We start from the raw sequence: 288358 nt of genomic DNA on the forward strand, positions 1-288358 counted from the left end.
TGAGGTGCTCGGAGACACTGAGGTGCTTGGAGGCACTGAGGTGCGTGGAGACGCTGAGGTGCTTGGAGGCACTGAGGTGCGTGGAGACGCTGAGGTGCTTGGAGGCACTGAGGTGCGTGGAGACGCTGAGGTGTTTGGAGGCACTGAGGTGCGTGGAGACGCTGAGGTGCTTGGAGGCACGGAGGTGCGTGGAGATGCTGAGGTGCTTTGAGGCACTGAGGTGCGTGGAGACGCTGAGGTGCTTGGAGGCACAGAGAGCGACAGCAATTCAGGAGCACTGGAGATCACAACTTCTAAGTAGAAAAGATGATACTCAGGCGCCGGAGCTCAGCCCGGCGTCTGAATTTGAACTTCCCGCCAGTACCTGATTGGTGGGAAGTGTTGATGATGTCACCCGCACCTTCAGTGGACGGCGGGCGTACCCGCGACGTCCACACTCACGATCGCGGGACGGAGCGCCGGGAGCCGGAGACCGCCAGCGAGGACTGCCGCACGGAGACCCAGCGTGCCCGGAGGGGTAAGTACGGCGGCGGCGGCATGACAGTGGGTAAGGGAGAGAGGCAGTGAGTAACTAGAAAGAGTGATGGGGAAAGGCAGTGGGTGACAGGGAGAGCCAGTGGGTGATGGTAGAGGCAGTTGGAAGCAGGTAGCACCAGAGGGTGAGAGAAAGTTAGTGGGTGACATGGAGGCAATGACTGACAAGAGAGGCAGGGGTGACAGATGAGATAGGGAGACAGGAAAGCAGCGGGTGATGGAGAGATAGTGGGTGAGTGGGGAGGTAGTGGGTAACATGGGGTCAGTGGTTGACAGAGAGGCAGGGATGATAGAGAGAGGCAGAGGGTTACATGGAGGCAGTGGGTGACAAAGGTAGTAGGCGATGGAGAGGCAGAGGGTGACAGCAAGATAGTGGCTGACATGGAAGGCAGTGGGTGACATGGAAGGCAGTGGGTGACATGGAGGCAGTGGGTAACAGCGAGATAGTGGGTGACAGAGGCAATAAGTGACAGAGAAAGGCAGGGGTAACAGGGAGAGGCAGATGGTGACATGAATATAGTGGGTGACATGGAAGGCAGTTTGTGACATGGAGGCAGTGGGTGACATTGTCTTTTTAGATCCCTCCCTGCTGTGTCCTCTCTGCCTGCGGCTCCCAGTAAAACCCATGACCGCCCCCATTGTCAGCAGCACCCACAACTACCGACATTGGCCCCCCTTGCTGGCAGAACCCGCAACTAGCATGAAACACACCCCCCCAACACCACCCACAGCACCGTAAACTCGCTACCCTGCCACCCCCACTAGAAACACACGAAAACCCTTCACTTCCCACAAATTACATACCTGAGGCTGGAGTCCATGGTGCTATCTCAGAGACTCGGTCCTTCATGCAGCAGCTGCAGGGGTTAGAGTTCTGCGCTGACAGCACACACTAGTTACAGGTACAGAATACAGCGGACGCAGCAGAAAGGCTGCGGGGGATGGGACCCTGTCTGAAGTGAAGAAAGGGCTGCAGGGACAGACCACAGGAGCCGCAGCGGAGAGGCTGCAGGGATGGTACCCTGGCTGAAGGGGAGAAAGGGCTGTGTGGACAGGATTCAGCGGCCGCAGGGGAAAGGCTGTGGGGATGGATCCCTGGGTGAAGGGGAGAAAGGTCTGCAGGACGGCTGCTGGAACATAAGTACGGGGGCTTAAGGGCTGCAGGTATTGCTGCAAGGGATATGGGAGAAGACTGCGGGGACGGGACACGGGCTGTGGGGATGGATGCATGAGATCCTGTGGAGAAATGCCAGTAGCAGCTGGCACTGGGGAGAGGCTGCGAGGAAAAAGACCCATGAGCATATTTTCCAACATGACCCTCTCCAGGAGGGGCAGAATGCTCTACTCCTGGACTTTCCTCTTAATTCATGATTGTCATCACCTGTGCTGAAACACCTTTCTTATTGATTAACCCAGGCATTCCCAACCACGGTCCTCAAGGCACACCAACAGTGCAGGTTTTAGTGATATCCAGGCTGCAGCACAGATGGTTAAATCAAAATAACTGAGCTACTAATTATGTTACCTGTGCTGCAGCCTGGATATCACTAAAACATGCACTGTTGGTGTGCCTTGAGGACCGTGGTTGGGAATGCCTGGATTAACCTGTTCAAAACAGGTGTTGGCAATCATAAATTAAGAGGGAAGTCCAGAAGCAGAGCATTTTGTCCCTCCTGGAGACGGCATTGTTGGGAGGTATGTATGAGAGAGGTAGCCCCACAGCACAGTCATCCTGACTGCCAGTGAAGTCCTCTCCTGTCACCGCAGCCTGGGTATGTTGCAGGCAACAATTTAAAAAAAAAATGCCTGAAAATGACAGGGGAGGCACGTGACTGACTGCCCCCACCCCAGAATCCACTACTGCGTGCACGTGCACACACACACACTACCAACACACACACACACACACACACACACACACACACACACACACACACATACATACATACATACATACTAGGGATGAGTGGGTTCAGTTCCCAGAGAACCGAACCTGCCCAAACTTGGGGATCCGAGTCAGGCTCGGATCTCCCTGCCTGACTCGGATCCCCATTCGAGTAAAAAACCTCAGGATCCCACTTTCGGATCCTGTGGTTTTGCCTCGGACGCCGGTCTCCATAGTAACCTATGGAAGACTGCTGATTGGCTGAGAGGCTACTATGGGCAAGATGGATGACCCCATAGTGCCAATAGTGCTGCCGTCCGCACTACCGACACAGCTGCCCGCACTGCAGACACTCCCACACTGCCGGCACCCCTGCACTGGTGACACTGCTGGCACTCCAGCACTGAGTACACCTCCAGCACTTACACACTGCTGACACTGCCGGCACCACTGCACTGAGGACACAGCTGGCACCTCCGCACTGCCGACACTGCCGGAACTCCTGCACTGAGGACATCTCCAGCACTGCCACACTGCCGGCACCACTGCACTGAGGACACAGCTGACACCCCTGTGCTGCTGACCCTGCTGGCACCACCACACTGAGGACACCGTTGGCACCCCTGCTTTGAGGACACTGCCGGCACCACCGCACTGGGGACACCGCTGGCACCCCTGCACTGCTAACACTACCGCACTGAGGACACAGCTGACACTCCTGTACTGCCGACACTGCCAGAACTCCTGCACTGAGGTCACCTCCAGCACTCCCACACTGCCGACACCACCGCACTGAGGACACCACTGGCATCCCTGCATTGCCGACACTATAACACTGAGGACACTGACGGCACTCCTGCACTGAGGACATCTTCAGCACTCCCACACTGCCGGCACCACTTCACTGAGGACACAGCTGACACCCCTGCACTGCCGACCTTGCCAGCACCACCACACTGAGGACACTGCTGGCACCCCTGCTCTGAGGACACTGCCAGCACCACCACACTGAGGACACCGCTGGCACCCCTGCACTGCCGCTCTAAGGACACTGCTGGCACCACCACACTGAAGACACTGCTGACAACCCCGCACTGAGGACCCTCTCTCACAGTAAGTGCACTATTGGTGTATCTAACCTGCACTGTATCCGACCTGCACTTTAACCCGAGCTGTATCTGACCCACACTCTATCCAACTCACATTGTATTTGACCTGCACTATATCCAACCCACACTGTATTTGACCTGCGCTGTATCCAACCCACACTGTACTTGACCCGCACTGTAACCTGCACTTTATCTGGCCCCACGTTGTATCTGACTCACAAGATATACAACTCACAGTGTATGCGATCTGTACTGTATATAACTATATACAACTCACGGTGTATGCGACCCGTACTGTATTTAAAGCGCAACGGAATATGCTACACTATATAAGAAACTGTTAACAAATAAATATCTGACCTGCACTATATCTTGCACTGTATCTAACCTTTCACTGTAGCCAACTCTCACTGTATGCGACATGCATTGTATTCAACCTGCAGTCTTACCTGCACTGCATCCGACCGGAACTGTATCCCGCACTGTATCCGACCTGCACTTTATCTTGCACTGTAGCCAACTTGCACTATATCCAACTCGCACTCCAACCTGCACTGTATCAGACCCACACTGTATCCAACCCACACTGAATCTGACCTGCACTATATACAACCCGCAATGAATTCCACCTACACTGTATCCGACCTGCCCTGTATCCACCTGCACTTTATCTGATCCACACTGTAATCCGCACTGTGTCTGAACCACACGGAATGCTGTTTTGTGTGATTAGGGAGATTTTGGGGAGCTGCTCAACAAAAAGGCTGATTGATCGGGGCTTTACATGGTCAGAGTGCCAGTTATCAGTGACCCAGGGCCCCCAGGAAGGAGGTACAGACTGAGATCTGAGAATAGGTATGTGCTGGGGGCATGTGCACTTGTGTAGGGGGCATCAATGTCTGCTGTTGCTATTTTACGCATGGTTTTGTTTTTTTCTTTGCTGTTTGGTAACTACTTTAGAACAATGATATTGTACACATGATTCTCAGGAAATTTGTGTTGGATTGTTTTCTATTGATAGTACTTGTGAGTTGGTTTGATTGGTTATTGCTAATGCAGTACTAATTTGTAAATTACTGCCGTGTGTTTGGGCAGCTGCTCTTTTGCTTGGTTTAGCCAGCCAGGCTTTGGCCTATGGGAGTCATTCCAAGTTCACCGCTCATTAGCAGTTTTTAGCAGCCTTGCAAACGCTATGCTGCCGCCCACAGGGACTGTATGCACATCTCTAATTCATACATACACACACTTTCTCTCATGCTCTTTCCATCCACTTACCACAGTCGGGCTGGCTGGATCTGCAGTAGCCTGGTCCTGTGTAGCTATGCCGCCTCCATCCATGTAGCTCCACCCCCTTTTTGGCTGACAGCGGACACTCACTGTCACAAGGAAGGGGAGAGGAGGCTCCAAACTGCCGGCACTGCTGCCTGTCATACAGTGACAGGCACTGCAGCAGGGGGACAGGGCAGCGCAGCAGCAGGGATGCAGAGCAGGGAAAGCGCCTCTCCAGCCTGGCACTTACCTGCTCTGCATCCCTTTGCTCAGTGGATAGCGCCGGGCCTGCTCCCAACATCTTTAGAAGGAAGCTCGGGACACCCTTTGCGCGGTGCCTGGGCGAAAAGGACATGACTTACGGAAAAGGGGACATGGCTTAACGGGAGTACCACGATCACGAGCCATGCCCCCATATTTCATCACTGTGGAGGCATGCCCAGTGCCCTATGAGCTGCTGGCATGTCCCCAGTCCCTCTGTCTCCCGTGAATAGACGCTGTGCGCACATACCCTCCAACTGTACCTTTTTGGCAGGTATAGTACCTTTTTTTATGGTCTATACCAATTTTTGGCTCTCCAAATTTCCATTGAAAGTATAGGAAAAGGGGCATGGCCATGGCCCTTTTACCCATGACCATGCCCCCTTTCATAATTTGTACAGATTTGTATGTGTAAAATGTTGGAGGGTATGTGTGCATGTGCACGGCGTCTATTCACCGCTGCTCTGCTAAGTAGGACAGCGAGTGACAGGAGCCTCCCCACTGCCCCCCACCATGGGACACCACAACCCCCGGCTGGGACCGCGGGACAGTCCCACGAAAATCGGGACAGTTGGGAGGTATGCAATCGTGTTAAATGCTGAACTGAAATCAACAAAACAGGTTCGCATAGGTTCCAGGCAAGTCAACATGTTGCAAGATGTAATGAAGCCCCATGTTGACCGCTTCTTCCACAGACAGATATATTTGCCTGATAGGCAAACTGCAGAGAGTCCACGCGAGGACCTGTTGTCTCTGTCAAATGATTCAGAACCAGATGTTCAAAGGTTTTCATGACTAAAGATGTAAGGGTACATTATCTAGTGTGCACCCATGATATGCATGCTCTCGCAGGTCGCTTGTGGCATCTCCCATTGGTGGGGGATGTCGCTTGCGATGACATGCTGCAGAATGCCACATGTCATTTGGGTCCCCTGTCGGTTCCGACATCGGCAAGTGTGTATGCACTTGCAACATGCCGGGGTCCCGTTGGCAGTGATATCACACTGGATACGCATCGTCTAGTGTGTACTCAGCCTAAAGCGGATCAGAGCAAAATATCACGTACATAGACTAGTGTGCACCCAATATATGTGTCCGCGCATCGCTAGCAACATTCCCCATCGGCCCATACAGCATGTCACACGGCTCTTTCCTGTTGGACCTGTAGATGTGTAACAACGAAATCAGGACGACACTTGCAGCATCAGTGTAATACAGGTCTTTACTCAGCATGAGTCAGACACCAAGTGGAAGTAACAGGAGACAAACAGGAAGTGAGTCACCTTGGCATGACATCATGTCCCATGATGCACAGCATGCATTTACAGGACCCAGCATTGACAAGTGAGTTTGCACTTCCCGGCAGTGACTATGTAATGCTTGCCGATATTGTCAAAGTCAGAAAAATATCACGATGCACACTGCCATATTTGCACCTCACACAGGTCTGCGCTGCGCATGCGTGCGCTCTCCCGTGCGTGCGCATACTCGCTGTTGCGGGCACCCGCGGGCGCACGGTATGTGCATTTACGGTAGAGTTCATGTGTTCGTAGCGTGCGACTCAATCGTTACATATTTTCACTATATAATGTATTTTGTAGATCAGGGTCCCTTTGATAGATTCTGAAAGTTTGGTTAATGTAGCATGTTCATGGACAGAGAAATCCCTCTTTGTTTGATATGAAGGGTCAGACAGGAGTAATACAGTGGTGTTTAGTATCCATCGGAAGAGTATTTAATTAGCAATATTCCGGTGTTGGTTTGAAGCGGATTAATCGCTCGTGCGAATAGTTATGGACATAAGAAGTTTATGTCCATTTACTATTATTTGCACTTACTTATCCATGCGGCGGGAAACCTAGTTTCCCACCCACCTGAGCAGTTGGAAATCGTCACAGCCCACCTGTATGAATCAACCTATGACCTTTTGTTATAATGCGAGGAGGAATTCCTGTGTCCAATGAACAATGAGATTGTAGGGACCATTGAATTGTATTGTGTGTGGGGCATAAATAGACGAGCCGATCACATCCAGCTCACTCTTCAACGGTTATCATTGCTGAAAATCGGGAGCTGGATGTCCAGAGGCGCATGCGATCGTTTCCTTTGTGCGTAAGTTTTCTCCGCAATCATATTGTCTTTCTTGTTGTTGTGGGCCATATCTCTCTCTCTCTCTCTCTCTTCTCCTCTTTCTCTCGTAATCTCTTAAACGTAATAGTATTGTATTGTATTTCCTGTGTAGTTATCTGGTTAGGTAGTCTATGTTATATTGTAGTGTATGACTTGTATTGTATTAATTCTTTTTGCAAGTAATAACATTCATATAAGGCGTTAGACCCTAAGCACGGTATCTGTGTATTTCTTATAGTGTTAAGTATTCTCAGAGCGTCGGTGACGCTCAAACAGCTTTTAAGTTAATAAGGTTACACTGTGTTGCATCTACACCCTATCTCTACACTAAGGTTTTACTGCATATTACATTGTTTATGGTTTAGATATAAAGGTTTAACATTGTGAGCGTCAGCGCCGCTGGTGATCTCCTCGTGGTCCCGAGCGTCCGCTACGCTATAGCGAACCATTACGTTAGTCGGCAGCCAATAGCGTGCCTGCCTGTGATCTCTTGGCCGTGAGCGAACGTGACGCTTGAGCGTCTCGACTACGGCTAAGCGATTGTTACGCAACGAGCGTACCCTTACGGTACTCCATACGTAAATAGCGTACAGTGTTCTTAGACCTCATAAAGGGTTTTATATAAGATAAATATTTAGCTTTATCAATTGGCGGCTCGTCCTGTCCTTCACATATCTCTGCTAGGTAATTTCAGCAGACATTATCCATCAGCAAAGGGCGGGAGATCATATTCTTCGCAGTGCTGACGGGATAAGCGTCTGCTTCGCTTAGTAAAGGGTGCTGAAGGAATCCGGAACCGGAGGTAAGAACAACACGCTAGTGTCTTTTAAAACTGTTTATTTCTGTCTTGCGTACACACGCACATATCTGCATTTCTTTTTCATTCGTGTATTTTCATATATCACTCTCCTGTTTGCCATTTTATAATTGATAAAACGTGCTAAGAGAGATTTGTCGCTATTTCATAGTTAAAGTATAAAAGTAATGCGTTAAGGGATAAAGTGTAAAGCACACACGCAGCTCTACCTAAAGGTAAAAGGAGAGATTGGTGTGTTGCGCGGTAGACGATCGAGGATCATCTACATTGATAAAACGTGTTAGTTGTGTTACGGTGGACACTGGTTTTGTGTACACGTGTCTCTAACAAAGGGCTGAGACTCGCGTACGCAAAGGCCGACGCACGCAGCGTAAATTACGCAACGGAGCGTCTGGGTACGCCCACGTAACTCAAGTCACACGATAGTGTTGATTTTTAAATAGCGCAACAGGCGATAAGTAGCGCAACAGGCGATAAGTAGCGCAACAGGCGATAAATAGCGCAACAGGCGATAAGTAGCGCAACAAGCGATAAATAGCGCAAATCTATTTTAAATCCGAAATTTAAATTAACAGATCCTTCTCCAAATTTACAACACATCTGGTCTAAAGAAAAATTTCTGCGCAGAAATAGAAATAGAAACAAGAGTGTATATGTGGTGAGTGAGTGTTTGTTTTTACAATTTTGGGGATTGAACCACAGAAATCATCGAGTTCTCGTGAAGGTACATACGTGTAAGTGACATACATGGTGGCTAGGGAGGCATCTCTGGTTAAACATAAAATTTGAGCATTAGAGTGTAGCAGACCAGGAGGTCATACTGTAACAGACCAGGAGGTCAGACCAGGAGGTCGCATAACAGACCAGGAGGTCCAGGTACAGCAGACAAGGAAGTCCGCTATAGAGACAAGGCACAACACCAAGAAGGGTTGGTGCAACACCCATATAGGACAATAAAGCTCAGGCTGAAGGAATTCGCAGCTGCCGAATGTCGATTCCACTGGTCGCTCCGTACATAAGATTAGTTGCTTATGTACTGAACGATTGTACCGCACGTAATTGTGTGCATTAGTAACCTGACCAGTACCGTTTGTGTACGAACCCGGTCATAAACGCTATTTGTACATTCTAACGTGATTTGTGTAATTTTTTATTTTAACCAAAAAGGGAAGTTCTCTGGTCACTCAGGAACTATCCGACAACCCCACCTTTACTGGAAAGGGTCAATGCTCTGCGGATCACACCCACATGTTCCAGTAAACTCAGGTTAATAGGGGCCCTGGGTCGAGTACGCCAGCACTATATCAGTGTGTGGGCATATTGGTCGGCGTGGGCGAGTGAGTGAGGTGCTCGGTAAACTTCACCGTCAACCTATCTTTGAATATTTTGTTTTTTTGTAAGGGTTCGCTGAACACCCTGATATAAAGGTCAGAGGTAGAACAAGCAACACCTGCAAATTATGGGGGCCAGTTGTTCAGGAAGGGGGCGATCAACCTCGGTTCGGGTTGATTCTATAAACCGACCAATCGGGTCGGCAAGGTACGTAATGTGTGAAAAATACGGAAGGCACACAGAAATTTTATGTGATGAATGGGAGAAAATGACTGTACATGACGGGGAGAAATTCCCAAGAGTAGGTAGCTTCAGCCCAGAAGTGTTAATGAATTTAAGGAGAAGGATATGTCTCATTAAATCAGCAAAGAGACGAATCAAACATTATGATTATTTGCAGCTATGGCAACAGGAGGGTGAAATACAGAGAGGATTGGCTCAGGCGGCGGGATCTGGCCCTATCAGGAAACTGATAGCCACGGCCCCGCCGCCACCATACATATCAGGAGAGAAATTGGTTGCGGAGAATGACGCATCAGGGGGTAACAAACAGGCACTTAGCAACTGTATAAATGTTAAGGATAATGTTAATAAGTTAACCAATGCAAGTATTAACCCGTGCAAGTTGTACCCTGTTTTGAACTTTCCCCAGGAGTGTGATCAAGAGGACGAATCGGCAACAATATCGGCGCTCTCTCTAGCAGCCACTATATCAGAAACGACAGTAGGCACGGCCCAACCCATAAGATTAGTAACAAAGCCCCCTAGCGGAGGGACAGGTGAGGTCGTATCAACGGGTAAGTACGGCACCATACACTATGCTGAGACTATTTCACCACAGGCTGTAGAACCTACACAGAATGATGTTGTTAGAATTAATCCTGTTAAGGTAATAGTAGTGCCAAATGGGAAAACGGACACTTCAGGAGTCACTCCTGTTAGGAACATTGCCATGTACAGCCCGTTTTCCCGAATGGAATTAAGGACCATAGTGTCTGAATTCCCTGACCCCAGAAAAGACTTAGTTGCTAGCCAAAAATACATCAGAGACCTAGGAAACACTTTAGAGCCCAATAACAAAGATTGGCAGGTATTGCTGAGGGCTTGTTTACCCTCCAATGTCGACGCAGCTCAATTTTTAGCTGACTGTGGACTGGATCAGGATGTAACTCTTACAGATGTGTACAACAAAGATAACGTAAAAAGAATAAATTCACAGTTAAAGGAGTATTTCCCAGCTGTAGCCAAATGGAATAGAATTTTTTCCATTAAACAAAAAGAATCAGAAACAGCTGCTGATTATTTTCACCGGGCATTATTAGAAATGGCAAAGTACACTGGCATAGAGGACATTAGGACCAATGCAAACCATCAAGAAGTAGCAGTATCTGTGCTAATGGATGGTTTAAAAGAGGCATTAAAGACCAGGGTACAGACCACACAACCATGTTGGCGAGGTCTGTCGGTGGCTACTTTGAGAGAGGCTGCTATTGATCACGACCGGAATATCACCAGACACAGGGAGTCGCAAGGTGATAAGTTAATGTCAGTAAGTATACAGGCCCTGACCACAAAACAGCCTGTGTTTATATCACCAAACCCTGTGGGTAAGTCAAATGTGGTAACATGTTATTTTTGTCATAAACAGGGACACATAGCACGAGACTGTAGAGCGAAAAATTTGCAAAGATCATACCAACCCCCTAGACAACGACACGACACACGACATTGGGAGCAAGGTCCGCAGAGACGGAGTTATGAGCCACATGCAGGGGAAACAAAAAGATACCCCCCGAACAGAGACTGGCAAGCCACTGGTAGTTCCCATTTAACTCCCTCACAAGTAGTTGCTGCCAGCGGGATTCAGGGAGGTCACCATACCCAATAGGGGTGTGGCCATACCTGTAATCTGCAGCCAGTAAAATTGATTGCAAGTCTTGGGAGTGAACCAGAAATTGCAATCAATGTAGCTGGTAAATCATTAAACTTTCTTGTAGACACAGGGGCGGCCAAATCAGTGATAAATTCGACAGTGGGCATGAGAACCACTGGTAAGACAATTCCAGCCATAGGGGTAACGGGAGTAGTCCAGCACTACCCTGTTAGCAAACCAGCCGAGATTACAGTAGGGCCTTTACATACCAAGCATTCCTTTTTGCTGGCTGCATCGGCACCGACTAATCTCCTGGGAAGAGACTTATTGTGTAAAATGGGGTGCGTCATTTATTGTACTCCTGAAGGTGTATTCTTGGACATACCTGAGAATCACGCTCAGGAAGTGCGAGACATGTTAGACTCCCCGTCAAAATTAATGTCACATACCATTATGACAAATAGGACTCCATCCCAAGTAGAGGAAATGACATCCCAGACACCAGAGTCACTTTGGACTAAAGATGGACAGGACACTGGATTAATGGCAAACGTAGCTCCGGTAGTTGTACAAGTAAAAGATGGTAGGATAGCTCCAAAAATCCCACAGTACCCTCTGAAGCCAGAGGTGGAGTTAGGAGTGTATCCCGTAATAGAGCGCTTGCTACAACAGGGCATTCTGGTAAGAACGTCCAGCACTGCCAATAGTCCCATCTTCCCTGTGAAAAAGAGTGGGGGGAGGGGTTACCGGCTAGTGCAGGATCTAAGGGGGATTAACAAAATAGTTGAGAGTCAGTTCCCCGTAGTGCCAAATCCAGCTGTCATCCTTATGCAAATCCCTCCCACTGCAAAATTTTTCACTGTTATTGACCTCTGCTCCGCTTTCTTTTCGGTACCTCTGCACCCTGACAGACAATATTTGTTTGCATTCACATACAGAGGAGTCCAATACACATGGACTCGATTACCACAAGGTTTCATAGACAGTCCAAGTATCTTTTCCCAGGCTTTGCATGATTGTTTACAGTCTTTCCAACCAGAGAGTGGATCAGTATTAATACAGTACGTGGATGATCTACTACTGTGTTCTGATTCATTGGAAGCATCCCTGAAGGATACGAAACAGCTCCTGTTTCATCTTTCAGACACAGGACACAAGGTTTCCAAAGACAAGTTGCAATTATGCCAAACTAAGGTAAAATATTTGGGACACTGTCTAACACAAGGACTGAGACACCTGACCGCTGATAGAATTCAAGCAATTAGAGACATGACTCTGCCAAAAACCCAGCAACAGATCAGAACATTTTTAGGAATGTGTGGGTATTGCCGTAACTGGATCCCAGGGTTTTCCATTCTAGCGTTACCTTTGCAGGAGATGGTCTCCTCAAACAAACCTGATCGGATTTCGCATACAGACGAGTCCGAGATGGCATTTGAGAGACTTAAACAGTGCCTAACGCAGGCACCAGCATTAGGTATGCCAGACTATGGGAAACCCTTTGAGCTGTACGGAACAGAAAGTGCTGGTTGCGCGGCAGGCGTCTTAACCCAAAAGCACGGTGATGCCAGCAGGCCAGTAGCATACTACAGCGCTCAGCTAGATACGGTAGCGCGATCCCTCCCCACATGCTTGCGAAGCGTTGCTGCGATAGCATTGCTAGTAACGAAAAGCGAAGATGTAGTGCTAGGTCACAACCTCACAATTCATACACCACATGCAGTGTCAGCCTTGCTAAATTCCGCCCAAACTATGGCACGTCTCATCAGCGCGGTTTACAAGATGGGAATTGGCACTAATGGCCCCCGTAAACATCACCATAAGGAGATGCAGTGCATTAAATCCTGCAACATATCTCCCAGGTGTGCCTGGACAGGCACAAAGGGTGGAGGATGAGAGTGGTGGGGAAGGAGAATTTAACACAAAGGAAGACACACATGATTGTATGGAATATTTGACCCAAAATTTTACCGCAAGGCCTGACATCAGTGACAACCCACTGGAAGATGTAGATCTAACTTTCTACACGGACGGTAGTTGTCACAGACAGTCAGACTCGGGAGACTTGTGTACTGGATACGCAGTCGTAGATGACCAAGGCACCATAGAAGCAGAACCGCTAGGCCCACCTCACTCAGCCCAGGTTGCTGAACTGGTCGCCCTAACCAGAGCATGTGAATTGGCTAAGGGCAAATCAGCCAATATCTACACCGACTCTAGATACGCATTCGGGGTAGTCCATGATTTCGGAGCCCTATGGCGCCTCAGAAATTTCATGACGGCAGCTGGTACACCGATAGCGCATGCAGCTCACATCAAAAGGCTTCGAACAGCGATACAGGAACCCGACAGAGTGGCTGTTATCAAGTGTAAAGCACACACATATAGCCAGGACCCAGTATCACTTGGTAACAGCCGAGCAGATGAAGCTGCTAAGTTAGCAGCTGGTACCCCCAGACAGACAAACACCACACAACTGATGGTATTTAACACCATCAACACACAGAAGTTGTGTGAAATGCAAAATTTGTGTTCCACACAGGAAAAGGCAGTCTGGAAGGCAAAGGGATATGGCCAGGAGTCCTCAGGACTCTGGACGGATGGACAAGGTAAACCGGTGGCCCCCAGAGCATATCTTCCATGTTTAGCTGAGGCAGCACACGGGCTGACTCATCTGGGCAAGGAGGGAATGTGCAAGTTGGTAAGAGCATATTGGTGCGCCCCAGGATTTTCATCTCATGCAGGTAAGAGAGCAATGTCATGCCTTACCTGTTTGAGAAAGAACATCGGAAAGGCAATACCAACAGAACCATCTCATATCCCACCTGCAGGCGGCCCTTTCCAGGTAATACAGATTGACTTTATTCAATTACCCCCTTGTCGAAATTTGAAATATGTACTTGTTTATATAGATGTATTCTCAAATTGGGTCGAAGCATTTCCTGCGGCCACAAATACCGCTATGTTTACTGCTAAGAAAATTGTGCAGGAATTTGTATGTAGATATGGTATCCCTAGAATAATTGAAAGTGATAGGGGTACCCATTTTACAGGTGATGTCTTTCAAGGAATGTGTAAGTTGATGGGAATTGATAGCAAGCTGCACACTCCATACCGTCCACAGGCGAGTGCGAAGGTGGAAAGAGTGAACAGCACTATTAAAAATAAACTAAGCAAAGTTATGGCAGAGACAGGATTGACATGGCCAGAAGCTCTACCCATTGTACTGTACAGCATCAGAACCACTCCCAGGTCCCCTCTTAATCTGTCTCCCTTTGAAATCTTGTTTGGTCGACAACCGCATGTTATGATTAACCCTCAGGATGATTTGAAGTGTAACAATGAAGTGACTGTAAAGTACTTGATTAACATGAGTAAACAGCTAAGGAATCAAAATGATAATTTGAAGTTAGTGATTCCTGATTTACCAGATAGTAATTGTCATGACATTGAACCTGGGGATTATGTAATGATACGGAATTTTCTACGCTCAGGTTGCCTTATTGACAGATGGGAAGGACCATACCAAGTCTTATTGACTAGCACTACAGCATTGAAGGTTGCCGAGAGAGAGACTTGGGTTCATTCGTCCCACTGTAAGAAGGTTGCTGATCCAGAGAGGTCCCGTGATAAGGAACAGACGGTAGAGGAAGTTGTATCACTGGAGTGTCTGTTCCAGGAGGACTGAGGCGGCACCTGAGCATCGAGAATCACAAGATCAAAAGCAGTTGTCGATCCCCCGTTTCCCTTTTATTGTTTTTCTCCACTTCCCATCCCCTCTCCCTCAAATTATTTTTCCCCCTTCTCATTCTTCTTCGTTTCCTCCTAAGATGGACTTGCCTCAAGAGACTGTGATCCGGATTTTCCTGTTGACCATGATGTTGACCAGAGCAGTCTGTTCTGGCGAGAGTACCATGGAGTTCGAGAGGGGTTCTGGAATGGGTTCTGATGACAGAGATGGAGGCGTAGCTTCCCAAGAACAACATAATCAACAAGCAAAGGCGAGTATCAGAAAACGATCCGATAGCATTGACCATAGAAGGAATTGTGAAGGATTGTTAGCTGAAGAAAACTGTATCTGTAGGCTCTGTGACAACGTAGTTGAGGATGGGTGCATCAAGAAATGCCAATCCAGTTTTAATATCCACATGGACCGGCATCCCTTGAGTGACTATCACTCCTTAGTGGGTAGTGTGTTAAATCAAACAGATTGTTGGGTATGCTCTCAAGTACCTCAAGGTCATAGCAAATCAGGACTAGTACCATTTCCTTTAACGATAGGGGAGGTACTTGAGCTAAGTGGTGGGAGGCCGGTGGACAGGAGGTTTAATATCTCCAGTCCTCCTTGTTTGAAGCTCCACCAATATCATGTGGATAGATCCCTAATATGTTTTAACATTTCCAATCCCCGAAAGCCGGGAAATTGGGAAGTGTCATGGAGTAACCAAACCATGACCTTTTCATATAGAGCAGATAGAATGCCTACAGATACAGAGCTTATACGCCACATAGCCAGTAGAGGAAAATCTTTCCGATATAGGTATACCCTAGGAAATAGGATTACGAGAGTTGGAGAGGTATCACCAGGATACTGTGCACATATCGTACAAGCTGATACGTGTACTAGACAGATGGGAGAATTAGGGTTAGGAGATTTCACATGGAAGATGTGTAATATGGTTATGTCCTACTCCGTCCCATATGTTCTCCCCGATTATGCATATTTCATATGCGGGAGGAAGGCGTATAAGTGGCTTGCCCCAAACTCTGAAGGATTGTGTTATATTGGAAAAGTACTGCCTGAAGTAATGACTGTATCACATGCCAAAATGAAAGATATACACCGTGTTGCCCAAGCTCCTTATACTCATACCCATTACGAGCATTTAGTTAAACGGCACCTGATAGAAAGAACAGAGCATCTGGCCTCTGACATGATCCATGAATCCACCGGGATTCAGTTTCTAATCGCGTTAGATTTCACTCGCACCGCCAGAGGAGTGTTGAATTATAAATACATATCTGCGCTCGCAAATTTGTTAGACAATATCACAGAAATGTATGATGACACGTTTAGGTATACTGGAAGAGAACTTCAAGCTTATAAAACAGAACTAGTTCAGCATAGAATGATTCTCAATTATCTCACAGCAGTAACAGGTGGATATTGTGTCACACTGGCAACGCAGTACGGCGTGAAATGTTGCACATATATTACAAATAGTACCGAGGACCCGGTCGAGGTCATAGACCAAAAGATGGACGATATTCTCCAATTGAAGTGGGAATTTCGCAGGAGACACAATCTCACCCTTGCTGCTGTGAGTAATGAGCTGACTGGTTGGGTGTCATGGTTGAACCCGCGAAATTGGTTCTCTGGTTTAGGAGAATGGGCTCAAGGAGTCATAATGAATGTAGGGAAGTTTCTTCTATGTATCTTAGGTGTTGTCATAACGATTGGCTTGATATTTAGATGCGGTCAGGCTTTAATGAAGTGCAAACGAAGTACCAGGGTGATGAGTTTAAGGAGTGAGGAAATTGTAATTCCAATGGATTTGATTTATGACCCAAATGTAGAAACAATGATGTGATGAAAATGCGATTTCTACGGTCCGTTTCTTTCACCTGTTTTTCCGTTTTCTCCAAGGTAAAAAGACCCACTTGGACGAGGAATTTGATGATCCTGTATACAGACAACTGATGGATTAAAGAAGAAGTTTTGACAACCTTATACACAGATATTTGATGAACTTTGCCATAGACCCCCAGTTTCCCTAGAAATTTTAAAATTACGCTAGCCCAACACTTTTGTAAGTCTATGGACATTGACAAAGCTTTTTCCCCACACGCCTTTTGGCAAAAGCACAAAGAAGACTGCACTCAACAGACACCGAACAAGACTTCAACCGACAAATGTTCATTTACCTGACATAGAATACCACTGCATTTACCGTAATTATGTCTTTTCTTCATCTCTACAACCTTCAGGTAATTACACACATAGTATAGGGAATACAGGCACAGATATCAGCAATCACATATTCCCCCATTCATGTATCATCAACTAAAATGTGCTCCCCATTTTGTTACAACCACAGCCGAAAAGAGCTCGGTAAAGTTTGACAGCCCATCCACAGACCCGTACCACGGGATAAGAAGGAATTCAAATGTATACTTCGCAATGCCTCGAAGCTTGATTTAAAACACGTACGGCACGATGATACATGACCCCCAAGCACGGATTCATACACACATGCTTCTGCTATCTCACTAGGTCATACCCTTTTCCTACCTTCTCCTCTCCTCCCCTACCCAACCATGTAAATGTATTAACCCCTGACATATATTTTTCTCTTTTTGAAATGTTTTAGGAAGTGGCAGTTATTGTTGACTGCCAAAGGGTGGACTGTCAAAGTCAGAAAAATATCACAATGCACACTGCCATATTTGCACCTCACATAGGTCTGCGCTGCGCATGCGTGCGCTCTCCCGTGCGTGCGCATACTCGCTGTTGCGGGCACCCGCGGGCGCGCGGTATGTGAATTTACGGTAGAGTTCATGTGTTCGTAGCGTGCGACTCAATCGTTACATATTTTCACTATATAATGTATTTTGTAGATCAGGGTCCCTTTGATAGATTCTGAAAGTTTGGTTAATGTAGCATGTTCATGGACAGAGAAATCCCTCTTTGTTTGATACGAAGGGTCAGACAGGAGTAATACAGTGGTGTTTAGTATCCATCGGAAGAGTATTTAATTAGCAATATTCCGGTGTTGGTTTGAAGCGGATTAATCGCTCGTGCGAATAGTTATGGACATAAGAAGTTTATGTCCATTTACTATTATTTGCACTTACTTATCCATGCGGCGGGAAACCTAGTTTCCCATCCACCTGAGCAGTTGGAAATCGTCACAGCCCACCTGTATGAATCAACCTATGACCTTTTGTTATAATGCGAGGAGGAATTCCTGTGTCCAATGAACAATGAGATTGTAGGGACCATTGAATTGTATTGTGTGTGGGGCATAAATAGACGAGCCGATCACATCCAGCTCACTCTTCAACGGTTATCATTGCTGAAAATCGGGAGCTGGATGTCCAGAGGCGCATGCGATCGTTTCCTTTGTGCGTAAGTTTTCTCCGCAATCATATTGTCTTTCTTGTTGTTGTGGGCCATATCTCTCTCTCTCTCTTCTCCTCTTTCTCTCGTAATCTCTTAAACGTAATAGTATTGTATTGTATTTCCTGTGTAGTTATCTGGTTAGGTAGTCTATGTTATATTGTAGTGTATGACTTGTATTGTATTAATTCTTTTTGCAAGTAATAACATTCATATAAGGCGTTAGACCCTAAGCACGGTATCTGTGTATTTCTTATAGTGTTAAGTATTCTCAGAGCGTCGGTGACGCTCAAACAGCTTTTAAGTTAATAAGGTTACACTGTGTTGCATCTACACCCTATCTCTACACTAAGGTTTTACTGCATATTACATTGTTTATGGTTTAGATATAAAGGTTTAACATTGTGAGCGTCAGCGCCGCTGGTGATCTCCTCGTGGTCCCGAGCGTCCGCTACGCTATAGCGAACCATTACGTTAGTCGGCAGCCAATAGCGTGCCTGCCTGTGATCTCTTGGCCGTGAGCGAACGTGACGCTTGAGCGTCTCGACTACGGCTAAGCGATTGTTACGCAACGAGCGTACCCTTACGGTACTCCATACGTAAATAGCGTACAGTGTTCTTAGACCTCATAAAGGGTTTTATATAAGATAAATATTTAGCTTTATCAATATTCTGGCTGCCCAATGCAGGAAGGAAGAGGCAGCCAGGTCGGCACAGGGAGGGGCATGGTGTGGCTCCATGACGCTGCATGGGAGTGGATCCAGGGGTGTGGCCACGTGATAGTGTCACCGTGGCTCTGCACCCTGCAACTCAATGCCGAGATTACTGGCTATGAGAGGCAGGGGCTGGGCCACGATGACGCGATTCAGCGCAAATCGCGTCATCTGATACTCTCGGACTGCCCACTTCAGACAGCAGCCGTAGCCGGTGGGAGGGTTGCTGGACAATGCTAGGGGGTGACAGAGAATAGTCAAGTATGGGCTATGTCAGGCTTGGTACACCCAGCTGTAAGGAGGAAAACAGAAAGGGCATCATGAAAGTTGGTGGAACGTAAAGTCTGCGGTCCATCTCAAGAGTCAGAAGAATAAACAATTTTGTTGTCTTTAAAAAAATAATTTCAAATCATTCCCACAAAACTGCAGCCATTAGAAGTAAAATATTTTTTATTATCATCATGAATGTTTATAACCAAAGGCATACCTCCCAACGGGTGGTATTCATGTGACCGCCGGTCAGCTGACCGACAGTCACATGACCTCCTCCACCAGCCCGACGGCTCACTATCCCGATGGTCGGCATGCCGACCAACAGGGACTATTTCCACTCGTGGGTGTCCACGACACCCATAGAGTGGGAATAGAACCCGTGGCGACCGCAGGTCGCCACCGAGCCCGCAGCGTGGCGAGCGCAGCGAGCCCGCAAGGGGCTTGCTGCACTCGCCCCTCCCTGCCGGGATCCCGGCGTCGGTATGCTGCCGAGATCCCGGCGTCGGTAAGCTGACCGCCGGTCAGCAGTACTACACCCCCTCCCAACATGACCTTCTTCATGAGGGACAGAATGCTCTTCTACTGGACTTCCCTCTTAATGTATGATTGCCCTCACCTGTGCTGAAACACCTTTCTTATCCAGTAACCCATTCAAAACAGGAGCAAGCAATCACAAATTAAGAGAAATGTCCAGGAGCAGAGCATTGTGTCCCTCCTGTAGAGGGATACGTTGGGAGGTATGCAAAGCAAATCAAAAGTGTAGTAAAGATAAAGAAAGACTCGTCTCTGTGACGTCCTCCGACTTCCTGCTGGCCTGGTGCTGCTGCTGCGGTCGGTGACGTCGTGACCGGAGTGCTGACTCGTTTCCGCTGAGCTCTGCCGAGTGGGCCCTGTATCTGGCTGCGGTTGTCCGGGCGGAGTACACTGTAGCACGGGGGCCGTGCCGGCTCCGACAGCACCATGAGCACCATGTTTGCGGACACCGTGCTGATAGTCTTTATCTCCGTATGCACCGCCCTGCTGGCGGAGGGTGAGTGGGCGACCAGCGGGCATGGGGATGCACTGTTAGCAAACGATGAATGAGCAGCTGAGGAATCACGGTGGTTAGTAACTAGTTGTAGCTAATAGTATCTGCACTTGGCTCTGTAGTGCGTAACATGACAGCACTATGTCCGATAGGTAGGGGAATACAGTTAGCCTGGTGGTACTCATGTCTTATTCAGTAAGTTCTGGACTTTATGCATACCTCCCAACATGACCCTCTCCAGGAGGGACACAATTCTCTGCTCCTGGAGTTTTCTCTTAATGTATGATTGCCGGCACCTGTTTTGAACAGGTTAATGGATAAGAAAGGTGTTTCAGCACAGGTGATGGCAATTATACATTAAGGGAAAAGTCCTGGAGCAGAGCATTGTGTCCCTCCTGGAGAGGGTCATGTTGGGAGGTTTGTTTTATGGGTCAGGTCAGTTTTCTTCCTCATGTTTGTCTAGGGGTCCCTGCGCCTAATAAAATGTGATTTATGTATTGCAAGGGTGTAGTGTGCCAGGCTTTTATATTGTTTGTAATTATTTGTATTTTTTTCCCTAGGTATTACATGGGTTTTAGTTTACAGGACAGATAAGTACAAGAGGTTAAAAGCTGAAGTAGAAAAGCAAAGTAAAAAACGTAAGTTTTAGTGAAGAGTTCACATTCTCACCATCTATGCTGACTTTAGTCGCATCAATCATTTATTGCATATACAAATGTATCCTCTCCCACTGTTGCTGATTAAGATGTGACATGACTGGATGTAATCATGTTAACGGTGGCCACGATCCTGCCGGTCAGTATACCGACGCCGAATTTCCGACTGCTGGAAATCCCGACATTCTGCATGCCGACTAACTGGGACTATTCCCACTCCTGGGAATAGAATCTGTGGCGAGCGCCGCAGTGAGCCCGCAAGGGGCTTTGTTGCACTCCTCACCCGCCGGGATCCTGACGTTGGTATGCTGACCGCCAGGATCCCGACCGCAGGTCACCCGATCCCAACCCCGCATTAATATATTCTGTGTGCAACCGCAGCTGTATCTGCATACAAAACACTAAGTATTTACATTGTAGCGTTTACATTACAGCCTAGTGCTGGTTTTCTGCAGGTTTTAAACCTGATGCATAGTAAATCTGGAGTTTCTGTTCTTTTAATACAAAAACCATTGATGGTGAGACCTTTAGTAAATGGGAGGATTGCAAAACAGGTGGAAAAATGCCCAAAATACCTTTACTATACTCATTGTATCCTTCCTTGATGAAATATTGCCTGTGTTCCTTAAATTCATTCTTGCCAGAACACTTTTGCCTGTACTGTTATTTTTTTCTACATGGAATCATTAATAAAATGATTACAGCCACTTCCCAATCTATTTAGAAGCCATTATCAAAACACACGAAAACTCTGGTTGTGATAGGTGCTTAGTATTTACGGGATGTGGTTAGCATCCTGGTGTTATGATGCCAGCGGTCAGGTGACCGACGCCAAAATCCCGGCACTAGAATTCCGACCGTTGGCATCTCAAAAGTAAGTATTGGGGTAAAGGTTAGGTCCCTGGAGTAAGGTTTTAGGGGAGTACACACTACCTGATGTTTAAATGTCGTTGGTGAACGACTATATCGTTGTACGATATAGCGCTCAATGATATAATGCGTACACAATAACGTTCAGTGACGTCACTGCCAGCATTCTCGAACATGCAGCTCAGCCTAACATTGATGGGTTGAGCTGCATGTCAGCTCAATATTGGTGATCGCTGAATTGCGTGCGGGAGTGCACATCATTCATCGGTCACCAATATTACCCCTATACACACTGGACGATTGCAGGCTAAAAATAAACAATAACGACTTAAATATTGTTTGTTTTAGGTAGAAATTGCCTAGTGTGTACCTCCCTTTAGTCACTACAGGGGGCTTTTGCTCTAGCCGCCACCCCCTGTGATTAGCCATAGCTGACACCCCTCTACTATCTTAGCCCTAGCCGCCACCCCAGGCGTGTTAGGGTAGGAGTAAATTTATTCCCCTGTTAACTGCCGGCATTTTAAAAATCGGGATGCCGCGGTCGGTCATGTGACTGCTGACATCAAGAACGCCAGGATTACCTATCACACCCATATTTGCATCTGTCATAATAACTGCAGGATGTGGTACTCAAACAATTATTTCTGTACATAGTCTTCACGCTAGGCTGTTTTAGCAGGGCACCACCCCCTGCCCAATTTTTAAAGGGCAAATTGCGCCCTGCTAAAACAGCCAGCCTGGTGCCATGCTTCTGCCGCTTGAATAGATGCGGTGCATATGCACACCCCATTTTCTCTTACGTCCTAGAGGATACTGCGGTCCATTTAGTACCATGGGGTATATGTCCACTAGGAGCCATGGGCACTTTAAGAATTTGACAGTGTGGGTTGGCTCCTCCCTCTATGCCCCTCCTACCAGACTCAGTTTAGAAAAGGAACCGGTCACGCTGAAGAAAGCTCCTGAAGAGTTTTCTGCATTTATTTTCTCTGACGTCCTAGTGGATGCTGGGGACTCCGTAAGGACCATGGGGAATAGACGGGCTCCGCAGGAGAATGGGCACTCTAAAAGAAAGATTTAGTACTACTGGTGTGCACTGGCTCCTCCCTCTATGCCCCTCCTCCAGACCTCAGTTAGAATCTGTGCCCGGCCAGAGCTGGATGCACCTAGTGGGCTCTCCTGAGCCTGCAAGTAAAGAAAGTAATGTTAGGTTTTTTATTTTCAGTGAGATCTGCTGGCAACAGACTCACTACTACGTGGGACCGAGGGGAGAGAAGCAAACGTACCTGTTCACAGCTAGGTTGCGCTTCTTAGGCTACTGGACACCATTAGCTCCAGAGGGTTCGAACACAGGCAAAGGTCCTCGGTCGTCCGTTCCCGGAGCCGCGCCGCCGTCCCCCTCGCAGAGCCAGAAGATCAGAAGTTGGTGATGAAATCGGCGGCTGAAGACTCCTGTCTTCATTAAGGTAGCGCACAGCACTGCAGCTGTGCGCCGTTGCTCCCACTGCACACCACACACTCCGGTCACTGTAGGGTGCTGGGCGGGGGGCGCCCTGGGCAGCAATAAGAATACCTTTGGCATAAAAAAGACACATAATACAGTCTGTGGCTGTATATGTGTAAAACCCCCGCCATTTTTTTGTCAGAAACAGCGGGACAGAAGCCCGCCGCTGAGGGGGCGGGGCCTTCTTCCTCAGCACACCAGCGCCATTTCTCTTCACAGCTCCACTGGAAGGACGCTCCCCAGGCTCTCCCCTGCAGTCTCCTGGCACTAAGAGGGTAAAAAGAGAGGGGGGGCACATAAGAGATTTGATTATGTTGCTGCCGGGGGACAGCCGGGCTCTCAACCCGGGCCTGCCCAGGCGCCTCAGAGGCCGTCAGCGTCTCAAAAACGCCCACTATCTCAGTTGGTTGACACAGATGTCGACACGGAGTCCGACTCCAGCGTCGACGAGGATGAGGCACTATTACAGCCCAAAATGACTAAGGCCATCCGATACATGATTATTGCAATGAAAAATGTATTACACATTTCAGAGGCTGACCCTGTCCCTGACAAGAGGGTAAATATGTTTGGGGAGAAAAAGCAGCCAGTGACTTTTCCCCCGTCACATGAATTAAATGAGTTATGTGAAGAAGCGTGGTCTTCCCTTGATAAGAAAGTGGTGATTCCCAAGAGAATACTAATGGCGTACCCTTTCCCGCCAACGGATAGGTTACGCTGGGAATCCTCCCCTAGGGTTGACAAGGCCCTGACGCGCTTATCTAAAAGAGTGGCCCTGCCGTCTCAGGATACGGCCGCCCTAAAGGAACCTGCGGATAGGAAGCAGGAAGGTATCTTGAAGTCTGTGTATACACACTCTGGTACTCTACTGAGACCGGCTATTGCTTCAGCTTGGATGTGCAGTGCTGTTGCAGCATGGACAGATACTCTGTCAGAGGGGTTGGATACCCTGGACAGGGATACCGTATTGCTAACACTTAGCCATATTAAAGATGTCGTCTTATATATGCGGGATGCCCAGAGGGACATTTGCCTGCTGGGCTCTCGAATAAATGCAATGTCCATTTCTGCCAGGAGGGTCTTATGGACTCGGCAATGGACAGGGGATGCCGACTCTAAAAAAAACACATGGAGAAGGGTGAGGAATTGTTTGGGGACGGTCTCTCGGACCTCGTATCCACAGCGACAGCTGGAAAGTCGACTTTCTTGCCACAGGTTTCCTCACAGCCTAAGAAAGCACCGTATTACCAAATGCAGTCCTTTCGTTCTCAAAAAAGCAAGAGAGTCAGAGGTGCATCCTTTCTTGGCAGGGGTAGAGGAAAGAAGCTGCACCATGCAGCCAGTTCTCAGGAACAAAAGTCCTCCCCTGCTTCCACTAAGTCCACCGCATGACGCTGGGGCTCCACAGGCGGAGCCAGGAGCGGTGGGGGCGCGTCTACGAACTTTCTGCAACCAGTGGGTTCGCTCACAAGTGGATCCTTGGGCTATACAAATTGTATTTCAGGGATACAAGCTGGAATTCGAAGTGACGTTACCTAAAATCCGCCTTGCCAGCTTCTCCCACGGGGAGGGAGATAGTCCTGACGGCTATTCACAAGCTGTACCTCCAGCAAGTGATAATAATGGTACCCCCCCTTCAGCAGGGAAGGGGTTACTATTCCACACTGTTTGTGGTACCGAAACCGGATGGTTCGGTAAGACCCATTCTAAATTTAAAATCCTTGAACATTTACATGAAAAAGTTCAAGTTCAAAATGGAATCGCTCAGAGCGGTCATTGCCAGCCTGGAAGAGGGGGATTTTATGGTATCTCCGGACATCAAGGATGCGTACTTGCATGTCCCCATTTATCCGCCTCACCAGGAGTACCTCAGGTTTGTGGTACAGGACTGTCATTACCAATTCCAGACGGCACCGAGAGACTTTACCAAGGTAATGGTACTTCTCCGGAAGCAAGGAGTTAGTTATCCCGTACTTGGACGATCTCCTCATAAAGGCGAGGTCCAGAGAGCAGTTGTTGGTCAGCGTAGCGCACTCTCAGGAAGTGTTGCTAAGGCACGGCTGGATTCTGAATATTCCAAAGTCGCAGCTAATTCCTACGACGCGTCTGCCCTTCCTGGGCATGATTCTGGACACAGAACAGAAGAAGGTGTTTCTCCCGGAGGAGAAGGCTCAGGAGTTAGTGACCATGGTCAGGGATCTCCTGAAACCAAAGCAGGTGTCGGTGCATCACTGCACGCGAGTCCTGGGAAAGATGGTAGCGTCATACGAAGCCATTCCTTTCGGCATGTTCCATGCCAGGATCTTTCAGTGGGATCTGTTGGACAAGTGGTCCGGATCGCATCTTCAAATGCATCGGCTGATCGCCCTGTCCCCGAGGGCCAGGGTGTCTCTTCTGTGGTGGCTGCAGAGTGCTCATCTTCTCGAGGGCCGCAGGTTCGGCATACAGGACTGGGTCCTGGTGACCACGGATGCAAGCCTCCGCGGATGGGGGGCAGTCACTCAGGGAAGAAACTTCCAGGGGCTGTGGTCAAGTCAGGAGACTCGTCTGCACATAAACATACTGGAATTAAGGGCCATATACGACGCCCTGAGTCAAGCGGAGCCCCTGCTTCGAGACCAACCAGTGCTGATTCAGTCAGACAACATCACGGCAGTTGCCCATGTAAACCGACAGGGCGGCACAAGAAGCAGGGTGGCGATGGCGGAAGCCACAAGGATTCTTCGTTGGGCGGAGAATCACGTACAAGCACTGTCAGCAGTGTTCATTCCGGGAGTGGACAACTGGGAAGCAGACTTCCTCAGCAGGCACGACCTCCACCCGGGAGAGTGGGGTCTTCATCAAGAAGTCTTCGAGTAGATTGCAAATCGGTGGGAACGGCCACAGGTGGACATGATGGCGTCCCGCCTAAACAAAAAGCTAAAAAAAATATTGCGCCAGGTCAAGGGACCCTCAGGCGATAGCTGTGGACGCACTGGTAACTCCGTGGGTGTTCCAGTCGGTATATGTGTTTCCTCCTCTTCCTCTCATACACAAGGTACTGAGAATAGTAAGAAAATGAGGAGTGAGAACGATACTCATTGTTCCGGATTGGCCAAGAAGGACTTGGTACCCAGAAGTTCAAGAGATGGTCACAGAGGACCCATGGCCTCTGCCTCTCAGACAGGACCTGTTGCAGCAGGGGCCCTGTCTGTTCCAAGAATTACCGCGGCTGCGTTTGACGGCATGGCGGTTGAACGCCAGATCCTAGCGGAAAAGGGTATACCGGATGAAGTAATTCCTACGCTGATAAGAGCTAGGAAGGATGTGACAGCTAAGCATTATCACCGCATATGGCGGAAATATGTTGCTTGGTGTGAGGCCAGGAAGGCCCCTACAGAGGACTTCCAGTTGGGTCGTTTTCTGCATTTCCTACAGTCAGGTGTGACTATGGGCCTCAAATTAGGGTCCATAAAGGTTCAGATCTCGTCCCTATCCGTTTTCTTTCAAAAAGAACCGGCTTCACTGCCTGAGGTTCAGACGTTTGTAAAGGGAGTGCTGCATTTTCAGCCTCCTTTTGTGCCACCAGTGGCACCTTGGGATCTTAACGTTGTGTTTGGATTTCCTGAAATCCCACTGGTTTGAGCCACTTAAGACCGTGGAGCTAAAATATCTCACGTGGAAAGTGGTCATGCTATTGGCCTTAGCTTCGGCTAGGCGTGTGTCAGAATTGGCGGCTTTGTCATGTAAAAGCCCCTATCTGATATTCCATATGGACAGGGCAGAATTGAGGACTCGTCCCCAATTTCTCCATAAGGTGGTATCGTTTCATTTGAACCAACCTATTGTGGTGCCTGCGGCTACTAGGGACTTGGAGGATTCCAAGTTGCTGGACGTAGTCCGGGCTTTGAAAATTTATGTTTCCAGAACGGCGGGAGTCAGAAAGTCTGACTCGCTGTTTATTCTGTATGCAGCCAACAAGGTTGGCGCTCCTGCTTCGAAGCAGACTATTGCTCGCTGGATCTATAGCACGATTCAGCTGGCTCACTCTGCGGCTGGATTGCCGCATCCAAAATCAGTAAAAGCCCATTCCACAAGGAAGGTGGGCTCTTCTTGGGCGGCTACCCGAGGGGTCTCGGCTCTACAGCTTTGCCGAGCTGCTACTTGTTCGGGTTCAAACACATTTGCTAAGTTCTACAAGTTTGATACCCTGGCTGAGGAGGACCTTGAGTTTGCTCATTCGGTGCTGCAGAGTCGTCCGCACTCTCCCGCCCGTTTGGGAGCTTTGGTATAATCCCCATGGTCCTTACGGAGTCCCCAGCATCCACTAGGACGTCAGAGAAAATAAGAATTTACTCACCGGTAATTCTATTTCTCGTAGTCCGTAGTGGATGCTGGGCGCCCGTCCCAAGTGCGGACTTCTTCTGCAATACGTGTATATAGTTATTGCTTACTTAAGGGTTATTGTTATGAGCCATCCGTTGATTGAGGCTCAGTTGTTGTTGTTCATACTGTTAACTGGGTATTGTATCACGAGTTATACGGTGTGATTGGTGTGGCTGGTATGAGTCTTACCCTGGATTCCAAATCCTTTCCTTGTAGTGTCAGCTCTTCCGGGCACAGTTTCCCTAACTGAGGTCTGGAGGAGGGGCATAGAGGGAGGAGCCAGTGCACACCAGATAGTACCTAATCTTTCTTTTAGAGTGCCCAGTCTCCTGCGGAGCCCGTCTATTCCCCATGGTCCTTAGGAAGTCCCCAGCATCCACTACGGACTACGAGAAATAGAATTACCGGTGAGTAAATTCTTATTTTCTATGTTTGTTATTTTCAGGCAGGGCTGGCTAGCACCAGCCTGCCTGCTTCGTGGGACTTGTGGGGGTAACGGCTCAACCTCTTGAAGAGTTAATGGTCCCGTTCCCCGCTGACAGGACACTGAGCTCCTGAGGGAGCTATTCGCAAGCCCCACCACGGCGAGCGTATATTCCTGCAGCACGCCGCCACCCCTAACAGAGCCAGAAGAATGAAGAGCAGTGAGTACTGAGCTGGCGTCCCGGTTAGCGGGGCGCTGGCCATTATGGCGGCACGAGGGTACGGAGACGCGCAGTTTCTAAACGGGCGCGGAATGCGTCTCCAGACACAGTACACAACTGCGTCTCAGTACACAGTACCCAAACTGGCAAACACAGCCTTAAAACTGTTCTGTTCCATTTTAAGCACAAAAATTACCTCAGCCAGTATAAAAAAAGCGGGAAGACTGCGTGCCATTAAAGGGGCGGGGCTTCACTATGAGCGGGTCCAGCAGCTCACCAGTACCATTTTCCCTCTGCAGTGGACACAGACGCTGACTGACAGGGACGCGCAGCTCCTCCGGTGTGACTCCAAATTACCTCAGCGGTACCAGAGGGTTATAGCAGGGGGGGAGCGACTATTAGTGTACTAAGTTACCTATCAGGGTACTTAGTCTGCAACCCAGCTAAGCTTGGCATTAGCGGTAAGGGCGCTGTGGGGACTGGCTCGAAACAACTCTGTGTCTCCCTAAAGGGCTCTTTCTGGGTTACTTGTGCTTAACCTTTTCCTGTGTGTGTGTGTGTGTGTGTGTGTGTGTGTGTGCTATCACATTTACATTATGTCAGGCAAAGAGTGTGTTTCTTGTACAGCGGAGTGTTACTCTTCACCGGGGGGCTCACTACTGGGTACTCAGGGTTCACAGAATAGCGTGGCTCAACAAGAGTGGGTTAATTCTCTGAAAGGAATGATCTCCGCTTTTTCTACAAAATTGTCTCGCAATGAGAAAGAGACGCAATACTTAAGACAAGCTGTGGATGAGTTTATGAACAGAGACTCTGTGCCCAAAACAGTGTCTCAATCCCCTCCCATTTGTCCGCAAAAGCGATCTCTGTCCCATATCCTGCAGTCTGACTCTGACAGGTCAGACATGGGGGAGGTGGACTCAGAGAGGGGGGATGCAGCTCTGTCACAGGGAATAGTGAGGAATCTTATTTTAATGTAAAAAGAAGTCCTCCGTCACTTTTTCTGTGTCAAAGGAATTGAATACCCTGTTTGAAGAACCATGGGTTAATCCTGCAAAGAAGTTTCAGATCCCTAAAAGGTTGTTTTCATCTTTCCTTTTCCTCTGGAGGATAGGAAAAAATGGGAAAATCAACCGATAGTGGACGCATCAGTCTCTAGACTGTCACTTAAAATTGTACTGCCTGTCCCTGGTGCAGCCTACCTGAAAGACACGGCTGATTGTAAAATTGATACTACACTCAAATCATTGTACACAGCTGCTGGGGTGGCCCAAAGACCCACTATTGCATGTGTGTGGATCGCTAAAGCCATTGCTAAATGGTCAGGTAACCTAATTGAGGGGTTAGATTCCTTATCTAATGGGGATGTTGTCTTACTCCTACAGCATATACAGGACTCTGCAAACTTTATGGTGGAAGCCATAAAGGAAATACGAGTGCTTAACGCACGCACCACCGCTGTGGCAGTATCAGCACGCAGGGGCTTGTGGCTACGCCAGTGGACTGCTGACGCGTACTCCAGGAAAGGCGTGGAAGGCCTACCATTCACAGGAGAGGCCATGTTTGGAGAGGAATAAGGCAAATGGATCTACACAGCTACTGCGGGTAAGTCTACGTATCGTCGTTCCGTAGCCGCCCCTACCAAGAACACTTATTCAGCTTCTAAGTTAGTCCTTTCGGACGGCCAAGTTCAAGGGCAAATCCAGAGGTGCTTCTACGTCCTCCAGCAGCGCAAGAGGTAAACCACGCAAACCAGCAACAGCAGGTGCTCAGGAACAGAGTTCAGGCTCTGCTTCCTCAAAGACTTCAGCATGACGGTGGACCGCAATGCCTGGAAGGCTGTCAGGTGGGAGCCCGACTACAATTCTTCAGTCAGATCTGGCCAAATTCGTGCCAAGATTCCTGGGTCATAGATCTTATTTCTCAGGGCTACAGACTGGAGTTCCAAAAGCTCCTACCTCACAGATTCTTCAAATCAGGCTTGCCAGTTTCACAAGAGGCAAGTATAACTTTACAGCATGCCATCCAAAAACTGGAACAGACTCAGGTCATTGTTCCAGTTCCACCTCATCTACTAAACAAGGGGTACTATTCCAACTTGTTCATAGTACCGAAACCGGACGGTTCGGTAAGACCAATTCTGAACCTCAAGTCTTTGAACCCGTACTTACGAGTGTTCAAATTCATGATGGAGTCTCTGAGAGTGGTGATCTCAGGTCTGGAGAAGGGGGAATTCCTTGTGTCTCTGGATATAAAGGACGTGTACCTTCGTATTCCGATCTGGACATCTCATCACGCTTATTTCTCTGACGTCCTAGTGGATGCTGGGAACTCCGTAAGGACCATGGGGAATAGCGGCTCCGCAGGAGACAGGGCACATCTAAAGAAAGCTTTAGGATCACCTGGTGTGCACTGGCTCCTCCCCCTATGACCCTCCTCCAAGCCTCAGTTAGATTTTCTGTGCCCGACGAGAAGGGTGCACACTAGGGGCTCTCCTGAGCTCTTTGTGAAAGTTTTAGTTTAGGTTTATTATTTTCAGTGAGACCTGCTGGCAACAGGCTCACTGCATCGAGGGACTAAGGGGAGAAGAAGCGAACTCACCTGCGTGCAGAGTGGATTGGGCTTCTTAGGCTACTGGACATTAGCTCCAGAGGGACGATCACAGGTTCAGCCTGGATGGGTCACCGGAGCCGCGCCGCCGGCCCCCTTACAGAGCCAGAAGAGCAAAGAGGTCCGGAAAAATCGGCGGCAGAAGACTTTCCTGTCTTCAGATAAAGGTAGGCGCACAGCACCGCAGCTGTGCGCCATTGCTCTCAGCACACTTCACACTCTGGTCACTGAGGGTGCAGGGCGCTGGGGGGGCAGCGCCCTGAGACGCAATAAATCGATAGAAAACCTTTTATGGCTAAAATAAATGCATCACATATAACTCCTGGGCTATATGGATGCATTTAACCCCTGCCAAAACATACAAGAAAACGGATGATAAGGACGCCGAGAAAGGGGCGGAGCCTATCTCCTCAGCACACTGGCGCCATTTTCCCTCACAGCTCAGTTGGAGGGAAGCTCCCTGGCTCTCCCCTGCAGTCACTACACTACAGAAAGGGGTTAAAAAAGAGAGGGGGGCACAAATTAGGCGCAGTATAAACAATACAGCAGCTATAAAGGGAAAAACACTTATATAAGGTTATCCCTGTGTATATATATAGCGCTCTGGTGTGTGCTGGCAAACTCTCCCTCTGTCTCCCCAAAGGGCTAGTGGGGTCCTGTCCTCTATCAGAGCATTCCCTGTGTGTGTGCTGTGTCGGTACGTTTGTGTCGACATGTATGAGGAGAAAAATGATGAGGAGACGGAGTAGAGTGTCTGTAATAGTGTTGTCACCCCCTGGGGGGTCGACACCTGAGTGGATGTACTGTTGAAATTGCGTGACAGTGTCAGCTTTGTATAAAAGACAGTGGTTGACATGAGACAGCCGGCTACTCAGCTTGTGCATGTCCAGACGTCTCATACAGGGGCTCTAAAGCGCCCGTTACCTCAGATACAGACGCCGACACGGATACTGACTCCTGTGTCGACGGTGAAGAGACAACCGTGATTTCCAATAGGGCCACACATTGCATGATTGAGGCAATGGAAAAAGTTTACACTCTTCTGATAATATAAATACCACCAAAAAAAGGGGTATTATGTTTGGTGAGGAAAAACTTCCTGTAGTTTTCCTGAATCTGAGAAATAAAATGAGGTGTGTGATGATGCGTGGGTTTCCCCCCGATAACAATTGATAATTTCTAAAAAGTTATTGGCAGTATACCTTTTCCCGCCAGAGGTTAGGGTGCGTTGGGAAACACCCCCTAGGGGGGATAAGGCGCTCACACGCTTGTAAGAACAAGGGCTCTACCCTCTCTGGAGATGGCCGCCCTTAGGGATCCTGCTGATAGAAAGCAGGAGGGTATCCTAAAATGTATTTACACACATACTGGTGTTATACTGCGACCAGCAATCGCCTCAGCCTGGATGTGCAGTGCTGGGTTGGCGTGGTCGGATTCCCTGACTGGAAATTTGATATCCTAGATAAGGACAGTATATTATTGCCTATAGAGCAATTAAAAGATGCATTTCTATATATGCATGATGCACAGCGGAATATTTGCCGACTGGCATCAAGTATAAGTGCGTTGTCCAATTATACCAATAAAGTGGTCAGGTGATGCGGATTCCAAACGGCATTTGGAAGTATTGCCTTAACAAAAAAGGGGATGTACCCCAGGTCGCCTCTCAAAATAAGACGCCGTATTATCAGGCGCAGTCCTGGTTGGCAAGCGGACAAAAGGGTTCCTCTTTTCTGCTCGTGACAGAGGGAGAGGAAAATGGCTGCAGAGATCAGCCAGTTCCAAGGAACAGAAACTCTTTTCCGCCTCTGCCAAGCCCTCAGTATGACGCTAGGGCTTTACAAGTTCAGGCACGGTGGGGTCCCGTTCTCAATGAATTTCAGTGCGCAGTGGGCTCACTCGCAAGTAGACCCCTGGATCCTTCAGGTAATATTTCAGGGGTACAAATTGGAATTCGAGACGTATCCCCCTCGCCGTTTCCAAAGGTCTGTTTTACCGACGTCTCCCGATGACAGGGAGGCAGTTTTGGAAACCATTCACAAGCTGTATTCCCAGCAGGTGATAATCAAGATACCCCTCCTGCAACAGGGAACGGGGTATTATTCCACACTATTGTGGTACCGAAGCCAGACGGCTCGGTGAGACCGATTTTAAAATCTAAAATCTAAAATCTTTGAACACTTGCATACAGAGGTTCAAATTCAAAATTGAGTCACTCAGAGCAGTGATTGCAAACCTGGAAGAAGGGGACTACATGATGTCTCGGGACATCAAGGATGCTTACCTTCATGTCAAAATTTACCCTTCTCACCAAGGGTATTTCAGGTTATGGTACAGAACTGTCACTATCAGTTCGGACGCTGCCGTAGGGATGGTCCACGGCACCCCGGGTCTTTACCAAGGTAATGGCCGAAATGATATCCCTTCGAAGGAAGAAAATTTTAGTTATCCCTTACTTGGACGATTCCCTGATAAGGGTAAGATCCAGGGAACACTTGGAAGTCGGTGTAGCACTATCTCAGGTAGTGTTGCGGCAGCACGATTGGATTCTCAATATTCCAAAATCGCAGCTGGTTCCGACGACTTGTCTTCTGTTCCTAGGGATGATCCTGGACACAGTCCAGAAAGAAGGTGTTTCTCCCGGAGGAGAAAGCCAGGGAGTTATCCGAGCTAGTCAGGAACCTCCTAAAACCGAACCAAGTCTCAGTGCATCAATGCACAAGGGTTCTGGGTAAAAATGGTGGCTTCCTACGAAGCAATCCCATTCGGCAGATTCCACGCAAGACTTTCCAGTGGAACCTACTGGACAAATGGTCCGGGTCGCATCTTCAGATGCTTCAGCGGATAACCCTGTCACCGGGGACAAGGGTATCCCTCCTGTGGTGGTTGCAGAGTGCTCATCTTCTAGAGGGCCGCAGATTCGGCATTCGGGACTGGGTCCTGGTGGCCACGGATGCCAGCCTGCGAGGCTGGGGAGCAGTCACACAGGGAAGGAATTTCCAGGGCTTATGGTCAAGCCTGGAGACATCTCTTCATATAAACATTCTGGAACTAAGGGCCATTTACAATGCCCTAAGTCAAGCGAAACCCCTGCTTCAGGGTCAGGCGGTATTGATCCAATCGGACAACATCACGTCAGTCGCCCACGTAAACAGACAGGGCGGCACAGGAAGCAGGGGGGCAATGACAGAAGCTGCAAGGATTCTTCGCTGGGCGGAAAATCATGTGATAGCACTGTCAGCAGTGTTCATTCCGGGAGTGGACAACTGGGAAGCAGACTTCCTCAGCAGACACGATCTACACCCGGGAGAGTGGGGACTTCATCCAGAAGTCTTCCACATGATTGTGAACCGTTGGGAAAAACCAAAGGTGGATATGATGGCGTCCCGCCTCAACAAAAAACTGGACAGGTATTGCGCCAGGTCAAGAGACCCTCAGGCAATAGCTGTGGACGCTCTGGTAACACCGTGGGTGTTCCAGTCAGTGTATGTGTTCCCTCCTCTGCCTCTCATACCAAAAGTACTGAGAATTATACGGCAAAGGGGAGTAAGAACGATACTCGTGGCTCCGGATTGGCCAAGAAGAACTTGGTATCCGGAACTTCAAGAGATGCTCACGGACGAACCGTGGCCTCTACCTCTAAGAAAGGACCTGCTCCAGCAGGGGCCTTGTTTGTTCCAAGACTTACTGCGGCTGCGTTTGACGGCTTGGTGGTTGAACGCCGGATCCTGAAGGAAAAAGGCATTCCAGATGAAGTCATCCCTACCCTGGTCAAGGCCAGGAAGGACGTAACCGCAAAACATTATCACCGCATTTGGCGAAAATATGTTGCGTGGTGGGAGGCCAAAAAGGCCCCTACAGAGAAATTTCAACTGGGTCGTTTCCTCCATTTCCTGCAAACAGGACTGTCTATGGGCCTAAAATTAGGGTCCATTAAGGTTCAATTTTCGGCCCTGTCGATTTTCTTCCAAAAGGAACTGGCTTCAGTGCCTGAAGTTCAGACATTTGTAAAAGGGGTACTGCATATACAGCCTCCTTTTGTGCCTCCAGTGGCACCTTGGGATCTCAATGTTGTGTTGAGTTTCCTAAAGTCACATTGGTTTGAACCACTCACCACTGTGGACTTAAAATATCTCACATGGAAGGTGACGATGCTGTTAGCCCTGGCTTCAGCCAGGCGTGTGTCAGAATTGGCGGCTTTATCATATAAAAGCCCTTATTTAATATTTCATTCTGACAGGGCAGAATTGAGGACTTGTCCTCAATTTCTACCTAAGGTGGTTTCTGCATTTCACATGAAGCAACCTATTGTGGTACCTGCGGCTACTAAGGACTTGGAGGATTCCAAGTTGCTTGACGTGGTCAGGGCCCTGTAAATATATGTTTCCAGGACGGCTGGAGTCAGAAAATCTGACTCGCTGTTTATCCTGTATGCACCCAACAAACTGGGTGCTCCTGCTTCTAAGCAGACGATTGCTCGTTGGATTTGTAGTACAATTCAGCTTGCACATTCTGTGGCAGGCCTGCCACAGCCAAAAATCTTAAAATGCCCACTCCACAAGGAAGGTGGGCTCATCTTGGGCAGCTGCCCGAGGGGTCTCGGCTTTACAACTTTGCCGAGCAGTTACTTGGTCAGGAGCAAATACGTTTGTAAAACTCTACAAATTTGATACCCTGGCTGAGGAGGACCTGGAGTTCTCTCATTCGGTGCTGCAGAGTCATCCGCACTCTCCCGCCCGTTTGGGAGCTTTGGTATAATCCCCATGGTCCTTACGGAGTTCCCAGCATCCACTAGGACGTCAGAGAAAATAAGAATTTACTTACCGATAATTCTATTTCTCGTAGTCAGTAGTGGATGCTGGGCGCCCATCCCAAGTGCGGATTGTCTGCAATACTGGTACATAATTATTGTTACCAAAAAATTCGGGTTATTGTTGTAGTGAGCCATCTTTTATAGAGGCTTCTCTATTATCATGCTGTTAACTGGGTTCAGATCACAAGTTGTACAGTGTGATTGGTGTGGCTGGTATGAGTCTTACCCGGGATTCAAAATCCTTCCTTATTGTGTACGCTCGTCCGGGCACAGTATCCTAACTGAGGCTTGGAGGAGGGTCATAGGGGGAGGAGCCAGTGCACACCAGGTGATCCTAAAGCTTTCTTTAGATGTGCCCTGTCTCCTGCGGAGCCGCTATTCCCCATGGTCCTTACGGAGTTCCCAGCATCCACTACGGACTACGAGAAATAGAATTATCGGTAAGTAAATTCTTATTTTCTGGTTTGCACTGCAGGACTGTCGCTACCAGTTCCAGGCTCTGCCATTTGGTCTCTCCACGGCACCGAGGGTGTTCACCAAAGTGATGGCAGAGATGATGTTTCTACTTCGCAAGCAGGGAGTGAACATAATTCCATACGTGGACGATCTCCTGATAAAAGTGCTGTCCAGGGAAAGGTTGCTGGACAGCATTGCTCTCTCAACCAAACTCCTCCAGGATCACGTGTGGATTCTGAACCTTCCGAAATCTCACCTAGAGACAAAACTGAGGCTCCCATTCCTAGGGATGATACTGGACACGGAGTCACAAAAGGTGTTCCTTCCGTTAGAAAAGGTATTGGTAATCCAGTCGATGGTTTGGGATGTCCTGAAGCCAACCCGGGTGTCTGTGCATCTGTGCATTCGCCTTTTGGGGAAAATAGTGGCCTCTTACGAGGCACTTCAATGTGGAAGGTTTTACCCAAGACCCTTCCAGCTCGATCTGTTGGACAAATGGTCTGGATCGCATCTTCACATGCACCAGAGGATCCGTCTGACGCCAAAGGCCAGGATCTACCTTCTGTGGTGGCTACAGTCTTCTCACCTCGTCGCAGGACGGAGGTTCGGAATTCAGAACTGGTTTCTGTTAATCACAGACGCAAGCCTCAGAGGTTGGGGAGCAGTCACTCAGGGGGTGTAGTTTCAGGCAAGATGGTAAAGTCCGGAAGTCATCCTTCCAATCAACATTCTGGAACTCTGGGCCATATACAACGTCCTTCTGCAGGCCTCACATCCTCTTCAAGATCGGGCTATTCAGATCCAGTCAGACAGTGTGACAGCAGTAACGTACATAAACCGTCAGGGCGGAACGAAAAGCAGAGCAGCAATGTCAGAGGTGTTGAGAATTCTCCTCTGGGCAGAAAGAAACGCTGTGGCATTGTCAGCGGTCTTCATTCTGGTAGTAGACAACTGGGAAGCAGACTTCCTCAACAGACACGACCTGCACCCGGGGGAGTGGGGCCTTCACCCGGAAGTGTTCAGGTGCTTGACAAGTCGATAGGGATATCCACAGATCAACATGATGGCCTCTCGTCTCAACAAGAAGCTCAGGCGGTATTGTTCCAGGTCGAGAGACCCACAGGCGGTGGCGACAGACGCCCTGACAACTCCATGTGTTTATCAGATGGTGTACACTTTTCCTAAACTTCCTCTGATCCCTAGAATTCTACAACGAATAAAAAAGGAAATGGTTCAAGCAATACTCGTTGCTTCTGACTGGCTAAGAAGGGCCTGGTACTCTGAGCATCTTCTGCAACAGGACCCGTTCGTCTATCAGGAATTACCACGGCTACATTTGACAGCATGGAAGTTGATTGGCTGATTCTAGCCAGGAGAGGGAACCCTAACAAGGTTATCCCGGCTATGAATCAAGCCAGGAAGGGGGTAACCTCTAAGCATTACCATCGTATTTGGAAGAAATACGTCTCTTGGTATGAGAGCAGAAATTATGCTGCAGTGGAATTTCATCTGGGACGTTTCCTGCTTTTTCTGCATGCAGGCGTGGATGTGGGCCTGCCTCTGGGCACCATAAAAGACCAGATTTCGGCCTTGTCCATTTTCTTTCAGAAACAATTGGCTACTCTCCCTGAGGTCCAGACATTCTAGAGAGAGGTTCTGCAGATCCCACCTCCCTTTGTGCCTCCCACGGCACCTTGGGATCTCAATGTGGTGCTGCAGTTCCTCCAATCAGACTGGTTTGAACCGTTACAGGAGGTGAACGGAAAATATCTTACGTGGTAGACCGTCACACTGTTGGCCTTTGCTTTGTCTCACAAAAGTCCCTATTTAATATTCCACGAGTACAGAGCTGAACTCGTCAGCAATTTCTTCCTAAAGTGGTGTCCGCATTTCACATAAACCAACCTATTGTGGTTCCGGTTGTTACCGACACCTCTGCTACTTCAAAGTCTTTGGATGTTGTGAGGGCTTTGAAGGTGTATGTGAAAAGAACAGCTCGTCACAGAAAGACGGACTCGCTGTTTGTTCTTTATGATCCCAGTGTCCTGCATCAAAGCAGGCAATTGCACGCTGGAGCAGACTTACTATCCAGCTTGCTTATTCTATGGCAAGTTTGGCGTGTCCAAAATCTGTACAGGCCCACTCTACCAGGTCGGTGGCTTCTTCCTGGGCGGCTGCCCGGGGTGTCTCGGCTTTACAGCTCTGCCGAGCAGCTACTTGGTCAGGTTCGAACACGTTTGCTAAGTTCTACAAGTTCAATACTTTGACCAAACTGAAGGTCCTCAGAGAACAATCAGTTCTGCAGGAACCTCTGCACTCTCCCACCCGGTTTGGGAGCTTTGGTACATCCCCCATGGTACTATAAATGGACCCCAGTATCCTCTAGGATGTAAGAGAAAATAGTATTTTAATTACCTAAATCCTTTTCTCGTAGTCCGTAGAGGATACTGGGCGCACGCCCAGTGCTTCGTTCTTCCTGCACTGTTACTTGGTTAAGTAATGTTGGTTCAGCCGTTGCTGTTCCTGTTTCAAGTTTGGTTAGCTTTGCTTTCCTCTTGTGTGTGCTGTTTCGGAATCTCACCACTATCCTTATCTAACCTTCTCGCAAAGTATGTCCGTCTCCTCTGGCACAGTTTCCTAGACTGAGTCTGGCAGGAGGGGCATAGAGGGAGGAGCCAGCCCGCACTATCAAATTCTTAAAGTGCCCATGGCTCCTAGTGGACCAGTCTATACCCCCTTTTTCCCTTCAGTTTATTTTAAATGTTTATTTTCATGTAGGCTGTTAGGCAACAGCCTACCTGCACTGAGGGACACTGAAGGGGGGATTAACACCGCTCTCCTGGAGGTTCTGAGTCGGATCCTGCTCACAGGATATCAGTCCTGAGTGTCAGTGTACCGCAGGCATTGTGCTCTCGTGCACACACCCGCAGCATGCTGCACACAGCCTGAAGACAGAAGAGTGGTGAGTGTTGCCGGGGGTCCCCCTGTCAGGGTCCCACCGGTTCTTGGTGCGACACAGATGCGGGGTGGGCATGCAGACTTCCTCTGGGGGGGATCCAATAACCCCCTGCGCAGACTGGCAGCGGCAGTGTATTTAGGTGCTGGGAATACTTTTTACACTAGTTTGGGGACTTTGCCAGTATAAATATGTATATAGCTCCAGCGCCATTGAAGGGGCGGAACTTCCTCAGAGCAGGACCAGCAGCTTCCTGACACCATTTCCTGCACTCTCAGCGTTGCTGCAGGGCTGTCTGCTCCTACAAGTGAAACTCCATGGCCAGACACTGGTACAGGGGTGTAGTTAAGGGGGAGAGCCCGCTGTGGGACCCTTATATTAGGCTCCTCACGCACTATATAAGCCTTGCATCTAACTTCTGCATTGTTAGTTTCAGGCTGTGTGCTGGTTCCTCCTCTCTGAGTCTCTCCTCACATACTATGCTGGGCAGGCTTGCTTGTACCGGTGTCTCTGTATGTGTGTGAATGTAAATGTTCTCTGTCAGCCTGGTAAAAAAAAACTGTGTAATATTTGTCACACCAGGTTTTCTCCCTCCCCTGCAGATTCTCTCATGTGTGAGCAATGCAGTCAGCCTTCACAAGACAGTGGGGCTTCCGGGTGATTTGCAGGAACCAGCTTGACTGAGTTCTGTTAAAACTATGATGGCTGGCATGTCCAATGAATTAACTACTGCTAGACAGGAAAGGTAGCAGTTACAACAGTCTATGGCTGCTCTGACTAAAGATAGGACAGAAAGGAGATGTGTTTCTCTTCTATCGCATCCTCTCTGAATCCGAGGAGGGGGTGGAAGAGGGGGAGGTGTTGGAATCAAATACTGAGATGGAAGATTCCTCTGCTGCACAGGGTGTAGAGTCCCTTATCCTTGCTATAAGGGATGTACTACATATCCCTGGGTCTGAGACAGATGTGCAGCAGTCTTTTTTTTTTTTTTTTTCTCTGCGCAGAAAAGTACTGGTCACATTTCCTGATTCAAAGGAATTGGATGATCTATTCAGGGAGCCATGGGCTACTCCTGACAAGAAATTCCAGGTGACGAAGAAATTGCTGGCCGCCTTTCCTTTTGCTTAGGAGTGGTGAAAACTCTGGGAGACTCCCCCTGCTGTTGATGCTTTGGTAACACGCCTGTCAAAAAAGACAGTGCTTCCGGTTCCAGGGGCTACATCCTTAAAAGAACCTGCAGACCGTAAAATAGAGACCACTCTGAAATATATTATGTTGCAGCAGGGGCCTCCCAAAGACCTGTTCTTTCAGGATGTTGGGTGACTTACGCCATACATACTTTGGCAGGTAACCTTCAAGAGGGTCTCACTAGGGAGAAGTCCCTGGCTGAAATAGTGACGCTTATTCAACATATTCCGGAATCTGCCCGTTTCCTCTGTGAGACAATAAAAGGGATTGGCATTATTAATGCTCGTACCTCTACTATGGTAGTTTCCTCACGCAGGGCGTTCTGGTTACTGCAGTAGGTGACTGACACAGAGTGTGGAAGCCTTACTCTTCACAGGTGATTGGCTGTTTGGAGGTGAGAGAGACACTTAGATTTCGAAGGCTACCACTGAAAAGTCCACGTACCTCCCATCTGCAGCTCCATCGGCTAGATGCTTTTACATTGGGCCTTCCCTGCAGTCCTTTCAGTCTGTGCAGTTTAAAGGAAAGGCCAGAGGTGCCTCAAATGTGGCACGAGGCTCCAGAGGTAAATCACTTAAGCCTGCCACCGCAGGATCTCAGGACCAGGGTGTCAGCTCTGTCTCCTCCAAGCCTTCTGCATGATGGTGTACCTCCGCTCCTGGGGGATCTCAGGGTGGGAGCTTGTTTTTATTCTTCAGCTCCATTTGGAACGGTTCCTGCCAGGATGCCTGGGTAAAAGACCTGATCTCCCAGGGCTACAAATTGGAGTTTGAGAGTTCTCCACCTCACAGGCTTTTCAAATCTGGATTACCGGCATCAGGAGACATGCGCCTCACACTACAGAAGGCCATTCAGAAATTGGCTCGGGCACGGGTCATTGTTCCTGTGCCACTTCAACAAAGGGGCGAAGGATACTATTCCAGCCTTTTTGTGGTGCCAAATCCGGACGGTTCAGTTAGGCCCATTTTGAACCTCAAATCACTATACCCATATCTGCGGGTTTTCCGGTTTAAAATTAAGTCTCTGAGAGCAGTGATCTCAAGCCTTAAGGAAAGGGAGTTCTTTGTCTCTCTGGACATAAAGGACGCTTACCTCCATATTCCGATAAGGCCGCCTCATCAGGCCTACCTCCAGGTTTCTTCTGCTGGAAGAAAACTTCCAATTCCAGGCGCTGCCCTTTGACCTCTCCACGGCCCCAAGGGTCTTCAAAAAAGTGATGGCGGACCCAACGTCTCCTGTTCCTCGGAATGATCCCACTTCAGGCGTTGGTTCGAGCGGTTTTGCAGCCAAACCGGGTCTCGGTGCATCTTTGCACCCGTCTGCTGGGAAAGATGGTGGCCTCCTTCGAGGCCATTTAATTTGTCAGGTTCCATACAAGAACATTCCAGCTGGACCTCCTGAAGAAATGGTCAAGTTCTGCAGATGCACCAGATTATACATCTGTCACCACAGGCCAGGATTTCTCTCCTGTGGCGGTTGCAACCCTCTGTTCTCTTGGAGGGGAGGAGCTTCGGCATCCAGGATTGGATTCTCTTGACCACAGAAGCGAACCTTCATGGCTGGAGAGCTGTCACCAAAGGGGCTCAGTTCCAGGGCAGGTGGTCAAGCCTCGAAGCCAGTCTTCCAATAAACATTCTGGAACTCGAAGCCATCTACAATGCTCTGCTCTAAGCGTCTCCTCTGCTTCAAGGTCGAGCCATTCAGGTTCGGTCGGACAGCGCCACGGCTGTGGCGTACATCAATCGACAGAGGCACAAAGAGTAGGACCTGCATGTGGGAGGTTTCCAGGGTCCTCCTCTAGGTAGAAAGGAATGCAATGGCAGTGTTTGCCATATTCATTGCGGGAGTGAACAACTGGGAGGCGAACATCCTCAGTCGTCACAACTTACACTCGAGTGAGTTGGGGTATCCATCCGCAGGTCTTTCGACAAGTCACAGCCCAGTGGGGCTGCCCGCAGATCGACCTGATGGCCTCTCGACTCAACAACCAGCTGCCGTGCTATTGTTCAAGGATGAGGGACACTCCTGCAGTGGTAGCGGACGCGCTGACGACGCCGTGGAATTACCGGCTGGTGTACCGATTTCCTCCGATGTCGTTGCGCCCCAGGATTCTAAAAAGAATCAGAAGAGAGGGAGTTCAGGCAATTCTCATTGCCACCGATTGGCCTCGAAGAGTGTGGTACGCGATCTTCTGGCCATGACAGTAGAAGACCCCTGGCCTCTGCCACTAAGGGAGGATCTTCTTCAGCTAGGGCTGTTCGTCTACCTGGACTTACAGTGGGTTCGTTTAACGGCATGGCGGTTAAGCGGAGCCTTCTATCTGAGAAGGGAATTCTGGGTAAGGTTATTTCCACCATAGTTCAAGCCAGGAAAGCTGTCACGTCGAAGCATTTTAACACCATATCTGGAAACGAAACGTCTCCTGGTGTGAGAGCCAGAAATATATGAAGCGCTTTTTGCAGGTTGGAGTGGATATGGGTCTGCAATTGGGATCCATAAAAGTTCAGATCTCGCATTGTCCATTTTTCTTTCAGAAGTAATTGGCTGCTCTACCTGAAGTCCAGACTTTCCTGCAGGGTGTCCTGCGCATCCAGCCTCTTTTTGTACCACCCACAGCACCTTGGGATCTAAACGTGGTTTTGTCCTTTCTGCAGTCCACTTGGTTTGAACCTCTGGCGTCAGTTGAGGTTAAGTATCTTACGTGGAAGACGGTTATGCTGTTAGCCTCGGCTTCCACTAGACGTGTTTCAGAAATTAGTGCTTTTTCCTGCAGAAGTCCCTACCTGGTCTTTCATGAGGACAGAGCGGGACTCGTCAACAGTTCCTGCCTAAGGTGGTTTCTGCATTTCCACCTGAATCAGCCTATTGTGGTTCCGGTGGCTTCGGCCTCTTCCTCAGTTCCTGAGTCCTTGGATGTGGTGCGAGCCCTGAAGATTTATGTCAAGAGGACAGCTGCTGTCTGAAAATCGGATTCCCTCTTTGTGCTGTATGATGCACGCAAAAGGGGTGTCCTGCAGTCTGTTGTCCGTTGGATTAGGCTTACTATTCAACAGGCCTACACTTTGGCAGCCTTGCCTGTTCCTCGGTCTATCAAGGCCCACTCTACTAGGTCGGTGGGTTCTTCCTGGGCCGCTGCCCGTGGTGTCTTGGCTTTGCAACTATGCCAGGCCGCTACCTGGTCAGGGACAAACACGTTTGTCAAATTCTACAGGTTTGATACCGTGGCTACAGAGGATGTCCATTTTGGACATATGGTGCTGCAGGCGTCTCGGCATATTCCCACCTGTTCTGGGAGCTTTGGGACGTCCCCATTGTACTAAGTGTCCCCAGTATCCCTTATGGATGATAGAGAAAATAGGGTTTTAATTACCTACCGGTAAATCTCGTAGTCCATAAGGGATACTGGGTGCCCACCTCTGTGCTTCGACTGTTCCTGCAAGTTATTGTTCTTGTGTTAATGTTTTCATCAGCTGTGCGGTTACTGGTTTCGCTAGTAGTTGCTAGTGTGTTTTTTGTTCTGCTGTGTGCTGGTTCGTTAATTTCACCACTAGTTGTATTGTCATGTTTCCTGCTCTCAAGTATATCCATTTCCTTCGAGCACAGTTTTCCTAGACTGAGCTGTGAGGGAGGGCATAGAGGGGAGGAGCCAGCACACCCTGTTGGAAGAAATGTACAATGCATCGCCTCCTTTAGACTCCATCCATACCCATCGTACTAAGTGTCCTCAGTATCCCTTATGGACTACGAGAAAAGGATTTATTGGTAGATAATTAAATCCTATTTTCTCCATTTACAGACTGCATTGTTTTTTTGTGTGTTTTTTTTGTAATATTGGGGATAATTTTTATTAGTTAATTTTATGTCCTAACCAGTAGTGTGTACATGCACCAACTTTTCCAGTGTTTTAGAACATGTTTGTTGAAGTTTAGTGTAAAGTGTGTCCTTCATTTTTCTTTCCCCTTTTTCCTCCAGTGGAAAAGAAAAAAGAAGCGATAACTGAGTCTGCTGGGCGCACACAAAAAAAGAAGATAGGTAATTTTTTTTTTTTTTGTTATTAAAGCTTATTCGTTTTACAGGTTAGTGAACATTTTTAAGTAAATCAGCTGGCAACCTCTCTGCTTTTGCCATTAAATATAGGGACAGGATTAACAACGAGTGATCGCTCGTTACCAGTGATAAATGGTGCTCGAGATACAGTAGCTCCTGACACATGACATTTAGGAGCTGGCTGGAGGACCATTTATCATTCGTAACGAGTGATAACAAGAATATTACTCGTTGTTAAATCTGCCCCACAGTCTATTGTTTAGGTATAAATAATTGATCCATTTTAAAGGCCCTACAGACACGGCGATATGCCTCCGAGCTGCCCGACCGCCGATACGGTAGACGGGCGACCCGACGGTGGGGTGGCAGTGACGGGGGGAGTGAAGTTTCTTCACTCCCCCCGTTACCCGGCTCCATACAAGTGCAGGCAAATATGGACGAGATCGTCCATATTGGCCTGCATGCACAGCCGATGGAGCACCAGCGATGAACGAGCGCGGGGCGGCGCATAGTTAATTGCTGGTGACTCCACACTCAAAGATATGAACGTTAGTTTGTTCAATAATGAACGAGATCGTTCATATCTTTGAAGATTGTTGGCCAGTGTGTAGGGCCTATTACTCTCAGATTGAAGTAGCTTTTCTACTTTTCTACATTTTAACACTATATATATATATATATATATATATATATATATATATATATATATATATATATATATATATATATATATATATATATATATATATATATATATATATATATATATATATATATATATTGTGACAAGAACACTGGGATAGTGTTTGAGGGCAGGTATATTTGTCCCAGGTTCTTGTCTTACATGTTTTAGAAAATGTTAACTTCTAGGAAAAATGCTTTTTGTTTTGTCTGAACCTTTTCAGTTTGCTGTAAAAGCTGGGTAAAGGCTCTGAGAGAGAGATAAGGCGAGTTCTAGACATTGGGCCCAGTTCGGGTCTTTGGCCTCACAGAGGGCTAATCAGGGTTTCAGCTGTGTAAGAGTGATATAGTGCTTCTAACCTGATTAGTATGGGCAGACTGCCTGGGAAGGCTGCAGGATCTGTGTGTGAGAGACACGCTTTCTGATGCAAGTAAGCTATACAGTATGTACTGAAGAACTCTGTGTTTTGTTTAGTGACAGTTAGGAACATCTTATGTTTAGTTAGTGCCGGACAGGCAAGGTATTTTTATTTTGGGGTTTGTTTTATTTTCTGTTTCAATAAAACTGGCCGGGGTCAGTTGTACCAGAAACTGGACTTGTGTTGTTCCTCAGCTGCTGCGTGCTGCCATATTCCCCAGGAAAAGGCACCTTGCACCCCTACAGTGTTACAATATATATATATATATATATATATCTATCTCACATACACACTTTATTGCTACTGGACAGTTATTATATATTACCATAAAAATAGCATTAGTGTTGAACTTTAAGTATTCTACCTGGTCTAAAGCTCACAGCAACTTTGCTATTAAAGGTGAGACAGTTGATTATTTTCAGCAATAGAGTAGGACCTGTAGAAAAATGGGGTTCCTTGCCGGAGGATGCAGGCTTAGATGTATTGATCAATGCATGAACTAAAATGCCACTACTTATTATAGTTAGTTAATATAGTGAGTGCATAGTACAGCGGTAGGCACTCCGGGTTTCCGCAGCAATTTAAACAGTCAATAGGCATAGCCACAAGGTGTGGTCACTGTTTCAGAGCTTTGGCTCATTTATGAAGACATGTCAAACATTGCAAACATTTGTGATACATAATGGGTCATTTTGAAGAGCTCAGTGACTTGAAGCGTGGTACAGTGATAGGATGCAACCTTTGCAATAAAATGGTTCGTGAAATCTCATCCCTGCTGGATATTCCACGGTCAGCTGTAAGTGAAATTATTACAAAGTGGAAGCGTTTAGTAACAGCAATTCAGCCACAAAGCGGAATACCACGTAAAATCACAGAGCAGGGTAAACGACTGTCAAGGCGCATGGTGCGTTAAAGTCGACTACACTTTGCTGATTCCATAGCTGATGAGTCCCAAACTTCCAATGGCATTAATGTAAGTGCAAAAACTGTGTGGTGGGAGCTTAATCGAATGGGTTTCTTGTCCAAGCATCTGCATGCAAGCATCGCATCAGCAAGTCCAATACCAAACATCTGATGGAGTGGTGTAAAGCACATAGACACTGGACTGTGGAACGACAATTCACACTTCTCTGTTTGGCAGTCAGATGGTCAAGTCTGGGTTTGGAGGATGCCAGCCTGACTGCATTATGCTAACTGTGAAGTTTGGTGGAGGAGGGATAATGGTATGGGGCTATTTTTCAGGATGTGGGCTAGGCCCCTTATCTACAGTGAAGGGCAATTTTAATGCTTCAGCATACCAAGACACTTTGGATTATGCTATGCTTCCAACTTTGTGGTAACAGTTTGGGGAAGGCCCTTTTGATTCCAACATGACTGCGGCCCAGTGCACAAAGCAATGACTGTTAAGATGTGGTTTGAGTTCAGTGTGGAAGAACTTGACTAGCCCGCACAGAGCCCTGACCACAACCACATCGAGCACCTTTGGGATGAACTGGAACAGAGATTTTGAGCTAGGCCTACTCGTACAACATCAGTACCTGACCTCATAAATGCTCTACAGAATGAGTGGGCACAAATTCCCACAGAAATACTCCAAAACCTTGTGGAAAGCCTTCCAAGAAGAGAGGAAGCTGTTATAGCTGTAAAATGGGGACTAACTCCATATTAAGTATATGTATTTGAATACAATGTCATTACACTCCCTGTTCGTGTAATTGTCAGGTGTCTGAATACTTTTGTCCATATTGTGTGTGTATGGAGAGCCACTCATAACTCCATTTTCATAACATAAAGAGAGAGAAGATAGGGATTAAGTTACTCATGCACTGGAGCCTGAACTGAGTAAGTTACTCCCTTTCTGCTCTTTACTTTCTGCAACCTTTAAAATCTTGACAGCTAAGAACTTGAAAATCAGGGGACCTTTCTATATAGCCTTAGCCTTATAAGGCAGAAATGGATTTAAAAAAAAAAGCGGGCTTTCAAAGCATTTAAATCTAATGGAAAGGAGGAGTCTTTCAAGTATTACAAGGAGTGTAATAAGAAAAGCAAAAAAGCAATAAGAGCAGCTAAAATGGAAAATGAAAAGCAAATCGCTATAGAGAGTAAAACCAATCCTAAAAAGTTTTTTAAATACATAAACGGTGAAAGGTTAAAAGAGGAAAATATAGGTCCATTAAAAGATGAATTAGGAGAATTGATAAATAATGACGAAATAAAAGCGGAAATACTGAACAAATTCTTTTCATCAGTATTCACCAGTGAAGAACTGATGGTGGGAGTAGAGCATAACAATTGTGACAGTAATGATTCATGGTTAGATACTTGTTTAAGCGAAGTAGTAGTCTGGGAGAGACTAAGCAAAATTAAGATTAATAAATCACCTGGTCCTGATGGACTTCACCCGAGGGTTCTTATGGAGCTTGGTTCGCAACTAGCACGACGCCTATACTTGATTTTCAATAGTTCAATTAGATCAGGCATGGTACCGAAGGATTGGCGTATAGCTGAGGTAGTGCCATTATTTAAAAAGGGATACAAAAATCTTCCGGGAAACTACAGACCAGTTAGTTTAACATCTATAAATATTGGAAGGAATTCTAGGGGACGTCATACATTAGTATCTAAAGTCCGCTAGGATTATTAGTAAGAACCAGCATGGGTTTGTGAGGGACAGGTCATGTCAGACTAACTTGATTAGCTTTTACGAGGATGTGAGCAATAATCTTGATCAAGGAAAAGCAGTGGATGTGGTCTTCCTAGATTTTGCAAAGGCCTTCGATACAGTTCCTCACAGGAGACTGATGATCAAATTAAAGGGGATTGGCCTAGGAAAAACTATTTGCACATGGATAAGCAGCTGGTTGGATAGCAGGGTACAGCGAGTAGTGGTCAACGGGAAGTCCTCAACCTGGATACCACAAGAGTACGTACTCGGACCACTACTGTTCAACATATTTATCAATGACCTAGAAATAGGCCTGGAAAGCACAGTGTCAATCTTTGCAGATGATACTAAACTGTGTAAGGTAATTAATTCAGAATTGGATGTGGAGTCCTTGCAGAATGATCTATCTAAACTTGAACTCTGGGCATCTAAATGGAAAATGAGGTTCAATACAGACAAATGCAAGGTTATGCATTTTGGGACTAAAAACAAACTTGCATCCTACATATTAAATGGGGAACGCCTAGGGGAAAAAGATTTGGGGGTAATCATTGATAATAGGCTTAATAACCGTACACAATGTCAAAACGCAGTAAAGAAGGCAAGTAAGGTGCTAGCGTGCATAAAAAGGGGAATTGAGACAAGGGACTCGGATGTAATCATGCCGCTGTATAAGGCATTGGTACGTCCGTACCTGGAATATTGTGTTCCGTTTTGGGCACCATTGTATAAAAATGACATCAGTGAACTCGAAAGTGTTCAAAGGCGAGCTACTAAATTGATTAAAGGCCTAGAAGGACTGGACTATAAGGAAAGACTTACTAGGCTGAATATGTATACACTAGAAAAGAGGTGCCTAAGAGGAGATATTATCAATATCTTCAAATATGTAAAGGGACATCACAAAGAGTTATCAGAGAAATTATTTATTAAAAGAACACAGTTTAGGACACGTGGGCACTCGCTGCGACTGGAGGAGAGAAAGTTCCGAACGCAACGGAGGAAAGGGCTCTTCACTGTTAGGGCAATCAGGATGTGGAATTCCCTGCCAGGGAAGGTGGTAATGGCGGACTTTTAATTGGATTTAAAAAAGGAATGGATAAATTTCTGAATGAAAAAGCTATCCAAGGTTATAATACTTAAAATATCAACGTGGTTAATCCGGGGGTAACATGAGTTATAGTAGCTAACTAGTCATAAAACATTATTCAGCAAGTATGTAGAATCATCACAACTTAAAACAAATTGAACACGATGGGCAATTTGCCTCTTTTCAATCTCAAATACTATGTTACTATCTGTGACCTGTGCCTAATGTAGGTGTTTCAAAATAAGATAACAATTCCACCTTCCTCCAAGTGGGTTTTAGAAAAATAATGTACATTAGCCACTGGAAGCTGTTCCAGAAGCTGCCCACAGCTAATTGAAATTGCCTCTTGAATGTTTAAAATGTATGTTTTGCCAAATGAGGTGTAAACAGATTCTGCCATGGTGTAGCTGGACATGTTATTTGTGTTGCATCATACTATGCAAGCTGTGTCGCAACTAACCCAAAATAAAAAATTCTGTGCTCTTTAAATCACATACTTGGTACCAGCTGCGTGGCAATATAAATGCCCTGTATGGATGCAGAACAGAGAGGCTGCTGCCGTGAGTGTATCTAGCAATATAAAATGAGGTATTAAAGCCGGTTTTGTTATTGTGTACTAATCCGCCCTTTTTACAGTGTCAATTTCTATACTTTAATGCTTTGCTTTTAACTGCAGTTTAATGGTGTTTGAAACAGTTATAAGTGTAGGACTTGCAAAAACTGAGGACCTTTTGACCCCAGGTTGCACACTTATATTTTTTCTGAATAGCATGTCATAGATTTTGTATTTCTGCTTGAAAATGAGGGTATGCCTAACATTTTTCATGTGACTGTATTTACACACACATCACAACTGTTTTTCTATTGCTGAACGGCTTCAAATATAATTTCAGCCTTTTCTGAAGCTTGATTTGCCGTGTTAGAACTGTTTCAAAAAAATATGCAGCTTGTTCAGAGCCTCATTCCAACTAATGCTGAAACCAGCCCGCAAGTCCAAATAGTGGACAACATACAAATACAAAAACTTAATTCAGTTACTAGTCAGACATTCGCAGTTACCTAATGTTCTTTTTGAATGCTGTGTGAACCAGGCTTGTCAGAATCACATAGAAGCAAACCATCCATACAAATAATATAAAAACCTTACAATCAAGATCATATCTATTCATAAAATAAATATAATCTAAAAACGAATGTTATACGCTTATTTATTTAAGAAAAAATGTTTGACAGTGTTGATCATGTGATGTGTCACATCACATGATCGGCTATTCTGGCAGTCCCATTGGTCCGATAACCTTCCCGTAGTCATGTGGTTCTAATCACATGACCGGGTTCATAGATCCCCTTCGCCTGGGGTAAGCTGATGTTATTTTTCTCTAACGTCCTAGTGGATGCTGGGGACTCCGTCAGGACCATGGGGAATAGCGGCTCCACAGGAGACAGGGCACATCTAAAGAAAGCTTTTAGGATCACATGGTGTGTACTGGCTCCTCCCCCCATGACCCTCCTCCAAGCCTCAGTTAGGTTTTTGTGCCCGTCCGAGCAGGGTGCAATCTAGGTGGCTCTCCTAAAGAGCTGCTTAGAAAAAGTTTTTTTAGGTTTTAAATCTCAGTGAGTCCTGCTTGCAACAGGCTCACTGCATCGAGGGACTTAGGGGAGAGATTTTCAACTCACCTGCGTGCAGGATGGATTGGAGTCTTAGGCTACTGGACATAGCTTCAGAGGGAGTCGGAACACAGGTCATCCTGGGGTTCGTCCCGGAGTCGCGCCGCCGACCCCCCTTACAGATGCTGAAGATCGGAGGTCCGGAAACAGGCGGCAGAAGACTCTTCAGTCTTCATGAAGGTAGCGCACAGCACGGCAGCTGTGCGCCATTGTTGCTACACACTTCTCACTGACCAGTCACGGAGGGTGCAGGGCGCTGCTGGGGGCGCCCTGGGCAGCAATATTAAATACCTTTAGTGGCAAAGAATACATCACATATAGCCATTAAGGCTATATGTATGTATTTAACCCAGGCCAGATTTCTCAAAACCCGGGAAAAGAGCCCGCCGGAAAAGGGGCGGAGCTTATTCTCCTCAGCACTCAGCGCCATTTTCCTGCTCAGCTCCGCTGTGAGGAAGGCTCCCAGGACTCTCCCCTGCACTGCACTACAGAAACAGGGTAACAAAGAGAAGGGGGGCATAAATTGGCGATATTTATATATTAAAAGCGCTTATAACAAAAACAACACCTTTTAGGGTTGTTTATATACATTTATAGCGTTTTTGGTGTGTGCTGGCAAACTCTCCCTCTGTCTCCCCAAAGGGCTAAGTGGGTCCTGTCTTCGATTAGAGCATTCCCTGTGTGGCTGCTGTGTGTCGGTACGTGTGTGTCGACATGTATGAGGACGATGTTGGTGTGGAGGCAGAGCAATTGCCGGTAATGGTGATGTCACCCCCTAGGGAGTCGACACCGGAATGGATGGCTTTAGTTATGGAATTACGTGATAATGTTAGTACATTACAAAAGTCAGTAGACGAAATGAGACGGCCGGAAAACCAGTCAGTACCGGCTCAGGCGTCTCAGACACCGTCAGGGGCTGTAAAACGTCCCTTACCTCAGTCAGTCGACACGGGTACCGACACAGATGAATCTAGTGTCGACGGTGAAGAAACAAACGTATTTTCCAACAGGGCCACACGTTATATGATCACGGCAATGAAGGAGGCTTTGCAGATCTCTGATACTGCTGGTACCTCAAAAAGGGGTATTATGTGGGGGGTGAAAAAACTACCTGTAGCTTTTCCAGAATCAGAAGAATTGAATGACGTGTGTGATGAAGCGTGGGTTAACCCAGATAGAAAACTGCTAATTTCTAAGAAGTTATTGGCATTATACCCTTTCCCACCAGAGGTTAGGACGCGCTGGGAAACACCCCCTAGGGTGGATAAGGCGCTCACACGTTTATCAAAGCAAGTGGCGTTGCCGTCTCCTGATACGGCCGCCCTCAAGGATCCAGCGGATAGGAGGCTGGAAACTAACCTGAAAAGTATATACACTCATACTGGTGTTATACTGCGACCGGCAATAGCCTCAGCCTGGATGTGCAGTGCTGGGGTAGTGTGGTTGGATTCCCTGACTGAAAATATTGATACCCTGGATAGGGACAGTATTTTATTGACTCTAGAGCAATTAAAGGATGCGTTTCTTTATATGCGAGATGCTCAGAGGGATATTTGTACTCTAGCATCAAGAGTAAGTGCGATGTCCATATCTGCCAGAAGAAGTTTATGGACGCGACAGTGGTCAGGTGATGCGGATTCCAAAAGGCATATGGAAGTGTTGCCATATAAAGGAGAGGAATTATTTGGGGTCGGTCTATCGGATCTGGTGGCCACGGCAACTGCCGGCAAATCCACTTTTTTACCTCAGACCCCCTCCCAACAGAAAAAGACACCGTCTTTTCAGCCGCAGTCCTTTCGCTCCTATAAAAACAAGCGAGCAAAAGGACAGTCTTATCTGCCGCGAGGCAGAGGAAAGGGTAAGAGAGGGCAGCAAGCAGCCCCTGCCCAGGACCAGAAGCCCGCCCCGGGTTCTACAAAGCCATCAGCATGACGCTGGGGCTTTACAAGCGGACTCAGGAGCGGTGGGGGGTCGACTAAAGATTTTCAGCAATCAGTGGGCTCGCTCACAGGTGGACCCGTGGATCCTGCAGATAGTATCTCAGGGTTACATGTTGGAGTTCGAAAGGTCTCCCCCTCGCCGGTTCCTAAAGTCTGCTTTACCAACGTCTCCCTCAGAAAGGACGACGGTATTGGAAGCCATTCACAAGCTGTATTCTCAGCAGGTGATAGTCAAGGTACCCCTCCTACAACAGGGAAAGGGGTATTATTCCACACTATTTGTGGTACCGAAGCCGGACGGTTCGGTAAGACCTATTCTAAATCTGAAATCCTTGAACCTGTACATACAGAAATTCAAGTTCAAGATGGAGTCACTCAGAGCAGTGATAGCGAATCTGGAAGAAGGGGACTTCATGGTGTCCCTGGACATAAAAGATGCTTATCTGCATGTCCCAATTTACCCCTCACACCAAGGGTATCTCAGGTTCGTGATACAAGACTGTCATTATCAGTTTCAAACGCTGCCGTTTGGTTTGTCCACGGCCCCTCGGGTCTTTACCAAGGTAATGACCGAAATGATGGTTCTTCTACGAAGAAAAGGCGTATTAATTATCCCTTACTTGGACGATCTCCTGATAAGGGCAAAGTCCAGAGAACAGCTGGAAGTCGGTGTAGCACTAACCCAAGTAGTGCTTCAGCAACACGGGTGGTTTCTGAATCTTCCAAAATCTCAATTGACCCCGACAACACGTCTGCTGTTCCTGGGAATGATTCTGGACACGGTTCAGAAAAAGGTGTTTCTCCCGGAGGAGAAAGCAAGGGAGTTATCCGAACTGGTCAGGAACCTCCTAAAACCAGGAACTGTGTCAGTACATCAATGCACAAGAGTCCTGGGAAAGATGGTGGCTTCTTACGAAGCAATTCCATTCGGCAGATTCCATGCACGAACATTTCAGTGGGATCTGCTGGACAAATGGTCCGGATCGCATCTGCACATGCATCAGCGGATAACACTGTCACCAAGAACAAGGTTGTCTCTCCTGTGGTGGTTGCAGAGTGCCCATCTGTTAGAGGGCCGCAGGTTCGGCATACAGGACTGGGTCCTGGTGACTACGGATGCCAGCCTACGGGGCTGGGGAGCAGTCACACAGGGAAGAAACTTCCAGGGTGTATGGTCAGACCTGGAGACGTCTCTTCACATAAATATACTGGAGCTAAGAGCGATATACAATGCTCTAAGCTTGGCAAAACCGCTGCTTCAGGGTCAGCCGGTGTTGATCCAGTCGGACAACATCACGGCAGTCGCCCACGTAAACAGACAAGGCGGCACGAGAAGCAGAAGAGCAATGACAGAAGCTGCAAGGATTCTTCGCTGGGCGGAAAATCATGTCATAGCACTGTCAGCAGTGTTCATCCCGGGAGTGGACAACTGGGAAGCAGACTTCCTCAGCAGACACGACCTTCACCCGGGAGAGTGGGGACTTCATCCGGAAGTTTTCCACATGATTGTGAACCGTTGGGAAAAACCAAAGGTGGATATGATGGCGTCTCGCCTCAACAAAAAACTGGACAGATATTGCGCCAGGTCAAGAGACCCTCAGGCAATAGCTGTGGACGCTCTGGTAACACCATGGGTGTACCAGTCAGTGTATGTGTTTCCTCCTCTGCCTCTCATACCAAAGGTACTGAGAATTATTCGGAAAAGGGGAGTAAGAACAATACTAGTGGTTCCGGATTGGCCAAGAAGAACTTGGTATCCGGAACTTCAAGAGATGCTCACGGAGGATCCGTGGCCTCTACCTCTAAGAAGGGATCTGCTTCAGCAGGGACCTTGTATGTTCCAAGACTTACCGCGACTGCGTTTGACGGCATGGCGGTTGAACGCCGGATTCTAAAAGAAAAGGGCATTCCAGAAGAAGTTATTCCTACCTTGATTAAGGCTAGGAAGGAAGTGACCGCACAACATTATCACCGCATTTGGAGAAAATATGTTGCGTGGTGTGAAGCCAAGAAGGCCCCAACGGAAGAATTTCAATTGGGTCGATTCTTACATTTCCTGCAGGCAGGATTGTCTATGGGCCTCAAATTGGGGTCTATTAAAGTTCAAATTTCGGCCTTATCAATCTTCTTCCAGAAGGAATTGGCTTCAGTGCCTGAAGTACAAACTTTTGTCAAGGGTGTACTACATATACAGCCCCCGATTGTGCCCCCAGTGGCACCGTGGGATCTAAACGTAGTTTTGGATTTTCTCAAATCTCATTGGTTTGAGCCTCTCAAATCTGTAGATTTGAAGTATCTTACATGGAAAGTAACCATGCTACTGGCCCTGGCTTCAGCCAGGAGAGTTTCAGAGTTGGCGGCTTTATCGTACAAAAGCCCATATCTGATTTTCCATTCGGACAGGGCAGAACTGCGGACACGTCCTCATTTTCTCCCTAAGGTGGTTTCGGCTTTTCACTTGAACCAGCCTATTGTGGTGCCTGCGGCTACTAGCGACTTGGAGGACTCCAAGTTACTGGACGTTGTCAGAGCATTAAAAATATATATTTCAAGGACAGCTGGAGTCAGAAAATCTGACTCGTTGTTTATATTGTATGCACCCAACAAGATGGGTGCTCCTGCGTCTAAGCAGACGATTGCGCTTTGGATCTGTAGCACAATCCAACTTGCACATTCTGTGGCAGGCCTGCCACAGCCTAAATCTGTAAAGGCCCACTCCACAAGGAAGGTGGGCTCATCTTGGGCGGCTGCCCGAGGGGTCTCGGCATTACAACTTTGCCGAGCAGCTACGTGGTCAGGGGAGAACACGTTTGTAAAATTTTACAAATTTGATACTCTGGCTAAGGAGGACCTGGAGTTCTCTCATTCGGTGCTACAGAGTCATCCGCACTCTCCCGCCCGTTTGGGAGCTTTGGTATAATCCCCATGGTCCTGACGGAGTCCCCAGCATCCACTAGGACGTTAGAGAAAATAAGAATTTACTTACCGATAATTCTATTTCTCATAGTCCGTAGTGGATGCTGGGCGCCCATCCCAAGTGCGGATTGTCTGCAATACTTGTACATAGTTATTGTTACAAAAATCGGGTTATTATTATTGTTGTGAGCCATCTTTTCAGAGGCTACTTCGTTTGTTATCATACTGTTAACTGGGTTCAGATCACAAGTTGAAGAGTGTGATTGGTGTGGCTGGTATGAGTCTTACCCGGGATTCAAGATCCTTCCTTATTGTGTACGCTCGTCCGGGCACAGTACCTAACTGAGGCTTGGAGGAGGGTCATGGGGGGAGGAGCCAGTACACACCATGTGATCCTAAAAGCTTTCTTTAGATGTGCCCTGTCTCCTGCGGAGCCGCTATTCCCCATGGTCCTGACGGAGTCCCCAGCATCCACTACGGACTATGAGAAATAGAATTATCGGTAAGTAAATTCTTATTATAGGTCTCAGGGTGTATGTCCGTCTTGTTGGTCTAATTAGTAGCACATGACTGAGTGCGCGTTTACGTGACGAGAGACGTCATTCTCTCAGTCACATGACCGCGTCGTCCGTGTATCACTGGATTCTCGTTAGACACCAAAGCCAGGAACACATTGCAAATGACCAAATAAGGATATTGCTCCTACTCCGGACCTTCCCCGCCATGATTGTTTGTTGGTTACCATGGAAACCCGTATGCAGAGGGTGATCTATCAAACGCATATCCAGTTCATATAATAGTATATCACAATTAATATATCCCTATATTATTTAACACATTAATAGCACAGAAACATAGAGCTGCTCCCCTTCTTAAAAACCTTTTTATGGGCAATATATATTTCTGAATTTACTCTTATACATATCTCAATGTGCATTTCATATCCATACAAAGGGCTATATAATCTAAATATCTATATACAGTAGGATTTAACCCTATGTGCATCCTAATCCTACTAATCAGTTATGAATACAATTTTTGAATTTTTTTGTAAAGAACATTATAAAGGCTCCATATATATTGAATGTGTTATATGTCGCATGGCAATCACACTAATATATATATATATATATATATATATATATATATATATATATATATATATATATATATATATATATATATATATATATATATATATATATATATATATATACACACACACACAAATACAACCATATACTGCCGGCACTCCACTAATGAACGCAGCTTGCTCCGGTGCCACATCAAGTAAAATGCAAATCCCAGTAAAGAAGGCACTCTGGAGTCATCAATAATGGCAAAAGGTGTATTGAAGGTTCAGGTCAAGTACTTTCGGGGACAGCACCCCATCCTCAGGACCACACACCACAACATTACAATCACAATACATAAATAACACTTACCCCCTTATATCCCACAGCCCGCAGTAATCACCTCCCCGTGCAGCCATTCCACTCCCCAGGGCCGCCGGCCGGAGACGCATCTACTGACGCACTCCCGGAAGTCGCTCTGCCGTTACCATGGGAACGTCTGTGTGCGTTACAAAAGGCCGTCCATGATGCGTTCCACACATGGTTTTTCAATGCACTCACGTACAGCTGCCCTGTGGGTACAACGGAGGACACAGGTTATAGGGGATATAGCAGGTATACATACCAAGACATTACTACATTATACAAACAGAGAGACAATTAAAAACAAGTACAAGAAACAACAGAATACAGTATAGAAATCACCCTGTTAGTGTGGATACAAATGCATATCCTGAAGGTACAAATATAGATACATACAAAACTATAATCATTAAATCAGAATTTTAGGGAATAATATTACCCACCAGGACACATAATATTATACAAAAGAATTCCAGTTAATTTTGTCATTAAGACCCCCCGGTTTGGTAGTTCCCAACCTCAGGATCCAACGGGACTCCTTAATTAGCAATGTTTTAGCTCTATCACCCCCTCTCAAGGACTCCGGAACATGATCGATCATAAAATATCGTATAGATTCCAGTGGATGGTTATGTTCCTTAAAGTGTCTAGGGACAGGTTGATCAATATCTTTACCATTGAGAGACAATCTGATAGCTGACCTGTGAGCATTCATCCTTTCCTTAAATTTACGTGTGGTCTGCCCGACGTAGAACAAGCCACAACGTAAACAACGTAACTAGTGTTACAAGTCAGGACGTATCTGATATCATACACCCTGGCTGTATGAGGATGATTAAATCGTTTACATTGAATGATAAATTTACACGTAGTGCAATCACTACATGAATAGCAACCAGCTGGTTTAGTATATGTATTTGGTGCTTTAGGGATATTCAATCCTGAGATATCCGTACGTACTAAACGGTCTCTTAGATTACTACCACGCCGAAAGGCGGCAATCGGTCTCTTATTTTTAAAGATAGGGAGATCCTTGTCTGAACAGACTATGGGCCAGAGAGCTTTACTAGCTCTTTTTACAATAGGACTGGCTACAGTAAAATCACTGCTCCATGGTAGCAAATTATCCTGATTGCGATTCCTAGGTTCTAACAGCTCTGCTCTAGACATATTCAGAACCTTAGTTTTCTGTACATCTAACAATTTGCGATCATACCCCCTGCATACAAATTTAGATACTACTTTATCAACTTCACCTGGTACTTGATCTATATTACTGGAGATGCGAGCAACACGCATCATTTGGGATAGTGGCAATCCCTGTTTCAAGGCAACTGGATGGTGACTGGTTGCTACCAGTAATGTATTCCTGTCAGTGGGTTTGTTGAAAACTTCTGTTTCAAATCTATGATCCACAATGCTGACATGAACATCTAAAAAGTTAATATCAGAATGACTGTAGGTGTAAGTAAACTTAATCGGAGTCTGCAGATTATTAATCTCACCCATCATATCAAGGAACGTCTGAACCCCCCAGTCCAGAGTAAGAAGACATCATCGATGTACCGTTTGAACAAAATGATATGTCTACTACGTACAGGATCAGAAAAAAATATCTTAGATTCAAAATCAAACATGTATATATTTGCATAAGAGGGGGCGACAGAAGAACCCATCGCACACCCTCTCAATTGCAAATAATACTTGCTGTCAAACAAAAAGTAATTACGACATAAAGTAAGCTCAAGTAGATGCAAAAACAGCTCATGATCAAACAGCTCTACAGGTACATTGGCCTCAATGAAACACTTCATCGCCCTCATACCCCCATCATGGGGGATGCTAGTATAGAGGCTGCTGATATCCAAGCAGCACATTAATGTCCCAGGAGGGAGTTCTGGAAAATCTTTAAGAATATTTAAAAAGGAAGTAGTATCCTTTAAAAAGGAGTCCTGGTTGAGTAAACAGGGTTGCAGGATACAATCCAAGAACTGTGACACGGGAGAGTATAACGAGTCTCTGGCCGAGATTATTGGCCGTCCCGGAGGTTTTTCACAATTTTTGTGTAATTTGGGAATCGTGTACAGCACTGGAATTCTAGGGTACTGTACACATAGCGTTTCCTGAATTTTTTTTGAAATTTTGTGCTCTGTATGTGCCTTTGCAAGAATCTGGAATAGTTCCTTCTGGTAGGTGCTAGTCGGGTCACAGGGTAACCGCTTATACACCGCACTATCGGAAAGTTGGGACTGGATCTCAGATCGGTAATCATTAATATTTTGGATAACAATGGCCCCGCCTTTATCAGCGGGCCTGATGGTAATATCCTCATAGGATTGTAGTGACTTCAAAGCCAAGTGTTCGGCTTTAGATAGATTAAGGTGATGTTTCACAGGTGCGTTGGCAAACTTGGTCACCGCTTCATCCATCAATCTACAGAACGTCTTGATTGACGGATTGTTGGAAATTGGATCAAAATTAGATCGAGATCTTTTCTGTAAAAAAGGTCTAAAAGCAGAGTCATCACTGGAGGACGTCCTATTGGCAAAAAATTCTTTTAATCTTAGTTTGCGGGCAGAACGATGGAGATCACATTTCCAATTAAATTCATTGTGGAAATTTGTAGGTACGAAACTCAGACCACGGTTAAGTACTTGCAATGTCTCATTGGTAAGGACCCGATCAGAAAGATTAAATATTAGGTTGTCTTCTTCTTCTCCTGCACTTTTCTGACCCCTCTGGTTCTGCCTGCCCCGGCGGGTGGGAGTTCGTCTGCCGCTCGTATGGGCTTTTTCTTTCCAGTATCTAAAGGGACCGAGCCGGTCTTAATTCCATCATCTGATTCGGATACCGCAACGTCGCTATCCGTGCTAGATCTGCCCGCGCCTGTCTGAGAAGGTTGTTGCTTCCTCCTTTGCCATGGACGCCGTCTATTAGCACCCGTTGGTCTCTCCTGTCCACCTGTCAGCCATTTGTATACTCGATTTTCATCGTAGTCAGAGTCCACCGCAAACCTCTTACTCCTTTTGAATTTAAGCAGTTCTCTACGATATTGGTCACATTGTGACTGTAGCCGTTCCAACCATTTACCGTCACTATCATCTTCTAAAGTTTTAAGATCTTTCTCATAAGTAGCAATTTTCTGGCGGGTTAGATGTAGTTCCCTATTCGCCTCCTCCACCACCAGGATCATTAAATCAAAAGCGCACTTATTTAATATGGCCACCCATTTACGTACAAATTTGGGATTATTTCGGCCAATCGTCGGCACATTTCTCACTCTAAATCCACGTGGGATTTTATGATCCCTAAAATAGTCTGATAAAGAAATACTGTGTAATGAAAAGTCTATTTCACGTCTCTTCATCCTGAGCAATTGATGATAAACATCTTTAGGGTTATGTGCAATATCCAACACAGGTATAACTTCTTTAGACAGGATGCGATTAATTTAATCGGTACTGTAACTGAAAGTTTCCCCCAACGGTGTCACCAATACACCATGTCCCGCACTCTGGTCCACAGACAGCGAGCTCGGTATACTTGACTCCATGGGGATGCAATTCTGTCAGTAATGTTCAGTAACTGAAGTAGAGAGTAGTTAATCACAATTCATATAGAAGACAAAGCACTATGGATGCAGGTGCCTTGCAACTTATGCTGAAAACAGCACAACGATACACAACCATATACTGCCGGCACTCCACTAATGAAAGCAGCTTGCTCCGGTGCCACATCAAGTAAAATGCAAATCCCAGTAAAGAAGGCACTCTGGAGTCATCAATAATGGCAAAAGTAGCAAAAGGTGTATTGAAGGTTCAGGTCAAGTACTTTCGGGGACAGCACCCCGTCCTCAGGACCACACACCACAACAGTACAATCACAATACATAAATAACACTTACCCCCTTATATCCCACAGCCCGCAGTAATCACCTCCCCGTGCCGCCATTCCACTCCCCAGGGCCGCCGGCCGGAGACGCATCTACTGACGCACTCCCGGAAGTCGCTCTGCCGTTACCATGGGAACGTCTGTGTGCGTTCCAAAAGGCCGGCCATGATGCGTTCCACACATGGTTTTTCAATGCACTCACGTACAGCCGCCCTGTGGGTACAACGGAGGACACAGGTTATAGGGGATATAGCAGGTATACATACCAAGACATTGCTACATTATACAAACAGAGAGACAATTAAAAACAAGTACAAGAAACAACAGAATACAGTATGGAAATCACCCTGTTAGTGTGGATACAAATGCATATCCTGAAGGTACAAATATAGATACATACAAAACTATAATCATTAAATCAGAATTTCTCTGACGTCCTAGTGGATGCTGGGACTCCGTCAGGACCATGGGGAATAGCGGCTCCGCAGGAGACGGGGCACAAAATTTAAAAGTTTGACCACTAGGTGGTGTGTACTGGCTCCTCCCCCTATGACCCTCCTCCAAGCCTCAGTTAGGTTTTTGTGCCCGTCCGAGCAGGGTGCAATCTAGGTGGCTCTCATAAAGAGCTGCTTAGAGTAAAAGTTTTGATAGGTTTCTTATTTTCAGTGAGTCCTGCTGGCAACAGGCTCACTGCAACGAGGGACCTAGGGGAGAAGGAGTGAACTCACCTGCGTGCAGGATGGATTTGCTTCTTAGGCTACTGGACACTAGCTCCAGAGGGACGATCACAGGTACCGCCTGGATGGGTCACCGGAGCCGCGCCGCCGACCCCCTTGCAGATGCCGAAGTAAGAAGAGGTCCGGAAACCGGCGGCTGAAGGCTTTTCCGTCTTCATGAGGTAGCGCACAGCACTGCAGCTGTGCGCCATTGCGCTCAGGCACACTTCACACCAGCGGTCACGGAGGGTGCAGGGCGCTGGGGGGGGGCGCCCTGGGCAGCAATGAGATTACCTTTCTGGCTAAAAAGAATACATCTCACATAGTCCCTGAGGCTATATGGATGTATTTCACCCCTGCCAGGTCTCAGAAAAACCGGGAGAAGAGCCTGCCGGAATAGGGGGCGGGCCCTATCTCCTCAGCACACAGCGCCATTTTCCTACACAGCTCCGCTGCTAGGAAGGCTCCCAGGCTCTCCCCTGCACTGCACTACAGAAACAGGGTAAAAAACAGAGAGGGGGGGCATTTTTTGGCGATATTATATATATTTCTCTATCGTCCTAAGTGGATGCTGGGGTTCCTGAAAGGACCATGGGGAATAGCGGCTCCGCAGGAGACAGGGCACAAAAAAGTAAAGCTTTACTAGGTCAGGTGGTGTGCACTGGCTCCTCCCCCTATGACCCTCCTCCAGACTCCAGTTAGATTTTGTGCCCGAACGAGAAGGGTGCAATCTAGGTGGCTCTCCTAAAGAGCTGCTTAGAGAAAGTTTAGTTTAGGTTTTTTTCTTTACAGTGAGTCCTGCTGGCAACAGGATCACTGCAACGTGGGACTTAGGGGGAAAGTAGTAAACTCACCTGCATGCAGAGTGGATTTGCTGCTTGGCTACTGGACACCATTAGCTCCAGAGGGATCGAACACAGGCCCAGCCGTGGAGTCCGGTCCCGGAGCCGCGCCGCCGACCCCCTTGCAGATGCTGAAGCGTGAAGAGGTCCGGAAACCGGCGGCTGAAGACTCCTCAGTCTTCATAAGGTAGCGCACAGCACTGCAGCTGTGCGCCATTTTCCTCTCAGCACACTTCACTGGGCAGTCACTGAGGGTGCAGAGCGCTGGGGGGGGGCGCTCTGAGAGGCAAATATAAACCTTATACAAGGCTAAAAATACCTCACATATAGCCCATAGGGGCTATATGGAGATATTTAACCCCTGCCTGACTGGAAAAATAGCGGGAGAAGAACCCGCCGAAAAAGGGGCGGGGCCTATCTCCTCAGCACACGGCGCCATTTTCTGTCACAGCTCCGCTGGTCAGAACGGCTCCCAGGTCTCTCCCCTGCACTGCACTACAGAAACAGGGTAAAACAGAGAGGGGGGGCACATTAATGGCTATATATATATATATATTAAAGCAGCTATAAGGGAGCACTTAATATAAGGATATCCCTTGTATATATAGCGCTTTGTGGTGTGTGCTGGCAGACTCTCCCTCTGTCTCCCCAAAAGGGCTAGTGGGTCCTGTCTTCATTAGAGCATTCCCTGTGAGTTTGCGGTGTGTGTCGGTACGTGGTGTCGACATGTATGAGGACGATATTGGTGTGGAGGCGGAGCAATTTCCAAATATGCAGATGTCACCCCCCAGGGGGTCGACACCAGAATGGATGCCTTTATTTGTGGAATTACGTGATGGTTTATCTTCCCTTAAACAGTCAGTTGAGGACATGAGGCGGCCGGACAATCAATTAATGCCTGTCCAGGCGCCTCAAACACCGTCAGGGGCTGTAAAACGCCCTTTGCCTCAGTCGGTCGACACAGACCCAGACACGGGCACTGATTCCAGTGACGACGGTAGAAATTCAAACGTATTTTCCAGTAGGGCCACACGTTATATGATTTTGGCAATGAAGGAGACGTTACATTTAGCTGATACTACAGATACCGTAAAACAGGGTATTATGTATGGTGTGAAAAAACTACAAACAGTTTTTCCTGAATCAGAAGAATTAAATGACGTGTGTGATGAAGCGTGGGTTGCTCCTGATAAAAAGTTGATAATTTCAAAAAAGTTATTGGCATTATACCCTTTCCCGCCAGAGGTTAGGGCGCGCTGGGAAACACCCCCTAAGGTGGACAAGGCGCTCACACGCTTATCCAAACAAGTGGCGTTACCCTCTCCTGAGACGGCCGCACTTAAGGATCCATCAGATAGAAAGATGGAAGTTATTCAAAAGAATATATACACACATGCAGGTGTTATACTACGACCAGCTATAGCAACTGCCTGGATGTGCAGTGCTGGAGTAGTTTGGTCAGAATCCCTGATTGAAAATATTGATACCCTAGATAGGGACAATGTTTTACTGTCGTTAGAACAAATAAAGGATGCATTTATCTATATGCGTGATGCACAGAGGGATATTTGCACACTGGCATCTCGGGTGAGTGCTATGTCCATTTCAGCCAGAAGAGCCTTATGGACACGACAGTGGACAGGCGATGCGGATTCAAAACGTCACATGGAGGTTTTGCCGTATAAAGGGGAGGAGTTATTTGGAGTTGGTCTATCAGACTTGGTGGCCACGGCTACTGCCGGGAAATCCACTTTTTTACCTCAAGTCACTCCCCAACAGAGAAAGGCACCGACCTTTCAACCGCAGCCTTTTCGCTCCTACAAAAATAAGAGAGCAAAGGGCTTGTCGTACCTGCCACGAGGCAGAGGAAGAGGGAAGAGACACCAACAGGCAGCTCCTTCCCAGGAACAGAAGCCCTCCCCGGCTCCTGCAAAAACCTCAGCATGACGCTGGGGCCTCTCAAGCGGACTCGGGGACAGTGGGGGGCCGTCTCAAAAATTACAGCGCGCAGTGGGCTCACTCGCAGGTAGACCCCTGGATCCTGCAGATAATATCTCAGGGGTACAGGTTGGAATTAGAGACGGATCCTCCTCATCGTTTCCTGAAGTCTGCCTTACCAACCGTCTCTTCCGAAAGGGAGAGGGTGTTGGAAGCCATTCACAAGCTGTACGCTCAGCAGGTGATAGTCAAAGTACCCCTATTACAACAAGGAAAGGGGTATTATTCCACTCTATTTGTGGTACCGAAGCCGGATGGCTCGGTAAGGCCTATTCTAAATCTGAAGTCCTTGAACCTCTACATAAAAAAGTTCAAGTTCAAGATGGAGTCACTCAGAGCAGTGATAGCGAACCTGGAAGAAGGGGACTTTATGGTATCCTTGGACATCAAGGATGCGTATCTACACGTTCCGATTTACCCCGCACACCAGGGGTACCTCAGGTTCATTGTTCAAAACTGTCACTATCAGTTTCAGACGCTGCCGTTCGGATTGTCCACGGCGCCTCGGGTCTTTACCAAGGTAATGGCCGAGATGATGATTCTTCTTCGAAGAAAAGGCGTATTAGTTATCCCATACTTGGACGATCTCCTAATAAGGGCAAGGTCCAGAGAACAGCTGGAGACAGCTTTAGCACTATCTCAAGAGGTGCTAAGACAACACGGGTGGATTCTGAATATTCCAAAATCCCATTTAATCCCGACAACTCGTCTGCTGTTCCTAGGAATGATTCTGGACACGGTTCAGAAAAAGGTTTTCCTTCCAGAGGAAAAAGCCAAGGAGTTATCCGATCTGGTCAGGAACCTCCTAAAACCAGGAAAAGTGTCAGTACATCAATGCACAAGAGTCCTGGGAAAAATGGTGGCTTCTTACGAAGCAATTCCATTCGGCAGATTCCATGCAAGAATATTCCAAAGGGATCTGTTGGACAAATGGTCAGGGTCGCATCTGCAGATGCACCTGCGAATAACCCTGTCACCAAAGACAAGGGTGTCACTTCTGTGGTGGTTGCAGAAGGCTCACCTATTAGAAGGCCGCAGATTCGGCATTCAGGATTGGATCCTGGTGACCACGGACGCCAGCCTGAGAGGCTGGGGAGCAGTCACACAAGGAAGAAACTTCCAGGGAGTATGGACGAGTCTGGAAAAGTCTCTTCACATAAACATTCTGGAACTAAGAGCAATCTACAATGCTCTAAGCCAGGCGGAACTTCTCCTGCAAGGAAAGCCGGTGTTGATTCAGTCGGACAACATCACGGCGGTCGCCCATGTAAACAGGCAGGGCGGCACAAGAAGCAGGAGTGCAATGGCAGAAGCTGCCAAGATTCTTCGCTGGGCGGAGAATCACGTGATAGCACTGTCAGCAGTGTTCATCCCGGGCGTGGACAACTGGGAAGCAGACTTCCTCAGCAGACACGATCTTCATCCGGGAGAGTGGGGTCTACATCCAGAAGTCTTCAACATGTTAATAGACCGTTGGGAAAGACCAATTGTAGACATGATGGCGTCTCGCCTCAACAAGAAACTGGACAAATATTGCGCCAGGTCAAGAGATCCACAGGCAATAGCTGTGGACGCACTGGTAACTCCTTGGGTGTACCAGTCAGTGTATGTGTTTCCTCCTCTGCCGCTCATACCAAAGGTATTGAAGATCATACGGCAAAGAAGAGTAAGAACAATACTAGTGGTTCCGGATTGGCCGAGAAGGACTTGGTATCCGGAACTTCAAGAGATGCTCACGGACGAACCGTGGCCTCTACCTCTGAGAAGGGACCTGCTACAGCAGGGTCCCTGTCTTTTTCAAGACTTACCGCGGCTGCGTTTGACGGCATGGCGGTTGAACGCCAGATCCTAAAAGGGAAAGGCATTCCAGAAGAAGTCATTCCTACCTTGATTAAGGCACGGAAGGAAGTCACCGTGAAACATTATCACCGCATTTGGCGAAAATATGTAGCGTGGTGCGAGGATCGGAGGGTTCCGACGGAGGAATTCCAACTGGGTCGTTTCCTACATTTCCTGCAATCAGGATTATCTATGGGTCTCAAATTGGGATCCATTAAGGTTCAAATTTCGGCCCTGTCAATATTCTTCCAAAAAGAATTGGCCTCTGTCCCTGAGGTCCAGACTTTTGTCAAGGGAGTACTGCATATACAGCCTCCTGTGGTGCCTCCGGTGGCACCGTGGGATCTAAATGTAGTTTTAGATTTCCTCAAATCCCATTGGTTTGAACCATTGAAAAAGGTGGATTTGAAATATCTCACATTGAAAGTGACTATGTTACTAGCCCTGGCCTCTGCCAGGAGAGTATCTGAATTGGCGGCTTTATCTTATAAAAGTCCTTATCTAATCTTCCATTCGGATAGGGCAGAACTGCGGACTCGTCCGCATTTTCTCCCTAAAGTGGTATCAGCATTTCATCTGAACCAACCTATTGTGGTGCCTGCGGCCACTAGCGACTTGGAGGACTCCAAGTTGTTGGACGTTGTCAGAGCCTTAAAAATATACATTGCAAGGACGGCTGGAGTCAGAAAATCTGACTCGCTGTTTATATTGTATGCACCCAACAAGTTGGGCGCACCTGCTTCTAAGCAGTCGATTGCTCGTTGGATTTGTAACACAATTCAACTTGCACATTCTGTGGCAGGCCTGCCACAGCCTAAAACTGTAAAAGCCCACTCCACAAGGAAGGTGGGCTCATCTTGGGCGGCTGCCCGAGGGGTCTCGGCATTACAACTCTGCCGAGCAGCTACGTGGTCGGGGGAGAACACGTTTGTAAAATTTTACAAATTTGATACCCTGGCAAAGGAGGACCTGGAGTTCTCTCATTCGGTGCTGCAGAGTCATCCGCACTCTCCCGCCCGTTTGGGAGCTTTGGTATAATCCCCATGGTCCTTTCAGGAACCCCAGCATCCACTTAGGACGATAGAGAAAATAAGAATTTACTTACCGATAATTCTATTTCTCGGAGTCCGTAGTGGATGCTGGGCGCCCATCCCAAGTGCGGATTATCTGCAATACTTGTACATAGTTATTGTTAACTAATTCGGGTTATTGTTAAGGAGCCATCTTTAAGAGGCCCTTTCTGTTGTCATACTGTTAACTGGGTTTAGATCACAAGTTGTACGGTGTGATTGGTGTGGCTGGTATGAGTCTTACCCGGGATTCAAAATGCCTCCCTTATTGTGTATGCTCGTCCGGGCACAGTACCTAACTGGAGTCTGGAGGAGGGTCATAGGGGGAGGAGCCAGTGCACACCACCTGACCTAGTAAAGCTTTACTTTTTTGTGCCCTGTCTCCTGCGGAGCCGCTATTCCCCATGGTCCTTTCAGGAACCCCAGCATCCACTACGGACTCCGAGAAATAGAATTATCGGTAAGTAAATTCTTATTTTAAGCAGCTATAAGGAAACAACACTTATATAAGGTTGTTCCTATATAATTATAGCGCTTTGGTGTGTGCTGGCAAACTCTCCCTCTGTCTCCCCAAAGGGCTAGTGGGGTCCTGTCTTCTATCAGAGCATTCCCTGTGTGTCTGCTGTGTCGGTACGTGTGTGTCGACATGTATGAGGACGATGTTGGTGTGGAGGCGGAGCAATTGCCGGTAATGGTGATGTCACCCCCTAGGGAGTCGACACCGGAATGGATGGCTTTGTTTATGGAATTACGTGATAATGTCAGCACGCTGCAAAAGTCGGTTGACGACATGAGACGGCCGACAAACCAATTAGCACCTGTACAGGCGTCTCAAACACCGTCAGGGGCTGTAAAACGCCCTTTGCCTCAGTCGGTCGACACAGACCCAGACACGGACACCGAATCTAGTGTCGACGGTGAAGAAACGAACGTATTTTCCAGTAGGGCCACACGTTATATGATCACGGCAATGAAGGAGGCATTGCATATCTCTGATACTGCAAGTACCACAAAAAGGGGTATTATGTGGGGTCTGAAAAAACTACCTGTAGTTTTTCCTGAATCAGAGGAATTGAATGACGTGTGTGATGAAGCGTGGGTTACCCCTGATAAAAAAACTGCTAATTTCAAAGAAGTTATTGGCATTATACCCTTTCCCGCCAGAGGTTAGGGCGCGCTGGGAAACACCCCCTAGGGTGGACAAGGCGCTCACACGTTTATCCAAACAAGTGGCGTTACCGTCTCCTGATACGGCCGCCCTCAAGGATCCAGCTGATAGGAGGCACACATACTGGTGTTATACTGCGACCAGCAATCGCCTCAGCCTGGATGTGCAGTGCTGGGGTGGCTTGGTCGGAGTCCCTGACTGAAAATATTGATACCCTGGATAGGGACAGTATTTTATTGACTATAGAGCAATTAAAGGATGCATTCCTTTATATGCGAGATGCACAGAGAGATATCTGCACTCTGGCATCAAGAGTAAGTGCGATGTCCATATCTGCCAGAAGAAGTCTATGGACACGACAGTGGTCAGGCGATGCGAATTCTAAACGGCATATGGAAGTATTACCGTATAAAGGGGAGGAATTATTTGGGGTCGGTCTATCGGATTTGGTAGCCACGGCAACAGCCGGGAAGTCCACCTTTTTACCTCAAGTCCCCTCCCAACAGAAAAAGACGCAGTCTTTTCAGCCGCAGTCTTTTCGTTCCTATAAGAACAAGCGAGCAAAAGGACATTCATATTTGCCCCGAGGCAAAGGAAAGGGTAAGAGACTGCACCAAGCAGCCCCTTCCCAGGAGCAGAAGTCCTCCCCGGCTTCTGCAAAGGCCTCAGCATGACGCTGGGACCTTACAAGCGGACTCAGGGGCGGTGGGGGGTTGCCTCAAGAATTTCAGCGCACAGTGGGCTCACTCGCAGGTGGACCCCTGGATCCTGCAGGTAGTATCTCAGGGTTACAGGTTGGAATTCGAGATGTCTCCCCCTCGCCGGTTCCTAAAGTCTGCTTTGCCAACGTCTCCCTCCGACAGGGCGACGGTATTGGAAGCCATTCACAAGCTGTATTCTCAGCAGGTGATAGTCAAGGTACCCCTTCTACAACAGGGAAAGGGGTATTACTCCACGCTATTTGTGGTACCGAAGCCGGACGGCTCGGTAAGACCTATTTTAAATCTGAAATCTCTGAACCTGTACATACAAAAATTCAAGTTCAAGATGGAGTCACTCAGAGCAGTGATAGCGAATCTGGAAGAAGGGGATTTTATGGTGTCCTTGGACATCAAGGATGCTTACCTTCATGTCCCAATTTGCCCTTCACACCAAGGGTTCCTCAGGTTCGTGGTACAAAACTGTCATTATCGGTTTCAGACGCTGCCGTTTGGATTGTCCACGGCACCCAGGGTCTTTACCAAGGTGATGGCCGAAATGATGATCCTTCTTCGAAGAGAAGGCGTATTAATTATCCCTTACTTGGACGATCTCCTGATAAGGGCAAGATCCATAGAACAGCTGGAGGTCGGAGTAGCACTAACTCAAGTAGTGCTCCAACAGCACGGGTGGATTCTGAATTTTCCAAAATCCCAACTGATCCCGACGACACGTCTGCTGTTCCTAGGGATGATTCTGGACACTGTTCAGAAAAAGGTATTTCTTCCAGAGGAGAAAGCCAGGGAGTTATCCGAACTAGTCAGGAACCTCCTAAAACCAGGGACAGTGTCTGTGCATCAATGCACAAGAGTCCTGGGAAAAATGGTGGCTTCTTACGAAGCGATTCCATTCGGCAGATTCCATGCACAAATTTTTCAGTGGGATCTGCTAGACAAATGGTCCGGATCGCATCTGCAGATGCATCAGCGGATAAAATTGTCGACAAGGACAAGGGTCTCTCTGCTATGGTGGTTGCAGAGTGCTCATCTGTTGGAGGGCCGCAGATTCGGCATACAGAACTGGGTCCTAGTGACCACGGATGCCAGCCTGAGAGGCTGGGGAGCGGTCACACAAGGAAGAAACTTCCAGGGCGTGTGGTCAAGCCTGGAAACGTCTCTTCACATAAATATACTGGAACTAAGAGCAATCTACAATGCTCTAAGCCTGGCAAAACCTCTGCTTCAGGGTCAGCCGGTGTTGATCCAGTCGGACAACATCACGGCAGTCGCCCACGTAAACAGACAGGGCGGCACAAGAAGCAGGAGGGCAATGGCAGAAGCTGCAAGGATTCTTCGCTGGGCGGAAAATCATGTGATAGCACTGTCAGCAGTGTTCATTCCGGGAGTGGACAACTGGGAAGCAGACTTCCTCAGCAGAGTGGGGACTTCATCCAGAAGTCTTCCACATGATTGTGGTCCATTGGGAAAGACCAATGGTGGACATGATGGCGTCCCGCCTCAACAAAAAACTGGACAGGTATTGCGCCAGGTCAAGAGATCCTCAGGCAATAGCTGTGGACGCTCTGGTAACACCATGGGTGTACCAGTCAGTGTATGTGTTCCCTCCTCTGCCTCTCATACCCAAGGTACTGAGAATTATACGGCAAAGGGGAGTAAGAACGATACTAGTGGCTCCGGACTGGCCAAGAAGGACTTGGTACCCAGAACTTCAGGAGATGCTCACGGAAGATCCGTGGCCTCTACCTCTAAGAAGGGATCTGCTTCAGCAGGGACCGTGTCTATTCCAAGACTTACCGCGGCTGCGTTTGACGGCATGGCGGTTGAACGCCGGATCCTAAAGGAAAAAGGCATTCCGGAAGAGGTCATCCCTACCCTGGTCAAAGCCAGGAAGGAGGTGACTGCACAACATTATCACCGCATTTGGAGAAAATATGTTGCATGGTGTGAGGCCAGGAAGGCCCCGACAGAGGAATTTCAACTGGGTCGATTCCTACATTTCCTGCAAACAGGATTATCTATGGGCCTCAAATTAGGGTCCATTAAGGTTCAAATTTCGGCCCTGTCGATTTTCTTCCAGAAAGAATTGGCTTCAGTTCCTGAAGTCCAGACTTTTGTAAAAGGAGTACTACATATACAGCCCCCGGTTGTGCCCCCAGTGGCACCGTGGGATCTCAATGTAGTTTTGGATTTTCTCGAATCCCATTGGTTTGAGCCACTCAAATCGGTAGATTTGAAATATCTTACATGGAAAGTAACCATGCTACTGGCTCTGGCTTCAGCCAGGAGAGTGTCAGAATTGGCGGCTTTGTCGTATAAAAGCCCATATCTGATTTTCCATTCGGACAGGGCAGAATTGAGGACGCGTCCTCATTTTCTGCCTAAGGTGGTATCAGCGTTTCACCTGAACCAGCCTATTGTGGTGCCTGCGGCTACTAGCGATTTGGAGGATTCCAAGTTGCTGGACGTTGTTAGAGCATTGAAAATATATATTTCAAGGACGGCTGGAGTCAGAAAATCTGACTCGCTGTTTATACTATATGCACCCAACAAGATGGGTGCTCCTGCTTCTAAGCAGACGATTGCTCGTTGGATTTGTAGCACAATTCAACTGGCACATTCTGTGGCAGGCCTGCCACAGCCTAAATCTGTCAATGCCCACTCCACAAGGAAGGTGGGCTCATCTTGGGCGGCTGCCCGAGGGGTCTCGGCATTACAACTCTGCCGAGCAGCTACGTGGTCAGGGGAGAACACGTTTGTAAAATTCTACAAATTTGATACCCTGTCTAAGGAGGACCTGGAGTTCTCTCATTCGGTGCTGCAGAGTCATCCGCACTCTCCCGCCCGTTTGGGAGCTTTGGTATAATCCCCATGGTCCTGACGGAGTCCCAGCATCCACTAGGACGTCAGAGAAAATAAGATTTTACTTACCGATAAATCTATTTCTCATAGTCCGTAGTGGATGCTGGGCGCCCATCCCAAGTGCGGATTGTCTGCAATACTTGTACATAGTTATTGTTACAAAAAAATCGGGTTGTTTATTGTTGTGAGCCATCTTTTCAGAGGCTCCTACGTTATCATACTGTTAACTGGGTTCAGATCACAAGTTGTACGGTGTGATTGGTGTGGCTGGTATGAGTCTTACCCGGGATTCAAAATCCTTCCTTATTGTGTACGCTCGTCCGGGCACAGTATCCTAACTGAGGCTTGGAGGAGGGTCATAGGGGGAGGAGCCAGTACACACCACCTAGTGGTCAAACTTTTAAATTTTGTGCCCTGTCTCCTGCGGAGCCGCTATTCCCCATGGTCCTGACGGAGTCCCAGCATCCACTACGGACTATGAGAAATAGATTTATCGGTAAGTAAAATCTTATTTTTAGGGAATAATATTACCCACCAGGACACATAATATGAAAAACCATGTGTGGAACGCATCATGGCCGGCCTTTTGGAACGCACACAGACGTTCCCATGGTAACGGCAGAGCGACTTCCGGGAGTGCGTCAGTAGATGCGTCTCCGGCCGGCGGCCCTGGGGAGTGGAATGGCGGCACGGGGAGGTGATTACTGCGGGCTGTGGGATATAAGGGGGTAAGTGTTATTTATGTATTGTGATTGTACTGTTGTGGTGTGTGGTCCTGAGGACGGGGTGCTGTCCCCGAAAGTACTTGACCTGAACCTTCAATACACCTTTTGCTACTTTTGCCATTATTGATGACTCCAGAGTGCCTTCTTTACTGGGATATATATATATCTATCTATCTATCTATCTATCTATCTATCTATCTATCTATCTATCTATCTATCTATCTCAAAACAGCAAAGGATAACCATTTTGGTGCTCACCCCATCCTACAATATACATGAAATATTTGAAAGCAACCCTGAGTGACTATCAGACCTATCAAATATGTGTGTGTGTGTGTGTATATATATATATATATATATATATATATATATATATATATATATATATAGATTGTAAGCCTGCGAGCAGGGCCTTCCTACCTCTGTCTGTCTGTTTTTACCCAGTTTTGTTCTATTACTGTTGTTCTAATTGTAAAGCGCAACGGAATATTCTGCGCTATATAAGAAACTGTTAAAATATATATATATATATATATATATATATATATACAGGTTGAGTATCCCATATCCAAATATTCCGAAATACGTAATATTCCGAAATACGGACTTTTTTGAGTGAGAGTGAGATAGTGAAACCTTTGTTTTTTGATGGCTCAATGTACACAAACTTTGTTTAATACACAAAGTTATTAAAAATATTGTATTAAATGACCTTCAGGCTGTGTGTATAAGGTGTATATGAAACCTAAATGAATTGTGTGAATGTAGACACACTTTGTTTAATGCACAAAGTTATAAAAAATATTGGCTAAAATTACCTTCAGGCTGTGTGTATAAGGTGTATATGAAACATAAATGTATTCTGTGCTTAGATTTAGGTCCCATCACCATGATATCTCATTATGGAATGCAATTATTCCAAAATACGGAAGAATCCCATATCCAAAATACCTCTGGTCCCAAGCATTTTGGATAAGGGAGACTCAACCTGTGTGTGTGTGTGTGTATATATATATATATATATAGATAGATAGATAGATAGATAGATATATATAGATATATATATATATAGATAGAGATATATATATATATATATATATATATATATATATATATATATATATATATATATATATATATATATAGAGAGAGATATATATATATATATATATATATATATATATATATATATATATATATATATATATATATAGAGATAGATAGATAGAATTGCCCGGCACTCTGATGAACTTTGTAAGTCCGGGTGCCCTCCGCAGCAAAAGATACTTCGCATTGACAACAAAAAAAGGCAGCGGCACTCCGTTGTAGAATGGAAAAATGCTGTGTATTAAATCAAAACATAACAAACAGTGGTCACGATGACCCAACGTTTCGGGGTCCTTAAACCCCTTTACGCCTTGATAAAGGGGTTTAAGGACCCCGAAACGTTGGGTCATCGTGACCACTGTTTGTTATGTTTTGATTTAATACACAGCATTTTTCCATTCTACAACGGAGTGCCGCTGCCTTTTTTTGTTGTCAATTCGATAGATATATATATATATATATATATATATATATATATATATATATATATATATATATATATATATATACACCCCCCCTAAAATAAATACTGTATTCCTAATGTCCTGACAAACCTAATGTGTAGTGTGCCCCACTAGCTTGGGCACACGTATAGAAAGAAAGTCAAATCCTATGTGTGGTCTCCACTTAGCCCCCTAGATGACCGAGTTTAATTCTATAGCTTCATTCAGTCCATCTGGATGCAAGGAATTAAATTTGAGCATCCAGAAGACCTCCCTACGACATAACTGATTGAACCTATCTCCCCCTCTATCTGTTGGGGCAATATGTTCAAGGCAATCAATGGACAGACAAGCGGGATTACTCCCGTGTTTGTCCAAATAATGTCGTGATACACTATGTGCCCCAAATTTCCGTATTATATTTTGTCTATGTTCCATGAATCGTGTGTGTATTGCTCTTGTGGTCCTGCCCACGTAATTCAGGCCACAGCCACATGTTAGCACATATATCACGAACTTGGAATCACAGTTCATGAAAGATTTGAGAAGATATTTTTCATTTGAACATGGAATAGAAATGCATACAGTTTTCCGTTCCATATGCTGGCACATTGTGCATCTATTTTTTCCACACCTGTGGAAGCCTACAGGTTTCGTAGTTAACCAGTTTGAACCATCCCCCTTTCCTTTCATTAATACAGGTCTAAAATAGCTTGGTGTCAAAATTGTCTTAATCTTTCATGAACTGTGATTCCAAGTTCGTGATATATGTGTCACTCAGGGTTGCTTTCAAATATTTCATGTATATTGTAGGATGGGGTGAGCACCAAAATGGTTATCCTTTGCTGTTTTGATATATATATATATATATATATATATATATATATATATATATATATATATATATATATATATATATATATATATATATAGTGATTGCCATGCGACATGTAACACATTCAATATATATGGAGCCTTTCTAATGTTCTTTACAAAAAAATTCAAAAATTGTATTCATAACTGATTAGTAGGATTAGGATACACATAGGGTTAAATCCTACTGTATATAGATATTTAGATTATATAGCCCTTTGTATGGATATGAAATGCACATTAAGATATGCATAAAAGTAAATTCAGAAATATCTATTGCCCATAAAAAGGTTTTTAAGAAGGGGAGCAGCTCTGTGTTTTTGTGCTATTAATGTGTTGAAATAATATAGGGATATATTAATTGTGATATACAATTATATGAACTGGATATGTGTTTGATAGATCACCCTCTGCATACGGGTTTCCATGGTAACCAACAAACAATCATGACGGGGAAGGTCCGGAATAGGAGCAATATCCTTATTTGGTCATTTGCAATGTGTTCCCGGCTTTGGAGTCTGACGAGAATCCAGTGATACACGGACGACGCGGTCATGTGACTGAGAGAATGACGTCTCTCGTCACGTAAACGCGCACTCAGTCATGTGCTACTAATTAGACCAACAAGACGGACCTACACCCTGAGACCTATAAATAACATCAGCTTACCCCAGGCGAAGGGGATCTATGAACCCGGTCATGTGATTAGAACCACATGACTACGGGAAGGTTATCGGACCAATGGGACTGCCAGAATAGCCGATCATGTGATGTGACACATCACATGATCAACACTGTCAAACGTTTTTTCTTAAATAAGGGTATAAAATTCGTTTTTAGATATTTATTTTATGAACAGATATTATTATTATGATCTTGATTGTAAGGTTTTTATATTATTTGTATGGATGGTTTGGTTCTATGTATTCCTGTGATCAAACAGGTGGTGCTTATTGAATCATTAAGAAGGGTATAAATAGAGTACCAAATGCTTATGGGATTTATGCTCCTGAGGAAGCTGGATGTATTTGTGCCAGTGAAACACCTTGAGCTTATTCCACATCTATCTGGACTCCACTCTCTGAACAGACCTATGAGATTCCTGTCATCCCCTGGCAAAAATTCGACTTTTTCTCCCATCACTGGATAATTTGCATCTAACCGGTTTGGCCCACATCTGCAGCTTTAAATGGACTTGTCCTAATGCTGATGCCCATCATCGTGTGGATCCGGTAACTATTTATACAACACGGTGAATGCATCTTGGGAGACTGTCCTAGCCCTAAGGATTTGACATTGGTAATATAAGAAAGTGGACAATTATATAATCAGTTTATCCAGATAAGATCATATTAATCTACACTGCCACCAAGTGGCAACAGGAATTTATTCCTTTCTTTTTAATTTTTACATATGATATGTCAATAAATTGTTTTCAATTTTATACATGAAGCAAATCATCTTTTGTATTAATTTGTTAGCCAGCGCTGGTATACATTCCTTTTTACTATTCAGTTTTTATTGGAGGATCTGACCGTTCTCATACCTGCTGCTGTTGGTTGCGCACTTACAAATTTTCTATTTGGTAATTGCCAGAATCACGGCCGGCCCACAATGCATACTTTCTCTTACGTCCTAGAGGATGCTGGAGTCCACATTAGTATCATGGGGTATAGACGGGTCCTTTGGGAGACACTGGCACTTTAAGAGTTTAATAGTGTGGTCTGGCTCCTTCCTCTATGCTCCTCCTACCGGACTCTGTTTAGAAAATGTGCCCGGAGGAGCCGGTCACAGCTAGGGGAGCTCTTAGGAGTTTTTCTAGTTTTTTATTTATTTTCTAAGAGTGTTAGTTACAGGGAGGCTGCTGACTTGGGGGAGGGTAGGAACCAACTCCAGAAGTTAATGGTTATCTACGCTGACAGGACACTGAGCTCCTGAGGGTGCTGATTGCAAGCCCACGAGGCGACCGCTCACTCCCGCAGCACGGCCGCCGCTCCCTAACAGAGCCAGAAGAAGGACGAGTGGTGAGTACAGCACCGGTGGCCCGATTAGCGGGTCGCCGGCGGGAATGGTGGCACAAGGGTGGGAACGCAGCTTTGGCAGGCTGCGCTCCATAAAGGCTCAGCAACATGTGTATGTAGACGCTGCTGAGGGCCGTCCTGGGCCAGCAAGATCACCCTAACACTGGTGTATATAGCTAACAGGTGCTAATCCCGCTGTAAGCACCATGAGACCTCAGACCAGTATAATCATTGTGCGGGAAGCTGCGCGCCGTTACAGGTGGCGGGGCTTCTCAGAGGGGATCCAGCACTCACCAGCGCCATTTTCTACCTGCAGAATGCTGAACAGGACTCTGACAGGGAGTGCTGAACCACACATAACTTCACTTACTGCGGTACCAGGGTGTTATAGACAGGGGGAGGTGAGTATAGTTAGTACTATTCAACCTATCAAGGTTGATTAGTCGGTGTCGGGCTTTTATCATAATAACTGTCCACGGGGGCTCTGTGTGGCTGGCTCTTTATACTCTGTGACTCTCTGAAGGTACTCTGGGAGAAACTGTCTGACATTTTCCTGTATGTGTGTGAGTGTATAGATCCACATTACCATGTCTAAGGGCTCTGTATCATGTGCTGCAGAGTGTGTATCTTCTCCAGAGGAGTCTATTCCATGTACTCAGGACTGCAATGTGCTTTCCCAGCCTTTTGAATCTGAACCCCCATGGGTGGATTCTTTAAGGGGAATGATATCCCAGATTTCATCAAGGATGTCCCATAATGAGAGAGACCACAGTTTTTGAGAGAATCTGTAGAGGGGTTTGCAGCATTCAGCTCCCACTACTTCCTCTACTAACCCACCTACATACCCAAAAAAGCGTACACTTGTACACTTGCCCAGATAATGCAAGTTGATATTGATACCGTCTCTGATACAGTGGACGGTGATGGGGATATGCAGGGGGGTGATGCATCCCTTGCTAAGGGGGTGCAGCTAATGATTGAAGCCATTAGGGATGTTTTACATATTTCTGAGAAGGTTCCTGAACAAATAGAGGAATCTTATTTTACGGAAAATAGAAAATCCTTGCTCACTTTCGTGGCTTCTAAGGTTTTAAATCTTAATTTGAAAAATCCTGGGAAAACCCAGAGAAAAAATTCCAGATCCCTAAAAGAATTCTCATTGCTTTCCCATTCCCTGAGGAGGATAGAAAGTGGGAAAACCCACCTATAGTAGATGCTTCTGTTTTTAGGTTGTCTAAAAAGATGGTTTTACCTGTCCCTGGTTCAACCATCTTAAAAGAGCCGGCTAACCGCAAGATTGGGACTACGCTCAAATCACTATACACTGCTACAGGCGTGGCTTTAAGGCCCACTATTGCTTGTGCGTGGATTTCTAAAGCCATAGTAAAGTGGTCAGACACATTACTAGAGGACTTAGATTCTATGGATAGGTGTGACATTGAATTGTTTTTGTGTCACATGCAGGTTTCATGGTGGAGGCCATGAAGGACCTTGGCATGCTGAATGCGAGGGCTACTTCCATGGCGGTTTCAGTGCGCAGAGGACTCTGGCTACGCCAATGGACTGCGGTTGCAGAATCCAAGAGAAGTGTGGAGACCCTACCCTTCACAGGTCAGGCTCTGTTTGGGGACGCATTGGATGCGTGGATCTCCACGGCAACTGCGGGTAAGTCAACCTTTCTCCCCTCCAAATCCCCTTCCACCTTCTTTAGGGGTAGTCGGGGAAAATCCAGAAAATCTGCACCAACAGGTTCTCGGGAACAGAAACCAGGTTCTGCTTCCTCAAAATCTTCAGCATGACGGTGGACCTCCCAGCCTGGAGAACGGGCAGGTGGGAGCGAGACTAAAAAAATTTCAGTCGCATCTGGGCGCCATCATGCCTAGACCCCTGGGTGACGGACATTGTTATCTAGGGCTACAGACTGGAGTTTCAGGAACTCCCACCTCACAGATTCTTCAAATCAGGCTTGCCAGTTTCACTGACAGAAAGTGCTATCTTGCAGGAAGCCATTCAAAAATTGGTTCGAACAAATATTATTGTTCCAGTTCCACCTCGCCTAAAACACAAGGGTTATTACTCAAACCTGTTTGTGGTACCGAACCGGACGGTTCGGTAAGGCCGGTATTAAACCTAAAGCCATTGAATCGCTACTTGATGGAATACAAATTCAAGATGGAGTCTCTGAGAGCGGTGATCTCAGGTCTGGAAGAGGGGGAATTCCTTGTATCCCTGGATATCAAGGATGCGTACCTTCACATTCTGATCTGGCCACCTCACCAGGCTTATCTCCGATTTGCGCTGCTGGATTGCCACTATCCGTTCCAGGCACTGACTTTTGGCCTCTCCACAGGACAGAGGGTGTTCACCAAGGTCATGGCAGAGATGATGCTACTCCTTCGCAGGCAAGGAGTGAACATAATTCCATATCTGGACGATCTGCTGGTAAAAGTATCTTCCAGGGAGAGATGGTTGCAGAGTATTGCTCTCTCAACTAGACTACTCCAGGATCACGGGTGGATCATGAACCTTCCAAAGTCACATTTGGAGCCGACAAGGAGACTGCCCTTCCTGGGGATGATACTCGACATGGAAGCGCAGCCGGTGTTTCTGCCAGTGGAGAAAGCGTCGTTGATCTAATCAGTGGTTCGGGATGTCCTGAGTCCAGCCCGGGTATCTGTTCATCAGTGCATTCTCCTTCTGGGGAAGGTGGTTGCCTCCTACGAGGCTCTACAATATGGAAGATTCCATGGAAGGTTCTTCCAGCTGGATCTCCTGGACAAGTGGTCAGGATCACACCTTCATATGCACTGGCGGATACGCCTGTCGCCGAAAGCCAGAATTTCACTCCTCTGGTGGCTGCAAACTTCTCGCCTACTCGAAGGCCGCAGGTTCGGGATTCAGAATTTGGATCCTTCTAACCACGGGTGCAAGTCTCAGAGGTTGGGGAGCGGTCACCCAAGGGGAAAACTTCCAAGGAAGGTGGTCAAGTCTGGAATCCATCCTTCTGATAAACATTCTGGAGCTAAGAGCCATATACAACAGTCTTCTTCAAGCTGCACATCTTCTGCAAGATCGGACCATTCAGGTTCAGTCGGACAATGTAACGGCAGTGTCCTACATAAACAGACAGGGTGGAACGAAGAGCAGAGCGGCAATGTCAGAGGTAACAAGAATCCTCCTCTGGGCAGAAAAGCAAGCGGTGGCGCTATCAGTAATCTTCATTCCGGGAGTGGACAACTGGGAAGCGGACTTCCTTAGCAGACATGATCTCCATCCAGGAGAATGGGGCCTCCACCCGGAGATGTTTGCAGAGGTGACTAGTCGATGGGGTGTATCTCAGGTAGATATGATGGCCTCTCGCCTCAACAAGAAGCTTTGGAGGTACTGTTCCAGGTCGAGAGACCCACAGGCGGTGGATACACTGGTAACTCTGGGTGTTCCAGTCAGTGTATGTGTTCCCTCCACTTCCACTCATCCCAAGGATTCTCAAACTAATAAAAAGAACAAGAGTTCAGGCGATCCTCATTGTTCCGGACAGGCCAAGGAGGACTTGGTACGCGGATCTGCTGAAATTACTGCTGGAAGATCCAAGGCCTCTTCCTCTTCGCGAGGACCTTCTACAACAAGGGGCCGTTCGCTTACCACGGCTACGTTTGATGGCATGGAGGTTGAACGCCAGATCTTAGCTCGGAAGGGCATTCCGAGAAAGGTCATTCCTACCCTGATTCAAGCTAGGAAGGGAGTTGTGTCTAAACATTACCATCGGATTTGGAAAAAGTATGTGTCTTGGTGTGAATCCAAGAAGTTTCCAACGGTGGAGTTTCAACTTGGTCGGTTTCTCCTCTTCCTGCAAGCAGGTGTGGCTATGGGCCTGCGTTTGGACTCCATAAAGGTTCAGATTTCGTCCTTGCCCATTTTCTTACAGAAACAATTGGCTGCTCATCCTGAGGATCAGACATTCTTGAAAGGGGTTCTGCACATCCAACCACCCTTTGTGCCACCTACAGCACCTTGGGATCTTAATGTGGTGCTGCAGTCGGATTGGTTCGAACCTTTGCAGGAGGTGGACGTCAAGTTTCTTACATGGAAGGCGGTCACACTGTTGGCATTGACATCTGCTAGACGTGTGTCAGAATTGGGGGCATTGTCATGCAAGAGCCCCTACTTGATTTTCAATGAAGATAGGGCTGAGCTCAGAATGCGTCAGCAATTTCTTCTGAAGGTTGTCAGCTTTTCATATCAACCAACCTATTGTGGTGCCGGTGGCTACTGACTCCTCAATTACCTCAAAGTCCTTGGATGTGGTGAGCGCTTTGAAAATTTATGTGAAGACCTTCTCGTCACAGGAAGTCAGACGCTTTGTCCTTTTTTTATGATCCCAACAAGGTTGGGTAACCTGCTTCTAAGCAGATGATTTCTAGCTGGTTCAGGTTTACTATCCAGCTTGCTTATTTGATGGCAGGCTTGCCATGTCCAAAATCTGTTAAGGCCCACTCTACTCGTAAAGTTGGTTCTTCCTGGGCGGCTGGCCGGGGTGTCTCTGCTTTGCAGAGCAGCTTCTTGGTCTGGGTCGAACACGTTGCTAAGTTCTACAAGTTCGATTCTTTGGCCTCTGATGACCTCTGTTTTTTGTTTGAGGGATACGGATATGGGGATATAAAGTGCTGATGACGAAGCGTGTTTTATCTTGAGACTACAGGAGTGGAGGAAGATCCCTAGGGTTATATATCAGAAATTATTCCCAGAAGGAGCGCGCATCTGCAATTTGTGGACTTTGATTCTGAGGACCTAAAGTTTGGTCAATCTGTTCTGCAGGAACCTCAGCGCACTCCCTCCCGTACTGGGAGCTTTGGTACATCCCCATGGTACTAAATGGAACCCCAGTATCCTTTAGGACGTAAGAGAAAATAGGATTTTAATTACCTACCGGTAAATACTTTTCTCGCAGACTCTAGAGGATGCTGGGCGCCCACCCAGCACTTCGTATTCCTGCATTGTTACTTGGTTCGGTATTGTTTCAGCCGTGGCTGAATTGTTTAAAGTTGGTTAGCTTGGCTTTCCATCTGGTAGAAGGGGCATAGAGGGAGGAGCCAGCCCACACTATTAAACTCTTAAAGTGCCAGTGGCTCCCAAAGGACCAGTCTATACCCCATGGTACAAATGTGGACCCCAGCATCCTGTACGGACTACGAGAAAAGGATTTACTGGTAGGTAATTAAAATCCTGTTTTTTGCGGCCCAAGTTTACTTTTTTTTTTTAAACCATGTAATACGGCCCGCCACCGCCGGATTAGTTACTGTTGGCACGTCTGCTGTGATTGGAGCTTAGCTATGATCGGGCAGCATTCACCGTTCTCCACATGCTGAAGATAGTGACAGAGAGGGGGAAATGTCCACTGGGTGAGCTGCGGCGCATGCCCGCCTGCCTTTGCAAAGCTCTGCACCCCACCGCATCCCGCCTGCTCAGCACCATTAACACTGAAGCTGTCACATCCTGTAGGTGTGCGTGCCTGACTACCCTGTGTACCAACTGCCCTAATGGAATCTGGATAGAAAAACATCTCTCCACGAAGAAGGTAAATTGGAGGGGGCTGGCGGCTGAATAGACATAGGAGGCACAGAGGTCTTGCGGCTGGAGGGGACTCGAGGAGCAAGAGGGGACACCAAGAGGAATGTGGCTGGACTGGAGGGACAGAGGGGGGCTGGAAGTGACATGTTTTACTAGCTCACACTAACATGTATTATACAGGAGAGGGGACCGTGCAGTGATTATATGATGAGGAATAACACTGCTCCCAGTTCACACTGATATGCGGTATTAGTAATATATAGAGGAGAGGGAACCACACAGTGATATATGATGGGTAATAACACAGCTCCCAGTTCACACTATTAAAATAGGATCTTAATTACCTACCGGTAAATCCTTTTCTCGTAGTCCATAAGGGATACCGGGGTTCACTTAGTACGATGGGGTATAGATGGGGTTCAAAGGAGCCGGTGCACTTTAAATTCTTCAAACAGGGTGTGTTGGCTCCTCTCCTCTTTGCCCCCTCCCACAGCCAGTATAGATAAACTGTGTTTGAAGGAGATGGACATACTTGGGGAGGAAACAGCGAGTGGTGAGATTAACGAACCAGCATACAACATAATATGAACAAGACCGGCATCGGCTGGCAAAACAGAACAGCAACAGCTGATTCAAACAACTTTTACACATGAACAAACTTGCAGAAAAGGCAAAGCACTGAGTCCCTTATGGACTATGAGAAAAGGATTTACCGGTAGGTAATTAAAATTCTATATTCTCTAACATCCATAAGGGATACTGGTGTTCATTTAGTACGATGGGGACGTCCCAAAGCTCCCAGAACGGGCTGAGACGTCTGCAGCACCAAATGCCCAAACTGGATATCCTCTCTTAGCCAGGGTATCAAACCTGTAGAACTTGACAAATGTGTTTGTCCCTGACTAGGTAGCTGCTCGGCATAGTTGCAAAGCTGAGACTCCATGGGCAGCCACCCAGGAGGAAACCAACGATCTCGTACAGTGGGCACTAATAGACAGTGGAACAGACAAGGCTGCCGAAGTAGAGGCTTGTTGGAAAGTAAGTCTAATCCAACGAGCAATTGACTGCTTTGAAACAGGGCAACCATTTTTGTGAGTATCATACCGCACAAATACGGAATCTGATTTTCTGACACGAGCAGTCCACTTGACATAGATCTTCAAGGCTCACACAACATCCAAGGACTCAGGATTAGAAGAAGTGTCAGAATTGGCTGGAACCACAATTGGTTGAATCAAGTGGAACGCAGGAACTGCTGACGAGTCCTGAGCTCTGCTCTGTCACCATGAAAGACCAAGTATGAACTCTTGCATAATAAAGCTTTAAGTTCTGAGACTCTCCTAGCCGTGGCTAATGCCAATAGCATTACCGTATTCCATGTAAGGTACTTGTCATCTACTGTCATCAATGGTTCAAACCAAGAAGATTGTAGAAAATCCAAAACCACGTTCAGATCCCAAGGTGCCGTGGGTGGCACAAAGGGAGGTTGAATGTGAAGGACACCTTGCAAGAATGTCTGGACTTCAGACAGTGTAGCTAAGTTTCTCTGAAAGAAAATGGACAAAGCCGAGATTTTGACTTTAATGGAACCTAGCCATAGGCCCATATCCACTCCAGCCTGTAAAAATGTAAACGCCCCAGGTTAAAATCCGCAGTAGGATACTTTCTGCCTTCACACCAGGAGACTCATCTTTTCTAGATATGATAATGGTTCGATGTGACCACCATCCTGGCTGGAATCATGGTTTCAATAACTTTGTCCAGAATACCCTTCATAGCTAGAATGTTCCATTCAACCGCCATGCTGTCAAACAAAGCTGCCGTAAGTCCGGGTAGACGAATGGCCCTTGCTGAAGAAGATCCTCCCGAATTGGCAGAGGCTCGGAATCTTCTACTGACATGGCTAGAAGGTCTGCGTACCAAACTCTTTGAGGCCAATTGGGGGCAATCATAATTGCCTGAACGCCTTCCCTTCTGATTCTCTTTAGAATCCTGGGGAGTAATGGAATTGGAGGAAACAGGTACACCAACTGGTAAGTCCACGGTGTTGTCAGTGCGTCCACCACTGCCTCTTGAGGATCCCTTATTCTGGAACAATAGCGGCAAAGCTTCATGTTGAGCCGGGAGGCCATGAAATCGATCTGCGGACAATCCCACTGATCTGTTATCTGCCGAAATACCGGTGGATGGACTCCACTTAGGAAGTCTGCCTCCCAGTTGTCTACTCATAGAATGAATACAGCCGATATCTCCCTTGCATTCATTTCTGCCCAGAGGAGTATCCTGGAAACCTCTTGCATGTAAGCTCTACTCCTTCTTCTTTTTTTTTTTTTTTTTCTTTTTCTCCTCCTTGTCAATTGATGTACACCACTGCTGTGGCGTTCTGACTGAACTTGAATGGCCTGATCCTGAAGCAGAGGAGAGGCCTGAAGCAGGGCCTCGTAGATCGCCCGGAGTTCTAGGATGTTTATCAGAAGAATGGCTTCGTGTCTTGACCACCTGCCCTAGAACTACGCTTCTTGGGTGACTGCTCCCCAACCCCGAAGACCCGCGTCGGTGGTTAAGCGAATCTAATACTACATCCCAAAGCGCCAACCCTCCAAGAGGTTGGAAGACTGCAACCACCACAGGAGTGAAATCCTGACCTGTGGTGAAAGACGGATGATCTGACCATCTGTTCAGAAGATCTAGTTGGAAAGTCCTCGCATGGAATCTTCCATACTGAATTGCCTCACATGAGGCCTCCATCTTTCCCAACAGTCATATGCAAAGAAGTACCGAGACTCTGTTTGGTTTCAGTACCACTCAAACCATCTTCTGAAGCGTCTTTGCCTTATCCACCAGAAGGAGAACTTACTGAGCCACCGTGTCCAGAATCATTCCTGGAAACTGGAGTCTTTGAGTTGGATCGAGGAGGGATTTCTGTAGATTGAGAACCCATCTATGATGTGACAGTAATTGTGTAGTGCATCTGATGCTGTCCACCAGTTGCTCCCTGGATCTTGCTTTTATCAAAAGATCGTCCAAGTAGAGGACAATGTCGACTCCCTGAATCCGGAGCTGGGGCATCATTTCCGCCCTCACTTTCGTCTATACCCTTGGTGCCGTGGACAGGCCGCAGGGCAGTGCCTGGAACTGGTAGTGATCGTTCAGCAGAGCAAACCTGAGGTAAGCTTGATGAGGTGACCATATTGGAATATGGCGGTAAGCATCCTTCATATCCAGAGATATTAAGAACTCGCCTTCTTCCAGTCCCAAGATTACTGCTCTCAGGGATTTCATCTTGAATTTGAAAACCCGCAGATATGGTGATACTTGACATCTCTTTGATTATACTTTTTATTGTTGGTTTTTCTAATCAACCTTTCAAAATTGCATACAAGACTTTTTTTCTTTTGTCTTGTGGCCCACATAAGGCTTAGACCTTGATTATTCAACCCAGTTGGGATTTTGAGTTTGACATGCCTGGTGTAAACCATTGACTGGGCTTCCCATAAGTTGGATGCAGCCACAACCAAGCAGTCACAAGCCGGCTCTGCATTGGTAGGTCACCTATGATAGTAATTGCTATTGTAAAGTATTTATTGCTGCAAGAATACAGGAATGGCATGGATCAAGTACTTGGGCATTGACATGCACCAGCCCCACGATAGATGAGTAAAATAAGAAAAATGTAGAAAATAATAAATGAATGTTTCAAAATAAATGTCATACAAAACCTACAAAAAAAGTGGAGTTCCCCAAATTTTTTTATTGACCCCATTCAAAACCAACTCCCACCGATACAATATGCCTTTTGTCTGTGGGTATTCTGGTAGAACTTGTACAAAGTAAGCTTATGTAATATACATGCGCTCACAAGAAGAGGCCGGCTACATTGGTGTTTGACTGCTCCTAAATCTGCTTTTAGAAAATGGCAAACAGTCATAGAAAAATCCCCCCCCCCCATCCCTCCATACACACAAAATAAATATACATTTGCTTGGACTGACTACATTATAGATAAATTAAACACTTCTCTGATATGTAAGAATAGTTTTAGTCATAAAGGTGTGAAAACTCTGGTAACCTCATAAAGGAGTGTAGGGTAAAACGGCTCCCAAGAGGTTATAGCTGAAATATGTGACTGAGAAAGTTTGCACAAACTGCTTAAAATACAAGGGTGTGTATGGGTGAAGCTAAAAATAGCACTCAGTGACTGAGGTATTTTATAAGCCTGGTACAGACAGTGTTTGCCAATCAAAAACTGGCATGGGGTTAAAAGGGCATTCAGATAAAAGGAATGGTTTCTTAAACTTATAGAAGCCAAAACTTAGTTGAATTTTTAAAACACATCTGTTATATTAAGTGGAGAATTTTCACATAATTGGACTGCGCATCATCAGCCAAAGAACTCATACTGACTGGCAATTGGGACTATTCTCACTCTATTTGTTCGAACAGTATGGGCGAGACTCAAAAGTTATCGCCCTCTATCTCTCATATAAAGTGACGGGAGATCACTGGAGGCGATATACAAATGTCCCTCGTTTTGGTGCTGATCATCCCCATAGCAGTCTGATTTAGCTGTGTAAAGCAGCTAAACCCGACTAAACTATTGGGAGCAATGTAAAAAATCCTGTTTGGGTGGCCAAACAGGTCATTTTTTTTTGTGCATTTCAGCTCGCCACCCACAGGGGTAGCGAGCTGAAATGCTGATGTCGCGCCTGTCGGTAGCAACATTTGAATAACTGCCGGTGGCCGATGGCGGGAGGGGTGGCAACATTTGAATTTGAAACCTATTTACTTAACCCTTCCATATATTCAAATGTATTGTGTGTTTACTATCCACAAACTGAGATGTCTTATTTTTAAAAATCCTTGTTAAAATAAGCATGAATTATGTTACAGAACGCCAGGAGGAGAAGCTAAAGAATAATAATAGAGATCTGTCCATGGTAAGTACTGTGCCACACCAATAGGTGACAAATTAACGAACTGTCCCATATTAGCCTTTCACAAAGTCTTTCTGTACATAAAGGTAGTTACAGTAAAGAAAAATTACTCTCCAGCATGTGAAGAAAGCATTCTTACGTATATTTGTGAAAATGTTCCCCTCCTTATTCCTCTCTCTCTTTACTACTTTGCCTGTTTCCAGCATTCATTAGGGATAATTACACCGAACACCCTTCTAAACGGGGGAGATTGCTGTGCTCTTGTACTTCATTATTTAGTATGGTACTCTGGGTTTGTATATGCAAACATTAGATTATCCCTGCAATTAATGTCTTGCACTTTTCTTGTGACATATCACTTGCATATAATAACCATTACCATTTCTTATGAGTTATGTGGACACTAACCCATAACACAAATTCTGACACTTAAACCAAGCAATAGGATTTGGGTCAAATTGGCCACTTTCATGGAAGACCACTAACTCACTCCTGCAACTTTACATGCTTATTTGAATTGTGTTAGGTAACTGCAACTTTACTTATAATTAGTTACTCCTAGCCTCTACTGAAGTAGGAAATCACTGTATACTAGTGGGGGGTGTACTGGTCTGTTGATGTTCACACCTAGGGCCTAATTCAGAGTTGATTGCAGCAGCAAATGTGTTTAGCAAAACCATGTGCACTGCAGGTGTGGCAGATATAACATGTGCAGAGAGAGTTAGATTTGGATGGGGTGTGTTCAAACTGAAATCTAAATTGCAGTGTAAAAATAAAGCAGCCAGTATTTACCCTGCACAGAAACAAAATAACCCACCCAAATCTAACACTCTCTGTACATGTTATATCTGCCACACCTGCAGTGCACATGGTTATGGCCAACTGCTAACAAATTTGCTGCTGCAACCAACTCTGAAATACCCCCCTAGTGCAAACCTTTTTTTTGGGGGTGAGTTTCAGAGGATGGGTGCTGTTAGCAATCAAGCCTGTATCCATGTGTGCATTTATATTTAATCAGTACATATTTGGCTGCAAGCATTTTAGCTGTGAAGTATGTTAGTGTTAAGTATGAGGATATGAACTTTGGAGCTATACGGAGACAAACAGGAGAGAAACAGAAGGACAGCAGACTATTTTCCCCACCTCCACAAAAGAACTGCAGTCAACATACTACAGTGAGTTACCTAATCCACTACCACCAACGCATGCTACCTGCACAGCCTGGACACTGACCTCCCTGTCTGATTAAGTAACAAAAAATACATTTGACATAGCGCCAGTCGGTGATTGAAATACCGGCTGCTTTTTAGTGGATATACTCACCCCACTTACATAGACATACACACAAAATCTCCACAAGTGGAGAAGAAAAAAGCGCTGGTATTTAAACAATGTACACAATTTAATAATTAATATAATTCATACATATATTTCAAATATATCTATCTATCTATCTATCTATCTATCTATCTATCTACAGGTTGAGTAATGTGGCATTATCTCAGTAGGGGAACAAAAAATGTGTGATTTTGGATAAGGGATACTCAACCTGTATATGTATGTATGTATGTATGTATGTATATATATATATAGGTTGAGTATCCCTTATCCAAAATTCAAAATCACACATTTTTTGTACCCCTACTGAGATAATGCCACATATATATGTATATTATGTAATATATCTATATATACACATAATATATAATATATGTCATTATCTCAGTAGGAGAACCGAAAATGTGGAATTTTGGATAAGGGATACTGAACCTGTATGTATATGTCTGTCTGTCTATCTATCTATCTATCTATCTATCTATCTATCTATCTATCTATCTATCTATCTATCTATCTATCTATCTATCTATCTACAGAAGCGGGGTGCAGTGTCAAATACCAGCGCTTTTTTCTTCTCCACTTGGGGAGATTTTGTGTGTATAATTAAGTAACAGCCCTACTTCTCTCACATACATTGCATTCTGCACCTCATTTATACTATCTACAACCACTGTCTAACATTATCAGCCTTTCCGTTCCTTCCAGTATTTACCAAATAATCCTGTTTGCGCTGTCTCTGCTTTTACTACACTCCCCTTCTCATTGTTAATTCTATATTACATCCTGTCCATTCTATATTATTCCTCTGAATAACACTACTGTACTGGAATGATGGGTCCTCGATCCTGTCTCACCCCCCCCCCCCCCCTTTTCCCTTCTCAATTTGCAGATCAACCACATGCATTCAGAACCCACCCAGCCATCTCCCCTGTCCCCTCCCTACCTTTTTCCTGTACACTCTGGAAGCTAGATCAGTCTGCAACAGGCTGCCAACTATCCATGACCTCTTTATCTCCCACTCTTTTAACCTTCTCACCATCACTGAAACCTGACTGTCCTCCTCTGACACCATCTCCCCTGCTGCCCTCTCCTATGGAGGCCGCTACTTCACCTACACAGTCAGACCTGATGACCACCAGGGTGGAGGCGTGGGCATCCTTCTATCCCCAAACTGCACCTTTCGTGTCATCCCACCTGAGCCCTCCCTCACCACCTTCACCTTTTTGAGGTCCACACTATGTGCCTCTTCTACCCCATTCACCTCCATGTGGCAGTGATCTACCTGCCTCCTGGCCGCTGTTCATCTTTCCTTGACAACTTTGCTGCCTGGCTTCCCTACTTTCTCTCCTCCAACATCCCCCTCTATCATCCTAGGTGACTTTAACATCCCTATTTACATCACTAATGCGGCTTCCACTAATCTTCTTGCCCTTTCCACCTCCTTTAGACTTTCTCAATAGACACCCACCCCTACTCACAATCTCGTCCACTCCCTCGACCTTGTCTTCACGCACCGATGTAATCTCTCTGAATTCCACTAATCTTCCTTCCCTTTCTCTTACCACCATCTGCTTTCTTTCACCGTCTAATCTTCCTTTCTCCTCTCCACGCCCAGACCCACCATCACCATACGCAATCTCGGGTCTCTCGACCCCGCTATCCTGTCCTCCCTCAAGACTTTCCTCTCTCCTCTTTCCACTATGACTTGTGCCAACCAGGCAGCCTCCTTCTATAACGCTACCCTTACTGCTGCTCTTGACTCTGTGGCCCCCCTCTCCTCTGTCCCCCTCCGCCGCTCCAAACCCCAACCATGGCACACCAAACGAACACGATTCTTCCAAAAATGTTCACGCTCTGCAGAACGCTCCTGGAGGAAATCTCACTCTCTGGCGGACTTCCTTCATTTCAAGTTAAATCTCTCCTCCTATAGCTCTGCTCTTTCTCTCGCCAAGCAATCCTTTTTCCAAGTACTCATCTCTTCTCAGTTCTCCAGTCCACACCGTCTCTTTGAAACATTCAACACTCTCCTTTGCTCAACTCCCATCCTCATTCACTGCCACTGACTTTGCGTCCTTCTTCATCTCCAAAATTGAGGCTATCCACCAAGACTTCTCCTCCCGTCACTTCTTCTCCGCTGCCCCATCATCTTTCGCCTCCATCTATCCCACCCTGTCCTCCTTCCATCCCACTTCAGACAAAGAAGTCCACTCCTCGTCTTATCCTTCCATCCCCCCCCCCCCCTTTTTTTTCAACCTGTCACCTGGACCCCCTCCTGTCTTCTCTGCTCCCTCTCCCCCAGTGCCTGCTCCCACCTCTTTAACCTATCGCTCTCTACCGGCATCTTTCCCTCACCATTCAAACATGCTCTGGTCTCACCTATTTTCAAAAAAAACATCCCCAACCCGTCATCACTCACTAGCTACTGCCCCATCTCTCTTCTCCCATTCGCCACCAAACTAGCTACCTCTCTGACAACTCCATCCCTGATCCACTACAATCTGGCTTTCGCCCACTCCACTCCACCGAATCTGCCCTGGTGAAAGTGACCAATGACCTGCTTTTGGCCAAATCCAGGGGCCACTTCTCTCTGCTCATCCTTCTGGACCTCTCTGCTGCCTTTGACACCGTGGATCATCCTCTCCTCCACACACTCCAAAAATTTGGCCTCTCTAGCACAATCCTTGACTGGTTTACCTCTTACCTCACTAACCGCTCCTTCTCTGTGTCTGCCTCTGGCACGACCTCACACACTTCCATCCTTCCTGTTGGTGTCCCTCAGGGTTCTGTCCTAGGTCCCCTTCTGTTCTCCCTGTACACCTTTTCCCTGAATGCGCTCATTAACTCCTTTGGCCTTCAATACCACCTCTATGCTGATGACACGCAACTCTACCTCTCCTCTCCTGATCTGTCCCCCTCTGTCCTCTCTCAGGTTTCCAGCTGTCTTTCCGCCATCTACTCCTGAATGTCTGAGCGCTCTCTGAAGCTCAACATGAACAAAATAACTCCTTATCTTTCCCCCAGCCAGAGCAACACCCCCTACCAATATCTCTATCACTGTTGACAACACCATCATCTCCCCTGTTCCCCAACTCCGCTGCCTGGGCGTCACTCTTGACTCCTCCCTCTCCTTTGCACCCCACATCCAAGCTCCCCTCTAATCTGTCCTCAATTCCGCAGCTAGGCTTATCTTCCTCTCCCGCCGCTTCACATCTGCCACTCCCCTTCCAGAAAATCTACACTGGCTCCCAATCCCCTAAAGAATACTTTTCAAACTCCTCACCCTCACATTCAAGGCCATCTTTAATTCCACTGCTCTCTACATTTCCAACCTCCTCTCCCTTCACACTCCCTCCCGCCCATTACGGTAGGCCAATGACCGTCGCCTCTCCTCTGCCCTGGTCACTGCTTCCCATGCTCAAGTTCAAGATTTTGCTCGTGCTGCACCCCTTTTAGTGAAACGCGCTCCCCCGCTCCATAAGACTCTCCCCGACCTTGCAAAGCTTCAAACGGGCACTAAAAACTCACCTGTTCAAAGCATACCCTTCCGATGCATAACCTAGTCCTGAGGCTACTCCTCCATCCCCCCTGGCTCATGCCTTGAACATCTCGGCTTTGCTTACATACTGTCATCAGGCTACCTCCCGCTTGTTTGCTCTTCATGTCATCTGTCTGTCACCCTTTCCCACTAGATTGTTAGCTCTTCAGAGCAGGGCCCTCTTTCCTCTTGTTGTCAAAGCCCTCTTCTCGGCACATTTCACTCGCAGCTCTCTCCTACTCAGCGACCATCTTTACCCGCTTTTTCTCCTGCTGGTAAAGGCTCATCTCTATCTATGGCCACCAGCTCCTAGTAGTACGATGATTACTCCCTCACTACTTACATCTTAGCTGTATTATGTTTTGAGAATTGTGGTGCTCTTTGTTACCTGTACTCTATTTTCTCTGACGTCCTAGTGGATGCTGGGAACTCCGTAAGGACCATGGGGAATAGCGGCTCCGCAGGAGACTGGGCACATCTAAAGAAAGCTTTAGGACTATCTGGTGTGCACTGGCTCCTCCCCCTATGACCCTCCTCCAAGCCTCAGTTAGATTTTTGTGCCCGACCGAGCAGGGTGCAATCTAGGAGCTCTCCTGAGTTTCTTAGAAAAAGTTAGTTTTAGGTTTTTTATTTTCAGTGAGACCTGCTGGCAACAGGCTCACTGCATCGAGGGACTAAGGGGAGAAGAAGCGAACCTGCCTGCTTGCAGCCAGCTTGGGCTTCTTAGGCTACTGGACACCATTAGCTCCAGAGGGACCGAACACAGGCCCAGCCTCGGAGTCCGGTCCCAGAGCCGCGCCGCCGGCCCCCTTACAGAGCCAGAAGCAAGAAGAGGTCCGGAAAATCGGCGGCAGAAGACATCAGTCTTCACCAAGGTAGCGCACAGCACTGCAGCTGTGCGCCATTGCTCCTCATGCACACCACACACTCCGGTCACTGAGGGTGCAGGGCGCTAGGGGGGGGGGCGCCCTGAGCAGCAATATAAACACCTTGGCTGGCAAAAATACATCACATATAACCCCCAGGGCTATATGGATGTATATTAACCCCTGCCAGATTCCATAAAAATGCGGGAGAAAAGTCCGCGAAAAAGGGGCGGAGCCTATCTCCTCAGCACACTGGCGCCATTTTTCCCTCACAGCTCCGTTGGAGGGAAGCTCCCTGGCTCTCCCCTGCAGTTAATACACTACAGAAAGGGTTAAAAAGAGAGGGGGGGGGCACAATTTAGGCGCAGTATACAACATATATGCAGCTATAAGGGAAAACACTTTTTTATAGGTGCTATCCCTGTGATATATAGCGCCCTGGTGTGTGCTGGCATACTCTCCCTCTGTCTCCCCAAAGGGCTTTGTGGGGTCCTGTCCTCTATCAGAGCATTCCCTGTGTGTGTGCTGTGTCGGTACGGCTGTGTCGACAGGTATGTGGAGGATAATGAGGTGGAGGCGGAGCGAATGCCTGTAAATATGTTGTCACCCCCTGCGGGTTCGACACCGGTGTGGTTGAACTTATGGAAGGATTACGTGAAAGTGTCAACTCCTTACATAAAAGGCCGACGACACGGAACAGCCGGCTACTCAACTTGTGCCTGTTCCAGCGTCTCAAATGTCATGGGGGGCTCTAAAATCGCCCGCTACCTCAGATAACAGACACAGATGTCGACACGGATACTGACTCCAGTGTCGACATCGATGAGACTGGTGTACCCTCCAAATAGGTCCACCCGTTACAGGATTGAGACAATGAAAAATGTATTACACATTTATGATTATACCCCAGGTACCACATAAAAGGGTACTATGTTTGGTGAGAGAAAACTATTAGTAGTTTTTCCTGCATCTGAGAAATTAAATGAGGTGTGTGAGGAAGAGTGGTCTTCCCCCGGTAAGAAATTGATAATTTCTACAACGGTTATTGGCAGCGTACCCTTTCCCGCAGAGGATAGGTCACGCGGGGAAACACCCCATAGGGTAGATACAGCGCTTACACGCTTATCAGAAAAGGTGGCACTACCGTCTTCGGGTACGGCCGCCCTGAAGGAACCTGCTGATAGAAAGCAGGAGGTTACCCTATAAGATATGGTCACACACTAGGGCATTATATTGCGACCAGCCGTTGCTTCGGCATGGATGGGCAGTGCTCCCGCTGCAGATTCCCTGTCGGAAAATAACTATGGATAGGGACAATATTTTGCTGAAAATAGAGCATATAAAAGACGTGGTCTTATACATGCGTGATGCACAGAGGGATATTTGCCGGCTGGCATAAAAAATAAGCGCTAGGTCCATTGCCGCCAGACGGGGGTTATGGACTTGGCAATGGTCAGGCGATGCCGACTCGAATCGGCACATGGAAGTTGCCCTATAAGGGGGTAAAACTGTTTGGGGATAGTTTTTTCAGACCTCGTTTCCACAGCTACTGCTGGGAAATTAATTTTTTTGCCACAGGCTACCCCACAACAAAAGAAAGCACCGTATCATCAAGTACAGTCCTTTCGGCCCCAGAAAAACAAGTGGGCTAGAGGCTCATCCTTTCTGCCGAGAGGCAAAGGTAGAGGAAAAAAGCTGCAACACACAGCTAGTTCCCAAGAACAGGAGTCCTCCCTGCGTCCGGTAGGTCCACAGCATGGTGCTGGGGCTGCTCAGGCGGACCCGGGTACGGTGGGGGCCCGGCTCAGATATTTCAGCGGACAGTGGGCTCTCACATGGATCCCTGGGTCCTTCAAGTAGTATCTCAGGGGTACAGGCTGGAGTTCGAGACGTTCTTCCCCCCGCCGTTTCCTAAAATCTGCCTTACCGGCACCTCCCTCTGCCAGGGAGACGGTGTTGGTGGATATTCAACACTAGAATCGCAACAAATGATTGTCAAGGTGCCCCTCCTTCAGCAGGGAAGGGGTTACTATTCCACAGTGGTTGTGGTACCGCAACGGTTCGGTGAGACCCATCTTGAAATTAAAATACTTGAACTTTTATATCAGAAGATTCAAATTCAAGATGGAATCACTCAGGGCGCTTATTACGAGCCTGGACGAGGGGGATTACAGGGTCTCCCTGGACATCAAGGATGCGTACCTGCATGTCCCCATTCCCCCCCCCCTCACCAGGAGTACCTCAGATATGTGGTACAGGACTGTCACTATCAGTTCCAGACGCGGCCGTTGGAGTTGTCCACGGCACCGAAGGTCTTTACCTAGGTAATGGCCGAAGTGATGATACTCCTTCGCAAGAAGGAAGTTTTTATTATCCCGTACTTGGACGATCTCCTGATAAAGGCGAGGTCCAAAGAACAGTTGGTAGTGGGGGTAGCACTCTCTCGGGAAGTGCTACAACAGCACGACTGGATTCTCAATATTCCAAAGTCACAGCTGGTCCCGACGACACGTCTTCTGTTCCTGGGAATGTTTCTGAACGCAGACCAGAAAAGAGTGTTTCTTCCAGTGGAAAAAGCCGAGGAGTTGTCATCTCTAGTCAGAGACATCCTAAAACCAGGACAGGTGTCGGTACATCAATGCACACGAGTCCTGGGAAAAATGGTAGCTTCGTACGAAGCATAATTCCATTCGGAAGACTCCACGCAAGGACGTTCCAGTGGGACCTGTGGGACTAATGGTCCGGGTCCCTTGTACAGATACAACAGCGGATAACCCTGTCAGCAAGAAACAGGGTGTCGCTGCTGTGGTGGCTGCAGAGGGCTCATCTACTAGTGGGCCGCAGATTCGGAATACAGGACTGGGTCCTGGTGACCACGGATGCCAGCCTTCGGGGCTGGGGTGCAGTCACACAGGGAAGAAATTTCCAAGGAGATTTCGCTTCACATAAATATTCTGCAGCTAAGGGCCATTTACAATGCCCTAAGACAAGCAAGGCCCCTGCTTCAGAACCAGCCGGTACTGATCCAATCAGACGACATCACGGCGGTCGCCCATGTACACAGACAGGGCGGCACAAGAAGCAGGATGGCGATGGCAGAAGCCACAAGGATTCTCCGATGGGCGACCTACACCCAGGAGAATGGGGACTTCATCCAGAAGTTTTCCAAATGCGGGTAAACCGTTGGGAATGACCACGGGTGGACATGATGGCGTCCCGCCTCAACAAGAAGTTGAAAAGATATTGCGCCAGGTCAAGGGACCCTCAGGCGATCGCTGGGGACGCTCTAGTGACACCGTGGGTGTACCAGTCGGCTTATGTGTCTCTGAGAATAATAACAAGGCGAGGAGTGAAAACCATACTCGGGGTTCCGGATTGGCCATGAAGAGCTTGGTACCCGGAACTTCAAGAGATGCTGGCAGAGGACCCTTGGCCTCTGCCGCTCAGACAAGACCTGCTGCAACAGGGACCCTGTCTGTTCCAACACTTACCGCGGCTGCGTTTGACGGCATGGCGGTAGAACACCGGATCCTAAAGGAAAAGGGTATTCCGAAGGAAGTCATCCCTACCCTGATCATAGCCAGGAAGGATGTCACCGCAAGACATTATCGCCGCGTTTGGCGAAAATTTGTTGCTTGGTGGGAGGCCATGAAGGCCCCGACGGAGGAATTTCAACTATGTCGATTCCTGCACTTCCTGCAAGCAGGGGTGACGTTTGGGCCTCAAATTGGGGTCCATCAAGGTCCAGATTTCGGCTCTGTCGATTTTCTTCCAGAAAGAACTGGCTTCACTGCCTGAAGTTCAGACTTTGGTTAAAGGAGTACTACATATTCAGCCTCCTTTTGTGCCTCCTGTGGCACTTTTTGGATCTCAACGTGGTGTTGGATTTCCTAATGTCGCATTGGTTGAGCCACTTAAAACCATGGAGCTAAAGTATCTCGCGTGGAAAGTGGTCATGCTGTTGGCCTTGGCCTTGGCCAGGCGTGTGTCAGAATTGGCGGCTTTGTCATGTAAAAGGCCTTATCTGATTTTCTGTATGGATAGGGCAGAGTTGAGGACTCGTCCTCAGTTTCTCCCGAAGGTGGTCTCAGGTTTTCACTTGAACCAACCTATTGTGGTGCCTGCGGCTACTGGGGACTTGGAGGATTCCAAGTTGCTGGACGTAGTCAGAGCCCTGTAAATTTTATTTTTCCAGGACGGCTGGAGTCAGGAAAACTGACTCGCTGTTTATCCTGATGGCACCCAACAAGCTGGGTGCTCCTGCTTCTAAGCAGTCTATTGCGCGCTGGATTTGTAGCACTATTCAGCTGGCGCATTCTGCGGTAGGATTACCGCAGCCTAAATCAATAAAAGCCCATTCCACAAGGACGGTGGGCTCATCTTGGGCGGCTGCCCGAGGGGTCTCGGCTTTACAACTTTGCCGAGCAGCTACTTGGTCAGGGGCAAACACGTTTGCAAAATTCTACGAATTTGATACCCTGGCTGAGGAGGACCTGGAGTTCTCTCATTCGGTGCTGCAGAGTCATCCGCACTCTCCCGCCCGTTTGGGAGCTTTGGTATAATCCCCATGGTCCTTACGGAGTTCCCAGCATCCACTAGGACGTCAGAGAAAATAAGAATTTACTTACCGATAATTCTATTTCTCGTAGTCCGTAGTGGATGCTGGGCGCCCATCCCAAGTGCGGATTGTCTGCAATACTTGTACATAGTTATTGTTAACTAATCGGGTTCTTGTTGTGAGCCATCTATTCAGAGGCTCCTCTGTTATCATGCTGTTAACTGGGTTTCATATCACAAGTTGTACGGTGTGATTGGTGTGGCTGGTATGAGTCTTACCCGGGATTCAAAATCCTTCCTTATTGTGTACGCTCGTCCGGGCACAGTATCCTAACTGAGGCTTGGAGGAGGGTCATAGGGGGAGGAGCCAGTGCACACCAGATAGTCCTAAAGCTTTCTTTAGATGTGCCCAGTCTCCTGCGGAGCCGCTATTCCCCATGGTCCTTACGGAGTTCCCAGCATCCACTACGGACTACGAGAAATAGAATTATCGGTAAGTAAATTCTTATTTTTGTTTTGTTTACTGTAATGCTAAGTTTTGTCTCTCTGTAATGTCCTTTGTACGGCGCTGCAAAACACTTGTGGCGCCTTATAAATTAAATGTAATAATAACTGCAAACTCGGATTTATAGCTGTCCTTTTTGAAAGACATTTACCAGCAAGCTCAGTAATGGTCCAATTCATTTTGATTAGATTGTTCCAAAAGTGGTTTCAGTGAGGCCACATCTAGTACATTGTGCCAGTGATGATGTTTAGGCATGTTGCTGCGTGTATCTACAGTTGCAACTAGCTTTAAACACACATTGCTGTGTGTGTATACTTTCTCACATATAAGACCACCTACCACTCTTATCGTAATGCTCTGGACACTGCCAAACAAACATATTTTCAATCTCTGCTGAAGCCTCTAAACCCAAGCGACTTTTTAATACATTTAAATCACTTCTTGTCCCTCCCTCACCCAACCCACCAGCCACTGTCAGTGTGCAAGATCTTGCTTCCTATTTCAAGGACAAGATTGACAAGATCCGAAATGAAATGGTATGCTCTAACACAGCAAGTGACCTGCTCAATTCCCTGCCTGAACCCTCTTAACACCTTCTCTTCCTTTGATCCTACAAATGAAGATGAAGTATCTGCACTCTTTTCATCTGCTTACTCTAATACCTCTCCCCTTGACTCTATACCCTAAAGCTCTGTCTACTGTGCTCATCCCAACCTTAACGAAAATCTGTGATCTCTCTCTGTCTACTGATATCTTTCCTTCTCTGTACAAGCATGCAGTGATCACTCCCATTCTGAAAAAACAAAACTCTGACCCGAACTCTCTCTCTAACTACCGTCCCATCTCTCAGCTCCCATGCCCCTCCAGGCTACTTGAGAGACTTGCCTACACTCGCCTCACACACTTTCTTAGCTCACACAGTCTACTGGACCCACTTCAGTCAGGATTTTGTGCCCAACACTCCACAGAGACAGCACTGACTAAGGTAGTGAATGATTTGGTCACTGCTAAATCTAAAGGACATTACTCACTACTTATTCTCCTTGATCTCTTTGCTGCTTTTGACACTGTTGACCACTCTCATACAAACACTACAATCCCTAGGTATTCGGGACACAACCCTTTCTTGGTTCTCATCGTACCTGTCTAATCGCTCCTTCAATGTTCATTTCTCTGATTCCACCTCTTCTTCGCTACCTCTCTGTTGGAGTACCGCAAGGCTTAGCCTTAGGTCCTCTGCTTTTCTCTATCTATACCACATCTCTTGGCAAACTAATCAACTCTTTCGGATTTCAGTACCATCTGTATGCAGATGATACTCAAATCTACCTATCATCCCCAGATTTGTCATCATCTGTATTGGGCCGTGTCACTGAATGCCTCTCTGCCATTTCATCTTGGATGACATCTCGCCACCTCAAACTTAATATTTCCAAAACAGAATTAATTTTCGCTAACGTCCTAGTGGATGCTGGGGACTCCGTAAGGACCATGGGGAATAGACGGGCTCCGCAGGCGACATGGGCACTTTAAGAAAGAATTTAGATTCTGGTGTGCTCTGGCTCCTCCCTCTATGACCCTCCTCCAGACCTCAGTTTGAGACTGTGCCCGGACGAGCTGGGTGCTGTTCAGTGAACTCTCCTGGGCTTGCTGTGAGAAAGTATTTTGTTAGGTTTTTTATTTTCAGGGAGCTCTGCTGGCAACAGACTCCCTGCATCGTGGGACTGAGGGGAGAGAAGCAGCCCTACTCTCTGCAGATAGGTCCTGCTTCTTAGGCTACTGGACACCATTAGCTCCAGAGGGATCGTACGCAGGATCTCACCCTCGCCGTCCGTTCCCGGAGCCGCGCTGCCGTCCCCCTCGCAGAGCCGGAAGACTTCGAAATCGGCGGCAGAAGACTCCGTTCTTCACATGAGGTAACGCACAGCTGTGCGCCATTGCTCCCACACACCTCACATACTCCGGTCATTGTAAGGGTGCAGGGTGCAGGGGGGGGCGCCCTGGGCAGCATATGGACCTCTTTTAGCAAAAGTACACATATATACAGTTGGGCACTGTATATATGTATGAGCCCCCGCCAAGAAAATGCATATTTGAGCGGGACAGAAGCCCGCTGTCGAGGGGGCGGGGCTTCTCCCTCAGCACTTACCAGCGCCATTTTTTCTCCACAGCTCCGCTGAGAGGAAGCTCCCCAGGCTCTCCCCTGCAGATTCACGGTAGAAAAGGGTAAAAAGAGAGGGGGGGCACATAAATTAGGCGCAAAAATTTAATATACAGCAGCTACTGGGTTAACATTAAGTTACTGTGTTATTCCTGGGATATATGGCGCTGGGGTGTGTGCTGGCATACTCTCTCCCTGTCTCTCCAAAGGGCCTTGTGGGGGAACTGTCTTTGAAAAGGGCATTCCCTGTGTGTGTGGTGTCGGTACGCTTGTGTCGACATGTCTGATGAGGAAGGCTATGTGGAAGCAGAGCCGGGAGCAAATGAATGTGGTGTCTCTGCCGACGGCACCGACACCTGATTGGTTGGATATGTGGAAGGTTTTAAATGATAGTGTGAATTCCTTACATAAAAGGTTAGAAAAAACTGAAGCCTTAGGACAGTCAGGGTCCCTGCCCATGCCTGATCCTATGTCGCAGAGGCCGTCAGGGTCTCAGAAGCGCCCACTATCCAAAATTGTTGACACAGATACCGACATGGATTCTGACTCCAGTGTCGATTACGATGATGCAAAGTTACAGCCAAAATTTGCTAAATCCATCCGTTATATGATTATAGCAATTAAGGATGTGTTGCACATCACAGAGGAAACCCCAGTCCCTGACTGGAGGGTTCATATGTATGGGGAAAAGAAGCCACAGGTAACCTTTCCCCCCTCACATGAGCTAAATGAGTTATGTGAAAAGGCTTGGGAATCTCCAGATAAAAAAACTGCAGATTTCCAAAAGGATTCTTATGGCGTATCCTTTCCCGCCAACGGACAGGTTACGCTGGGAATTCTCCCCTAGGGTGGACAAGGCTTTAACACGCTTGTCCAAGAAGGTAGCCCTGCCGTCACAGGATACGGCTACCCTCAAAGATGCTGCGGATAGAAAGTAGGAGGGTACCCTGAAGTCCATTTATACACATTCAAGTACCTTACTGAGGCCGGCAATCGCGTCGGCCTGGGTGTGTAGTGCTGTAGCAGCATGGATGGATACCCTATCTGAGGAACTTGATACCTTAGACAAGGATACTTTTTTAATGATCCTGGGGCATATTAAGGACGCTGTCCTATATATGAGAGATGCTCAAAGAGACATTAGTCTGCTGGGTTCTAGAATCAATGCTATGTCCATTTCTGCCAGAAGGGTCCTGTGGACTCGGCAATGGACAGGTGATGCCGACTCAAAAAGGCATATGGAGGTTTTACCTTACAAGGGTGAGGAATTGTTTGGGGAGGGTCTCTCGGACCTGGTCTCCACAGCTACTGCTGGAAAGTCAAATTTTTTGCCATATATTTCCTCACAGCCTAAGAAAGCACCGTATTATCAAATGTAGTCCTTTCAATCTCAGAAAAACAAGAAAGTTCGAGGTGCGTCCTTTCTTGCCAGAGGCAGGGGCAGAGGAAAGAAGCTGCACAATACAGCTAGTTCCCAGGAACAGAAGTCCTCCCCGGCCTCTACAAAATCCACCGCATGACGCTGGGGCTCCACAGGCGGAGCTAGGCCCGGTGGGGGCGCGTCTTCGAAATTTCAGCCACAAGTGGGTTCACTCCCAGTTGGATCCCTGGGCAATAGAGATTGTGTCTCAGGGATACAAGCTGGAATTCGAAGAGATGCCCCCTCACCGATACCTCAAATCGATCCTGCCAGCTTCCCCCCACGAGAGGGAATTAGTGTTAACTGCAATTCAAAAATTGTATCTTCAACAGGTGGTGGTCAAGGTTCCCCTCCTTCAACAGGGAAGGGGTTATTATTCGACCATGTTCGTAGTCCCGAAACCGGACGGTTCGGTCAGACCCATATTGAATTTAAAATCCCTGAACATGTACCTGAAAAGGTTCCGGTTCAAGATGGAATCGCTGAGAGCGGTTATCGCAAGCCTGGAAGGGGGGGATTTTATGGTGTCTCTGGACATAAAGGATGCATACCTTCATGTCCCCATTTATCCGCCTCATCAGGCGTACCTCAGATTTGTGGTACAGGATTGTCATTACCAATTTCAGACGTTGCCGTTTGGTCTCTCCACGGCACCGAGAATATTTACCAAGGTAATGGCGGAAATGATGGTACTCCTGCGGAAGCAAGGAGTCCCAATTATCCCATACTTGGACGATCTCCTCAAAAAAGCGAGATCAAGAGAGCAGTTGCTGATCAGCGTAACACTTTCTCTGGAAGTGTTACGGCAACACGGCTGGATTCTAAATATTCCGAAGTCGCAGTTGGTCCCTACGACTCGTCTGCCTTTCCTGGGCATGATCCTAGACACAGACCAGTAAAGGGTTTATCTCCCGATAGAGAGAGCTCAGGAACTCATGACTCTGGTCAGGAACCTATTAAATCCGAAACAGGTGTCTGTGCATCATTGCACTCGAGTCCTGGGAAAGATGGTGGCATCATACGAGGCCATTCCCTTCGGCAGGTTCCATGCGAGGACTTTCCAATGGGACCTACTGGACAAGTGGTCCGGGTCACATCTACAGATGCATCGGTTAATCACCCTATCCCCCAGGGCCAGGGTGTCACTCCTGTGGTGGCTGCAGAGCGCTCACCTTCTCGAGGTCCGCAGATTCGGCATTTAGGACTGGGTCCTGGTGACCACGGATGCAAGCCTCCGAGGTTGGGGTGCAGTCACACAGGGAAGAAATTTCCAAGGACTGTGGTCAAGTCAAGAGACTTGCCTTCACATCAACATCCTGGAACTAAGGGCCATATACAACTCCCTTCGTCAAGCAAAGACCCTGCTTCGCGACCAACCAGTTCTGATTCAGTCAGACAACATCACCGCAGTGGCTCATGTAAACCACCATGGCGGCACAAGGAGCAGAGTGGCGATGGCGGATGCCACCAGAATTCTTCGCTGGGCGGAGAATCACGTAAGCGCACTGTCAGCAGTGTTCATCCCGGGAGTGGACAACTGGGAAGCAGACTTCCTCAGCAGACACGACCTCCACCCGGGAGAGTGGGGACTTCATCAGGAAGTCTTCGCACAGATTACAAGTCGGTGGGAACTGCCACAGGTGGACATGATGGTATCCCGCCTCAACAAAAAGCTACAGAGGTATTGCGCCAGGTCAAGAGACCCTCAGGCGATAGCTGTGGACGCCCTGGTGACACCGTGGGTGTTCCAGTCGGTCTATGTATTTCCTCCTCTTCCTCTCATACCCAAGGTGCTGAGGATAATAAGAAAAAGAGGAGTGAGAACAATACTCATTGTTCCAGATTGGCCACGAAAGACTTGGTATCCAGATCTGCAAGAAAGGCTCACAGAGGACCTGTGGCCTCTTCCTCTAAGACAGGACTTGTTGCAACAGGGGCCCTGTCTGTTCCAAGACTTACCGCGGCTGCGTTTGACGGCATGGCGGTTGAACGCCGGATCCTAGCAGAGAAAGGCATTCCGGATGAGGTCATTCCTACGCTGATAAAGGCTAGGAAGGACGTGACAGCTCAACATTATCACCGTATATGGTGAAAATATGTTGCTTGGTGGTGAGGCCAGGAATGCTCCTACGGAGGAATTCCAGCTGGGCCGTTTCCTTCACTTCCTACAGTCCGGAGTGAATTTGGGCCTAAAATTGGGTTCCATTAAGGTCCAGATTTCGACCCGATCCATTTTCTTTCAAAAGGAGTTGGCTTCTCTACCTGAAGTTCAGACGTTTGTAAAGGGAGTGCTGCATATTCAGCCCCCTTTTGTGCCTCCAGTGGCACCTTGGGAGCTTAACGTGGTGTTGAGTTTCCTGAAATCCCACTGGTTTGAACCACTCAAAACGGTGGAGTTGAAATATCTCACCTGGAAGGTGGTCATGCTATTAGCCTTGGCTTCGGCTAGGCGTGTGTCAGAGTTGGCGGCTTTGTCATATAAAAGCCCCTATCTGGTTTTCCATGCGGATAGAGCAGAATTGCGGACCCGTCCACAATTTCTGCCAAAGGTGGTTTCATCCTTTCATATAAACCAACCTATTGTGGTGCCTGTGGCTACTGCTGACTTGGAGGATTCCGAGTTACTTGATGTGGTCAGGGCTTTGAAGGTTTATGTAGCCAGAATGGCTAGGGTCAGGAAAACAGAGTCTTTGTTTATCCTGTATGCTTCCAACAAGCTTGGTGCTCCTGCTTCAAAGCAAACTATTGCTCGCTGGATCTGTAACACGATTCAGCAGGCTCATTCTGCGGCTGGATTGCCGCTGCCAAAATCAGTTAAGGCCCATTCCACTAGGAAGGTGGGCTCTTCTTGGGCGGCTGCCCGGGGGGTCTCGGCATTACAGCTTTGCCGAGCGGCTACTTGGTCAGGTTCAAACACTTTTGCAAGGTTCTACAAGTTTGATACCCTGGCTGAGGAGGACCTTGTGTTTGCTCAATCGGTGCTGCAGAGTCATCCGCACTCTCCCGCCCGTTTGGGAGCTTTGGTATAATCCCCATGGTCCTTACGGAGTCCCCAGCATCCACTAGGACGTTAGAGAAAATAAGATTTTACTTACCGGTAAATCTATTTCTCATAGTCCGTAGTGGATGCTGGGCGCCCGTCCCAAGTGCGGACGACTTCTGCAATGCTTGTATATAGTTCTTGCTTAAATAAGGGTTATGTTATGGTTGCATCAGGGTTGACCTGTTGCTCTGTTAATGTTCATACTGTTGACTGGGTAAGTTTATCTCAAGTTATACGGTGTGATTGGTGTGGCTGGTATGAATCTTGCCCTGGATTACCAAAATCCTTTCCTTGTACTGTCAGCTCTTCCGGGCACAGTTTCTCTGAGGTCTGGAGGAGGGACATAGAGGGAGGAGCCAGAGCACACCAGAATCTAAATTCTTTCTTAAAAGTGCCCATGTCTCCTGCGGAGCCCGTCTATTCCCCATGGTCCTTACGGAGTCCCCAGCATCCACTACGGACTATGAGAAATAGATTTACCGGTAAGTAAAATCTTATTTTCTCTGACGTCCTAGTGGATGCTGGGAACTCCGTAAGGACCATGGGGAATAGTGGCTCCGCAGGAGACTGGGCACAACTAAGAAAGATTTAGGACTACCTGGTGTGCACTGGCTCCTCCCTCTATGCCCCTCCTCCAGACCTCAGTTAGAATTTTGTGCCTGGCCGAGCTGGATGCACACTAGGGGCTCTCCTGAGCTCCTAGAAAAGAAAGTATAATTTAGGTTTTTTATTTTCAGTGAGATCTGCTGGCAACAGACTCACTGCTACGAGGGACTAAGGAGAGAGAAGCGAACCTACCTGCTTGCAGCTAGCTTGGGCTTCTAGGCTACTGGACACCATTATCTCCAGAGGGATCGAACACAGGCCCAGCCTCGGTCGTCCGGTCCCGGAGCCGCGCCGCCGTCCCCCTTACAGAGCCAGAAGCAAGAAGACGTTCCTGGAAATCGGCGGCAGAAGACTTCGGTCTTCATCAAGGTAGCGCACAGCACTGCAGCTGTGCGCCATTGCTCCCCATGCACACCACACACTCCGGTCACTGATAGGTGCAGGGCGTTGGGGGGGGCGGCGGCGCCCTGGGCTGCAATAATAGTACCTTGCTGGCAAAATAAACACATAATATAGTCATTAAGACTATATATGTGTAAAATCCCCTGCCAGATATACATATAAAAAAGCGGGAGAAGTCCGCCGGAAAAGGGGCGGGGCTATCTCCCTCAGCACACTGGCGCCATTTTTCCTCACAGCTCCGCTGGAAGGACGCTCCCCAGGCTCTCCCCTGCAGTTTCCAGACTACATAGGGTAAAAAAGAGAGGGGGGGCACTAAATTTAGGCGCAATCTGTGTAATAGCAGCAGCTATAGGGGAAAAATCACTGTGGGTAGTGTGAATCCCTATATATATATATATATATATATATATATATATATATATATATAGCGCTCTGGTGTGTGCTGGCATACTCTCTCTCTGTCTCCCCAAAGGACTTTGTGGGGTCCTGTCCTCAGTCAGAGCATTCCCTGTGTGTGTGCGGTGTGTCGTTACGGCTGTGTCGACATGTTTGATGAGGAGGCTTATGTGGAGGGGGAGCAGATGCCGATAAATGTGATGTCACCCCCTGCGGGGTCGACACCTGAGTGGATGGACATGTGAAGGAATTACGCGACAGTGTCAACTCCTTACATAAAAGGTTTGACGACCTAGCAGATGTGGGACAGCCGGCTTCTCAGCCTGTGCCTGCCCAGGCGTCTCAAAAGCCATCAGGGGCCCTAAAACGCCCACTACCTCAGATGGCAGACACAGATGTCGACACGGATACTGACTCCAGTGTCGACGACTATGAGACTAGTGTACATTCCAATAGAGCACAGGTTCTCAAACTCGGTCCTCAGGACCCCACACAGTGCATGTTTTGCAGGTCTCCTCACAAAATCACAAGTGAAATAATTAGCTCCACCTGTGGACCTTTTAAAATGTATCTGAGTAATTAATACACCTGTGCACTTGCTGGGTTACCTGCAAAACATGCACTGTGTGGGGTCCTGAGGACCGAGTTTGAGAACCACTGCAATAGAGCCACCCGTTACATGATTACGGCAATGAAAAATGTGTTGCACATTTCAGATATTACCCCAGGTACCACAAAAAAGGGTATTATTTTTGGGGAGAAAAAGCTTCCAGTGGTTTTTCCCCCATCTGATGAATTAAATGAAGTGTGTGAAGAAGCGTGGGTTTCCCCCGATAAGAAACTGGTAATTTCTAAAAGGTTACTAATGGCGTACCCTTTCCCGCCAGAGGATAGGTCACGTTGGGAGACATCCCCTAGGGTGGATAAAGCGCTCACACGTCTGTCAAAAAAGGTGGCACTACCGTCTCCGGACACGGCCGCCCTAAAGGAGCCTGCAGATAGAAAACAGGAGGCTATCCTGAAGTCTGTATATACACACTCCGGTATTATACTGAGACCAGCTATTGCTTCAGCATGGATGTGCAGTGCTGCAGCTGCGTGGTCAGATTCCCTGTCAGATAACATTGATACCTTAGACAGGGACACTATATTGCTAACCATAGAGCATATTAAAGACGCAGTCTTATACATGAGAGATGCACAGAGGGATATTTGCCGGCTGGCATCTAAAATAAACGCAATGTCCATTTCTGCCAGGAGAGGCTTGTGGACTCGGCAGTGGACAGGTGATGCTGATTCTAAAAGGCACATGGAAGTTTTGCCTTACAAGGGTGAGGAGTTGTTTGGGGATGGTTTCTCGGACCTCGTTTCCACAGCTACAGCTGGGAAATCAACTTTTTTACCCCATGTTCCCTCACAGCCGAAGAAAGCACCGTATTATCAGGTACAGTCCTTTCGGTCCCAGAAAGGCAAGCGGGTTAAAGGCGCGTCCTTTCTGCCCAGAGGCAGAGGTAGAGGGAAAAAGCTGCAGCATACAGCCAGTTCCCAGGAACAAAAGTCCTCCCCCGCTTCCTCTAAGTCCACCGCATGACGCTGGGGCTCCACAGGCGGAGCCAGGTACGGTGGGGGCCCGTCTCAAGTACTTCAGCGACCAGTGGGCTCGCTCACGGGTGGATCCCTGGACTCTACAGGTAGTATCTCAGGGGTACAAGCTGGCGTTCGAGACGTCTCCCCCTCGCCGTTTCCTCAAATATGCCTTGCCGACAGCTCCCTCGGACAGGGAGGCAGTGCTGGAGGCAATTCACAAGCTGTATTCGCAGCAGGTGATAGTCAAGGTACCCCTCCTTCAACAAGGACGGGGTTACTATTCCACAATGTTTGTGGTACCGAAACCGGACGGTTCGGTGAGACCCATCCTAAATTTGAAATCCTTGAACACTTATATACGAAGGTTCAAGTTCAAAATGGAATCGCTCAGGGCGGTTATTGCAAGCCTGGACGAAAGGGATTACATGGTATCACTGGACATCAAGGATGCTTACCTGAATGTCCCCATTTACCCCCCTCACCAGGAGTACCTCAGATTTGTGGTACAGGACTGTCATTACCAATTCCAGACGTTGCCGTTTGGTCTGTCCACGGCACCGAGGGTATTTACCAAGGTAATGGCAGAGATGATGATGATACTCCTTCGAAAAAAGGGAGTTATAATTATCCCGTACTTGGACGATCTCCTTATAAAGGCGAGGTCCAGGGAGCAGTTGTTGATCGGAGTAGCTGGTTCCTACAACGCGTCTACTGTTCCTGGGGATGGTTCTCGACACAGAACAGAAAAAAGTGTTTCTCCCGGAGGAGAAGGCCAAGGAATTGTCATCTCTAGTCAGAGACCTCCTAAAACCAAAACAGGTGTCGGTGCACCACTGCACGCGAGTCCTGGGAAAAATGGTGGCTTCTTACGAAGCAATTCCATTCGGAAAGTTCCATGCAAGGATCTTTCAGTGGGATCTGTTGGACAAGTGGTCCGGATCGCATCTTCAGATGCATCGGCTGATAACCCTGTCTCCAAGGGCCAGGGTGTCGCTGCTGTGGTGGCTGCAGAGTGCTCATCTTCTAGAGGGCCGCAGATTCGGCATACAGGACTGGGTCCTGGTGACCACGGATGCCAGTCTTCGAGGTTGGGGGGCAGTCACGCAGGGAAGAAACTTCCAAGGACAATGGTCAAGTCAGGAGACTTCCCTACACATAAATATTCTGGAACTAAGGGCCATTTACAATGCCCTAAGTCAGGCAAGACCCCTGCTTCAACACCAGCCGGTGCTGATCCAGTCAGACAACATCACGGCGGTCGCCCATGTAAACCGACAGGGCGGCACAAGAAGCAGGATGGCGATGGCAGAAGCCACAAGGATTCTCCGATGGGCGGAAAATCACGTGTTAGCACTGTCAGCAGTGTTCATTCCGGGAGTGGACAACTGGGAAGCAGACTTCCTCAGCAGACACGACCTTCACCCGGGAGAGTGGGGACTTCATCAAGAAGTCTTCAAAATGCTGGTAAACCGTTGGGAAAGACCACAGGTGGACATGCTGGGGTCCCGCCTCAACAAAAAGTTGAAAAGTTATTGCGCCAGGTCAAGGGACCCTCAGGCGATAGCTGTGGACGCTCTAGTGACACCGTGGGTGTACCAGTCGGTTTATGTGTTCCCTCCTCTACCTCTCATACCCAAGGTACTGAGAATAATAAGAAGAGGAGTAAGAACTATACTAGTGGTTCCGGATTGGCCAAGAAGAGCCTGGTACCCGGAACTTCAAGAGATGTTATCAGAGGACCCATGGCCTCTGCCGCTCAGACAGGACCTGCTGCTGCAGGGGCCCTGTCTATTCCAAGACTTACCGCGACTGCGTTTGACGGCATGGCGGTTGAACACCGGATCCTAAAAGAAAAAGGCATTCCGGAGGAAGTTATTCCTACACTGATTAAAGCTAGGAAAGAGGTAACCGCAAACCATTATCACCGCATATGGCGGAAATATGTTGCGTGGTGTTAGGCCAGGAAGGCCCCAACGGAGGAATTTCAACTGGGTCGTTTTCTGCACTTCCTGCAGTCAGGAGTGACTATGGGCCTAAAATTGGGCTCCATTAAGGTCCAGATTTTGGCTCTGTCCATTTTCTTCCAAAAAGAACTGGCTTCACTGCCTGAAGTTCAGACTTTTGTTAAAGGAGTGCTGCATATTCAGCCCCCGTTTGTGCCTCCAGTGGCACCGTGGGATCTCAACGTGGTGTTGGATTTCCTAAAGTCGCATTGGTTTGAGCCACTTAAAACCGTGGAGCTAATATACCTCACGTGGAAAGTGGTCATGCTGTTGGCCCTGGCGTCGGCCAGGCGTGTATCAGAATTGGCGGCTTTGTCATGAAAAAGCCCTTATCTGATTTTTCATACGGATAGGGCGTAATTGAGGACTCGTTCCCAATTCCTTCCTAAGGTGGTATCAGCGTTTCATGTGAACCAACCTATTGTGGTGCCTGCGGCTACTCGGGACTTGGAGGACTCCAAGTTGCTGGACGTAGTCAGGGCCCTGAAAATATGTTTCCAGGACGGCTGGAGTCAGGAAAACTGACTCGCTGTTTATCCTGTATGCGCCCAACAAGCTGGGTGCTCCTGCTTCTAAGCAGACTATTGCTCGCTGGATCTGTAGCACGATTCAACTTGCACATTCTACGGCTGGACTGCCGCATCATAAATCGGTTAAAGCCCATTCCACGAGGAAAGTGGGCTCTTCTTGGGCGGCTGCCCGAGGGGTCTCGGCTTTACAACTTTGCCGAGCTGCTACTTGGTCGGGTTCAAACACTTTTTTTCAAGATTCTACAAGTTTGATACCCTGGCTGAGGAGGACCTTGAGTTTGCTCATTCGGTGCTGCAGAGTCATCCGCACTCTCCCGCCCGTTTGGGAGCTTTGGTATAATCCCCATGGTCCTTACGGAGTTCCCAGCATCCACTAGGACGTCGGAGAAAATAAGACTTTACTCACCGGTAAATCTATTTCTCGTAGTCCGTAGTGGATGCTGGGTGCCCATCCCAAGTACGGATTGTCTGCAATACTTGTATATAGTTATTGCCTAACTAAAGGGTTATTGTTCTGAGCCTTCTGTTCGTGAGGCTCAGTTGTTTTTCATACTGTTAACTGGGTATAGTATCACGAGTTGTACGGTGTGATTGGTGTGGCTGGTATGAGTTTTACCCGGGATTTCAAATCCTTTCCTTATTGTGTCAGCTCTTCCGGGCACAGTTTCCTAACTGAGGTCTGGAGGAGGGGCATAGAGGGAGGAGCCAGTGCACACCAGGTAGTCCTAAATCTTTCTTAGTTGTGCCCAGTCTCCTGCGGAGCCGCTATTCCCCGTGGTCCTTACGGAGTTCCCAGCATCCACTACGGACTACGAGAAATAGATTTACCGGTGAGTAAAATCTTATTATTTTCACCGGCCAATAGTAGTTTCCAACCTGATATCTCTATCACTGTTGATAACTCGGCAATCATCCATACACCACTGCCTAGGTGTCATTCTTGACTCTGAACTGTCCTTTGTTCCCCACATTCAATCTGTCTCAAGATCATGTTACATACATCTAAGAAACATATCCAAAATACGACCATATCTTACACAAGATACAGCAAAAACTCTAATCCATGCTCTCATTGGGTGTAGTATGGTATGCCGGTGGCCGGGCTCCCGACGACCAGCATACCGGCGGCGAGAGCCCGACCGCCGGCATACTGACAGCGTGGCGAGCGCAAATGAGCCCCCTGCGGGCTCGCTGTGCTCGCCACGCTATTTATTCTCCTTCCAGGGGGGTCGTGGACCCCCACGAGGGAAAAAATCTGTCGGTATACTGTGCGCCGGGATCCCGACAGTCTGCAACCTGAAGACCACCCCTCTCATTATCTCCCGCATTGATTATTGTAATAGTCTCCTGACCGGTCTTCCCAAACATAGGCTCTCACCACTACAATCCATTTTCTCTAACGTCCTAAGTGGATGCTGGGGACTCCGTAAGGACCATGGGGAATAGCGGCTCCGCAGGAGACTGGGCACATCTAAAGAAAGCTTTAGGACTATCTGGTGTGCACTGGCTCCTCCCCCCATGACCCTCCTCCAAGCCTCAGTTAGATCTCTGTGCCCGAACGAGAAGGGTGCACACTAGGGGCTCTCCTGAGCTTCTTAGTGAAAGTTTTAGTTTAGGTTTTTTATTTTCAGTGAGACCTGCTGGCAACAGGCTCACTGCATCGAGGGACTAAGGGGAGAAGAAGCGAACTCACCTGCGTGCAGAGTGGATTGGGCTTCTTAGGCTACTGGACATTAGCTCCAGAGGGACGATCACAGGCCCAGCTTGGATGGGTCCCAGAGCCGCGCCGCCGGCCCCCTTACAGAGCCAGAAGGCAGAAGAGGTCCGGAAAATCGGCGGCAGAAGACGTCCTGTCTTCAACAAGGTAGCGCACAGCACTGCAGCTGTGCGCCATTGCTCTCAGCACACTTCACACTCCGGTCACTGAGGGTGCAGGGCGCTGGGGGGGGCGCCCTGAGACGCAATAATAAACACCTTGGATGGCAAAAAAAATGCATCACATATAGCTCCTGGGCTATATGGATGCATTTAACCCCTGCCAAAATACATAAAAAAACGGGAGATAGGCTCCGCCCCCTTATCGGCGGCCTTATCTCCTCAGCACACTGGCGCCATTTTCCCTCACAGCTCCGTTGGAGGGAAGCTCCCTGGCTCTCCCCTGCAGTCACTACACTACAGAAAGGGTTAAAAAAGAGAGGGGGGCACAAATTAGGCGCAGTATTAACTATACAGCAGCTATAAGGGGAAAAACACTTATATAAGGTTATCCCTGTATATATAGCGCTCTGGTGTGTGCTGGCAAACTCTCCCTCTGTCTCCCCAAAGGGCTAGTGGGGTCCTGTCCTCTATCAGAGCATTCCCTGTGTGTGTGCTGTATGTCGGTACTTTTGTGTCGACATGTATGAGGAGAAAAATGATGTGGAGACGGAGCAGATTGCCTGTAATAGTGATGTCACCCCCTAGGGGGTCGACACCTTAGTGGATGAACTGTTGGAAGAAATTACGTGACAGTGTCAGCTCTGTATAAAAGACAGTGGTTGACATGAGACAGCCGGCTACTCAGCTTGTGCCTGTCCAGACGTCTCATAGGCCGTCAGGGGCTCTAAAGCGCCCGTTACCTCAGATGGCAGATATAGACGCCGACACGGATACTGACTCCAGTGTCGACGGTGAAGAGACAAATGTGACTTCCAGTAGGGCCACACGTTACATGATTGAGGCAATGAAAAATGTTTTACACATTTCTGATAATACGAGTACCACCAAAAAGGGGTATTATGTTCGGTGAGGAAAAACTACATGTAGTTTTCCTGAATCTGAGAAATTAAATGAGGTGTGTAATGATGCGTGGGTTTCCCCCGATAACAACTGATAATTTCTAAAATGTTATTGGCATTATATCCTTTCCCGCCAGAGGTTAGGGTGCGTTGGGAAACACCCCCTAGGGTGGATAAAGCGCTCACACGCTTGTAAGGGCTCTATCCTCTCCTGAGATGGCCGCCCTTAAGGATCCTGCTGATAGAAAGCAGGAGGGTATCCTAAAATGTATTTACACACATACTGGTGTTATATTGCGACCAGCAATCGCCTCACCCTGGATGTGCAGTGCTGGGTTGGCGTGGTCGGATTCCCTGACTGAAAATATTGATACCCTAGATAGGGACAGTATATTTTTGCCTATAGAGCATTTGAAAGATGCATTTCTATATATGCGTGATGCACAGCGGAATATTTGCCGACTGGCATCAAGTCTAAGTGCGTTGTCCATTTCTACCAGTAGAGGGTTATGGACACGTCAGTGGTCAGGTGATGCGTATTCCAAACGGCATTTGGAAGTATTGCCTTATTAAGGGGAGGAGTTATTTGGGGTCGGTCTTTCAGACCTGGTGGCCACGGCAACAGCTGGGAAATCCACGTTTGTACCCCAGGTCGCCTCTCAACATGAGAAGACGCCATATTATCAGGCGCAGTCTTTTCGTGGATAAGCGGGCAAAAGGTTCCTCATTTCTGCCCCGTGACAGAGGGAGAGGAAAAAGGCTGCAGAAATCAGCCAGTTCCCAGGAACAGAAACCCTCTCCCGCCTCTGCCAAGCCCTCAGTATACGCTGGGGCTTTACAAGCAGAATCAGGCACGGTGGGGGGCCCGTCTCAATGAATTTCAGCGCGCAGTGGGCTCACTCGCAAGTAGACCCCTGGATCCTTCAGGTGATATCTCAGGGGTACAAATTAGAATTCGAGACGTCTCCCCCTCGCCGTTTCCTAAAGTCGGCTTTACCGATGTCTCCTTCTGACAGGGAGACAGTTTTGGAAGCCATTCACAAGCTGTATTCCCAGCAGGTGATATTCAAGATACCCCTCCTGCAACAGGGAACGGGGTATTATTCCACACTGTTGTGGTACCGAAGCCGGACGGCTCGGTGAGACCGATTCTAAATCTAAAATCTTTGAACACTTACATACAGAGGTTCAAATTCAAGATTGAGTCACTCAGAGCAGTGATTGCGAACCTGGAAGAAGGGGACTACATGATGTCTCGGGACATCAAGGATGCTTACCTTCATGTCAAAATTTACCCTTCTCACCAAGGGTACCTCAGGTTTATGGTACAGAACTGTCACTATCAGTTCAGACGCTGCCGTATGGATGGTCCACGGCACCCCGGGTCTTTACCAAGGTAATGGCCGAAATGATGATATTCCTTCAAAGGAAGGGAATTTTAGTTATCCCTTACTTGGACAATTCCCTGATAAGGGTAAGATCCAGGGAACAGTTGGAGGTCGGTGTAGCACTATCTCAGGTAGTGTTGCTGCAGCACGGTTGGACTCTCAATATTCCAAAATCGCAGCTGGTTCCGACGACTCGTCTTCTGTTCCTAGGGATGATCCTGGACACAGTCCAGAAAAAGGTGTTTCTCCCGGAGGAGAAAGCCAGGGAGTTATCCGAGCTAGTCAGGAACCTCCTAAAACCGAGCCAAGTCTCAGTGCATCAATGCACAAGGGTTCTGGGTAAAAGGGTGGCTTCCTACGAAGCAATCCCATTCGGCAGATTCCACGCAAGAACTTTCCAGTGGGACCTGCTGGACAAATGGTCCGTGTCGCATCTTCAGATGCATTAGCGGATAACCCTGTCACCAAGGACAAGGGTGTCCCTCCTGTGGTGGTTGCAGAGTGCTCATCTTCTAGAGGGCCGCAGATTCGGCATTCAGGACTGGGTCCTGGTAACCACGGATGCCAGCCTGCGAGGCTGGGGAGCAGTCACACAGGGAAGGAATATCCAGGACTTATGGTCAAGCCTGGAGACATCACTTCACATAAATATCCTGAAGCTAAGGGACATTTACAATGCTCTAAGCTTAGCAAGACCTCTGCTTCAAGGTCAGCCGGTGTTGATCCAGTCGGACAACATCACGGCAGTCACCCACGTAAACAGACAGGGTGGCACAAGAAGCAGGACAATGGCAGAAGCTGCAAGGATTCTTCGCTGGGCGGAAAATCATGTGATAGCACTGTCAGCAGTATTCATTCCGGGAGTGGACAACTGGGAAGCAGACTTCCTCAGCGCGACCTCCACCCGGGAGAGTGGGGACTTCACCCAGAAGTCTTCCACATGATTATAAACCGTTGGGAAAAACTCGACAGGTATTGCGCCAGGTCCAGGGACCCTCAGGCAATAGCTGTAGACGCTCTGGTAACACCGTGGGTGTACCAGTCAGGGTATGTGTTCCCTCCTCTGCCTCTCATACCCAAGGTACTGAGATTGATAAGATGGAGAGGAGTAAGCACTATATTCGTGGCTCCGGATTGGCCAAGAAGGATTTGGTAACCGGAACTTCAAGAGATGCTCACGGAGGATCCGTGGCCTCTACCTCTAAGAAGGGACCTGCTCCAGCAAGGACCCTGTCTGTCCCAAGACTTACCGCGGCTGCGTTTGACGGCATGGCGGTTGAACGCCGGATCCTGAAGGAAAAAAGGCATTCCGGATGAAGTCATCCCTATCCTGATCAAAGCCAGGAAGGATGTAACCGCAAAAACATTATCACCGCAATTGGCGAAAATATGTTGCGTGGTGCGAGGCCAGTAAGGCCCGATGGTGGAAATTCAACTGGGTCGATTCCTACATTTCCTGCAAACAGGAGTGTCTATGGGCCTGAAATTGGGGTCCATTAAGGTTCAAATTTCGGCCCTGACAATTTTCTTCCAAAAAGAACTAGCTTCAGTCCCTGAAGTTCAGACGTTTGTAAAAGGGGTACTGCATATACAGCCTCCTTTTGTGCCTCCAGTGGCACTTTGGGATCTCAATGTAGTTTTGGGTTCCAAAAGTCACATTGGTTTGAACCACTTAAATCTGTGGAGTTAAAATATCTCACATGGAAAGTGGTCATGCTGTTGGCCCTGGCCTGGGCCAGGCGCGTGTCAGAATTGGCGGCTTTATCCTGAAAAAGCCCTTATCTGATGTTCCATTCGGACAGGGCGGAATTGAGGACTCGTCCTCAGTTTCTCCCTAAGGTGGTTTCAGCGTTTCACCTGAACCAACCTATTTGTTGTGCCTGCGGCTACTAGGGACTTGGAGGACTCCAAGTTGCTAGACGTTGTCAGGGCCCTGAAAATATATGTTTCCAGGAGGGCTGGAGTCAGGAAATCTGACTCGCTGTTTATCCTGTATGCACCCAACAAGCTGGGTGCTCCTGCTTCTAAGCAGACTATTGCTCGTTGGATTTGTAGTACAATTCAGCTTGCACATTCTGTGGCAGGCCTGCCACAGCCAAAAATCTGTAATGCCCACTCCACAAGGAAGGTGGGCTCATCTTGGGCGGCTGCCCGAGGGGTCTCGGCTTTACAACTTTGCCGAGCAGCTACTTGGTCAGGAGCAAATACGTTTGTAAAATTCTACAAAATTGATATCCTGGCTGAGGAGGACCTGGAGTTCTCTCATTTGGTGCTGCAGAGTCATCCGCACTCTCCCGCCCGTTTGGGAGCTTTGGTATAATCCCCATGGTCCTTACGGAGTCCCCAGCATCCACTTAGGACGTTAGAGAAAATAAGAATTTACTTACCGATAATTCTATTTCTCATAGTCCGTAGTGGATGCTGGGCGCCCATCCCAAGTGCGGATTGTCTGCAATACTTGTACATAGTTATTGTTACAAAAATCGGGTTATTATTGTTGTGAGCCATCTTTCAGAGGCTCCTCTGTTATCATGCTGTTAACTGGGTTCAGATCACAGGTTATACGATGTGATTGGTGTGGCTGGTATGAGTCTTACCCGGGATTCAAAATCCTTCCTTATTGTGTACGCTCGTCCGGGCACAGTATCCTAACTGAGGCTTGGAGGAGGGTCATGGGGGGAGGAGCCAGTGCACACCAGATGGTCCTAAAGCTTTCTTTAGATGTGCCCAGTCTCCTGCGGAGCCGCTATTCCCCATGGTCCTTACGGAGTCCCCAGCATCCACTACGGACTATGAGAAATAGAATTATCGGTACGTAAATTCTTATTTTAAATGCAGCTGCGAGGCTAATCTTCCTCGCCAGACATTCATCGTCTGTAGATCCGCTCTGTCAGTCCCTCCATTGGTTACCGGTATTCTACCGTATTAAATATAAAATACTTTTACTCACATACAAGGCTATTAACCAAACTGCACCAACATACATCTCTTCACTCATCTCAAAATATCTTCCTACCCAACCTCTCCGCTCTGCACAAGATCTACGGCTCTCATCCACATGCATTACTTGTTCACACTCAATTACAGGATTTTGGGGGTAATTCCAAGTTGATCGCAGCAGGAAATTTTTTAGCAGTTGGGCAAAACCATGTGCACTGCAGGGGGCAGATATAACATGTGCAGAGAGAGAGAGATTTGGGTGTGGTGTGTTAAATCTGCAATCTAAATTGCAGTGTAAAAATAAAGCAGCCAGTATTTACCCTGCACAGAAAAAAAATAACCCATGCAAATGTTATATCTGCCCCCCCTGCAGTGCACATGATTTTGCCCAACTGCTAAAAAATTTCCTGCTGCGATCAACTTGGAATTACCCCCTTTATCCGGGCTTCACCCACTCTGTGGAATGCCCTCCCACGTACAGTAAGACTCGCCTCTAGTCTCCAAACCTTTAAACGTTCCCTGAAAAGTCACCTCTTCAGACAAGCCTATCAAATTCCAGACCCACCCACATAACCTTCAGTGCTTCCTTGTCTAATTACATCCTCTCTGTACAGTATTCATAACATCACATATCTTGTCTTTCTTTAGTCTCACACCCTCCTGACACTTGGCCAGCTTTGCAGGGTATCATCATACAACCCATTAAGAACCTAGCAATCTGGTGGACCATTATGCAATAGATAGCATCTATCCTTGTGTATCTATGCCTATTTCCCTATAGATTGTAAGCTTGCGAGCAGGGCCTTCCTACCTCTGTCTGTCTGTTTTTACCCAGTTTTGTTCTATTACTGTTCTAATTGTAAAACGCAACGGAATATGCTGTGCTATATAAGAAACTGTTAAATAAATAAATAAATAATAAATAAATATACATATGTACACACACACTAGAATATATTCTGTTCACACTTTCTGTAATCAGATTGAAGGACATTTTAGACAGACATTTAGCCAAAAATAGTTGCGATTTGGAACAATGGTCCATACTACCTACTGCTACAGTATTATAAACCGTAATATTTTGTTAGGTATTGACCCTTTTATTGTCAATAAAATATATGTGGCCCTAGAATATAAACAGCGTTTTCCGATATTGAATTGACTAGATAAGACTTCCGTGATTACTGAAATCATTCGGCCATAAATCTCCTAAATTGCAAATGTACTGTATGTCTGACATACTACGTTTGATTGACCTATTCATCATTAATTTGCCCCATTAAATTATGGACCTAACTTGCTGTGATTTGTGGAGATAGATCCAAATCTACCAGAGCATTCATTCCATTATTCTGGCTCCAGGACAGCTGCTATGAATAGCTGCTGTCCCACAAACCCCAACATTACCACTTTTGCTACTAATACAGGTTGAGTATCCCTTATCCAAAATGCTTGGGACCAGAGGTATTTTGAATATCGAATTTTTCCGTATTTTGGAATAATTAGATACCATAATGAGATCTGGTGATGGGACCTAAGTTTAACCACAGAATGCATTTGTTACATATACACCTTATACACACAGCCTGAAGGTAATTTTAGCCAATATTTTTAATAACTTTGTGCATTAAACAAAGTGTGTCTACATTCACAAAATTCATTTGTTTCATATACACCTTATATACACACAGCCTGAAGGTCATTTAATACAATATTAATAACTTTGTGTATTAAACAAAGTTTGTGTACATTGAGCCATCCAAAAACAAATGTTTCTCTATCTCACTCAAAGTCCGTATTTCGGAATAGTCCGTATTTCGGAATATTTGGATATGAGATACTCAACCTGTACTAGCAGCGATAGTTTACTTGGTCAGGTTGCATCTGGCAGTGTTATTGTGTGTGCACTAGCTTATCTCACACATGCGTACTGCAATAACCAGGGGAGACATTCTGGTTCTCCTCCCTGTAGGAAAGGATATGGATCAGTGGGCTAACACCATCTGAAAATGGTGTTAATGGTCAGACACGCTTCAAAAACTTTCAGAGCTTGAGGAATAGTTGTTCCATATTACTTCAGGTTGAGTATCCCATATCCAAATATTCCGAAATACGGACTTTTTTGAGTAAGACTGAGATAGTGAAACCTTTGTTTTTTGATGGCTCAGTGTACACAAACTTTGTTTAATACTCAAAGTTATTAAAAATATTGTATTAAAGGACCTTCAGGCTGTGTGTATAAGGTGTATATGAAACATAAATGAATTGTGTGAATGTAGATACACTTTGTTTATTGCAAAAAGTTATTCAAAATATTGGCTAAAATTACATTCAGGCTGTGCGTATAATGTGTATATGTAACGTAAATGCATTCTGTACTTAGATTTAGGTCCCATCACCATAATATCTCATTATGGTATGCAATTATTCCAAAATACGGAAAAATCCGATATCCAAAATTCCTCTGGTCCCAAGCATTTTGGATAAGGGATACTCAACCTGTATATGGAAATGTGACAAATCGGGTGCAACTGAAACATGTGAAAAGTATGCGGAAACCACTATTTTCACATGTTTGAGAGGTCCGTTCATGTTGGTGAGTGGGTCACAATGATTTGGCTTTCCATGCTGTGTTAAAATGATCTCCTTATTATCTCTGACTCATATCTTCATGTAGTTGCAGTATTATTGTAATATTACTGGTTGTGTTTGTTTCCTTGTAGGTCCGCATGAAGTCAATGTTTGCAATTGGCTTTTGCTTCACGGCTTTGATGGGCATGTTCAACTCAATGTAAGTTGTGTATATCCTTATTCTTCTATTAGGTGGCCACATCATTCTTACACCTTAATGTTAAAGTCAGTGTAATTGCTACCACTGTGCTTCAGGTAATAGTTATATACAATATAGAGCAAAGGCACAGTTATCCGATAAAATGATCCCTGAAGCTTAAGGAAAAACATTACGTTGTGTAGTGATTTCATAACCCTCATTTGATGCATCATTATGAAAATAGTTCTACATTTATTTTGCTTTTCTTAATCATTGTATGATGATCAGAATTATTGCATCTAATTTACAACAAGAAACTTCTCACTACAGAGAATATTTTCCCTACTGAAAGGCAATGCCTGTAGAGGGACTTCACACAATACCTACTTAACCAGCAGGCCTTATGCTTGGGGGTTCAAAATGGCAAAATACTGAACATGTGTGGAATCTTGGTGTTGTCCTGGATGGTGGCTTGACACTTAAACATCAGGTATCAGCCACAATCAAATCCTCATTCTTTCATCTGTGGAACATAGCCAGAATCAAACACGTCATTTCCTCAGCAGACCTGCCTAAAGTCACACATGCATTTGTAACATCATGCCTAGAGAGTACTGTTCTGCCCTTTACCTGGGTCTCCCAAAAAAAAGAATTGCAGCTGCTACAGAATGCAGCTGCCAGGATATTAACCGACCAGACCCATTCCAGCCACATACTGCAACACCCAATTGTTACTCCCTTCACACACAGGATGCCTGTAAGATGGCAAATCTAGTTCAAGTTTGTTTTACTGACTTTCAAAACCCTACATTCTGATCCCTTACTGCCCCTCTTGATTACTGTGATCTTTAGATGAAGGACAATTAGCAGTACCTAGGATCTTTCTGAATTTATCTGGTGGTCAAGCTTTCAGCTTTGCGACTCCAACTCGCTTCCCGCACAGATTGAGACATCTTAACTCTAGAATCCTTCAAAACAGACTCAAGACTTACCTGTTTACGCAAGCATTTCACGAATGTCCCTTTAGTTACTAAAAAAGAAAAACCTAAACCTAAGTGCTTAGTTCTCTCGCCTGTTAAGCTTACCTTGTATTTCTCTTATGTCCTAGAGGATGCTGGGGTCCATATTAGTACCATGGGGTATAGACAGGTCCACCAGGAGCCATTGACACTTTAAGAGTTTAACAGTGTTCTCTGGCTCCTCTCTCTATGCCCCTCCTACCAGACTCGGGTTAGAAAATTTACCCGGATGAGCCAGTCACAGCTAGGGGAGCTCTACAGAGCTTTCTTAGTAAGAGTTTATTGTAGAGTTTTTATTTTACAGTGAGGCTGCATTGAGGGACTGAGGGGAGGAGCAGTGTCCCTGCATTGAGGGACTGAGGGGGGGAGCAGTGTCCGCCCTGCGGGGTCTTAGCCACTGTCTCCGCTGACTGAAAACTGCGCTCCAGAGGGGATAGATCGCTCCCCGCTGCAGGGGAACGCTCGCCCCAGCAACATGCTGCCACCCCCTTGCAGAGCTGAAGTTTGTGGCGAGTGAGTCACTGACCCCCTTAGCAAGCGGGGGGGCCGGTGCGAAGATGGCGGCAACAGGGTAGGAGCGCAGACTGTCTGCCCTGTACGCTCTGTGTGTGTGTGTGTGTGTGTGTGTGTGTGTGTGTGTGTGTGTGTGTGTGTGTGTGTGTGTGGGGTGTACAAGCAACCATGTCCAGAGACTCTGTCTCGTATGCTGCAGAGTATCTTCTCGGGAAGATCCCATCCCATGTAATCAGGATTGCACTGTTGTAGCGCAGATCCCAGCTAGAGAACCGGAGTGGTTAGCTTCTCTTAAGGGGGCTATTTCTCAGATTTCTGAAAGGGTTGCAAGCACTGACTGAGCATGCAACTCAGGTATTGCAATCCTCTATGGCAGTATGGTCCGATACTGCTCCCTCGGTGCCCCCTGCGGTGCATTCTCACAAACGTGCTATTGCCCAAATCATGCAGGATGACACGGATACCGATTCTGACACAGCAGACGGTGATGGGGATGTGTCGAGGGGGGCGGCATCACTTGCTAAGGGGGTGCAGTTGATGATTGAGGCCATGTGGGATGTGTTACACATTACTGACACAACTCCTGAGCAGGTTGAGGAGGCCTTTTTCACGGACAGTAAGAAAGCCCCTCTCACCTTTCCGGTATCTAAGGAATTAAATGCTGTATTTGAAAAAGCCTGGGAAAACCCGGAGAAAAAATTCCAGATCCCTAAAAGGGTTCTGGTTGTTTCTCTGACGTCCTAGTGCAGGCCTGGCCAACCTGTGGCTCTCCAGATGTTGTGAAACTACACATCCCAGCATGCCTTGCCACAGTTTTAGCATTCCCTAATAGCAAAACTGTGGCAAAGCATGATGGGACTTGTAGTTTTACAACAGCTGGAGAGCCACAGGTTGGCCAGGCCTGTCCTAGTGGATGCTGGGAACTCCGTAAGGACCATGGGGAATAGACGGGCTCCGCAGGAGACTGGGCACTCTAAAAGAAAGATTAGGTACTATCTGGTGTGCACTGGCTCCTCCCTCTATGCCCCTCCTCCAGACCTCAGTTAGATTTCTGTGCCCGGCCGAGCTGGATGCACACTAGGGGCTCTCCTGAGCTCCTAGAAAGAAAGTATATGTTAGGTTTTTTATTTTACAGTGAGACCTGCTGGCAACAGGCTCACTGCAACGAGGGACTAAGGGGAGAAGAAGCGAACCTACCTGCTTGCAGCTAGCTTGGGCTTCTTAGGCTACTGGACACCATTAGCTCCAGAGGGATCGACCGCAGGACCCGTCCTTGGTGTTCGTTCCCGGAGCCGCGCCGCCGTCCCCCTTACAGAGCCAGAAGCATGAAGATGGTCCGGAAAATCGGCGGCAGAAGACTTCAGTCTTCACCAAGGTAGCGCACAGCACTGCAGCTGTGCGCCATTGCTCCTCATACACACTTCACACTCCGGTCACTGAGGGTGCAGGGCGCTGGGGGGGGGGCGCCCTGAGCAGCAATAAAAACACCTTGGCTGGCAAAATAATCACAATATATAGCCCCAGAGGCTATATATGTGATAATTACCCCTGCCAGAATCCATAAAAAAGCGTGAGAAAAGTCCGCGAAAAAGGGGCGGAGCTATCTCCCTCGGCACACTGGCGCCATTTTCTCTTCACAGTGTAGCTGGAAGACAGCTCCCCAGGCTCTCCCCTGTAGTTTTCAGGCTCAAAGGGTTAAAAAGAGAGGGGGGGGCACTAAATTTAGGCGCAATATTGTTTATACAAGCAGCTATTGGGGAAAATTCACTCAGTGATAGTGTTTATCCCTACATTATATAGCGCTCTGGTGTGTGCTGGCATACTCTCTCTCTGTCTCCCCAAAGGGCTGTGTGGGGTCCTGTCCTCTGTCAGAGCATTCCCTTTGTGTGTGCGGTGTGTCGGTACGGCTGTGTCGACATGTTTGATGAGGAGGCTTATGTGGAGGCGGAGCAGATGCCGATAAATGTGATGTCGCCCCCTGTGGGCCGACACCAGAGTGGATGGATAGGTGGAAGGTATTAACCGACAGTGTCAACTCCTTACATAAAAGGCTGGATGACGTAACAGCTATGGGACAGCCGGCTTCTCAGCCTGCCCCTGCGTCTCAAAGGCCATCAGGGGCTCAAACGCCCGCTCCCTCAGATGGCAGACACAGATGTCGACACGGAGTCTGACTCCAGTGTCGACGAGATTGAGACATATACACAATTCACTAGGAACATCCGTTACATGATCCCGGCAATAAAAAATGTGTTACACATTTCTGACATTAACCCAAGTACCACTAAAAAAGGGTTTTATGTTTGGGGAGAAAAAGCAGGCAGTGTTTTGTTCCCCCATCAAATGAGTGAATGAAGTGTGAAAAAGCGTGGGTTCCCCTGATAAGAAACTGGTAATTTCTGAAAAGTTACTGATGGCGTACCTTTTCCCGCCAGAGGATAAGTTACGCTGGGAGATATCCCCTAGGGTGGATAAGGCGCTCACACGTTTGTCAAAAAAGGTGGCACTGCCGTCTTAGGATACGGCCACTTTGAAGGTACCTGCTGATAAAAAGCAGGAGGCTATCCTGAAGTCTGTATTTACACACTCCGGTACTAGACTGAGACCTGCAGATAGTGCTGCTGCAGCGTGGTCTGTAACCCTGTCAAACAGGGATACTATTTTGCGAACATAAGTCGTCGTCTTATATATGATGGATGCACAGAGGGATATTTTGCCGGCTGGCATCCAGAATTAATGCAATGGCCATTCTGTCAGGAGGGTATTAGAGACCCGACACTGGACAGGTGATGCTGACTTTAAAAGGCACATAGAGCCTTATAAGGGTGAGGAATTGTTTGGGGATGGTCTCTGGGACCTCGTATCCACAGCAACAGCTGGGAAGAAATTTTTTTACCTCAGGTTTCCTCACAGCCTAAGAAAGCACTGTATTATCAGGTACAGTCCTTTCGGCTTCAGAAAAGCAAGCGGGTCAAAGGCGCTTCCTTTCTGCACAGAGACGAGGGAAGAGGGAAAAAGCTGCACCAGTCAGCCAGTTCCCAGAATCAAAATTCTTCCCCCGCTTCCTCTGAGTCCACCGCATGACGCTGGGGCTCCACAGGCGTAGCCAGGTAAGGTGGGGGGCCGCCTCAAAAATTTCAGCGATCAGTGGGCTCGCTCACAGGTGGATCCCTGGATCCTTCAAGTAGTATCTCAGGGGTACAGGCTGGGATTCGAGGCGTCTCCCCCCCGCCGTTTCCTCAAATCTGCCTTGCCGACAACTCCCTCAGGCAGGGAGGCTGTGCTAGAGGCAATTCACAAACTGTATTCCCAGCAGGTGATAGTCAAGGTGCCCCTACTTCAACAAGGACGGGGTTACTATTCCACACTGTTTGTGGTACCGAAACCGGACGGTTCGGTGAGACCCATTTTAAATTTGAAATCCTTGAACACATACATAAAAAATTCAAGTTCAAGATGGAATCGCTCAGGGCGGTTATTGCAAGCCTGGAGGAGGGGGATTACATGGTATCCCTGGACATCAAGGATGCTTACCTACATGTCCCCATTTACCATCCTCACCAGGAGTACCTCAGATTTGTGGTACAGGATTGCCATTACCAATTCCACACACTGCCGTTTGGACTGTCCACGGCACAGAGGGTCTTTACCAAGGTAATGGCAGAAATGATGATACTCCTTCGAAAAAAGGGAGTTTTTAATTATCCCGTACTTGGACGATCTCCTCATAAAGGCGAGGTCCATGGAGCAGTTGTTGGTCGGAGTAGCACTATCTCGGGAAGTGCTACAACAGCACGGATGGATTCTATACATTCCAAAGTCACAGCTGGTTCCTACCACACGCCTGCTGTTCCTGGGGATGGTTCTGGACACAGAACAGAAAAAAAGTGTTTCTCCCGCAGGAGAAAGCCAAGGAGCTGTCATCTCTAGTCAGAGACCTCCTGAAACCAAAACAGGTATCGGTGCATCACTGCACACGAGTCCTGGGAAAAATGGTAGCTTCTTACGAAGCAAAAATTCCATTCGGCAGGTTCCATGCAAGAACCTTTCAGTGGGACCTCTTGGACAAGTGGTCGGAATCGCATCTTCAGATGCATCGGCTGATAACCCTGGTCCTTGGAGACAGGGTTATCTCTACTGTGGTGGCTGCAGAGTGCTCATCTTCAAGAGGGCCGCAGATTCGGCATACAGGACTGGGTCCTGGTAACCACGGATGCCAGCCTTCGAGGCTGGGGGGCAGTCACACATGGAAGAAATTTCCAAGGACTTTGGTCAAGTCAGGAGTCGTCTCTACACATAAATATTCTGGAACTGAGGGCCATTTACAATGCCCTAAGTCTGGCAAAGCCTCTGCTTCAAAACCAGCCGGTACTGATCCAATCAGACAACATCACGGCAGTCGCCCATGTAAACTGACAGGGCGGCACAAGAAGCAGGATGGCGATGGCAGAAGCCACAAGGATTCTCCGATGGGCGGAAAATCACGTCTTAGCACTGTCAGCAGTGTTCATTCCGGGAGTGGACAACTGGGAAGCAGACTTCCTCAGCAGACACGACCGACACCCGGGAGAGTGGGGACTTCATCCAGAAGTCTTCAAACTGTTGGTAAACCGTTGGGAAAGGCCACAGGTGGACATGATGGCGTCCCGCCTAAACAAAAAAACTAGATATTGCGCCAGGTCAAGGGACCCTCAGGCAATAGCTGTGGACGCTCTAGTGACACCGTGGGTGTACCAGTCGGTTTATGTATTCCCTCCTCTGCCTCTCATACCAAAGGTACTGAGAATAATAAGAAAACGAGTAGTAAGAACGATACTTGTGGTTCCGGATGGGCCAAGAAGAGCTTGGTACCCAGAACTTCAAGAAATAATATCAGAGGACCCATGGCCTCTACCGCTCAGACAGGATCTGCTACATGTTCCAAGACTTACCGCGGCTGCGTTGGACGGCATGGCGGTTGAATTCCGGATCCTAAAGCAAAAGGGCATTCCGGAGGAAGTCATTCCTACGCTGATAAAAGCCAGGAAAGAAGTAACCGCAAACCATTATCACCGTATTTGGCGAAAATATGTTGCGTGGTGTGAGGCCAGGAAGGCCCCAACAGAGGAATTTCAGCTGGGTCGTTTTCTGCACTTCCTACAGTCAGGAGTGACTATGGGCCTAAAATTGGGTTCCATTAAGGTCCAGATTTCGGCTCTGTCGATTTTCTTCCAGAAAGAACTGGCTTCACTGCCCGGAGTTCAGACATTTGTAAAGGGAGTGCTACATATTCAGCCCCTTTTTTTTTGTGCCTTCTGTGGCACCTTGGGATCTCAACGTGGTGTTGAGTTTCTTAAAATCACATTGGTTTGAGCCACTTAAAACTGTGGATTTGAAATATCTCACGTGGAAAGTGGTCATGTTATTGGCCTTGGCTTCGGCCAGGCGTGTGTCAGAATTGGCGGCTTTGTCATGTAAAAGCTCTTATCTGATTTTCCATATGGATAGGGCAGAATTGAGGACTCGTCCCCAGTTTCTCCCTAAGGTGGTATCAGCTTTTTACTTGAACCAACCTATTGTAGTGCCTGCGGCTACTAGGGACTTGGAAGATTCCAAGTTATTGGACGTAGTCAGGGCCTTAAAAATTTATATTTCCAGGACGGCTGGAGTCAGGAAAACTGACTAGTTTTTTATCCTGTAGGCACCCAACAAAATAGGTGCTCCTGCTTCTAAGCAGACTATTGCTCGCTGAATTTGTAGCACAATTCAACTGGAGCATTCTGCGGCTGGATTGCCGCATCCTAAATCAGTAACAGCCCATTCCACGAGGAAAGTGGGCTCATCTTGGGCGGCTGCCCGAGGGGTCTCGGCTTTACAACTTTGCCGAGCTGCAACTTGGTCAGGGGCAAACACGTTTGCTAAATTCTACAAATTTGATACCCTGGCTGAGGAGGACCTTGAGTTCTCTCATTCGATGCTGCAGAGTCATCCGCACTCTCCCGCCCGTTTGGGAGCTTTGGTATAATCCCCATGGTCCTTACGGAGTTCCCAGCATCCACTAGGACGTCAGAGAAAATAAGATTTTACTCACCGGTAAATCTATTTCTCGTAGTCCGTAGTGGATGCTGGGCGCCCATCCCAAGTGCGGATTGTCTGCAATACTTGTATATAGTTATTGCCTAACTAAAGGGTTATTGTTGAGCCATCTGTTGAGAGGCTCAGTTATATTTCATACTGTTAACTGGGTATAGTATCACGAGTTATACGGTGTTGCTGGTATGAGTCTTACCCGGGATTCAAAATCCTTCCTTATTGTGTCAGCTCTTCCGGGCACAGTATCCTAACTGAGGTCTGGAGGAGGGGCATAGAGGGAGGAGCCAGTGCACACCAGATGGTACCTAATCTTTCTTTAAGAGTGCCCAGTCTCCTGCGGAGCCCGTCTATTCCCCATGGTCCTTACGGAGTTCCCAGCATCCACTACGGACAACGAGAAATAGATTTACCGGTGAGTAAAATCTTATTTTTTCCCTTCCCGGAAGACGATAGAAAAAAATGGGAGTCCCCACCTATAGTTGACGCCTCTGTCTCCAGGCTGTCAAAACAGGTGGTCTTACCGGTCCCGGGATCTACCGCATTGAAAGACCCGGCTGATCGCAAGGTGGATGCTACGCTCAAATCCATATACACGGCTTCAGGGGCTATACTGCAGCCTACTATTGCCTGTGCATGAATTTCTAAAGCTGTAGCAAAGTGGTCAATTACTCTGCAGGAGGACTTGACTACGATGGATAAAGGTGACGTTGATTTGTTTTTACGTAACATACAGGATTCTGCAGGGTTCCTGGTAGAGTCCATGATGGATCTTGGTTCCATGGCTGCGGGGATCTCCTCCATGTCCATCTCGGCTCGCAGGGGTCTCTGGCTGCGACAATGGTCTGTGGACGCGGAATCCAGTTAAAGTGTGGAGAGCCTACCCTGTACAGGTCAGGCTCTGGGGAGGTGCTGGATGCGTGGATTGCCACAGCTACCGCGGGTAAGTCTCCTTTTCTCCCGTCAGCTGCACTGGCTACGAAGAAGCCTTTTACTCCCAACATGTCAGTCATTTCGGCCCGCTAGGCCTAGAAAGAACAAGCCCTCTCACACCTTCTTTAGAGGTGGTCGTGCCAAATCCAAAAAGCCTGCTACTGCAGGTTCCCAGGAGTCCTCAGCATGACTGGACCACACAGCCTGGAGGTAGGTCAGGTGGGAGCGAAACTCCAGCATTTCAGCCACGTCTGGGTGTCGTCTGGCCTGGACCCCTGGATACAGGATAGTGTGTTCAGGGGGTACAGGCTGGAGTTTCAAACTCTCCCACCTCACCGTTTCTTCAAATCAGGCTTGCCAGCTTTGCCGGCAGACAGAGCTATTCTACTGGACGCTATCCAGAAATTGGTAGTGTCTGAGGTCATTGTTCCAGTTCCACCTCATCAGTTGAATAAAAGGTTACTATTCGAACCTTTTTGTGGTACCGAAGCCGTATAGGTTCGGTAAGGCCAATTCTGAACTTGGAATCTTTGAACCCTTATCTCAGGGACTTCAAATTCAAGATGGACTCTCTGAGAGCAGTTATCTCAGGACTGACGGAGGGGGAGTTCCTGGTGTCCCCTGTACATCAAGGATGTATACCTCCACATTCCCATTTGGTCGCCGCATTAGGCCTATCTCAAGTTTGCACTGTTAGACGATCACTATCCATTTCAGGCACTGCCGTTTGGTCTCTCCACGGCACCAAGGGTCTTCACCAAGGTGATGGCAGAGATGATGGTTCTCCTTAGCAAGCAGGGGGTGAACATAATTCCATATCTGGACGATCTGCTGCTCAAGGCATCGTCCAGGGAGAAGTTGTTAAGATCCATTGCTCTCACGACCCATCTGCTCAGGGAGCATGGTAGGATCCTGAACCTTCCAAAGTTTCATCTGGAGCCGACAAGGAGGCTCTTTCCTGGGAATGATCCTCAACACGGAGGTGCAGAGGGTGTTTCTACCGGTGGAGAAAGCGTTGGTGATTCAAACTATGGTCCGGGATGTCTTTACGCCTGCCCGGGTATCGGTTCACCAGTGCATCCGCCTTCTGGGGAAGATAGTTGCCTCCAATGAGGCTCTGCAGTACGGAAGGTTTCATGCTTGATCCTTTCAGCTGGATCTCTTGGATCAGTGGTCGGGATCTCAACTACACATGCACCAGAGGATACGTCTGCCACCGAAAGCCAGGATTTCGCTCCTCTGGTGGCTACAACTACCACACCTTCTGGAGGGCCGAAGGTTCAGAGTTCAGGACTGGATCCTTCTAACCACGGATGCAAGCCTAAGAGGTTGGGGAGCATTCGCTCAAGGGGAGACCTTCCAAGGAAGGTGGTCAAGTCAGGAGTCTCTTCTTCCAATAAACATCCTGGAACTAAGCCGTATACAACGGCCTTCTTCAAGCAGCACACCTTCTACAGGATCGGGCTGTTAAGGTTCAGTCAGACAACGTGACCACAGTGGCCTACATAAACCGACAAGGTGGAACGAAGAACAGGGCTGCAATGTCAGAGGTGTCAAGAATACTCCTCTGGGCAGAAAGGCACGCTGTAGCGATGTCGGCAATCTTCATTCCGGGAGTAGACAACTGGGAAGCAGACTTCCTCAGCAGACACGATCTCCATCCAGGAGAGTGGGGCCTCCACCCGGAGTTGTTTGAGGAGGTAACTGGTTGGTGGGGGGTTCCTCACATAGACATGATGGCCTCCTTCCTCAACAAGAAGCTGCGGAGGTACTGTTCCGTCGAGGGACCCACAGGCAGTGGCGGTGGACGCACTAGTAACACCGTGGGAGTTCACTTCAGTGTATGTGTTCCCTCCACTTCCTCTAATTCCAAAAGTTCTTCAACTTGTAAAAAGAACAATATTTCTGGCAATACTTATTGCTCCAGGCTGGCCAAGGAGGGCTTGGTACGCGGATCTGCTGGATGATCCACGGCCCCTACCTCTTCGAGAGGATCTTCTACTGCAGGGACCGTTCGCTTATCAAGACTTACCACGGCTACGTTTGACGGCATGGAGGTTGAGCGCCAGATCTTAGCTCGGCAGGGTATTCCGAGCGAGGTTATTCCTACCCTGGTACAGGCTAGGAAGGGGGTAACTTCTAAACACTACGATCGAATTTGGAAAAAATGTCTTGGTGTGAATCCAAGAAATTTCCTGCGGTGGAGTTTCAACTTGGTCGTTTTCTCCTTTTCCTGCAAGCAGGTGTGGATATGGGCCTGAGCTTGGGCTCCATCAAGGTCCAGATCTCAGCTTTATCCATTTTCTTCCGGAAACATTTGGCGGTCCTCCCTGAGGTTCAGACCTTTTTGAAAGGGGCTCTGCACATCCAGCCTCCCTTTGTGGGGCCAACGGCGCCCTGGGATCTTGATGTGGTATTGCAGTTTCTGCAATCGGATTGGTTTGAACCTCTACAGGAGGCTGAAATCAAATTTCTCACGTGGAAGGCGGTCACTTTGTTGGCCTTAGCTTCTGCTCGACGTGTGTCTGAATTGGAGGCTTTGTCCTGTAAAAGTCCCTATCTGGTCTTACATGAGGATAGGGCGGAACTCGGGACTCGTCAACAGTTCCTTCCTAAGGTTGTTTCAGCTTTTTCATATCAACCAACCTATTGTGGTGCCAGTGGCTACTGACTCCTTAATTGCTTCAAAAGCCTTGCACGTTATGAGGACTTTGAAGATTTATGTGAAGAGGACGGCTCGTCATAGAAAATCTGACTCTCTCTGTTTGTCCTCTATGATCCCAAGAAATTTGAGTGTCCTGCTTCAAAGCAGTCGATTTCACGCTGGATTAGGTTCACCATCCAGCATGCATATTCTACGTCAGGATTACAGTGTCCAAAATCTGTTAAGGCCCACTCTACTCGTAAGGTGGGTTCTTCCTGGGCGGCTGCCTGGGGTGTCTCTGCTGTACAGCTTTACTGAGCAGCTACTTGGTCAGGATCTAACACGTTTGCCAAGTTTTACAAGTTCGATACTTTTGGCCTCTGACCTCCAAGTTTGGTTAAGCGGTTTTGCAGGAGCCTCCGCGCTCTCCCTCCCGTTCTGGGAGCTTTGGTACATCCCCATGGTACTAAAATGGACCCCAGCATCTTCTAGGACGTAAGAGAAAATAGGATTTTGGTTACCTACCGGTAAATCCTTTTTTCTGCTGCGAGGTACACTGTGCTCCACAAGTCTGGACAATGGGGTGTAGAGTAGGATCTTGATCCGAGGCACCAACAGGCTCAAAGCTTTGACTTTACCAGAATGCACAGCGCCGCCTCCTATATCACCCAGCTTTCCAGCACAGGAGCTCAGTTTGTCAGTTGGTGCTGCAGTAAGCAGGCACTTAACAGAGGGGCATCTCCAAGCAGCCCTGAGAAAAGCTTTTTATGAGGTAAAAAGTGAAGACTTCAAGGGCAGCAGCGGTGGTAAATGTTTTGTGACATTCACTGCTGCAGCTCCAGCTCTCCCCAGTGGAGCTGTACACTCCCGAGCCCTGGTTGCCAGGTACCTACAGCGGAGGGTCCGGTTTACTTCACGTTAGGCATACACGGCTGGGGCTCTCCAGGATTGCGTGGCCACGCTTCGGGAGGTGGTAAGTGGGTCCCGCTCGCGGGACTCTGTCTTTATCGCGATCCGGCGCGGTCAGTGGGAGGTGGGCCGCGCGCGCTGGCGGTGGACACTGTGGCAGTACAGGCGATCCCACTAGATCACCAGGTCATGGGCACAGGTCAGGTTTTCTCTTAAAACCGATTTTAATATCGCCCACAGTACCCGGTGGTTTTGCCAGCAAGGGGGATAAGGCTTAGACCTGAAGCCCCTCCCCCAGCCCCAGAGCGCCATTTCTAGCAAGTGTTCCTGCCCTGGAGCTGCATCTGTGTCTTTCCTGACTCCCTGTCAGTGTCTGCGGCGCCATTACTCCTCAGCTCACTGTTCTTGGGACTGCTTGGGCAAATCCTCCTATGTAAAGCCGCCTGGTTGTCAGCGCTGTGCCTTTACATGACACTTAAGTATTCTACCTGCCTTTTTAGTCAGTGTTAGTAAGAGAGTGCATTTAGTCAGGGGTTTATAGTACAATTACCCTGTGATATACATCCAGTTTCTTACTGTGTAGTGTTATATCTATTGACTATATAGCTGTGTAAGCTAGTCCAGTGCAGTATTATTGTCTGTAATAACCTCTGCATTGTACAAACTGTGACTATTTGTGTGTGCATTGATAGCTGAGTGGTGTCCATCTCGTGTCTTTCACTCAACTTGCTATCCCTATATTCTATAACCTGAGGGGGCTTGGTGCGTCAGGTGTTATTTAATATAGGATTTTCACAAAGATATACTGTATTACGTATTTCTCTATCGTCCTAGTGGATGCTGGGGTTCCTGAAAGGACCATGGGGAATAGCGGCTCCGCAGGAGACAGGGCACAAAAAGTAAAGCTTTTCCATATCAGGTGGTGTGCACTGGCTCCTCCCCCTATGACCCTCCTCCAGACTCCAGTTAGATTTTTGTGCCCGGCCGAGAAGGGTGCAATCTAGGTGGCTCTCCTAAAGAGCTGCTTAGAGAAAGTTTAGCTTAGGTTTTTTATTTTACAGTGAGTCCTGCTGTGGCAACAGGATCACTGCAACGAGGGACTGAGGGGAGAAGAAGTGAACTCACCTGCGTGCAGGATGGATTGGCTTCTTGGCTACTGGACATTAGCTCCAGAGGGACGATCACAGGTACAGCCTGGATGGTCACCGGAGCCGCGCCGCCGGCCCCCTTGCAGATGCTGAAGTTAGAAGAGGTCCAGAATCGGCGGCTGAAGACTCTGACAGTCTTCTAAAGGTAGCGCACAGCACTGCAGCTGTGCGCCATTTTCCTCTCAGCACACTTCACACGCTGTCACTGAGGGTGCAGGGCGCTGGGGGGGGGCGCCCTGGGAGGCAAATGTAAACCTATATACTGGCTAAAAATACCTCACATATAGCCCCCAGAGGCTATATGGAGATATTTAACCCCTGCCAAACTTCACTAAAGAGCGGGAGACGAGCCCGCCGTAAAAGGGGCGGGGCCTATCTCCTCAGCACACAGCGCCATTTTTTCTCTCACAGAAAGGCTGGAGAGAAGGCTCCCAGGCTCTCCCCTGCACTGCACTACAGAAACAGGGTTTAAACAGAGAGGGGGGGCACAAATTGGCGATATAAATATATATATAAAGATGCTATTAGGGAGAAACACTTATATAAGGTTGTCCCTATGTAATTATAGCGTTTTTTTGGTGTGTGCTGGCAAACTCTCCCTCTGTCTCTCCAAAGGGCTAGTGGGGTCCTGTCCTCTGTCAGAGCATTCCAGGTGTGTGTGCTGTGTGTCGGTACGTGTGTGTCGACATGTATGAGGACGATGCTGGAGGAGGCGGAGAAATTGCCTGTAATGGTGATGTCACTCTCTAGGGAGTCGACACCGGAATGGATGGCTTATTTAGGGAATTACGTGAGAATGTCAACACGCTGCAAGGTCGGTTGACGACATGAGACGACCGACAAACAATTAGTAACGGTCCAGGCGTCTCAGAAACACCGTCAGGGTTTTTTTATAAAAAACGCCCATTTACCTCAGTCGGTCGACACAGACACAGACACGGACACTGAATCCAGTGTCGACGGTGAATAAACAAACGTATTCCTCATTAGGGCCACACGTTAAGGGCAATGAAGGAGCTGTTACATATTTCTGATACTACAAGTACCACAGAAAAGGGTATTATGTGGAAGTGAAAAAACTACCTGTAGTTTTTCCTGAATCAGATAAAATAAAATGAAGTGTGTGATGATGCGTGGGTTTACCCCGATAGCAAATATTGGCGTTATACCTTTTCCCGCCAGAAGTTAGGGCGCGTTGGGAAGCACCCATTAGGGTGGATAAGGCGCTCACACACTTATCAAGTGGCGTTACCGTCTCCAAATACGGCCGCCCTCAAGGAGCCAGCTGATAGGCAGCTGAAAAAATATCCTAAAAAGTATATACACACAGACGGTGGTTATACTGCGACCAGCGATCGCCATCAGCCTGGAGATGCAGTGCTGGGTTGGCTTGGTCGAATTCCCTGACTAAAAATATTTTATTGATATAGAGCATTTAATAGGATGCATTCTATATATATGTATGCGAGATGCACAGAGGGATATTTGCACTCTGGCATAAAGATAAGTGCGTTGTCCATATCTCCCAGAAGATGTCATGGACACGACAGTGGTCAGGTGATACAGATCCCATACGGCACATGGAAGTATTGCCGTATAAAGGGAAGGAGTTATTTGGGGTCGGTCCGTCGGACCTGGGGGCCACGGCCACAGCTGGGAAATCCAACCTTTTTACCCCAAGTTACATCTCAGCAGAAAAAGACACTGTCTTTTCAGCCTCAATCCTTCCGTTCCCATGTGGGCAAGCGGGCAAAAGGCCAGTCATATCTGCCCAGACATAGAGGAAAGGGAAGTAGACTGCAGCAGGCAGCCCCTTCCCAGGAAAAGAAGCCCTCCACCAGTGGGGGGGTAGTCTCAAGAGTCTCAGCGCGCAGTGGGATCACTCGCAAGTTGACCCCTAGATCATACAAGTATTATCCCAGGGGTACAGATTGGAGAGTCGAGACATTTTTTCCTCGCAGGTTCCTGAAGCCTGCTTTACCAACGGCTCCCTCCGACAAGGAGGCAGTATTGGGAAAAAATTCACAAGCTGTATTTCCAGCAGGTGATAATCAAAGTACCCCTCCTACAACAAGGAAAAGGGTATTAGTCCTCCACACTATATTGTGGTACTGAAGCCAGACGGCTTGGTGAGACATAGTCTAAATCTGAAATCTTTGAACACTTACATAAAAAGGTTCAAATCAAGATGGAGTCACTCAGAGCAGTGATAGAGAACCGGAAAAAAGGGGACTATATGGTGTCCCTGGACATCAAGGATTACCTCCATGTCCAAATTTGCCCTTCTCAACAAGGGTACCTCTGGTTCGTGATACAGAACTGTCAATATCAGTTTCAGACGCTGCCGTTGAATTATCCACGGCACCCCGGGCCTTTACCAAGGTAATGGCCGAAAAGATGATTCTTAAAAGAAGAAAGGCATCTAAATTATCCCTTACTTGGACGATATCCTGAAAGGGACAAGTTTCCAGAGAACAGTTGGAGGTCGGAAATGAACTATCTAAAGTAGTTCTACGACAGCACGAGTGGATTCTAAATATTCCAAAAATCGCAGCTGTTTTCCGATGATACGTCTGCTGTTCCTAGGAATGATTCTGGGCATAGTCCAGAAAGAGGTATTTCTCCTGGAGGGGAAAGCCAGGGAGTTATCCGACCTAGTCAGAAACCTCCTAAATCCAGGCCAAGTATCAGTGCATCAATGCACAGGAGTCCTGGGAAAAATGGTGGCTTCTTACGAAGCGATTCCATTCGGCAGATCTCACGCAAAAACTTTTCAGGGGGATTTGCTGGACGAATGGTCCGGATCGCATTTTCAGATGCATCAGCGGATAACCCTGTCTCCAAGGACAAGGGTGTCTCTTCTGTGGGGGCTGCAGAGTGCTCATCTTCTAGAGGGCAGCACATTCAGCATTCAGGACTGTGTTCTGGTGACCACGGATGCCAGCCTGAGAGGCTGGGGAACAGTCACACAAGGAAGAAATTTCCAAGGAAGTGTGGTCAAGTCTGGAGATTTCTCTCCACATGAATATACTGGAGCTAAGGGCAATTTACGATGCTCTGAGCCTAGGAAGACCTCTGCTTCAAAGTCAACCGGTGCTGATCCAGTAGGACATCATCATGGCAGTCGCCCACGTAAACAGACGGGGCGGCACAAGAAGCAGGAGGGCAATGACAGCAAGGATTCTTCGCTGGGCGAAAGATCATGTGATAACACTGTCAGCAGTGTTCATTCCGGGAGTGGACAACTAGGAAGATTTCCTCAGCATAAATGAATTCCACCCGGAAAAGTGGGAACTTCATCTGGAAGTTTCCACATGTTTGTAAACCGTTGGGAAAGACCAAAGGTGGTTATGATGGCGTCCCACATGAAGCGCCAGGTCTAGAGACCCTCAGGCAATAGCTGGGACGCTCTGGTAACACCGTGGGTGTACCAGTCGGTGTATGTGTTCCCTCCTCGGCCTTTCATACCCAGTGTATGGAGAATGATAGGAAGGAGAGGAGTAAGAACTATACTCGGGGTTCCGGTTTGGGCCAAGAAGAACTTGGTACCCGGAACTTCAAGAGATACTAGAAAGGATCTTGATTCAGCAAGAATCATGTCTGTTCCATGACTTACCGCAGCTGCGTTGACGCCAGGGCGGGTGAACGCCGGATCCTAAGGGAAAAAGGCATTCCGGAAGAGGTCATCCCTACCCTGGTCAGAGCCAGGAAGGAGGTGACCGCACAACATTATCACCGCTTAGGTGAAAATATGTTCCATGGTGTGAGGCCAGGAAGGCTCCACGGAAGAATTTCAACTAGGTTAATTCCTACATTTCCTGCAAGCAGGAGTGTATATGGGTCTCAAATTGGGGTCCATTAAGGTTCAAATTTCGACCGGTCGATTTTCTTCCAGAAAGAAATTGGCTTCAGTTCCTGAAGTCCAGAAGTTGTTACGGGAGTACTGCATATACAACCCCTTTTTGATGTCTCCAGTGGCACTGGGCGATCTCAACGTAGTTTGGGATTCCTAAAATCACATTGTTTTAAACAACTCAAATCTGTGGATTTGATATATCTCACATGGAAAGTGACCATGCTGTTGGTCCTGGCCTCGGCCAGGCGAGTGTCAGAATTGGCGGCTTTATCTCACAAAGCCATATCTGATTGTCCATTCGGACAGAGCAAAGCTGTGGACTCGTCCCCAGTTTCTCCCTAAGGTGGTATCAGCGTTTCACCTGAACCAGCTTATTGTGGTGCCTGCGGCTACTAGGGACTTGGAGGACTCCAAGTTGCTGGATGTTGTCAGGACCCTGAAAATATAGTTTCCAGGTCGGCTGGAGTCAGGAAATCTGACTTGCTGTTTATCCTGTATGCACCCAACAAGCTGGGTGCTCCTGCTTCTAAGCAGACTATTGCTCGTTGGATTTGTAGTACAATTCAGCTTGCACATTCTGTGGCAGGCTTGCCACAGCAAAAAATATGTAAATGCCCATTCCACAAGGAAGGTGGGCTCATCTTGGGCGGCTGCCCGAGGGGTCTCGGCATTACAACTCTGCCGAGCAGCTACGTGGTCGGGGGAGAACACGTTTGTAAAATTTTACAAATTTGATACCCTGGCAAAAAGAGGACCTGGAGTTCTCTCATTCGGTGCTGCAGAGTCATCCGCACTCTCCCGCCCGTTTGGGAGCTTTGGTATAATCCCCATGGTCCTTTCAGGAACCCCAGCATCCACTAGGACGATAGAGAAAATAAGAATTTACTTACCGATAATTCTATTTCTCGGAGTCCGTAGTGGATGCTGGGCGCCCATCCCAAGTGCGGATTATTCTGCAATACTTGTACATAGTTATTGTTACAAAAATCGGGTTATTGTTGTAGGAAGCCGTCTTTCAGAGGCTCCCTTTGTTATCATACTGTTAACTGGGTTTAGATCACAAGTTGTACGGTGTGATTGGTGTGGCTGGTATGAGTCTTACCCGGGATTCAAAATCCTCCCTTATTGTGTACGCTCGTCCGGGCACAGAACCTAACTGGAGTCTGGAGGAGGGTCATAGGGGGAGGAGCCAGTGCACACCACCTGATATGGAAAAGCTTTACTTTTTGTGCCCTGTCTCCTGCGGAGCCGCTATTCCCCATGGTCCTTTCAGGAACCCCAGCATCCACTACGGACTCCGAGAAATAGAATTATCGGTAAGTAAATTCTTATTTTTTCTCTGTGATTTAGTCACCATATCTCTCCTTTATCTCTGCTGGTGCTGACTACACTGCGCAGGGGTTTGGGTTTAGGGATATAGTGCTGCTAATAATTGTACTGTGTTAACTCATACTGCAAGTTATATCATGTCTGCTTCTGAGGATAACGGTTCTGGGGCGGAACACACTGCTGGTGTTGCTGAAGCCACAGGCACATATGGGGAGAATATAGCAGCTGTGGGCTCTGGTTCTGTGGGCTCCTTGCCCCCCAGTGGGACTGTGGCAACAGAGGCACATACTGACCCTCCGTGGGCCGCTTTTTCCACGCTTCTGCAAACGCTAGTTCAAAAACGAACACCCCCTATGGGACCCCCAATGCCGGTACAACCGTATGTGGTCCCTGCAGCTAACGGCGGACGATTTATCTGCTCAGTTAAAGAAGTTGAACCAGTCCCTGACTACTAAAAAGTCTGACCAACGCTCGCCTATGTCCAAGAGGTCCTCTAAGCGAGCGCTCGTCTCCTCACAATCCACTGCTGTCACTGACACCTCGTCTGATGAAGACGGCACATACACTGACCCCACAGGTTCTGACTCAGATACGGCTGATGGGGAGGGTAGTTCACATGTGGATGTTCCTGATCTTTTGGAGGCTATTAAATTAATTCTGCAGATTACGGATGATCCCGAGCCATCCGTTCCTCCTAAGAAACCAGATAGGTTCAAGCGTTCAGAAAGTGATTAAACAAGTTTTACCTCACTCTGACCACCTAGTGGATATACGTCAGGAACCCTGGCAAAGCCCAGGTACGAAGTTTGTGCCTCAAAAGAAGATACTGGCTCGCTATCCCCTCGCGCCAGAGGTGTTTAAGAATTGGGAAACGCCTCCTCCAGTAGACTCGCATGTGGCTAGGATGGTGGTTTCCTCCGCTCTACCTGTCACTACCGTCACGTCTCTAAAAGAGCCTACGGATAAACGTGTCGAGGGTTGTCTAAAAGCGATTTACACCCTCACGGGTGCTGCACAAAGGCCCACTATTGCAGCTACATGGGCGGCAGAGGCTATTGAAGCATGGGCTTTGGAGTTAGAAGCTGAAATCTCCTCTGACCATGCTAGACAATGCTTGTCATATATTGTCACAGCTTCTCGCTATATTAAAGAGGCGGCTTCTGATGGCGGTATCCTAGCAGCCAAGGCCTCTACTACGTCAGTCCTGGCTCGCAGGATATTGTGGCTGAGATCCTGGTCTGTGGATGTGGACTCTAGAAAAACCCTGGAGGTACTCCCTTTCAAGTGGGATATTCTGTTTGGGGAGGACTTAAATAAGATAGTGGCTGACTTGGCTACTGCCAAAACTGCCTGTCTGCCTAATACAGCTCCCTCTGTGTCGAAGGCCAAAGGCACGTCCTTTCGCTCCTTTCGTCCTTCAGGTAAAGCAAAAGGTCAGGCATACCATAAGCAGGCCCGCACTTCCAAACCTGATAAGCCGAAGCCCGAAAGAGCCTGGGCTGCCCGTCAGCCAGCAGCCAAGACCGATAAGCCTGCCGCATGACGGGGCGGGCCTCCCCCTGGGGGATCCCAGTGTGGGGGGCCGGCTTCTAGGGTATACCCAGGAATGGTTGAAGACCACTTCATATGCCTGGGTACGGGAAGTCGTCACTCGAGGTTACGCCATAGCCTTCAAAAACCGACCCCCCTTATCGATTTTGCCAGACAGACGTCCCGTCGGACCAGACAAAGGCAAACACTCTGCATTCGGTGGTACAGACCCTCCTGGATACAGGAGTTGTAGTACAGGTGCCTCTTGCTCAGAGGGGCCGGGGGTACTATTCTCCGCTGTTTCTAGTCCCGAAGCCGAATGGGTCCTCCTGGCACATTCTCAACCTCAAGGCACTGAACAAGTTTGTGAAGGTTTCCAAGTTCCATATGGAAACCCTTCGCTCTATAGTTCTGGCCTTGGAACCTGGGGACTACATGGTCTTCCTGGACATACAGGATGCTTACCTGCATATTCCTATAGCAGTGTCACATCAACAATACCTGAGGTTCGCTATTGGCAACCTCCATTACCAGTTTCAGGCGTTACCTTTTGGTTTAACAACGGCTCCGCGAGTCTTCACCAAAGTTATGGCGGTGATGACGGTGGTACTCCGCTGTCAAGGAGTCGGGATACTGCCGTATCTGGACGACTTGTTAATCCTGGCAAATTCCCCAGATCTTCTCCTGCGTCATCTGGATATGACGGTCCGGTTTCTACAAGCCCACGGGTGGCTCATCAACTGGAAGAAATCCTCCCTGGTCCCTGCTCAGAGCATGGTGCATCTGGGAGCGCTGTTGGACACTCACAACCAGAGGTTGTTCTTGTCTCAGGAGAAAGTCCTGAAACTTCAGGACAGGATTCGTTGCTTCCTTTCTCGTCCGCAAGTGTCGATACATTCGGCAATGCAGGTGCTGGGCCTCATGGTGTCAGCATTCGACATGGTGGAGTATGCTCAATTCCATTCTCGCCCCCTCCAGAAGCTGATTCTAGCCAAGTGGGACGGCCTGCCTCACCGGATCAGGTCTCAAATTATCTCTGACTCCGGAGGTCCGTCTGTCGCAGCTCTGGTGGCTCCAGGACCGACAATTGTGCAGAGGCCGTCCCTTCTGGATATCCAACTGGGTCCTGTTGACGACAGATGCCAGTCTAAGAGGTTGGGGCACGGTGCTGGAGCAGCACTCCTTGCAGGGTCGGTAGACTAAAGAGGAATCTCTCCTCTCGATCAACATTCTGGAATTGCGGGCGGTCTTTAATGCATTGAACCTAGCCCAGCATTTGATTCAGAACCGTCCTGTTCAAATAATAATAATAATAATAATAATAATAATTTTATTTATATAGTGCTCTTTCTCCAACAGGACTCAAGGCGCTTTACAGACATCAAAAACAATACACATGATACAGAGGATTTAAGTAATACAACAATAGATAAGCCACACAGACATAAAGGAAAAGCTTAAGCACACACAAAGCATAATGCAGGATTGGTGTAGGCATTTTGGGTAATAACTTCCAAGGGTTGTGTATTCCACCCTCACAGGTACCAAGTGCGGCAGCCATCTTGGGCGCTCAGCGTAGGCTTACCCAGGGTGGAATAGTCCACCCCTAGAAGAGATGACACAAAATGGGGGTGATTTCAGAGTCCTACAGTTTAGAGTAGGGTTCCAACAAAACCACAAGGTCCATGTATTTTTCATCCCATCCACAAGTGTACCATATGGGGCAGCCATGTTGGGCGCACTTTGAAGGTTACACTGTGGGAGGTGAGCCATACAAGGGCCAAGTTCATATATGGGAAAACTGATGCTTATGTAGTAGTATGATGTACCCTGCATGTAGGGCACAATGGAAAGGTGTGCAATCAGTGGAGGTAAACATTTCAGGAAAAACACATGGTGGGGTGGAAGCGAGCTATTGAAGGGAAAAAAAAACACACAATAGCAGGTAACTAGTGGCAGAAGTAAAATTGGGATAACATTATTTTGGTAAGTACAGTCGGACAGCGCCACCACAGTGGCTTACATAAATCATCAAGGCGGCACTCAAAGCCGTTTGGCAATGAAGGAAGCCTCACGGATTCTACAGTGGGCAGAACGCCATCTACCGGCAATATTCATTCCGGGAGTCCTGAATTGGGAAGCTGACTTTCTCAGTCGTCAGGACGTGAATGCCGGCGAGTGGGGCCTCCATCCAGAAGTGTTTCAACTCCTTGTGGAAAGGTGGGGTCGTCCAGATGTGGATCTGATGGCGTCTCGACACAATCACAAGGTTCCGGTCTTCGGAGCAAGGACAAGGGATCCTCAAGCAGCATTCGTGGATGCGCTGGCAGTGCCGTGGAGGTTTCGGCTCACTCCTGCCCAGGGTAATTCGGAAGTTCAAGCAAGAAAAAGGAAATCTGCTTCTCATAGCTCCGGCGTGGCCCAGACGGCACTGGTTCTCAGACCTGCAAGGCCTATCGTCAGAGCGTCCACTTCTACTTCCACAACACCCATACCTCCTCGTTCAGGGCCCCTGTGTCTACCAGGATCTAGCCCGGCTGTCTTTGACGGCGTGGCTCTTGAAGCTTCCGTCTTAAGAGCTAAGGGTTTTTCTGAAGAGGTCATTAAAACTATGTTGCGGGCCCGGAAACTGGCCTCTGCTCGGATTTACCATCGGGTCTGGCATTCCTACTTTGTTTGGTGCGCATCTAACCATTATGACGCTTCCAAGTTTAGTACAGCCAAACTTTTGGCTTTTCTACAGCAGTGCCTAGATTTAGGCCTGCGTCTGGCCTCCCTCAAGGTTCATATTTCTGCCTTGTCGGTGTGGTTTCAGAGAAAAACTGCGACTTTACCTGATGTTCATACTTTCACTCAGGGTGTGTTGCGTATCCAACCTCCCTATGTCCCTCCTGTGGCTCCTTGGGACTTGTCGGTGGTTTTGGAGGCGTTGCAGGAGCCACCATTTGAACCTCTTGGTTCAGCTGACCTTAAGTGGCTTTCCCTTAAGGTAGTGTTCTTGCTGGCTATTGCCTCTGCTAGAAGAGAGTCGGATTTGGGTGCCTTGTCTTGTAGTTCCCCATATCTGATTTTTCACCGTGACCGGGCGGTTCTTAGGACTCGTCCCGGATATTTACCTAAGGTGGTTTCTTTGTTCCACCTTAATCAGGAGATTGTGGTTCCGGCCCTTGTCTCTCCTCTCCTGATTTGTCTCCCAAAGAGCGGTCTTTGGATGTGGTACGGGCTCTCCGTATCTATGTGAAGAGAACTGCTTCTATTCGGAAGTCTGATTCTCTCTTTGTTTTGTTTGGATTTCACAAACGTGGCTGGCCTGCTCACAAGCAGACCCTGGCCAGGTGGATTAGAATGGTGATTGCGCATGCTCATGTGAAGGCTGGTCTGTCAGCTCCTGTTCACATTACGGCCCATTCTACTCGGTCTGTTGGACCTTCTTGGGCGGCCCAACGTGGTGCGACCCTTGATCAATTGTGCAAGGCGGCTACATGGTCCTCCGGGAACACGTTCATAAGGTTCTATGCCTTCGATACTGCCGCTTCCCAGGATGCTTCCTTTGGACGCCGGGTTCTTGTGCCCGCTACAGTGCGTCCCCTCCCATAAGGAACTGCTTTAGGACATCCCCATTGTCCAGACTTGTGGAGCCCAGTGTACCCCGCAGCAGAAAACGAGTTTTATGGTAAGAACTTACCCTTGTTAAAACTCTTTCTGCGAGGTACACTGGGCTCCACAAGGCGCCAACCGCCAACCCTGACGCACTTAGCTTCTTTGGGTTGATATGGCATTAGCCGCTGACCCTTTTCTTGTCGTGAGAGTGGTGTATGTGGCTACTAACCGTTGTCGTCTCTTTTCCTGCTACTGCATTGGGCTGGTTAACTAAACTGAGCTCCTGTGCTGGGAGGCGGGGTGATATAGGAGGCGGCGCTGTGCATTCTGGGAACAGTCAAAGCTTTGAGCCTGTTGGTGTCTCGGATCAAGATCCTACTCTACACCCCATTGTCCAGCCTTGTGGAGCCCAGTGTACCTCGCAGAAAGAGTTTTAACAAGGGTAAGTTCTTACCATAAAACTCGTTATCGTAGTCCGTAGAGGATGCTGGGCGCAAGCCCAGCGCTTCGTTTTTCCTGCAGTGGTTATTTTGTTCAGTACTGCCTGGTTCCTAGGTAAGTTCTGCGTAATTTGCTGTTTTAGTACTGTTTCAGCTGTTGCGGAATTTATCCGACATGTTGGCCGGATTTGCCTTGTTGTGTGAGATGGTATGAATCTTGCCAGTATCTGTATTTCCTTCTCGAAGTATGTCGTCTCCTCTGGCACAGTTTCTAGACTGAGTCTAGTAGGAGGGTCATAGAGGGAGGAGCCAGCCCACACTCTCAAACTCTTAAAGTGCCAGAGTGCAAATCTAAAGCACTTTGAGTCCTGCTGGGAGAAAAGTGCTATAAAAATAATAGTCTCAGCTGTGACGTGACATGATTTGTGGTTTATATGGGCTGCGTGGTTGGGTGTTTTTCAGACATGGATGACTGGGTTTTGTGGGATCTACTCTGCCTTATTGCAAAAAGTTTGGCAGTACATAAAGACAGCCATGTCATAATAAAAAGGAATTACACTCAGTAAGTTTGAAAAAAATAAATGGTTAACCACAGGTATTATATATAGATAATGAGGAGTTGTCTGAGTTGTGCTGTGGCCTTGACATGTGATGGAGAGAGGTAGTTCCTCCAAAGACCAGGGGCATACTTACAGCTGTACATAATGATTAAATATGTAATATAATTATATTAATATGATAGTTTCTGCATTTAGTGTTGCTAAGCAGTATGTGTCTGGAATTGTGGGCATTACTTCTGATGGGCTCTAGAATGCAGTAGTTAATATTTATTTCTGCTGCGGGGTACACTGGGCTCCACAGGGAATGACATTGGGGTGTAGAGTAGGATCTTGATCCGAGGCACCAACAGGCTCAAAGCTTGGACTGTTCCCAGAATGCATAGCGCCGCCTCCTCTATAACCCCACCTCCGTGCACAGGAGCTCAGTTTTGTGATTGGTGCCATACAGTAAGCAGGCATACAACAGGGGGGCTGCTCCAGCAGCCCTGAGAAGAAGCTTTTAATGAAAAATGAAGACTACAAGGGCTGCAGCAGAGACACTGACTGTGTTAGATGTCAGACATCTGCTGCAGCTCCATCACCTCCCCCAGCGGCGATGTATACTCCCGCGCCCTGGTTGTCGGGTACTTACAGCAGAGGCTCCGGTTTCTTCCAGTTAGTCACACACACACTACCGCTGTTCTCCTGGATCGCGTGGCCGCACTCAGGGAGGAGGTAAGTGGGTCCCCTCAGCGGGCTGCGTGCGCTTGCGTGGACACTGGCAGTACAGGGAACCCACTAGACCACCAGGGAAAGGGCACAGGTCGGTTTCCTCTCATAAACCGTTTTTATAAGCCCACAGTACCCGGTGGTGAAGTCCAGCAGGGGGATAAGGCTTTGACCTGAAGCCCTTCCCCCAGCCCCAGGATGCCATGTAGAGTAGATGTTCCCGCCCTGGAGCTGCATATCTCTCTCTCTCCCTCACTCCCTGTCAGCGTTTGGGTGCCATTAGGACAAGCTGAGCTGATCCTGGGACTGTTTGGGCAAATCTTCCTCTGTAAAGCCGCCTGCATGTCAGCGCTGTGCATTTTACAGGACACTTAAGTATTCTACATGTCTGCTGACGGTGTTGGTTAAGAGAGAGTACATTTAGTCAGGGTTATTTAGTACAAGTACCCTGTGATATACATCCAGTCTTTTACTGTGCATTGTTATATCTATTGACTGTATAGCTATACTTAGTACTACTTTGTATTGCTAGTCCAGTGCAGTTTTGTTGCATGTCATAATTTTTGTAATGTGATTGTGTGTGTGCGCATATAGCTGCTGTGTGACCTCCATTTCGTGTATCTCATTCAGATTGCTATCCCTATATTCTATAACCTGAGGGGGCTAAGTGCGTCAGGTTTATCATTTAATATAGGTGTTTTACAAGATATACTTGGTGTGCATTTTTCTCTGTGATTTTTAGTCGCCATATACCTCTTGAATTCCCTGTTTGTGCTGTACACGAGGGGTTTTTATCAGGTAGTGTGCTTCTGATATTGTACTGGGTTGCCCTGCATTGAGCTTTTGGATATGTCAGCTACAAGGGGCAACGGAGCTGGGGCTGATACCACATTGTGTGGTGATGACGCTGCAGACTCATTTGAGGAAAATATAGCAGCTGAGGGTTCAGGTTCTGGGGGCTCCTTACCCCCCAGTGGGATCATTGCAACAGCGGTTCAAAATGACCCGCCTTGGGCTACTTTCTCCACGCTTTTGAATACGCTGGTAACTAGATTAACGCCCCCTATGGGACCTCCTGTGCCGGTACAACCGCTTATGGTCCCCGCGGTTAACCCGCCTTGGGCAGATTAACTGTCTGCTCAGTTACAGCAATTGAACCAATCACTGACTACTCAGAAGTCTAACCCTCGCCCGCCTAAGACCAAGGGGTCCTCTAAGTGGGCCATTACTTCCTCACAATCCACCAACGTCCCAGACACCTCGTCTGATGAGGATGGCGTTTATACTGACCCCACAGATTCTGATCCGGACGCTTCTGATGCGGAATCTGTTTCACAGATGGATGTTCTTGACTTGTTGGAGGCTATCAGGCTCATTCTTCAGATTACTGGTTACCCGGAGCCTGATGCTGCCCCTAAGAAACTGGACAGATTTAAACTTCAGAAAGTGGTTAAACAAGTTTTACCTCATTTTGATCATTTAGTTGACATACGTCAGGAGTCCTGGGAAAATCCAGGAAAGAAATTCACGCCTCACAAGAAGATGCTGGCTCGCTATCCCCTTGCTGCAGAACTAAGTAAAAATTGGGAAACACCCCTGCCAGTGGATTCGCAGGTGGCGCGGCTAGTGGTATCCTCTGCTCTGCCAGTAACTACCATCATGTCTTTGAAAGAACCGACTGATAAGCGTGTGGAGAGTTGTTTAAAGGCGATTTACACCTTAGCAGGTGCTGCACATCGGCCCACCATTGCAGCGACATGGGCTGCAGGGGCTATTGAAGCGTGGGCTCAGGAGTTGGAAGCTGAGATGTCTTCCAACGCTTCTGATCATGCTAGTCAATGCTTATCGTATATTGTCACAGCTTCTCATTACATTAAAGAGGCGGCTTCTGATGCCGGTATTCTGGCGGCCAAGGCTTCTACTACGTCCATACTGGCTCGCCGGATTCTATGGTTGCAGTCCTGGTCCATGGATCTGGACTCTAAGAAAACCCTGGAGGTACTCCCTTTTAAGGGAGACATCCTTTTCGGAGAAGACCTCAACAAGATTGTGGCTGACTTAGCTTCTGCTAGAACAGCTTGTCTACCTAGTACTGCTCCTTTGGTACCGAAGGCTAAGAGTACTTCCTTTCGCTCCTTTAATCCTTCAGGGAAAGCAAAGGGTCAGGCGTACCCGAAACAGGCTCGCACTTCCAAACCCAATAAGCCCAAACGGGCCTGGGCTGCCTGTCAGCCTGCTGCATGATGGGGTTGACTTCAAAGGTATACCCAGGAATGGTTGAAGACCACTTCCGATGCCTGGGTACGGGAAGTCGTCACTCGAGGTTACGCCGTATACTTCAAAAATCATCCCCCTCATCGATTTTTGCCTTACAGACGTCCCTTCGGATCAGGTGAAGGCAAAAACTTTTCATTCGGTGGTACAGTCCCTCCTGGACACAGGAGTGGTAGCACAGGTGCCTCTGGCTCAGAGAGGCAAGGGGTTCTATTCACCGCTGTTCCTAGTCCCGAAACCGAATGGGTCTTCCCAGCCCATTCTCAACCTCAAGTCCTTGAACAATTTTGTGAAGGTCTCTAAGTTTCGTATAGGAAACTCTTCGCTCTATTCTGTCATTGGAACCTGGGGATTATATGGTCTCCCTGGACATACAGGATGCTTACCTGCATATTCCCATTGCAATGTCGCATCAGCAATACCTAAGGTTTGCGGTTGGCAACCTCCATTACCAATTTTGCGCGTTCCCTTTTGGTTTGAGAACGGCTCTGCGAGTCTTCACCAAGGTCATGGCGTTAATGACTGCTGTGCTCCACCGTCAAGGGGTCAGGATCCTACCGTACCCGGACGACTTGTTGATCCTGGCAAATTCCCCAGAAATTCTCTTACACCATCTGGATCTGACTATCCAGTTTCTGTGGCTCATCAACTGGAAGAAATCTTCCCTGGTCCCTGCTCAGAGCATGGTGCACATGAGGGCGTTGTTGGACACTCCCAACCAGCGGTTTTTTTTTGTCTCAGGAGAAAGTCCTGAAGCTTCAGGACAGGATTCGATGCTTCCCATCTCGTCCGCAAGTGTCAATACATTCGGCAATGCAAGTGCTAGGTTTCATGGTGTCGGCTTTTGACGTGGTGGAGTACGCTCAATTCCATTCCCGCCCTCTGCAGAAGCTGATTCTTGCCAAGTGGGACCGCCTGCCTCACCAGATCAGGTCTCAAATGATCTCCTGGTCTCCAGAGGTCCGTCTGTCACTGAGCTGTGGCTTCAGGACCAACGATTGAGCAGGGGTCATCCCAACTGGGTCCTTCTGATGACGGATGCCAGTATGAGAGGTTGGGGCGCGGTGTTGGAGCAACACTCCCTTCAGGGTCGTGGACCGAGGAGGAGTCTCTCCTCCCGATAAACATTCTGGAATTGCGGGCAGTGTTCAACCCGTTGAATTTAGCCCAGCATTTAATACGGAACAGACCTGTTCAATTACAGTCTGACAACGCCACCATGGTGGCGTACATCAATCAAGGCGGCACTCGAAGCCCCATGGCAGTGAGGGAAGTATCAAGGATTCTTCAGTTGGCGGAACGCCATCTGCCAGCCATATCGCCAGTATTCATTCCGGGGGTCCTAAACTGGGAAGCGGACTTTCTCAGTCGTTGGGATGTACACGCCGGAGAGTGGAGCCTCCATCCAGAAGTGTTTCAACTCCTCGTGGACAGGTGGGGCCTTCCAGATGTGAACTTGATGGCGTCTCGACACAATCACAAGGTTCCTGTCTTCGTAGCAAAGACAAGGGATCCTCTAGCAGCGTTCGTGGACGCACTGGCAATTCCCTGGAACTTTCAGCTGCCATACGTGTTCCCTCCGGTGTCACTCCTGCCCAGAGTATTAAGGAAGTTCAAGCAAGAAGGAGGACTCCTGCTTCTGATCGCTCCCACGTGGCCCAGACGGCATTGAGACCTTCAGGGTCTCTCGATAGAGCGTCCCCTTCTACTTCCACAGCGCCCAGATCTCCTTGTTCAGGGCCCCTGTGTTTATCAGGATTTAGCCCGGTTGGCTTTGACGGCGTGGCTCTTGAAGCTTCCGTCTTGAGGGCCAAAGGGTTTTCTGAGGCGGTCATTCAAACTATGTTGAAGGCCCGGAAACCGGCTTCTGCTCGGATTTACCATAGGGTCTGGTTTTCTTACTTTGCTTGGTGCGCATCTAACAATCATGACGCTTACAAGTTTAGTACGGCCAAACTTTTGGCCTTTCTACAACAGGGCCTGGACTTGGGCCTTCGTCTGGCCTCCATCAAGGTTCATATTTCTGCCTTGTCCGTATGGTTCCAGAGAAACATTGCGACGTTACCTGATGTAAATATGTTCACTCAGGGTGTGTTGTGGATTCAACCTCCCTAAGTCCCGCCTGTGGTCCCTTGGGACTTGTCGGTGGTTTTGGAGGCGTTGCAAGGGTCTCCGTTTGAGCCGCTTGAATCTGCAGACCTTAAGTGGCTTTCTCTTAAGGTGGTGTTTCTGCTGGCTATTGCCTCGGCTAGACGGGTGTCGGATTTGGATGCCTTATCTTGTAGGTCACCATATCTGATTTTTCACCGTGATTGGGCGGTTCTTAGAACACGTCCCGTGTATTTACCTAAGGTGGTGTCTTCTTTCCACCTTAATCAGAAGATTATGGTTCCGGCCTTTGCCTCTCCTGAATTGTCTTCCAAAGAGCGGTCTTTGGATGTGGTACGGGCTCTCCATATCTACGTGAAGAGCTGCCTCCATCAGGAAGTCGGATTCTCTTTGTTCTGTTTGGTTTTCACAAACGTGACTGGCCTGCTCACACGCAGACCCTAGCCATATGGATTAGAATGGTGATTGCACATGCTTATGTACAGGCTGGCCTTCCAGCTCCTGCTATCATAAAGGCCCATTCTACTCGGTTGGTTGGACCTTCTTGGGCGGCCCGCCGTGGTGCGACCCTTGAACAATTGTGCAAGGAGGCTACGTTGTCCTCAGTGAACACGTTCATAAGGTTTTATGCCTTTGATACTTCCTCCCAGGATGCTTCCTTTGGACGCCGGGTTCTTGTGCCCGCTACAGTGCGTCCCCTCCCATAAGGAACTGCTTTAGGACATCCCGATGCCATTCCCTGTGGAGCCCAGTGTACCCCGCAGCAGAAAACGAGATTTATGGTAAGAACTTGCGGTTGATAAATCTTTCTGCGAGGTACACTGGGCTCCACAGGGCGCCCACCCTGACGCACTTGGCTTCTTTGGGTTGGTATGGCATCTGACACTTTCTCCTGTCGTGAGAATGTAGTGTACAGATGGGTCCATGGTTATCTTGGCAAGTTTGCTGCGCCTAGGCACAACATGGTTTATTAACATAAACCCTTCATCTATTGTTCTCAGCTGCAATACAATACAGAGAACAATACAGCATGGTATTAAGTCCGACTGCCCAGTCTCAGTTAATCCTATTGAAGGTCAAGATAAACATGGATCCATCTGTATGTGGCTACTAATAGTTGTCTTCTCTTTTGCCTGCTACTGCATTGGACTGGTTAACAAAAACTGAGCTCCTGTGCATGGAGGCAGGGTTATAGAAGAGGCTGCACTATGCATTCTGGGAACAGTCAAAGCTTTGAGCCTTTTGGTGCCTTGGATCAAGATCCTACTCTACACCCCAATGTCATTCCCTGTGGAGCCCAGTGTACCTCGCAGAAAGAGATTTAACAACGATAAGTTCTTACCATAAATCTCGTTTTCATTGTGCATGTGATCAAAAATGACCACCCTTCCTTCCTGAATAAACTGCCAGGTTTACTATAAGCCTTTAAGGAAAGCCAATTGTTCTGCATGTCTTGATGATTAGGAAAATGAGTGTTAATGAGCTCTGAGACCACAAGCACCAGCTAACGCACTGTTTTAGGAAAAGCTGCTTTAAGTGTATCTCACAGCACCACTCTGGAGGAATCGCTTTACTGTCAAGGCAGGGAATCTTTTAATGGGCGTGTCCTGTTTCTATTTAAAGGAGCATGCTGTTGGGAAGGAAGTCTGTTCAGTTTTCTTTCTAATTAAGCCAAGATGCTTGTCCATGCAGATAAGTGATCAGCCTAAACTACCTGTTTCTAGTCTGCTGTCTAAAGAGCAAAATAGCTAAAGTATAAATTAATTTTACATAAAAAAATTTTTGTAGATTTTATAGCTATAGAGTTCACAAAATAGAGCAGCAGATTCTAGTCACTTTATTGCTACATTTACACATTGATCTACATTGATTTACACATTGTATCCACACATCTTCATTGATCTAAGAAGCACTGCAATCCAAGCACTGTAAGCGTGTGTACACACGGTGAGATAGTTTCTTTCGATTTTGACTATATAGTCAAAATCGCAAGAAAAGTTAGTGCAGATCGCAAGGTGAAAGTCACCTTGCGATCCCAATGCGCGGTCCCGCCAGGTCGGCATCGCAAGAAAAGATAGACTGTGCAGGCAAGTCAATCCTTGCTAGATCGGTGTACTATCTAGTTCATCTCACATGTCAATGACATCTCTAACTCATTTTGTCAGTGTAGTCTCTTGGCATTGTGAAGACCTTGTTTTTATTGTGTTCTAATTTGTTTTTAGATTATACCTTTGAATACATTTCTCCATCATGTTGTTAATCTCAATAATGCATTCATTAGGATTACTTCTAATTCTTGGAACTCTCACATTGGGAGTCTGGTAGACCATTCTTCAAACTCTTAGGTTGGAAGCTGTCTGCTTAGGTAGGTTCTTATCTGTGGGTTTAGGATATAACAAAGTTTTAACAGATGTGCCTATTTTAGGGATTTGTATGTCAAGATAACTTAGTGTTGTGTCATTGGTTGAATATGTGAATGTTACAGACAGCCTTGTAAAATTGTGTATTTGCATCATTTTGTAAAATGGTTTTACTAGTGCCTGTCCACAGTACCAAAAGGGCATCTGTGTACTTTTAGTATAAATATTGTTCTTGATATGTGGTTTAATAAAAAGCACCTCAAGCTCAGTATTGAGCATATGCAGGCATGGGCGTACAATGGGGCCACATATGAAAACAGAAATTCCTGCCAAAAAAAAAAAAAAAATATATATATATATATATATATATATATATATATATATATATATATATATATATATATATATATGTATGTGTGTTGAGTATCCCATATCCGAATATTCCGAAATACAGACTTTTTTGAGGGAGAGGGAGATAGTAAAACCTTTGTTTTTTGATGGCTCAATGTACACAAACTTTGTTTAATACACAAAGTTATTAAAAATATTGTATTAAATGACCTTCAGGCTGTGTGTATAAGGTGTATATGAAACATAAATGAATTGTGTGAATGTAGACACACTTTGTTTAATGCACAAAGTTATAAAAAATATTGGCTAAAATTACCTTCAGGCTGTGTGTATAAGGTGTATATGTAATATAAATGCATCCTGTGCTTAGATTTAGGTCCCATCACCATGATATCTCATTATGGTATGCACTTATTCCAAAATACGGAAAAATCCCATATCCTTTGGATAAGGGAGACTCAACCTGTATGTATGTATGTATGTATGTATGTATATATGTATGTATGTGTATATATATATATATATATCTATATATATATATATATATATATATCAAAACCAAAATAGATGCGGAGGCGCCCAGGTGACACTCGGAATTGCACTACCAAAGCACGTGGTAGAGAATTTATAATTAATATAAAATTAATTCAATGAATTGACACTCCTCTTAAAAACGAGTGGCAGCAACCTTAAACAGAAGAACATGTGCTTGGAACACACACATATAATGAGATTTAAAAAATGGAGATAAGGGCGCCTTCTAGTGTCTAGATAAATAAATATAGTGTATACCCAATGTGAAAGGAAAAGTGGACACTACTTATCTGGGACACGTATTTCTCTTCGGTCACGAGACCAATATTGGTACATAAAAGAGATAAAGGAAATATGACATAGCGCGTACCGTTTTTATACCATTAATCAGCAAAAATATGGTTGTATATAAAAAACCTTATAGGGATGAACAAATCCCATAATTTAAAATCCACAGCCAGGGATAAAAGGTTTTTACAAATTTTAATACAACACATAAAAACAAATGGTAGAAGTGTGAGCGTACAATATATAAAATTCAGTCAGGCTTATCTGTCCACATGGAAAACTGGTATGTCAAATATTTTTCATATAGACCATACAAATAGTAACAATGCAAACGTACAAGAAATAAATATATATTAGGCTTATCTGTCCTTATAGGAGGTTCAGGTACAGCAGTCCCAACGCGTTTCGTCAATATTCAGACTTCATCATGGGGATAAGGTCAGTGAGCTAGGGAGCTCAATTTATACCTGCAGAGAATGGGAACCTAGCACATGGCCAAGTGATTGATGACATCACTTCCTGTTAGGGAAAAATTTCAATATAACCAGTTTTAGCTAATGTATGGGGCTTTAATCGATGGCATGTGTTTAAAGTTGCTATATATATATATAATTTTTTTCTTTTTTTTTTTTCTTTTAACATCAATTCTAATGGCTCCGAAAAGAAGCTTACTTTTAGAAGGGAGAAGCTTACTTTCTTGTAGATCTGATTGTTGTAAATAAAATGCCTAGTGGCCGCTAAATGTCAATACTGTGGAATACATATGTACAGATTCACAACATCTACACAACATAGAAGACAGTTCAAGGAATGAAGTAATCTGTTCAAATGTATTTATCAAGGTAGTTGTATCCTTCCGAAAAGCTGGTTCATTTTGTATACAGTCTTGAAAGTATGCATCCAAATAAACTAAAATTGGTTGAAAGCTATCCCTGGGCAGATATAATAGGATATCTGAATATTGTAACTGTATTCTTTAGTTGCATATTATTGTCCAAAACACAAAACATGCAATGCCATTTCTAATCTAATTTTTTTACCATTATTTGCCAGTATGATTTTTTTTCCCCCTCCTGAATAATGTGTGCCCCCCTTGTGTACTGTATTTAATTGACATACCTTTACAAAACATTCACATTTTGGAGGCGAATTAACAGTTAAATTATGTCTTTTATCCAGTTTCGATGGACGGGTTGTAGCAAAATTGCCATTTGTTCCCCTCTCCTATATTCAAGGACTGTCTCATCGAAACTTGTTGGGGGAGGATTATACAGATTGCTCCTTTATATTCCTGTACATACTTTGTACAATGTCCATTCGTCAGGTACGTAGAAAGCTATTCTAAATAACTTTGTTTTTGTTGCAGAGCTTCACTAATAAAGCCATATGATACATTATTGTACATAAGTCTAAAGAAGTATTCACAGACCAGTGTTCCTGTTGATTTGGAAGCTGCAGCCTAACTGGTGGCTGCACAGTAATCCAATACACTGTGGGCTGGATTTACTATTGTGTGGTTTGTCGGTGGCTTTGATGTATTTAAAGCGCAACAGAAAAAAATACTAAAACAGGCTTTGACAAACTACGGACTAGATTACTTATTATTATTATTATTATTATTATGCACACTTTCTTTTCTTACCTTCTTAAAGTACTGTTTATACCTACAGTAGCTTATGTAGTATACAGGTAGAATACAATGCTTCATACCAGAAATTGGTCCAATTATTATTTGTTTGTAAGGAACCATAAAAAGTGGAGAAACCGGGGACAAACGATGTACACCCAATAGGGCCAGTTCACTTCCTCATGCTGTAACATGACGCAACATCACCCATACCTACAGCAGCACAACATCGTAGATTATCCTGCACAACCCTTCGCACATCATTCTGGCAGCACATCTTGGGCATTGCTTCAACATCCCATGGAATGGCCCACAATAAATGCAGACATTCTGCACACATACAGTGTGTTTATTTCTAATCTCCAATATATAATGTTGCACACATTAAACCATGGTTGTATTCCCAGCATTCCTCACCCTTGTTTTGGAAATTGAACTAGCATCAGTTCAGCCCAGATAACCTGCACTATCATAACATGTAAAGGTGGCACCTATTTCTTCTCAAATAGTTAATAAGAGTTAACTAAACTGAAGTTGGCTGTTAAGCCTCATTCAGGCGCAGCTCGCCTGACAGGCACCGCAAAGCTGTTCTCGCTCCCCTCTCGTCCCCAAGGGGGCGCAGGGGCCTTTCCCTCCTAGTACCTTCCTATCTCTAGGTCAGTGATGGCTAACCTTGACATTCCAGCTGTTGTTGAACTACACATCCCAGAATGTCCTGCTACAGTTTTGCTATTTGGCCTTGCTAAAACTGATGCATGGCATGCTGGGATGTGTAATTCAACAACAGCTGGAGTGTCAAGGTTAGCCATCACTGCTCTAGGTGCTGTTCAAAAACCCCCTAGTCAGTTTTCCCGCCGCCTGCTTGGAGTGCAGTAGTGACCATCCTAGCCTTCCAGGCACACTGCGCCCAACCTCCTCCGACTTTTGAAGGTTCGTTTTTCCTTTTATTATCATCTATTAATTGTTTCTCTAGCTCCATTTTATGAATGAAAATTATAAAGGTTGTAGATATTTTGTGGGAATATGTAGGTTTGTCCAGGGTGGCCTCTCGGCACACTGCGCCCAAACTTATACTCGTGTTCGTGTTTTCTCTTTTTTTGCTTCAGATTTTCTGATGAAATGGCCCATAAAACCTACGATTTCTCTTTGTACGTCCTAATGAAGGTCACTGATCACTTTAATGGTGTGTACACACGGTGAGATCCTTGCTGTGCCCTGTTTTCATTTTGCGATTTCCCCTGAACTCCCCGGAGCCGAGCACCACCGATTTTGACTAACTTTTCTTGAGATATGGACTGTGTGTGCTTACGAATTTGGCTTATGTGAGATGAAATAGATAGTACACCGATCTAGCACGGATTGACTTGCCTGCACAGTTTATCTTTTCTTGCGATACTGACCTGGCGGGACCGCGCATCGGGATCGAAACGGCATCGCAAGTGGCATAACACCTTGCGGTTTGCACTAACTTTTCTTGCGTTTTTGACTATATAGTCAAAATCGAAAGAAAAAATCTAAGTGTGTACACACCATTACAGCGTTAGAATTTAGTTACTTAGGTGCTAATGTTGATTTTCTAACAGGTGCCTGTCGGGTGCACTGTGCCTGAGCCCGGGAGTCCCAGAGGTGCGCCTGACGGAGGGTTAAGTCATGCTGGCCATACACCAGACAAGCTTTCACTAACCATCCAACTTGTCTGTCCAACTAAAATGATGCTGCACACACCTAATCAACTTTATCAGCAGACCAGCCAACTTCTGTCCAGCTAGTGATGTCAGTGTCTGCCTACTGCTGTATGTTTTGTGTGGTGACAGTGTGAGGGATTAGTAGAGGACGCTGTGTAGTGACAGTATGAAGGAGTCGTAAGCCGATTTTGTAGTGTGGGTGTTGTATAGCATTTTGTAGTGTGGGTGTTGTGTAGCAGGAAATACTGTGTGGGATTTTTAAGAAAACTAGAGCAGGAAATAAGTAGCGTTTCCTTATCTGATGCTGAATTTCATTCTATATTGTAAGAAAAATTACACGCAGTTTAGTAAGTAGCATAACTTCAGGTGAAACCAAAGAAAACAAATGTTTACATTAAAGGATACATTTTATGCAAGACCACTAAAATAAATGTGTCCTTTTTAGTAGCACACAACTGATTCAGATATTTATCATACATGGGCTATAGCAATTGTGTAATAGTTCCCACAGAATGTATTACTTTAAAGAAAATCCGTAATGATTTAATTTATGTGTCACATATTTGTGTTTTATGAATGTAAACTTGCCAGGAAGAAATAGGTTGTTTGTCCTTGGGTAAAGCAGGCTGTAAATACTACCCACCCCTCACCAGCTATCACTTAGATACTGTTGTTCCAGAATTTTGTTACCTTTCACTTATGGGGATCTTGAAAGCAGTGATGGAGGCCAAGCTGAGACATGTAATGCAGGACTTCTGGCTGCTTATTTCTGCCTTCTCTCCTCTACACTAACTAACACAGGAGCAGCAGGTGTAAGTGTTTGAGTGGCAACAGCTCTCATACAGGAGCAACCCTCTGTTACGTGTCAGGTGCTCTAACCACATGGTGCCAGCTCTTGTGCCCCCAGCCCCCTAGGCTGAGTCAGGGCTATATGGATGTAGGATTCCCTCCTCCTGCTCTTGGCACAGGCACCTGAAGCCCATCTGGAAGAGTTATTCATTCTGCACCAACAGCGGTCTCTCATAGAATTTGACGTCAGATGAGAACCACTGGACCTATCTAGTCTACCCCTTTAAAATAGGTGTGAGAAGTGGGATATAATATAATCTAACCACCCAGCACCCCTAATCTAATTTAACTGTACAGCGCCCCTTGTCACTTAATACAAATGCTCAGTTGTGTGCAATCCACAATGCAGACCACTGTATAATACAAATGCACAGCATACCTCATTATAGATGTTCACATAACACTGCACCCTAATCCCTTTATATAAATGCACTGCACCCCATATATAAATGTAGCACACCTCAAAATATAGCTATTCACTTTTTGGGAACACAAGATATAATAGAGTGCATAGAGGCAGACAGTACAGCGGGCATTGTACTTACAATGTTAACTGAAGATGCTTGAAGTACCCAAATACCCATGGGCTTCTGCAAGCCCTCCCCAAAATCTGCTGCAGATCTCCCTCCAGTATATGTACAGTATATGTGTAAAATAAATATATATATATATATATATATATATATACCTTCTTGCACCCCACATCCTGCATTTCACCCAGGAGGCTGTAAATGATCTGGTTGTGAGATGCCCCCTGCCCACACTGCTTCTGAGTCACATTTTCACCCTCAGTCCCCACCGCCGCTGCCCCTCCCATCTGGATCCTGGCCCGATGTACCCCTGTGGCCGTCGAGAGAGCGCTGATACTGCTGCTGGGCTTGCCTCTGCGATTATCTGCAGTTATCTCTGCCTTCTCCATGTTACCAACTGTGGGATTGCTGCAGCTTGCTCCTCCGCATGGCAGTAATAGAATGCCACAGCCTGCTCCTCCTCCACCGATCCTGGGCTGACAGGGACAGCTCGGCAGTGATGGAATGTCGCAGCCTGCTCCTCCTTACGGCTCCTGCACAATCACTGCTGTCTATCCTGGGCTCCTGCTCTGGCGCCAATCCTGGGCTAACGGGGGCATCCTGGCGCAGTAACAAAGTGCCACAGCCTGCTCATCCTGTCAGCTTCTACACCACCAACACTGCTGATATCTGGCTGACAATGGGAGGCTGATGGTGAAAAACTTAGGCAGACACTGCTGGTCAGTGTCAGCCTACTATCATTCAGAACTAGAATGAAAAACACATGTTTAATTTTCCCCAGTAACTGGAACAGCCGCTTTTTGCAGTTTGGGAGCAAATTAATTATTAGGGTTATCGTTTCTCCCACACGATCAAATTATCATTCAACCAGCCAACTAGTTCGCTGGAAGGAACAGTAACTTCCTGCTGTATGGACAGCATTAGAATCCAGCAGGGGCTCTCAAACTACTTTGCTCTAGGACCCCATCTAACAATAAAAATTCTTAAATTGTTACCACAGAATGGCTGCCACAAATGCATGGTCAGCAGACTGTACATGTACAGTAGCACTGCAGAGGCACAAAACAGTTACTGCTAATGTGACCACTTCAATTCTTACACATTGAAGAGACAAGCTCCTTCTGGAGCCCTTGTACCTGCATATGTGGTGTTAATACGTTCATGCGAAAGTTAATTTTCTCTAACGTCCTAGTGGATGCTGGGGACTCCGTCAGGACCATGGGGAATAGCGGGCTCCGCAGGAGACAGGGCACATCTAAAAAGCTTTTTAGGTCACATGGTGTGTACTGGCTCCTCCCCCTATGACCCTCCTCCAAGCCTCAGTTAGGTTTTTGTGCCCGTCCGAGAAGGGTGCAAACTGGATGGCTCTCTTAAGGAGCTGTTTAGTAAAGTTTTTTTTTAGGTTTCTAATCAGTGATTCCTGCTGGCGACAGGATCACTGCAACGAGGGACTTAGGGGAGAGACTTGCAACTCACCTGCGTGCAGGAGGATTGAAGTTTTAGGCTACTGGACACTGAGCTCCAGAGGGAGTCGGAACACAGGTCAGCCTGGGGTTCGTCCCGGAGCCGCGCCGCCGATCCCCCTTACAGACGCTGAAGAAAGACGGCGGAACGGAGGTCCGGAAACAGGCGGCAGAAGACTTCACAGTCTTCAGAGAGGTAGCGCACAGCACTGCAGCTGTGCGCCATTGTTGCTACACGGCTCACTGACACGGTCACGGAGGGTGCAGGGCGCTGCTGGGGGCGCCCTGGGCAGCAATATAAATACCTATTTGGCAAATAAATACATCACATATAGCCATTAAGGCTATATGTATGTATTTAACCCAGGCCAGTTTTCCTAATAACCGGGAGAAAAGCCCGCCGTGAAAGGGGCGGAGCTTATTCTCCTCAGCACTCGGCGCCATTTTCCTGACCAGCTCCGCTGGTGAGGAAGGCTCCCACTCTCCCCTGCACTACAGAAACAGGGTTAAAGAGAAGGGGGGCATAAATTGGCGATATAATTATATATTAAGAGCCCATATATAGAAACAACACCTTCTAGGGTTGTTATATACATTATGGCGCTTTTGGTGTGTGCTGGCAAACTCTCCCTCTGTCTCCCCAAAGGGCTAGTGGGTCCTGTCCTCTATCAGAGCATTCCCTGTATGTGTGTGCTGTAGGTCGGTACGTGTGTGTCGACATGTATGAGGAAAATGTTGGTGAGGAGACGGAGAAAATTGCCTGTAATGGTGATGTCACTCTCTAGGGAGTCGACACCAGAATGGATGGCTTACTTATGGAATTACGTGATAATGTCAACACGCTGCAAGCCGGTTGACGACATGAGACAGCCGGCGGACAAATTAGTATCGGTCCAGGCGTCTCAGACACCGTCAGGGGCTTGTAAAAACGCCCATTTACCTCAGTCGGTCGACAGACACTGACACGGACACTGACCCCAGTGTCGACGGTGAAGAAACAAACGTATTTTTCCTTTAGGGCCACAAGTTACATGTTAAGGGCAATGAAGGAGGTGTTACGTATTTCTGATACCACAAGTACCACAAATAAGGGTATTTTGTAGGGTGGGAAAAAACTACTTGTAGTTTTGCCTAAATCAGATAAATTAAATGAAGTGTGTGATGATACGTGGGGTTCCTCCGACAGAAAGTTATGGGCGGTATACCCTTTTTCCCGCCAGTAGTAAGGGCGAGTTGGAAAACACACCTTAGGGTGGACAAGGCGCTCACACGCTTATAAAAAACATGGCGTTACCGTTTCCAGATACGGCCGCCCTCAAGGAGCCAGCTGATAGGAAGCTGGAAAATATCATAACAGTATATACACACATACTGGTGTTATACTACGACCAGCAATCGCCTCAGCCTGGATGTGCAGCGCTGAGGGGGCTTGGTCGGATTTCCTGACTGAAAATTTTGATACCCTTGACAGGGACAGGATTTTATTGTCTATAGAGCATTTTAAGGATGCATTTCTATATATGTGTGATGCGCAGAGGCATATTTGCATTCTGGCATCAAGAGTAAATGTGATGTACATATCTGCCAGACGAAGACACGACAGTGGTCAGGTGAGGCAGATTCCAGACGGCATATGGAAGTATTGCCGTATAAAGGGGCGGTCCATTGGACCTGGTGGCCATGGCAACAGCTGAAAAATCCACCTTTTGTTACCCCGAGTCACATATTGGCAGAAAAGGACACAGTCTTTTCAGTCTCAGTCCTTTCGTCCCCATACGGGCAGGCGGGCGAAGGCCAGTCATATCTGCCCAGGGGGAGAGGAAAGGGAAGAAGACTGCAGCAAGCAGCTCATTCCCAGGAACAGAAGCTCCTCACGGCTTCTGCCAAGTCCGCAGCATAACGCTGGGGCCGTACAAGCGGACTCAGGTGCGGTAGGGGGTCATCTCAAGAGTTTCAGCAACACTCGCAAGGGAACTCCGGCATCCTACATGTAATATCCCAGGTGTACATTGGAAATTCGAGACGTCTCCCCCTCACACAATTCACAGGCTGTATTCCCAGCAGGTGATAATCAAAGTACCCTTCTTACAACAAGGAAGGGGGTAGTATTCCACACTATATTGTGGTACTGAAGCCAACCGGCTCGGTGAGATCTGAAATATTTGAACACTTACATACAAGCGTTCAAATCAAGATGGAGTCACTCGGAGCAGTGATAGCGAACCAGGAAGAAGGGGACGATATGATGTCACTGGATATCAGGGACGTTTACCTACAGGTCCAAATTTGCCCTTCTCACCAAGGGTACTTCAGGTTCCTGGTACAGAACTGTCACTATCAGTTCAGACGCTGCCGTTTGGATGGTCCACGGCGCCCCGGGTCTTTACCAAGGTAATGGCCGGAATGATGATTTTTCTTAAAAGAAACATGGACGCTTTCCTGATAAGGGCAAGGTCCAGAGAACAGTTGGAGGTCGGAGTAGCACTATCTTAAGTAGTTCTACGACAGCACGAGTGGATTCTAAATATTCCAAAATCGCAGCTTTTTCCGACGACACGTCTACTGTTCCTAGGGAAGATTCTGGACACAGTCCAGAAAAACGTGTTTCTCCCAGTGGAGAAAACCAGGGAGTTATCCGAGCTAATCGGGATCCTCCTAAAACCAGGAAAAGTGTCAGTGCATCATTGCACAAGAGTCCTGGTAAAAATGGTGGCTTATTACGAAGCAATTCCATTCGGCAGATTTCCCGCAAGAACTCTTCAGTGGGATCTGCTGGACAAATGGTCCGGATCGCATCCTCAGATGCATCAGCGGATAACCCTATATCCAAGGAAAAGGGTGTCTCTCCTGTGGTGATTACAGAGTGCTCATCTTCTAGAGGGCCGCAGATTCGGCATTCAGGATTGGATGCCGGTGACCACGGAGGCCAGCCTGAGAGGCTGGGGAACAGTCACACAGGGAAAAAATTTCCAGGGAAGTGTGATTAAGTCTGGAGAATTCTCTCCGCATAAATAAGCTTAGAGCAAATTTATAATGCTCTAAACTTAGCTAGACCTCTGCTTCAAGGTCAGCCGGTATTGATCCAGTGGGATAACATCACGGCAGTCGCCCACGTAAACAGAAGGGCGGCACAAGAAGCAGGAGGGCAGTGAAAACTGCAAGGATTTTTCGCTAGGCGGAAAATCATGTGATAGCACTGTCAGCAGTGTTCTTTCCGGGAGTGGACGACTGGGAAGCAGACTTCCTCAGCAGGCATGACCTCCACCCGGGAGAGTGGAAACTTCATAGGGAAGTTTTTCAACATGATTGTGGACCGTTGGCAAAGACCAAAGGTGGACATGATGGCGTCCCGCCCGAACAAAAACGGGACAGGTATTCCGCCAGGTCATGAGACCTTCAGGCGATAGCTGTGGATGTTCTGGTAACACCGTGGGTGTACCAGTCTGTGTATGTGTTCCCTCCTCTGTTTCTCATAACCAGGGTATTGAGAATTATAAGACATAGAGGAGTATGAACTATACTAGTGGCTCCGGATTGGCCAAGAGGGACTTGGTACCCGGAACTTCAAGAAATGCTCACAGAGGACTAAGGGCCTGGGGAGCTAAGAAGGGACTTGATTCAGCAAGTACCATGTCTATTCCAAGACTTACCGCGGCTGCGTTTGACGGCATGGCGGTTGAATGCCGGATCCTGAGGGGAAAAGGCATTCCATAAGAGGTCATACCTACCCTGGTCAAAGCCAGGAAGGAGGTGACCGCACAACGTCATCACCACATGTGGTGAAAATATGTTGCGTGGGTGAGGCCAGGAAGGCTCCACGACGGAAATTCAACTAGGTCGATTTCTACACTTCCTGAAAACAGGAGTGTTTTGGACCTCAAATTGGGGTTCATTAACATTTAAATTTCGGCCCTGTAGATTTTCTTCCAGAAAGAATTGACTTCTGTTCCTGAAGTCCAGATTGTAAAGGATGTATTGCATATACAGCTTTTTTGTGCCCCTAGGGGCACCGTGAGATCTCAACATAGTGTTGGGATTTCTTAAAATCATATTGGTTTGAACCGCTCAAATCTGTGGATTTGAAATATCTCACATGGAAAGTGACCATGCTGTTGACAAATATCTCACATGGGAAGTGACCATGTTGTTAGCCCTGGCCTCGGCCAGGCGATTGTCAGAATGGGCGGCTTTGTCTTACAAAAGCTCATATTAAAATTTTCCATTTGAACAGGACAGAACTGGGACTCGTCTCCAGTTTCTTCATGAAGGGGTGTCAGCGTTTTCACCTGAAACAACCTCTTGTGGTGCCTGCGGCTACTAGGGACTTGGAGGACTCCAAGTTACTAGACGTGGTCAGGGCCCTAAAAATATATATATATATATATATATATATATATATATATATATATATATATATATATATATATATATATATATATATATATATATAGTTAGGACGGCTGGAGTCAGAAAGTCTGACTTGCTGTTTATACTGTATACACCCAACAAGCTGGGTGCTCATGCTTCTAAGCAGTCTATTGCACGCTGGATTTGTAGTACAATTCAGCTTGCACATTCTGTGGCAGGCCTGCCACAGACTAAATATGTAGATGCCCATTCCACAAGGAAGGTGGGCTCATCCTGGGCGGCTGCCCGAGGAGTCTCGGCATTACAACTTTGCCGAGCAGCTACGTGGTCAGGGGAGAACACGTTTGTAAAATTTTACAAATTTTGATACTCTGGCTAAGGAGGACCTGGAGTTCTCTCATTCGGTGCTGCAGAGTCATCCGCACTCTCCCGCCCGTTTGGGAGCTTTGGTATAATCCCCATGGTCCTGACGGAGTCCCCAGCATCCACTAGGACGTTAGAGAAAATAAGAATTTACTTACCGATAATTCTATTTCTCGTAGTCCGTAGTGGATGCTGGGCGCCCATCCCAAGTGCGGATTGTCTGCAATGCTTGTACATAGTTATTGTTACAAAAATCGGGTTATTACTATTGTTGTGAGCCATCTTTTCGGAGGCTACTTCGTTTTGTTATCATACTGTTAACTGGGTTCAGATCACAAGTTGTACGGTGTGATTGGTGTGGCTGGTATGAGTCTTACCCGGGATTCAAGATCCTTCCTTATTGTGTACGCTCGTCCGGGCACAGTACCTAACTGAGGCTTGGAGGAGGGTCATAGGGGGAGGAGCCAGTACACACCATGTGACCTAAAAAGCTTTTTAGATGTGCCCTGTCTCCTGCGGAGCCCGCTATTCCCCATGGTCCTGACGGAGTCCCCAGCATCCACTACGGACTACGAGAAATAGAATTATCGGTAAGTAAATTCTTATTTTACACCCCTGTGAAGGCTTTGAGGGTGACAGGGAGAGGCAGTGATGGTGGGCAGGTTGAGGGTGGCGTGTAGGCAGTAGGTGGCAGGGATGACTAGGGTGAAGCACTGGGTCTTTAATATGTGTTCCGCTGTGGGTTCCTGTCTATAGACAGACAGTTAAGTCAGACAGGGTCAAAAGTCAGACACGAAAAAAAAAAAAATAGTTTCTCTGTTTTCTACAACTTTTGCCTCATTTACTATCCATGTCACAAGCTATTGCCTTTTAGTAAAGTTGTGTGCGAGCAAAGCGAGACACTGAGCCCGAAGCGTAGCGAGCCCGCGAGGGGACGAATTTCACTAAATTTGGGTTAAAAAATGTTTAAACCCCCCCCCCCCCCCCCCCCCCCCCAAAAAAAATAAAATGTTTTTGTCTGACTTTTGATCCTGTTTGACTTTTGGCTGTGACCATATAGTGTCTAACTAATGACTGTCTTATCTTTTAACTGTTTATGAGCTATACCACACCCTCCCCTGTCCCTTCTCCACAGACATTCCATACTGTCTGTGGTCAAGGCTCCCCTTCTTCCCCCTCATGCTCCCCTGCTGCTGTTTTTTTTTTCTTTTCCGCCTAGTCCAGAGCAAGCAGCACTCTGCATTAACAGGAGTATTCAGCAATAACTGCCCCACACACACACACACACACACACACACACGCTGCACTTGCTTATGCCTTTTCACAGAGAGCTGGCTCCAGTGAGTCCGACTGCAGTTCTCTGGCTAGCTGTAAGCCTCTGTAGCTGCTGCAGGGCCTGCTAAGGGGCGGGATGACAGGAGAGAATGAGCTTGGGGTTTGGAGCGGGACTGGAGAGGCTGGCCAATGGGGTAGGAGCGGAGCTACCTGATGACTCATCAAAACTCCCAGCCAGTAACCTGAATAGTCTGTAGTAACAGACACTGCAACTTTATGTAAGACTGCTCAGATCACTGACTGAGAGATCTGAGGAGTCACCAAGCGCGCTCCTGTGCCGAGATGGTCGAGCCCCACAGTTTGAGAACTGCTGGAATAGAGCCAGACTCCACTGCAATGCTGGTTCCACTTCACTCCTTGAGTACATATGGCTTTACTGTTCCTGCAAAAAAAAAAAAAAACTATAATACCATTTTATGTGCTTCTCTATGGCTACTTAATGATGTAACCCTAGTTAAGTGTTTCTTTAAAATTATTTTCTCTGGCTGGGTCCACAGGTTATCCACAGGATAACATTGGGATATGCTGGAGCGACAGCGGAAATGGCACCAGATAGTCACGAGCTTTCTGGCCTCCCAGGATGCATCGGGGCTCCTCCATATAATCCCGCCCAGCGACTCGGTCAAATCAGTTTTTTGTTTGGTGCGGCAGGAGCCGAACCATGGTCTGCTGTTAAGGCAGCCCTAAGCTTTTATTATTTAATTTTTATAGTCTTACTATGTTTTGAGTGCTCTTTCTTAACAGCGTCTTAAACGCATGCTAGAAAGAGTCGCTCCAACAACTCTCCACCAGGTCGCAACAACGCTTACCTTCGGGTATTAGTGCTGTCTCGGCGGGCGTCTGTGACGGATGTTCTAGCAGGTCCAGCAGACATTACCAGGCTGTGGCCGGAGCATGGGGAGAAGGTAAGGCATCGGTTCCACTTACTAGGGGATTTCGGACACAGCTGCACTGTATTGGAGGAGACTACAAACAGTGGCTGATGCGCTGCCACTCTTAAGTGCTCCAGCGCTATGCTTTAGGGATCATAGGCGCCAGGACTAGGTTGAGGCCGCGATCCCTGGAGTTTGTCAGCAGGGGGAGTCAGACACACTCCTGGCCGCCCCTCCCCCCAGTTCATGACCAGTTTCTGTGCGTCTCCCATCCATGAACTGATGACCTCACTTCCGTCTCAGACGCTACCACGAGGGTACTCGGTCGCAGCTTAGGCCGCTGCAGTTGTGTACACTAGAGTTGCACCGAGACCGGGTCGCAGACAGGAGCGTCTGCATACACTCATCGTTCACTGAGCGTCTGTGTCCGTTATCAGTTACCGGAGCGGCAGTGTACACTAGTAGCATCTGAATCCACTCAGCGTCTTTCGAGCGTATTGATCGATCTTGGAAGTGGGGTGAGTCTCCCTGTATCCCACTCTACTGAGTAAGGGTTATACAGTACTAAGATTCTATCTACTTGTTAGTATGAATAGTTAATTTTGGTACACAATGCACATGAGGCCTGTATAGCTGTTTAAAAACAGAAATACAGTAATAGTACTCCTACATACTAGAAAAGTATTTTTGTGGTTGATTATATTCTCATATGACAATTTTTAGCATGTGACTGACTGCTAGTGTGATTGCTGACTTTTATATGTTTGTCAGTATTGTTTCTGAACCTCAATTCAGGTGCACGGGTTGTGGTCAGATTGATATCATTTCTATATCTATATAGGTGATTTTCAGTCAGAGAGAGTAGTATTTGTAAAAAAACGGATGATTTGCCATGTCTGTGGGCGGCAAAAGACGAAGATACTTTATCAGGGACTTCTACACCCTTAACATGCTTATCTGGTAAAAGGATTTTGCATGGAATAGCCCAGTATCTTTCTTATGAGGGGCAACGCCCTGCAAGAAGGGGTGTGGTCGCATAGACCTTGTCTACAATAGCTGACAGATTAGCACCTGCAGTTCCACCCCCGGGAATAGGTTACACTATTAACCCATACATGCAGCTCCCTCCTTATGGTTTGGTTCCAGCAGCTTCTACAAGTAGCCAGGCTATTAAAACCAGGGTAGATACATCCATGTTACAGACTACACAAAATGATACAACAGATGAGGATACAGTGTATTCAGATACCTCATGATGATCAGTCGGAGGGTTTCAGCTCAGAGGATATAGCTGAGCTTATTGATGCCATGAAGGCAAGTCTGTCTCTGGAGGAATCAGCCAAAGCAGTGTCAAAATCTAAAGCACCTATGTTTTAAACGTCCAAAAACAGTTAGGACTGAATTTCCAGAGTCAGAAGATCTGACAGAAATTATGGAAGGACCTTGGGCTACACCCAATAAAAAGTATAAAAATTCAGAAAAAACGGGATTCTTACTATCCTTTTGTTAGGGTCTCTTGCTCTGTGCTGCCACGTCGTCATGGCAACCGGGAGACAAGTGCTAGCGGAGTAACCTGAGCGTAGCTGATACTCCGGTTCGGGTCTTTTGCTGTGCAGTGGTTACAGGCTCTGTGCACGGCAGGGGATCCGGTGCTGGTTTTTGTGCTCACAGTCTGTGAGGTCTGAGTGGGGCGTGGACAGCACCTGCTATATAAACCCTCTTCTCAGGTTAGGCAGATGCTGCTGAATCTTTGTTGGTTAGTCAGTTCCTGAAAGCTAGCTAGTACTGTGTAAACTTTGTATTTGTTTGTTGCTTACTGCAAATAGGCCTTGGGATTTGGTATTACACTCTGCCAATCCAGACCTAGCAGTAAGACTGGAGTCAGTCGTTTAACCTGCTGGGGTTCTTTTGCTACTCTGTGAACCTAGCAAGTTTGCGGCTGTATTCTCAGACTTGCCTGCCAAAATCCTTTCTCACTGTGCAAGGTGTTCAGGTGTCAGTTTAGTGGCAGTAAGCTGAACCAGTGCACTGCAAGTGAGGACTAGGATTGTGGAGACTCTCCTTGTGTCTATTATTCCATCTCTGACCAAGGAGTTTACTGCCACACCTGTTGGTAACCCTTTAGGGTTTTGCTGTTGCCCTTAGCAACAGCATTTCGGGTTCTCTACGTATTAAATCGCTACATCTTGCTGCTTTCCATCTGAGCATTCCTAATACTAGGGAGACACCCAGTTTCTTAGCCTTTGGGCTTCTCTGTTAACTTTGTGTTTATTTTGTTACCCTATCACCTTCTGTGTATGTAAAGTCATATTCCCCAGTCTGTCTGTGAGTTCATTTGTTTTGCATCCCTCACCGTTCAGACACCAGTACATTCCTGCTGGCACTGGTGTGCATAACATATTCAGCAGCCTAATACTCCTGTTGAAATTTTGTGGGAATATGGAGCATAGCCCTCAAAATACTTTGCAACAGGTGGTCGATCAGGTGCAGGTCCTGACTCGACAATTTAATGATTTGTCCATTAAAATGCACACCTCGCAGGCCGCTGGCGGAGCTCCCGCAGCAGCAGTACCTTCAGGGGTTAAGGAGCCGGAAGTAAATCTCCCGGATCGTTTTTCTGGAGATCGCTCGCAGTTCTTTTGTTTCAAGGAGAGCTGCAAGCTATATTTCCAGCTTAGGCCTCAGTCTTCTGGGTCGGAGATTCAGCGGGTGGGCATAGTGATTTCCTTGCTACAAGGAGACCCACAGGTCTGGGCATATGGGTTGTAGCCTGACTGTCTGTCGCTTAAAAGTGTTGATGCTTTTTTTACGGCACTGGGCATGTTGTATGATGACCCTGACAAGACGGCCTCAGCCGAGGCTCAGATTTCGATCCTTAAGCAAGGGCGAAGGCCAGTTGAGGTTTATTGTACGGAGTTTCGGAGGTTGGCCCATGATACCCAGTGGAATGACCCAGCCCTGAGACACCAGTACCGAAGAGGTCTTTCTAACCAGTAAAAAGACCAACTGGTACAATATCCCTTGCCTGATAGCTTGGATCAGCTCATGCAGTTATCCATTCGGGTGGATAGACGGCTGAGAGAGCGCAGGCTTGAAAGGGAGACCGAGGTTTCCTTCTTTCCCAAGGGAACCTCAGACTCTGAGGAATTTTCCGAGGAGCCTATGCAGATTGGGGCTTCCCGCCTCTCCTCGCGTGAGAAGACGCGGAGGAGACAGCAGGGGTTATGTTTGTACTGTGGGAATAAAGGTCATGTGGTAGTATCATGCCCAGAAAAGCCGGAAAACTTCAGGGCCTGAGGGTGATGGGAAATATCCTGTCAGGCCAGAAGTCAGAATTTCCCAAGAAGACTTTTATCATTCCGGTGACCTTGAAGATCCTCGGTCAAACTGTCAAGACTGAGGCCTTTGTGGACAGTGGGGCCGACGGGGTTTTTATGGACCGCCAATTCGCCCTGAAACACTCTGTTCCCTTAGTACCCTTGGCATCGGAAATTGAGATTTGTGGGTTAAACGGGGAACCATTATCCCAGGGTAAAATTACCTCTTGCACTAGCCAGATTTCTTTGTTTATTGGAGCCACACACTCTGAAAAATTGTCCTTTTATGTGACTGTCTGTACTTTTGCCCCATTGGTGTTGGGGTTACCCTGGTTAAGGACCCACAATCCTCAATTTGACTGTGTCTCTGGGGAGATTCTTAGTTGGGGTACTGATTGTTTCAGGAGTTGCTTGAGCCTTCCAGTCAGGCTTTCGCAGCTAACTTTGCCAGGATTGCCAGGATGTTATGCAGATTTTGCGGACGTCTTCTCCAAAAGAGTTGCAGAGGTACTACCTCCCCATCGCCCCTATGACTGTGCCATTGATTTGTTGCCGAATGCTAAGCTTCCCAAGAGCAGGTTGTACTCCCTGTCACGTCCTGAGACTCAGGCTATGGCAGAGTACATTCAGGAGAACTTGGCTAAGGGATTTATCAGACCTTCACAGTCTCCAGTTGGGTCGGGGTTCTTCTTCGTGGGTAAAAAGGACGGTTCGTTGCGACCTTGCATCGACTTCAGGGAATTGAACCGTATCACGATTAAAAACTCATACCCACTGCCTCTCATTTCGGTCTTGTTTGACCAGCTTCGTACTGCCACCATTTTTTCTAAGATTGACCTACGCGGTGCGTACAATCTAATCCGAATAAGAGAGGGGGATGAATGGAAGACTGCCTTTAATACCCACTCAGGGCATTATGAATATTTGGTGATGCCTTTTGGGCTCTGTAATGCCCCGGCAGTCTTCCAGGACTTCATGAACGATGTGCTCAGGGAATATTTGGATAGATTCTTAGTTGTATACTTAGATGACATCCTAATCTTCTCCCATTCCCTGGAGGAACATCGGAAGCATGTACGCTTAGTCCTCCAGAAACTCAGAGACCACCGGCTTGGGGCGAAGCTGGAGAAGTGCGAATTTGAAGTTCAGCAAATCGCATTTCTAGGATATATTATCTCCCCAGAAGGTTTCCAAATGGAGGGTTCCAAGGTACAGGCAGTCCTGGATTGGGTGCAGCCCACTAGTTTGAAGGCGCTTCAGCGTTTTCTGGGCTTTACAAATTTTTATAGACTATTTATCGCTGGATTTTCGTCTATAGTGGCGCCCTTGGTGGCACTCACTAAGAAAGGGGCGGATGTTGCTCACTGGTCTTGTGAGGCCAAAGCGGCTTTTGCCCGTCTCAAAAGGGCATTTGTCTCGGCCAAGGTGCTGCGACACCCAGATCCAGAGCGTCCTTTTGTGGTGGAGGTGGATGCCTCTGAGATGGGTATTGGGGCAGTGCTCTCTCAGATGGGGGTGTCTGATAATCGCCTTCATCCCTGTGCTTACTTTTCCCGTAAATTTTCGCCTGCCGAGATGAATTATGATGTGGGTAACCGGGAATTGTTGGCTATTAAGGATGCACTCGAGGAGTGGAGACACTGGCTTGAGGGGGCTAAGTTTGTGGTCTCAATTCTCACCGACCATAAGAATTTGGCATATTTAGAGTCAGCGAAGCGCCTCAATGCCAGGCAGGCACGATGGGCTTTGTTTTTTGCTCGCTTTAATTTTTTGATAACATATCGCCCTGGGTCAAAAAACATCAAGGCTGATGCGCTCTCGCGGAGTTTTGCTCCAATCCAGGAGACCACCGAGGAGCCATTGCCCATTGTGTCCCCATCATGTATTAAAGTGGGCATTATCCAGGACCTCTTATCATTAGTCCTTAGAGCACAGGAGCAGGATCCTCCAGACCTTCCGGTAGGTCTTTTGTTTGTTCCTCCTAGGTTAAGACAGCGAGTGTTTCTGGAATTCCATGCCAAGAAGTCGGCAGGTCACCCGGGTATTGCCAGAACTCGGGAGTTGCTATCTAGGGCGGTGTGGTGGCCCTCGGTGGCTAGGGATGTGGATCAGTGGGTTCGGGCATGTGACATCTGTGCCCGAAATAAGACTCCTAGAGGGGTTCCTGTTGGCCCATTACATCCACTCTCTATTCCATCTAAGCCATGGACCCACATTTCAATGGATTTTGTGGTGGACTTGCCCAAATCCTCGGGGATGACAGCCATCTGGGTTGTCGTTGACAGGTTTTCGAAGATGGCGCACTTCGTTCCATTGGTTGGGTTGCCATCGGCCAGACGCCTGTCTGAATTATTTATGCTGCATGTTGTGCGCCTCCACGGGTTGCCACTTGATGTGGTCTCTGACCGCGGATCCCAGTTTGTGGCCAAATTCTGGAGGGCATTTTGTTCCGATCTCCAGATTTCTGTCAGCTTGTCGTCAGGCTACCATCCGCAGTCTAATGGGCAGACTGAAAGGGTGAACCAGTCCTTGGAGCAGTTCCTCAGGTGTTATGTCTCCAAGTGTCAGACTGACTGGGTGGCTCATCTGTCCATGGCGGAGTTTGCCTATAACATCGCGGCTCACTCTGCTACAGGGATCTCTCCCTTCCTTTGTGTGTATGGGCATCATCCTAAGGCCAATTCTTTTGACCCCCTGGACTCCACGCCTGGTACCTAGAGGTATTTGGAGGAAAGTGAAGAAAGCCCTTGTGTCTGTGTCATTAGTGACCAAAAGGGTTCTTGATAAGCGGAAAAGACCCTGCAGCTTCAAATTCGGAGACTTCGTCTGGTTGTCTACCAAGAATTTGAAGTTGAGACAGCCATCTCATAAGTTAGGCCCCCGGTTCATCGGTCCTTATAAGATCACTAGGGTTATCAATCCGGTGGCATTTCAGTTAGATCTACCCCGTTCTTTGGGTATCAATAAAACATTTCATTGTTCCCTTTTAAAACGGGCGATTAGTAATCCTTCTTCCAGTGGAAGACCTTCCCCTCTTCTGATACGTGGCCAGAGGGAGTTTGTTGTTGAAAGGATTCTTGACTCCAAGATGGTTTGGGGTCGGCTGTCATTTTTGGTGCACTGGAAGGGGTATGGCCCGGAGGAGCGGTCGTGGGTGCGCAGTTGTGATCTTCATGCCCCCAGACTGTTACGCTCTTTCTTCTCGCAGTTCCCCGATTAAACCCGGTGGTAGGGGTTCTTTGACCCCTCGTCAGAGGGGGGGTACTGTTAGGGTCTCCTGCTCTGTGCTGCCACGTCGTCATGGCAACCGGGAGACAAGTGCTAGCGGAGTAACCTGAGCGTAGCTGATACTTCGGTTCGGGTCTTTTGCTGTGCAGTGGTTACAGGCTCTGTGCACGGCAGGGGATCCAGTGCTGGTTTTTGTGCTCAGCCTGTGAGGTCTGAGTGGGGCGTGGACAGCACCTGCTATATAAACCCTCTTCTCAGGTTAGGCAGATGCTGCTGAATCTTTGTTGGTTAGTCAGTTCCTGAAAGCTAGCTAGTACTGTGTAAACTTTGTATTTGTTTGTTGCTTACTGCAAATAGGCCTTGGGATTTGGTATTACACTCTGCCAATCCAGACCTAGCAGTAAGACTGGAGTCGGTCGTTTAACCTGCTGGGGTTCTTTTGCTACTCTGTGAACCTAGCAAGTTTGCGGCTGTATTCTCAGACTTGCCTGCCAAAATCCTTTCTCACTGTGCAAGGTGTTCAGGTGTCAGTTTAGTGGCAGTAAGCTGAACCAGTGCACTGCAAGTGAGGACTAGGATTGTGGAGACTCTCCTTGTGTCTATTATTCCATCTCTGACCAAGGAGTTTACTGCCACACCCGTTGGTAACCCTTTAGGGTTTTGCTGTTGCCCTTAGCATCAGCATTTCGGGTTCTCTACGTATTAAATCACTACATCTTGCTTCTTTCCATCTGAGCATTCCTAATTCTAGGGAGACACCCAGTTTCTTAGCCTTTGGGCTTCTCTGTTAACTTTGTGATTATTTTGTTACCCTATCACCTTCTGTGTATGTAAAGTCATATTCCCCAGTCTGTCTGTGAGTTCATTTGTTTTGCATCCCTCACCGTTCAGACACCAGTACATTCCTGCTGGCACTGGTGTGCATAACACCTTTACCAGCTGTGGACTGTTCAAAAGGCGAAGTTCCTCCTAAAGTAGATGCACATGTCATGCGACTTGTGCGTAAATCTATTTTACCATTGCCGTCTACCTTACGGAATGATGTCACAGATAGAAGAGTAGATGGTTTCTTGAAAAAAATAATATATATATATATATATATATATATATATATATATATATATATATATATATATATATATATTTATTTCTCTTTCTTTTTCTCTCTTTCTCTCTCTCTCTCTCTCTCCTCTCTCTCTCTCTCTCTCTCCTCTCTCTCTCTTTCTCTCTCTCCTCTCTCTCTCTCTCTCCCTCTCTCTCTCTCTCTCTCTCTCTCTCTCTCTCTCTCTCTCTCTCTCTCTCTCTCTCTCTCTCTCTCTCTCTCTCTCAGGGGCTGTTGTAAGGCCAGCTATGGCTTCTACCAGGCAGCAGGAGTCTCATCTAGGCCGTATAAAACAAGCTGTGCAATATTTGGAAGAAGCAGCAATTGATATAGGTACGATTGCTTCTAAAGCATCAGCCTTGACGGTAGCCGCTCGCAGAGAAATTTGGCTACGTACTTGGAAAGTGGATGCAGAATCCAAGAAAGTTTTGGAAGCTCTGCCTTTCGCTGGTGATATTCTGTTTGAAAAACAACTGACAGATATTCTAGAATCGGAAGCTGAATCCAAGAAGGTCAGGTTTCCGGTTAGTTATAACCCTAAGCCTAGTTGTTCGAAATTTCGGCCATTTCGATGGCAATGTAGAACAAAAGGGAAAGAGGAATTTAAGCAACACCAGTTCAATAAATCAACTAGGGGTAGGAAGCAATGGGCCAATAGATGGCCAGCTTCCAAACCAGAACAGAAGCCATCAGTCTGAGGGTGAGGGCCTCCGCCTGGAGCACTCCAGGGTTGGGGGCCAACTCCTTCACTTTGCACACACATGGCATCAGTAGACGACAGATGCTTGGGTGCAGAAGGTGGTATCTCTCGGTTATGTTTTCCCCTTCAAGAGGCAGCCTCCTCAAAGGTCTTTTTTTTTTTTTTTTGCACCAGCCCGTCTCGTATAGAGTTGAAGGCCAACGCCCTGTAAGAAGCAGTTCAGAAATTGCTTCAGTCTGGGGTAATTATCCCCGTTTCTCTAACGTCCTAGTGGATGCTGGGGACTCCGTAAGGACCATGGGGAATAGACGGGCTCCGCAGGAGACATGGGCACTTTAAGAAAGAATTTAGATTCTGGTGTGCTCTGGCTCCTCCCTATATGTCCCTCCTCCAGACCTCAGTTTGAATCTGTGCCCGGACGAGCTGGGTTCTGTTTAGTGAGCTCTCCTGAGCTTGCTATAAGAAAGTATTTTGTTAGGTTTTTTTTATTTTCAGGGAGCTCTGCTGGCAACAGACTCCCTGCATCGTGGGACTGAGGGGAGAGAAGCAGCCCTACTCTCTGCAGATAGGTCCTGCTTCTTAGGCTACTGGACACCATTAGCTCCAGAGGGATCGTACACAGGATCTCACCCTCGTCGTCCGATCCCGGAGCCGCGCCGCCGCCCCCCTCGCAGAGCCGGAAGACAGAAGCCGGGTGAAAGAAGCAAGAAGACTTCGAAATCGGCGGCAGAAGACTCCAGTCTTCACTGAGGTAGCGCACAGCACTGCAGCTGTGCGCCATTGCTCCCACACTACACCCACATACTCCGGTCACTGTAAGGGTGCAGGGCGCAGGGGGGGGCGCCCTGGGCAGTAATTAGAGACCTCTTTGGCAAAAGTTTGCATATATACAGTTGGGCACTGTATATATGTATGAGCCCCCGACAAAAATTGTACATGAAAGTGGGACAGAAGCCCGCCATCGAGGGGGCGGGGCTTCTTCCTCAGCACTCACCAGCGCCATGTTTTTTCTCCACAGCACCGCTGAGAGGAAACTCCCCAGCCTCTCCCCTGCAGTTACACGATAGAAGAGGGTAAAAAGAGAGGGGGGGCACATAATTAGGTGCAAAAATCAATATAAACAGCAGCTACTGGGTTAACATTAAGTTACTGTGTTATTCCTGGGTTAATAGCGCTGGGGTGTGTGCTGGCATACTCTCTCTCTGTCTCTCCAAAGGGCATTATGGGGGAATTGTCTTCAGATGAGCATTCCCTGAGTGTGTGGTGTGTCTGTACGTGTGTGTCGACATGTCTGAGGTAAAAGGCTCCCCTAAGGAGGAGATGGAGCAAATGTGTGTGTGTGTGTGAGGGTGTCTCCGTCGACAACGCCGACACCTGTTTAGATATGTGTAATTAAGTGCTAAGGTGAATTTATTGCACAAAAGATTAGAGAACAGACAGGGAATCTACCCATGTCTGTCCCTATGTCGCAGAGACCTTCAGAGTCTCTCAATGATCACTATCCAAAATAATAGACACTGATATCGACACGGAGTCTGACTCCAGTGTCGACTACGATAATGCAAGGTGACAGCCAAAATGGCAGAAAAGTATTCAATATATGATTATTGTAATAAAAGATGATTTGCATATCACTGATGACTCATCTGTCCCTGACACAAGGGTACACATGTTTAAGGGAAAGAAAGCTGAGGTAAATTTCCCTCCTCTCATGATGAAAAAGAGCGGGAATCTCCAGACAAGAGACTGCAGTTTCCCACAAAGAATTCTCAGGGAGTATCCTTTCCCTACTAGGGCCAGGATATGATGGGAATCTTCCCCTAGGGTGTCACGTTTGCCCAAAAGGTAGCCCTGACGTAACAGCTATCCTCAGGGATCCTGCAGATAGCGTGCACATTCTGGTACACTACTCAGACCGGCGATTGTGTCGGCATGGGTTTATAGCGCTGTGGCAGTGTGGACAGGTACCTTTATCAGCAGAGATTGAGAACCTAGTATGTGTATGTATGTATGTATATGTGTGTGTGTATATATATATATATATATATATATATATATATATATATATATATTAAAGATGCTGTCTTAAGATAGATATATATATATATATATATATATATATATATATATATATAATATAATATAATATAAAACATGCCCAAAGAGACATGAGTCTACTGGGTCCTAGATTCAAAGCTATGTCGATTTCTGCTTGACGTGTCCTGTAGAATATGCAATGGACAGATGATGCCGACTTAAGATGCATATGGAAGGCTTGAGGATTGTGTGTAGAAGGGTTCTCGGACCTGGTCTCCACAGCTATAGCTGGTAATTCTGATATTTTGCCTTATATTCCTGCACAGCCTAGGAAAGCACGACATTATCAAATGCAGCCTTTCGAACAAAGAAACAAGAAAGTCCGAGATGCGTCCTTTCTTGGCAGGGGCAGAGGAAAGAAGCTGCACAACACAGCTAGTTCCCAGGAACAGAAGTCCTCCCTGGCCTCTACAAAATCCACTGCATGTCGCTGGGGCTCCACAGGCGGAGCTAGGCCCGGTGGGGGCACGCCTTCGTAAGTTCAGCCACAAGTGGGTTCACTCCCTGTTAGATCCGTGGGCAATAGATATTGTGTCTCAGGGATACAAGCTGGACTTTGTGGAGATGCCCCCTCACCGACTGCCCTGCCGGCTTCCCCCCACGAGAGGGAAACAGTGTTAACTGCAATTCACAAATTGTATCTTCAACAGGTGGTGGTCAAGGTTCCCCTCCTTCAACAAGGAGGGGGTTATTATTCGACCATGTTGTAGTCCCGAAACCGGACGGTTCAGTCAGACCCATATTGAGTTTAAAATCCCTGAACATATACCTGAAAAGGTTCAAGTTCAAGATGGAATCGCTAAGAGCGGTCATTGCAAGCCTGAAAGGGGGAGATTTTATGGTGACTCTGGACATAAAGGATGCATACCTTCATGTCCCCATTTATCCACCTCATCAGGAGTACCTCAGAATTGCGGTACGGGATTGTCATTACCAATTTCAGACGTTGCCGTTTGGTCTCTCCACGGCCCCGAGAATATTCACTAAGGTAATGGCGGAAATGATGGTGCTCCTGCGGAAGCAAGGTGTCACTATTATCCCGTACTTGGACGATCTCCTCATAAAAGCGAGATCAAGAGAGCAGTTGCTGAACAGCGTATCACTTTCTCTGGAAGTGTAACGGCAACACGGCTGGATTCTATATATTCCAAAATCACAGTTGGTTCCTACAGCTCATCTGCCTCTCCTAGGCATGATCCTAGACACAGACCAGAAAAGGGTTTATCTCCCGATAGAGGAGCTCATGACACTGGTCAGGAATCTATTAAAACCAAAACAGGTGTCAGTGCATCACTGCACTCGAGTCCTGGGAAGGATGGTGGCATCATACGAGGCCATTCCCTTCGGCAGGTTCCATGCGAGGACCTTCCAATGGGACTTACTGGACAAGTGGTCCGGATCACATCTTCAGATGCATCGGTTAATCACACTATCCCCCAGGGCCAGGGTGTCTCTCCTGTGGTGGCTGCAGAGTGCTCACTTTCTCGAAGGTCGCAGATTCGGCATTCAGGACTGGGTCCTGGTGACCACGGATGCAAGCCTCCGAGGGTGGGGGGCAGTCACACAGGGAAGAAATTTCCAAGGGCTGTGGTCAAGTCAGGAGACTTGCCTTCACATCAACATCCTGGAACTAAGGGCCATATACAACGCCCTACGTCAAGCGGAGTCCCTGCTTCGCGACCAACCGGTTCTGATTCAGTCAGACAACATCACCGCAGTGGCTCATGTAAACCGCCAAGGCGGCACAAGGAGCAGGGTGGCGATGGTAGAAGCCACCAGAATTTTTCGCTGGGCGGAGAATCACGTAAGCGCACTGTCAGCAGTGTTCATTCCGGGAGTGGACAACTGGGAAGCAGACTTCCTCAGCAGGCACGATCTCCACCCGGGAGAGTGGGGACTTCATCAAGAAGTCTTCACGCAGATTGCAAGTCGGTGGGAACTGCCACAGGTGGACATGATGGCATCCCGCCTCAACAAAAAGCTGCAGAGATATTGCGCCAGGTCAAGAGACCCTCAGGCGATAGCTGTGGACGCACTGGTGACACCGTGGGTGTTCCAGTCGGTCTATGTATTTCCTCCTCTTCCCCTCATACCCAAGGTGCTGAGAATCATAAGAAAAGAGGAGTGAGAACAATACGCATTGTTCCGAATCGGCCAAGAAGGACTTGGTATCCAGATCTGCAAGAAATGCTCAGAGGACCTGTGGCCTCTGCCTCTAAGACAGGACTTATGCAACAGGGGCCCTGTCTGTTCCAAGACTTACCGCGGCTGCGTTTGACGGCATGGCGGTTGAACGCCGGATCCTAGCAGAAAAAGGCATTCCGGATGAGGTCATTCCTACGCTGATAGAGGCTAGGAAGGATGTGACTGCTCAACATGATCACTGTATATGGCGAAAATATGTGGCTTGGTGTGAGGCCAGGAATGCCCCTACGGAGGAATTCCAGCTGGGCCGTTTCCTTCACTTCCTACAGTCGGGAGTGACTTTGGGCCTTAAATTGGGTTCCATTAAGGTTCAGATTTCGGCCTTATCCATTTTCTTTCAAAAAGAACTGGCTTCTCTGCCTGAAGTTCAGACGTTTGTAAAGGGAGTGCTGCATATTCAGCCCCCTTTTGTGCCTCCAGTGGCACCTTGGGATCTTAACGTGGTGTTGAGTTTCCTGAAATCACACTGGTTTGAACCACTCAAAACGGTGGAAGTAAAATATCTCACGTGGAAGGTGGTCATGCTATTAGCCTTGGCTTCGGCTAGGCGTGTGTCAGAATTGGCGGCTTTGTCACATAAAATCCCTTATCTTGTTTTCCATGCGGATAGAGCAGAATTGCGGACCCGCCCACAATTTCTGCCGAAAGTGGTTTCATCCTTTCATATAAACCAACCTATTGTGGTGCCTGTGGCTACTACTGACTTGGAGGATTCAGAGTCACTGGATGTGGTCAGGGCTGTGAAGGTTTATGTAGCCAGAACGGCTAAGGTCAGTAAAACAGAATCTTTGTTTATCCTGTATGCTTCCAACAAGCTTGGGGCGCCTGCTTCAAAGCAAACTATTGCTCGCTGGATCTGTAACACTATTCAGCAGGCTCATTCTGCGGCTGGGTTGCCGCTGCCTAAATCAGTTAAGGTCCATTCCACAAGGAAGGTGGGCTCTTCTTGGGCGGCTGCCCGAGGGGTCTCAGCATTACAGCTTTGCCGAGCGGCTACTTGGTCAGGTTCAAACACCTTTGTAAAGTTCTACAAGTTTGATACCCTGGCTGAGGAGGACCTTGTGTTTGCTGCTTCGGTGCTGCAGAGTCATCCGCACTCTCCCGCCCGTTTGGGAGCTTTGGTATAATCCCCATGGTCCTTACGGAGTCCCCAGCATCCACTAGGACGTTAGAGAAAATAAGATTTTACTTACCGGTAAATCTATTTCTCGTAGTCCGTAGTGGATGCTGGGCGCCCGTCCCAAGTGCGGACTTCTTCTGCAATGCTTGTATATAGTTATTGCTTAAATAAGGGTTATGTTATAGTTGCATCAGGGTTTATCTGATGCTCTGTGATTGTTCATACTGTTAACTGGGTAAAGTTATCACAAGTTATACGGTGTGGCTGGTATGAGTCTTACCTTGGATTCCCAAAATCCTTTCCTTGTACTGTCAGCTCTTCCGGGCACAGTTTCTCTAACTGAGGTCTGGAGGAGGGATATATAGGGAGGAGCCAGAGCACACCAGAATCTAAATTCTTTCTTAAAGTGCCCATGTCTCCTGCGGAGCCCGTCTATTCCCCATGGTCCTTACGGAGTCCCCAGCATCCACTACAGGCTACGAGAAATAGATTTAACGGTAAGTAAAATCTTATTTTCCCACACACAATGGGGACAGGGTTTTTACTCCAATCTATTTTTGATTCAGAAGCCAAATAGGTCATTTCGACCAATTCTCAATCTCAAAATGTTAAAAAAATACATTTGGGTTCCAAGGTTCCACATGGAAATGTTACGTTCCATAGTTTTGGCTATGGAATCAGCAGATTACATGATATCTTTGGATATACGGGATGCTTACCTACATGTGCCCATAGCACGATCCAATCAGTGTAACCTCAGGTTTACCATCCTCCAGCAACATTTTCAGTTCCAGGCTTTGCCCTTTGGGCTAGCGACAGCCCCCAGGGTATTTACCAAAACTATGGTGGTTATGGCAGCTTATCTCCGCAAACAGGGGATACTAATTTTTCCATACCTCGACTATCTTTTAATCCTGGCACAATCCCAGGAATTACTCTTGAGCCATCTCCAACAGACGATAGTCTGTCTACAAGGACACGGATGGCTCATAAATTGGGAAAAACCGTCTCTGAATCCATCACAACGGATGGTTCATTTGGGGGCCATATTGGATTCAAGTCTACAAAGAATAGATAGACAAGGTGCAAGAATGACTCAAGAGTTTGTTACACAGTCAGACAATATCAGTCCATTCAGCAATGCGACTGATGGGTCTGATGGTGTCAACATACAACATGGTGGAATATGCACAATTCCACTCCAGACCTCTACAACACCTCATTCTGACCAGATGGAACGGAAGACATCAGACAATAAAAAGACAGATGATAAAGCTTCAAGTAAACGTAAAAATGTCACTAACCTGGTGGCTTCAGACGGACCATCTAGACAAGGGGAGACCCTTTTGGATAACAGATTGGCAAGTCCTGACAACAGATGCCAGTCTTCAGGGCTGGGGAGCGGTGTTTAAAAGTTTCTGGTTCCAGGGAAAATGGACCATAAGGGAAAGTTGCCTGCCAATAAATCTGTTGGAAGTAAGGGCCACCTATATGGTTCTGGTTCAGGCAAAGGACATTCTGCAAGGAATACCAGTCCAGATCTGCTCAGACAATGCAACAGCAGTAGCGTACCTCAGTCATCAGGAAGGAACTCACAGCAAAAGGGTTAATGGAGGAAGTAACTCACGTACTAAGACGGGCAGAACTCCATCTTCCGGCATTGTCCGCAGTGTTTGTTCCAGGAGTGCTGAACTGGGAAGTGGACTTTCTCAGTCGACACACCATTCAGGAAACCGAATGGGCGTTACACCCGGAGGGGTTTCAGACTTCAGTAAACATATGAGGTCTGCCAGAGTTAGATCTCATGGCGTCCCATCTACAACAAAGTTCCGATATATGGGTCAAAGACAAAGGATCCCAGGGCGATCCTTGTAGACGCACTGTCAGAGAAATGGGAATTTCATCTGGCATATCTGTTTCCTTCAATCTCCCTATTACCCTGGGTGGTGAGGAAAATAAAGCAAGCAAAGGGGGCTATAATTCTAATAGCTCCAGCTTGGCCCAGAAGGCATTGGTACACAGATCTAATAAGGATGTCCGTGGAAGCTCCAATACAGCTCCCTCAACGTCAAGATCCACTAATGCAGGGTCCTTGTTATCACAACCATCTGGATCGTCTGTCTTTGACAACGTGGCTGTTGAAACGTCTATCCTAAAGTCAAGAGGATTTTCACAACAAGTAATTCAAACTATGCTTAGAGGAAGAAAACCTTCTTCAGCTCGTATTTATCATCGAATATGACAAGCCTATATTCATTGGTGTAGTGAAAGGAGTATGTATCCAAGATCTTTGTAGAGTATCCAGGATTTTGTATTTCCTTCAAGCAGGATTGGATAAGGGGTTAAAAGTAGCTTCCTTGAGAGTTCAAGTATCAGCATTAACTGTATGGTTTCAGAAAAAGATTGCTAACCTACAGGATGTGCGTACTTTCAGAAGTGTTGCACATTCAACCTCCGTTTGTTCCTCCTGCAGTTCCCTGGGATTTGAATCTGGTTCTTAAAATCCTTCAGGGGGCTCCGTTTGAACCACTTAAGAGAGCAGATCTTTAATGGTTGACGGCTAAAGTTCTTTCTACTGACGATGGCGTCAGCTAGAGAGTGTCAGATTTAGGAGCACTGTCGTGTAAGTCTCCTTTTCTGATCTTTTATCCAGAAAAGGCAGTTCTCAGAACTAGATCTGGGTATCTTCCGAAGGTGGTCTCAAAGTTTCACCTTAACAAAGAGATTGTAGTCCCGGCTTTTCAGGTATCGGGACTTTCTGCGGGAGAAGCGTTGCTGGACATGGTCTGTGCGTTAAGAATCTACATAGATCGTACTAGTGCCATCAGAAAGACAGATTCTCTCTTCATTCTCTACGGATTTCACAAAAGACGATGGCCTGCTAGTAAACAGACCCTGGCAAGATGGCTCCGAATGGTAATTTCAGAAGCATATTCTCGAGCTGATCTCCCTGTTCCGGCTAATGTCTCTGCTCACTCTACACGTAAGGTAGGTCCTTCATGGGCAGCACAACATGGTGCTTCAGTAGAACAGATATGTAAGGCAGCCACATGGTTTTCCATTAACACATTCATTAGACATTATGCCTTGGATACTTTTGCCTCTCATGACTCGGAATTCGGGCGAAAGGTTCTCCTGGTTAATCAGGAGCGTCCCCACCACTAATAATGGCTTTGAGAATCCCAATGTTATCCTGTGGATAACCTGTTGACCCAGCCGGAGAAATATACAGTTATGGTAAGAACTTACCGTTGATAACGGAATTTCTCCTATGTCCACTGGTATTCACAGGTATCCCACCCTGACGCACCTGATTTGAGGATCTTTACAATTACTAAACCTCTTCCCTCTTGTATGGAAAGTTGTGCATGTGTGTTCTTATCGTCTGAATAGGTTTCTACATGATGTTCCTGCCTAGATTGCTGTGAAAACAACTAATTTGACTGAGTCGGTGGGCGGGATTATATGGAGGAGCCCCGATGCATCCTTGGATGCCAGAAAGCTCGTGACTATTTGGTGCCATTTCCGCTGTCGCTCCGGCATATCCCAGTGTTATCCTGTGGCTACCTGTGGACATAGGAGAAATTCCGTTATCAACGGTAAGTTCTTACCATAACGGTATATATTGACAATAGTTCTGACATTTCTATCACTAGGTGATTCTTTGAGATTGTCGTTTATACCGCTGTGACCGGGTCCTTTGAGAAATTAAATGTTATTAGTAGCAAAAGCAGAGGGGCACAAAACCACTACAGTGAACCCAAGGAAATTTAGTATCTTGGTTTGGAATCTTGTTTCGCCACCTATCTCATGACATTGTATGTGTTGTAAGTCCTATTAGAGGCCAGACCTGCATAATATGCTAGCACTTTATAAATAACAGTTTGGATTTTTCTTGTTTTATTAGTTAGGGAAAACCCCAGACAAGAAATACAAGATACATACTTTACAATAACTAGTCCCTCGGTTACTTTAACATTTTTAACACAAGGATTCTAAATATGTGTGCTTTTTAATTAAGGTGATGTATATGGGTGTGTGAGTTTAGTATTTCATTTTACATGAAAGCTGGAAGCATTTCGGTAACATGTACAAATGTCATTTTGTACATTTGGCTCCTGAGTCCTTTGCATCTGCTAATCAGTCTGTTTATTGTGACCAGGATGTTTCCTTGTACGTGTCATAGCACTATGTCCTGTCTAGAAGCATTACTCCCTGCCCTGGGGAATTAGCTTCAGGGTAGCGGGAAGATGTACAGTACATAGGTACTTTTAGTTGTTTAAGGTGAAATAACTGACATAAGCAGATATGTTTATATTAAAAAAAATTTTTTATCTATATTGCAACTTTTTTGTAGTCACCAGACTCCAGCAGGTCTCTCCTGTATGTTCTCTTACTACATTTACTCCATAAGTGACCACAATAGCAACATGGATATAATAGGCTTGCATAGAGTAGGTGGCTATCCCCACCAAGAACATGGCACTGTTCCCTAGAAGCATTCTGATGATGTCAGGTTATGCAGACATCAGTTGTAAAGAATCAAGTGAAGCTGTTCCTGATCCATTGCTGCATAAGACTGTATGGTCAGGACATGGGGGTCATGTAAGTGGCAGATGTGATGTGCCAGAATAATATTTTAAGTTAAGAGGTTTAAGGAGAACTCTTTTCAGAGTAGGGAAAATCTAAATAAATGAAATGCAATTTGTCTGTTTTCTCCCCCTCCCCCTGTGTTATTACTGCACTTTTAAAGATTGTGTTTTTTTTAATACTGAGTCAAGCTACTGTTACTTGTAAGCCCCTTTAAAAGTAGTGACACAGTATATACCCGTACTTGAGCTATGTTAACTTTTCCAGCATTAAAGGTGCTTTAACTTTTCTGCTGCTGATTTTAGATTTGTTACTGCAATCATTTTCTTCCTTTCCCTGGAGCTAAGGATGCTCCATCTTTGTCATGCCTTCTCTGGGAAGCGCGCAGATCCTGTGTTTGAGCTTGTGACTTTCCTGTCCATAGGGGCTCAGACTGTGAGAATGTAGAGTTAGGTGTGGTGGTTTGCTATTATGTCAACCTTGGCCTGTGTTGTTTTAGGACTTTGGCTGCATATGCTTGCATCTTATATTTCCATCTTCATTATTAAATCTAGAATAGTCTATACACCAATTAAATACTCGTAACTATCTCTATATTTTGATTTGTTACTAAATTAATGAAAATGGCAAACCCCTTCCGGACTGCACAGGTGTAGATTAGTGTAGATATAATAAAGTGCTTAAGGTTTTCTTTTATGTTTGTGTGGCTTATCTATTGTTGTATTACTCAAATCCTCTGTATCATGTGCATTGTTTTTGATATCTGTAAAGCGCCTTGAGTCCTGTTGGAGAAAGAGCGCTATATAAATAAAATTATTATTATTATTAAAGAGGTCTACAGTCAAAAGGTCTACCGTTAATGTTAGACATGCATTAGGTCAAAAGGTCGACATGGAAATAAATGGTCAACACAAAAAAGATAGGCACAATTTTTTTTAATTTTTTTTTTCTGGGGTGTTTTGTCACTTTTCTCTGACGTCCTAGTGGATGCTGGGTACTCCGTAAGGACCATGGGGAATAGACGGGCTCCGCAGGAGACTGGGCACTCTAAAAGAAAGATTAGGTACTATCTGGTGTGCACTGGCTCCTCCCTCTATGCCCCTCCTCCAGACCTCGGTTAGAATCTGTGCCCGGCTCGAGCTGGTTGCACACAAGGGGCTCTCCTGAGCTTCTAATAAAGAAAGTATTTGTTAGGTTTTTTATTTTCAGTGAGATCTGCTGGCAACAGACTCACTGCTACGAGGGACTTAGGGGAGAGAAGCGAACCTACCTGCTTGCAGCTAGCTTGGGCTTCTAGGCTACTGGACACCATTAGCTCCAGAGGGATCGAACACAGGCCCAGCCTCGGTCGTCCGGTCCCGGAGCCGTGCCGCCGTCCCCCTTGCAGAGCCAGAAGCAAGAAGAACATCCTGGAAATCGGCGGCTGAAAACTCCAGTCTTCATTAAGGTAGCGCACAGCGCTGCAGCTGTGCGCCATTGCTCCCTATGCACACCACATACTCCGGTCACTGATGGGTGCAGGGCGCTGGGGGGGGGCGCCCTGGGCTGCAATTAGAGTACCTTACATTTGCAAACAGCACATAATATAGTCTAAAAAACTATATATGTGCAAAAATCCCCCGCCATAATATAAATATAAGAGCGGGAGAAGTCCGCCGAGAAGGGGGCGGGGCTATCTCCCTCAGCACACTGGCGCCATTTCCTCTTCACAGCTCCGCTGGAAGACAGCTCCCCAGGCTCTCCCCTGCAGTTTCCAGGCTCAAAGGGTAAAAAAGAGAGGGGGGGCACAAAATTTAGGCGAAAACTGTATATGTAAAGCAGCTATAGGGACAAATCACTTTGTGTTAGTGTAAATCCCTGATTATATAGCGCTGTGGTGTGTGCTGGCATACTCTCTCTGTCTCCCCAAAGGACTTTGTGGGGTCCTGTCCTCAGTTAGAGCATTCCCTGTGTGTGTGTGCGGTGTGTCAGTACGGCTGTGTCGACATGTTTGATGAGGAGGCTTATGTGGAGGCGGAGCAGGTGCCGCTAAGTGTGATGTCACCCCCTGCGGGGCCGACACCAGAGTGGATGGATATGCGGAAGGTTTTACACGACAGTGTCAACTCCTTGCATAAAAGGTTCGATGACATAACAGCTGTGGGACAGCCGGCTTCTCAGCCAGTGCCTGCCCAGGCGTCTCAAAGGCCATCAGGGGCTCAAAAACGCCCGCTACCTCAGATGGCTGACACAGATGTCGACACGGAGTCTGACTCCAGTGTCGACGAGGACGAGACTAATGTACATTCCACTAGGGCCATCCGTTGCATGATTACGGCAATGAAAAATGTGTTGCACATTTCTGACGTTAACCCAGGTACCACTAAAAAGGGTATTCTGTTTGGGGAGAAAAAGCATCCAGTGGTTTTTCCCCCATCAGATGAGTTGAATGAAGTGTGTGAAGAAGCGTGGGCTTCCCCCGATAAGAAACTAGTGATTTCTAAAAAGTTACTGATGGCGTACCCTTTCCCGCCAGAGGACAGGTTACGTTGGGAGACATCCCCTAAGGTGGACAAGGCGCTCACACGCTTATCAAAAAAGGTGGCACTGCCTTCTCCGGATACGGCCGCCTTAAAGGAACCTGCAGATAGAAAGCAGGAGGCTATCCTGAAGTCTGTGTATACACACTCGGGTACTATACTGAGACCTGCTATTGCTTCAGCATGGATGTGTAGTGCTGCAGCAGCGTGGTCTGATTCCCTGTCTGATAACATTGATTCCCTGGACAGGGACACTATATTGCTAACCATAGAGCATATTAAAGACGTTGTCTTATATATGAGAGATGCACAGAGGGACATTTGCTGGCTGGCATCTAGAATTAATGCAATGTCCATTTCTCTGACGTCCTAGTGGATGCTGGGGACTCCGTAAGGACCATGGGGAATAGCGGCTCCGCAGGAGACTGGGCACAGCTAAGAAAGATTTAGGACTACCTGGTGTGCACTGGCTCCTCCCACTATGACCCTCCTCCAGACTTCAGTTAGAATCCTGTGCCCGGCTGAGCTGGATGCACACTAGGGGCTCTCCTGAGCTCCTAGAGAGAAAGTATATTTTAGGTTTTTCATTTTACAGTGAGATCTGCTGGCAACAGACTCAATGCAGCGAGGGACTAAGGGGAGAAGAAGCGAACCTACCTAACTGGTGGTAGCTTGGGCTTCTTAGGCTACTGGACACCATTAGCTCCAGAGGGATCGACCGCATGGAACCGGCCATTGATGTTCGGTCCCGGAGCCGCGCCGCCGGCCCCCTTACAGAGCCAGAAGCAAGAAGAATCCGGAAAATCGGCGACAGAAGACATTAGTCTTCACCAAGGTAGCGCACAGCACTGCAGCTGTGCGCCATTGCTCCTCATACACACTTCACACTCCGGTCACTGAGGGTGCAGGGCGCTGGGGGGGGCGCCCTGAGAAGCAATAAAAACACCTTGGCTGGCAAATATATCACAATATATAGCCCCAGAGGCTATATATGTGATAAATACCCCTGCCAGAATCCATAAAAAAAGCGGGAGAAAAGTCAGCCGAAAAAGGGGCGGAGCTATCTCCCTCAGCACACTGGCGCCATTTCTCCCTCACAGCTCCGCTGGAAGGAAGCTCCCTGGCTCTCCCCTGCAGTCTACACTACAGAAAAGGGTAAAAAAGAGAGGGGGGGGGCACTAAATTTAGGCGCAATATACATATAGCAGCTATAAGGGGATATAATTTAGTTAATCCCTGATTTATATAGCGCTCTGGTGTGTGCTGGCATACTCTCTCTCTGTCTCCCCAAATTGCTTTGTGGGGTCCTGTCTTCTGTCAGAGCATTCCCTGTGTGTGTGCGGTGTGTCGGTACGGCTGTGTCGACATGTTTGATGAGGAGACTTATGTGGAGGAGGAGCAGGTGCCTATAAATGTGTTGTCACCCCCTGCGGGGCAGACACCGGAGTGGATGGACTTGTGGAAGGAATTACGCGAAAGTGTCGACTCCTTACATAAAAAATTTGACGACATGCCAAATGCGGGGCAGCCGGCTTCTCAGCCCGTTCCTGCCCAGACGTCTCAAAAGTCATCAGGGGCTCTAAAACGCCCGCTATCTCAGATGGCAGACACAGATGTCGACACGGATACTGATACCAGTGTCGACGACGAAGAGACTAATGTATTGTCCAATAGGGCCACTCGTTATATGATTGAGGCAATGAAAAATGTTTTACACATTTCTGAGGTGACCCCAGGTACCACAAAAAAGGGTATTATGTTTGGGGAGAAAAAACTACCAGTAGTTTTTCCCCCTTCTGAAGAATTGAATGAAGTGTGTGAACTAGCGTGGGCTTCCCCCGATAAAAATTGGTAATTTCAAAAAAATTACTAATGGCGTACCCTTTCCCGCCAGAGGATAGGTCACGTTGGGAAACACCCCCTAGGGTGGATAAAGCACTTACGCGCTTATCAAAAAAGGTGGCACTGCCGTCCCAGGATACGGCCGCCCTAAAGGAACCTGCTGACAGAAAGCAGGAGGCTCTCCAGAAAGCTATATATACACACACTGGTATTATACTGAGACCAGCTATTGCCTCAGCATGGATGTGCAGTGCTGCAGCTGCATGGTCAGACTCCCTGTCAGAAAACATTGACACCCTAGACAGGGACACTATATTGCTAAACGTAGAGCATATTAAAGACGCTGTCTTCTACATAAGAGATGCACAGAGGGATATTTGCCGGCTGGCATCAAAAATAAGTGCACTGTCCATTTCTGCCAGGAGAGGGTTATGGACCCGGCAGTGGACAGGTGATGCAGATTCTAAAAGGCACATGGAAGTTTTGCCTTATAAGGGTGAGGAGTTGTTCGGGGATGGTCTTTCGGACTTAGTGTCCACAGCAACAGCTGGGAAGTCAGCATTTTTACCACATGTCCCCTCACAACCAAAGAGAGCACCGTATTATCGGGTGCAGTCCTTTCGCCCCCAAAAGAGCAGACGGGGTAGAGGCGCGTCCTTTCTGCCCAGAGGCAGAGGTAGGGGAAAAAAGCTGCAGCATACAGCCACTTCCCAGGAACAAAAGTCCTCCCCCGCTTCTTCTGTTAAGTCCGCCGCATGACGCTGGGGCTCAACAGGCGGAGCCAGGTACGGTGGGGGGCCGTCTCAAAGACTTCAGCAATCAGTGGGCTCGCTCACAGGTAGATCCCTGGATCCTTCAAGTGGTATCTCAGGGGTACAGACTGGAATTCGAGACATTCCCCCCCCCCCCGCCGTTTCCTCAAATCTGCCTTACCAACGACTCCTTCAGAAAGGGAGGCTGTGTTAGAGGCAATTCACAAGCTGTATTCCCAGCAGGTGATAGTCAAGGTGCCCCTACTTCAACAAGGACGGGGTTACTATTCCACAATGTTTGGGGTACCGAAACCGGACGGTCCGGTGAGACCCATTTTAAATTTGAAATCCTTGAACACATAGTTAAGAAAATTCAAGTTCAAGATGGAATCGCTCAGGGTGGTTATTGCAAGCCTGGAAGAGGGAGCTTACATGGTATCACTGGACATCAAGGATGCTTACCTGCATGTCCCCATTTACCATCCTCACCAGGAGTACCTCAGATTTGTGGTACAGGATTGTCATTACCAATTCCAGACGTTGCCGTTCGGCCTGTCCACGGCACCGAGGGTATTTACCAAGGTAATGGCCGAAATGATGATACTCCTTCGGAAAAAGGGAGTTTTAATTATCCCATACTTGGACGATCTCCTGATAAGGGCGAGGTCCAGAGAGCAGTTGTTGGTCGGCGTAGCATTATCTCAGGAGGTGCTCTACACCAGCACGGTTGGATTCTGAATATTCCAAAGTCTCAGCTGGTTCCGGCGACACGTCTACTGTTCCTGGGGATGATTCTGGACACAGTCCAGAAAAAAGTGTTTCTCCCAGAGGAGAAAGCCAAGGAGCTGTCATCTCTAGTCAGAGGCCTCCTGAAACCAAAACAGGTGTCTGTGCATCATTGCACGCGAGTCCTGGGAAAGATGGTAGCTTCCTACGAAGCGATTCCATTCGGCAGGTTCCATGCCAGAACCTTTCAGTGGGACCTGTTGGACCAATGGTCCGGATCGCATCTTCAAATGCATCGGTTGATAACCCTGTCTTCAAGGACCAGGGTGTCTCTGCTGTGGTGGCTGCAGAGTGCTCATCTCAGAGAGGGCCGCAGATTCGGCATACAGGACTGGGTCCTGGTGACCACGGATGCCAGCCTTCGGGGCTGGGGTGCAGTCACACGGAGAAGAAACTTCCAAGAACTTTGGTCAAGTCAGGAGACTTCCCTACACATAAATGTTCTGGAACTGAGGGCCATTTACAATGCCCTAAGTCAAGCAAAGCCCCTGCTTCAAAACCAGCCGGTTCTGATCCAGTCAGACAACATCACGGCAGTCGCCCATGTAAATCGACAGGGCGGCACAAGAAGCAGGACGGCGATGGCAGAAGCCACAAGGATTCTCAGATGGGCGGAAAATCACGTGTTAGCACTGTCAGCAGTGTTCATTGCGGGAGTGGACAACTGGGAAGCAGACTTCCTCAGCAGGCACGACCTCCACCCGGGAGAGTGGGGACTTCATCCAGAAGTCTTCCAACTGATTGTAAACCGTTGGGAAAAGCCACAGGTGGACATGATGGCGTCCCGCTTAAACAAAAAGCTAGAAAAATATTGTGCCAGGTCAAGAGACCCTCAGGCGATAGCTGTGGACGCTCTAGTGACACCGTGGGTGTACCGGTCGGTTTATGTGTTCCCTCCTCTTCCTCTCATACCCAAGGTACTGAGGATAATAAAGAAAAGAGTAAGAACTATTCTCATTGTTCCAGATTGGTCAAGAAGGTCTTGGTACCCGGAACTTCAAGAATTAATCTCAGAGGACCCATGGCCTCTGCCGCTCAGACAGGACCTGCTGCTGCAGGGGCCCTGTCTGTTCCAAGACTTACCGCGGCTGCGTTTAACGGCATGGCGGTTGAACACCGGATCCTAAAAGAAAATTATCACCGCATATGGCGAAAATATGTTGCGTGGTGTGAGGCCAGGAAGGCCCCAACGGAGGAATTCCAGCTAGGTCGATTTCTGCACTTCCTACAGTCAGGGGTGACTATGGGCCTAAAATTGGGTTCCATTAAGGTCCAGATTTCGGCTCTGTCGATTTTCTTCCAAAAAGAACTGGCTTTACTGCCTGAAGTTCAGACATTTGTCAAGGGAGTGCTGCATATTCAGCCTCCAGTGGGACCTCAACGTGGTGTTGGGTTTCCTAAAGTCACATTGGTTTGAGCCACTCAAAACCGTGGATTTAAAATATCTCGCGTAGAAAGTGGTCATGCTTTTGGCCTTGGCTTCGGCAAGGAGTGTGTCAGAATTGGCGGCTTTGTCATATGAAAGCCCTTATCTGATCTTCCATATGGACAGGGCAGAATTGAGGACTCGTCCCCAATTTCTCCCTAAGGTGGTATCAGCGTTTCATTTGAACCAACCTATTGTGGTGCCTGCGGCTACTCGGGACTTGGAGGCTTCCAAGTTGCTGGACGTAGTCCGGGCCTTGAAAATTTATGTTTCCAGGACGGCTGGAGTCAGGAAGACTGACTCGCTATTTATCCTGTATGCACCAAACAAGATGGGTGCTCCTGCTTCAAAGCAGACTATTGCTCGCTGGATTTGTAGCACAATTCAGCTTGCGCATTCTGTGGCTGGCCTGCCGCAGCCTAAATCTGTAAAAGCCCATTCCACGAGGAAAGTGGGCTCTTCTTGGGCGGCTGCCCGAGGGGTCTCGGCTTTACAACTTTGCCGAGCTGCTACTTGGTCAGGGGCAAACACGTTTGCAAAATTCTACAAATTGGATACCCTGGCTGAGGAGGACCTTGAGTTCTCTCATTCGGTGCTGCAGAGTCATCCGCACTCTCCCGCCCGTTTGGGAGCTTTGGTATAATCCCCATGGTCCTTACGGAGTCCCCAGCATCCACTAGGACGTCAGAGAAAATAAGATTTTACTCACCGGTAAATCTATTTCTCGTAGTCCGTAGTGGATGCTGGGCGCCCGTCCCAAGTGCGGACTGTCTGCAATACTTGTATATAGTTATTGTTAACTACAAGGGTTATTGTTGAGCCATCTTTTGAGAGGCTCTGTTGTGTTCATACTGTTAACTGGGTATATTATCACGAGTTATACAGTGTGGCTGGTATGAGTCTTACCCGGGATTTAAAATCCTTCCTTATTGTGTCAGCTCTTCCGGGCACAGTATCCTTACTGAAGTCTGGAGGAGGGTCATAGTGGGAGGAGCCAGTGCACACCAGGTAGTCCTAAATCTTTCTTAGCTGTGCCCAGTCTCATGTGGAGCCGCTATTCCCCATGGTCCTTACGGAGTCCCCAGCATCCACTACGGACTACGAGAAATAGATTTACCGGTGAGTAAAATCTTATTTTCTGCCAGGAGAGTATTATGGACTCGGCAGTGGACAGGTGATGCTGATTCTAAAAGGCACATGGAAATTTTGCCTTATAAAGGTGAGGAATTGTTTGGGGACGGTCTTTCGGACCTCGTATCCACAGCAACAGCTGGGAAGTCGACTTTTTTACCTCAGGTTCCCTTACAGCCTAAGAAAGCACCGTATTATCAAGTACAGTCCTTTCGGCCTCAGAAAGGCAAGCGAGTTAGAGGCGCGTCCTTTCTGCCCAGAGGCAGGGGTAGAGGGAAAAAGCTGCACCATACAGTCAGTTCCCAAGAACAAAAATCATCCCCTGCTACCACTAAGTCCACCGCATGACGCTGGGGCTCCACATGTGGAGCCAGGTGCGGTGGGGGCCCGTCTCCGGAACTTCAGCGACCAGTGGGTTCGCTCACAGGTGGATCTCTGGGTTCTACAAGTGGTATCTCAGGGATACAAGCTGGAATTCGAGACGTCTCCCCCTCGCCGTTACCTCAAATCAGCCTTGCCGGCTACTCCCCAGGACTGGGAGGTAGTACTGGCGGCAATTCACAAGCTGTACCTCCAGCAGGTGATAATAAAAGTTCCCCTCCTTCAACAGGGACGGGGTTACTATTCCACAATGTTTGTGGTACCGAAACCAGACGGTTCGGTGAGACACATTCTAAATTTGAAATCCTTGAACACTTATATAAGGAAGTTCAAGTTCAAAATGGAATCGCTCAGGGCAGTTATTGCATGCCTGGAAGAGGGGGATTACATGGTATCACTGGACATCAAGGATGCTTACCTACATGTCCCCATTTACTCACCTCACCAGGTGTACCTCCGTTTTGTGGTACAGGACTGCCATTACCAATTCCAGTCGTTGCCGTTTGGTCTGTCCACGGCACCGAGGGTATTTACCAAAGTAATGGCCGAAATGATGATACTTCTTCGAAAGAAGGGAGTTATAATTATTCCGTACTTGGACGATCTCCTTATAAGGGCGAGGTCCAGGGAGCAGTTGTTGGTCGGAGAAGCACTCTCTCAGGAAGTGCTACAACAGCACGGCTGGATTCTGAATATCCCGAAGTCGCAGCTGGTTCCTACGACGCGTCTGCTGTTCCTGGGTATGAGAAGAAGGTGTTTCTCCCAGAAGAGAAGGCCAAGGAGTTGTCATCTCTGGTCAGAGACCTCCTAAAACCAAAACAGGTGTCGGTGCATCACTGCACGCGAGTCCTGGGAAAGATGGTAGCTTCTTACGAGGCAATTCCATTCGGCAGGTTCCATGCACGGATCTTTCAGTGGGATCTGTTAGACAATTGGTCCGGATCGCATCTTCAGATGCATCGGCTGATCACCCTGTCCCCGAGGGCCAGGGTGTCTCTGCTGTGGTGGCTGCAGAGTGCTCATCTTCTCGAGGGCCGCAGATTCGGCACTCAGGACTGGGTCCTGGTGACCACGGATGCAAGCCTCCGAGGTGGGGGAGCAGTCACTTAGGGAAGAAACTTCCAAGGACAATGGTCGAGTCAGGAGACTTCCCTACACATAAATATTCTGGACCTAAGGGCCATTTACAATGCCCTAAGTCAAGCAAAACCCCTGCTTCAAAACCAGCCGGTGCTGATTCAGTCAGACAACATCACGGCTGTCGCCCATGTAAACCGACAAGGCGGCACAAGAAGCAGGATGGCGTTGGCAGTAGCCACAAGGATTCTCCGATGGGCGGAGTATCACGTGCTAACACTGTCAGCAGTGTTCATTCCGGGTGTGGAAAACTAGGAAGCAGACTTCCTCAGCAGGCACGACCTCCACCCGGGAGAGTGGGGACTTCATCCAGAAGTCTTCACGCAGATTGTGAACCGTTAGGAACGGCCACCGGTGGACATGATGGCGTCCCGCCTCAACAAAATGCTAAAGTATTGCGCCAGGTCAAGAGACCCTCAGGCGATAGCTGTGGAAGCACTAGTGACACCGTGGGTGTACCAGTCGGTTTATGTGTTCCCTCCTCTTCCTCTCATACCCAAGGTACTGAGGATAGTAAGTAAGTGAGGAGTAAGAACTATACTCGTAGTTCCGGATTAGCCAAGAATAACTTGGTACCCAGAACTACAAGAAATGATCTCGGAGGACCCATGGCCTCTGTCTCTCAGACAGGACCTGTTACTGCAGGGGCCTGTCTGTTCCAAGTCTTACCGCGGCTGCGTTTGCAGGCTTGGCGGTTGAACGCCGGATCCTAACGGAAAAGGGTGTTCCAGATGAAGTGATTCCTATGCTGTTAAAGGCTAGGAAAGACGCTGCCTGAAGTTCAGACGTTGTTAAGGGAGTGCTGTATGTTCAGCCCCTTTTGTGCCTCCAGTGGCACCTTGGGATCTCAACGTAGTGTTGGATTTCCTAAAATCACATTGTTTTGAGCCACTTCAGACCGTGGAGTTGAAGTATCTCACGTGGAAAGTGGTCATATATATATATTTGGCCTTGGCTTCGGCTAGGCGTGTGTCAGAATTGGCGGCTTTGTCATATGAAAGCCCTTATCTGATCTTCCATATGGACAGGGCAAAATTGAGGACTCGTCCCCAATTTCTCCCTAAGGTGGTATCAGCGTTTTATTTGAACCAACCTATTGTGGTGCCTGCGGCTACTCGGGACTTGGAGGCTTCCAAGTTGCTGGACGTAGTCCGGGCCCTGAAAATCTATGTTTCCAGGACGGCTAGAGTCAGAAAAACTGACTCGCTGTTTATCCTGCATGCACCCAACAAGCTGGGTGCTCCTGCTTCTAAGCAGACTATTGCTCGCTGGATCTGTTGCACGATTCAACTTGCACATTCTGCTGCTGGACTGCCGCATCCTAAATCAGTCAAAGCCCATTCCACGCGGAAGGTGGGCTCTTCTTGGGCGGCTGCCCGAGGGGTCTCGGCTTTACAACTTTGCCGAGCTGCTACCTGGTCGGGGTCAAACACGTTTGCAAAACTCTACAAGTTTGATACCCTGGCTGAGGAGGACCTTGAGTTTGCTCATTCGGTGCTGCAGAGTCATCCGCACTCTCCCGCCCGTTTGGGAGCTTTGGTATAATCCCCATGGTCCTTACGGAGTACCCAGCATCCACTAGGACGTCAGAGAAATAAGAATTTACTCACCGGTAATTCTATTTCTCGTAGTCCGTAGTGGATGCTGGGAGCCCGTCCCAAGTGCGGATTGTCTGCAATACTTGTATATAGTTATTGCTTAACTAAAGGGTTATTGTTATGAGCCATCTGTTCAGTGAGGCTCAGTTGTTATTCATACTGTTAACTGGGTATAGTATCACGAGTTGTACGGTGTGATTGGTGTGGCTGGTATGAGTCTTACCCTGGATTCCAAATCCTTTCCTTGTAGTGTCAGCTCTTCCGGGCACAGTTTCCCTAACTGAGGTCTGGAGGAGGGGCATAGAGGGAGGAGCCAGTGCACACCAGATAGTACCTAATCTTTCTTTTAGAGTGCCCAGTCTCCTGCGGAGCCCGTCTATTCCCCATGGTCCTTACGGAGTACCTAGCATCCACTACTGACTACCAGAAATTGAATTACCGGTGAGTAAATTCTTATTTTCTGCCACAGACAAGGCCCAGTAGAGTACCTTGTCCACTCGCATGGCTTGCTTCACTTGCCATGCTTTGGGCAAGGTTGTTATTCCCAGTTGTAGTCCACGTGGATGGCCCATAGGGCTACCCTTAAGCCAGATGTTGCTTGTTCTTGCGGATAGGCTGCATATGTGTACGCAATTGCAAATGAGTTGCAGTAGCTCCGGTGGGCGTGTCTTTTCATTTCTGGGCTGCAGCTTCATTAGCTGATATCTGCACTTGGGTTGGTGAGAAAATCATACTTGCAGCTGCAGTAGTGTACTTCTCTGAATCAGGCTCTCAATTAGCAGTGAGGGGAAAATCTGTGTTAAATGCACCCCCCCTACATTTAACGCGTGGATAAACCAATAGGGTTCTGCATTTTACATGGAATCAGTGTATTTCTGCACATTTACCAGAGTTTTTACAGAGATGGGTAAATGGCTAAATAAAAAAACTACGGCCATGAAAATCTGAGTTTTGTCCCCTGGTGGTAATCCCTGAATCTCCCCCATTGAATTCAGGCAACAATTTCTTTAAGCCTTCATGCCACAAGATAAGAGTATCTCATAAAGTGTTGTTATGGTGTGCCCCCATCTCCTCCCTACTGCGTTTAGTAACTGTCAGTGTATACTTGTGTATTATCAAAGTTCTTTTTTATTAGCCCAACTTTAAAATCGCAAAGTATAAAATTGATTAAACCCTTTGTTTGCAGAACATCCAGAAGATGCTGGGACTTGCACCATCCCGTGCTGCTACAAAACAGGCTGGAGGATTCCTGGGACCTCCTCCACAAGCTGGAAAATTTTCTTAGCTCCACAGGAACCATAGCTAAATGTTCCTTTACTATTTCTCAACCTCCTCTTTGTTATGGCAACAGTCACCAAGCCAGCAAACCTATTTCTGAAGACTGAATTTACACTTTTATATTTGGAATTAAGAATACATTTTTCATACTCATGATGTTGATAATTGATAGAAAAGAAAACTGATCTATGGTCACATCCTACATAATAAAAGGCTATAATGCTGCTGCTCACTTCTTTGGGGGGAATTCAAGTGTTTTGCGCACCAGCAGCCATTAGATGGTGCCCGATGGTGCTAACATTATTGTTATGTTGCTCAGATTACTTCTTCTTGTATGAAAGAAACATCCAGAATACTAATTAGGTTTGTTTAGTAAGGAAATGGCAAAAGCTAATACAAAAAATGTGTATAGATATATATATATATATATATATATATATATATATATATATATATATATATATATATATATATATATATATATATATATACACATACACACATATATATATATATATATATATACACATACACACATACACACACACACACACACACACACACACACACACACACACACGTGTTTAATTGTGTGAAAGTTGCAGATTTTTGTTTTGTTATCATACTGATAAAAATAGTTACATTTTTTGTTTGGTTGCAGGCCTGTGCGCGGTGAAGCTAAATTCTAATCCTGTTTAATTGATAGTCTCACAACAAGAGAAGACTTGAATATTTTGTAATTTCATTCTATCAAGATGCCCATTAGCCTAGTTATAAGAACAGTGGTTATGTAGAAACAAACTATATGCAAATTTTATATAAATATGTAGTTAAACATTTTAAGTTATTTAGGAAAATGTATTGTTTCCTGGGGTCTTTTTGTGTTTTTCCATTTTTGTACTAATGAACCATTGTGGTTTTAGAACATGATGTTGTTTGGAACAAAGTGTACCCTACATTGCTGCATGTACAGATGCGTCCTCATACATCTAGCCTCAGTTAGCCATGAAATGCGAGATTCCTGGTGTAAGTGAGCCACCAGATCTCGTGCAACGCTAATATGTGGTGTCTTTGCATTGTGACTAAGATACATTTTTTGCAAAACAATGTGACTAGGATGCATGAGGAGTCTGTTGATTAATTTGCTATGCCATTTGTGTATTGTGTTACTGAATCTATACGTAGCAGAACGGAACTTGTATTTTGAAAGGTCTGCAGCTGCTATGTTGTAGCACTTTATATACAGATTCAGAGACTGTTGCACACAGATATACAAGTGCCATATCAAATTAATCAGCACAGTCTCCTTGTGCGTCGTAGTTGCATTGCGTTGTGAATAAAGGGGCCCATACATCAGCAAACACAATTTATTGTTTCACAGATTCTGTGATTTATTTCCAAGATATATTGTTACCCCAAACCATCTGACTTGCCTATACATTACAGATCATTCTCAGTTAAACAGATCTGCTAATCATGAAAGAATCATCAATTACTAGAAATAGTCTGCTGTGAAATTAAACATGTTGAAAAATCTGATTTACAATCCCAATCGATTTGTGGCTGAAATCTGCAATCTGTGAATCGCGTACATTGCAAATTTATTTGCACAATCTCCTTCAAAATGTCAGGTTGTACCAATTTATCACAGGGGTATGGGCCCATTAAGATGCATTCATGGCAAAAAAGAAGATGAATTTACTGCAAAAGATGCCCAATGCTACATTCTCATACGACCTGATATGCCAAGAGTGGTGGCTGGAAAACGTAACTGTTTGTAAATGATTGCCTTAGTAATTTACAACATGTACAGAACTTTTAGACCCTGTACATACAGTAGATTCAGTGTGATGCACCGTGGATATCTTGCAAAGAAGGGGAAGCCCTTCTCAAGCACAACTGATACAACAGTGACACCTACAGGAACACTAACATATCTATAAATAGCGTCAATAAAACTACATTATCAGTCATCTGCTTCTTCTCATTTGGTACATTCTTGTCTGGTTATATATACTGTGTGTGTGTGTGTGTGTGTGTGTGTGTGTGTGTGTGTGTGTGTGTATGTATGTATGTATGTATATATATATATATATATATATATATATATATATATATATATATATAAATTTGGTAACATGTCTGTATGCTTTAATAACCCTGGTTTAGGACAAACATCAGAATAACATACAGTACAGCTTTTTTATTTTCTAAATAACTTTTGTGGTACATCATGAAATAGAACAATGTAACATCATTGGTGCACTGCAAGTAATACATCCGGACAATAGAACACACGGCTGATGAAAGCGCTCTCCAGGAGACCGCCGGACTAGAGCCCAAAAGTCATAGGTTGAGGAGTATTACGGAAAGACAACAATGGAGAGCAGATGGGGAAAAAGGGGGTTGCTTTATTATTGACAATACTGTAAATGCGTCTGTTGAGTAAACCATATTGCTTCTGTGATGGAGGTAATACAGGTTGGTTAACTAGATGTACAGCCTTTGACTGCATTTAAAATATGCCAAATGAGTTTTTGAGTGATGTTAGGTACCCCAGGAATAGATGTGGTAGAAGAGAATAAGTTGGTGAATGAGGTATGATAACATTTGTGACCTGAAAAATGGGCTGGTACTATAGTCCATATGAGAACTAGCTTTGGACAAGACCAAAATACATAAAGCAGGGTACCCAGCAACCCTGCCAACAAAATACATATAATCAATGCAGGTAGATTTTCAGAGAATTTTCACAATGGCGAACAGACGTTGCGGATGAGACAAAATTAGTTCAAATCTGGACTCGTGTCCTGCTCCCAAACCCCTTCCTGAGATGCCACTGGAGGAATTCCATAAGACACTAAGTCGATGGTGGATAACGGAGAGAACAGAAGAAACCTAAAAATTCCAATATGGTCTGTGCATTATCCCTAACTAAATTTGAAGAAGAGGAATCTAAACTGCGCAGCTGACAGTACTGATATAAACTTCAATTGGGCAGAAGGAAGTAGGGACTGCTCTCGAATTTGTGTTAAGAGGGAAAGGAGTGTAAAGGGTTGTCCCACGATGGGAAGGGGAGAAGACAACAGAGAGAGAGCTTTTGTACCTTGATCCGAAATGGTGACAGTAAAAGCTATAGTTGGAAAGTCTAGCATAGAGGGGTTTCTACATCCCCCCATGACAGCCATTACAATGAGATAACATCCCTTACCTACAACTTAAGCTGGGTACACACAGTGCTGCGGAGAGAACACGTTCATTGGTTTTGTTTTAATCCCCATCATCATGAGTTTGAGGAAAAGAAAGGCTTGTGCTTGTATTGTTGCAGCTATGGTGATAACACTACAGGCCATAAAGAAAAAAAAGAGGAGCAAGGAGCACAGCTCCTGGACCAAAGATTGTCTCGCCTCAGAAGAAACCACCTCCCTTTTGCCAATGGTACAGGATATTTGGGAGAACAACACTGAGGACTTCAGGAATTTCCTGCGTATGGATGACTCTATATTGCAGGAACTTCTCACACTAATCACCCCTTTCATACAGAAAGAGGACACCTATTTTAGGCTGCCTATTTCTCCTGAGCAGAGACTGGTGGCTACTCTATGATACCTGGCTACTGGGAGGACCCTTGCAGATCTGAGGTACAGCACAGCAATATCATCTCAAGCCCTGGGACAGATAATACTGGGTGTGTTATAGCTCATTGACCGTTAAAAGATAAGACCGTAATTAGTTAGACATTATATGATCGACAGTCAAAAGTCAGACAGGGTCATAATTCAGACACACAATTTTTTTTTTTGTGTTTTTAAACATTTTTAACCCAAATTTGGTGAAATTCATACGCTCCCCACACTTTGGGCTCGGTGTCTCGCTCCAGTTCACTCGCCACAACTTTACTAAAAGGTAATAGTTTGTGACATGGATAGTAAATGAGGCAAAAGTTGTAAAAAACACAGAAAAACAAAAAACATTTTTTTTTGTGTCTGACTTTTGACTGTCGACCATATAGTGTCTAACTAATGACTATCTATCTTTTAACTGTCTGTCTATAGACTGGAACCCCAGCTACTGATCCACGGTAAATGAGAGCAGATGAAAGTACCACAACTTGGGTCCGTATACTTGGTTTTCTCCCGCCCCTTTTGTCCAGCTCCTTCTTAAAAACTGTCCTCATGTTGGCAATTTTTGCTCGCACCCAGTCAGCGTTTACCATTGGATAGAATGGCAGGCTGACCTTAACCAGCTCATCCAGTGCTACAGTCCTCTTTTGCCTGTTGGAATAATCTCTCTTTGATATTCCAGAGGCAATCCTGGGCTCTGTAGGCCTTGATAAATCCTTCATGAAATCAGCATTTTTTTTTCAGCCATTTTGGTCAAATCTGGAAAAATAAAAGACAACTTTTTTTTTTCTTTTTATAAAACAGTTTACTGTATTTTTTACTTGCAAAATATATATAAGAAATGAAAAATAAGCCTATAGGTACACCTGACTGATCAATGTTCATAAAACAGTATTTTTAAATTAGTTACTTAATTTTTAAATATATACATATGTAGATTTACACACACATATTATACATATAGATATGGTTTCTCTAGCATCCATAAGGGATATTGGGGACAGATTAGTACGATGGGTATAGACGGGTCCAAAGGAGCCAGTGCGCTTTAAATTTCTTCATCTGGGTGTGCTGGCTCCTCCCCTCTATGCCTCCTTCTACAGTTCAGTTTGGAAAAAAGTGCACTCAGGAGAAGATGCACACTCTGTAAGCTCCAGAGTTTTTCTTCAATTTCTTTTCACAAGCATTTATGTGAGGCTACATACATTAGGAGACATAGCCAGTATAAATATTCAAAAGTAGTTCCGGCGCTATGGCAGGGGGTGGGGGGCGGAGCTACATGAGAGCCTTAGAGGCATTTTGGCTCCTTCCTCTGCATAGCAGCAGCAGCAGCCTCACAGCTCCTCCATATCAGTCCCTGGATCGTTGGTAACGGGTGTAGAAGGGGAGAGCCGCTATATGCACAAGTAACATCCCTCTGAGGGATTTCTCATATTACAGTCTCACTGTTGTTTACACAAAAAACGCTGACAGCTTCACTGGGGGTGCGCTAGGGTCATCTGTTTGTGTGTGTATTCTTACTGTTTTCTCTGACGTCCTAAGTGGATGCTGGGACTCCGTAAGGACCATGGGTAATAGCGGCTCCGCAGGAGACTGGGCACAACTAAAGAAAGCTTTAGGACTACCTGGTGTGCACTGGCTCCTCCCACTAAGACCCTCCTCCAGACCTCAGTTAGATTCTTGTGCCCGGCTGAGCTGGTTCCACACTAGGGGCTCTCCTGAGCTCCTAGAAAGAAAGTATATTTTAGGTTTTTTATTTTACAGTGAGATCTGCTGGCAACAGACTCACTGCAGCGAGGGACTAAGGGGAGAAGAAGCGAACCTACCTAACTGGTGGTAGCTTGGGCTTCTTAGGCTACTGGACACCATTAGCTCCAGAGGGATCGACCGCATGGAACCGGCCATTGATGTTCGGTCGCGGAGCCGCGCCGCCGGCCCCCTTACAGAGCCAGAAGCAAGAAGTGTTCCGGAAAATCGGTGGCAGAAGACTTCAGTCTTCACCAAGGTAGCGCACAGCACTGCAGCTGTGCGCCATTGCTCTTCATGCACACCTCACACTCCGGTCACTGATGGGTGCAGGGCGCTGGGGGGGGCGCCCTGAGCAGCAATATAAACACCTTGCCTGGCAAAATCATCACAATATATAGCCCCAGAGGCTATATATGTGATAAATACCCCTGCCAGAATCCAAAAAAAAAGCGGGAGAAAAGTCAGCGAAAAAGGGGCGGAGCTATCTCCCTCAGCACACTGGCGCCATTTTCTCTTCACAGTGCAGCTGGAAGACAGCTCCCCAGGCTCTCCCCTGTAGTTTTCAGGCTCAAAGGGTTAAAAAGAGAGGAGGGGCACTAAATTTAGGCGCAATATTGTTTATACAAGCAGCTATTGGGGGAAAAATCACTCAGTTATAGTGTTAATCCCTGCATTATATAGCGCTCTGGTGTGTGCTGGCATACTCTCTCTCTGTCTCCCCAAGGGACTTTGTGGGGTCCTGTCCTCAGTCAGATCATTCCCTGTGTGTGTGCTGTGTGTCGGTACGGCTGTGTCGACATGTGGGATGAGGAAGGTTACGTGGAGGTGAAGCAGAGGCCGATAAATGGCATGTCGCCCCCTGTGGGGCCGACACCAGAGTGGATGGATAGGTGGAAGGTATTAACCGACAATGTCAACTCCTTACATAGAAGGCTGGATGACGTAAAACAGCTGTGGGACAGCCGGCTTCTCAGCCCGCGCCTGCCCAGGTTTCTAAAGGCCATCAGGGGCTCAAAAAAGCGCCCGTTACCTCAGATGGCAGACACAGATGTCGACACGGAGTCTGACTCCAGTGTCGACGAGGTTGAGACATATACACAATCCACTAGGAACATCCGTTACATGATCTCGGCAATGAAAAATGTGTTACGCATTTCTGACATGAACCCAAGTACCACATAAAAGGGGTTTTATTTTTGGGGAGAAAAAGCAGCCAGTGTTTTGTTCCCCCATCAGATGAATGAATGAATGAAGTGTGTAAAGTAGCGTGGGTTCCCCCGATAAGAAACTGGTAATTTCTAAAAAGTTACTGATGGCGTACCCTTTCCCGCCAGAGGATAGGTCACGTTGGGAGATATCCCTTAGGGTGGATAAGGCGCTCACACGTTTGTCAAAAAAGGTGGCACTGCCGTCTTAGGATACGGCCACCTTGAAGGAGCCTGCTAATAAAAAGCAGGAGGCTATCCTGAAGTCTGTATATACACACTCAGGTTATATACTGAGACCTGCAATTGCCTCAGCATAAATAGTGCTGCTGCAGCGTGGTCTGATACCCAGTCAGATAATATTAATACTCTAAGACAGGGATAATAGTTTGCTAACATAGAGCATATTAAAGACGTTGTCTTAGATATAAAGGATGCACAGAGGGATATTTGCCGGCTGGCATCCAGAATTAATGCAATGTCCATTCTGCCAGGAGGGTATTAGAAACCCGGCAGTGGACAGGTGATGCTGCCTATAAAAGGCACATGGAGATTCTGCCTTATAAGGGTGAGGAATTGTTTGGACATGGTCTCTGGGACCTCGTATCCACAGCAACAGCTGGGAAGAAAAATTTTTACCTCCGGTTTCCTCACAGCCTAAGAAAGCACTGTATTTTCAGGTACAGTCCTTTCGGCTTCAGAAAAGCAAGCGGGTCAAAAGCGCTTCCTTTCTGCACAGAGACAAGGGAAGAAGGAAAAAGCTGCACCAGCAGCCAGTTCCCAGGATCAAAAATCTTCCCCCGCTTCCTCTGAGTCCACCGCATGACGTTGGGGATCCACAGGTGGAGACAGGTGCGGTAGGGGCGCGTCTCGGGAACTTCAGGGACCAGTGGGCTTGCCCACTGGTGGATCCCTAGGTTCTGCAAATAGTATCACAGGGATACAGGCTGGAGTTCGAGGCGACTCCCCCTCGCCGTTACCTCACATCAGCCTTGCCTGCTGCCCTCGGAGAAAGGTAGTACTGGCGGCAATTCACAAGCTGTACTTCCAGCAGGTGAAATCAAGGTACACCTCCTTCAACAAGGCCGGGGTTACTATTCCAAAATGTTGTGGTACCGAAACCAGACGGTTCGGTGAGACCCATTCTAAAATTGAAAGCCTTGAACACTTATATACGAAGGTTCAATTTCAAAATGGAATCGCTCAGGGCGATTATTGCAAGCCTGGAGATTTTCATGGTATCACTGGACATCAAGGATGCTTACCTGCATGTCCCTATTTACCCTCTTCACCAGGAGTACCTCAAAATTGTGGTACAGGATTGTCATTACCAATTCCAGACGTTGCCGTTGGTCTGTCCCCGGCACCGAGGTATTTACCAAGGTAATGGCCGAAATAATTATCCCGTACTTGGACAATCTCCTTATAAAGGCGAGGTCCAGGGAGCAGTTGTTCGGCGGAGTAGCACTATCTCGGGAAGTGCTACAACAGCACGGCTGGATTCTGAATATTCCAAAGTCGCAGCTGGTTCCTACGACGCGTCTACTGTTCCTGGGTATGGTTCTGGACACAGAACAGGATAAAAAGGGTTTCTCCCGGAGGAGAAGTCCAAGGAGTTGTCGTCTCTAGACAGAGACCTCCTAATACGTATACAGGTGTCAGTGCATCAATGCACGCGAGCCCTGGGAAGGATGGTAGCTTCTTACGAAGAAATTCCATTCGCCAGGTCCCATGCAAGGATTTTCCAGTGGGATCTGTTGGACAAGTGGTCCGGGTCGCATCTTCAGATGCATCGGCGGATAACCCTGTCTCCAAGGGCCAGTGTGTCGCTGTTGTGGTGGCTGCAGAGTGCTCATCTTCTAGGGGGGCGCAGATTCGGCATACAGGACTGGGTCCTGGTGACCACGGATGCCAGCCTTCGAGGCTGGGGGGCAGTCACACAGGGAAGAAACTTCCAAGGCTATGGAAAAGTCAGGAGACTTCCCTACACATAAATATTCTGGAACTAAGGGCCATTTACAATGCCCTAAGTCAGGCTAGACCCCTGCTTCAACACCGGCCGGTGCTGATCCAGTCAGACAACATCACGGCGGTCGCTCATGTAAACCGACAGGGCGGCACAAGAAGCAGGGTGGCGATGGCAGAAGCCACAAGGATTCTCCGATGGGCGGAAAATCATGTGTTAGCACTGTCAGCAGTGTTCATTCCCGGAGTGGACAACTGAGAAGCAGACTTTCTCAGAAGACACGACCTCCACCCGGGAGAGTGGGGACTTCATCCAGAAGTTTTCCAAATGATTGTACACCGTTGGGAAAGGCCACAGGTGGACATGATGGCGTCCCGCCTCAACAAAAAGCTACAAAGATATTGCGCCAGGTCAAGGGACCCTCAGGCGATAGCTGTGGACGCTCTGGTAACACCGTGGGTGTACCAGTCGGTGTATGTGTTCCCTTCTCTGCCTCTCTTACCCAGGGTAATGAGAATAATAAGAAGGAGAGGAGTAAGAACTATACTCATTGTTTCGGGTTGGCCAAGAAGAGCTTGGTAACCAGAACTCCAAGAAATGATCTCAGAGGACCCATGGCCTCTGCCGCTCAGACAGGACCTGCTGCAGCAGGGGGCCTCTCTGTTCCAAGACGTACCGCGGCTGCGTTTGACGGCATGGGGGTTGAACGCCGGATCCTGAAGGAAAAGGGCATTCCGGAGGAAGTTATCCCTACGCTATTTAAAGCTAGGAAAGAAGTGAACGCAAACCATTATCACCGCATATGGTGGAAATATGTTGCGTGCTGTGAGGCCAGGAAGGCCCCAAAGGAGAAATTTCAGCTAGGTCGATTTCTGCACTTCCTACAGTCAGAGGTGACTATGGGCCTAAAATTGGGTTCCATGAAGGTCCAGATTTCGGCTCTATCGATTTTCTTCCAAAATAGAACTGGCTTCACTGCCTGAAGTTCGGACTTTTGTTAAGGGAGTGCTGCATAGTCAGCCCCCGTTTGTGCCTCAAGTGGCACTGTGGGATCTCAACGTGGTGTTGGATTTCCTGAAGTCGCATTGGGTTGAGCCACTTAAATCCGTGGAGCTACAATACCTCACGTGGAAAGTGGTCATGCTGTGGGCCGTGGCGTCGGCCAGGCGTGTATCAGAATTGGCGGCTTTGTCATACAAAAGCCCTTATCTGTAATTTATATGGATAAGGCGGAATTGAGGACTCGTTCCCAATTCCTTCCTAAGGTGGTATCAGTTTTTCATGTGAACCACCTATTGTGGTGCCTGCGGCTACTTGGGACTTGGAGGATTCCAAGTTACTGGACGTAGTCAGGGCCCTGAAAAGTATATGTTTCCAGGACGGCTTGAGTCAGGAAAACTGACTCGCTATTTATCCTGTATGCACCCAACAAGCTGGGTGCTCCAGCTTCTAAGCAGACTATTGCTCGCTGGATCTGTAGCACGATTCAACTTGCACATGCTTCGGCTGGACTGCCGCACCCTAAATCTGTAAAAGCCCAATCCACGAGGAAAGTGGGTTCTTCTTGGGCGGCTGCCCGAGGGGGTCTCGGCTTTACAACTTTGCCGAGCTGTTACTTGGTCGGGTTCAAACATTTTTGCAACAGTCTACAAGTTTGATACCCTGGCTGAGGAGGACCTAGAGTTTGCTCATTCGGTGCTGCAGAGTCATCCGCACTCTCCCGCCCGTTTGGGAGCTTTGGTATAATCCCCATGGTCCTTACGGAGTCCCAGCATCCACTTAGGACGTCAGAGAAAATAAGATTTTACTCACCGGTAAATCTATTTCTCGTAGTCCGTAGTGGATGCTGGGCGCCCATTCCAAGTGCGGATTGTCTGCAATACTTGTTTATAGTTATTGCCTAACTAAATGGTTATTGTTGAGCCATCTGTTGAGAGGCTCAGTTATATTTCATACTGTTAACTGGGTATAGTATCACGAGTTATACGGTGTGATTGGTGTGGCTGGTATGAGTCTTACCCGGGATTCAAAATCCTTCCTATTTGTGTCAGCTCTTCCGGGCACAGTATCCTAACTGAGGTCTGGAGGAGGGTCTTAGTGGGAGGAGCAAGTGCACACCAGGTAGTCATAAAGCTTTCTTTAGTTGTGCCCAGTCTCCTGCGGAGCCGCTAATCCCCATGGTCCTTACGGAGTCCCAGCATCCACTACGGACTATGAGAAATAGATTTACCGGTGAGTAAAATCTTATTTTCTGCTTCAATATGGTAAAACAGAAGTTATGCAGTGTATGTAATGCTAGATTCTCTCCTAGTTCGTCTAGCTCCCTATCATGTGAGCAGTGTAGACAGCCTTCTAAGACTGTTGATATTGATGTGGGGGAGAGTCCAGAGCCCTCCTGGTTGGGGACTATCAAAAGTATGATGTCTGATATATTTATTGGTAGATGCTCAATTAGCTTAGTGATATTCAGGTGCTCGAAAGGGAGGGGTATTTCTAATCAAGAAAAAAAGGGCATTTGTTTCCCCCAGCACCCTGAATGATAACCGTAACCAGATATAAATTCCACATAATAATAGAATTCAGAGATCTTCGTTACACATATTTGCGCAAATGTGTGAATAAGCCCCAAAGCCGCATCAAGGCGTCTCTGTATATTTGGGGTCCCTAGCACTATATCTAGGTGCATGGTGTGGCACCCCCAAAACACCAGCATAAGCCAGAAAGCCCAGCGTAGCATACCAGTGAAAAAACTATAGTGTTAATAAATTAGTATTTAGGAAGCCGAAGCTATAGAGAAAGTGATACAAAAATGAAATGCAATTAAAATAGAGAAATAGTGTTAAAAAATTAATAAGTGAAAAGTGTTAATAGAATGTAAAAGTATGCCACACTAAGGCCATCCAGCTCAGCCAGTCCAGAGGCACCACACCTCACACCTCCATTACCCCAATCTGGGTCTAAGATTAACCAGCAAGGAGCCACATGATAATGGCTCCTTACTACAATATGTCTAAGCTAAGAGCTACCTACCTTGGAGCAACCCCATAATGCTCCATGTGGCATGTCAGGGCCTGCACCTCCTCCTAATGCAGGAACCTCTCTGCCTCTCACAACAAACATATTTATTGGTAGATGCTCAATTAGCTTAGTGATATCATTCAGGTGCTCGAAAGGGATGGGTATTTCTAAGTAAGAAAAAAAGGCATTTGTTTCCCCCAGCACCCTGAATGATGACCGTAACCAGATATAAATTCCACATAATAATAGAATTCAGAGATCTTCGTTATTTGCGCAAATGTGTGAATAAGCCGCATCAAGGCGTCTCTGTATGTTTGGGGTCCCTAGCGCTATATCTAGGTGCAGGGTGTGGCACCCCAAAACACCAGCATAAGCCAGAAAGCCCAGCGTAGCATACCAGTGAAAAAACTATAGTGTTAATAAATTAGTATTTAGGGAGCCGAAGCTATAGAGAAAGTGATACAAAAATGAAATGCAATTAAAATAGAGAAATAGTGTTAAAAAATTAATAAGTGAAAAGTGTTAATAGAATGTAAAAGTATGCCACACTAAGGCCATCCAGCTCAGCCAGTCCAGAGGCACCACACCTCCATTACCCCAATCTGGGTCTAAGATTAACCAGCAAGGAGCCACATGATAATGGCTCCTTACTACAATATGTCTAAGCTAAGAGCTACCTACCTTGGAGCAACCCCATAATGCTCCATGTGGCATGTCAGGGCCTGCACCTCCTCCTAATGCAGGAACCTCTCTGCCTCTCACAACAAACATTTATTGGTAGATGCTCAATTAGCTTAGTGATATCATTCAGGTGCTCGAAAGGGATGGGTATTTCTAAGTAAGAAAAAAAGGCATTTGTTTCCCCCAGCACCCTGAATGATGACCGTAACCAGATATAAATTCCACATAATAATAGAATTCAGAGATCTTCGTTACACATATTTGCGCAAATGTGTGTGTATTCTTACTGTTTTCTGCTTCAATATGGTAAAACAGAAGTTATGCAGTGTATGTAATGCTAGATTCTCTCCTAGTTCGTCTAGCTCCCTATCATGTGAGCAGTGTAGACAGCCTTCTAAGAATGTTGATATTGATGTGGGGGAGAGTCCAGAGCCCTCCTGGTTGGGGACTATCAAAAGTATGATGTCTGATCTGTCAGCTCACTGTGAATGCAAATAAAACTCAGGAACTGGAACAAGCAGTGGCAAGTCTAGCTGCTAAACATCCCCACCTGTGCACTACAGGTGCACAAAAACGTACTTTACCTGCACTACTATCAGATACTGATGATGACATACAAGATGATGGGGACGATGTGGACCTCATAAGTGGGAATTCCACTCCCTACCCTGGGTATTGAACCCTTCATATTCGCTATTAGGGATGTGTTAAAGCTCCCCCTGGATGACGCTACTACTCAGCAGTCACTTTTCCTCCCACAAGATAAACTGACAGTCACATTTCCTGATTCCAAGGAATTGGATGACTTATTTAAAATAGCCTGGAAGAATCCAGATAAGAAATATCAGGTGTCAAAACGGCTTTTGCATACATTCCCCTTTGCCCCTGAAGGCAGGAAATTCTGGGAAGAGTCTCCAGCAATAGACGTCTCAGTCTCTCGTCTTTCTAAAAAGGTGGTACTCCCTGCTCCGGGCTCGTTTACGGTAAAGGACCCTGCAGATCGGAAAATAGAGACCATTCTGAAATCTATTTACATTGCTGCAGGTGTTGCTCAAAGGCCGGTCATTGCAGGTTGCTGGATGACACATGCAATTCATTCCTGGGCTAATCAAATTAAGAAGGTCTTTCGTGTGATATGACCTTAGTTAATACTGTTACTTTCCTGAATCACAGTCAGGACACGGCCAAAGTCCTTTGTGACTCCCTTAAAGAGATTGGCAATATTAATGCTAGGACCACGGCTATGGCTGTGTCTGCGCACAGAGCCATATGGTTGCATCAGTGGATTGCGGATGCTGACTCCAAACATAGGGGGAGATTCAATTCTTTTCACCCCTTTCCACACTCATTCTGTTTCTGCCCTCAGGGACGTTGTATCATTATTTCAACTCGCCACCCCTGGAGTAGCGAGGCACCCAACCCTTTACACAGTAAACCTGATTAATATGGGCGCAATATACGCGATAACGGAGATCATTTTAGAAAGGAAATTGGGTGTGATATGTCATTTGAATCTCACCCATAATGTGGAATCTCTTCCCTTCACAGGTGAATGGCTCTTTGGAGGTGAATTGGACGCATGGATTTCCAAAGCTACTGTTGGAAAATCCACGTTTCTCCCTTCGGGTGCTCCGTCTGCTAGACGTACCTACCCGGGACAGTCTACTCAGTTCTTTTCGGTCCTCCAGATTTCGATCTAGGGCCAGAGGGGCCTCCAACGCAGCTAGAGGCTCCAGAGGTAATCCTAAGAAACCAGCCATTGCCGGATCTCAGGACCAGAACACCATTTCTGCTTCTGCAAAGACTTCAGCATGATGGTGCCCACCCACCCCAAGGGAATCTCGTGGTGGGAGCTCGGTTACGACACTACAGCCACATCTGGGATGGTTCCTGCCAAGATGTTTGGGTAAGGGACCTTATCTCTCAGGTTTACAAGCTGGAGTTTGACGGTACTCCTCCCCAACGATTTTTCAAATCAAGCTTACCAGCTTTAGAAAATATGCATGGTATGCTATTGCTGGCCATAAACAAGTTGGTCCAGTCGCAGGTCATTGTTCCAGTACCCCTACTACAACAAGGACAGGGTTACTACTCTAGTTTGTTCATAGTACCAAAACCAGATGGGTCAGTGAGACCCATTCTGAATCTGAAGTCCTGAAGGTTTTCAAATTCAAGATGGAATCTTTGAGAGCGGTTATCGCAGGCCTGGAACAACGGGAATTCCTAGTGTCCCTGGATATCAAGGACGCTTACCCACATATCCCAATTTGGCCTCCTCATCAGGCCTATCTGAGGTTTTCCCTGCTGAATGATCACTACCAGTTTCAGGCGTTGCCCTTAGGCCTGTCTACAGCTCCGAGGGTGTTCACGAAGGTGATGGCAGAAATGATGTTTCAACTCAGGGTTCAGGGGGTCCATGTAATTCCATACCTGGACGATCTCCTGATAAATCTCCTGATAAAAGCGAACTCCAGGGAGCTTCTATTGCTACATATAGATCACACTATCCAACTCTGTCACACCACGGGTGGATCCTCAATCTGCAGAAGTCCCACCTGGAACCATCTGAACGGCTCCTGTTTCTGGGAATGCTACTGGATACTGTAGCTCAGAAAGTGTTCCTCCCAGAAGAAAAAGTAAGAACACTTCAAGAAATGGTTCGCATGGTGCTCCAACCTGCTCGAGTCTCCATTCATCTTTGCATAAAATTGTTGGAAAAGATGGTGGCCACGTACGAGAAACTTCAATTCGGAAGGTTTTATGCCAGACAGTTCCAATTGGACATCCTGAACAAGTGGTCCGGTTCCCATCTTCAGATGCATCGGATGATTTGGCTGTCACCTCAGGCCAGAATCTCTCTCCTGTGGTGGCTACAGTATGCCAACCTGCTGGAAGGTCGACGCTTTGGGATTCAGAATTGGATCCTCCTCACGACAGATGCGAGTCTGAGAGGTCTTCCCAAACATAGGCTCTCACCACTACAATCCATTTTGAATTCAGCTGCGAGGCTAATCTTCCTCGCCAGACGTTCATCGTCTGCAGATCCGCTCTGTCAGTCCCTCCATTGATTACCGGTATTCTACCGTATTAAATATAAAATACTTTTACTCACATACAAGGCTATTAACCAAACTGCACCAACATACATCTCTTCACTCATCTCAAAATATCTCCCTACCTGACCTCTCCGCTCTGCACAAGATCTACGTCTCTCATCCACACGCATTACTTGTTCACACTCAAAATTACAGGACTTTATCCGTGCTTCACCCACTCTGGAATGCCCTCCCACGCAAAGTAAGACTCGCCTCTAGTCTCCAAACCTTTAAACGTTCCCTGAAAAGTCACCTCTTCAGACAAGCCTATCAAATCCCAGACCCACCCACATAACCTTCAGTGCTTCCCTATCTAATTACACCCTCTGTACAGTATTCATAACATCACATATCTTGTCTTTCTTTAGTCTCACACCCTCCTGACACTTGGCCAACTTTGCGGGGTATCATCATACAACCCATTAAGAACCTAGCAATCTGGTGGACCATTATGCAATAGATAGCGTCTATCCTTGTGTATATATGCCTATTTCCCTATAGATTGTAAGCTTGCGAGCAGGGCCTTCCTACCTCTGTCTGTCTGTTTTTACCCAGTTTTGTTCTATTACTGTTGTTCTAATTGTAAAGCGCAACGGAATATGCTGCGCTATATAAGAAACTGTTAATAAATAAATAAATGGGGAGCTGTCACCCAGGGGGCACAGTTCCAGGGCATGTGGTCTGCCCAAGAGGCCCTACTTCCAATCTACTTCCTGGAACTTCTGGCTATCTACAATGCTCTGATTCAGGCATCCCCTCTACGGCGGTGGCGTACATCAATCGACAAGGAGGGAGAAAGAGCAGGGCTTGCATCCGAGAAGTGTCAAGATTACTCCTCTGGGCAGAAAGAAATGCAAGAGCACTGTCCGCGATCTTCATTCTGGGAGTGGACAACTGGAAAGCGGATTTCCTAAATCGCCACAACCTCCATTCCGGGGAAGTGGGGACTAAACCCTCAGGTGTTTCAGCAGATCATCGACATGTGGGGATGCCTACAGATCGACTTGATGGCCTCTCGTCTCAACAAGAAGCTTCGCTGCTATTGCTCACGAACCAGGGACCCTCAGGCGAGCGCAGTGGATGCTCTGACATCGCCTTGGCCTTACCAGCTGGTCTACCTGTTTCCTCCAATTCCGCTGATCCCAAGGGTGCTCAAGCAGTTCAGACATCAAAGAGTGGATGCAATCTTGATTGCCCCGGATTGGCCCCGAAGAGAGTGGTACGCGGCTCTTCTGAACATGTCCGTAGAGGACTCTTAGCCCCTACCACTAAGAAGAGATCTTCAACAAGGACCGTTCGTCTACCCGGACTTACGGTGGCTTTGTTTGATGGCATGGAAGTTGAGTGGAACATCCTAGCTCACAAAGTGCTTTCCAAAAAGGTCATTGCCACTATGGTGCAAGCCAGAAAACCTGTGACGTCAAAACACTATCATATCTGGTGGAGATATGTCTCTTGGTGCCAGGAACGCACATACAGTATCCCTTTGCAGAATTCAGCTTGGGAAGGTTCCTACGGTCCCTGCAGGCTGGAGTGGATAAAGGCTTATGTCTGGGATCCATTAAGGTCCAGATTTCAGCTCTTTCCATCTTCTTCCAGAAGAAGTTGGCTCTCTTGCCGGAAGTTCAGACCTTCTTGCAAGGGGTGTTTCACATACAACCTCCATTCATGCCGCCTACGGCACCTTGGGATCTGCATGTAGTGTTACGCTTTCTACAGTCCTCCTGGATTGAACCTCTGACGATGATAGAAGATAAGTAACTCATGTGGAAAATGGTTATGTTACTGGCCCTGGCTTCTGCTAGGCGTGTCTCAGAATTGGGGGCCTGGTCATACAAAAGTCCGTACTTGGTCTTTTACGAGAACAGAGCGGAGCTCAGGACTAGACAGCAGTTCCTGCCGAAGGTGGTCTCTGCGTTTCACTTGAATCAGCGTGTTGTGACTCCGTCCAGTTCTGACACATCTGCTCTTCCAGAGGCATTGGATGCTGTGTGAGCCTCGAAAATCTATGTCGAGAGGACAGCTCGGATCAGAAAGATGGATTCCTTGTTCGTGCTCTATGATGCGCAGAAAAAGGGTTGCCCTGCTTCTAAGCAGTCCATTGTTCGTTGGATTAGGCTTACTATCCAACAGGCCTATGCGTCGGCAGCCTTACCTGTTCCACACTCTCTGAAGGCCCACTCTGCAAGATCGGTGGGCTCTTCCTGGGCGGTTGCCCATGGAGTCTCGGCCCTACAACTATGTCGAGCTCCTACCTGGTCGGGGAAGAACACTTTTGTGAAGTTCTACAAGTTTGAGAGCCTGGCCAACGAGGATACCCAGTTTTGGCAGGCGGTGGTGCAGATGTCTCCGCACATTCCCGCCCATTCTGGAAGCTTTTGGACATCCCCATCGTATTAATCTGTCCCCAATATCCCTTATGGATGCTAGAGAAAATAGGATTTTAAATACCTACCGGTAAATCCTTTTCTCGTAGTCCATAGGGGATATTGGGCGCCCGCCTCTGTGCGGTGACTTTCTGCAGGTTCTCTGTTCTGTGTTCCTGTTCAGCTGTTGCTGCTTTATATTGAAGGATGTTGATGGCTAAGTTATATATTGGTGTGCTGGTGTGAAAATCTCACCACACTTTTTGTTGTTATGTTCCTTCTCTCAAGAATGTCATTCTCCTTCGGGCACTGTTTACCTATAACTGAGCTGTTGGAGGAGGCATAGAGCCGAGGAGCCAGCACACCCAGTTGAAGAAATTTAAAGTGCACTGGCTCCTTTGGACCCGTCTATACCCATCATACTAATCTGTCGCCAATATCCCTTATGGACTACGAGAAAAGGATTTACCGGTAAGTATTTAAAATTCTATTATATTGCTTCCTGAATAAAGCTTTATATGCAATACACCAGGTATGTCAAAATCCCATATGGCCCGAATTATCAAGGTCTAAGTCTTGTGTGGGCCGCAAGAAAAATAAATATATTTATTTGCTCTGATACATAGGAGAACACACACTGTTTGACTGGAGTGTCGATTGTGCTTTGAATTTAGTCTTGATTTTCTTAGTATCCTTTGTGAACAAATCAGGTGATTGAGCACCACGAACTTATACAACATGGCCCAATTGTTTTAGGACCTGAGTGTCCAAGGACATTTTTACCTACTTCTAACTCTTTTATCCCTGATGATCTCGCCATGAGACGAAATGCGTTGGATTATCTGTCTTGATTGTGACTTCCAATTTACATGAAGTGAAGGAGGAGACGTAAAAGAAATCTGTAAAGCAATGAACTTTACTGTTGCTATTTTTTTAATGGATTTTAAATAAATATTTGAATTAAGTGGAACTTCTTCTATTGTTCTAAATGTCAAATACCCTATTCCACCAATAGGTGATATTGACTGATGGTGTGAACGATTCCAGGACCGTAACAACTTTAAGGCGCCAGTTCACTATTGTCACATATATCTATCTTCTCAGCTCCTTCTAGCAGGGAACTGATTGAAATACGGCTGCCTATCATTACATTATTTTATATATTTAATCCAATACCTAGATAGTGCAGATGATATATATATATATATATATATACATATATACACACACATACACTGCTCAAAAAAATAAAGGGAACACTTACACAACACAATGTAACTCCAAGTCAATCACACTTCTGTGAAATCAAACTGTCCACTTAGGAAGCAACACTGATTGACAATCAATTTCACATGCTGTTGTGCAAATGGAATAGACAACAGGTGGGAATTATAGACAATTAGCAAGAGACCCCCCAATAAAGGAGTTGTTCTGCAGGTGGTGACCACAGACCACTTCTCAGCTCCTATGCTTTCTGGCTGATATTTTGGTCACTTTTGAAAGCTGGCGGTGCTTTCACTCTAGTGGTAGCATGAGACGGAGTCTACAACCCACACAAGTGGCTCAGGTAGTGCAGCTCATCCAGGATGGCACATCAATGCGAGCTGTGGCAAGAAGGTTTGCTGTGTCTGTCAGCGTAGTGTCCAGAGCATGGAGGCGCTACCAGGAGACAGGCCAGTACATCAGCAGACGTGGAGGAGGCCGTAGGAGGGCAACAACCCAGCAGCAGGACCGCTACCTCCGCCTTTGTGCAAGGAGGAACAGAAGGAGCACTGCCAGAGCCCTGCAAAATGACCTCCAGCAAGCCACAAATGTGCATGTGTCACTCAAACGATCAGAAACAGACTCCATGAGGGTGGTATGAGGGCCCGACGTCCACAGGTGGGGGTTGTGCTTACAGCCCAGCACTGTGCAGGACGTTTGGCATTTGCCAGAGAACACCAAGATTGCCAAATTTGCCACTGGCGCCCTGTGCTCTTCACAGATGAAAGCAGGTTCTCACTGAGCACATGTGACAGACGTGAGAGTCTGGAGACGCCAAGGAGAATGTTCTGCTGCCTGCAACATCCTCCAGCATGACCGGTTTGGCAGTGGGTCAGTAATGGTGTGGGGTGGCATTTCTTTGGGGGACCACACAGCCCTCCATGTGCTCGCCAGAGGTAGCCTGACTGCCATTAGGTACCCAGATGAGATCCTCAGACCCCTTGTGAGACCATATGCTGGTGCGGTTGGCCCTGGGTTCCTCCTAATGCAAGACAGTGCTAGACCTCATGTGGCTGGAGTGTGTCAGCAGTTCCTGCAAGACGAAGGCATTGATGCTATGGACTGGCCCGCCCGTTCCCCAGACCTGAATCCAATTTAGCACATCTGGGACATCATGTCTCGCTCCATCCACCAACGCCACGTTGCACCACAGACTGTCCAGGAGTTGGCGGATGCTTTAGTCCAGGTCTGGGAGGAGATCCCTCAGGAGACCATCCGCCGCCTCATCAGGAGCATGCCCAGGCGTTGTAGGGAGGTCATACAGGCACGTGGAGGCCACACACACTACTGAGCCTCATTTTGACTTGTTTTAAGGACATTACATCAACGTTGGATCAGCCTGTAGTGTGTTTTTCAACTTTAATTTTGAGTGTGACTCCAAATCCAGACCTCCATGGGTTAATAAATTTGATTTCCATTGATAATTTTTGTGTGATTTTGTTGTCAGCACATTCAACTATGTAAAGAACAAAGTATTTAATAAGAATATTTCATTCATTCAGATGTAGGATGTGTTATTTTAGTGTTCCCTTTATTTTTTTGAGCAGTGTATTTGCTGAAATTATGTTAGTGTATTAGGGCATGAACAACAATTATTTATTGTACTACATATATTCATAACTGATTAGCCACCATTAAAGGTCCTGGTTTGAGTTTGCTCCAGATTATATGTTTTACACCATAAAAAACACTGTCCAGAAAGCACTGCTCCTTAATGTTTGCTTTTCATATTGAAACGCAGACCTCGTGTGTTGATACGCCATGAACCAGCAGGTGAATAGGGCCGGGTTATGATGTCACAAGTAATAAAGCTGGATACTTGTATGCATTGATAATATAAGCTGGACAGAAGTATGCTCCTTATAGTAAGTGACGTATGTGTTCAAATATGGTTGACTGATTTATACAGGTGCATGTATTTTCATTAATGAGACTGGGGGATTAAGGTAGGGGTGGTTTATGGGTTTTTTTTACTCGCTTGGTTGAATTGTGACAAGGTGGATGTCTTGACAAAGGTCCATTAAAAGGACTGAAACATTGACTTCTGATGCTGTAAAAGCTATGGGGGTCATTCAGGTGTTGTTGCACCTGCGCTATTGTACACACACAACCATCAGACATAATATTAAAACCACCTGCCTAATATTGTGTTTGTCCCTATCGTGCCGCCAAAACTGCTCTGACCCATTGAGGAATTGGGATTCCACAAGTCCTCTGAAGGGGTTCTGTGTTATTTGTCCCCCAAGCTCGATTTTTTCCAGCACATCCCACAGAAGTTCTTATGGATTGAGAACTGGGGAATTTGGAGACCAAGTCAACACCTTGAACTCTTTATTATGTTCCCTAAACCATTCCAGGATAACTTTTGCACTGTGGTAGGGTGCATTATCCTGCTAAAAGAGGCCACGGACATCAAGGAATATCATTGCCATGAAAGGGTGTACTTGGTCTGCAACAATGTTTAGGTAGGTGGTATGTGTCAAAGTAACATCCACATGAATGTCAGGACCCAATGTTTTCCAGCAGAACATTTCCCAGAGCATCACACTGCCTCAACCAGCTTGCCTTCTTCCCATAGTGCATCTTGGTCCCAACTTTTACCCAGGTAAATAATTATTATTTGTTAACAGTTTCTTATATAGTGTAGCACCCAGTCGTCCACATTATGTAAACAGAAATGTGATTAATCACACCAGGCCATCCTCTTCCATTGCTCTATGGTTCAGTTCTGACACTGGGTGGAATATCAAAAATGTGACAACATGAGGGGTATTCAGTTGTTAGGAAAAAAACAGGCACCCAACCGACTTTTCAAACAATTGAATTGCCCTCCATATCTCTAAATATAAAAAAAAACCTACTAAATGAGACCTCAAAGAAATTTGTGCCATTTTGATATTTTGTTCATACGTTTTGTTTGTTGATTATTTGCATAGTACTCATTTGAAATAATTTTAGCTTGTTTAACTAATAAAAGTTAGATTGTATTACAATTGCAATACATATACATAAATCTTTTAAGTGTGCACCAAAAAAAAGACTACTTTCCTCTCTCCATGATTACCTTTCTATCATGCCCAGCTTTAACTTTTTCAGTAACGTGCTACAATTAGTAGCTCTTTTGTTGGATTGTACCAGACAGGCTAGCCTTTGCTCCCCACATGCATCTTTTATCCTCGGACACCCATGACCCTGTCACTGGTTCACCGGTTGTTCGTTGGTTTCTTCATTTTGTGAAGAAAATATAGCAGCTCTCTAGCCAGCTGGGCATTATCATGCTGACATGAAGATGGACATATTTAGATGGTAGCCTGGGGCTGTAGTACCATCTGCCCCATTGTTAATATGGCCCTGGTGCATTAGAAGACACGAGAGAATGTGTGAGCACATTTGTATGTCTGACACCTGTGCATTATACCGAGCTACAGTGGCATGTTGTCTAGTCTGTCTGTAGTGTTTGTTTTGTGAAAATGTATAAATTTGCTAAATTTTTTTGACTATATTTGTTGACAATCTACAGTAAAGTCACAAGGTTGGTCAAACATGCAGAAGCTAATGCAAGCTAATTATGTTTGTTTATTAAGTTGGCCTACACAATGTCTACCTTCATCACTGTCTCCTGCAACAAATACAGTGAATCTCTAACACGCTCTCGAGTAGGTTTGGCTATTGCCCACAGTCCCCAGTGTTGATGTCATCGCAGTGGGATGGGTTAAGTTTACAGTATGAGTGGTCGCTCCTTTACATTTATGTATCATAATACATTTTGGGGTTTAATCACCCTTTAATTAATATATAAACGTTGAACTATGTGTAGCTGCAGGTAAATATATGAAAGATGTTGTGTGTTTGTCAAAAGCAGTAATAGAAGTGCGTGACTTCCATTTCTCTACATCAATTTGTATACTTTTACAGACTTTAAGTGTCTGTGGAGATGTATGTAAATCCAATATTAAATCTAGGATCTATGCTGCACATGTACAGATCCGGAGCTGCAATGCCACTCAGTGTCCCAAATGCTGCAGCATGATTGACATGCTACTGGTGTTTGGGAGCGGCGACAGGCAGCAGCATGGAAAGCGGGGGGAGACTCAGATGACCAATGTTTACACAGATGATCCGATGCCACATCATTGGATGCAGCACAGGGGCGCAGAAGGCAGTCAACCCGAATCCTCTCCTTCCCCCTAACCTTAACCCTCCCTCCCCGCAACCTAAACCTAACCCTCCCTGCCCACTGCCTGACCCTAACCCTCCCTGCCCGCAGCCTGATCCTAACCCTCTGCTCCCACAGGGTAAACCTAACCCTCCCTCCAGCAGATTAACCCTACGCTCCCACAGCCTAAACCTAACCCTCCCTGCCCGTAGCCTGACCCTAATCTTCCACTCCCACAGCCTAAACCTAACCCTCTGCTCCCACAGCCTAAACCTAACCCTCCCTGCCCGTAGCCTGACCCTAATCTTCCACTCCCACAGCCTAAACCTAACCCTCCTTGCCCATAGCCTGACCCTAATCCTCCGCTCCCACAGCCTAAACCTAACCCTCCCTGCCCGTAGCCTGACCCTAATCCTCCGCTCTCACAGCTTAAACTTATCCCTCCCGCCAGCAGCCTAACCCTAACTCTCTCCCTGTAGCCTAACCGTAACCTCTCCAGGATACTTGTGTTCAGGAGATCCCAGCTGTCAGGATACCAGCGTCGGTATTCTGACTGCCAGGATCCCAATTACATTTCTATAACACATCCGCTGCATAGGAAGATGCAGATGTTTCATACGCATCTACTTCTGAATCAGGACCTGTGTCCGTATCCTAAGCAAGCCAGAGTTGGCATTGTGCTTATTGCCTGATTGCATGTGATTGGATTTTAGTCTGTATTTAAACAAGAAACAAAACGTTTGGATACTTGTCACATCTTTCTGAATGTGAGCACACAGTAGTGGACAAAATTGTGGAAACCTTTTGTAAAATGTGCATTTTTGAAGGTTATCAGCTTATAGCACTAATATATTTTGGTATTATACCAAAAAAGACACATCATTACACATGCAATTTAATGTAGAACATATAACAACATACAATGAACTTTATAGCACAATTTTACATTTTACTAACAGTTATATGCACAATATTCATTAGTACTTAGGTGGTCATTCCGAGTTGATCGCTAGCTGCATTTGTTCACAGCGCAGCAATCAGGCTAAAAAATGGCAGTTCTGCGCGTGCGTATGTGGCGCAATGCGCACGTGCATCGTACGGGCACAACGAACGATGTAGTTTTGCACAGGGTCTAGCAAAGCATTTCAGTCGCACTGGTGGCCGCAGAGTGATTGACATGAAGTGGGCGTTTCTGGGTGGCAACTGACCATTTTCAGGGAGTGTTTGTAAAAATGCAGGTATGGCTGGGCGAATGCAGGGCGGGTTTGTGACGTCAAAACAGGAACTAAACAGTCTGAAGTGATCGCAAGCGCTGAGTAGGTTTTGAGCTACTCTGAAACTGCACAAAAAAACTTTGTAGCCGCTCTGCGATACATTCGTTCGCACTTCTGCTAAGCAAAAATTCACTCCCAGTGGGCGGCGGCATAGCGTTTGCACGGCTGCTAAAAACTTCTAGCGGGCGATCAACTCGGAATGACCACCTTAGTCGGGAAGCCTTTTGCTGCAGTTACATACTTCTCAACATTGGTGGCCATTGGGTCGGGACCTTTGGCATTCCAAAAGCATGCCTGCATCAGAAAATGGGATAAGCCTAGGGGAAAGGGGCGGAGCCTTGTGTCACTCCCTTTTTCATCACTGTGGGGGCATGCCCAGCACGCTCTGTTATGCTGGGCTGCCCCCAGGCACTCTATGCACACAGCGTTTATTCACCCGCTGCTCTGCATAGTTTGTGCTCCCCCTCCCCACTGTGGGACACTGATGTATTTGCTGCTATTTAAAGTGCCATTGATCACATAAATTCGTCCCACACCTTTTGCTGTTATAGATCCCCATAGTATAACACAGGGACTCTAGCCAGAACTTTGTGGGCCCCATAGCAACATTTTCAAGTGCCCCGTCCCAATGCATCTAGAGAGACACTTCTCTGCAGCAGTTGTTAATTTTATGCCCTATAATAGTGCCCTAGTTCATTTTCTGAACCATAGTAGAGCCTTATTTAATGTTATGCCCCATAGTAATGCCCTATACCCCTTTGACACCGCAAAAATAACCCGGTATTGACCCGGTATATTGTCGGGTCAACACAGGTCGCTGTGCGGTGAGGAAGGGGCCATGGATGAATTCCCAGGTCGCCTGACCCGGTAATTCAACCCGGGAATAAAGAAGGGTTATTCCCAGGTTAAATACCCGGGACCCGTTCACTGCACCCGCCCCCAATGCCGGCTCTGTCCCCGCAATTCCAGGGGCATACCTAGATATATTGCAGGCCCCAAGGAAAAAGTTTGAAAGGACCCCTACATACCACCCAATGTTGAAAAATATATATAACAAAAGTAACTTTGACAGGGAAGGTGGGCCACTCTCAGCTCTGGGCCCCATAGCAGCTGCACTGCCTGCACCTATGGTAGCTACGCCCTTGGTATAACACTAACTGGATGCTTCACAGTAGCTGTTGTGCACTGAGGTATCAAATTTTCTCCTATTCTTCTGCGGACATATTTCATGCCATCGCTACCAAATATGGATATTTTTGTTTTGTCACTCCAAATGACACTTTTCCATTGTTCTTCTGACCAATTTATATACTTTTTAACTCGTTCTAATCTTTTCTGTCTTTGAGAGATAAAAGCGACTTTTTCCTTGGGTTCTGGTGTTTAATCCAAAATATTGAAGTCTGCAAACAGTCCTGGCACTGGTGTTTACACCACATTCACGTAAATCATTCTGAATTGCCTCAGATGATTTTCTTTTGTCACTCAAGAACAGTTTTTTTATTCTTCTATCACAGCACGGTGTTGTGGATCTTTTCTTACATTTACCAATTTGGTTTTGAATGGACTAAGGGGGTCATTCCGAGTTGATCGCTCGCTAGCTACTTTTAGCAGCCGTGCAAACGCATTGTCGCCGCTCACGGGGGAGTGTATTTTTGCTTTGCAAGTGTGCGATCGCATGTGCAGCCGAGCGGTACAAAAACATTTTGTGCAAAACAAGACCAGCCCTGTAGTTACATGTCCTGTGTGATGATTCCAGCGACGGAGGTCCCGAAATTGAAGTCAGATACCCGCCCTGCAAATGCCTGGTCACGCCTGCATTTTCCCTACCACTCCCAGGAAACGGTCATTTGCCACCCATAAATGCCCTATTCCTTTCAATCTCTTTGCGATCGGCTGTGCGAATGGATTCGTCGCTAGAACCATTGCACAGCAATGATGCTGTTTATACCCGTATGACGTGCATGCACATTGCGGTGCATGCGCATTTTTGCCATTTTTTACCTGACCGCTGCGTAGCGAAAATCGGCAGCGATCGATCAACTCAGAATGACCCCCTAAGTCTGTTGATACTTATTCCACAGTTTCGAAATTCCTCCTTTAGTTATGTTGCCACCTACTTTTGTTAGAATTTTGTTGTGTTACTTTCTTTACATAAAGTAATTATTTTGTATCTCTTTCCAGGTGGCCAGACAACTATCTTTACTTTGCTTGTCATCCCAAATGATACCCCTTTTCCACTACTGTAGCACGGGTCGCAGCCATGTTGCCTGACACGGCGGCGACCCGTGTTACAGCCCCCAAAAGACAGCGCTCACCAAACCTGCAATTGCCGGGTTGGCGACGCGGCAGGGGCGGTGCTGGGAGATCACATGATCTCCCAGCGCCGCCCTCCCATACACTGTGAACGGGAGCCGCGTCGCCTCGACACGGCTCCCGTTCACACTAGACAGCTAGCCGAGTTGAACATGTGTTCAACCCGGCTAGCTACCAGGGTAGGATTCCCGGATCACTTGATCCGGGAATTTGCCGGGTGACCCTTTTCCACTAGGGAAAAACACGAGTAAATGCGCGCCCCTGCGCATTTACCCGTGTTTCTAAGATCTAGTGGAAAAGGGGTATAAGTTACACAGCTTACTTCAGGAAATGAAAGTAAAATAAACGCATAAAAAACAGCGACCAACTTAGTAATAATCAAACAACTAAATAAGATGTTTTACTATCAATTCTTGTAGCAACAAATGTGAGCTTACTCATGCTAACAGCTTATTGGATCCATTTTGTGGCATTGCAACACCTGATTTGCTCTCAGAACAATCACTCCTATTGGTTAGTTTTGAGTTGAAGAAATCCACACTCTTTACAGATAAAGTCTGACTATTTTTATTTAGCTATATCTTTTTATGTAATAAAGATAATTTGTTGCGGTGAACTGCATTATATTGTCTATAAAATTATCTTTCCAGTGATATATACCTTCATAGGATTTTCTTTCAAAATAATGCAGTTATACACAGAGTCGGACTGGCCCACAGGGGTACCAGGGAAACCACCGGTAGGCCCCACTGCCTGAGGGCCCACTCCTTCCTCTAGGGATCAGGTTCCAGACTGTGCACTTGTATTATACATGGTAGATATGTTGCATTACACTGCACTAAACTATTGTGTATTTCAAGACTCTGTGGAGGCTGGCCACACACCCTTTGTAGGCTTGCCACACCCTTAAGTATGGGCCCCTATGACTGCATCCCCCCGGTGGTCCCTTCATGCCCCAGTCCGGCAGTGGTTATACGCAATTAAACCCTAAAAACAGACATTTTACAAAAGGTTTCCACAATTTTGGCCACTACTGTGTATGGTTGAATTCTTATTTATTTTATACTACTGTACATGTAAACAAGAATCTGCAGCTGTGTAATCAAGGAATTGTGAAACATCAAAATGCCTATGCACCGACTGCCTTAGGCAGGGAATACTGGGCTGTGTTCCACAATATAACCAAGCGAGTTGCTTTATCTCACTCCATAAACATATTCATATTTTACAAAAAACCGAAATGTAAGACTAAAAGAAATGACAGGAGAAACTATTAGAAGTAGTAAATCTGCTAAAACTTCCCCATTTTTTATGTTCGTGAAAAGGGAGAATGGAAAAAGAAAGAATGAAATCCAGTCTAATTTTACTGATAGTGATAGATTTGCTGAGCTTGATTACAAGTAATGTAATGGAACAACATGAAGAAATGAAAGGTCGGGAAGAAAAGATTCAGAAGAAAATATGATATTTATAGACAATTCACTTATACACAAAATGCTGATATATATACTGGCTGAAAGATGCTCAAAATTATGGACACCAGGGATGGATTATAGTAGTGGGGGGGGCGGTCGCTACTCACACAGAAGATGCTGAGTTTCTGGAAGTCCTGCTGCTGGGAGCTGGAGATCTGTCATTCTGTGTGTGTAGTGTTAGTCTTTATATATATATATATATATATATATATATATCCCGACACCCGGCATACCGACAACTATTCTCCCTCTTGGGGGTCCACGACCCCCTGGAGGAAAAATAAATAGCATGGCGCGCGTAGCGTGGCACCATGCCCACAGCGTGGTAAGCGCAGCGAGCCCACAAGGGGCTCATTTGCACTTGCCCAGCTGTCGGTATGCCGGCGGTGGGGATCCCGGCACTGGCATACCATACTACACCCATCCGGAAAGTATTCACAGCATTTCACTTTTTCCACATTTTGTTATGTTACAGCCTTATTCCAAAATGGAATAAATTAATTTTTTCCCTCAACATTCTATACACAATACCCCATAATGACAATGTGAAAAAAGTTTTTTTTATATTTTTGCAAATTTATAAAAATAAAAAAGTAAGGAAACACATATACATAAGTAGTCGCAGCCTTTGCCATGAAGCTCAAAATTGAGCTCAGATGCATCCTGTTTCCACTGATCATCCTTGAGATGTTCCTACAGCTTAATTGGAGTCCACCTGTGGTAAATTCAGTTGATTGGACATGATTTGGAAAGGCACACACCTGTCTATACTTGACAGTGTATGTCTGAGCACAAACCAAACATGAAGTCAAAGGAATTGTCTGTAGACTTCCGAGACAGGATTGTCTCGAGGCACAAATCTGGGGAAGGGTACAGAAAAATATCTGCTGCTTTGACGGTCCCATAGAGCACAGTGGCCTCCATCATCCATAAATGAAAGAAGTTCTGAACCACCAGGACTCTTGAGCTGGCCGGCTGTCTAAACTGAGTGATCGGGGGAGGAGGGCCCTAGTTAGGGAGGTGACCAAGGACCCGATGGTCACTCTGTCAGAGCTACAGAATTTCTCTGTAGAGAGGAGAAACTTCCAGAAGGACAACCATCTCTGCAGCAATGCACCAATCAGGCCTGTATGGTAGAGTGGCCAGACGGAAGCCACTCCTTAATAAAAAGCACATGGCAGCCCGCCTGGAGTTTGCCAAAATGCACCTGCAGGACTCTCAGACCATGAGAAACAAAATTATCTGGTGTGATGAGACAAAGACTGAACTCTTTGGCGTGAATGCCAGGCGTCATGTTTGGAGGAAACCAGGCACCGCTCATCACCAGGACAATACCATCCCTACAGTGAAGCATGGTGGTGGCAGCATCATGCTGTAGGGATGTTTTTCAGCGGCAGGAACTGGGAGACTAGTCAGGATAGAAGGAAAGATGAATGCAGCAATGTACAGAGACATCCTGGATGAAAACCTGCTCCAGAGCACTCTTGACTTCAGACTGGGGCAACGGTTTATTTTTCAGCAGGACAATCACCCTAAGCACACAGCCAAGATATCAAAGGAGTGGCATCAGGACAACTCGAGTGGCCCAGCCAGAGCCCAGACTTTAATCCGATTGAACATCTCTGGAGAGATCTGAAAATGGCTGTGCACCGATGCTTCCCATACAACCTGATGGAGCTTGAGAGGTGCTGCAAAGAGGAATGGGCAAAACTGCCCAAAGATAGGTTTGCCAAGCTTGTGGCATCATATTTAAAAAGACTTGAGACTAAATTGCTGCAAAAGGTGCATCAACAAAGTATTGAGTAAAGGCTGTGACTACTTATGTACATGTGATTCCTTAGTTTTTTATTTTAAGAAATGTGCAAAAATATTAAAAAAAAACTTTTTCACGTTGTCATTATGGAATATTGTGTGTAGAATTTTGAGGGAACAAAATTAATTTATTCCATTTTGGAATATTTTGGAATAAGGCTGTAACATAACAAAATATGGAAAAAGTGAAGTGCTGTGAATACTTTTCAGATGCACTGCATATCTGTAATGAGCAGGCTATAACATACCTCCCAACTGTCTCGATTTTCGCGGGACAGTCCTATATTTTGGAGAAGCCCGCTGTCCCACCCATGGGCCGCACTGTCTCGTGGTAGGGGCAGTTGGGAGACTGCACCCGTTGCCCTGCACCCGTTGGGAGACTGCACCCATTGCAGAACAGCAGTGAATAGATGCTGTGCACATGTGCACAGCTTCTATTCACGGGAAACAGAGGGCATGACCCCATAGTGATGAAATAGGGGTGTGTGGCTCGCGATCGCAGTACTCCCGCAAAACCACACATCCTTTCATAAGCCACGCCCCCTTTCGACCCGGTACAGCTTCGTCGCACCAAGATGTATCGGACTTCTTACCAACGATGTTGGGAGGTACTGTTTTATGATGCTGCACTATATACACCAGTACTGGCACGTGCAAACTCACCAGTCCCCGCTCAGCTCCCAGCTAGTCTGGGGACTAGAGGACACCAGTAGCCACCATCAGGGTCTGTGCATTGCCTGTGTGGGGTGTGGGAGGAGTGAGCATAGGACCCCACCCATCCACCAGTTTCCGATATGTCTGTCTTCCTGCTGCATCCCGGGATCACGGAGGGCCCGGCTTTTCGGATCACTTCGCCGGTCAGGTAAGTATTAGTGGATTTCTACTTAAAACTACTATATTTCATTGATAATACCACTTAGTATACACATTGCTCTTTACCATAACATTCCTCAGTTTACACTCCAGTATACACAACTCCTCTTTCCTCTATATTACCCCCCAGTGCACACAGCTCTCCATATTCCATTCTAGTACACATATACCACCTCACCCATAGTACCCCTTAGTACACACAGCACACTCATATTAGATTACATTATAAACAGTCCTCTCCATTACCCCCAGTAAGCACAGCACACCCATATTAGATTACCTTATACACAGCCCCCTACTTCCCCATATTACCCCTGGTAAGCACACTCCCCCCCTGCCACTACCTGTCTTTCTTGCTTGTTTCTGTGAATAGCAGGAAGCCAGCCCGTGACAGAGAGTGTTGAGAGGAGGACTGGGCTGATACACGCAGTCAACTCTGAGCCTGGTGGGAGGGGCCGGCCAGATACTGTGAAGCAATCTCTAGGGATGGCCATCGGTGGGCTGCCCATCGATGGTTGCCATTGATGGTGCCATCGGTGATAACCATCAATGGCACTTAAACTAACTATGGCAAACCATCAATGGTTTGCAATACTCGATGGGCACTACTGGCAGGGACTGGCCAGAACATGGGCCAATAAACAAACTGGGGGTGGGGCTAAGCTCCATGCAGGTTAAAAAATATATACATTTGGTTCTACTCAGCTATTTTTGGCAGAGAACCATTGGCTCTCTGTCATCAATGTCAAAACCATCGGCCATCAATAGTTAGACATTGATGTTTGCCAACTATTGATGTTCGACGTCCATCCCTAGCAATGCCCTGGCTACCAGTGCCGGGTCATCTGCTTCACTGTACAGGAAGTGCAGCTATTATTCTGACCCTGCAATGCAGCTCCGATCGCTGCCTGACCTCCAATTGCGTCAGATGTGAATCGGTCTACGCGGGGGAGTTGTGAGCAGATGGCCCTACCAAGCATGATGTGTTCCAGCTTCCCGGCATCCCTATCCACCCCTGCTTCACTTTCATGCATGCACTGACATGTACAGTACATTTTTAATTTATTGTTGCCATTTATTCGTTTAAATCCTTTATACTACTATGCTGGCCTTAGTAGCCTTTACAAAGTCAGGGGCACCAGGTTCAGTTCAGTGAAGAAACAGCTCAATAAAATAAAGTAGATGGACCCACCCGAACATTGCGATCCAAGCCTGGATCTGAGTATGGCTCATGTTTTCCCGTCTGACTCGGATCCCAAATGGAGTCAAAATGCCATTCTCCCGCTGTCAGAATCTTGTGTGTTTTGGATTCTATGGTGATCTCGCCATTTGAGCGGACGCGTCCATGCAGTGTATTGAGCAGATGCGTCCATGCGATGTCTGTCCAGGGGTGCTTTGTTGTCCAGTTTTGTTTTTATAGGGGCTGGGGCTGCTAAAGGTACCTGTGTCCCCCAGGGGTACTCTCTCCATCCATAAAGGGGCTGTTGTATAATCATACAGTGTACTATAATCATACACATATTGTGGGTGACACCGTAGGTGGTCTGTACTCTGTTCTACATAAAGGAGTCCTCTGCCAATCTAGGGGTGCTCAGCACCAGTTATAGCTACATATATCATTTAAAAATATATATTTTTATTGGTGCTAAACCCCAGTGTACTATACTATTATTTTTCTGTGACACTGTCGGTCAGACCGCAGTGTATAATCATACATGTATTGTGACACTGTGGTCCGTGCTTTGTTGTACATAAAGGGGTCCTCTGCCAATCTAGGGGTGCTCTGCACCAGTTATAGCTAAATATGTAATTAAAAACAATATATATATATATATTTTTTTTTTTGGTGCTAAACCCCAGTGTACTATACTTTGATTTTTCTGTGACACTGCCGGTCAGACCACAGTGTATAATCATACACCTATTGAATTTGTGACACTGTAGGTGGAATTAAACTGCAGTGCTAGATTACTAAATGTCAGATGCGACCACACCAGCAGGTGCTTTATCTGACCTGGTCGCACAGGATGCAACCAGTCAGATACACAGCGTGTGCAGCAGCAGGGAAGAGAAACTTCCTGCTGCTGTTGCTCTCAGAGGGACCGGCCCCTCTGCCTTCCCGCACCCTCCCCTAGGGGTAAATTTACTAAGATGGGAGTTCTATTTAAGATGGGATGTTGCCCATAGCAACCAATCAGATTCCAGGTATTATCTTCTAGAAGGTGCTAGATAAATGAGAAGTAAAATCTGATTGGTTGCTATGGGCTATGACTTTACATTGGAGGAATTTTGACTAAATTTGCCAGGTGCATCCACAGACTGTTGATAGTCTTGACATGTAGGAATATGGATCAAATCACAACTATTTAACTGCCTTTCCCAGTGGCTAAGCTCTGTCATAAAGCCTTAACACAGTTACACATTGATGGAACGTGATGCGGTTAGGTGAGGTCACAATACCAACGCCGGGATCCCAACACTGCCCAGCCCGATGGTCGGCATGCCGACCAACAGGAACTATTCCCACTCGTGGGTGTCCATGACACCCATAGAGTGGTAATAGAACCTGTGGCGAGCGCAGCAAGTAGTAGTGCCTTATATACACATAATGCCCACAGTAGTAGTGCCGATTATACACATACACTGTAATGCCTACAGTAGTAGTACCTCTTATACACTTAATGCCCACAATAGTAGTGCCGCTTATACAGTATATAATGCCCACAGTAGTAGCGCTGCTTATACACATAATACCCACAGTAGTAGTGCTGTTTATGCCCACACTAGTAGTGCTGCTTAAACAATGCCCATAGTAGTAGTGCCCCTTATACATAATGCCCACAGAATTACCACTTATACACATAATGCCCGCACACATAAAACACAAACACACTTTCTCTCTCACGCTCTTTTTTCCTCCATTTACCTAACAAAGGGGGTTATTCAGACCTGATCGCATGCTAGCTTTTTTTGCTGTGCTGCGATCAGGTCAAAACTGTGCATGTGTATGCACTGCAATGCGCAGGCGTGTCGCTCGGGTATAAAGCAGATCGTTGCTGTGCGATGGGTTTTATGAAGAATCCATTTGCACAGCCGATCACTAGGAGATTGACAGGAAGAAGGTGTTTGTGGGTGTGAACTGACCGTTTTCTGGGAGTGGTTGGAAAAACACAGGCATGTCCAAGCATTTGCAGGGCGGGTGTCTGACGTCAATTCCGGTCCCGGACAGGCTGAAGTGATCACAGCGGCTGAGTAAGTCCTGGGCTACTCAATAACTGCAAAAAAAATCTTTTTATACTGCACAGCTGCACATGCGTTCGCACACTTGCACAGCTAATATACACTCCCTATAGGCGGCGACTATCTGATCGCAGCACTGCAAAAAACTGCTAGCGAGCGATCAGGTCTGAATTAGGCCTAAAGTCTGGCTGTCAGGATTTGTAGCAGCTCACCCTCTCCCTCTAACTCACAGCAGCCCTGGTCCCGTGTAGCTCTCTCCCTCAGTCCTGTGTAGCTTTGCCCTCAGTCCCATGTAGCCCCACCCGCTTTTCAGGCCCAAACATTGTTGCTTTCACAAGGTGGTAGGCGGAAGCTTCAAGCTGCTGCCGCTGCTGTCTTTCATATAATGCGACAGGCGCAGTGGCAGTCAGCAGCAGCAGGGGACATCAGCAGGGATGCCGAGCAGGGAGAGCGCCTATCCAGCCTGGCACCTCCTTTGCTTTACATCCCTTTGCTGAGCAGGCTGCGCCAGCCCTGGCCACACACACTACCTCATCTGGTGTCACACACACTAAAGTTTAACAGTGGGATATTATACTTTTCAAGAGGCTTTCTACTGTACTTCTTTGGTAAGATCCTCCACAATTTTTATATTAAGAACAATATGTCAGTAATATCAAGATTCCCATCACTTGCACAGATACTTACATCTGTGTTCTCTCTGCTATGGAAAATGCTAAAAAAAAAAATTCCCGGGGCATGGCTTGGCTACAGTACTAGGCAGACGTGTCTCCCTAGAGCTCCTGCCTTGGACACCTCTTAAATAGTACCTGGCAGCTCCCTGATAGTTTTGGGGACTCCCCTTTCTCATCTGGGGAACCCCTACGTTGAGCAGCACGGTCTGCGGAGCCAGCGGGTGTCTCTAACACCTGTGCGGGTTGCGGCCTGCTGTCCCCCCTGAAGCCTGGACCTTGAGTTCCTTGCAGCCCGGAGGGAAGTGACTGGACCCCGGCGCAGAGGACGGCCCCCCACTGCTCATCACCTGTGTGCAAGGGCCGCCGCCAGATACCCCCTACCCTCTGCCTCCTTCCTCCAGTGAGTCCTACCTGCTGCTACCCTCGTTGCCTCAGGGCGGCGACCACCGGACATCTCGCTGCGCTGTGGAGAGCCGGTGACGGGCGCGCTCTCCTCTCCCGCTGCGGCGGCCTCTTCTATTGAGTGGTGCCTGGACGGAGGAACCCGGCCTGCGTGACCCGCGCACGGCCGTGTCTGCTCCCGGCTGGTCTCATAGCAACCTCCAGGAGCCTGGGCAACAGAGGGCCTTCTCAGAGACCTGGCGGCGCCATCTTGGGTGCTGGCAAAGCACCTCATGGAGCCCTTATCACCTCTGTCTCCGGGGGCGCCTTGTACCCAACAAATTTCCTGGTCACTCTCTGGGACCTCCCCACCTCTCCAGCTATATTACCCAGACAAAAGGAGGAATAGGGGAAAAAAGGGGAAAATTAAACAACAACAAAAAAAAAAACCCAGAAAGAATAAATACATAATACATAAACAGAGCAATCCCTGGCCGTGACCTGAAGGCTGATTAGTCAGGCTGTGCTTTCTATGAGCTCCCGGGGATCTAGGAGTCTCTACAACGTAAAACAGCCTCCCCATGCTTGTTTCCTGATTTATCTGCCTTGTATTGCTCCATTCTTTTATCTTTCTGTCCACACTCTCAAGGTGGCTCCGCTACGACCCTGCCGTCCTATGATTACGATCCCTCCATAATGTGAGTGTTCCTGCTCTGCTTCCACCGCCACTCATGTTTGCCTTACCGACATGTTTCTGACCTACTGTTGCTGAGTACTCCTGTTTCACGTTTCACATTTGACCGGACCCGGCGGCGTTAAGACATCCGTTCACTCTCCACCGCCTTCATCTCTACTGACGAACGATGCCTCCCAAAAGGAACAAAGACCCAGCGCCTTCCAAAATCTCCTTCCCTCCAAAGCTCCCCTCTACAAAGCGTCCCCCCACCCCGCCTACTGTGCCAGACCCTGTGCTGTCGACTGGTCTGCCATCCATGCTGACGGTCTTCGGAGTTGATTGCGATTCTGATGCACCCCTGACTGTGAAGTCTCTTTGCCAGATTCTCTCCGCCTTTTTTCACACACTCCCATAAAACGGCCAGTTTCAGCCCAGAAACACCCACTTCCTGTCAATCACATTACGATCACCAGAACGAAGAAAAAACCTCGTAATGCCGTGAGTAAAATACCAAACTTCTTAGCAAATTTACTTGGCGCAGTCGCAGTGCGAACATTGCGCATGCGCAATTAGCGGAAAATCACTGCGATGTGAAGAAAATTACAGAGCGAACAACTCGGAATGACCACCATTATACGGATAATTAGACTTTTATAATGCATCCCCCCCCCTCCCCCAGCACTCACTCAGCAGTTTCTTACAACCCAGCCCCCACACACTCCCGCGGCTGCTGTCTCTTACCATCCACCCACACACACACACACACACACTCACACAGCCACTGTCCCACTTCCCAAGTGCTCACTCAGGAGCTGCTGTCCCACCACAGTAAACTTACCAGCCGGCTCCTCAGTCAATGCCTGGCACTCAGCAGCAGCACAGACAAGTGAGGAGAATGACAGCACGGGAGCTAGTGGAGTCGGAGCTAAAAGGACTGGAGGACTTCAATGAACGCTGTGTGCGGGCAGCCGCGCACCGGAAATTACCGCGCTCCGGCTTTAACGAGCTTCTGCTCACGCGCAGAAGTTACGGTTGCAGTAGCCATGCGTGGGGGGAGAATGGCCAATAAGGGGACCAGGGGACCTGGGATCTGATCCGGGGTCCCAGCATTCCAATCCACCCCTGTGATCATGTATATGATCATGGCTGGTTTCTCTATGAATTATCTAATTACTCTGCCTTCTTTAATTTAAGAATTTTTGTAAATAGTTCTCACAACACAAAGCTACAGTAGCTTTTACAGCTTCACTGTTTATTAAATAACTTCAAATCTATCAACTTTATCTTCTCTTATATTAACTTTGTATTGATTGTATTTGGAGTGTTATTTTATAGTGGCATGTTATATTGCATTCTTTAGACAACTAATTAAATAAATAATCTTACCTCTTACTTCACAACAAAAGTAAAGGAAAAAGAAATCTCTCCTTCTTTGATGGACTTTTATTTTACCAGTAGAGGAGTGAGAAAGTCACATGGCACCAGGGTCAGACTGTCCCACAGGGACATATGTTTCATCATACACAGCATAGGACTATGGGGTATTCTCTACATTGCATTGCTGTTATTAATTTGGTACATTTCCATGCGTGCACAAGCAGTATTTACTATATATACTGTATAATTATAAAGGGGCCCAGCCCATGCACACTGTAATGGTTAGCCAAGCCACTGTCGAGGCTGGCCACACCCCCTCTGGAGGCTGGCCAAACACCTAAGTATGGGCCTTTATCACTGCATTTCCCAGTGCAGTGGCGTATCTATGGGGGTAATTCCAAGTTGATCGCAGCAGGAAATTTTTTTAGCAGTTGGGCAAAACCATGTGCACTGCAGGGGGGGGGGGGGCAGATATAACATTTGCAGAGAGAGTTAGATTTGGGTGGGTTATTTTGTTTCTGTGCAGGGTAAATACTGGCTGCTTTATTTTTACACTGCAATTTAGATTGCAGATTGAACTCACCACACCCAAATCTATCTCTCTCTGACATGTTATATCTGCCTCCCCTGCAGTGCACATGGTTTTGCCCAACTGCTAACAAAGATCCTGCTGCGATCAACTCAGAATTACCCCCAATAATGGGTGCAGTGTGTGTACACGGGCCCCTGGATCCATAGTCTCAGTGCTCAGAGCACTAACAGTGGAGCTGCCAGCTACAGGAGAGGAGGGGGTCCACACATGGAGACTGCACACGGGTCCCCTCCTCTCTGGATACGCTTCTGCCCCGGTGGGTTGTTCATGCCCCAGTCCGATACTGCAGTTCACATAAATATCATTCACAGTGGATAGCTACTGCTGTTTTGGACGCTATTTGGCTGTGAGAAGCTATTTGTGTACAGCTAACCATTGTGAATGATATTTACATGGTTTGTGACATTGAAGTGAACTATTGGCTGTCACGGTCCGGCGGGAGACTCTGCAGGGGAGCCGGCTCTTACCTGTCTGGTCCCTTTAGAGAGGTCCAGCTGGTGGAGGTGTTGGCTGCTGGTGCCGGGCAGGGTGTGCTGGGAGGACAGGCAGGGGCACTGTTTGGCAGCTCAGCAGACTGGCAGCATGTTCCTCCGGCAGGGGTTAGCAGTGCTGCTGTGGAGCCAGGGCTTCTGTGAACAGGCTGGGCTGTGTTCCCGGTGGCCATCTTGGATGTGGGCAAAAAGCCTGTCTTGCCCACACTTCACCAATTTATCACTTTCCTGTGGTCAATTAGCTCTGAGCAGCTGCTATAAGACAGGAAGGCCTGGAGGAGGGAATTTGCCAGTGCAACGTCTTTCACAGTATCTGTGAAGCTAGTTCTCTGTGCTCCCACAGCGTCTCCAGTGTCAGGTTCTTGTTACAGCAAATTACCCAAGCCTCCTGATATAGCCTTACGCAGACTGTCGACTCTGTTCCCGTGTCCTACCCAGCTACCTGTTCTGGCCGCCACAGTAACCAGCCTTCGGAATTCCTCCTTTAAATTACTGGGTCACGGTTCCAGTATCCTCAGCCACCCGCTAACCTACAGTAATATTTCTATTCAACTGTCTTTGGCGAACTCTGTTAAACTACTCCAAGTAATAAATGCGCAAGACCTTCATCCGCCCCGCTCATTTGTTATTCAGAGATCCAAGCGCACCAGAATCATCTTCCCCAAATCCGGATCCACAAGAATCCTCAGACGTGACATTGGCATTGACATATCCATACTGCATTTGTTGTGAACTACTGTCACATGATCTGTAGAAGGTCTCGTATTGACCTTCCATTTTTGAACTCCAATGTCTGTTTAACAACTATAGAAGGACCGTATAATTGTGCATTGATATAAGATCCCTGAAGAAGACCTATAGACGAAACGTGTTGGGTTTTATGCTGATCTGAATTGCTATCAGAATCTTCGTTTTATCGCCATCATCTACATTGTTTATTGTCTAATGCCAAAATTGGATGTCATTGTTCATTGCAAACTGTAAATCACACTGTCCTAACAGACTATAAGTAATTTTATGTCAAGTTTGCTCTTATGAATAAATGTGTATTTTTTTTAACTGTTATTATTATTGGCGGAGAAAGTACATATTTCTGTTCATATTAGCTCCCTCATATATATATATATATATATATATATATATATAGTTAAGACAAATTACCGGCACTCACTGTCTTAAATGTAGTACGCCCGGGTGCCCTCCGTCACTTTCGTGCATGTAATCAAATTTGTACTCCGGCGGCACTCACTCAGGACTTGTACAGCAAATCAATAAAGCAGAGACAACGCTCTTAACTTAGTTAACGTTTCAGATTTATATCTTTCGTCAGAACAGCATATACACAATAATCCACGTACCTTTATACCCTTCACCATCACCCGTGCACTGTATCCCAGGCTCGTCCACGCCGGCGGGGGACGGATGACGTCATCAACCTGCACCACTCTCCCAGACGCTCCTCCCCGTCGACGTCCCGGTTGCCATAGGGACCATCTATAAACAACAAGAGTGCAATATACATTATACCACGTCTCCAGTAAAAACGCTGGAATCAGCTACCAAGTTACGCATGACTAACAATCAATCATAATAAGCTTCAAGTATAAAATCATTTTGACCTATATATTATCCACTTTTAATCTATAAAACAGTTTAAGCTAAAATGCTCATTAAGCCCACCTGGGGTAACTGTATTTAAACGGTGTATCCACCTGGCTTCCCGCTGTAATAACAACCTACCTCTATCGCCACCGCGAATATTTTTAGGTTGTTGGTCAATGATTTTATATTTGAGGGTTGCCAACCCATGTCTAAACTTGGCAAAATGCCTGGCCACTGGTTGTGCCTGGCTCTGTCCCTCAATAGCTGCACGGATCGCGGACCTATGCATGGCCATTCTCTCGCGAAATTGTCGTGTGGTTTTACCCACATAAAAAAGCCCACATGGGCATCTTATATAATAAATCACATGGGTACAAGTACACGTCAGAATTTTGTCTATTTTTATGAACTTCCCCGTATGGGGATGTGAAAAACCAGGGCCCACCTCCATGTAGCTGCAAGTTGTGCAGCCCACACATCTGTAACACCCTGGTTTTTTAGTCAAAAATGTAGTTTTCTGGATAGGTCGAAAAGAAGAAATGTCATTATGTACCAAGTAATCCTTCAGGTTCCTATTCCTAGTATAACTAGGCAATAGGGACATATCCTTGAAGGTACTTGTTTCCTTATCCGATGCAATGATTGACCAGGCTTCCCTCGTATGTTTAGATATTTCACCACTAATAGTTGTAAATCTCTGAACAAAGGGGATTTTATACTGCGTCTTATCTATCTTAGCACTTGATTTTCTAAGTAGATCCCTTCTATCTAGCTTTAAAACCTTCGCTTTAGTTTTCATCAGTTCCTTCCAATTATATCCCCTTGACTGAAAATTACGGGCCATACCATCTATCTCCAATTCAGTATTAACAATATTATCTGAGATTCTGTGTGCCCTTAGGAACTGGGAATATGGTAAACTATATTTGGTTGTAGCGGGGTGAAAGCTAGACGCCTGCAATAGGGTGTTTTTATCGGTCGGTTTTTTGTAGAGACCAGTATGCAACCGTCCTTCTGACAGAGTAATTTCGACATCCAAATAATTTACCCGTACCTCACTAATAATAGCAGTAAACTTAATGTTTACATCGCTCTGATTGATCTCTGAGATCAATTGATCAAGGGATTCCCTGATTCCAGACCAAATGAGAAGCAGGTCATCTATGTAACGAGTAAAGAATATTATTCTTTTTGCGTTACTTGGGTTAGAGAAGAACAAATCTTTTTCTATCTCGAACATAAAGCAGTTCGCAAATGCTGGGGATACGCAACTACCCATTGCGCACCCCTGCAGTTGTTCGAACCACCTGCTGTCGAACAAGAAGTAATTATGTGTCAGGGTCAGTCTCAACAAGTCTAAAAAGAATTGTAAATCCGGGCCCTGATACAATGCGTGACTGGATAACAGACGTCTTGCCGCCTCTATACCCCTATCATGTGGGATGTTGGTATAGAGGCTGACTACATCCAGCGTACACAATATGGTCTCAGCAGGCAGATTGGGCAATGATTGTAATTTACTAATTAATGATGTTGTGTCCTTAAGGTATGTAGACTGTGCCTGAATTACAGGCTGGAAATAATGATTGTTCTTCTCTAACCCAAGTAACGCAAAAAGAATAATATTCTTTACTCGTTACATAGATGACCTGCTTCTCATTTGGTCTGGAACCAGGGAATCCCTTGATCAATTGATCTCAGAGATCAATCAGAGCGATGTAAACATTAAGTTTACTGCTATTATTAGTGAGGTACGGGTAAATTATTTGGATGTCGAAATTACTCTGTCAGAAGGACGGTTGCATACTGGTCTCTACAAAAAACCGACCGATAAAAACACCCTATTGCAGGCGTCTAGCTTTCACCCCGCTACAACCAAATATAGTTTACCATATTCCCAGTTCCTAAGGGCACACAGAATCTCAGATAATATTGTTAATACTGAATTGGAGATAGATGGTATGGCCCGTAATTTTCAGTCAAGGGGATATAATTGGAAGGAACTGATGAAAACTAAAGCGAAGGTTTTAAAGCTAGATAGAAGGGATCTACTTAGAAAATCAAGTGCTAAGATAGATAAGACGCAGTATAAAATCCCCTTTGTTCAGAGATTTACAACTATTAGTGGTGAAATATCTAAACATACGAGGGAAGCCTGGTCAATCATTGCATCGGATAAGGAAACAAGTACCTTCAAGGATATGTCCCTATTGCCTAGTTATACTAGGAATAGGAACCTGAAGGATTACTTGGTACATAATGACATTTCTTCTTTTCGACCTATCCAGAAAACTACATTTTTGACTAAAAAACCAGGGTGTTACAGATGTGTGGGCTGCACAACTTGCAGCTACATGGAGGTGGGCCCTGGTTTTTCACATCCCCATACGGGGAAGTTCATAAAAATAGACAAAATTCTGACGTGTACTTGTACCCATGTGATTTATTATATAAGATGCCCATGTGGGCTTTTTTATGTGGGTAAAACCACACGACAATTTCGCGAGAGAATGGCCATGCATAGGTCCGCGATCCGTGCAGCTATTGAGGGACAGAGCCAGGCACAACCAGTGGCCAGGCATTTTGCCAAGTTTAGACATGGGTTGGCAACCCTCAAATATAAAATCATTGACCAACAACCTAAAAATATTCGCGGTGGCGATAGAGGTAGGTTGTTATTACAGCGGGAAGCCAGGTGGATACACCGTTTAAATACAGTTACCCCAGGTGGGCTTAATGAGCATTTTAGCTTAAACTGTTTTATAGATTAAAAGTGGATAATATATAGGTCAAAATGATTTTATACTTGAAGCTTATTATGATTGATTGTTAGTCATGCGTAACTTGGTAGCTGATTCCAGCGTTTTTACTGGAGACGTGGTATAATGTATATTGCACTCTTGTTGTTTATAGATGGTCCCTATGGCAACCGGGACGTCGACGGGGAGGAGCGTCTGGGAGAGTGGTGCAGGTTGATGACGTCATCCGTCCCCCGCCGGCGTGGACGAGCCTGGGATACAGTGCACGGGTGATGGTGAAGGGTATAAAGGTACGTGGATTATTGTGTATATGCTGTTCTGACGAAAGATATAAATCTGAAACGTTAACTAAGTTAAGAGCGTTGTCTCTGCTTTATTGATTTGCTGTACAAGTCCTGAGTGAGTGCCGCCGGAGTACAAATTTGATTACATGCACGAAAGTGACGGAGGGCACCCGGGCGTACTATATTTAAGACAGTGAGTGCCGGTAATTTGTCTTAACTGCATCTTGTCCTGAAGTCGGATACTGACACTCTGAGTGAGAGTATCTGATCTGGATTATACAAGGCACCGTCAACGTTTTTCTGACTTTCTATCTTCAATCAGTCATCTGGTGTTGGTGTTTCACAGTAAAGGTTTGCTGTTTAAGGTGACCATGGCACATGGTACGGATCCAGGAGAACCTGGAGGTTACCGGCATATCGATGTTGCCGCATGCGACATATGGTCTTTTTCAGATGCTGACGCGGAAAATATCAGATTTAAAGAAGATTTGGCCACGTCAGGTGGCCTGGAAAGCAATGATATTATTTATCAGAAATTATTACGTTTACATAAGAAACAAACGGACTTTTTTATGCATGGTGTAACGTTATCGGATTATCACCGAAACCGCCAGATTCCACGGGGTTTCAGGGTGCGTAACATTCCTACGATAGGAAAGTACAATATTGAATTTTGCCGGAAATGGATAGGCATTCTCAATAAGTGTAGTCCCGATCTGATTCTTCTAGTAATAGAGGAATCGGCACGTGAAATGAATCTGTTGAAAGAGATGACTGTGGCATTTGAGGAGAAACACCTGACTGCACTTAGGGCTGATCCAGAAGTAAAATGGATGGATAAATTAACAGAGCAATAGGAAGCATACAAACAGGAGCTAGTACAGTTCAAAAGGCGTAAATTACTTACGGTACAGAAGGACTATCAGGAAGGTACCGTTTACAGCTGGGTTAATAACCCGGACGGCCGACGCCAACAACAACGACGTGGATTCAAGCAGAGACCCCGTAGGGGATATGGGACAGACACATCTAGTGGTGAACAGTCCACTTTTAGTGAAAATGAGTCAGCTGGCCGATCACAGAGAAATAAGCCCCCTTTGGGGGTCAATACAAGAGCCATGCGAGGCGCCAAAGCAGATACATCACAAGGCGCAGTAAGCAAAACCAAAGAATCAGTAAAAAAAACAACCACCAAAACGAAGAAAACAACATAATTTTCAATCTATCAGGACGGGTGTTGACCACAGATGAACTCTCAGTATTAGGTAAAGGCCTGTCATTCATACCTACTACGGAGTTTAATGATTTCCAGTGGAAAATTGATTCTTATAACGTCAATAGAAGGCTAAGGTTAAAAGAACATTTCTCAATACAACCACAATTGACAAAGAGGTCGGACATTCCCAGCTCATTGAAAAAACGCTCGAACTTTGACCCTGTTACATCTAATACTTCACTCAAGTGCTTTGCGAGGGTCTTAGACTCTAAAGTAGGGGAATCAGCTAAATCCCATCAGAAGCAGAGGTCTAATTTATCGAAAGGGGAAAGGGAAGCATTGGTCAATCTGAGTAATGATCAGAGCATAGTTATACGCCCTGCAAATAAGGGGGGTGGTATCGTTGTACAGAGTCTATGCCAATATAAGAAGGAAGCGTACAAACAATTATTAGATACTTCGGTATATAGAAGTTTGTTGATAGATCCGACAGACATATATAATTGTGAACTTAAAGACATGTTAGAGGAAGCAGTGCAGGAGGGTTTAATTACTACAGCTCTGCGGGAGGCACTGGTACAGGACTTCCCGGTGGCTCCTGTCTTCTATACAATACCTAAAATTCATAAAAATATGACAGAGCCACCGGGTCGTCCGATCATTTCAGCCCGCAACTCTGTCTTTTACAAGGTGTCGCAATATTTAGATCATTATTTCCAGCCTGTGATTCAGGCACAGTCTACATACCTTAAGGACACAACATCATTAATTAGTAAATTACAATCATTGCCCAATCTGCCTGCTGAGACCATATTGTGTACGCTGGATGTGGTCAGCCTCTATACCAACATCCCACATGATAGGGGTATAGAGGCGGCAAGACGTCTGTTATCCAGTCACGCATTGTATCAGGGCCCGGATTTACAATTCTTTTTAGACTTGTTGAGACTGACCCTGACACATAATTACTTCTTGTTCGACAGCAGGTGGTTCGAACAACTGCAGGGGTGCGCAATGGGTAGTTGCGTATCCCCAGCATTTGCGAACTGCTTTATGTTCGAGATAGAAAAAGATTTGTTCTTCTCTAACCCAAGTAACGCAAAAAGAATAATATTCTTTACTCGTTACATAGATGACCTGCTTCTCATTTGGTCTGGAACCAGGGAATCCCTTGATCAATTGATCTCAGAGATCAATCAGAGCGATGTAAACATTAAGTTTACTGCTATTATTAGTGAGGTACGGGTAAATTATTTGGATGTCGAAATTACTCTGTCAGAAGGACGGTTGCATACTGGTCTCTACAAAAAACCGACCGATAAAAACACCCTATTGCAGGCGTCTAGCTTTCACCCCGCTACAACCAAATATAGTTTACCATATTCCCAGTTCCTAAGGGCACACAGAATCTCAGATAATATTGTTAATACTGAATTGGAGATAGATGGTATGGCCCGTAATTTTCAGTCAAGGGGATATAATTGGAAGGAACTGATGAAAACTAAAGCGAAGGTTTTAAAGCTAGATAGAAGGGATCTACTTAGAAAATCAAGTGCTAAGATAGATAAGACGCAGTATAAAATCCCCTTTGTTCAGAGATTTACAACTATTAGTGGTGAAATATCTAAACATACGAGGGAAGCCTGGTCAATCATTGCATCGGATAAGGAAACAAGTACCTTCAAGGATATGTCCCTATTGCCTAGTTATACTAGGAATAGGAACCTGAAGGATTACTTGGTACATAATGACATTTCTTCTTTTCGACCTATCCAGAAAACTACATTTTTGACTAAAAAACCAGGGTGTTACAGATGTGTGGGCTGCACAACTTGCAGCTACATGGAGGTGGGCCCTGGTTTTTCACATCCCCATACGGGGAAGTTCATAAAAATAGACAAAATTCTGACGTGTACTTGTACCCATGTGATTTATTATATAAGATGCCCATGTGGGCTTTTTTATGTGGGTAAAACCACACGACAATTTCGCGAGAGAATGGCCATGCATAGGTCCGCGATCCGTGCAGCTATTGAGGGACAGAGCCAGGCACAACCAGTGGCCAGGCATTTTGCCAAGTTTAGACATGGGTTGGCAACCCTCAAATATAAAATCATTGACCAACAACCTAAAAATATTCGCGGTGGCGATAGAGGTAGGTTGTTATTACAGCGGGAAGCCAGGTGGATACACCGTTTAAATACAGTTACCCCAGGTGGGCTTAATGAGCATTTTAGCTTAAACTGTTTTATAGATTAAAAGTGGATAATATATAGGTCAAAATGATTTTATACTTGAAGCTTATTATGATTGATTGTTAGTCATGCGTAACTTGGTAGCTGATTCCAGCGTTTTTACTGGAGACGTGGTATAATGTATATTGCACTCTTGTTGTTTATAGATGGTCCCTATGGCAACCGGGACGTCGACGGGGAGGAGCGTCTGGGAGAGTGGTGCAGGTTGATGACGTCATCCGTCCCCCGCCGGCGTGGACGAGCCTGGGATACAGTGCACGGGTGATGGTGAAGGGTATAAAGGTACGTGGATTATTGTGTATATGCTGTTCTGACGAAAGATATAAATCTGAAACGTTAACTAAGTTAAGAGCGTTGTCTCTGCTTTATTGATTTGCTGTACAAGTCCTGAGTGAGTGCCGCCGGAGTACAAATTTGATTACATGCACGAAAGTGACGGAGGGCACCCGGGCGTACTACATTTAAGACAGTGAGTGCCGGTAATTTGTCTTAACTGCATCTTGTCCTGAAGTCGGATACTGACACTCTGAGTGAGAGTATCTGATCTGGATTATACAAGGCACCGTCAACGTTTTTCTGACTTTCTATCTTCAATCAGTCATCTGGTGTTGGTGTTTCACAGTAAAGGTTTGCTGTTTAAGGTGACCATGGCACATGGTACGGATCCAGGAGAACCTGGAGGTTACCGGCATATCGATGTTGCCGCATGCGACATATGGTCTTTTTCAGATGCTGACGCGGAAAATATCAGATTTAAAGAAGATTTGGCCACGTCAGGTGGCCTGGAAAGCAATGATATTATTTATCAGAAATTATTACGTTTACATAAGAAACAAACGGACTTTTTTATGCATGGTGTAACGTTATCGGATTATCACCGAAACCGCCAGATTCCACGGGGTTTCAGGGTGCGTAACATTCCTACGATAGGAAAGTACAATATTGAATTTTGCCGGAAATGGATAGGCATTCTCAATAAGTGTAGTCCCGATCTGATTCTTCTAGTAATAGAGGAATCGGCACGTGAAATGAATCTGTTGAAAGAGATGACTGTGGCATTTGAGGAGAAACACCTGACTGCACTTAGGGCTGATCCAGAAGTAAAATGGATGGATAAATTAACAGAGCAATTGGAAGCATACAAACAGGAGCTAGTACAGTTCAAAAGGCGTAAATTACTTACGGTACAGAAGGACTATCAGGAAGGTACCGTTTACAGCTGGGTTAATAACCCGGACGGCCGACGCCAACAACAACGACGTGGATTCAAGCAGAGACCCCGTAGGGGATATGGGACAGACACATCTAGTGGTGAACAGTCCACTTTTAGTGAAAATGAGTCAGCTGGCCGATCACAGAGAAATAAGCCCCCTTTGGGGGTCAATACAAGAGCCATGCGAGGCGCCAAAGCAGATACATCACAAGGCGCAGTAAGCAAAACCAAAGAATCAGTAAAAAAAACAACCACCAAAACGAAGAAAACAACATAATTTTCAATCTATCAGGACGGGTGTTGACCACAGATGAACTCTCAGTATTAGGTAAAGGCCTGTCATTCATACCTACTACGGAGTTTAATGATTTCCAGTGGAAAATTGATTCTTATAACGTCAATAGAAGGCTAAGGTTAAAAGAACATTTCTCAATACAACCACAATTGACAAAGAGGTCGGACATTCCCAGCTCATTGAAAAAACGCTCGAACTTTGACCCTGTTACATCTAATACTTCACTCAAGTGCTTTGCGAGGGTCTTAGACTCTAAAGTAGGGGAATCAGCTAAATCCCATCAGAAGCAGAGGTCTAATTTATCGAAAGGGGAAAGGGAAGCATTGGTCAATCTGAGTAATGATCAGAGCATAGTTATACGCCCTGCAAATAAGGGGGGTGGTATCGTTGTACAGAGTCTATGCCAATATAAGAAGGAAGCGTACAAACAATTATTAGATACTTCGGTATATAGAAGTTTGTTGATAGATCCGACAGACATATATAATTGTGAACTTAAAGACATGTTAGAGGAAGCAGTGCAGGAGGGTTTAATTACTACAGCTCTGCGGGAGGCACTGGTACAGGACTTCCCGGTGGCTCCTGTCTTCTATACAATACCTAAAATTCATAAAAATATGACAGAGCCACCGGGTCGTCCGATCATTTCAGCCCGCAACTCTGTCTTTTACAAGGTGTCGCAATATTTAGATCATTATTTCCAGCCTGTGATTCAGGCACAGTCTACATACCTTAAGGACACAACATCATTAATTAGTAAATTACAATCATTGCCCAATCTGCCTGCTGAGACCATATTGTGTACGCTGGATGTGGTCAGCCTCTATACCAACATCCCACATGATAGGGGTATAGAGGCGGCAAGACGTCTGTTATCCAGTCACGCATTGTATCAGGGCCCGGATTTACAATTCTTTTTAGACTTGTTGAGACTGACCCTGACACATAATTACTTCTTGTTCGACAGCAGGTGGTTCGAACAACTGCAGGGGTGCGCAATGGGTAGTTGCGTATCCCCAGCATTTGCGAACTGCTTTATGTTCGAGATAGAAAAAGATTTGTTCTTCTCTAACCCAAGTAACGCAAAAAGAATAATATTCTTTACTCGTTACATAGATGACCTGCTTCTCATTTGGTCTGGAACCAGGGAATCCCTTGATCAATTGATCTCAGAGATCAATCAGAGCGATGTAAACATTAAGTTTACTGCTATTATTAGTGAGGTACGGGTAAATTATTTGGATGTCGAAATTACTCTGTCAGAAGGACGGTTGCATACTGGTCTCTACAAAAAACCGACCGATAAAAACACCCTATTGCAGGCGTCTAGCTTTCACCCCGCTACAACCAAATATAGTTTACCATATTCCCAGTTCCTAAGGGCACACAGAATCTCAGATAATATTGTTAATACTGAATTGGAGATAGATGGTATGGCCCGTAATTTTCAGTCAAGGGGATATAATTGGAAGGAACTGATGAAAACTAAAGCAAAGGTTTTAAAGCTAGATAGAAGGGATCTACTTAGAAAATCAAGTGCTAAGATAGATAAGACGCAGTATAAAATCCCCTTTGTTCAGAGATTTACAACTATTAGTGGTGAAATATCTAAACATACGAGGGAAGCCTGGTCAATCATTGCATCGGATAAGGAAACAAGTACCTTCAAGGATATGTCCCTGTTGCCTAGTTATACTAGGAATAGGAACCTGAAGGATTACTTGGTACATAATGACATTTCTTCTTTTCGACCTATCCAGAAAACTACATTTTTGACTAAAAAACCAGGGTGTTACAGATGTGTGGGCTGCACAACTTGCAGCTACATGGAGGTGGGCCCTGGTTTTTCACATCCCCATACGGGGAAGTTCATAAAAATAGACAAAATTCTGACGTGTACTTGTACCCATGTGATTTATTATATAAGATGCCCATGTGGGCTTTTTTATGTGGGTAAAACCACACGACAATTTCGCGAGAGAATGGCCATGCATAGGTCCGCGATCCGTGCAGCTATTGAGGGACAGAGCCAGGCACAACCAGTGGCCAGGCATTTTGCCAAGTTTAGACATGGGTTGGCAACCCTCAAATATAAAATCATTGACCAACAACCTAAAAATATTCGCGGTGGCGATAGAGGTAGGTTGTTATTACAGCGGGAAGCCAGGTGGATACACCGTTTAAATACAGTTACCCCAGGTGGGCTTAATGAGCATTTTAGCTTAAACTGTTTTATAGATTAAAAGTGGATAATATATAGGTCAAAATGATTTTATACTTGAAGCTTATTATGATTGATTGTTAGTCATGCGTAACTTGGTAGCTGATTCCAGCGTTTTTACTGGAGACGTGGTATAATGTATATTGCACTCTTGTTGTTTATAGATGGTCCCTATGGCAACCGGGACGTCGACGGGGAGGAGCGTCTGGGAGAGTGGTGCAGGTTGATGACGTCATCCGTCCCCCGCCGGCGTGGACGAGCCTGGGATACAGTGCACGGGTGATGGTGAAGGGTATAAAGGTACGTGGATTATTGTGTATATGCTGTTCTGACGAAAGATATAAATCTGAAACGTTAACTAAGTTAAGAGCGTTGTCTCTGCTTTATTGATTTGCTGTACAAGTCCTGAGTGAGTGCCGCCGGAGTACAAATTTGATTATATATATATATATATATATATATATTACAGTCCCAACTTGTACCGGAGCTGTAGCGCACACACAGTGTGTAAGGGACTCTACTGTGCAGTGTAATATAAGGGGCAATACTGTGTGGTGTAACATAGATAATGGACGCTACTGTGCAGTGTAATGTAAGGGCACTACTGTGTGGTGTAATGTGAATAACAGATGCTACTGTGTGGTGTAATGTGAGTAAGGGCAACTACTGTGTGGTGTAAAGTGAATAACTAACACTACTGTGTGGTGTAATGTGAGTAAGGGGCACTACTGTGTGGTGTAATATGAATAATGGATGCTACTGTAAGGTGTGATGTGAGTAAGGGCAACTACTGTGTGGTGTAATGTGAGTAACGGACACTACTGTAAGGTGTAATATGAGTAAGGGACACTACTGGGTGGTGTAACATGAATAACGGATGGCACTGTGTGGTATAATGTGAGTAAGGAGCACTACTGTGTGGTGTAATGTGAATAACAAACACTACTGTGCTGTGCAATGTTGAATATGGGGCACTACAGTGGGGTGTAATGTGAGTAAGAGGCACTACTGTGTGGTATAATGTGAATAACGAACACTACTATGCTGTGTAATGTTGAGTAAGGGGCACTACTGTCTGGTGTAATTTGAATTGGGGGTACTATTGAGTCACCACGTGCCTTTTTTGGCCTTCTCCATGTCATATCTGGGGGGGCAGACCCTTACTTTGCCAAGGGCAGTCGGACCGCTAGATATACCCCTGCAGGGCTATGATGCCATTAAGCTGCCACACACTCTGCATCTCCCACCTGTGCAGACTATACCCCCGCTAAAAGTTGTCAAGTATGCTATTAGAAGTGAAAGTATAGTTATTATATACCTCCCAGCATATGTAATCCCTGAATCAGGACCCCTGTGCATGAAGGTGCATGCCGTCCAAAAAGAGGAATGACTGTGTGGGCGGGGCATGGCCTTGCGGGGTTGCCCCCTTGTCTGTCACTCTGGGGGTGTACATAGCAGCATGCGCTCAACATCTGTTTAGCCACTGCTCTGAGAGTGAATGCTGCTGTTTCTCCCTAACTTTCCACTCCCTGTGGGACACTGTGGGATAGCGGGATTAAGCGCCACTGGGAGGGATAGGGTTAGACTGCTGGGGGAGGTTAGGGTTATGCACTAGGGTGAGGATTAGGAATAGAGGTAGGGTTAGGGATAGGTGGAAAAATACTCACCAGAACTCTGCAGCATCACAGGTCAGTGTCGGAAGTGTTACATGGCCCCCAGGACGCAGAAGAAAATGCCAGAGCCGCCAAGGTCATCTGGAGGAGATAAGAGACCACTAGACTACTATGGACAGTTTGTCGACATTCATCATGTCAACATATCATCCAGGTAGACATGATGAATGTTGACATGGTCAGTGTCGACATGATGAGAATGCTGAAATGCTGCATTTTGACACTTCAGCACTGTTGACATTCTCATGTCGACCTGATGACTGTCGACAAGTCATGCCACACTCGATGATACATGCAATGTGAGATCTTTCCAGCCCTGGAAATTGATGGAAGCAGCCCTAATGGGGCGTAATCCGTCAAGGAGGGTGGGATCTTTCTCATAGGGCTTGATTCTGAGTTGGATGCAGTTGCGGCCTTCCTTATGTCTTTTGCTGCAGTTGCGTCTGTGATTTTATACTAATGCTGCTACAGTGCACTTTCCTGGTGTACATTCATGCATCCTAATTTGTAAAGACTGAGACTCCCACTGTCAGTGTCTACAGACAGTGCAATCATGCTTTATGAATCTTTAGACGCTACCATCGGTCGCACCGTTGAAACTTACACCATCCCTATGCTAGGTGCAGATCATCAGAGTATGGCCACCAATGTGAGTGATTCAGTATTTCTGTACACAGCCACTATCAGCAACATGCCCATACTACTTTACCTCTGCATCTGGTAGCCAACCCCCTGTAACTGCCTTGGGAAATCAAACACATTTCTAATACATTTCTTAGTGCATGAGTCTGAATTTTACTGTAACTCTGTATGAACAGCATCAGGACGCTTGCGTGGTACAACGTAGACTCATGCACAAACTAAAAACACATTGGTACCCACAGGAAACAACACACACATTGGCCACACGGAAAAACACATTGGCCCCTGCGGAGAACAATAAAAAAAATTGGTACCCATAGAGAACAATAAAGAGAAATTGGCTCCAACAGGATACTAAACAAACATTATCCCCCACAGGAAACACACACATATGCACGCATACACATTGGCCCCCACATTGGCCTCCACAAAAAAAAATTGACCCTCCACAGAGAAAACCAAACACATTGGCCCATACAGAAAACAATAAAACACCCCCCCCCAAAAAAAAACCAACCACATTGGCCCCAAAGAAAACATACACACGCACACACACATGCACATTTGCCCTACAGAGAAAAAAATACACATTGACCAACTCAATAAAAAAAATAAAAACACATTGGCTTTCACAAGAATAAAATCAAACAAATTGACCACCGATGCCCAAACAATTGTCATCATTCAATTTATGTTTGGGCACCCATGCATATTATGCATGTCGCACCCAAACAGAGTTTAGCCATATAAAATGGCTAAACCCATCTAAAGTCCTGCTTTGGGCACCCAAACTACTGTTTGGATGCCCAAAATGCAGACTTGGCGCACATTTCTTCTTGCACTTCAGGAGGTTTCGAGAACAAATGTCATCCCCACGGCTACCAGGCATCTAAACGGAACAATTGAATCCATTAAAAAAAAACATATCTGCACCCACAGATGTTATGAATGCAATTGAGGTTCTTTGCAGGACTGTATGAATGCAACTGATGTTCTTCGCAGGAGTTGAGGTTGTGGATTGTCTTCTGGGCAGTGACCCCATGTACACCCAGGGTTGAGACTCAGAACGTGCCAGCAGGTCTTCTTGCCTGTAACAGCACTGGAACTTGGCACAGAGGGACAAAGGCTTTCCGCTGCAACCCATCTCTCTGACCAGCAAGCAGTGCAAGGCAGGTTCAGGAGATAAAAGAAACATGAGCCAATTAACAGCCTCAGGCAGCCAAGCCTCCAAAAATCAATAATCCCATGCAGCTGCTACAGCAATTAAGCAGACAGAACATCTATTAGTTAAGGGCCCTACACACTTAAAGATTATCTGTCCAATCTGGCTGATTGGAAAGAAAATCTGGCAATGGCTGGGAACAAATGAAAAATCAACAATTTGCTACCAAAATCAAGAAAATTGACAAAAACAGTTCATATAAATTGGTTTAATGAAACAAACTTAACCAATTTGTCTTAAAGTCCATTTTTGTCTGTTTTCCAATGTTTGAGAGCAGATAGTCAATTGCCATTTGCTCCCAGACATTGCCAGATTTTCTTTCCAATCAGCCAGATTGGAAAGATAATCTTTTAGTGTGTAGGGCCCATTACAAGAACTGGGGCTAGGGAGCACAATATGCACTTGGGTTAGTAATTGGTTAGATAATAGGGAGCAGCGCGTTGTGGTAAATGGAACTTTTTCAAATTGGACTGAAGTACTAAGTGGTGTGCCACAAGGGTCTGTACTTGGGCCCTCATTCCGAGTTGTTCGCAGCAGTTCATCGCATCGCAATCGGCGAAAATTTGCAAACTGCATGCGCAAAAGCAACAATGCGCGTGCACAAAGCCAGTGTTATGACGCTTGTGCAAAAATACAAACGGATTTTCTGAACGTACTACGCTAACGAAAACAGGGTGTGACGGAGGCGGAGCAGAGGCTTGGCTTCGCTATCTATCGAAATGGGCGTGAAAGTGGGTGGCTAGTGTGGGAGTATGCAAATGGCAGTAGGCGTGTTCTGTGCAGAAATGCGTAGCTGATGGTTATAAGTACACAACAAATGTTCGCTAGGTAAACGCAGCCTAGGAGTAAGTCTGCAGCTACTCAGCCCTTGCGAACTTCTGCTACAAGTGTGTTGGCCCATATTTAGCTGGTAATTGGCAATCTAAGTCACCTGTAGAGCAAATAATTGCCAAACACTGCAGTTACAAATGACTCTTACCAGCAATTGTTTTTACACATACCAATTTATCATTTACCATGTCAAAATCTATCACAACGACAAATATTTTAGTGTTTTTTGTTTTTTTTTAGTCTGCTGTGAAAAGTTTTTAATGTTTTATAAAATAGAAATAATCTCCTTGATCAAGTGTGAATTAAGCAACTTGCAAACTGCATCTGCTTAATACAAACATGCCATGTTTTCTAGATTGTAATTTTCATTTGGACATACTGAACAACATGAGACACATAATGCAGCCTACGCTTAATGATACTTAATAACACACTGTTATGACTGTTTTGTAACATGCAACCATTTTAAATACTATGGCATGTTGCCCCTAGTAACCCAAGTTGCTTTTTTAACTTAGTTATTTTTCTAGGCACAGTTACCTGTTGTGAAAGCAAACAAAGTTGCTAATAAAAATATTAAATGTTTGTGCCCTTGGTCCACAAATGTACATTTGCAATGTAAAAGTGTACTGTACACATTTTTCAAAATAGCATAACCTTCAAATAAACACACACACACATTTTTTTTTTTTTTTGCTGAAGAAATTAAATGAAACAATAAGCCAACATGGCTAGAAAACAATAGCATGACAAACATGTTTTAACAAATCTGCAGATTTCAAACATGTTAAAATATTTGCTTACATACCATCAAACAGCTGCCAGTGGTGATTTTTACATCACAGAAGCCAGTACTGTGGTTCCCCCATCTACTGGCCAAAGAAAATTAAATAAATTTAAAATATGTTGTGAACCCCCAGCCACAGGATACTGAGGTAGATTCTTGGCACAATACACAAACCCAAACATACACAGCACGCTAGGAAGAGGAAGATGGTTCAAGTGTACAGGAAAAAATCTCACACTCTACAAACCAAAAGAGAACACCACAACCCCCTTTCAGCATGAGGGAGTTGTCCATTCTGGCCACACAAGCCAAAACAAATACATCAAGGCAACATGGTAAACATGAGTGCTGGTCAATGTTGACGCATCTGGAGGGACATTACTTTCTCTTCTTTCGCCCCGCCTGACATGGTTGGTCACTGCTAGGTCTGCGAAGTGACCGTGGAGGGCCCTGCCCAGTGGGATCTTCTTCCTGGGCAGGGGTAGGGGAGGGAGCAGGTGTGCCAGGCTCCCTGCCACTGTGTGCAAGAAGGCCAGCGATGTCCTGGAGAGCTTGGACAACAGAGCTGGAGAGTTGTACTGAGGAGGTGAGCGGCTTGGCCCTGCCTGATCTCTGCCAGACCTTGGCAGAGTTGAGCCACACCTTGCCTAACACAGGTCGTGTGCTCAGTGAGCCGGACAGATATCTGGCTTACCTCCCGGATCATCTTGTCCTGAAATTGAGTCAGCCTCTCACCACGACTGGCAATTTCAGTCAGAATCACCGGGATAGCAGAGTGTGTGTCTGGCCAGGTGGAATCTGCCGACCCACACTGGAGGACTCACTAGGTCCCCCCACCTCAGCCTCAGCTGGATACCCCTCCTCTGACTCACTGTGCTCACCCTCCTGTGCTGTGTTATGTAAAAAGCAAATATAAGAATGAGAGACAAAAGGACAGAAAAAAAGTCACAAGTTTGAAAATTAAAAATTATAAAAAAACATTCTATATGTGTGTAAACTTACCTGGCAAGTCATGTAGGTTGACAATTTCAGGCAGGTCTGTGTCCATCCTTGACACCCCACCCGCCTCCTCGTAGCTCACACAGTCCATCGCCAGCTCCTCCAGGTCTGTATACTCCACAGTGGCAGCGGGAACTCCCCCTGTTGCCCTCGAGGCATTCCACTCCGCAGACCTCTTGCCCTTCAGGCGGGACTTGAAGTCAGCCCAACTACATATGTGATTAGAATTAGGGTAAAGGGACATAAAAGTTAAAAATACCTGTTTTGCTTACTTGCTGTACACATATTATGTATTTGTTTGCTATAGGCTACATCACATATAGGCAAGTTTTTTTTAAAGAAGAAAAAAAAATGTGTGTCAATATTCACTTACCGTCTTCTAACTTCCTGTGGTGTGCGGACAATTGAGCCCACTTCATTTACGGAATCCGTAATGTCCCTCCAGATGCGATCTTTTGTCGCAGCACCCATGTTTTTGCTGCCTCTATGTATTTTGTCCATGGCTTGTGTGACCAGAACTCACAGCTCCCTCTTTGAAAATGCGGGCTGTCGCCTTCTCTTTTTGGTCGTAGCCTGTGAGGCTTCGTCCTGTACCTGCTCACCATCTTCCTCTTCACTTGCTGGTTGGGTTGTTTGGGTTTGTGTTATTAGTCCAGAATCTACCTCAGTTTCCCCAGTATATGTGTCTGGCAGGGGACTCACAGCATACCCCTGTGTGTTTTGGCCAGAAGATGGGGTTCCCCCAGTACTGGGTCCTGCTATTTCTCCATCACCACTGGCAGCTCTTAGCATCTGCTGCCGCAGCACTATCCTTCTGGCTGTTAAGGTGGACATCTGCTGCTGCTGCAGCAAGCTTAACTCTGCAGCCATTTGTTCTGGAGTAGCCATGTTGCTGATGGCATGTGCGTTGGCACAGCTGTCTGGCGATTTATAGCTGCGTGTGTTTGTAGTACGGGAAATCGCACAGGTGCTAATTACACTAATTTTTCCAGTAATTGCAGTACTGGCTATTTAAATAGCCTGCGTGCAGCCTGTGTTTGTGGGTGTATGGCATGAAGCTGGAGAGAAGCTAGGCGGACGTGTTGCAAAATTACTATTGATTTGTGTAAGTTTTTTAGCTGTACAATGGCCCTCATTCCGAGTTGTTCGCTCGCTAGCCGCTTTTCGCAGCAGTGCACACGCTAAGCCGCCGCCCTCTGGGAGTGAATCTTAGCTTAGCAGAATTGCGAACGAAGTATTCGCAATATTGCGAAAAGATTTTTCTTTGCAGTTTCTGAGTAGCTCCAGACTTACTCTTCCAGTGCGATCAGTTCAGTGCTTGTCGTTCCTGGTTTGACGTCACAAACACACCCAGCGTTCGCCCAGACACTCCCCCGTTTCTCCAGCCACTCCCGCATTTTTCCCAGAAACGGCAGCGTTTTTTCACACACTCCCATAAAACGGCCAGTTTCCGCCCAGAAACACCCACTTCCTGTCAATCACACTACGATCAGCAGAACGAAGAAAAAACCTCGTAATGCCGTGAGTAAAATACCAAACTTCTTAGCAAATTTACTTGGCGCAGCCGCAATGCGAACATTGCGCATGCGCAGTTAGCGGAAAATCGCACCGATGCGAAGGAAAAGAACGAGCGAACAACTCGGAATGAGGGCCAATGGGGGTAATTCTGAGTTGATCGCAGCAGCAAGTTTGTTAGCAATTGGGAAAAACCATGGGGGGTAATTCTGAGTTGATGGCAGCAGGAAATTTTTTAGCAGTTGGGCAAAACCATGTGCACTGCAGGGGAGGCAGATATAACATGTGCCGAGAGAGATAGATTTGGGTGTGGTGTGTTCAATCTGCAATCTAAATTGCAGTGTAAAAATAAAGCAGCCAGTATTTACCCTGTACAGAAACAAAATAACCCACCCAAATCTAACGCTCTCTGCAAATGTTATATCTGCCTCCCCTGCAGTGCACATGGTTTTGCCCAACTGCTAAAAAATTTCCTGCTGCGATCAACTTTGAATTACCCCGATTGCAAACTACTGTGCGTTTGCTATATTGCTATTTTTTTAATGTTATGTAGCGGACGCCGTGCTTTTTTAAACCTTAAAAATTGGTAAAAATTCTTGTAATATCAAAACAAAGAGTATGTAGGGGTGACAAATGCTGCTTTTTTTGTTGATCAGTTTATGTAATATACATTTTTATTATATTTTTTTCTGTAGATATATTTATTATCTAATAGTTGCTTAACATGTAATTTGCAGTGTTACCATTCTAGGGGTTACAGTGTGTTTGGGCCTATTCTCAAAGTGTTTTTATTTATGTTGTAGGTAGCTTATTTATTTATAATCATTTGGGAAGTGCCAAAGTAGGCCATTTTTTCTTTCTGCTGAACAGAGGTTGATTTATTTTTCTGAGCAGGTAAGTAGCCTGTCCAATGGTGGTCTAGTGTTGGAGGGGTTACATTGTGTTTGGGCCTATTCTCAGTGTCTTTTTCTGTCTCCTGTAGGTTGCTCTTTATTTGTAATTTGTTTTGGGAAGTGCCAAAGTAGGCGATTTTTTCTTTCTGCTGAACAGAGGTTGATTTATTTTTCAGAGCAGGTAAGTAGCCTGTCCAATGGTGGGCTGGTGTTGGAGGGGTTACAGTGTGTTTGGGCCTATTCTCAGAGTGAGATATTTTTTTTTTTTTAAGAAGAATTTTATTGGTCGATTCACAGTGATACATATAAACGGTGTGTTTCATAAGCATAGGACAACATTTTAGTACTAAGATGCACACAACTAGAAAATAACAGTAATCAAGTGAGTAAATCCATTTTGTTTTTTTAAAGTGAGACAGCAGAGATAGAGCGAGAAAGGAAAAAGAGTCCTCTAGGTCCATGGTGTGGCCAACCAGCCCAGGGAAGTGAGAGAACGGGAAGAATAGGGACAGGAAAAGGAAGAAACAAGATTGTGGGCAAAAGGGAAGGTAGAAAGAAGAGGGGTGGAGGACCGAATGGCGGGATCCAGGCAGCCAACATAAGAATAAGGGTGTGTAGCTTAATCAGTTACCGAATGGGAAGGGGGCATTTTGAGAAGTGAGCCAGGGTGCCCAGATTTTATCAAACGCCCTGGCTGATTGTCTAATACGACTGGTCATATATTCCATCTTATAAACGTACCAAATATGAGTTGTAACGGATTGTAGGGACGGTGGGGAGGGCGACTTCCAGGCCTTTGCTATTTGACATGTCGTGGCGGTAGCCACATGACGTAATAACTTGTTCTGATGTGTAGTCAAAGTCGGAAGATTCAGAGGCAGTAGAAAGTATTTAGGGTCCAGGGGGATTGGGGTGGAGAGTAGGGATGAAAGAAGTCGGACGACTTCCTTCCATAAAGGTACTAGTTTCGGGCAGGTCCACCAAATATGCATATAAGTCCCCTCAGAAGTACAGCCCCTCCAACAGCCATCCGTAACATCAGGGAACATCGCCTTTAGTCTCTCAGAGTGAGATTCTTTAACCTTTTTGTTTTTAAATTATTTTGTGTGTCAAAGTAGGCAGTTTGTTTTGTTCTTACTTTGCGGAAATAATCGATTATCGTGTAAGTTGCATGTCCTTGCCATTGCTTGCTTAATTTGTTAGTTTTATTTAGTAGTAGTCCATACTTTGTCGGTTAATCAGATAATTTAGAGTTTGTCAAACTAGTAGTAATTGAATATTTGTGCCTGTGTTTTTTTTTTTTTTTGGGGGGGGGTTACATGTAAAACAATGTTGTAGCTACGTAGGTAAATGTTCTTTATTTACAATTTATATTGTGTTTGTTCCTGTTTTTCAACATGAAGATATGGAATATGCTCCTGAAGTAAGTGTTTGAACTGCCATAGCCAGACATTTTTTTTTTGCAATGTGTGTTGTTAAATGATTGTGTGTTTTAATGTTTGGTACCTTCATTTGAAGATGCAGATGGCCATATATGTGGCTGCGGAAGCCCTCCCACCCCAACCGGCTCCTCATCCTCCAAGCAAAGGAGGCGTGCAAGGCCACCAATTTACCGTACCCGTGTCACCCTTTTTGGGATGCCTGATGATGTGTTTTTGCACAGATACAGGCTGCCACCTTATCTCATCCTAGACACTCTCTCCATAATAGAGAGTGATCTAGAACAATCAATTAGGTATCCTACAGCAATACCAGGACTGACACAATTCCTTGCTGTGTTACATTTTTTGGCCACAGAATCGTTCCAGCATGTTGTTGGTGATGTGGTTGGCATGTCGCAGGGCCAGTTCAGTAAGGTCCTACGACATGTCATCAATGCTTTCCTCACCAGAGTGAAGCGCTTCATATCAATGCCTTTGGATGCTGGTGCCCTGGCTGTGGTGAAGCGGCAATTTCAGGAAGGGGGTAGTCGCTTCCCACACGTTATTGGGGTTGTGGATGGGACACATGTTGCCATTGTTGCACCAAAACATAATGAAGAAATATATAGAAACAGGAAACTGTTTCATTCTCTGAATGTTATGGTTGTTTGTGGCCCATCCCTCCAGATCCTGTCCCTGAATGCTATGTTCCCCGGGAATTCCCATGACTCACATGTGATACGGCAATCAGGGATCTGGCAAAGATAAAGAATGATGGAAGGCCAAGACATGTGGCTATTGGGTGAGTGGTTTTTTTGGTGTTTTGGAAACACTCATATTGTGTGAAATACATTTATTTATATATATATATATATATATATATATTTATTCCCCCCCCCCAAAAAAAAATCTTAAACAGGAGATCGTGGATATCCTTGCACCCCCTGGCTCAAGACTCCTTACAGCAAACCCAGGCCAGGGCCACAGTCGGCATTTAATTCCACGCTTACTGCCACTAGACAGCTGGTGGAGTGCACGATTGGGGTTCTTAAAGGGCGGTTTCTTGTGCTCCACCGCACTGGTGGCAACATCATGTATTCGCCGGAGATGGTAAGTAAAATCGTGGTCCTGTGCACTATACTACATAACATTGCTGTAAGGAGTCGCCTTGAGCTTCCGCAGTCGGAGGAATTGCCGGATGAGGAGCCAGGGGTTGGACGGGCCTTCCGTGGTGGGTCCGAAAGCCAGCGAGGTCACACCGTAAGGGCTAGAATTGTTCAGGAGTATTTCAGGTATGCTTATGTTATGATAGTAATATACTTTAAATATTTTTTTGGGTGGGGGTTTATGTGTTTACGTGTTTTTTGTTTTTTTTATTTTGTGGGTTTTTTTTTGTAGCTTTGCTAATTTGCAAGTGTGTTATTGTTTTCTGAGTTTTTGAAAAAGTGCCTGATAACTGTTTTTTTTGTGTACGGTTATCCTTATCTTCTGTATTTAGATATGCTATTTTTCCACAATGTGATTACTGTTCCATTCTGTTTGATTAAATGCAGTTGTGCAAGTTCAAATTTTTTATTTTATTAATTATTATTTTCATAATGTTTAATTGTGTTAAAGATAAGTAGTCACAACACCCTTACTTTTTGTTTTTACTTTAAAAACTTCTTTTGTTTGGCTCTGTTTACCAACCAAATGCAACAACATCTGCCCTAAAAAACTCAACTTTGTGACTTCGTGTAGCTGATTGGTCCAGCAAAATGTGGTGAGTTAACTGTATCAAACTATTTCTGTCTTCAGCATTTTCTCTGTGTGTGTGTGTGTGTGTGTGTGTGTGTGTGTGTGTGTGTGTGTGAGTGTGTGTGTGTGTGTGGATTGTATATTTGAAATAATGAATTTTTAGTGATACCGAAAATAAATAAATAAATATATATATATATATATATAGATATAGATAGATAGATATCTGTAATCCTTAGAAAGTTATGTCTATCTATCTATCTATTTGTCATTTACTCTAAAATCAAAAAGGAAGCAAATGTAGAAGCTGGTTTTGTAGTGTTAAATGTTTTTTATTTTGGGTGCTGTCTGCTGCGAATAATCGCTGTTGCGAACTCAAGGGAGCACAACAAACGTATGTAACATATTGTACACAGATCAATAAAGTTACATAAAGATGACACCATGACATTTTAACCAATGAAATGCGACCACACACTATAAACCCGAGTTGCTGGCGCGGCTGCACCGGCAAATCCGCAGACGCAGTAAGTTAAACACATAACAATGTGTTCACATGAGTAATTAACTGAGATTATTAGCACTAACAACAAACACTAAATATTGCATTTAAACGCCAAACAAATTTTTGCTTACATGTGATCAAGTGAGATTATTAGCATACCATAGTATTACAGTAAAGTACCCAATACATACCAAACTTAAACAGTTTACAGAGTGTGTGTGCTTAGGGCTTGCAGGACAGCCTGGAAAGCAGAGTGCTTAGGGGATAATGTTTAGTGGTGTGGTGAATCAGAACACAGGATGTTGGCTTAAAACATTTTGATAAAAATATTTGAAAAAATAATGTAAAAAAAATAAATAAACATGGAACATGCTTGGTTAAAATGTCTTTATTAATTTTGTTCCTAGGGCAAGCACAACGGCGTAGGCGAGAAGAAGAACAACAAACTCCGCCAACAGCCATCCCACCCCAAACACCATCACCCCCTCAACAGCCCCAACCCCTAATTCATTACTCCCCTTCATCTGCATCCTCCCCCTCTCAAACCCCCTCCCCCTCTCTTTTCCAAACTCCCTCTGAGCCCACCTCACCCTCCCTTTCCCAATCTCCATCTCAGCCCCCCTCTCCCTCTCTGGCCCAACCCCCCTCTCAGCCCCCCTCCCCCCCTCTGGCCCAAACCACCTCTTAGCCCCCCTCCCCCTCTCTGGTACAACCCCCCTCTCAGCCCCCCTCCCCCTCTCTGGCCCAAACCACCTTTCAGACCCCCTCCCGCTCTCTGGCCCAAACCACCTCTCAGCCCCCCTCCCCCTCTCTCTGGCCCAACCCCCCTCCCCCTCTCTGGCCCAAACCACATCTCAGCCCCCCTCTCCTCCCCCTCCCTGGCCCAACCCACCTCTCAGCCCCCCTCCCCCTTTCTGGCCCAAACCACCTCTCAGCCCCCCTCCCCCTCTCTGGCCCAAACCACCTCTCAGCCCCCCCTCCCCCTCTCTGGCCCAAACCACCTCTCAGCCCCCCTCCCCCTCTCAATCCAACCCACCCTCTCTAAACACCTCACCCATCCATCGTCCTTCCCCAATCCATCCTCCTTCCCCAATCCAGCCTCCTTCACCACCCACTGAATGGGCAGCAGAGGCCCCCGAGGAGTTTGAGGGTGCTCGACATGTTAAAAAAGATAGTAAGTTTTTAAAAATTAAAAATTTATTTGTTAGCTAGTTTAACTTCAATTACAATTACATGCAGTGTTCTACTGGGGCCAATCTTGGCCCACGGAAAATTGCTTGTCTTTTTCATCATGGTATGGATGTTGCATTTACATTTGTGTGTGGATCATTAGATCGACAGTGTCTAGGTATACAATGTTTAGGATGTCCACTCTAGGTCGACAGTCATTAGGTCGACAGGGTTGCCAGGACAACAGGGTTTATATGTACTAGGTTGTCAGGTAAAAAGTTAGACCTGAGGGTATTTTGGTATGTTGTTGTCCTTTTTTACTTAGAGTGCCTGGGTAGGTACCCCAATTTTTGTGCAGTCACCTCGCATGCTTCAATTTGTTTGCCAGGCTTAGGACAAGGTGACTACACTACCGCTTACATCGTAAGCAATTTCCATTTCAATTGGAGTACACGTGGTGCGTGAAGTGTAAAAGAAAAATAACATTTGTCATGTATCCATAAATAACATGTTGAGCTTGTGACATGTCGAACTAGCACATGGCGACCTACAGAGCCTGTCGACAAGACAAAGCGCACAAAAAAATGACTGCCTAACAATAGTATGTTCCAAAAACAAACTTACAAATATACAGTGTAGCATGTAAGGGGTGTGGCTCATTAGATCGACAGTGTGTGGGTCGACAATGTTTTGGACCACCAAAATGCAACAGTCAAGAGCACAGTCTTGAACCTGATCCTTAGGCTGTTTACGCATGACATTAGGGCCACTTGTGCTTTCCCCTGTACCCCTGTGTGTTAGTCCAAGTCTGGGGACATATGTTGTTAAAGTGTGACTTCAAAAATGTTGTTTGACAAAACATAACAACAAGACCTGTCTCACCTTATGTAGTAAGGCAGGCTTTAAGGGAGTGTGGGCATGCTAGTATATGTAGTCCTTCTGAAGATGCAGAGATGCAGTGTGCTGAGGCAGGGCCAACCCCATAAAAGGCAAGTTTGGGTCACTCCAGATGTGAATGAAACCCAGCATGGTGTGCTACACTTTGAACATGTTTCTTATTTTTATACATTGCTGAGCATGCTTGTATGTGTTGCCCTGCAACTGTTTCATTAAAAAAACAACCATGATATAGTTACTTTGCCATTAAAGTGTGCTTTGTGTCTTGCTTGTATAATATTTAATGTAAGTGATTCATTTTTCTTTTTGCCATTCATTTCAGATGGTGCAGTTGGAGATCCCACAACCATTAGTGTCATTCTGGCCCGCATAAATGCAAATCTCTGGGCCTTGCTCAATGACGTGGAGGAGCTGCAGAAATTTTTTTAATACATTTTTTTTATTTTGTTTACAAAAAAATTACTTAAAAGGCCCAAAAAAATTGTTGTTAAAATAAAATTTTATTTTTTTTTCAATTTAAGCGGGTGTTGTGTTTGTTAATGCAATAAAGGTACAGCAGATTGGCGTCCTGAAATTGGTAACCTTCACCATTTCACACATCTTACTTAAGAATAGTAATTTACATTAGAAAAAATAACACACTGATGTATGACAGTTAGGAGCTGATTGTTTTGAAAAACATCTAAACACATTTATACACACACTACACCTCAACACAAAAAGCAGGAAATTAAAATTAGGCCAGGCATGGATAATGCACAGTAACAACATCTAAAACAATAATTTTAAAAACAAAATGTTAATGGCCAATTATGCCTACAAAGTGTTCTTCAGGAAATCTTTGAAGACTTAATTGGTCAATGTCTTTATTAAGGATTACTTGAAGTAGATGTGGTGGGGGGTAATTATAAATCATTACACTGATTTGAATCTTAATTGAGGAAGGGTTGAAGAGTTAGAACTCAAAGGTGTTTAAAAAAAATAATACATTGCTGTGTGTTTTTTAGCAAAAGAACATAGCATGTGCAATATTGTGAAGGTTGTGCACATGTAGGATGAGTTGTGATTTTTACGATGCAGTTTGTAGCAATGCGTTAGGAGCACATTTTTTCGAGGTCATTTGGCATACGCCTACTTTGTGTATTGCTGCATACGTGATTGCAAAATTACGTTGTGGGCGTATATTCGCAATTTTGCAACGTGTATGCAGTTTTGCATTTGCCTTGTGCGAACGTAATAATTAATAAACAACTCGGAATGACCACCTTGGACCACTATTGTTCAACATTTTCATTAACGAGCTAGCAGAAGGTCTAGAGAGCATGGTGTAAATTTTTGCAGACGATACCAAACTATGTAAGGTTATAACTTCGGAGGAAGGTGCTGAGTCTCTCCAGAACGATTTATTTAAACTGGAGTCATGGGCAAAATATACGTTATGGTAAGAACTTACCGTTGATAACGGTATTTCTACTATGTCCACAGGTTCCACAGGATAACAATGGGATATGATGGAGCGACAGTGGATTGGCACCAAACGATCACAAGCTTTCAGTCCTCCCAGGATGCAACGGGCCCGTCCATATAGCCCTGCCCACTCGCTCAGGCACATCAGTTAGATTCCAAAGCATTTAGGCAGGAGCATCATGTAGAGCCCTAATCAGGCGAGAAGAACACACATGCACACCCTTCCGTGCAAGAGGGAAGAGTTTAGTGAGTATAAAGATCCTCAAATCAGGTGCATCAGGGTGGGATCCCCGTGGAACCTGTGGACACAGGAGAAATACTGTTATCAACGGTAAGTTCTTACCATAACGTATATTTCTCCGGCAGGGTCCACAGGTTATCCACAGGATAACAATGGGATTTCCCAAAGCAATTTTTAGTGGTGGGGAAGCTCCCAATTAGACAAGAGAACCTTACGCCCGAATTCAGCGTCATGAGAGGCAAAAGTATCCAAGGCATAATGTCTAAAGAATGTGTTAATGGAAGATCATGTGGCTACCTTACATATCTGTTCTGCTGAAGCACCATCTTGTGCTGCCCATAAAGGACCTACCTTACATGTAGAGTGAGCAGAGACATTAGCCGAAACAGGGAGATCAGCTTGAGAATATGCTTCAGAAATCATCATTCGAAGCCATCTTGCTAGCGTCTGTTTAGTAGCAGGCCATCCGGTCTTGTGAAATCCGTAGAGAATGAACAGAGCTGTCTTTCTGATGGCACTGGTACGATCCACATAGATTCTTAATGCATGGACTACGTCCAGCGATGCTTCTCCCGCAGAAAGTCCCGATACCTGAAAAGTCGGGACTACAATTTCTTTGTTAATGTGAAATTTAGATACCACCTTAGGAAGATAACCAGACCTAGTTATGAGAACTGCTTTATCTGGATAAAAACAATCAGAAAAGGAGATTTACATGACAGAGCTCCTAAATCTGACACTCTTCTAGCTGATGCCATAGTCAGTAGAAAGAAAACTTTAGCTGTCAACCATTTAAGATCCACTTTATTAAGTGGTTCAAAAGGAGCAACTTGAAGGGCTTTGAGAACCAGACTTTAGTCCCAAGGCACTGCAGGAGGAACAAAAGGTGGTTGAATGCGCAGCATTCCCTGGAAAAAAGTATGCACATCCTGTAAATTGGAAATTTTCTTTTGAAACCATACAGTCAATGCTGATACTTGCACTCTAAAGAAGCCACCTTCAAACCCTTATCCATTCCTGCCTGAAGGAAATCTAGGACCCTGGATTTTGTGTCCATACTTCTTTCACTACACCAATGAATATAGGCTTGCCATATTCGGTGATAAATACGAGCTGAGGAGGGTTTCCTTGCTCTGAGCATAGTTTGAATTACCTGTTGTGAGAATCCTCTTGACTTTAGGATAGAGGTTTCAATAGCCACGCCGTCAAAGACAGCCGATCCAGATGCCTGTGATAACAAGGACCCTGCATCAGTAGATCTGGACGTTGAGGTAGAAGAATTGGAGCATCCATCGACATCCTCTGCAGATCTATGTACCAATGCCTTCTCGGCCAAGCTGGAGCTATTAGAATCACGGCACCCTTTGCTAGTTTTATTTTCCTCACCACCCTGGGTAGCAGGATGATCAGAGGAAACAGATATGCTAGATCAGGGGTTCTCAAACTATTTTGCTCTGGGACCCCATCTGACAAAACATTTTTTTATGCGACCCCAGCAAGTTACTGCCGAACAATATCCATATATATTTATAAGTCTCACACTTTATTTTTAAGATCTGGTGATTTTTTTTCTTACAAAATAAATGCACAAATGTAGAGAATGTGATACTTTCCTTTTTTTTTTCTTTTTTTTTAAGAATTCTTTATTTTGAGTGGTCAGCCAATTATACAGAAATAAATAACACCAAGGCTGCTTGATAAACAGATAAAAGCAGACAAAATAATTGCAAAATAGCATGGTTTGACACTTTTCAATAACTAGAACTCATTTATATAATAACAAAAACTTTATTTACGTCTTAATTAATGGGATGGGTGAGCTTGAAGTGTTGAACACAAATTCTTGAAACGGGTTTTGTGTGACTGAGATAAAGGCGAATGTCATCTTCAACAGCGAGACGGGATCTGTACCTATTTTTCAGTAATGTTAAAGCTGAAAATCCAGCTTCACAAAGGTAGGTAGATGTAAATGGCGTCAGCACCTTCAATGCAGCAGATGACAGGTCTGGGTATTCCTGTTGAACCGAGATCCAGAAGTTTGCAAGAGGTTGTTCAGAGTATCTCAGCTTCAGTGTCTCATCACAGGAGAGATCAATCAATTTTTCAGCCACTGAAAGTGGCAAACAAGCATTTGCAGTCGCTTCAGCACTGAAGGGATTCCTAATCCACGCTTCTGCTTTTCGATCCTTTTCAGGAAAGTACTGACGAAATTGCTGTTGAAGGCTCTCCAGATGGCTGATGATAACAGGTTTCAAATCATGTTTTGGAAGATCATTGTCATGCAAAAAATCATCCAACAAAGGAAATGCTTCAAAATTACCACTTTCCACACGAGTGTACCACAAGGACAGCTTCTTGATCCAACTTTCAATCTTGTCAGTGGATGAAAAAACTGTAATTTCTTGTCCTTGGAGGGAGGTATTTAGCACATTTAACCGGTCAAAAATGTCTGCTAGGTAAACTAGCAGAGCAAGCCACTTGGCATCTAAAAATTTTTCAGCCAGCATGGAATCTCTGTCTGAAAGAAAAAAATGTACTTCGTCCCTAAGCTCAAATAAACGGTTGACCACCTTTCCCCGTGACAACCAGCGTACTTCTGTGTGGTAAAGTAACTGATGGTGCAAGCTCCCATCTCCTCACACAAAACTCTGAATAGGCGTGCACTTGTTGCACTGCTCTTAATGACATTTACTGTGCGTACAGCTTCATCAAGAACTTGTTTTAGAATAGGTGGCATTTTTTTTGCAACAAGGGCTTGCCTATGTATAATGCAGTGAGTCCAGACTGCTTGTGGTGCAACAGCTTGCACTCTGGTCACTAGCCCGCTGTTTTTTCCAGTCATTGCCCGAGCACCGTCACTGCAAATTCCTACACAGCGCAGCCATTCCAATCCAGAGTCAGTGACAAAAGTATCCAGGATAGAGATGAGCGCCTGAAATTTTTCGGGTTTTGTGTTTTGGTTTTGGGTTCGGTTCCGCGGCCGTGTTTTGGGTTCGACCGCGTTTTGGCAAAACCTCACCGAATTTTTTTTGTCGGATTCGGGTGTGTTTTGGATTCGGGTGTTTTTTTCAAAAAACCCTAAAAAACAGCTTAAATCATAGAATTTGGGGGTCATTTTGATCCCATATTATTATTAACCTCAAAAACCATAATTTCCACTCATTTTCAGTCTATTCTGAATACCTCACACCTCACAATATTATTTTTAGTCCTAAAATTTGCACCGAGGTCGCTGGATGACTAAGCTAAGCGACCCTAGTGGCCGACACAAACACCTGGCCCATCTAGGAGTGGCACTGCAGTGTCACGCAGGATGTCCCTTCCAAAAAACCCTCCCCAATCAGCACATGACGCAAAGAAAAAAAGAGGCGCAATGAGGTAGCTGTGTGAGTAAGATTAGCGACCCTAGTGGCCGACACAAACACCGGGCCCATTTAGGAGTGGCACTGCAGTGTCACGCAGGATGTCCCTTCCAAAAAACCCTCCCCAATCAGCACATATAGACATATAGCTAATATAGACTGGTTGATAAAGAGATGTCGTAGTATGTATGTATAAAGAAGAAAGAAAAAAAAACCACGGTTAGGTGGTATACAATTATGGACGGACTGCCGAGTGCCGACACAGAGGTAGCCACAGCCGTGAACTACCGTACTGTACTGTGTCTGCTGCTAATATAGACTGGTTGATAAAGAGATGTCGTAGTATGTATGTATAAAGAAGAAAGAAAAAAAAACCACGGGTAGGTGGTATACAATTATGGACGGACTGCCGAGTGCCGACACAGAGGTAGCCACAGCCGTGAACTACCGTACTGTACTGTGTCTGCTGCTAATATAGACTGGTTGATAAAGAGATGTCGTAGTATGTACGTATAAAGAAGAAAGAAAAAAAAACCACGGTTAGGTGGTATACAATTATGGACGGACTGCCGAGTGCCGACACAGAGGTAGCCACAGCCGTGAACTACCGTACTGTACTGTGTCTGCTGCTAATATAGACTGGTTGATAAAGAGATGTCGTAGTATGTATGTATAAAGAAGAAAGAAAAAAAAACCACGGTTAGGTGGTATACAATTATGGACGGACTGCCGAGTGCCGACACAGAGGTAGCCACAGCCGTGAACTACCGTACTGTACTGTGTCTGCTGCTAATATAGACTGGTTGATAAAGAGATGTCGTAGTATGTATGTATAAAGAAGAAAGAAAAAAAAACCACGGTTAGGTGGTATACAATTATGGACGGACTGCCGAGTGCCGACACAGAGGTAGCCACAGCCGTGAACTACCGTACTGTACTGTGTCTGCTGCTAATATAGACTGGTTGATAAAGAGATGTCGTAGTATGTATGTATAAAGAAGAAAGAAAAAAAAAACACGGTTAGGTGGTATACAATTATGGACGGACTGCCGAGTGCCGACACAGAGGTAGCTACAGCCGTGAACTACCGTACTGTGTCTGCTGCGACTGGATGATAAATAATGATATAAAAAATATATATATATCACTACTGCAGCCGGACAGGTATATATATTATATAATGACGGACCTGCTGGACACTGTCTGTTAGCAGAATGAGTTTTTTATAGAATAAAAAAAAAAACACCACACAAGTGAAGTCACACGACGAGTGTTTAACTTTTTCAGGCAATCACAATATAGTATACTACTAACTATACTGGTGGTCAGTGTGGTCAGGTCACTGGTCAGTCACACTGGCAGTGGCACTCCTGCAGCAAAAGTGTGCACTGTTTAATTAATTTTAATATAATATGTACTCCTGGCTCCTGCTATAACCTATAACTGGCACTGCAGTGCTCCCCAGTCTCCCCCACAATTATAAGCTGTGTGAGCTGAGCACAGTCAGATATATAATATATACATAGATGATGCAGCACACTGGGCTGAGCAGTGCACACAGATATGGTATGTGACTGTCTTGTACTCCTGGCTCCTGCTATAACCTATAACTGGCACTGCAGTGCTCCCCAGTCTCCCCCACAATTATAAGCTGTGTGAGCTGAGCACAGTCAGATATATAATATATACATAGATGATGCAGCACACTGGGCTGAGCAGTGCACACAGATATGGTATGTGACTGAGTCACTGTGTGTATCGTTTTTTTCAGGCAGAGAACGGATATATTAAATAAAACTGCACTGTCTGGTGGTCACTGTGGTCAGTCACTAGTAAACTCTGCACTCTCTTCTACAGTACTCCTAAGCTCCAGTAAATCAGGTCAATCTCTCTCTCTCTCTCCTAATCTAAATCACTGTACTCCCTAACAGCTGCTCCCCGTCCCCAATCCTCCCCACAATTATAACTAAGTCACTCAGTCTTTACTCTTTTCTACTATAACGGAGAGGACGCCAGCCACGTCCTCTCCCTATCAATCTCAATGCACGTGTGAAAATGGCGGCGACGCGCGGCTCCTTATATAGAATCCGAGTCTCGCGAGAATCCGACAGCGTCATGATGACGTTCGGGCGCGCTCGGGTTAACCGAGCAAGGCGGGAAGATCCGAGTCGCTCGGACCCGTGAAAAAAAACATGAAGTTCGTGCGGGTTCGGATTCAGAGAAACCGAACCCGCTCATCTCTAATCCAGGAGCGAAAAAAGCTGTTCCCCAGTAGCACGTTGCGGTAGCGGCTGGCAGAAAAAAAATTCCTCATGTAGATTTTCATTATTCTCAAATTTTATGTAGGTCAGCATCTGAGCAGACCCCGACACATCTGTCGTTTCATCAATCTGAATGGCAAAAAAAGCACTTTGCTTAACCATGTTGGTGACTTGCTCCGTCACGTCTCTTGCCATACTATGAATTCGCCTAGCTATAGTGTCATTAGACAGGGGGATCAAATCAAGCTGAGTAGCAGCATTTTGCCCAAGCACAATACAAACCATTTCTTTGGCACAAGGTAGAAAAAAAGCTTTCTCCAATGTTGTGGGGTTTACCTGTTTTGGCTATCCAGTATGACACCACAAATGAGGCCTCAAGTGCTTTCTCATTAACTGTAACTGCACCTTTTAGTACGGTTTTTTGGCCGCGTAGTTCCCTCAATTTTCGTTTAAAATAATCAAGCGGTTTGGTTTGAAGAGAACTGTGCTTTGTCTGTAGGTGCCTGATAATTTTTGACGGTTTTAAGCTCTCTTTAGCAAGGACTTCACCACACACCACACACTGTGGACGTGGTGCTTCCTCTGAGCCAGCCCACGTAAAGCCATATTCCAAATATTTTGGATCATATTTCCGGTTTCTTGGCTTTTTATTGTTACTTGAATCTTCGCTGGCAATACATCTTTTGCTGCAACTGGCAACAGACTTTCCATCATTGCTCTGCTTTCTGACACTCTTTTGAAGAAAACGGTCCATTTCTTTCAGTGATGTGCAGCTGGCAGAGAAAAAAATGGATTTAATGCTCTTTATTCCACTGGTTCTTTTTTATGCCATTTCAACCCCTCCCCATCGTCTTCCTTATATATTCTTATGTCATAAAAATATATAGGGAGGATGATGGGCAAGGGGGAGGGAAGGGGGGAGACGGTTTGATGAGGCATAAAATGTATGCACTTCATCTTCCTTATACAAGGGTGCGTCAATAAATAAGGTAACCTCTCATTGCATCTATTCGACTCGTACATCTATACCAGCATGGTTGAAGCGCCTAAAGCCAAACATGGCAGCTTCCTGAACTTCACTGTCATTTGCGAATAGCCTTCCACCCAGGTGCTTCAATTGTCCAAAGAGATAGGAATCACTCTGTGACAGATCAGGGATGTAGGGAGGTCCAGTACCTCCCAAGGATAGCGCTTTAACAACTCACACATGCATTATCAAATGTAGCATGAAACCCAAACCTGTTTCTGTGACATGACGTTATCACCGTACACCTCAACAAGTTGGCGATGAATGTCAGCTGCTGCTGTGCCTTTGGACTCTGATCATACTACGCACTTCAATGTTTGACCATATTTCCATCAGCCCCGCCATCTTACAACTGATATTTTGTTGTGGATGTGGGGAGGATCAGTGTATATTTGTTGTGGGATGTGGGGAGGATCAGTATATATTTGTTGTGGGATGTGGGGAGGATCAGTATATATTTGTTGTGGGATGTGGGGAGGATCAGTGTATATTTGTTGTGGGATGTGGGGAGGATCAGTGTATATTTGATGTGGGGAGGGTCAGTGTGGTATTTGTTGTGGCATGGGGAGATCAAAGCTGCATTTGGTGGCCTGAGTGGTTTGTGCCTGCCTCTCTTCCCATCTTCTTTCAGTGCCAGCCTTTCTGCCTATCCTCTGTGCCAGCCTCTCTTTCTTTCCTCTACACTAGCCTCTTCCCTTCTTCTGTGCCCATCCTCTCTGTACAAGTCTCTCTTCCATTCCTCTCTGCACCGGCCTTACACATGATTGGTCTTGTTAAATTACTTATTAAACTACTTTGTATATTTTTATGGCATTCAAATTTATAAGGAAGATGATGGGCAAGGGATTGGAGAGGTGGCAAAAAATGTATGCACATGACCCCTCATTTTCCTTATTTATCTTTATGCCCATTGTCTTTCTTATAAATTTGTATGACATAAAAATATATAGGAAAGATGATGGGCATAAAATGCAGATACTCATCTTTGCCGATAGCCATGGCAAACACTACTTGTTTGCTGTGACTAGCATACCCACGGATGTGTGCGTACACTGCGCATGCACCCACAAACCATAGGATCGCATGGGTGTGTATGCTCCCGCAAATGGGTTACACATGGGTCTGAGTAGTTGCAATTGCGATGCAGCTGCACGTGTGGCCCATTTGCAGCAAAGAGGAGGGCGGCATATCTGTATATACAGTATAGGGAACAGAGAAGGTAGTAGGCAAGGAGGGTGATGAAGCATAAAATGTATGCACATCAGCCAAAGGGCCCATCATCTTCCTAATGTATTTTTATGGCCATCATATTCCTTATACCTGTATATTTTATACCTGTATATTGGGGTGTAGCAGAGCCGTAACTAGGTGTGTGTCGATGGTGCCTTGCCCACAGCGCAAATGCACTGAAGGCGCACCATCGGCACCCCTCCTCCCCCCTCACGGCCGCTGTACCCAGTGAGGCACTAGTGAAAGTTCCGACTGGCGTCGGCGTGCTACCGTGAGTCCCGGCGCCTGTTTAAGGGACGGGGCACAGGCAGTGTATTGGAGAGGGAGCAGTAATGTAGGCTGCTGCAGGTCCAGTATGGGAGTGTCTGCCTGGAAGTTGTGGAAGACGGATCGTCGCACAGATGACACACACACCCCACCACACTACACACATACACACACACACACACACACACACACACACACACACACACACACACACACACACACACACCACACCACCTCTCTCACAGTGCCTAATGTGTAAAAAAAACGGGGCCCTGTTGCTGTAATATGTAAAAAGGAGGTCTGCTGTCTAATGTGTAAAAAGGGGGACTGGCTGCCGTGATGTGGAAAACAGGGGGATGCTGTCTGTCATAATGTGTAAAAAGGGGACGCTGTCTGCCTTAATGTGTAAAAAGGGGGGCTGGCTGTCGTAATGTGTAAAAAAGGGGACACTGGCTGCCGTAATGTGTAAAAAGGGGGACTGGCTGCCGTAATGTGTAAAAAAGGGGACGCTGGCTGCCGTGTTGTGCAAAAAGGGGGACTGGCTGCCGTAATGTGTAAAAAAGGGGACGCTGGCTGCCGTAATGTGTAAAAAGGGTGACGCTGTCTACCGTAATGTATAAAAGGGAGCTCTGTGGCCATGCCCCTTCCCCTGAAGCCATGCCCCTATATTTTTGTGCGCATTGGCCCTGTTTGCTGATTCTTGCACACAGTGCTAAAATGTCTAGTTATGGCACTGGGGTGTAGTATGTGATGCCGGCGGCCAGCATACCGGCACAGGAATCCCGACCGCCGGCATACCAACAGCTGGGCGAGCGCAAATGAGCCCCTTGCGGGATCGCTACACTCGCCACACTACGGGCACGGTGGCGCTATCTATTCTCCCTCCAGGGGGGGTCATGGACCCCCAAGAGGGAGAAAAGATGTCAGTATGTCGGCGGTCGGGATTCCTGCCAGTATGGTGGTCGTCGGGAGCCCGGCCGCCAGCAACCTGAAGACCACCCGTATATTGTTATGGCATACGAAAGATGACTGGGCATAAAGACATATAAGAAAGAGGATAAGAAAGGGTGGGTAACGTGCATACATTTTATGCATCATCACTCCCCCTTGCCCATCATCTTCCCTATAAATATTTTATGGGCAAAAACTCTTCAGTATATTTTTATAGCATATAAACTTCTAATAAATATGAGAATAAAAATAAATACGGGAAGATGATGGGCAAGGGGTGAGGGTGATGTGGTATAAAAATTACCTTTACTCTTTTTACTACATGACCAAAGCTCCCATTGTACTTACTATAAATTATTATTATTATTTTTTTAAACAAGTGTAATGTCTTCAATCTGCCACTACAGGGGCCGCGAATCCTTCTCTGCCTGACTGTAAATTTACTCTGTCAGGACGCCCAGACGTCATGACGCCCCGGACGTCTCTTGGGTGTCAATCATTGCGGATGCGGAGAGGAGGAGCCGGCGGGGGAGCGTCTTTCCTGGCTGGGCAAAGGCGCACGGCTGTGAGTCAGCATCGCAGCGTGTGCGCCGGGGAAAGGAGCCAGCTGAGTGCGGTCCGGGTAACTGTGGGTGAGTCGCGACCCCATGCTGAGATGGGTGCGACCCACTCTGGGGTCGCGACCCACAGTTTGAGAAACGCTGTGCTAGATGAAAATCCCATTTCACTGACAGTGCGTCCACCAAGATCGCTCCGGGATCCTTGACCTTGACCTGTATGCTGGTACTTTGTTGCTCAGACGGGATGCCATGAGATCTCTCTCTGGAAAACCCCACTTGTCTACCAGAGTCTGAAAGACTTCCGGGTGTAGAGCCCATTCGCTTGCTTGAATGCCGTGTCGACTGAGAAAATCCGCTTCCCAGTTTAGGACTCCCGGAATGAACACTGCGGACAATGCTGGAAGATGAAGTTCTGCCCATTTTAGTATGTGACTTACCTCCTCCATTGCTTTTTGGCTGTGAGTTCCTCTCTGATGGCTGAGGTACACTATTACCGTTGCATTGTCCGAATGGATCTGGACTGGTTTTCCTTCCAGAGTGCCTGAATCAGTGCCATGTATATGGCCCGAAGTTCCAACAAGTTTATTGGCAGTATGGTGGCCAATCCCGGGATCGGGATCGGCGGGATCCCGGGATTTAGGCCCAAAAATGGCCAGGATTCAATCCCGGGATTGGAAGCTCCAATCCCGGGGATTGAGGGATCAGCGTTGAGCGTCCACAGGACACTCAGACGCTGGCCGGCTTCCTCCTTCCGGGTCCCCAGCGCAGCGTGAGAGGTCACGCTGCGCTGTCAGGAGCCGCCAGCAACAATCAAGGGATGATCCCCTCCCGCCCGCCCTCGGTATATGGTACGTTATATGTGCGGGGCAGGCGGGGCGGGGTGGGGCGAGGGGGCGGCCACCTATCTAAAAGCCAATCCCAGGTATCCTGGGAATCCCGGGATTGGACATTTTTCAATCCCGATACCCGGGATTGAAAAAATGGCCCGGGATTGGCTTCCCTAATTGGCAGGCAACTTTCTCCTGTGGTCCACTGTCCTTGGAACCATAATTTTCCGGACACTGCTGCCCAGCCCTGAAGAATGGCATCCGTTGTCAGGATCTCCCAATTTGATATCCAAAAGGGTCTCCACTTGTCTAGATGGGAAGTTTGCAGCCACCAGGCTAATGACCTTTTTACCTTTTCTGAAAGTACTATGGTCTGTTTCTTTATTGTCTGATGGACTCCATTCCATCTGGCCCGAATCAGATGCTGCAGAGGTCTTGAGTGGAATTGTGCATACTCCACCATGTCGAATGTTGACACCATCAAACCCATCATTCGCATTGCTGCATGAATTGATATTGTGCGACTGTGTAACAACTCCTGAGTCATTACCTGCACCTTGGATATCTTGTTCCGAGGTAAAAATATTCTCTGCAGACTTGAATCCAATACAGCCCCCAAGTGAATCATCCGTTGTGACAGAATCAGAGATGACTTTGCCCAATTTATGAGCCATCCGTGCTTCTGTAGACAAGTTATTGTCTGTTGAAGATGGACCAAAAGCAATTCCTGGGATTGTGCCAGGATTAAAAGACCGTCGAGATATGGAAAAATTCTTATCCACTGCTTGCGGAGATAAACTGCCATAACTACCATAATCTTGGTAAATACTCTGGGGGCTGTGGACAACCCAAAGGGTAAGGCCTGGAACTTTAACATGTTGCTGGAGGATGGCGAACCTCAGGTAACACTGGTGAGGCAATGCTATAGGAACATGCAGGTAAGCATCCTGTATATCCAGAGATACCATGTAATCCCCTGGTTCCATGGCCAAAACTATGGAGTGTAACATCTCCATGTGGAACTGTGGTACCCAAATGTATTTGTTTAACATTTTGAGATTGAGAATGGGCCGAAACGACCCATTCGGTTTCTGGACCAAAAACAGGTTGGAGTAAAACCCCTTTCCCCATTGTGCAGGGGGTACTAGAATAATTACTCCTAACTGAAGCAATTTCTGAACTGCTTCTTGCAGGGCTCTGGCCTTCGCCTCTATTCGAGACGGACTGGTGCAGAAGAACATTTGAGGAGGCTGCTTCCTGAAAGGGAAAGCATAACCCAGAGATACTGCTTCTTGCACCCAAGCATCTGTTGTCGAATGCTGCCATATGTGTGCAAACTGAAGAAGTCTGACCAGAGGCGTACCAAGGGTAGGGCGAGTGGGGCACGTGCCCTGGGCGCCTTGGCAGGCCCAGGAGAGGGGGGCGCCGTCGGCGCCCAGGGCATCATGCCCCACTCGCCCCCATCACACCGAAATGTGAGGGTAGGAGAGCGCAGCGTCTCTCCCTCCCCTCACCGCCGCCAGAGCACTAGCAGCGCTGCGTGTGTCCGGTCTCCTGATTGGCTGCCGGTCCGCGAGCTCTGATTGGCTGGCAAACCGGCGCCACACAGCAGCCGGAGACCGGGAGCGGTGACGGGAAGGAGAGGCGCTGCGCTCTCCTCCCCTCACAGACACAACAGCCGGTGAGTGACGGGGGGGGGGGGGAGGGGGGTCGCACACTGCACACCAGGGCATGTATCTGGCACAGTGGGGCATGTATCTGGCACAGTGGGGCATGTATCTGGCACTGTGGGGCAATGTATCTGGCACAGTGGGGCATGTACCTGGCACAGTGGGGCACAGTGGGGCACAGTGGGCATGTATCTGGCACAGTGGGGCAATGTATCTGGCACTGTGGGGCAATGTATCTGGCACTGTGGGGCAATGTATCTGGCACTGTGGGGCAATGTATCTGGCACTGTGGGGCATGTATCTGGCACTGTGGGGCATGTATCTGGCACTGTGGGGCATGTATCTGGCACAGTGGGGCATGTATCTGGCACAGTGGGGCAATGTATCTGGCACTGTGGGGCAGTGTATCTGGCACTGTGGGGCAATGTATCTGGCACTGTGGGGCATGTATCTGGCACAGTGGGGCATGTATCTGGCACAGTGGGGCAATGTATCTGGCACTGTGGGGCAATGTATCTGGCACTGTGGGGCAATGTAACTGGCACTGTGGGGCAATGTATCTGGCACAGTGGGGCATGTACCTGGCACAGTGGGGCATGTATCTGGCACAGTGGGGCATGTATCTGGCACAGTGGGGCACAGTGGGGCATGTATCTGGCACAGTGGGGCATGTATCTGGCACAGTTGGGCATGTATCTGGCACAGTGGGGCATGTATCTGGCACAGTGGGGCATGTATCTGGCACAGTGGGGCAATGTACCTGGCACAGTGGGGCATGTACCTGGCACAGTGGGGCAATGTACCTGGCACAGTGGGGCAATGTATCTGGCACAGTGGGGCCATGTATCTGGCACTGTGGGGCATGTATCTGGCACTGTGGGGCATGTATCTGGCACTGTGGGGCATGTATCTGGCACAGTGGGGCATGTATCTGGCACTGTGGGGCAATGTATCTGGCACTGTGGGGCAATGTATCTGGCACTGTGGGGCAATGTATCTGGCACTGTGGGGCAATGTATCTTGCACTGTGGGGCAATGTAACTGGCACTGTGGGGCAATGTAACTGGCACTGTGGGGCAATGTATCTGGCAATGTAACTGGCACTGTGGGGCAATGTATCTGGCACTGTGGGGCAATGTAAATGGCACTGTGGGGCAATGTAACTGGCACTGTGGGGCAATGTATCTGGCAATGTAACTGGCACAGTGGGGCAATGTATCTGGCACTGTGGGGCATGTGTCTGGCACTGTGGGGCATGTATCTGGCACTGTGGGGCAATGTAACTGGCACTGTGGGGCAATGTATCTGGCAATGTAACTGGCACAGTGGGGCAATGTATCTGGCACTGTGGGGCATGTGTCTGGCACTGTGGGGCATGTATCTGGCACTGTGGGGCATGTATCTGGCACTGTGGGGCATTGTATCTGGCACTGTGGGGCATTGTATCTGGCACTGTGGGGCAATGTAACTGGCACTGTGGGCCATTTTCAGTGGCCACACCCCTTCTGGTGCGTGGCCACGCCCATTTTTCCACGCGCGCACATGCTTCTTTTGCTGTTTTTTTTTCTGGGGTGGGGGCGGGCGCCATTTTCCATCTTGCCCTGGGCTCCAAAAACCCTCGCTACGCCTCTGAGTCAGACCCCTACCCTGGGGTCCCCCAGGCAGAGGCCCGCACCATCAGGCTGATGACTTATCTTCTGGTTTGGAAGCTGGCTCTCTGGTGGCCTATTGCTTCTTTGACTTACCAAACTTATTGTATTGGGGCTGCTTACGATCAGTTTTACCTTTTGTTTTTCCTTGCGACCGAAATGGGCGAAAAAACGAACCCTTAGGCCTGGGGTTATAATTGGCAGGAAACCTGACCTTCTTGGATTCTGCTTCTGATTCCAGAATATCTGTCAATTCCTTACCAAACAGAATATTTCCAACAATAGGCAAAGATTCCAGAACCTTCTTAGATTCTGAATCAGCTTTTTATGTACGTAGCCAGATTGCTCTGAGAGCAGCTACCGTTAAGGCTGATGCTTTGGAAGCAATAGTACCCATATATATTGCCGCTTCTTCTAAGAATACCGCAGCCTGCTTCATGTGAGCTATATGGGATTCCTGCTCCCTAGTAGGTGCTGAAAGTCTGTTTTCTAGTACCTCAGCCCATTAAGCTACTGCCTTTGCCATCCAAGCTGAAGCCATAGCTGACCTTATGACTGCCCCCGACAGAGAAAATATGGTTTTCAAAAACCCATCCACTCTTCTGTCTGTGACATCATTTAATGATGTTGACGGTAAAGGCGATATAGATTTTCCCACTAATCGAATGACGTGCGTATCTACCTTAGGAGGCACCTCTCTTTTTAAACAGTCCCCAGTTGGAAAAGGGTAATAGGAATCCCATTTTTTTGGAATTCTGTATATTTTATTGCGTGTAGCCCAAGCTTCCTCCATGATTTCCATCAGCTGATCTGACCCTGGAAACTAGACCCTAACTGTTTTGGGACGTTTAAACACAGGTGCCTTAGTTTTTAACATTGGCTCTGCTGAATCCTCTAAGGACAGAATAGCCTTCATTGCTCCAATTAATTCAGCTATATCCTCTGAGATGATACCTTCTACCTGTTCTTCATATGCTGAAGCAGAGTATATAGAGCTATCGTCATCTGATGTATCATCTTGTGTAGTCTGTGAATATGATGATATATTTACACTCAGTTTATCAGCTTGTTTCCTTGAAGAAGCTGTTGGGGATATACCGTAAGAAGGGAGCTGCATATGGGTTAATAATGTACCCTACTCCTGAGATTGACTACCTGTTCAGCTATGCTGGACAAGGTCTGTTCAAACATAGCCCAAGGTGGATCTACCTGCCGTTGAACAGGGATCTGCCTTGCAATCTGCTGAAACGCAAAACAATTTGTACATAAACCATCATATGCCAGATCCTGAGAGGATAATCCCACTTTGCAGGATAAACATGTTATGAGTGTTGGTGTTACTGTTAATGTTACCTTGTCACCTTTGCCGCTCTTAGACATGATAAAAAAATCAGCTTTTCACAGTGTACTATACAATATGTGACTGTAATCACTTTACTATATTAAAGTGATATCAATCTGACCCCATCCCATGCACCAGCATTGAGGCTTAGAAGAAACCACTGACAAACACATATAAAGTCAGCAATCACACTAGCAGTCAGTCACATGTTACATATTAATCATATGAGCATATTTATCAACTACAAACACATTTCAAAGTATGTAGGAATACATATTACTGAATTCTGTTTTATACAAATCTTAACGTATTCAGACACATTGCGAAGAAAACCACAGTATTGTACACAAACTCATATGCAATAGGCACTAAACTTAACTATTCATACTGACAAAAAGTAGATAGAAATTTAGTGCTATATAACCCGTACTCAGTAGAGTGGGACACAGCGAGACTCACCTCACTTCCAAGATCTATCAATATGTTAGCGAACTCTGAGTGGATCCAGAAGTTACTAGTGTACACTGTCGCTCCGAGAAATTTTAGTGAACACAGATGCACTGTGCATGCAGACGCACCATTCATACAGACGCCTGTACTGTGACCGGGTCTCCTTGCAGTAGCGCTTCATGTACACAGACGCAGTGACTATGCTGCGACCGAGACCCCTCGTGGTAGCGTCTGAGACGGAAGTGAGGCAATCAATTCATGGCGGGAGACCGACGGAAACTGGTCATGACCAGGAGAGCAATTGACTCCCCACCACTGACATCAACCCTAGGGATCGCAGCATCATACTACTCCTGGTGCCTTATGATCCCTAAGGCCTAGCACTGGAGCACCCGTGGTGGCGGCGCGCCAGCTACTGTTTGGTAGTCTCCTCCCAATACAGTGCGGCTGTGTCCGTTATTCCCCTTCCAAGTGGAACCGATGCCTTACCTTCTCCCTGTGCTCTGGCCACAGCCTGGTAACGTCTGCTGGACCTGCTAGTATATCCCACACAGGCGCCCGTCGAGACAGCACTTGTGCCGGGGGTAAGTGTTGTTGCGACCCGGCGGAGAGTTGTTTGAGCTACTCTTTCCAATATGCGTGTAAGACGGCATTAGGAAAGATCACTCAGAAAACATAGTAAGACTATAAAAATAAATTAATAAAGCTTAGGGCTGCCAAAAAACAGCAGCCCTGTGACCATGGTCTGGCTCCTGCTGCACCAAACAAAAAACTGATTTGCCTGAGCCAGTGGGCGGGGATATATGGATGGGCCCGTTGCATCCTGGGAGGACTGAAAGCTTGTGATCGTTTGGTGCCAATCTGCTGTCGCTCCATCATATCCCATTGTTATCCTGTGGACCCTGCCGGAGAAATGGAGAATGAGTTTCAATACAGACAAGTGCAAGGTAATGCACCTTGATAGCAAGAACAAAAATAACACCTACATTAGAGGACTCTGTACTGGAAAAAGACTTAGGTGTTCACATAAATAACAAACTTAGCAGCAGCACCCAATGTAGGATAGCAGCAAAAAATGCAAACAAGGTACTAGCATGCATAAATAGGGGTATTGATGCAAGGGATGAGAGTGTTATACTCCCACTATATAAAGCCCTAGAGAGGCCCCATCTGGAATACTGCGCACAATTTTGGGCACCTTACTACAAAAAGGATATCCTGGAACTAGAAAAGGTTCAGAGGTGGGCGACCAAGCTAGTTAAGGGGATGGAGATGCTGGAATACCAGGAAAGACTTGCAATGCTTGAGATGTTCACAATGGAAAAAAGGAGATTAAGAGGAGACATGATCAACATTTATAAATATTTAAGGGGACAATACACAGAGCTTGTGGGGGATCTGTTTTTGGTAAGATCAGCACAGAAGACACGTGGACACCCACTTAGGTTAGAGGAGAGGAGATTCCGCAGACAGAGACTAAAAGGTTTTTTCACAGTAAGGACAATACGAGTTTGGAATTCCCTGCCCTAGAGAGTAGTGATGGCAGACTCGGTCAATACTTTTAAGAATGGGCAAGATAAATTCCTAATTGATAAGGATATACAGGGTTTATGGAGGATAGATTACATACTATAGTTAGAATAAAATGAGGAAATATAACACAACAGCCGACTTTTCAAACAGATAAAACTAGTCATGAAAATAATACAGAGTAGGAGAACACAAATACTGTAGGTTTAACTCGATGGACAAATTGTCTTTTTTCAACCTCATAAACTATGTTACTATGTTACATGTATGTATGTATGTAGAACAAAGCTGCAATTAAGCAGATAGAACAGAGCTCCAGCAGCACATGTAACAGTACCCCCTCCCCCTTGAGGGTGGACTCCGGACACCCACACAGGACTAGGGGTCTAATTCAGACCTGATTGTAGCCGTGCAAAATTTTCCACGGCTACGATCAGTTACTCAGACATGCGGGGAGATGCCCAGCACATGGCTAGTCCGCCCCGCATGTCTGGCCCTTCCCCCCGCACAAGTACAAAAGTATCGCACAGCGGTGATGCTTTTGAACTTGATGAGTAGCTCCCTACCAGCGCATCTCCTGCGCGCTGTCAAGGAGCTACTCGTCACTGTCCGGGTCGTAGTGGCTGCGTGTGACGTCATGCAGCCACCGCGGACCGGCCCCTGCATGCCTGTGTTGCCCGGACTGCACCCCCAAAACGGCCCCGCCGGCCTGCCCCCTCCTGCCTAGCGACCGCCTCTGCCTGTCAATCAGGCTGAGGCGATCGCTTGGCTGAGATGGCCATCGGCTGTCTGGCATGTGCCGGCGCACTGCGGCGCCAGTGCATGCGCAGTTCAGACCTGATCGCCCACTGTGCGAAAACACACAGCAGTGATCAGGTCTGAATTAGGCCCTAAGAGGGACTAAAGACAAACAAGTTGATACAAAACTTCCATCGAGACTTCTTCTTCTTCTTGCAAGGTAAATCCCCATACATTATCTGAACTGATGGTACCCTCCAGCAAAGGAACATCATTGGCTTCAGAATCATAATCAGAGTTGGAATCTACTTCCAGAGTGAGGATAGTAGTTTTCTTCTTAGAGACAGATGGAACCAGAAAAGCACAGCTGGATTGGACCAGGGCAAGGGCAAACTGGATAGGAACTGGATATTGCAAATTAGACTTCTTCACAACTCCTGTACAGGGTGCAGACAGTGAGGCATGACCAACAGTTAACTCCCAGATTGGAGAACTTGATGAAGAGGATACTGTGCTGTGAACAACCTGAGAATGAACACCCTTAAAATCCTGATTCTTGTACTTCCGACTCTTTTTGTTGGTAGCCGAGTCCTTGGAAAGTGAAACAGAACCCACAGAAGATACAGAAAAAACAAAGTCTGGTCCACCAAACCTCTTGACCACAGCTTGAGTAAAGGCCCCCACATCCTGTAGAATAAGATCTCTGGATCTAATTAACTGGTCAGCCCACTCCTTAGCCTCCCCTCTGAAAGACATGAGCAGAAGCAAAACAATCTCTGCTGGAGAGGAACAGAGTGGAGCCACGTCCCGGGACTGCAACAATACTTTATGAAACTGCTCCACCCTCCCATAGAAGAGAGCTAGATCTGGATCTTGGTCTTTAGGAGAAAGTTGTGAAGCTTCTGCTAACATAACTGGCTTAGATTTTTCCTCAGATCTTAAAGGGTCAGAAGTTCTTTCAGAAGTTGAGTGTCTAGAAGTCTCTTTAGGGGATATAGCATGAACTACTCCATCTGACGTCATGGCTGGACTTCCCCCTTCTGGGAACCTGACAGGATCTGCCCCTCCTGGGGTCTTGACCGGAATTTCCCCTGCTGGGAACTTGGCAGGATCTGATGCTCCGCAAGGAGCTAAGGGAATTGAAACACAGACAGATGCCCCTCCTGGGGCTACAGGACTTGTCACTGAGACAAACACCCCTCCTGGGGCTACAGGACTTGACACTGAGACAGACACCCCTCCTGGGACTACAGGACTTGACACTGAGACAGATGCCTACCTGAGGCTACAAGACTTGACACTGAGACAGATGCCCCACCTGGGACTACCAGACTTGAGACTGAGACAGATGCCTCTTCTGAGGCTTTGGTGTCAGATGAATCTTCAGGGCTGCAGAGTCAGATGACCTTTCTAAGGCCACAGAAATAGAAGACTCCTCTGGAACTGACCCATCAGCCATTATATCTGATACCTCTCTTGAGGGCAGCACCACAGACTCCCCTCCTGGTGTCGGCACCTCAGACTTCCCTGATGAGACTGGGACATCGAATTCCCTTGATGAGACCAGAACATTGGACTTCCTTGATGAGACCACAACATTGGACTCCCTTGATGAGACCAGAACATTGGATCCCTTGAGACCAGAACATCAAACTCTTTTCCTGGGACTGGATTATCGGACTCTCTTCCTGGGAATGGATAATCAGACTCTCTTTCTGGGACCAGATCATTGGATTTTCTTCCTGGGACTGGATCACCAGACTCTCTTCCAAGGGACAGACCATTGGCTTCCCCTGCTGGTGCCAAGCCATCGACCACAACGTAGATTCCTCATTTAGAGTCAGAACATCAGTTACCTCTCCTGAGGTTGGAAAATCCAATGCAGGGGGGTACAGAGCTAGAGCACTCTTCAGGGATTGAAAACTTGGAAGCATTTCCTAGGGCTACAGGACATGGGGTTACCCTGGGAATGAGGGATTCAAGTGCCCTCAGTTGTTTCCCAAATCTAAACTGGGGAGTTCAGATCAAAGGCTCCCGGCTATAGATCTGACCCTCCTTTTGGGAACCCATGACACCTTCCTTGGGATTCGTGGAGTCTGGAGCCACCACTAGATGTTAAGCATCACTTTTACCCAACTTGCAGAGAAAGCAGTCTTTAATAAAGTGATTTGGACTTCCCAATACATACAAAGCAGCTCATCCTTTTGTCGCTGGCGCTCAGCCCCAGAAAGATTGGACCACTGGAAACTCCGGAATCTCCTTTCTGAAGACATAGGAGGGGTCACCCCTGACCTAGGGGGACCAGAGTTTATGGTCTTTTCTGCCCTAGCAGATTGAGAAGGGATTTTTGTGGTGTCCAAGGAATTCCCAAGAGCTTCAGGAAAAAAACCATCATTTCCTGAAAATGGCTTTAACAGCTGTTCACGTAGAGACTGCTGAATCCTCAGTTGTTCAGGACTTCCTGAACTGGAAAACTGATGAGGTAGTGAAAAGTCATTTTGAGAGGTGTCATTTACTCTTTGTCCACATGAATAGCAAAGAGTAGAAAAAAAATGTACGTGTAGAAATCTGCTGCTGCAGAGCATCCACACGAATAGATAGCCCTAGAAAAGCTTGTGATGTTAGATATTGCATGTCCTCACACCAGTCTGCTGGATAGGACTGGAGCTTGATCCTCATCCAAATTCTGGCTTGAGATGGAAGACTGAACTGGATTTTGCAAAGAGAACCTATCTTGCAAAACTCCAGTATGTTTTGGCTGGTCATACTGTCATGAATGCAACTGAGGATAAAGTTGTAGATTGTCTTCTGGCAGTGAGCCCTGTACACCCATGGTTGAGACTCATAGAACGCGCCAGCAGGTCTTCTTCCCTATAAGAGCCGCTTTTCCCATAAGGCTAGATGCACCAACTGGTACTGGGATGCCCACCAGGACTTACGCCACTAGCGGTAGTATGAATTTAACCCTCGAGTGACCTGAATCAATGCCTGTAAAAAAGACAACAAAAACAAAACAAAGAATACAAAAAGACAAGAACGAGACAAGAGAACAGTGAATTAATAACAAAGAATAGTAATAGGGTAAAGGTAATAACGAGATACCTGGGTATTGAGGGGATCATTCCGAGTTGATCGTAGCCCTGCAAAATTTGTCCATAGATATGCGGGGTCCCGCCCAGCACAGGGCTATCCCAGCCCGCATGTCAGTGATGGCCCCCCAGCAGAAGTGCAAAAGCATCACAAAGCGACGATGCATTTGCACTTTAGGAGTAGCTCCCAGCCAGCGCAGCAAGACAGAGTAATCTAATTAAAGAGACAGGCAAGGAACATAAATCAACTGGTACATAAATGACAAGGAATGCTCTGAACCAGCAGTGGTTGCTACTGGCAACAACAGAAGTGCATGACAATAGAGTTCAGACAGGGAAAGCAGAACAGATACACTAAACACACAGAATGCTCCAGGCCAGTAGATGTTACTCCTGGCAACCACCTACACAAAGGAGCAATACTACTGGTAGGAGATGATTAGACAAGGACAGAGAAAGACTGAGACCAGGAATTGGTCTAAGGACAGACTAATAGGGCTGTGACTCTGTACACGGTTAAAGAGGCCTGAGAGACTGTAGTGGAATGGGACTGTGGTAATAGAGACAAATGTAGTTGTTATGTGTGAAGCAGCTGTAAATAAAATGATAATGGATAGCAAGCAGAAAGATCAAAGATACAGACAAGACAAAGAAACAAGTATTGTGTGGAAGAATCCACACTGCAGCTGATGCTAAGGCAGACAGGAACCAGACAGGTTTGGGTTTGGCAAGGATACTTTTGCATGAGAGCTTCCAGACTGTCAGTTTCTCACAAGAAGCAGGAACTATACAATGAACTCCTACAAACAGCACTTGAAACAGGGATACAAACTATGGATAGATTGCAGGGACAAACAAACAAGGATTCTGCAAAGCTGTATCTATGAAAGAATGGAAGCAGTGTTTCAACAGGACTGGGACTTCACACAGAGGGACACCGGCTTCCGCTGCAACCCAGCTCTATGACCAGCAAGCAGTGCAAGGAAGGTTCAGGAGATAAAGGAAACAGGAGCCAATCAACAGCCTCCTGCAGCCAAGCCTCCAAAGATCAATCCCATGCAGCTGCTACAGCAATTAAGCAGACAGAACATCAGCCTCCAAGATAAAAATAATAATAATGGGGTGGGTAGTGTATGTCCCTGAATTAGGTGGAGTACTGTGTCTAGGAGACTGACACACAGACAGACGCTGACACACTGACACACAGATGCTAACACACAGCCACTTGCGTACTGATGCTTACACACAGACGATGACACAGATGCTGACACATAGATGCTGATAGATACTGAAACACAGATGCTGACACACAGACACTGACACACTAATGCTGACACACAGATGCTAACACACTGATGCTGACACACAGACTGATATTGACACACAGATGCTGGCACACAGACACTGATGCTGACACACTGATACTGACACACAGACATGCTCACACACTGATGCTGACATAGAGACACTGACACACAGACAGATGCTGACACAGTGATGCTGCAACAGTGATGCTGACACACAGATGCTGACAAACTGACGCTGACAAACTGACACAAAAACGCTCACACACAGACTGATGCTGACACACAGACAGAGGCTGGCACACAGACACTGAAACACTGATGCTGACACATAAACAGTTGCTGCCACACTGACAGACACTGATACACTGATGCTGATACACAAACAAATGCTGCAACACTGACGCTGACACACAGACACTGACATACAGACAGATGCTGACACATAGATGCTGACACATTGGCACTGACACACTGATGCTGACACACAGACTCTGATGCTGACACACTAATGCTGATACTGACACACAGACTATGACACAGACAGATGCTGACACACAAACACTGACACACAGACAGATGCTTATACACAGACACACTGATGCTGACACGCTGACAATGATGGTTTAATCTTCCCATGTGTGTCCCTTGCCTTCCCACATGCAACCACCAGGTGGGATTGGATGCTGTCATATTCAATACACAAAAGTAGCTGACACCTAGCCAGCAAAAAATAATCCACAGTATAAAACAGCTGCTGGCAGGCACCCTCTCTTTCTACAGTGCGCCCCCCCTCCCCACACACACACACACACACACACACACACACACACACACACACACACACACACACACACACACACACACACACACAGTGGCCGGCAACCCCACTCTCTCTCTTCCCCCCAGTACAGTATACTGCCCCCTGTAGCACCTGGCAACCCCCCCCCCCCCTCTCTCTCTCTCTCCTCATAGCAGTGGTTCTCTTCCTCCACAGCAGCTGGCAACCCCCCTCTCTACCCCCTACAGTGGCTCTCTCCCTCAGCAATGCCCAGCAATTCCCATTCTCTCCCCCCTGCAGTGGCTCTCTCCCTCCACAGTGGCTGGCAACCCCCCCCCCCCCCAATCTCTCCACCTGCATCCCACCCACACCAGCTCTCTCCCTTCGCAGTGGCTGGCAACCCCCTCCGCAGCAGGCAATAGGTCCTAGTGCCCGCTGGTTGCCGTGGCACTAAAGGGAGGACTGGAGCACAATATATGAATCAGCCCAGCATTGGGGGCATGGCCAGTAAAGAGTGGATGGGGCCTGTCCCACTGGCAATCCATCCCGGCATCCCACCAGGCCAAACTGCCACCGGGATCTTAACTAGATTTAGTATTTACTACTCCTAATTCTAATTTTGTCCACTTCTCCATTTAGTTTGTCATCTTCATCCTCTACATCCCAGTGGTGTTTGTTATACATTAATCCATTGCCCTGTGCTTATCAAAACTCGAATGTGTTTTTTCATATAATATGCATATAATATACAGTATAATCTGCATACTTCTCTTTTAATTCATCATGATTGCACAAAGAGGTGTTTTCATAAAATAGTTGTGAATAGAAAAGCTTATTTA

At 46.6% G+C, this 288358-nt stretch overlaps 1 protein-coding gene across 1 annotated transcript; it reads left to right on the forward strand.

The window, feature by feature from the left end:
- The first annotated feature begins 20021 nt into the window (after positions 1 to 20021).
- On the forward strand, positions 20022 to 200309 carry TMCO1 (transmembrane and coiled-coil domains 1). Its single transcript, XM_063940255.1, has 7 exons — positions 20022 to 20346; positions 20904 to 20981; positions 44375 to 44434; positions 87994 to 88040; positions 120815 to 120882; positions 155215 to 155359; positions 198245 to 200309. The coding sequence occupies exons 1-7, from the start codon at positions 20277 to 20279 to the stop codon at positions 198341 to 198343; spliced, it is 567 nt and encodes a 188-aa protein (XP_063796325.1). The 5' UTR covers positions 20022 to 20276; the 3' UTR covers positions 198344 to 200309.
- The last annotated feature ends 88049 nt before the right edge of the window (positions 200310 to 288358 follow it).

The sequence above is a fragment of the Pseudophryne corroboree genome, chromosome 9, assembly GCF_028390025.1.
Source record: "Pseudophryne corroboree isolate aPseCor3 chromosome 9, aPseCor3.hap2, whole genome shotgun sequence".
Classification (NCBI taxonomy): Eukaryota; Metazoa; Chordata; class Amphibia; order Anura; family Myobatrachidae; genus Pseudophryne; species Pseudophryne corroboree.

Bases quoted from the DNA above. Each gene is read 5' to 3' on its own strand.
- TMCO1 (XM_063940255.1), top strand. From the start codon at position 20,277: ATGAGCACCATGTTTGCGGACACCGTGCTGATAGTCTTTATCTCCGTA. The intron at 120,883-155,214 runs GTAAGTTGTGTA...TCTTTTATCCAG, and splicing joins ATGGGCATGTTCAACTCAAT to TTTCGATGGACGGGTTGTAG. The intron at 155,360-198,244 runs GTACGTAGAAAG...CTTTGTTTGCAG, and splicing joins GTACAATGTCCATTCGTCAG to AACATCCAGAAGATGCTGGG.